Source organism: Pygocentrus nattereri, chromosome 21 (assembly GCF_015220715.1).
Source record: "Pygocentrus nattereri isolate fPygNat1 chromosome 21, fPygNat1.pri, whole genome shotgun sequence".
Lineage (NCBI taxonomy): Eukaryota > Metazoa > Chordata > Actinopteri > Characiformes > Serrasalmidae > Pygocentrus > Pygocentrus nattereri.
The window spans coordinates 23,802,617-24,079,296 of record NC_051231.1 but is presented as its reverse complement, the minus strand read 5'-3'; the positions used below and the strand labels follow the sequence as shown (position 1 = coordinate 24,079,296).

Here is a 276,680-nt window from a genome sequence, read left to right as displayed (position 1 = left end):
GTAGGCCTTTTATATCATATACATCAAGCTTGTTAGTTTGATTTCTCATTCTGAAGGAGTACCTTAAGCTCATTTGTTTGATTAGATACTCAATGACCATAAAAAGCCAGCATATTAAGCTCATTTATTTATGTAAGTAGTGTTTAGCTGAAATCAGTTGGAAAAGTGTAAGTGTAGGTAAAAGAACACATTCTATTAAATGCAGTGCTGTTGTAATTTGTAATCCCATTTGACATCTTTTAGTGATACCAATCCAATTTAGCTGAACCAACTCTGTCTGTCTGAATGACCCACAGTGTCCAATCAAATACAACTGCTTACTGCAGAGGTTTGACGGGTTCGCACTGCATTAGTGGCTAATAATCTCTCCGCGCCCATTTCTCTGTGGTTATCCTATCTCTGCTGACCTCTGTAAGGAGTGCTTTAGACTAAGTGCACATTATACCGCATTGTTCTCCATTTTCCCTGGGGTGGACAGCTACACCAGTACAGGATGTCTCTTTCTGAGCAGTGTTGCGACCCAGGCAGCCAACAACAGAAGTCACGGCAGCACAAAGAGGCCAAAGTCATGTCGGATTGAACACGTGTGGCGTGACAACCACACGTTTTTTCATTAAATGAATAATACAGTTGTAAACATCAGTTCTTTTTTGAAAACAGCAAAAACTAAGAGCGTCTGAAAAAAGCTTCTGAAAAAGCGTCTGAAAGCCTTGTTAGCACTTTCATTTTACTACAGCGTTCAACATTATAAAAGTGCAATATTTGAGGCTTTCGAATGGCATAGTAAAAGTGATCCTGCTCTGCACAGATTGATTTCACAGCAGCTCATAACACTAAACAAAAGCTGTGGTTTATAATTTGGCTCATAACAAAAAAAAAGTAAATAAAGAGTAAAGTCCTAAGCTACCGCAGTGAGGGTTCAGTGAAACACATGCTTTAAATATCTTTTCTAAAATATTAAGAACTTTATTACACTGTAGCATTCCCTGCTGTGGAAGATGATACACATCTTTATGCACAAGTTCTTGTACTTTATTAAATGGCTGTAGTCAGCCACAGCCACGCCATACAATGAGTAAGGCTTTTGGCTAACAGCTTACTCTACACACAGCTCACATCTGCACTTTCTCACTTCTAGCTCCGACTGACAATCTCCACCAAGGCTGGCTAGCCTTGTCTTCACATTAAGAGTTTTGGTCAGAATAAACCTAGAGAAGAAGTGTCACTCTCCACCCAGACGGGCTAGCCTTGTCTTCACATTAAGAGTTTTGGTCAGAATAAGCCTAGAGAAGAAGTGTCACTCTCCACCCAGACGGGCTAGCCTTGTCTTCAAATTAAGAGTTTTGGTCAGAATAAACCTAGAGAAGAACTGTCACTCTCCACCCAGGCTGGCTAGCCTTGTCTTCACATTAAGAGTTTTGGTCAGAATAAACCTGGAGAAGAAGTGTCACTCTCCACCCAGACGGGCTAGCCTTGTCTTCACGTTAAGAGTTTTGGTCAGAATAAACCTAGAGAAGAACTGTCACTCTCCACCCAGGCTGGCTAGCCTTGTCTTCACATTAAGAGTTTTGGTCAGAATAAACCTAGAGAAGAACTGTCACTCTCCACCCAGACGGGCTAGCCTTGTCTTCACATTAAGAGTTTTGGTCAGAATAAACCTAGAGAAGAACTGTCACTCTCCACCCAGGCTGGCTAGCCTTGTCTTCACATTAAGAGTTTTGGTCAGAATAAACCTAGAGAAGAACTGTCACTCTCCACCCAGGCTGGCTAGCCTTGTCTTCAAATTAAGAGTTTGGGTCAGAATAAACCTAGAGAAGAACTTCAGGAGAACAACACCCAGAAAAAACATGCATAACATTTCTCGAACATGCTATTATATTATATGTTCAAAAGCTCTGTTTCATGTATTTTTCTTGTTGTCATTTGTTTTTCTTTTCATGTCGCATTAATGCATGAGCATCAACATCATTAAATGTGTACTTTCTACCACAATCTCCAAACCCTATTTACTGATGTCACATAGATGTACACTGACCAGTTACTTATGTAGAATGATCCACCACACAAATAATACCTGCTCTGTCTTGGGTAATAAAAAACATTAACAAAGCACGCAGAGAAACAGATGGACTGTAATTGTAAAACTACCAAATGCACATATATGGTAATTGGAGCTGATAAAATAGACTATTAGTGTAGAAACAAGGAGATGTACTAAATGCAGTGACGGGTTGTCATTTTTATCACTGGTCCTAATGAGTCACTAGCCAGTTTGGAAGTCTCCTGACATCCATGCCCCAATTAATAGCCACTTACAATCTTGATCAAAAATTAAGGTCAATTTGTCTGCTGAGTAGTTTCATTCATGCTATTGAGGTAGGATGGTGGATGCTGAATTGCATCATGCAGTACACCTGTCTGGCAGCATCTGCACTCATTAGGTTTCTCCAGTCATCTGTTCAGGTCTTTTATTTTAATTTGTCACCCATCTTTATATGGTAAGAGTTTCTAATAAATCAGGCAATAAGTGTAGGTACTAGATAGGTGTATCTAAAACACTGTCAACTTAGTGTGTAGACAGTTATTAGAGATCTTGGATGAACTAACACTGTGTCAGTGATGGACTGAAAGGCCTGGTCTTTGGGCTGGACATAAAGTCTAATTTTCCCTTAAGGCAAACAATGAAGCATTATAACTTGCCACAGGGTCAAAGAGGACAGCTGTGTTGAATGCACTTTTTACCCCTCTGAATCATGAATTGTTGCCTGTCTGAAATTCTGCCGGTGTAAACTGGAATCAGAAACTTGAGGACAGTTGCTGATGTAGCTTCCTCATTGAAATGAGGAGGGATTCAGCAAAGTATAGCAGAGACAACATTTACTGTCCCATAGCCTCCATCCCCATCATGGCTTGCCCAGTGTTTTGGATCCTGGTGCTCCTGAAGCTTTTTGCAGCTGAGTGTAAGTAGATTTCCAATCAGCTTAAACATGCTTGCTCTGAAGTCATAGAACTACCATGGATGTGTTCTATCTTATTCTTTAAAGCAACACTTTAAATATATTATACTCAAAAACAAGAAGCTCTTTAACAATGCACTTAATGCTATTGCTGACTTAAAGGTGAATAAAACACTTTTTTAGATTTCACTGAAATGTAAACAAAGCCATTCAGAATGGTTTGAGGTGAAACCATGCATTATAGATAAACTTCCCAGCTCTGCTTTACTTCAGTGGTGATACAGGGGTTGTGACTAGACATTTAGAGTTTCTCAGTGTATTTTTATCAGTGTATTTCATGTAATGACTTTTAGGAGCATTAACCACTCTGTTGGCTCATACATCTCACCACTGCATTCAACATGTCTAACTGTGTGTTTCTTATGAATGGAGCATTTCACATCAAACCTCTCTGAATTACTTATACATTTTAATGATTTGAATATGCAGAATATTGAACAATTTTCAGAATTTTTGAAAAATGAAGAATTTTCTAGTATCACCTTTATCAGGCCAGCAAAGACAACATATGCAAAACAAAAATAAAAGACCCTTCTTCATTTATTTGGCACAAATGATTAATTTTTAACCTTCAGGAATAAATCACATATATTTGTGTGTGTGTAAAACCACTTTAAATGACTATGTTTACTTCTATGTTTACTATGCTTACTTATTTTTTAAAAACTGTGAAATACCCCTTTAAGTGGACACATGAATAATAAAAAATGCTATAAGCCTTTGAACATGTGCGTTTTAAAAGTATTTGTATGCTGTGTGCTTTATCCCTCCATCTGTACTTGGACTGCACAATGTGGCACTACAGTGATTAGCTGGAGAGCGTAGCTTATTGTTCAACAACATTGTCAGCAGAGCCGTTATTTGTTTCCAGCTTCTCTGTAAAGTTTACCTACAGACATTTAGCTTGTATAGGATTACCCAGGTTGACCTGTATGGGTCAAGGGACAGTACAAAGCTTTCAGTTCCTGTGGAGTGAGACCACAACTTGCTCTTCTGTTTTCATGTTTTGTGCTCAGCCTGTTCAGTCATCATGCTTCTCCACAGAACTGTTTTTGCCCTACGTATGGCTTCTGTTGATAACCGTGTAGCCTGTGTTTGGTTTGTGTTTGCTGTGTTGTTTTGCATTTATGCTTGATTTATGTTGTATTGTTGCATCAGTTGTTGTTTATGTAGTATTCAAAGTACTGTAGTTTGTTGTTTGGTATTAAACACATCAACAAGTCTTTTTAAGGTTTTAAACTCAAAACAACATTCAGGTCACATCTCTGACCAGTTCAATCAAATGGGTTAACCAAGCAGTAAACCATACATACCCTGTCAGAAATTCCAGAATACTTTACTGAAGATAGAACTAGGAAGCTTTTCAATAGAATATCTTTACATATGGACATCTCTACTGAATTAGTCCCACAGTTAAAAAAATATTTAAAAATAATGATGTTATGAACAATTTAAACATAGTAATGAGCTAAATATATGCAAAAGCATCATTTATAGGTTACTTTCTCTTGAAAAGTGTTTGTACCAAACCCTAACTCTAAATTTAAAATTTCAATTGTGAAACTTGTCAAGTGTTGTTTACTTAAAAGTTCTTTTTTTATTTCAAAGTTGAAAGATTTAGATTTATCATGAGCTTAATTGAAGAAAAAAGTGTTAGTCTGTAGGTGGGGCCATATTTTAGCCACACCCCTGTGTGAGACTGAATCTGTGTCCCTCATAGCCACATAGCAAATAGTTAGATCACATTGTTGTTAAATGTGTCCCAAAATTTGAAAATCTGTGCATAAAATTATGAATTGACACTACCGAAACCCATATTTCCTGAAATTAAGTAAACATTTTGGCCTTTTAATGAAAACAACTGTGATTTTCTGTGTGTATAACTGTTCAAAGCTGTGTTTGCCAGTCATGTACTGACTATTTTTGAGTTCTGCTCAAAATGAACTAAAATTGTCAATGTGGGTCACTTCAGAAACATTAGGGAATGTTTCAGTAGAGTTATTGTTGGTTTAGTAGAGACAAATTGGAGTGGTCAGGCATTTATTGTAATAAAATATTGACAATTAAGGTATAAATTCCAAGTCAGTTAAAATTGTGTTTTGTTACAGTGTCATGAACTCTAACTTTGAACCAATTTGGCAGAATGATCTAATATACTGTTGTCAGAAGAAAACCTTGTATCTCCAAAATGATAACTTTACAGGACAAGGAAAACACCTACTTTACTTTTAATGTAAGTCAATGGAAGCAGAATTTTTTCAAAGTCATTTTGGGCTGTTTCTTTTGGTTCATTCTTCATGAAATGTACACACAATATAAAAAGCAACTGAAACAACAAAATCGAGATACAAGGTGTTCTTCTGACAGTGATATATATATATATATATATATATATATATATATATATTACTGTCGGAAGAACACCTTGTATCTTGATTTTATACACACACACATGTATATATATATATATATATATATATATATTATATATATTAACCATATATATATTATTAACTATATATATATTAACTGCTTAGTGCTTAGTGGAACACTGTTGAAAAGTTTCCCCCTAAGACTTCAACATTTAAAGAAATCAAAGGGAGATGCAACACCCCCACATGAATTCACTTTCTTCATGTAATTGTTTAATTTTTGCAGATTGACTGAATAAACATTAATTGTCCACTAAAAGCTCAACTAAAAGCTCAATGTTTTGCCAATTTTTTTAAACTTTGAACATTCTTGGCCAAATGAGGATGAGAATATACATGTGTATATGTTTGAATATGTATATATATATATATATACATATATATGTCTGTTTCTCTTACCAGGTCAGGACTTTATTCAAGCTCGTATAGTTGGCGGCTATGCTCCTTCACCAAACTCAGTTAAATACATTGTGTCTTTGCAAAGCTCCAAAGGCCAGCATTTCTGTGGAGGATCTCTGGTGCACAAATACTGGGTGCTCACTGCTGCACACTGTAATATGGGGTGAGTTCTCTTTTTACGCTTCTTTCCCGAGCACATTACTTCCATACAGTTTGTCTGTTTGTGTGAATAACAGCACACTCAGGACAGAAGCTGAGCTTCTGGCCACTCTGCCAACCTGTGGGTGAGGCGGAAGCCAGAAAACGGGGGATACAGACACACCATAAGGAGGGTAACCTTGACTTGTCATTACAGGATTTCACAGTAATGCTTATCTGCTCTGCACCTCAAACACAGGGCCTTTGTGTCTGTGAAGGAATCCTGATGCATGAAGGGATCTGATGTTTCAGTAAAATGCACCATTATAGACACATGCTAGGCAACAAGGCAGACATTGTATGTGAATGCAGCAAAACTTTCTACTATTCCAACATTTTTTAATTCAGAGATACTAAACAGTATCCTATATTGGGGAAAATTTGGAAAATTAATTTTTCATCACTTTTTTTTTTAAGTTTGATGTAGCATGTTAACATTGTTAAAGTTTCAAAACAGTCGATATACGAAAATTAAGCTGAAAAAACAGGAATATTGAATTCACTCCTTTGTTTTGTCATAAAAGCTAATGCTTTACAAATATCCAGCAGTTTAACCTCAACCCATAATGCTGAAGGAGTGAACTCCCCTGGTCAAATTACATGTGAAACACATAACACATGCTCTACAGGGAATTCCATTGATTTTTCAAAATGTCTACATAATGAAATGGTTAAGATGTAAACAAATTCAATCAAAATATCTTAAAAATATCAAAATAACTAAAGGTTCCGTTTAGAGAAACTTTCAGTGTTAGAATTGTTTGCAGCAGTGGTGATAGGAACCAGATATCTGAAACATTTAATGCCTCTAAATGCTCCCTGACAGAAAGCTATTACATGAAATGGTTATGAATATAATGCCTGATACAACAACTGTGAGACAAGCTTTTTCCCTACAATGTGCTTTTTAAAAATGATTCACAGCAGACAGATACATGCACGGCACTGTATCGCAAAACAGTCCCCAAAGAAAAATGTTTTTTTCCAGATTTACCACTATTTTACCATGTCAGCATTGCATGTGAAAACATGTAGGTTCACAGGTCATTTTGGATAGTGAATTAAAAATGGCTACATTTGCATTGTAGACACTTTGATGTCTATACACTAAATCACTTGATGTCAAACCACTCTGAATGACTTTGCTTACGTTGCAACAAGGAATTATGCAGAAATTTTGAAAAATCGATGGAATTGCATGGAAATGCATGTTGCATTTTTCTGCAAATTTCAGTAAAAAGTTGTATTTATTTGCTTTGCTTAACATACTGAAAAAAAGAAAAAACATAAAATATAAAATGTGCCATAGACATTGCATAGACCACATTTTCACATTTTATTTTTTCCCGCTATGTTAAATTCAGCAAATAAACAATAATTGTGTAATTGTAATAATAAGTGTGTTCTCTGCACTGTTAATTTAATTTCACTTAGAAAATCAACTAAATGTGACATGTGACCAGGGCACCAAAACATTTGCATATGACTGTACTTATACAGCATGCCTAACTCATCACATACTTTTGCTTCACCTCTAAAACATCTTCTGAGTTTTGATTGCATCAACGGGCACCAGTGGCTGTAAATTTCATGATGAACTGACTAAAAGAAATGGCCTAAAATGACTTGGAAAAAAGTCTGGTTCCGTTGACTTACATTAAAGTAATTAAATTTCAATTTTAGGAACTGGAAAAAGGAAGTATTCTCAGGTTTTTCTATTGTTTATTATTCATTTCATGAGCAGTGTTTTACAGATGGATATGTGCTACTTTGCAATGTTTTGTTTTCGCTGATATACTGTGTGCGCTATATAATTATAGCTCTGTAGAATCAAGACATTTTTAATACTTAAAGTCATAACAAACTTGAATATGTGTATCATTACACCCCTGCTGTTTTTAACTGTGGAATGTACTTTATTGATTTTTTTTAATTACAGTATGTCACCCATTGTTGGAAGCAAGTTTATTTAAGAGCAGATATGTTGAGACATTAAGAGCTGTGGTGCAAAATTGAGGAAGCAAACTCTGGACATCAACCATGTCTCAGCTGACTACATTTATACATCCTATACTTTAAATTTTTTGCCAAGAACTTGAGAATGTCCTAAAACAGTTTTTACATCTGATCGCTCACTCTGCCATCACATTTCACTCTTAGGTATCAAAAGAGGGCAGAAAGTCTATAGAACCTGAATTGAGTGTCCCTGGCCTGTAGAGTGTTTTATACATGATATAATGCTTATTTCACATGAATGATATGCATGTCTTCCTCTCAGGGTGGATCAGATGATGCTAGTGGCTGGAGACTATGCTCTTGGTGTCTACGAAGGGACGGAGCAGTATTCTAAACCACACTTGCTTATACCTCACCCCCTGTACAACAAGACCACCAATAATGCAGACATCATGCTCATTAAGGTACAAGCCTTTGTTTTTATTTAGAAGTTGAATACAATGATATCATCATTTAATGTTAAAAGAACAATCTGGTATAAAATCACATTGACACAGTTCTCCACTTATCCCATATGTGCCAAAGAGATGTTTGCTTCAGGATCCAAAAGTTTAGCTTTGTAGCACGTCTGGTCACCCACAAAACCAGCATGAGTTGTCTTTTGGATGCTGGTGTGCTGGTTAACCAGCACGACCATGTTCAATCCATGGTCAGTCCAGTACCAGACCAGCATTAACCAACACAGACCAGCTTAAACTGAAATGGAATGCATGCTGGCCTCATCATTCTCTTGTTAAAGGGGAACTCCACCACTCCACTGATTTTTCTACATAATTAAATGGTTAACGTGTCAGTAAAATCACTCAGAGAGGTTTGGTGTGGAAATGCTTTGCTCAAGAAAAACCTACCCAGTACGAATTGTTCACAGTGATGAGGAGGTGGGAGGAGGAATGCCTCTAAATCTCCCTCACGGAAAGTTATTACATGAAGTAATTATGAATCCACTGCCTAATGTCTGAGACATTGTTTTAGGGTAGTTTTTTGATAAAGTTTTGGTCTTAAACAGCATTTTATTCTATTTTTAATTAATTCATGGCGGCAGGATACATAACGGATGTTCTAAGGCAAAATAGCCCCAAAGAAAACTGTTTATTTTACAATCATGAACATTTCATATATTAACTCGGAAGACATGTGTAGGTTCACTGGTAGTTTTTGATAGTAAATAAAAAGGCTATATTATCTGAAATACTTCCCCTTTAGGGAAACGTCAAATAGACTTGCTGTGATTTCTGACATTGTATGACACACAGCTATCTACTAAAAAGTCCAGACAAAATTCAGGCTTCCAGACAGCAACTGTTTGTTTAGCTACTCTACACATTTTTATCCATTCCATAAGTAACCGTATGCCATAGAGTTAAGATTACTTAACATTTCAGTGTTGTTTGAGGCAGTTTGTGATGATTTACGCATAAAGTTTACACAGTGCTAATTGATGAGGCAACGTTCCTTTGCTTTGTAACTTCATTAGCCTTGTAGCTCCAGGGCAACCAAGGCAAACGTCAGCCACCAACCATGTCTTGGCTGACTGACTATATTTGGCGTAAGGCAAAAACAGTGTAAATTTAATTTTTTTTTTTTTTTTTTTGCTGAAACATTCTTTTAACTGTGTGTAATACATTTCAACAGTGCAGTGGTGTAACTACTGGAAGACGGGGCAATAGCACTGCGGCCCATGGTGCAGGGGGGCTTGCAGCATCTGGGCCATCTGACATAATTGTTCACCCTTAATTCACAGAAAGATCCAATCTAACAACATACAATGGTATGCAAAAGTATAAATAAAATGGCAATATTATCTGAAAGACTTCCCCTTTAAGGAAACTTCAGACTTGCTGTAATGATATATTCATTACTTATCATTTTAAAATCTTAAATAGCCAATCTAATTATAGTTCATGTAAACATCAAGTTTATAGTCAGTTAAGTGGCATGCCTTGAGAGCTGTTGAGCTGAAAGTTGAGATATAACAAATGATATCTTTATATTTCTTATTCATTGAAAGTAATTTTCATAGTAGGCCCACATAAGAGCCATCACATCAGCTGTGAAAATAATTCTAACTGTATTCTGGCACATACATCGGAAAACGAAGCAGCAGCTTGAGCTGTATGACCAACTGTCTATGTATTACTTAAATCAACACTCCTGTCAGAGTAAATATTACCTTGAGTCATAACCAGAAGGATGTGGTGATTAAAGGCCCGAGAATAAGCCAGCTGTCCAGCTCTAATCTCTGCTCTGTGTGTGCTTGCTTTAGCTGCGGGCTCCAATAGAGCTGAACAGGTACATCTCTCTGGCTCCTCTACCCACACAGAACACGGGTGTGTTGCCCGGGCGAGTGTGCCGGGTATCAGGCTGGGGCTCCACCAGCCACAGCGGAGGCAAGATACCCCCTACACTTCACACCGTCAAACTGCCTATTGTCTCCACAGCCAAGTGTAACAGCAGTGAGTCCTTCAACGGAAACATCACATCCAACATGATCTGTGCAGGCTACAGCACTGGAGGCAAGGATGCATGCAAAGTAAGGGTGCATGTTTCAGACCTCTCAATGACCTGCCTCTGTTTACGCTTTTTTATTCTATGCATTATGAAATCTCTAATTTCTCAAATTTAATTACAATATATCAGAATGTTTTTAATATAACATCACTTGAATGAACAAATGTGATAGGCTACCTACAGGGTAGTGGAACATGGACTAAAACAATAAACCAAGGGGTTCTGGGGGATTTTTGTATTTAATTTTACCCCAGTACTGGCCAAAATATGTAGAGATTTCATTGAAGATTAATAGAATTGATTAGAGAAGCAGTTGAATTGGCTCTTCTTCTGTTCACTACTGCTTAATTTCTTTTTCCAAACCGCTTCATTTGTTCAAGCGCCGACACACCTATCCAGGCTATTAACACAGCAAAAAATCTAATGTAACCAGAAGCTCTCCCAGTTGGTTCACCAAGCATGTATGTTGTTCGAAAATGGACAAAAAGATGGACACAATTTAGGCCTCAAAGTGGCTGTTAGTACCTTTTTACCCATACATTGCACCTTGTCCCTTTTTAGAGATGATAGCATGTCATACAGTGTCAGAAATCACAGAAGCAAGCCTATGTATTCACTTTGCATAATGCTAATTGGGTATAAGCTGGTTAGCTAGTCTTGGCTCATCAACTACGTTTTGGGTAAGTTTAGGGAAACTTGTGTAATTAGTTATTTTGCTGAATTATTCCTGTGTTTGGTAGCTTTGTGCATGTGGCTCACTAAATTATATACTTGTCCCGTTGATTCCAGTGATTTATGACCCCTCATTCAAACTAAGGGCCACTGTCCACTGTATCTCGCAGCTGAGCTTTGATTCATTAGCTGACGAGGCTGCTGGTGTGTTAGCGGGGTGTTTAGTAGGTTGTGGTGTTTTGTTTTTCCAGGGCGATTCTGGAGGGCCACTGGTGTGTGATGGGCGGGTCTACGGCCTGGTCTCCTGGGGCAACGGCTGCGGTGATGCCAAGTTTCCAGGAGTGTACACGGCTGTGTCCAGGTTCCGTAGATGGGTAGACCGCATCATCTACAGCTCCTTCACACGATGCTACAAGTACTGAAGTCCAAAGGGGTCTGAATGCACTTCATGCTATGCGTAACATACAAATGAATTATCTGATTTATTATTTAATCGAAATAATCAAATTTAAGCACCGTAAAATTATGAACCTGTCTGTCATTGCTTTAAAAATATGTTTACATGTAAGAAGATATAGCTGCATACACTTTTTGTCTTCTCAGGCAAAATAGTGTGTTTTTATACATTTTTAACAATACCACAGTAATACTGAAAAACATAACCTTGTTTATTGATATCGAAATAGGCGTTTTTTCACACTGCATTGTGAAATCATCTCTATTCACAATACAGATTTACAGAATTGTCCTGTAACTGTGCCAATAAAGGCAGATAGATGTAAAAAAAAAAGTTATATCATTTGAGCAGATGAATCTTGAGTTCAGTAAACATATTTTTGTCATTTGCTTCTTTCTTGTTTGGTCTCAAGGGAAAGTCTTTTTAAATGCAATACAATAAAGTTAATACTAGCAAATTTCAGAGGTTGTTTGGGAATAATAAGAAGACCTGAATAAAATGGCCAAGAAAAACATTTATAGTCCTGATAATCCCTTTGGATGGCTGTAAATCCAGTAGGACTAGGTGTGTCAGCTCAGCCTTTTGAATTACGTTGGCGACATTAAAGACAGTTTCTGGTTTCACTGCCGGCACTTGATACCACAGTGTAAAGTGATAGGTGCACAATTGACTCTTTGTGAACTCTAAACAGCCATTCACACCAATTTATTCTTACACGTCATAAGGTATTTTCTGCTATTGTTACTTTTTTATTCGTTGCACTGTTCCATCATTTAAAAACAGGTTTTAGTAAGTTTAGTACTTAAGTTTGACACTCTGGGATTATTTGGTGGTAATGATGAACAGCTTTCTGCACAGTAAATGCTGCTTAAAAAAAGATAAACATGGTTCATTTTATTGAAAAATCTCATAGGCCCCATTTATGTGGGTTAGTAACCCTGTCTTGTAGCTTCACCTTGATGGTGTACAGACACTGTAATTCTATAGACTGTGTTGATGCACAAATTGTGTTAGCCATCATTGAACCCTTCATCAGTGGTCACTTTCTGACCACTGACTCTTGGCTGGATATTTTTCGGCCCTGGATCACTCTCAATCTACCACCGACACTGGTGTGTATAAAAACCCCAACAACACTGTACCTTATACATTCATACCAGGCGACACACACACTACTATGCAATTGCCATGATATTGCTGTGAATAGGGTAGAGGGTGATTGACAGATTGTGCAACACAGATGGCCTACAGCCTGTAGCGTTACACCTATGTAATGGACCAATAAGGTACATGGATTTGTGACTGGAAGGACAAGGTAGGTAATAAAATTGACAGTGTGCATATACAGTCATTTCTTCACGCTTTTCTAGGCTATGTAGTCGTTTATTGATTAATTAAAGCAGGTTTAAGGATGGATGATAATGGAACTTACACACATATCTACACATCAGCGTAGACGCTGTTTTATTGGTGAGTGAGAGAATGGCTCAGTTGTCAGGCAGCCACTGCAGTCTTGCTCAGTGCAAGCATGCAAGTCTGCTTCTAAGTGAATAGCTTACAATAAAGGCAGCCTTTCTTCTCTCACTTTCTCTCTTACCACCCTATCTTCCGTTTTATCTCCTCTTATGCATTCTCATCTATTACAAATGAGTCACGCTAAGTGATTTCACTGTGATTTTACCCTGAAATGTGTTAGGGCCACTGCAGTCAACACCTGGCTTTCACCTCCTCCATGTTAGATTACACAGAGAGATGCCCTGTGCTTTGGACACGGCAGAAATGAATTCGCATTGATGCAGAAAAAAGTGGTAAATAACACCCAAATGCAAACAGCTCACCGCTGATTTGGTCTCGCGATCTATCTTCACTCCAGTGCAGAAACGCAAGAACGGTAAATAACACTGAAACGCAAAAGATCTCCCTGCCTTTTGGGCTTGCATCATAGCTCTCAATTTCATGTCATGTTCATCATACAGAACCTACAGTAGACCAACTGTGTAAACTATATTGAGAATGGTCCACTACCCAAATAATATCTAGTGTTCAGACGCTGACCACTGATTAATAAGGTATAGGGTGGCTAACCAGTGTTCATGACAATAGATGGCCTACAGGTTGTAAGAGTACACCTATTTAGTGGACCTATAGAATGGGTAGCCCTCATAAAGCAGCCAATGAGTGGAAGCACAAGGCAAGTGTTTCTAATAAAGTGGTCATTTCTACATGCAAAATGTTTACTCTAATGCAGATTAATCAAATCCTTGAATGCCTTTGTTTGAACAGCTTTAGAAACGCTTGTCTACATACATATTGACATCTATAGCTCATGTATACATGTAAAATCTACAGTACAGTAAGAAGACTAGTAGCAGCAGACTAGCGGTCCAACATGATGAGCTATTGCACATCTCTCTTTGTTCTAGATAATGTGAATATGACTACAGGATCTTAACCACTTTTGAAGTCACCAAGACAGGGAAGAACAACTTTAGCATCTCATGGGTTAACCAATAGGCTTCAGCTTTAATGGTTTCTCTGACCCAGACATTGTTAAGACCAAATATCTGAAGTTGAAGACTGAAGAACAATGTGTTTCTACTACAAGAAGGATGTTGAACTGTAAATGATTTCCACTTTCTTTACACCTTGTGAAATCGACACTCGCTGTCCACTTTATTGGATGGCTTACATTGCCCACTATAGCTCATCAATCGGTTGGTCACCCTCCACTTTCTTTAAACAATGTGAAATTGACACTGTTCACATTATTGGACGGTTTACATTGTCCACTGTACACACTGTAGCTTATCAATCTTTTGGTCACCCTCTATTCCACTGGACAGCTTCTGACCACAGAACTGCTATTGACCAGATATTATGAGGTTCGTGAATCCTTCGCAAACACAGCAGTGATACTAACATGGTAAAGGTGTGGCACTTATACGAGGCTATCAGACACAGTTGTATTGCTGGGGTTTCTACCCACATCAGTGCCACTGCTATGTAGAAAGTGGTCCCCTGAAAACATCCAACCAAAAGTATGAAACTAACCATTAACGAAAATGTTCATCAACATAAGAGCTACAGTTACCTCTAACAGTACGCTCACAAAGTGTTTCTAATAGGGTGGCTGGTGAGTGTAGATGTCTGGTTCATTCAGGTTACATGGTACCACAGGCGTGCAGCTCGCATGTGGGCTACTAATACAAGGCTATAAACAGTATTCAAAAGATTAAGCCTTAAAAAGAAAAGGAGAAAATAATGAAGTGTATAGGGCTTAGTTGGATTAAATCGAGAGCTTTGTGGTGGCTATGTAATAAGCCTGCTATAGATGGTTTCTCAAATCCTTACATACACAAATCCACTTATTTGGTCGGATATACTGATTTGTGACAATGCATATGCAAATGAGCTGCTTAATAAGGTTTATATTACAAAGGCAACTGGCTGGTGGATAAAGGGACTTGAGACCCCATCTACATAGAGTTTGATAAAATAACCACTACAAATTTTTGTCATCTAAGGCTTCCTTTTGTTGAAAAGGTAACGTAGTTATCGTATGTGTGATCGGGGGTCGACAAAATGATGCTGCAAAAATCCCTCAAGATCATCACCGTGACTTCTGCCCTGTAGGAAGGCAGTAAAGCCCCAGCTGCCCCTCTTGGACCTGCGCGTGTGAGAGACAGACAGCGTGTGCCTATGTGTGAGGGAGAGAGAGAGTGTGTGCGTCCGTGTGTGTTTGCATCGCTTCCCCCTCATTTGCATTCGTTTCTCGGCTTCTTTTTTCCACGCCACGCTCCCTCATTCCAGACTTTCGCATTTGGAAACCTCCTGGAAACAAACACCAAAAAAAAAAAAAACACTTAGCATATCTGGCAGGGGAGCTGCTGCTTATACTTCTGACTGGAAAAAAGGGGCAAATTGTTAACATTTTCGCGCATTTTTGCCCCCCTCTCCAACCCACTCAGCACCAAGCACCCAGCCCCGGCTCGCGGAGACACACGTGCGCTTGGAGAGAGAGAGAGAGAGAGAGAGAGAGAGAGAGAAAGAGAGAGAGAGAGAGAGAGAGCCGCTCGCGCGCTGGGGAGACGCTTTCTTCAGTCGTCAGTTTCTCCATATTCTATTTCTTTCCGTTGTCGTCGTCGTCGTTTCCCTCAGTGAGAGGGGGGCTAACGCGCTAGCCGCTCGGCGTCGTTGTTTTTTTCAGCCACAACTTCAGCATGTCGGAGGTGCTGCCGTACAACGAGGAGAAAATGAGTCGTTATGGCGACGACGGCGACGAGGATCAGCACCTTTCCTTCACCTGCCGCCTCCAGGACACCAACAACTTCTTCAGCGGCAACCAGAACAAGCGACCGCCCAAGCTCGGCCAGATCGGGAGAAGCAAAAGAGGCGAGTTGATTAGCACCCAAGTCCTTTTGTTTACTGCATGTCGTCGTCGTCGTTGTCGTTTGGTCTGTTTTTTTCCCGAATGCTAAGGGCTACGACGACTTCGTGGTTGGATATTAGGTTGTGTAGAAAGCTGTTTGGTTCATTTGTGGATAAAATAACATGGTTTTGTGGGTTTTAAGAACGGTCTTTGGCGCACCTGACAAAAATATATTACCACTTTTACCTGATAAAAATAGCGCTTTTACCTGACGAGAAGAAAAAAAACGGCTTCACAGAATTCGTCAGTTAGAAACCGCGCAGTCTCGTGCGCCATTCAAATCTGAATTTAAACAGTGCCTGCGCTTTCTCTGTGGATGCTGTTGGCGTGTCCATAGTACGTTATGAGGCGATCAGGCTGCTTTTTCTCGTACCTGAAGGTGCTTTACAGTAAAAATCCATCATTAAACACGGTGTGTGTTTGCGTGAGAGCTGCGAAATCCATCACTAAACCGTTTGCTTGTGAGAGAGTGGAGGGGTGGGGGATGAGGTGAGGAGGAGAAGTAGCAGAATAGATGGAACATGTGAACATGCAACATGTCACATCCAACCCTCATGAACCTCTCTTTTTCTCCACCACCTTTAACAGTTGACGAAGACAATGATGCCGAAGCACTGGAGAAGACCACAGACAAGTCGTCCTCGTCGGCGTGAACGGATCCAAAGACTCTTAAACCTTTTGATGTGTGTACCCAAAGACATTGTAAAGAAGCACTCTCTCCCATCTGGCAACAAAGCACTTCACACTTGCTCTCCAACTCCCCATGTCCATTGAACGGGGGATTGCTGATGGACATTGCGGCGGGCGCCCGTGCAGGGGGGATCTGGACGAAAGGGCCCAGGGGGTCATGGAGGAATACTGTGTTTTCCAAACTTCACTCGAGCTATGTGCAATGACAGAGGTCAGTCTCGTAAAACGAGGCTGGCCTCTCCTACCGGGATATGATGAAGCAATTAGAGAGACTGAGCGAATTATACCATTAACATCAATCCAGTGTCTTCCCCCCAGCTGTAATCTGATGCACAGTTAGCGGAGTTGCCACTGATGATGTTAATGGTAAAATGGCAAAGTCAACATCTCTTCCACAGTGAATCTCTAAAGAGATTCACTATGTATTTAAGGGGAAAAAGGCTATTTATTAAATCTTTGGATACATTTTTTGCAGTGTTGGAGGTCTGAGCAAATATTTTATAGAGAATGACAGGGAAAACAAGTGATTTTCCTTCCGATTTATGTTTTTTGGATGTAGCTTGACTAAGGGATTACCATGGTCTACCCCCTCCTCTCTCCTTTATGGTAATTTCATACATGCATTTGATGTTTCTGAGCTGATGAGGGTTAGATCAGGTATGTCAAGTTCAAAAAACAAAAAAAATTACTGTTGCATTATTATTATTGTACTACATATTTATTGTAGGTGTGCCAAATAATCATGACAGAAATATGTATTTCTGTGCTCTATACATGTGCACAGTTTTATTAATATTCGGTGTTCATGTTTACAGGGCTTTTTTCATACTAGTGATGTACTTTAGTCATGCATGACGAACCTCGAGACCTCAAGAGAATCTTCTTGATTATTATAATGGCTAATGTTGTGTTTATTTCACAGAACATTTCTACGGGAATATCTGTAATATTAAAGATTTTGAGAAACAGAAAAAAAATATGAAAAGCAGATGTTTTTGCCACAAATTCTTCTTTCTCCATCTCTGTCTATCTTTCTCTCTAATGCCCTGTTTGGCCTGGTTAAATCTGTGTGCGTATAAATCCAGGGGACGTGACATTTCCGTAGCTGCCGCGTGCGTTGAATGATTCATGGTATGGGAAGAGCCTTTGTCAGAGTGAGGCGTTTTTAAAGCTGGTCTACTGAGATTATCAAAAAAAAAGAAAACCAAAAAAAAAAATACCATGGCACGTCAGGGAAAATATCATCCGTACGAGCCATAGGAGTGCGCTTGGCATGGAGCTTTCTCACTGGGAGCTGCCACTCCTACCAGTCTGGTCTTAATGCTCATTCAAAGCGCACGGACTGGAGATGGGCTGCCATGGCAACAGATGCACCTTTTCCTTTTGTGTACAGCAGCGTTGAGCGCGAACGACTCAGGCTGTTTAGGAGCCGAGCGCTCAGTGTCCTCACGCTTGCATTTTGCAATAGCTGCAATACTGCAGTTAGGGGTGGACGATGTTGCAAATATGTAATATCACGATGAATACGCTTGAATGCATTTTCACGATACATGATACGCAACATGATTTTCTGATTTTTATTCAGTTTGTACATTAAATATTTCATAGAATTTGTAATTCATAAAAATATCAACAAAAACTGAGTACAGTGATTTTTATTCCAATTACACCAGGCAAGCGATGCTTTCTTTGAAATGCTATATTGTGAAAAGTCATCTGCAGTTTTGTCATTGTTTATTTTTTGCACATTTTCAAAACTTCAGCTACCATTTGCATTGTGTCAAAATTTCATGATGTATGGACCAATAGAAATGGTTCAAAATCTTGTTACTTTAACTTTCATTACACATTAAGAATGTTTTTCCCTTTTGTAAAGTTATCATCTTAGAGATTCAAGGTTTTGTTATGCAGTTGTTCAGTGTTCTAAAAGTTTTCAATGTAATTTATCATGATATCTATAACATGTATTCATATTGCCCACCCCCTACTCCAATATTGCAATTCTGTGGCTTTGGTATGCTGTAGGATTTAGTGAGAGGCTTTTTTTCACCAAAAATACATGACTAAGCTGTTGGTCAGCTGGGTTTTGCAAGCCTTTAGTAGAGCTTGAACGGGATTTGGCCACTGAGCACTGCACAAAGCCCATTGCTTCAACTGAAAGGGTGAACTGAAACTGGCATTTGAATGGCTGTCATAGGAAAACACAGCACTGCAATTAGATTACTGCTGTTTCAAAAAAAAGAAGAGCACCTTCCTGTTTCCTTTGAAGGCAAAGAATGGGGCGGGGTTAGGGGTCATCATGGTGTGAGGAGTATTGTGCTTGTACATTTCTAGAAAAGTCACAATTAGGGAATACTGAGGTATGAAGATCACGATAAGAATAGCGTCAGCTCTCATCAAAAAGCCCTTACGTAATGCTCTGGGGAAGTCACCCCCCCCAAATGGCGTATACAGAAAAGCACTGTGTTTGGTAGAGGCATGCAAATATTGTGATGCCGAGCCCAATTTGCATTTGGCTACATGCTTTTTTTCTGTCTTGTTTAGTGCATGGGGCCTCCCTCGTTGGGATGCATGGGAGTGCCCCCTCCACCAAGAGTGACTCACACTTTATCAGAGTGGGTTGCTGGGTAAAGGCTGCGATGCTCATAGAGGAAACTTTCTGGTGTTTTTTGGAAATGATCTGTGGAAAGTTTCTGGAATTCCGAGGTTTAATTTTGTTAAGGAGAGCGACTGCACGGTATGACGTGATGTTTGGACAGGTTTTTTTTTCCTGAACTGTATATGCTCACAGAGCTCAGTCTCTGAAGCAGTTCAGGCACTGGACTTCCATTACTCCATGGAAGTGAGATTCTAAAATTAGGAAAAGGTTAACATGACTTAATGTGCTAAAATAATGAGCTAGGAGCACTAAATATGTCTCACATCTTACTGATCGTAGTAAGATTTTTTTCTCGCAATTTAAAGCCATTATAAACAAAGTGGTACTGCCATTTCAGAATAACCAACTGAGGAACTGTAAACACCAAAATGGGATAAATTTGGCACTTAATATACAAAAATAGTGACCCACCCTACTGATGATAGGGTGGGCAATAGGACGATGTTTTGTCATCACCATGATAAATTATGTCACGGTACACTTTTCTGAGCATATTGGATATTGTCAGTACATAAATACTGCTGACCAACTGCATGAGTCATTACAAAGACAGCATGTTTAGTCCTGTTTATTTGAATTTAGTTCAGTGCAGGATGTGAAACACTGTATAAAAGTAATTGTATATTCATTATATTCATGGTTTTTGACAGTTTATTTTTAGTATTTTTAACTGCTGGGGCTTTTTGTATCTGTTCTATCTTATCATACTTATTTTTTATTCTTATCAGAAACCTAATATGATATGATGTGAAAATATTTCCAGGTATCATGATACTGTATGTTTGCCCTATCACCCACCCCTACCTAGGAATACTTGTGTTTGAACACCTTAGCACTTCATTTTTTTTAATCACTTAAATTTTTTCTCCATTGAAATTCATGGAAATTCAGTGATTTGACAACATTTCTATATAATAAGATCATTAAGACACAAAGTTATTCAAAGTGGTTTGACATGAAATATTCCATTCCAGAGAAACTTACTAAGGCAGACTTGTTTATAGCGGTGGTGAAAGGCACTAGATGTATGAAGAATTGAGTGTCTGAAAGCTATCTTACATACATAAAATGGTTGCAAATTCTTAATTTTTTTAGATTTGCCTCGTTTTACTATTATCACCATTACATATAAAAACACAGAAGACACATTTAGCTTCACTGGTCATTTTGGACAGTGAAATGGCTATATTCACTCTATAGATATTGTGGCCCCTGGTTTCTATCACCACAGTTTTAAAGTTGATATATTTCTCTACAGTGACCCATTTCAAATCTAACCACTCTGAATGACTTTGTTTACATCTCAGTGATCAAATTGTGGCAGAAATTTTGCAAAGTGGAATTCCCATTTAAAGTACTATCAGAACAACTTAGAAACACCGAATGAGAAAATTCGTACTAAAACAATGAGTTGGAAAAACACAATGTCATGCTTGTAACAATACAAGAACCCTTTTTGGTGCTGCAGAGAACGATTTTCAAAAAGGTTCTACATAAAACAATATACAACACATTCTCCATCACTCTGAAGAACCATTTCACTATGCAGAGAACCATTCAAGCATGAAATGAGTCTATATAGAACTCATGGTTCTAAATAGAACCAGTCACCTCAGTAAAGAACCCTTGAAGAACCATATTTGTTTAGGTGCTGTGTAGATTTGTATGGAAGGCTGGTTGTTGTTTGGTGAGTCTGAAGCCAAGAGACACACACACACACACACACACACACACACACACACTCTACATGTACACAGTGCACACCAGATAGAGACACGCTGCTGGCTGACTGGACTGTTTCCATGGTAACCATTACAGGTTTTAGCTCCGTTCACTGCTGCAAAGTCGTCGGGGGGAAGCGGACGAGAGAAGTTTTCACAGAGAGAGAGGCATTTTTGTTTTTTGGTGCAGAGGCTTGAAAAAAAAAAGACGCCTCGATAAGGTTGTATTAACTGCGTCTTACTTGTTTATGTGTATAAATGTGCATTATTTACATCCAAATGATGTAATGTAGGACTGTCCTTGGAAATCGGAATTATGCCTAATTCTGCTAAAGGCTGGATCTTTCAGCCTCTGAAAAGGATATTATAACAGCATCACTACATATAGGTTTACACGCTCCAATAGGCCTGTGTATTACATAACAAAACAGGATTTACTTCTGGTCTATATGGCAAAACAGAATGTAGCATTTCTGCGTACCTTGGCATGTCAGAGTATCTTAAATGTAGGCTGTATATAAGACTGTATTATAAGACTATTCAACATATTTCTAGATTTTTTTTCTTATATACATTGAATGAAATCAAGGGATTACCTTACTGTTCTATTTCTTTAGAAATTTGAAATAGAATAAAAATTAGATGTAGCCTGTATTTATGATACAAGATCTCATTTTTTGCACAGTGTTCAGAAATATAATCAGCTCTGTGATACTTACATGCACCTCTATGCTCCCTGTACACTAACAGGCCAAGCCACTGAAGAGACTGTGAGAACTCATCACTACCTACTGCACGGATATCATTTTCAGCGTGGCACAGAGTGGTCTCTTTGTCTTCATGGCACACGCCGACTCTGTCAGGCCTTGGGCCACATGGCTGCTAAGTGTCTAAGTGAGGCTCCTGAATAAAAGATGCTGGCCCAGATGGATGTCCACCGTGGGTCTCTGCATTAGTCCTGCATGCCGACTTTGGCAACAATCCAGGCAAGCTATGGGGACATGAAATCATTGCCTGGAACAAAAGGAACCATGTAGAAGCTAATGGCTTGACTTCAATCAAAATGCAAAGGCTTGACTCAAATGCCATTTAGAGCACTTTTGTAGTTTTATGTTTTATGCTTACTGCATTTGTTTTGTCCATGCCCAAAAAAACTCAAGTGAGAAAATATGGTTTGCGCAAGACTCAACTACAGTCTATTATCTGCACCACAACGGCTTAGTTATTTGTCCATCAGCACTACTAGCTCATTTCCATTTTCACTAGTTAACTACCAGCTTCCATTTTCACCATAGTTAAGTTTCTAGCTAATTTCCATATTCACTGGAGTTAGCTACTAGCCTAGCCATCAGCACTAGAGTTTAAATCTTTCTGAGGAATTACATTTCTATGTGAAAATATGAAGAGCACTAAGCAGACAACATTGTGGTTACCTAAATAATTTTTAAAGTTGTTTTCCCATGTAATAGCTGGGATTTCACAAGAGCATTGTAATAGGTAAGGGAATGTTATTGGGACTATCCTGGAACGTTGCTGCAGCTTTCAATAATTTAAACATTCCTGGAATGTCATGGGAAAATTCTCTAAATAATGCACAACATGAAGTGAACATTCCATAAACAAAACTTCCCCGATAAAACCAAAGGAAGATCTAAAAAGATCTGTTCTCAGAAATAAACAGCAATTCTTAGTTCAGTGTCTAATTTTCATCTGCACCAGAGTTAGCTACTATGTCCCTGCAGACCCTGTGCAGGTAAACGAAAAATGAATGAAAAACCCAAGATAAACACAATAAGAATATGGAGAAAGAACTAACACAAGATACAATAAAGTCCCACAATCTTCATTATAATCACATTCCTAACCCTGAACACGTAACATACTCTGTTTTAACAGGCTTACAAAGCTTAAAGACACATAATAATCATAATAAAATATTAAAGAACATATTTAAAGAAAAAACTTGTTCTTTGAATTGTTCTTGATAATGAATTAAGAAATAAATAAAGAGAGCTCATAAGAGGTCTTAAAAGAAGAAGAATTTATCTTAAGCTTTTTTAGTATGAAGTTAAGCAAAACACATTTAAAAAGATTTTATTTCTTAAGACACTTTTGTGAATCCAGCCTATGTTCCTGGTTCTAGAGCTGAATTATAGAAAATAAGCTCAACAGTAGAAGAAGCAATGGAAGTATTGAGTATCAGCATTATAAAAGGAAGTAATGCATTATTAAGAGAGTAATAAGGCAGGACTAGCTGTGTGTTATTGGAGAATGATTGCTTGTGTCAGAGGTTGACAAAATAGATGGACAGCTCAGAATCAAATGCACAAGGCAGGTACATCACAGGCCTTTACTTATTACAGCTTACATGTGTTAACAGCGAAGATTTCAGCTCTTACAGGATATCAAATTGGAGATATGTGATCATTTATAAGCTACAGAAAGCTGCAAAATGTTTTCCCCCTTGTTGTATAAGATTTTACCTTCTCCGTTAGTAGACAAGGTCAGGTGAGGCTCCAATACTGTATTCTGGCTGTGTGGGAGGTGAAAACTCAAAAACATACAAAAAGAGTTTTGGTCTGTGTCATTTTCATTACTCATACTGGTACCTTCAAGAAGTCAGTAAAAGCAAAGTTAGGAAAGGTGAAGATTTTGAGCTTCAGAACTACCGTTAGCAGAGGAGAGACTTTCAAACTTCCATGCGACGCAATGCCAAATTAACACGATGAAACACAGCACAGATCAGCATGCATTTCATGCTGGTCTATGCTGATTTATGCTGCTCTGGTGCTGGTTTAGCATTAAAACATGACACTTGCTGGTTTTGGTGGTGATCAGCTAATCCAACTTCCATTGCTGCTGACCAGCATACCACACACAACATATGCTTGTTTTGCTTGTGACCAGCAATGATGGTCTAAGCTGGTTTTTCTAGCAGGGTACTAAAGGTACTAAAATGTGGAAAAATGCTAAGCAGACTAAAATGGCCTCAATTTTGCATCAATATGGCAAGAAAAGCTCCAGTCTCAGAGACTGCCCAATTGGCTTGTGTTGCAGCAGTAACAGTGAGTTACATGACACCTACGTTTAGATCTATGGGAAAGACAGTAAAGAGGTTTGGCAATTGAGGTAGAAAGTGTACATTCAATGACTGAAATGCTTGTGTAAGGAAACACAGAGGAGCACCTGTATCAAGTGAGTAAGAATGGCCATGTAGGACATGATCAGACTGCAAGCAAGAACAATCCAATCACAGCTACACAGAAAGGGATGTTATAGTATGGCTGTAGTGCAACCCCTCATTACAAAGACAAGTGCACATTTGAGATGTCAGTGGTGCAAAAACCATGGGCGCTGTTCTGCAGAGTGATACTGGATCAGATGAGTCATCCTTTACCATATTCTTCCAGTGAGAGAGTGCATGTGCAGCATACACCAAGATAAATGGTTTGATGAATATGACGATGTAAACCACATACAATCAGTCACAGTCATTAAAATAAATGGATTGAAATACATTTTAAACCAAAACTTTATCACAGAACTATCATAAAACAATGCATCAGACATCAGGCTGCATAAATCTAACCCCTTTCATATAATAACTTTCTGTGAAGGAGATTATTAAACTCTTCACACATCTGGTTCCTTCCACCACCACTTTAAATAATTTTGACTCTGCAGGTTCCTCCAGAACAGTGCATTTCACACCAAAGCACTCTGAATGTTTACATTTCAACCATTTCATTATGTAGGCTTTTTAATGGAGTTCCCCTTTGAAGAGCTTGTAATAAACACAGTAAAAAGTAGCTGATCGGATGGCGTTTTGTGCTTCATCAAAATGTAATTCAAGTATCATAATGCTATATTTTTGCCCGGACTTAATTGCATGCATGGTGGCCCCTGTAATTGCAAAATTGTGCACTCAGAACATGTGCTACTTTTTTCATAATCCATATAAATGTCATATTTTATAACAAAGATCTTTTTACATCTATCACTGATGAACACACTTCACATGTTTCCAGGTTTAGTACGTGGGTTAGATCAACGAAATTGCTGAGTTTCGGTCTTACGTTTCCCATCCCTGGTTTAGTCCATCTTTAGTAGGAACCATAAGTGTATTTAGCTTTGTACGCGTCCGGAGTTGTGAAGGAAGCACACTTTGCGAGAGGTCCGGCATACGCACGCCATTGTATGAATTAGTAAAATTGCAGCACTTTTTACAGAGGCGAAGGGTCTTTTCTTCGTGGGCGAGTTTAGCAGTGAGCTGTTAAACTCACAGAACGCCGTTTTAAAAACAGAAAGGTTATTTTATTTCAGTTAGACATGGCGACGGACTCGTGGGCGCTGGCAGTGGACGAGCAAGAAGCCGCGGCGGAGTCGGTGAGTGGCCTGAAATCGAAGGATTTAGTGAATAAAGCATTTCTTTCTTTCTTAATATCTGGCGTGAGCAGTCTTTCTGTATAATACTGTGCACCGAAGTTTGTGGACTCCTCAGCGGGTCTGATGTTACCTGTTTGCTCTGGTTCAGCTAACTGGCTAACAGTTAACTAGCTAGCTACTGAGCCGTTAGCTACGAAGCTCAAGTTCGCTGCTTGTTCGAATTTTCCCGTTCCACCTTAAATGGTGCAGCAGTTGCATTCAAGTGCACCGGGCGCCAGAATGTAACTGCTGCATGATTTAAGGTGGAACGGCAATTAGGAAGCCAACTTTAGCCTCGGCTGTTAGCGGTTAGTTACTCAAGCCAGCTTTCGCTTTGGGTTGGAAACCGTGTAGACTTGTGTTCTCTTATTCTTGCTTATGTTCATTCCTACAGCTGAAATGAGATCGAAACCCATTTTCTTTTAAAGCTACTAGCTGTAACGTACCGTTATTTTTTTGCTGTTTAGCTTAGCTTATCGTGCTAATGAAGCAGAGCCGGACTCGGCTGCAGGGATGTGAACGAATCGTTTTGTTCAACCGGTCCTGTTCAACACATTCATCGACCCGAAGCCCAACATTTTTGGCGTCTAGGTCTGCTGTTAATTCCGATGTATATTAACTTTCTCAATTTAACTTGGTAAAAGGTAAACAAACAGCATTATGATGTATTTTGTCTGTGCCCGGTAGGGCTGAGTGATGTTGATAGTTAATTATCATATTTTCCAAATACCTCAATATCAGAGTTCCAGGAGTTTTTAAGAAAATATACATAATTTAAATGGTTGAGATATAAACAACGCCATGTCGAGTGGTTCGGTAATTACACAGCAGGTAAAAGTGGCCCGAATCTGATTTTCTCCCAAAAGCTGAATTTTGTGTTGGCTGTTCACATGGTCTTTTAAATGTGATCCGTATGCGACATCAGTCCGAACAGATCACGCTAAACCGGCCCGCATGCGAAAACAGTGCTTCACGAGGCGGAGGTAAACAGTCATGACGGCCAGAGAACGCCTGTCGCTCCCGGAGCCTTCGGTGTCTTCGCCAGAATCGCAGGAGCGATTATAAAGATCCAGTGGTGGACAGCTGGACTCATCACCCACAGTGTGTTCGAGTTCTTCGTGAAAAGGGCACGTTATTCGGTCACGGCCACTCCTTTGCTTCGTGTCCTCCGAATCTAAGGCTACGTTTAGCCGGTAAAAGTGGCCCAAATCTGATTTTCTTGTCAAATCCATTTTTTTTTTGTTTAGCTGTTCACACCATCTTTTAAATGTGATCTGTATGCGACATCAGTCTGAACAGATCAGCTCCCAAACCTCGCAAAAGGATAATGCTTCACGAGGCTCATCCATTCAGAGTCATGACGACTAGTGAACACTAGTCGCTCCTGGTTTCGTCTTCGCCAGCATCACAGGAGCGATGAAGCTCCAGTGGTGGACAGCTGGACTCATGACCCACAGTGTGTTCGAGTTTGCCATAAAAAGGGCCCGGTATTCGGCTACTTCTTTGGTTCGTGTCCTCGGATTGTTTAAACTGTTCTCTGACGGGGCAGCCTCTGTCTCGTCTGGCCGATGAGTCTCCTCTCGTTCTTTGGTACAGAAACATCTGCCTAAATGTTTGAGTGTTAGCAGCTTGAAATTATGACGAATGTAAAATGTGGATTGACGTACAAGTTGCATGAATTCTGATCCGGCTGTTCAGACTGAGTCGCACTGCCGCCGATTGGATACGGATCGGATTTCAGTACCACATATGAAAGCGTCTCAAATCGGAATTGAATGTCCGATTCAATGTGGTTTTGCTGTTCACACTGCCACACAGAACACATCTGTGTCACAGGCTGTGTTTACATGCAAAGATGATTGCCAGTCCGATTACAGATTCAGACTGAGGTGTTTATGCTCACTCTATTCAACAATTTGATGGAAAACCTTCGTTTGCATGCTCTTACCTGCTGTGTAAACGTAGCCATAGTGCCAGAACTGTTCACAGAGGTGGTGTGACATGGTTAGGTATATGCTACCTGATGTCTGACACATTGTTTTATGATGCTTTTGTGATGGTTCTGGCTTAAAATTAGCTAGAACCTATATATTTCAATCCATTCATAGCAGAGGTACACAAAAGTGCCCAAAACTTTCTCAGACTTTCAATTTATGACTTCTATCAACATTATCAAATTCAGAATGCACACTGGTGTGCGTGATGGTAAATATAGTGGCTGTATTTGTGTTCTAGATAATGTGACCCCTGTTTCTTTTCACCACTACTGTTATGAAATTTTCTGTACAGTGATCCATTTCTCATCAAACTCATCAAACATTCACTTTGAATGGCACTCTTTACATCTCAAGGACTGGATTATTCAGAAATGTAGAAAAACTGGTGGAATTCCCAATTGTTGGCATTAAGTTATTCGGAGGACATCAGGGCTGGGCAATATGGCCGTGTTTATTGTTATCCTGACAAGTCACTGCCCACAGTATGTTGGCATGCTTTTCAGGGCATTTCACGGAAATTTTTAATACTTAAACTATTCCAAACTGTTTCATTACAAAGACAGCACAATTAGCCATGTTTTGCTGGATTTACTGCAGAACAGAATGGGGAACTAAAATCAAGTTCATAGTTTCTTTTAAACGTGACACTACTTTGCCTGTTCCAACTTCTCAGGTGCCAGAAAAAATTGTGCCATTGTGTGTCAGGAAAATGTTTGGCAGTATCCGTCTTCCATTTTTGCCTTATCGCTCAGCTTTAGTTGAGTGAGAGTTCGTTCTTCCTGGTAACGTTACTCTAGTCCTAAATATTTCGCAGGGTTTCTTAAGAAGTAGAATGTAAAAAAAACACAAAGGTGTTATGTCTACTTGTACTCTACTTTTTTTGTCTACAGCAGACCATGACATAAGAATTAAACAGCATAAGTCTACAAGTTACATTATTCTGTGTTGTCAGTTTTGTAGTCTACCCAGCTCTGAGCTATGATCACAGCTGCTGTTAGCATAAGTCACTTGTTTCCTTTTTACATTTTCTGTAAAAAGGAAAAAACAATGCTACAATTTGTTTGCATCGCTTTTGTCGTTGTTCAAAGTGTTGCCAGTATAAAAGGCGAATTTAACAATGCTTTAGATTTGGAAGCAGTGCGGTGTAGTGATCTGAACTGAGTGGTTCTCACCTCTGATCTAAAATGTGCTTCATACAGCTTTGCCATTGTGAAAATAAATGTGCTCACTGCAGCCACCTTGGATGGAAAACCATTGCTCAATGCTACAAGAATGTACAAAGCATGTTTTGATTTTTATTTTTTATTTTTTTTTTTTTTTGGATTCTCTGTTTTTCTTAATTACATCAAAGGGAATTTTACACTTATTGTAAATGTAAATCAGAAATGCACATTTTGAACTTTCACTTTCAAAACAGTCTGATGCTCTATGCAACATTGAAGTTAACGGTCATGTCCTGTATACCATGAGTGAAGCACACAAAATAGAATTAAATATCTAAAAGTAAACTGATAGGCAGGAAGATCACAGCTGTTTTTGGCATTATTTCATGGATATAAAGCTAGTTATTTATTAAACACATTACTCAGTGTCCTACTGCAATATTTTTGCAATGTGGCATACTGGTATAGATGATCTATCACCCCGTTGTAATGGCTGTATATTGTACAGTGTTACATGTTGTGGATGTAGGGAATGAGAATAAAGTTGCTTTAACTCAGACCCCCACCGCACGCGCACACACACACACTTACTTTTGTTTTTGTTTTTTTTGACAGATAAGCAACCTTCAGCTAAATGAAAAAGAAGACAAACCAAAATCAGAGGAAAATGGTGAGAAATGCTCTTTCAGTTTGTTTTTGTTAATTTATTTGTTTGTTTATACATGTTTGGTACATGTTCCTGTTAACTGGTTGTCTTGCCTCTCTTCAATTAGGTGCTAAGACAGAGGGAGAACAGAAGACAGAAGATGATGACAAAGGCAAATGAGTGTTCCATTAAATTTCTTCATTAAATCATCATTGATCACTGGCCTCTTTTGCTAAACTTTATCTGAATTAGATCGGGAGCACTTGGTGAACATATGCTTTTGCATTGCAGAGGACAAAGCAGCCCAGTCACTACTGAACAAGTTGATACGAAGCAATCTAGTGAACACAACAAATCAAGTGGAGGTTCTCCAGAGGGATCCAAACTCACCACTCTACTCAGTCAAATCATTTGAGGAGCTGCGATTGTGAGTTGACTGTTATGACTACAGTATGGATTAAATGTCCTAATACAGGGTTTTATAATCTCCCTGATCTATCTAGCTACCTGTTTAATATTTTTAATATAAATTATATATTTTCTCTGCAGGAAACCTCCGCTTCTTCAAGGTGTTTATGCCATGGGCTTCAACAGACCCTCCAAAATTCAGGAGAATGCTCTGCCCATGATGCTTGCAGAACCGTAAGTTTCTAGTTAACTGAACTAATCAGTTATGAGTACTTGCTATTGAGTAGACCTGCTGATAGTTCAGGTTTAAAGAGTGTATATCTTAACTTTTTGGGCGTCTATAGCATCACCAATTTGGAACTTGGTATGAACTCTAGCATTTTGCCAAACAAAAGAGATGTTTTGCAGAAAAAGGCTTTATTAGTAGTGCACTGAAATACACTATATTTCCAAAAGTATTGTTATCTGCCTTTGCGGGCATAAAGCTTGAGTGACATCCCATTCTTAATCCATAGGGTTTAATATGATGTTGACATACCCGCTGCAGCTACAACAGCTTAAACTCTTCTGCGAAGGCTTTCCATAAGGGTTAGGAATGTGTTTATGGGAATTGTTGACCATTCTTCCAGAAGTGCATTTGTGAGGTCAGACACTGATGTTGGACAAAAAGGCCTGGCTTGCGGTCTCCACTCTAATTCATCCCATAGGTGTTCTGTCTGGTTGAGGTCAGGACTCTGTGCAGGCCAGTCAAGTTCTTTCGCACCAGACTCGCTCATCCATGGCTTTATGGACCTTGCTTTGTGCACTGGTGCGCAGTCATTTTGGAACAGGAAGAGGCCTTCTCCAAACTGTTCCCACAAAGTTGGGAGCACAAAATTGTCCAAAATCTCTTGGTCGGCTGAAGCATTGAGTTCCTTTCACTGGAACCAAGGGGCCGAGCCCAACTCCTGAAGGACAAGCCCACGCCATAATCCCCCCTCCACCAATCTTTACACTTGGCACAATGCAGTCAGACAACTGCCAAACCCAGACTCGTCCGTCAGATTGCCAGAAAGAGAAGCATAATTTGTCACTCCAGAGAACACGTCTCCACTGCTCTGGAGTCCAGTGGCGACGCTTTACACCACTGCATTCAACGCTTTGCATTGCGCTTGGTGATGAAAGGCTTGGATGCAGCTGTTTGGCCATGGAAACCCATTCTATGAAGCTCGCTACGCTGTTCTTGAGCTAATCTGAAGGCCACATGAAGTTTGGAGGTCTGTAGCAATTGACTCTGCAGAAAGTTGGCGCACTATGCGCCTCGGCATCCGCTGACCCTGCTCTGTCATTTCACGTGGCCGACCACGCCTAAGAGTGACCCATTCTTTCACAAATGTTTGTAGAAGCAGTCTGCAGGCCTGGGTGCTTGGTTTTATACACCTGTGGCCATGGAAGTGATTGGAACACCTGAATTGAATGATTTGGATGGGTGACTGAATACATTTGGAAATATAAATTCCAAATTTGGAAGTGTAATTCATGAAAAAGCCATGTTCTTTTTTTTCATTATTTGTTATTCTTTTGAATAAACAAGATAATGAAAATACATATTAAGATTTGCCTTCAGTAGGGCAGATCTGAGCAGACATAAGTTAATGTAAAATACATTTGCTAAAATGATTACTGTGTTTAAGCTACACTGTGCCTATGATATCCAGTGTCCTTGATGACAGAGAAGGGTTAGGATTTTTTTTTCCTTAAGGGAAATTGCTCAAATTATTTTCAGCATTTACACTTTTTTTTTTTTTTTTTCCATAATTTTAAAAAGTCTGCTAAGGGAGTTGGCATGTTAACTGGGATGTTTGTTTCTGCTTCTGTTTTGCTGTATTTTGATGAATATTAACATTAACAGTGACTACAAATCACTTGTCGAATGTCCATCAAAACCGTAAAATAGTTTTTAAAAATGTTACCCAAAAAATAAATAAATAAATAAATAAACTGATCTGTTGTTCCTCAGACTGTTTAAACACATCTGCACTGATTGGTGCAGGAAAGCAAAGGGAACAGTGTTTTAAACAGTTCACTCTTAGACAAAAACTTAGGGAAAACAAAATAAAGCACCTTATGTTATAAAAAGTGATGCTCTGTGCTAGAAGGGCATAACTGACTGTCATTTGTATAACAAATGTTTTATTTTATTTATTTTTCTTATTCAGTGCCCCGCCAAAGCATGATTCAGTAGTCTAATAGCAGTAACATTACAATGCACTTTTATTAAACGCCCTGCAAACACTAAAAATGTTCACTCTTTGTCTCTTTGCTCCAGCCCACAGAATCTTATAGCTCAGTCTCAGTCAGGCACGGGTAAAACTGCAGCCTTTGTCCTGGCAATGCTCAGTCACGTGGATCCCAGCAACAAATGGCCTCAGGTATGGCCAGCATCTTCCTTTACATCAGTGTGCAGGGAAATTAGATTGGGTTGCTTAACGTTGATTTTTCTCAGAAGCCATTACCACTCTCTCTCTTTCTTTCTTTTTCTCCCTCAGTGTCTGTGTGTGTCGCCTACATATGAGCTTGCCCTCCAGACAGGCAAGGTCATCGAGCAGATGGGCAAATTTTACCCTGAAGTCAAATTAATGTATGCAATCAGAGGAAACAAATGTAAGCTCTTTATTTATTAAATCACATTCATAGTGCGCAACCTCATTCCACCAAAAAGTTTTTCTAGTATTCAGGTACAGAACTACCCCCAAATGTCTCTAGCATTTTGAGAGCTTGATGTGAATACACTGAAAAATATAGTTTACTGTGAATTGGGGGTTGATATGATAAATGGATTTTGGTGTATTCTGATTGTAATGATTACATGTGGAAACCCGATAATGCTAAATGTTACTGAGCTTGTTGTCATGTCTCCTGTCCAGTGGAGAGGGGGATGAAGCTCCAGGAGCAGATTGTGATTGGCACCCCCGGCACAGTCCTGGACTGGTGCCAGAAGCTCAAGTTCATCGACCCCAAGAAAATCAAAGTGTTTGTGCTGGATGAGGCAGACGTTATGATTGCCACACAGGGTCACCTAGACCAGAGCATCCGCATCCAGAGGTCTGCAAACTGACCTATTGTTTTGGTCATATAGAAAACTTTGGATCGCTACAATATGAAGAGAATGAATTACTGAATGGTGGTAGTGTTTGTGACTGTACAGATGCTAGTGAGTTTTTGAGTTTTGTTCTGAGACTCATGTGTTTTCATCTGTCTTCACAGTTTTTAGATGTATAAAAATAATATCTATCATCCTAAACGTGGATCAGATGATGATAAATTGACACACTCTGCCCTTTTCCCCCTCAGGATGTTGCCCAAAACCTGCCAGATGCTCCTGTTTTCAGCCACGTTTGAGGAGACTGTGTGGAACTTTGCTAAGCGCATCATTCCTGATCCTAACATCATTAAGCTGAAACGTGAGGAGGAAACGCTTGACACAATTAAGCAGTACTACGTGGTCTGCAACAGCAAGGAGGAGAAGTTCCAGGCTCTCTGCAACATCTATGGGGCCATCACCATTGCACAGGCCATGATCTTCTGCCATGTAAGCTTATAACACACCGCTGTTGGGTTTTTAGTTGGGCAGTATTTGGCTAGTTTGGTTGAACTGAAAGTGGATCATGTAGCATTCTCTTGCTGCATTTGTATTTTGATTTATGTTGTTTTGACCACAGACCAGGAGAACAGCAGGCTGGCTGGCGGGAGAACTGTCTAAGGAAGGCCACCAGGTAGCATTACTCAGTGGAGAGATGCAGGTAGAGCAGAGGGCAGCTGTTATTCAGCGTTTCCGTGAAGGCAAAGAGAAAGTACTGGTTACCACAAACGTCTGTGCAAGAGGTAAAAAAAAAAACGAATAAATAAATGAATATTGAAATCTGCTCAGCGCACACATCATATTATTGTTAGGTGGATATAAAACAACTTTTTTCTGATAAATACTTGATCTTGGGTGCATCTTTAATTCTGTTCTTATGAATGGCCAACAGGTATCGATGTGGAGCAAGTTTCTGTGGTCATTAATTTTGATTTGCCGGTGGACAAAGATGGAAACCCTGACAACGAGACTTACTTGCACCGGATTGGGCGCACAGGGCGATTTGGCAAAAGAGGGCTGGCTATCAACATGGTGGACAGCAAGTTCAGCATGAACATTCTCAATCGCATCCAGGAGCACTTCAGTAAGTTAAATCTGCTGTCCGACTCAAAGTACAAGACCTTGAGGTCCCTTAAGGGGCATTCTGGCCTATACGTCAATTTGTGTTGTATTTTGTAGAGCGGCGTATCAGCCTCATCAGTTTGAGTTCATGGTTTTATTATTTTCATATTTTCTTTCATCAATCTTCTTTTACTACAGTCCACAGCAAACAGTATGCAAATATCATACAACCACTGGGAATCCTGGTGGTGTTAACTAATCCTGACTGCTAGCCAATGATGTATAGGCTAATAAATACAAATACACTAGAATTAGTGCTACTTTTACCTCTTTAGTTGACAGGTAAAAGTAGCACTAATTCTAGTGTATTTGTATTTATTATTATTTTTTTATTATTTATTATTATGTATGTATTTTGATAGCCAGCTACTTTGCTGGCTTAAGCGGTTAGCTTGTTGTCCAATTCTATTTCAGTAATGGATTATAATTGCTGGGATAATTATAAGGTACTTTGGTATACAGCTGCAATATGATATTCAGCTTCTTTGCTGTAATGTTGGCTATCTATTTTCCTTCTGTATTCATCTGCTAACAGGAAGCAAAAAACAAAGCAACCTGCCCTCAAAAATCTACCCCAAAGCAGTTCTAGATTTTCAAAAGTACTTCTCACCTTCAAGATGCTTCTTCAGAAGGGGGTTGCGTAGTATTTAAACCAGAGAATCTCACTCTAGAAACTTCTGCAGGGCCAGTGTAGGATGTGCATATGCATGTTTGACAGATGTAGAGTTCTTTTTTTTTTCTTTTTTTTTTTATATATATATTTTGGCCAGATTGCCCCTTTTTAAATACGAGTTGAGGGCCCTGTTTTTGGTTTTGGTGATTTAGTTGAAAGTGGCATTTATGAGAGGCAAGTAAATGCACAGATGAAAAAGCGTTCAGTGTTTTTCCATTTTAGCTCAATTTAACTTTAAAGCCATTAAAGTTTGGCAAACAATGTCAAATAAATGTTACATCTGAAATTGTGTGTTACTTTTTGTCAAAACAACCCCCATGAAATCCATATGTTTCTCCCCCCAGATAAGAAAATCGAGAAGCTGGACACAGATGATTTGGATGAAATTGAGAAAATCGCCAACTGAGAAGAGGAGAACCGTCTTCTCGTCCAGCAGCACTGTGTGTTCTCGCAGTGGTTTTTAATTTGTAAGCTGAGAGCAGAATTATGCCACGGAGGACGTTTTGTAGGGAATGTAGAAATGTCTTCTCAGATGGTGTCTATAGGTTTTAACATTTTAATCCCGTTTCGCTCTTTGTACTTCTAAATAAAATCCAAATGTGTAGTCTTTTTGTTGCGCGTGAGTGAGTGAATGCCACGTGTAGGCTGCTAGTGGATTATATGCTTGCTCATATAGAGGGCATGCCTTTGACCTGCATCATCGCTGTTACTGCACCATCTGGTAAATTTAATAGGAAACAGTCACTGTTCAGTTTTCTGCTGTTTTATTTTGGGTATGGGACTTTTGATTATGGACATTGGAGAAAATTGAAAAGTGCTCAATTTTTATTATTGGTGGCATTAGCCTCCACAGTATGCAGTGTTCACTGTCTAGTGCTTCTATAGACATAAGTGCATTTTTATATTTTGACTATGTACTTCTATGTACTAATATATTTTTTTGAGCTCTGGATGCAACATTTGAAACAAAGAAACCCTCCAACTGAGGGGATGAGGTACTGATTGTCTTCAGTCATTTGAAAACACTACTGTTGTAGTTAAGGATTAAAATTAAAGTTATTGCGATTATATTGCTCAATACCTCAGACATCAGTGATGATGGGAGTGGTAGCTATTATTGGCTTTGAATCCTTGCAAATGAAGTTGCCAAAGTTTTAGGTGCATTTTAAAAAAAAAAGAAATGCTTGAGTAGCCAAAGACTTGTGCCTGTACTGCTTTTACCAGTACATCCAATTCAATTTGATGTGGAATCAATTATGTGTAGGGATTGTTATTAAAGGGATTGTACTTTAAAAGCAATATCGGATTTCAAGAAGTACAAAGAGTGAAAAAGGTTAGAATTGGCAGGTGCTTTTCAAGTGGAAATTAAGGAATAAATCTAGTAGTGGCACAGTTCATAGTGTTACACAGCAGTGTACAAGCAAAAGATTTTGCATCAAGGAGTAAAATGACTGCAACGGCGGTCATATTAACGTGTTAAAATGTGCTTATAGCCTGTGAATGCATCCTCTGAGCAATCAGATCAGGATAGTAATAGCAAATTATATTTTGAGACATTACTTTATCACTTTCAGTTGAAGATGCATTTAAATTATTTTATTTACAGGAAATTAGTGCTTGAAACATGCTCATGGAACAAGCCCTGCACTTCCCTTGAATGGGAATTCCATCTTTTTTTCAAAATTAATTTGATTTTTATAATTTCTGTTGTACACAATCATTCAGAGGAATGAGGTGAAATGGTTCAATTTCTTTACATTGGTGGTTATAGGAACAAGGTGTCAATGTCTGCAACACAATCTAACAATTACGATCTAAAACCACCAGTGAACTTGTATGCATCTGACTTTTTATATTTAATGTGTATCTTGGTAAATATTTTGCCTTGCAAACCCCATGTACCTCTTAGCCATGGATACATTTTAAAAATAGGTTTCAGGCCAAAATCTCACATTCAAACGGTCATAAAAACAGGCATCAATCAGCATATTTGAAACCATTTTGTACAACAACTTTGCAAGAAAGCTTTTAGATGCATTAAAAGCTTCAGACGTCTGGTTCCTGTTCCACCACTGTGAACATGTCTGACTGGGTATGCTTCTCTATAGTGGAGCATTTTACATATTAGTGTTTTAAATATACAGAATTTTTTTAAAAATTGGTGGAATTCCCCTTTCATGTAAAAATGATTTTCACTTTTTGGTTTGCTTCAAGTTGTTACTTTTTTATAGTAGTTTTTTATTTTGAGCATTATGTGCAAAATGTTTTTTAAAAAAATGCAAAAACAAAGTCTACCATCAGATCAATCCTCAGTTAAATGTTGCACAATAAATCTTTGGTGTTGGAAGAAACATTCCTGTGAAGCCATTGCTCAGACTGTAGACTTAGGTGCTTAAATCCAGTCTTTTTCATGTCCTTCCTGATCAGAATCATGCGTTTACATGAACTACTGTGCAACAGTTTACCTAGGAGCATACAAAAAGTGCTCCAAACTGGAATTAAGAGATCCAATTCCTCATTTTTAGACTTCGAGGATGAGATCAGATACTTATCAGGTTTGACTGCCTATCTAATCATAGCCATAGGTGTTGCGTTTCTGTGTGAACATACTTTTTGTACTACATTTCTGAGGTGCATTGCAGTTTTTGTTGCATATATTCAACTAACCTCATTTCAGATGCTTCATCAGCTATTATATAGATTTAGCTCTCTCCTGTTCCTTGCAGTGGCACAGCAGGACTCAAGCATTTTTATCTGGTAAATGGAAGAATTGTTATTGTGAGTTATGTACACGGCACTGCATTTTCAAATATGAATTGACTAAGTTGAATGTCAAATGACAAAACCAATATGTATCACTCCAAAATTATCTTGTATTATGACATACAACCTGTGTGTTTTGAGTGGGACAGTGGCTTTACTGAATGTATTATAGACTTATACACATGAAAGGGTGATGTGGTTGCACTGCAGTATGTTGTATGCTTCTTGTTAACAGTTACATTGCAACCAGTACATAGAATACAGCAACACACAGGGTTATTTGTGTTGATTTGTCTGAATGATCCTGTATTGTTAGAATAAAATTTAAGAACTCTTCTCTAATGATATTTTATATGCAGGTGCATACAGTGGTCTCAAGAAGCTGATGCATATCACTAGTCACTCATTTGTTTGGAAATAACACAACTGGTGAAGGATAAAAGAAGGGACAAATCATAGTTTATTTACTTTTTTCAGACACATATTTACACATTCCCACTTGTCTTGCTTTTGCGTTCTGTAATCAGTCAGTTTCTGTCATCTGTTCAGTCCTGGGTGTAAGGCATCAGATCTATGAAGAAAAAAAATTGAGGCATTGATTACATACAGCATCAGTCTGGTAGCCAGCATTGATATTGGGCCAATGAAAGTGGGAAAGTATTTCTATGAAATATTTTACTAACAAAATATAGTGTAATACAAAATGTTTTTTAACCTTAATAATGATTTGAATTTTCCTTATTTTTTTATTTTGATACTGTTTTGATTTTGGGGTTCGGCCCACAACAAGCACTTTGACTCCCTGAGACAAAATATTTAGGTGTTCCTAATTTAGACCTTTAAAGCACTCCAAGCCATGGAAATTTTTGTCTTTTGCTAATCAGTTAATCAGCATATCTTCCTTTTTTCATTAAAACAGTCAACCGAATTCATACAACTGTAAAATGAAACATACCTGTGCTAACATATTGGTGTGATTACTATTACTCATCATTAAAACCTAAATGTATATTTTTAAGAAATAAAATAGTTTAATGGACTAGGTAAATACCGTAAAAATTTTATAAAGAACTGCTGACTGCTTAATCCATATAGTCCATAAATTAAAACTAAGCTGCAGAATATGGCCTGTTTTCAGTGCATTTACTTTTATTCAGTTCAGAGTGATGTTACACCAAGTGTTTCAGTTTGCACTGCTTTTTAAACAAGGCACAACAACAGAACAGCCAATCAGGACGGAGATCATTTACATAAGTCATGAAGACACTAACAGAAACAGCCTATTTAATTCAAATTGATAAAAAAATGGTCATGACACAGAAACATAAGTGGATATCAATGTGAAAAAAGCCATTCTTTTAAAAAACTACTCATACTTCTACTTACTGCACTGAGCATTGTAAAGTAAATCATGAGATAAATCAACCCATGGCCCAATGTTAACAACGAGTAGTTAAGAATCATACTAGAGTTACAGTTCCTTTATTTGAAACACTTTGATATTTACTGGAAACTGGAAAGAATGAAGAGAAAATGTTGTCCAGAAAAACAGTGCTGGGTTTTACCCAAATCTTTATACTCCACATTGGTCAGAATGAGGCCGCAGGACGGGGCCGCCATGTTCTGTGGGTAGGCCAGAGAGTCACGAGCATCCAGCAGCTCCTGAATCTGCCTGACTGACAGTTTACCCTGGCCAACAGCAACTAATGCCCCGGTCATCCTCCGCACCTAAATCCAATACAATCGTATCAGTTTCTCTGGAGTGAACTTTCCACTGTGTATCTGGGCTGAAACTGAGAAAGCATCACAGTGCAGTATCTGGACTTGATTTGCATCAGTGTAGACTAAATATCAGTTGCAAGAGCTGCAGTCTACCTACGTTTCATTCTTTACTATGTGTATACGCAACAGACACACAACAGTGAAGAGACTGACTCTGTCTAAATATCAATCTGTTGCAATAAGTCATATTAAACACAAGGGGGCGCACAACATACACTGCAAAATGAACACCAGTTTAGTTCACAAAAGGAACATGGCAGTACTTACTTGTCTGTATAAAAAGGACCTACTTTTAAATGAGAGTTCCCAAAATTGAATGTCTCTGGAAAAAAGCACACAAAACAAATAATGGGTTATTTAAAAAATGGTATCACTATCCATGGCCTTTCATTACAACCAGTGTAAGCAATTCTGATGCACAGCACATGACCAATCAGGGATGACAGTAATACAGCTCAAGGATCTTCACAGCCTGCCTGTGGGAAGGTTATACCTTCATTTTTCAGTCTTGATTGACAAAGAATATGTATGCATAGACTGTACATGGGCCATTTTTGTAATTCTTGGTCTGTGTTCCAGCACATTGGATTGAAATGAAACATTGAGTATGAGATTAAAGAGGGATTCTACCAATTTTCTAAATTTCTGTATAGCTGAACTGTTAAATTGTTAAAATGCTTCACCCTGGAATTCCCCCTTAAAGTACTGATGTAAGCTTTACTACAAGGGGAGTTAAATCTCAATGAAACCCTTTATTACATAAATAATAAGTAATTAGGTCTTGCAGAGGAGAGCAAACAAGTGATCTAGAGTTGTTTCCTGACAATCTCAGTCTAGAAACAGTCTCTTCATACGACCAAAGAAGAGCCAAAGCCAGTAAATCAGACCACCATTTGGCGTGTTAAACTAATATAATTTGACCTGTGACAGCCAGTAAACTGTTCAGAAGCAACAAAACACTGGTGAATATAACCTGTAAACTCAGTGGTTGGTGCTGCAGAACAATGATCCAAAGTATGCTGTTATAGCAACTATGGACTTTTTCAAGCCCAAAATGTAGCACATTCTCAAGTTACCACACCATGAACCACAACAGAAGATGCGCTTCACCTACTGCAGATAAAAACTGACCAGCAAAACAAGAACAAACAGATAATGCCTGCATTAGATACTTTGCAGAAGATCACCAGAAAGGATGACCAACGCAGAGGGCATTTAAATAATAAACGTGCCATCAAGTACAAAAAAGACAATTTAAGGCTTCGTTCATTTGTCCAATCCATTCTGCTGCCCCAAAATATGTACATTTTATTTACAAGAAAACCACTGTGATTCTTATATGATCTGTCCAATATAAATATAACTAACATCGCATTAAAGCTGACTTTCTTTACTTTAACCTAAAAGTAACGGGTTCAGTTTTAAACCAAGTCAAAACTTGGTAAATTTGTTACTTACAGACTGCACTGTAAATATTACTCTTTGATGATAATGAGATTCAAGTGGATTGACTTCACAAAGAGGCAGAAAGGAAATGATAATTAATTTATGGTATAACTCTGAATTCCATTTACACAATAATTAAGAGCTGCATTTTAACCAATAAAGCATATTATTAATTCAGTGCTTCATAACACAATTAAATGAAGGCAAATTTTCTTAGTATGTATTTCTACCATGCATGCAAAATGCCATTTTGTGCTCATTTTCTGCAATCTGCATTTGCTGCACAGGACGATGTTTAAGCGCATGCAGCTCCTAGGCAGTGAGAACTAGGTCAAATGCAAATGCAAATAAACAGCGGAGTCTGAGATAACTTCACTGCACTTCAGCCGTACAAAAGAAACCAATCTGTCTGTGCAGTACCTACTGATGTCATTGTAAGCACAACAACCCACTGAAAGACACAAATGAGTTCGCTGTGTTGATTAAAGAAGGAAATGCTGCTGTCAAATCAAAACATTGCAACTCCCCCTTTTCCATGTTTTACATTTTGAAACATTTTGACAAAAAGAACAATTTACATGGTCAAAAATGACTTGGAATACAAATTTCTTACGTAAATGTTCGTAAACACTTTCTTGACTGTCTCCACAATGATTGCCACCCTTGGTAAAGACTGGTTAAAAAAAGATAATGGAAAATAGAATTAATGAACTCAATCTTACTCAAACCTTTAACTGAAGTAACTCTAGACTAATAGCATTTTATTAACAAAACTAAAAGAGTCATAATTATTGGCACTCCAAGACATTCTTATGAACACTGAAAATATTTACATTTCTATTTCACTCATTTTATCCATGCAATCATCCATGACTTTGTGTTTCACTGGGGTATATGTATGACAAACAGAGACATAAAAAAGTGTGCTGACTTTGTTTAATTAGTCAATGGCTATACAAAATAGCTACACACCTAAAATGCCCATATTTACTGTTAAAGTTATAATTAAGAAGTTTAAAACAACCAGAGCTATAGCGAACCTGCCTATAAATGCTCATTATCCTCCCACGTACAGTTTGCATTTTGGGATCACCAAGTCTCTAAAACTACAATTAGACAACACCTTAAAGAGAACAAACTGTTTGGAAGGCATGCCAGAAGAAAGTCTTTTCTTTTACGTAACCGCAAACGTACCTCTTGTAGTCTGCGAGATGACTGCTACTTAAACTGCTACCTGAACCAGGTTCGATGGTAAGATGAGACAAAAATGTAGCTTTTTGGGTAACAAAAACTCAGTGCTGGTTGGTGTAAAAAGAAATGAACCTTCTCCCAACACTTGGTTATGGTGGAGGATCAGTGATGTTTTAGGGCTGATTCTCTTCCTTAATGGCTGGGAAATCTGTTAGCATACATGGGCATCATGCACTCCAAAGATTTTAAATAAAGATCTGCTTCTGCCAAAAAGCTAAGTCCTGGTTGGATCTTCCAGAAGTACAAGGTTTCAAAACATACATCTAAAAACAAACAAAAATGGTATAATGATCCTAGAATTATACTTTGACATACCCCTTTGAAAACCTGCGGGGTGAGTTGAAGAGGAAAGTCCAAAAGAAAGGACCCGAAAACAATGAGGGATCATTGCTATTGTGTTGGTAAAAAGTGGTTGTAGGGAGGAGCAGACCAAAAACTAACCCATGGTAAAACATATTATACTATAACTATACATAACATTTAGATAATTAAACAGATTTAAGTACAAGGTGCTTTTAGTTATGTTCACCATAGCAACATCATCTGTGAATTTTGACAGTAGTTAGACCGATATTTCTCAACATTTACCCTGCTTTAAATCAGAAAACTAACTTCCGTCATGAAAATCTTTTCAGCTTACTCAACTGTGTAAATAAATTACAAAATTCACACCATTATTTTACTTGCCTTCTCGGTGGCTGTAATACAGAACCATTTTAAAGCATGTTAAACAAGCACATTGTCCACATGGCAGGGTTAGTTTTTACACATAGTATTACAACTAAACCTCGTAAAGTAAACAATGAGAGAAATCCATATCCTCATATAAAGTCAAAACATTGTTTTTTTGCACAGATTAATAAAAATATAAAATACATTTCTTCTTCTACCTTGTGGTCAACAATAAGTTTGTCACATTTGACAGTCTTTTTCACTTACATTCATTTTGATGAATATATATTTAATGTATTTAGGTCAGACTGACCTTTTTTTACACACCTTTATTTATTTATTTATTTTACACACAACTGAATGGAAGGGGTTGCAGATCCAGACAACTAATATGTGAATTTAAATTTGTTTGCATTTCAGTTGGCAAATATTAGTGCCTATATCAATCAGTTTGACAAAGTCAAGCTACTGCAAATGATGGCTAGACGAGAGTATTTACGAAGCTCTGTTTAATATTTGAGCGTTGAAGAGCCTCTAGTGAGGAAGAGATAATAAATATGCCAGTAAGTGGCTTCGTGTTAACACATTGGCTCTTCTAGCCCAGTAACTGGGATATTAATTTTCATGTGTGCTGTCGGCGTACCAATCAGTCCTGTAGAATCATTTAGTGGCCACAGTTCCAGTTACACATGGTGCTCTATGTAATTCGGAAATGATTTAAGGAAGCCACACAAACCTGCATGCTTTGAATTATTCACCAGGAGAACTGCCTGTGTTTTATCTGCATTACTTATAGCAGCATCCCTTCAAATATTCATACAAGCTAGAATCCATACTGGATACTCTGATCTGTAGAATAAAAGGAGTCATTATACTCTTACTAAGTTTAGAAACAGCAGCTGAAGTACAGCCTTCAACAAATGTCTAATGAAGTGAGATTTATGGCTGGAGATGTCATGATTACAAGATTAAACTTGCCTACTTGATTAAAAGAAACATTGCTTAATATTTAGATCGTAATCAAATGGCAATGATTAAATGCCAATTTGCATGATGGTAATACAAATCGTTGCTGTCATGACAAAAAATTGGCATCTCCAAAAGTTTACAGGAGAAAAAAAAACATTCTTAACTTTGAATGGAAGTTAACAGAGGCAGATTTTTCAATGTCATTTTCTATTGGCCTATTACACTGGCTGATATTTAGAAAAAAGTCAAGCATGAAGAAACATTTCATTATAGTTTTTATGCTTTTTGTGGCAAAGTGTAACATACATACACACAGAATATGCTTTTTCCTCATGTTCTTGTATTCTTATTTTATGTAATTTTCAATTTTTGTAATTTGCAAATGTTGACAGCAACCAGACAGATACTGTTAAGATTAACCCTAAAGATGATTCCTGCTGTAATGTACATAAGTTATAGAATTCAAACCTATATTGCTTTAACCACCCTCTTGTTGGCTATAATATAGCAGCATTTTAAGACATTTAAACATCTCACAGCAAGAGCAAGCCAGACCAAAGTACAGCCAAAGTATGCAGTGGTAGAACTGAGCCTTCTAAAGTAAACAACAAGGGAAGTCCACATCCTCCAACTTGAATTTAAAACAGTTATTATGTACAGATTCATCATAACCATACTACAGATGATATAAACCAAATATATTTACATTTTATTGGTGTGATATTTGCTCTTCTACTTTGTGGTCAAAAATAAACTTGCCAGTGTTTGACAACTTATTTTCATTAATCATATTTAATAGGGTAAATATATATATAGCTTGCCTTCATCCAGCATTCAGAATTGTACTGAATAAATTTTGACTTTTAAGCAACTGTTACAACTAGCCCCTCAGTTACAATTAACCCTGCCTATTCTTTTGACCTGTAACCGACCACAGACCCATGAAAACATCAAACACAGTACTACATTTTATATAAACAAGGCTTTAGGCTTTACTAAATGGAAAAACCCAGCCTTGCGTAATGTAATGTAGTCTGCTTACTTACATCTACCACATATTATTAGCCCAAGTCAGATTTGGGCTTGAGGTTTAAATATTTAGTTTAAATAACAATCAACATTAAGTCGGTAGCTTGCCACTTTTAAGACTTTTTTGCCATGGGACTAACTACATAGGTTAACTGTGATCAAAATAACACATTGGTAGGCTACAGCTCAGATGCTACATAACATTTAAAAAATAAAAAAAGAGTCAGTCGCAGCTCATCTTAGCACTGTGTTAGGTGGCTTAATATCCCAGTTGCGATACATTTAGGATGGTTTAACCTCTGCTATGTACCTTTATCAATGGTTCTGGTTCTACCGGTTAAGTGGAGTCAAAGAGACAATGGACATTGATGGTAGGAGTTGAGCATCAGAGTCTACTCTACAAAACCCAGAGTTGTGCATCAGTGAGTAGGGCTACCAGAACAAGTTGCGCTCTTGTACCTGCATATGTACAATTCAACAGTGGTGGACAGTAACTACGTAAATGTAATTAGTTACTGTACTTAAGTAGTTTTATCGTGTATCTGTACTTTACTTAAGTATTTCCATTTTGGGTGACTTTTTACTTTCACTCCACTACATTTCAAAGTCAAATATCTGACTTTTTACTCCACTACATTTTGAGAAATCTGTTGTTCCTTTTGGTTTTTGTGTGCATAAAAACGTAACATGCCAAAACAAAAGAAGTGCAAAGCCCGAGCACCAATCAGGGCACAGTGGTCACTTTGTTCTGAGCTTGTTTTGACCTATTGGTCATACCGACCCAGTGCAGCACACGGTTCAACGTCAGCATAGCGGCGTAAAATTTGGGAGCACGTACATCTACCTAAATGATGGAACTAACCTAACTTTGTGTAAATAGAGCACAATATAGAAATATGTCCACATATGCAGTCGTGACTGGCATGTTTCTTTTTTTCTGAATTCATACAAACACTTTCATTTGATAGTAAATTAGTTTCGGTTAGTTTATGTTTATGAACAGAGACTTACAGATCAAAATAGTAAAGGAAAACGTATTTGTGATCCTGAGTTTAAAGCCAGTTTTTATTCAACTTGTAACTAATTTACAAAGTAATCTTAAACTGAAACTTTGCTTGTTTGTAAAAAGTGATTTCAGAGCCACTCGGTTCTACCTGATGGAAACTGTTTACCTTCAGTGTTTTGTGCTTATGATCATTTAAATAGACGTCAGCGTCACTAATTAATGACGTTTTATTAAAAGACTGGTTTACTAAGAGAGACGCTGGAGGATTTTCACCTAAAATGAGTTCATGAAGCGAGTCTTGTTATAAAAATGATAACAGGACATCAGAGCCATAATTAATCTTTTAGTACTTTTACTTTCAATACTTAAGTACATTTGAAGGCAAATACTTTTGTACTTTTACTCAAGTGGAGGTCTTGAGTAAGGACTTCTATTTTTACTGGAGTAATATTTTACCTTGGGTATCTCTACTTTAACTCAAGTACATGATTTGTGTACTTCGTCCACCACTGCAATTCAAAAACTATTCAACCCACCTATTCAAATATCCATAGCATTTTTTTAAACTGAAGGCACTGTTGAACATTTATGCATTTATTGGTTAATAGTTAATTGGTTAATCACTACTATCTCTATTTGTTTTTCATTTGCAATGAACATCCTGCTTTTGAAGGAATCTATCATTAAAATATCCAGTAGATTATTTTATTCCTATTGTAATTGATAGTGACAGCTATATTTATGGCAAATACATCCTTCTATTAAAGCTAACAGCACATGAGGATGTGCTGAATATTAGTTGTAAGTGGGCTACTTACTGCTTAAGCACATTTTTATGTTTGTGGTGGATCTGGTGGTTCAATGACATGTACATTTGGAGTCTTGTATGTGTGTGTGTGTGTGTTTGTGTGTGTGTGTGTGTGTGTGGTTATGGTCTCATGCCGTGTTTGACATTAGTGTTAAATAAAGCAGATGGTCTCAGCATCCTGCTCCTGCTCTCTCCCTGCAGAGAGCTTCACGTGAGAAAGCCCCGAAACAACCTGCCAAAGGTTTCCCCATGTGACTCAGTGTGAAACACACGCCTCGGTGACTTCCTAAGGATGTCTGGAAAGACATTTAAATTACTGTTTGAGGATCAGTTTCAATGTTTCTTATACATGGACAGTCTTTATTTTTCTTTGGCTACAGTATCTTAATGTAGTTGCGTAACTACATCATTAACTGCACAGCATAGGCAGTTATGCAATTAATCACATTTGATTTATACTCTGCAATATGAGCTTTAAGTCTGCAAGTTTGCCTTTTTGCATTTGTTCCATTGTCATGAAATGACAAAAATGTCAAATTTGGCTTTTCTTTTTGCAAAACAAGAATATACACTAATTTTCTATCAAATTCAATATATAATAATAAAACAACTCTCTTCTAAGTATGTCTTTTATTGATCCTACAAGGGAAAACTGTCATTTTGCTGCCTGGGAGCAGCACAGCACTGCCTGGGGCTGCAGGGGGTTCAGTGAATTGCTGATAGCTTAGTAGTCCTTTTAGGTTGTAGCTTTTGCTCAGCTGTAGCTTTCATTCTGTAAACCTGTCTGACATACATACATTCTGTAAACCTGTCATAGGGGAACACAGTCAGGGATCCCACTAGTTTCTAGTTTCTAGAAATCATTTTCCAGAACAAATTTCAGTTTCTCCAATTCAATTCAATTCAATTTCTCCTACAATACTAAATCAAACTACACACAATACAAGTAGCTAACATGTTTGAATATAGCCTCGTTCCATGAGGCGTTCCATAGCATGATTTATTCTAATGCAATACTGCAGAATTTAAAACTATAACGGATATGAATAGAAGCTCAAACGAGACATTAGCAGCAACAAATATGCTAAAGTAGGCAATCATAGTGGCTTAAAGGCCACACTTCACACTTTTCCATTACTAATTTCCTGGATATTTTTATTTTTTCTTATTTACAGGCTCCATGACTGGCAAACCTGTCTATAAATTTCCAGTTTTTTCAGGATTTGTAGGAACCCTCAGAGTTTTGGTAAAGCTGGATGGGTGGCATAATCCACATTAACCTTGTGATTGGTGTGGGAGTTGCTTATGTAAGCACTACCCAAGATCAGGACTCGCCAGTTTATGCTGAAAAACGAGAATGTTGGCAAAATACTTCAGTGGACATTGAAAAGTTATTCACAGGACATACTTTGTACATGTACTTTTTGTGCCCACGAGAGCAAGATTAACCCACTTATAAAGAAAAATCCACACATTTAGATTCAAAGGGCTTCAACAATGCCTTTGTTAGTACAGGCGTTAACTGTGACTTCTAAAGGTTAAACTGACCTAATAATAATAAAAAATCCTGTAATGCATATTTGTGCCACCACTTTGTAGTAAATGTGACATGTTCCTTGTAGCAAAAGCACACAGAGAAATCTCCTGAAAGGGAACAGTTGTGCTCTTTGTTAAACAGAAGTGAATCATGTGTCCAGCCTCAAAAAGAACAGCTTGCTGCTCAGCTAAAAAAACAGCATGCTGCTTTGAAGAGGGATTCCCCCTCAGCCCCTGAGGATAAAGGCCATGCTGATGCTAGTCAGCCTCTTTTGACTCAGACTGCAGCGTGCGCCCCCATCTTCCCTCCAGCTACCAAAAGCTTCAGCATCACGCTCCTGCCCAATACCTGTTGCCTAGCAACGCTCTTCAGAAACACCCTTGCATCTCTCGCAAGAGCCATCTCCTGAAATGTCACTGGCAACACGCTGCTCATCCTGTCTAAAGCCATGCATACACTGCGCCCGTTTTTTTAGCCTGGTTGGGTTGTAACCGACTGCATTTCACGACCAGGCCAAATTTCATTGGCCTTCATATGATGTGTAACGTGAGGAAGAGTGTTCGATTAACTGCCCAAATAAGCTTCAACAGAACAGTACGACAATCCCATACGGAAATCTGATATATGGCCACATATGCACACAATTATAAAGCGTCAGGTGTATATTTAAAAATACGTACATATATGTAAGTATCAATAGTGGACATATATGTATAAAGTATGGGTCATGTGTATGTCTAACACATGTTTGAATGCATACCAGTACAGTTATACAGTTATAATTGCTACTAGGTTATCTGTTTGCTTTTAAACATTAAATCAATTAAATGCATCAGGCAGCAACAGTTTCGTTTCCTTCATGTTTTAATACATTTATTTGGTTTTTGGAGTTTAGTTATGTAGCTGCTATACTAATTATCACCTTATGAGGAAGTAGATGCATAAAAACCTTGTATTATATACAGTGAAGCTAGCATATATGACTAATATATGCCATCTATATGCAAAAATCAAAACACATATTAAAACTCAGAGGATGTGTAGGATCACTGGACATTTTGGGTAATAAATAAAATGGCTATATTTGTGATTGTGGACACTGTGATCCCTCAGGGGAGAGTATTCCCTCAGTAAATAGTGGAATAAAGTTGTTTTAGAGTAGAGTTTACATCTTTCTATTTTATTAATATTTTCTCTTTATCTGCAATAGCTTCACTGTTTATGATAATGCTGTAATTTTTAATACAGTAAGCTGAATCTCTTCCTCATCAGCTGGCCGCTTTGAGGGACAAGTGCTAAAACACACAGGGGTTAATGTGCAAAAAGGGAACGCGTGTGCAAAACTGTTGGTCAGTTCTAAGTCCCAGATTATTATACCCCATTATTATACTGACTATATTGTCTTAATTAAGCAACAGAACAGGAGAGGGAGTTTGTAAAATAACATCACGGCTGTGATTTGGTCACAGGCATGAACCAAAGGCAGGCCATAAATAAAGTAAGAAATAAATTAATTGGGCCGTGAACGTGGCATATAATATGTCTTAATGTCAGTAATTCCTTCCACCGAATTATAGTTCTCCTACAGCTGTCAGAGTCGTTGCATAACAATGGCGTCTCAGCAGAGTGATAATGTGAAAATCCTGTGATGTTATGATGAAATAACAGCACGGTTAGAAGCAATCATCTTGCATGGCCAGAACTAACTGTTGTATAAACTAAAATAAACAATCTAACATTATAATGTCTTTTATAACCATTACATCTCCTGCTTGGTATGCATTTAAATCCCAGAGTTGCTGTGCCACATATTACCAATCTGACTGGTCGCCACTCAGGTCATTTGCATAAAGTTAGTCCACAACAAGAGAGCAGAGCTGAGGTGATAACACTCTCTATGATTGTTATTTCGTCTGGACAAGTGTTGCACTGACACCAATACTGGCATTTAAACGCAGTATGGGCATTGGGGAAACCGATACATGCAGAATCGGTAAGGGCAGCATTTGGTGAGAAGAACATACTAATACTGACAGCGTGAATGACGTGATATTTACAGAACTGACGCTCAGAGATGCAGCACGAGTGAACAAGATGCATGTATGAGACAAATGACTTGAGAAATCTGGATGTGAAACTACATTTTTGAGCCAGATAAGCTGCTCATGTATAAATGATGTATAAACATATAAAATGTATAAAAAAAGTTTATCAGTATACTGTTAAGTTCTGTTTTTAACTGTTTTACACAATAAAGATATTTTGGATTATACATTACATTGATTTACGTTGTTATACATGCTTCTTATTACTAATTACATATAGTAAATACTAAGTACATACAGTAAATAAACAAAAATAAGTTTTATAAATATATTATAAATAATTATATTATATATAACATATTATACATTTAATAAAAATTATCCAACAAGTAATTGCCATCTAGCCAAACTGAGTGTGTTTTATGTGTGATGCAGAACATAGATTTTACCAAAATAAAATATTTTGAAAATGTAATGGTATAAATATCAGCGCTCATATGCGAGTTAGGCTAGATAGACTTAGTATTGGTATCGGTACTCAGCACTGGCCAATACTAAAGGACCACATATCGGTAACAGCATCGGAAGGGAAAAAGTGGTATCCATGCATCTCTAGTCTGCTCTCTATGAAAGAAGAAACCAAACTGGTGATCTGTAAACATCTCTGTCTGAAGCCATCTTGAAATGAACCTAATTTTCTCCTCAAAAGTGCACAACAGTCTAGTTTATTCTCAATAACTTTGATAAAGACTCCACAAGTAAACTGAGAGGATGTGCATCAACTGTCTGATGGGTAAGCTATATGTATATTTTGCCATCTCTTGCCTAATTATAGCACATTATGACATGTTCTGTATGATTATAAAAGAAAATCTTTGTGCACATCATACTGCATGTCACATATACGCTGCTTCTCACCTACCTAACATCTCTGGTTGTTTTACGGTTACAAAAAACAAGCAAGCAACCTAGTTAACCAGCTAATGCCAGCAATATAGCTCACCAAACTATAGATACCCTCCAAAGCCACATCAAGACCACATATTTTTGCTCCACCTCATTAAAGAAAATAGCAAGGTGACAGTCAGACGTGACCATAGCTTCATAAATCTAGAATTCTATATTGCTGTTTCATCATTACATTTGAAAAGTAAAACCATTTTACCATACTAAGTAAATAGTTAGATACATGCTATTAATTACATTTACATGTGATCTGTATTACATACGATACACAAATCTGTATTCATACATTCAAGTTTGCACTTAATGCCTAAGATATTCTTTTTATAACAGGCTATGACACAGACCAGAAGTTACCTTGCCTAGAACACAAATACGCTATTTTATTACTATCCAGAATGAGTTGTAAATCAATCAACATGTGCTTTTGAGTCCATTATTGATAATAATAGTATTGTATTATATTGATTATATTGTATTATTACTACTTACTAATAGTATATAGTACTTATAAACTTATATTTACAGGTTTTACACTATTTTATCAATATACTACACACACTAATACACACACACACACACACACACACACATATACATACATACATATATATATATATATATATATATATATATATATATATATATATATATACACACATATATGTATATGTGTGTGTGTGTGTGTGTGTGTAGTACATTGGTAAAATTGTGTAAAACCTGTAAATATAAGTTTTCTTTGGGTACTATTTTCCCTTACAACACCCTGCCTCTATCTCTCTGCCATTATTAGGCATAGGCAGCATATCCACAGCCATTTCATGTAATAAAAATAACTTTTTGTGATGTAACTTTAGGTTTTAGATGCCAGCACCACTGCGAACAATTATGATTAGGTTAGTTTCTCTAGAACAGAGCACTTAATCAAATCACTCTAAATGACTTTGTTTACACTTTAATCCTTAAATTATGGGAAACGTTTGAATAATTGGTGGAAAGTATAGAATCTGCATTCTCAATGGAATTCAGAAATAATATGAAATCACATTGTTTTTGTTATCACCAGTGAAAGCTACAGCTTTTAATGGTTAACCTGGTTAAGTCAACTCAGTTAATTAACAAGACCAATTTGTGTTGAATTTACACTTAAAGAAAGATATTCAACGGAAATCATAAAGATTCTGATAAGCATACTGCATAGGCGTCCTGGTTGGCCCCCTGCTTCGCCTCCTCTCTCTCTTCCACAGAGCATATTGTGGAACATGTTTTTGGTCTTAAAACTTAATGGGCTGAAAGGGGATTTGGCAATAAAAATTTGGAGTACTGAATAATATCCAAACACTGTTGCCTTTATCACTGAGCAGCCATCCTTGCAACATCGCTTAATGTTGGGCCTTTATTTCTTCAGTCTACAGACATTTTAACACCACATCTTGGCCATGAGATACTGAAGTAGCTTTTTTTAATCAGTGACCTCACATGTGAGCTCATGCATTTAATTCTACCTTGATATGCTGCAGACACACGCAGGCAGAACTTTCAACTAGAGGGATCAGGCTTTCAAATGGAATCAGTCAAATCTAAATATTTGTCTTAGTGTGCAGGGATCCAAAATCTACAAGTAAACACAAGTCCAGGGGACATTCAGCACATTAACTCAATATCTGGCCTCTAAATGTGTACAAGCCAAAATATACCAATACACCACTACTTAGAATCAACATTTTCTCTATGGTACACCTTTTGTTTAAACATATGATGGTTAAAAACTTGAGGCAGATAACTTGACAAGAAGTTACTACAAATTGATAAATACAACGTATTATTTATAATTTAATAACTTATTCCTAAAAACATTGACTACATAGTCAAATGTATGTGGCCACCTATGAATTACTGAGATTAGTTTCAGCCACATCCATTGCCATCAGCAATTTCTACAGACAAACACTGGCAGCAAAATGGGTTGAAGAGCTCAGTGACTTTAAACGTGACCCTGTCATAGGATGCCACCTTTGCTAAAAATCAGTTTGTAAAATTTTTGCCCTGCTAGATCTGCCCTTGTCAACTGTAAGTCCTGTTATTGTGAAATGGAAGCATCTAGAAAAAACAACAGCTCAGCCAAAAAGCGGTAGACCACACCAACTTACAGAGCAGTGCTGCTGAGTAATGAAGCATGTAGCATGTAGAAATTACATATCCTCTGCTGCATCACTCATTAAAGAGTTCCACACTGCCTCTAGAAGCAACATCCACACAAGCACTGTGCATCAGGTGGTTCATAAAATCTGTTTCCATGGCTTGATGGTTTGATGAGTTTGGTGTGGGGGAACTCATATAGGTGTGATTGTCAGGTGTCCACATGCTTTTGGCCTTATAGTGCATAATATGTATTTTAACGATGCAACAAAACGAAAACCTTTGGCCAGGGATGCAGGACAGTGTTTTAAACTGGGAAGGCTGAAATTTTAAGCAGCATATACGTGACATGGACGATGACAACATTCTTTTATTAATTCAATTACCTGCCATTTGAATTTTTTAAAATACTTTTCATCAAACAGAATGTGTCAAACTACACTATAATAAGGCGAGAGATGACAATATATACATAAAACTAACCCATCAGACTGCTGATGCTCATCCTCTCTCTGCTCTCTCATTCTGGACAAACTTCATGCAAATCAACTTAGAGATAAGGTGGGAGATACAGTTGATAAAACATTATTATTATGTTGGATAGTTTGTTTAATTTTAAAAACGGTATTAGGCTTTTTCGGGGTTCAGAACTGACCTGTATCTCTGTAAAGCCTACACTTTCTATCTTTCAACCTCAGCCTGAGTCTGTCAACTGTTGTTGAGAGAAGAGATTCAGCTTGCTGTAATAAAAATGCAGCAATAACTTAAACAGTGGACAGCTACTGCCCATTTAGAAAATACATAAATAAAAATAAAAATAAATACAAACTCACCACTGATACAATCATGCAAGTGTTTTTGCTAGGCTCAAATTATTATTGTTTTTGACAGTTGCACTCATGAAATTAGGGAGTGCTGCAGCACCCACAGGATCCCCACTTTTCACACCCTGCCCTTGGCCAAAGCTAAAATTCAGGTAACAACTGTCAAGCTGAAATAGTGATCAAATAAGAATAAATAAAAATGGATTACATAAACATATTAATTATTATATCATGTGAAAAAAATCTAAATTCTTAACAACAGAATGGTTGGTCATTAAAGGCAACAAATTCCAGGGACTTTTATTTCTGCTCCTGTTATTTTGCTGTATTCTACATATCAAGTGTTATCAAATCTGTAGTGATTTATTTAATCTTATTTCCTGCCCAAATTTAAATTTTTCTATTTCTGTGAATGAAGTATTTGTGCCTGCTTATTGAATATCTAAAAATACCTTTTGGTATCCCATATTTCATATTTCTCTTTTTGTTGTAAAAGTTTTTGTTGAATAAAATATTAATATCACAAACTATGTGAAACAGTAGTGTAGAATGTTGTCTGTGTACCTGTGGAAGTGGCGCTGGCTGAAAGAAAGGCCTGGCTGCACCTGCACCAGCTCCATGGTCTTCACTGGGTCTTTGAAAGGGGTGTCGGAGCTCAGGGCACGGAAGGTGCTGAAATCGTGAGTGCCACTCAGAATAGTGCCGGCCTCCTGCATGGCACTGATGTCCAGCTCCCTGCCAGAGAAAGAACCACAGAGTTTAAATACAACAAAGAGAATGATTATATTTAATAAAAATGAACTACAAATTACAGATTTTTTTTTTATTTCACAGAAACCATTAAGCCTTCTCCAAAGGCCCCTGAGGGGTCCCCACTGGTTATAAGCCTATTTAATCCTAGAAAAAATCCTCTGCATTGTTACTCTTTTAGTTGAAAAGAACTGAAATATAATTCTAGGCCTCTGTCAGTCAATTTTCAGTGGCTGAAATTTCAGTGCATCCCTGATTAAACTGTGTTGTGCTGAAGTACTTCAGCATTGCCATAAAGAAGCGCTATCCTAGAGACAGCTGTGCATCACGTGTAATGTACAGTGTGAGCTTTAATTACCATGCATATTACTGCATTAGGCTGAAATGTGTTTCGGTGCTGATGTCTTCATCATGAGTGGGAGGGTGTTAAACGTTATTAAGTCAAATCAGGACACACAGAGAAAGCCAGAATAAAGAAGCAAATTGAAAGAGCTCCTCAGAAGTATATCGACTGTGAATGAGCAAAAGGGCGGAGGAGTATGTGTCTGTGTATGGAGAGAAAGAGGGAGGGAGAGAGAAAAAAATAGAGAGAGAGAGAGAGAGAGAGAGGGAGAGAGAGGGAGATAGAGATAGAGATAGAGAGAGAGAGAGAGAGAGAGAGAGAGAGAGAGAGAGAGAGAGAGAGAGAGAGAGAGATGAGTGGGTGCTGTTATGCGTCACTGTAAGCCTGCAGCTTATCTTGCCCTACTTTCTCCCAAAAAGTGAAAGAGGGTGAAAAAAACAGCATTAAATGTTCAGACTTCACCCTCGGAGACAAGCCATGGCACAAAGGCTTTCCCCAGTCATGCTCTGAAGATACCTCGTCCTACACTGCAAGGAAAATCCATGCAATTTACTTGATTCAAATGTATACAATATTTCCACATGAATGAAAAACATCAACACTACTTTGTCTTTTGGTTTACTTACTTTTGGCAATAACTGTGTTGACTTCATTCATGTGGAAATAATGTACACATTTGATTGAAGTAAATCCAGTCCATCACTGTTTTCAGCCCGCTCCACATCTCTCAGCCATCTCCACTACTCTTTCAGTTTGGCAGAACCGGCCTGAATAACCCACATCTTTTTGTTTGCCCCTAATTCGCTATTGCTTGTATGTGTTTATAATTTATGTGCCATTCCTTCTTGATGCCAAAGTCTGCTGTTCTAATTCATGTGTTGGGACCTGGGGTTTGAACGGCACAGGCCTTCAGCAGCAGAATACAATATACAACCTAATGAAGGTAGGATGTTGTGTAAAACATAAATAAAAACAGAATACGATGATTTTCAAGTCCTTTTCAACCTATATTCAATTGAATACACTACAAAGACAAGATATTTAATGTTCAAAAGGATAAACTTTATTGTTTTTTGCAAATATTCACTTTGCAAGTAACACAGTGGTAAACATGCCCCTGTCCCAACTTCTTTGGAACGTGTTGCAGGCATCAAATTCAAAATGAGTGAATATTTGCAAAAAAACAATAAAGTTAATCTGTTTGAACATTAAATATCTTGTCTTTGTAGTGTATTCAATTGAATATAGGTTGAACAGGATTTGCAAATCATCATCTTCTGTTTTTATTTATCTTTTACACAACGTCCCAACTTCATTGGAATTGGGGTTGTACACTGAAAAAAGTAATGTATTGGATTTAGTGGATTTAAATTTGTACACCATTTCAACATGAATAAAATATATTACATGAACACAATTACTGCCAAAAGTAAGTGAACTGAAAGATACAACTGTATTGATGTACATTTTATTGATGTGAACATAATGCACATACACTATGGAACTGTGTTCCAATCACTTCCATGGCCACAGGTGTATAAAACCAAGCACCTAGGCCTGCAGACTGCTTCTACAAATATTTGTGAAAGAATGGGTCGCTCTCAGGAGCTCTGTAAATTCCAGCGTGGTACCATGATAAGATGCCACCTGTGCAACAAGTCCAGTCGTGAAATTTCCTCGCTACTAAATATTCCACAGTCAACTGCCAGTGGTATTATAACAAAGTGTAAGCAATTGGGAACGACAGCAACTCATCTATGAAATTTTAGGCCACATAAAGTGATAGAGAGGGGTCAGCAGATGCTGAGGCGCATAGTGCGCAGAGGTCGCCAACTTTCTGCAGAGTCAACCGCTACAGATATCCAAACTTCATGTGGCCTTCAGATTAGCTCAAGCACAGCGTAGAGAGCTGCATGGAATGGGTTTCCATTGCTGAGCAGCTGCATCCAAGCCTTACATTACCAAGCACAATGTAAAGCATCAAATGCAGTGGTGTAAAGCAAAGCCGCCACTGGACTCTAGAGCAGTGGTGACGTGCTCTCTGGAGTGACGAATCACGCCTCTCTGTCTGGCAATCCGATGGATGAGTCTGGGTTTGGTGGTTGCCAGGAGAACAGTAATTGTCTGACTGCACTGTTCCAAGTGTAAAGTTTGGTGGAGGGGGGATTATGGTGTGGGCTTGTTTTCAGGAGCTGGGCTCGGCCCATTAGTTCCAGTGAAAGAAACTCTTAATGCGTCAGTAGATCAAGAGATTTTGGACAATTTTGTGCTCCCAACTTTGTGGTAGCAGTTTGGGGACGGCCCCTTCTTGTTCCAACATGACTGCACACCAGTACACAAAGCAAGGTCCATAAAGACATGGATGAGCAAGTCCGGCAAAGAAGAACTTGACTGGCCTGCACAGAGTCCTGACCTCAACCCGATAGAGCACCTTTGGGATGAAACAGAGCGGAGACTGCGAGCCAGGTATTCTCGTCCAACATCAGTGTCTGACCTCACAAATGTGCTTCTGGAAGAATGGTCAAAAATTCCCATAAACATGCCTAAACCTTGTGAAAAGCCTTCGCAGAAGAGTTGAAGCTGTAAAGGGTGAGCTCCCTATTAAATCCTATGGATTAAGAATGGGATCTCACTCACATATGCGTGTGAAGGCAGACGAGCGAATACTTCTGGCAATATACTGTATTTGAATCCAGTAAATTCAATGCACTGTAGGAGCAGCTCCAAGTGAATCGGTAAGCTTTAGGTTCTGAAGCCTGCAGAGCACGTGCTGTGTGTAGGGGGTGGGGTGGGGGAACACACTCACGTGTCTCGTAATGCCCAGCACAGATCCTTCTCCATTATGGGCATTTCTGAGTGATGAGAGACTCCAGTGGCCAGGCGATACACGTAGGTTCTTGATATGGCACGATAGCGTGCATGGAAGTCACTCGCCACACGATAGACTCTTGTGATTCTGTTTCAAAGGGAATAAATGGAGAATTTTTATATGTATCAAAATGTGCATGATTCTGCAAGAAACAGTTGAATAAAATTGTGGAAAGTTACACTGTGATACTTTAGGCTGTGATAAATACTGAGATATTTGAGAATAAAACAAAAATAATCCAGAAAAACTATTCCCAAATAGAGATTAAATACTATTCTAGTATTAGAAAGGGTGCATTTAGTGGGGGAAATAAGGCTGTAGTTCATTCAATATAGCAACTCATTTAATGCTACTAAGGCTGCACATCATGCACAAAACTTATATTGTACATTGTTATGTTGTGATATACATAAAACCTTCATAGCAGAATAATTAAATTATAAATAAAATTAACATTTTTGGATCATGTGAATGTCTTGATTCACTAAAACTGCAATAACAATTGCAATGTATAAGAGCTGTATAATGTGATCATGATATTTATTAAGAAGTATATATTGTGGAGCCTGACTCAGACAAGCAAGTAAGGTCAGATTCTACAGTGAATATGAAAGGCCTACATATCCTCACCAAAATCGTTTTTTGTGATGTAAAACAAATCCAATTAAGATAAATAATGTCAGATATTGTTCCTTCTTTAATGGGACCTTAGACCAACAAACAAACAAACAAAACAGATAGTTATTAGGAAAAATAATTAAATATAAATCTCTAGTAAACACATCTCAGTTACATCCCTTTTGGAAAGTTATGGTCCATTAGGACCTGAAAAAATATCTAAAGAATCTTACTGTAAAAGCTACAGACCAGGAGAATGCTATAACATTATATCAAAAGCACTGGATGGATCATTAATCACTGTGAAAAGTCTCATTAATATGTAAAAAAATGTGGCACCACAGGGCATTGCCATGGTCAAGAAAGTTGATGACAGGACCAGAAGAAAACTTATCAAGGAGTCTGCCAAGAAGTCTACAGAAACATTAAAAACTGGAGGAATTTCTGGGACATCTTGTACTTGTCAACACACCATACTCTGCATATGCCTGGTCTAAGGATTGTAAAAGAAAAATGGATGGCATTTTTGTTTTTACCTAAAACTATAATATTTGTTAAGAGAAGTTTTAGCGCAACAACAACACAGTTCATCATCTAAAGAACACCATACCTACTGTAAAGTATGCTGGAAGTAAGTGGTTAGAAAATCTGATGGGACAGGGTTTCTAGCCAAGATAGATGGTGTCAAAGGATCAAGATATTTTGGCACAAAACCTGCTGGCTTCTGTCAGAAAGCTGAAGACGAAGGCGAATTTTACCTTCCAACAAGATAATAATGCAAATCCCACATCCAAGGCAACCAAGGAATGGTTTCAAAAAGGGAGATCAATGTCTTAGAATGGCCCAAACCTCATTCCACAGAAAACCAGTGAAATGACCTGTGAATCAGGGCTGTGCACAGGAGATCACCCGGCAAACTGAAAGAGCCTTTTTTGCAAGGAACAGTTAGATAAAATGACTTACTACTGTAATAAATTCAAAAGTGTCCTGGGGGTTACAAAATTGATTTCCAATGAGTGTTCCTAGCTGCAAGATTTTTACCCTGACTTTTACATAACCCTGGTTTTACATCACAAAAATAAGGATGTATAGATTCACTGGGAAACATTAAATCATGAGAAAACATTCTGACTTAAAAGTCTATAATAAATCACAGAAAGCTGTTCAGAAGAATGAGAGGTTTCAGCATAGTGCTAATGGGCTTTTCAAAGCACGCTCCAGTTCTCCATGTGAATGAAATGCAGTCCTTATAAGAGACGGCATTATTGATCAGCAGACACAGACTCTGCTCAAATCAAGCAAGAATATTTTGAATTCTGGGGTAAACAAATAATTATTGAGTCTGACAGCTAGATCTATTTATTTATTACTTGGAGGTCTTTTGCGTGCCTATTCAATTGAACATTCATCTCCACTGTGCTCCCAAACTTCTAATCTAGCTAATCAGTGTCACTTGCAGTGATTAAGTAGGGTTCAGCTGGAATCATATTCAGATGGAAGATAGCTTTAAAGCTTTGTCCAAAAGTATCCAGACACCTCTTCTAATAAGGAAGTTCAACTGCTTTAAGATGCACCCACTGCTGATACAGGTGTTCAATTGCACATAGTTTGTATAATCTCCATAGAAAAGCACTGCCATTAGAATGGGATGTTCTGCAGCATCTGCACAGGAGACTAAAGACACCATGTCCAATGCCAGGGCAGCACTGGGCTGTAAACCCATAGAGCTGTGGTCTCTGGAGTGACTGAGCACCACCTAATACCTTTGCGATGAGTAGCATTCAACATCAGATGCTGACCTAAATGATGCTCTTTTGGCTGAACGCAATCAAATCCTAACAACAATGCTCCAACACATACTGTAAAGCTTTCGCAGAAGAGTAGAAGCTGTTATTGCAACCAAGGGGGTACAAATTTTGAAACCTCGATTTCAGAAGATACATTAGATGAACAGGTGTCTACAAAATTTTTGGATATTTAGTATAGTTTTTGCTACACTCTATTGCATGAGCTACGATCATCACAGTTGTTTTGTTTTAATTTTTCTGAGGAAACATGATGTCTGAGATAACATGATCTGGACATTATTAAAAGCTGTTGGCCATCCAGCCCTGAGGCCCCATGGGCCTTATACGGAGCCACACAACAGCTTTCACTCTACATTAAACATTTATACAACACAATCCCATGAGGTCTTAAGAAAGGACATGTCTATCACCATGGCACTAGACCCTCCACACAATCCCAATCATGACAAAGGAGTAAAGGGGGTCAAGTCTCACGATAGCTATTATTACCCTCTATGGGATTTCCACTGACCATAATCTATTGAAAGCAATGACAGTCTGAATGAAGAGATGCTAATTGAGAGCATGTTCAAAAGCTGCAAAGCTTGTTGACATTGCGGCCACCTACTTGACTGAAATTGGAGTGCTTTCATACAGCATCATCATCTGAAAGGCTTTCTACCTCTGATTAAACTAAATGGTGAGGTGCCAGTAAATCTGCTAATGCCAAATATACAGATGCTTCCGGTGATTTATCTGGTTTAACTGTCATCTCACAATCATTCTGCTAATTTTGAGCTTGACTGAGCCCATTAAAAATGTGCAGTCGTTTTGAACCGCAGCTATCCTTAGTCTACACTAAAGTTCCACCAAGTCTTGTCACCTAAAAACAGTCAAATAAACTTGGCCCGAACACAAACAAGCATCATTAAAGTTTAATACTCCTTTAGACCCTGTGAGCACTTAAGATTTGAAGGGTCAGCTGAGAGGCTAACAGCCCACTGGCCCAAATGCCCTTCTACCCAGATGCTGCTGGAGAGCTTCCATACAACTCAATCTAATTCGCTGAAAATAAACTGCATATGCATCAGCATAAGCCTTGGTTAGTTTTTACTACAGTTCAGTTAAAGGAGAAATTCTCACAAAACCTGTAATTTTATGTTGTTTTCTAAGCATAAAGAACAATTTGAAGGTCTTCAGCCAGCATGCCTAGGCACTGTCCTGCTGAAAAAGTTCATTTCAGCTAATGTTGTAGGATAAATAAAAAGGTCAATTGCTTGAGGTATAACTCCAATGCCTAATTTAAGAGGCCCATTTAACAGAAACATTTACCACTGATTTTATATTTATTTTATTTAATTGTTTAATAATTAAGATATACTGATTTTGAATGTAAACATTGTTAAAATATTCTGTAAAAATGAACTGTTCACTTTCCATTCCATAAGCTCTGTATATGGACGCAAGGCTGCAAAAAACAACCAATTTTAACTTTTTTTGTGATTTCACAAAGATCAACACATTAGCAAATATACCAAAGAGCCGAAACATTATGACCACCAGACTAATGTGGTTTTGGTCCGAAATGTGCTGCCAAAATGGTTCTGACCTGCCAAGGCGTAGACTTTACAAGACCTCTGAAGGAGCCCTGTGATATCTGGCAGCAAAATGTTAACAACAGATCCTTTAAGTTGAGTATGTTGCAAGGTGGTGCCACAATAGATTAGATTTGTTTTTCGAGCACATCCCACAGATGCTCGATCAAACAGAGATTTAGGGAATTTGGAGGCTAGGACAACAACTTGAACTCTTTGTCATGTTCCTCAAACCATTCCTGAACAATGTGTGTAGTGTGGCAGGGCACTGCCATTAGGGAATACCATCGCCATGAAGGGGTCCACAACTTATTTAGGTAATGTCAAAATGCCATCCCCGTGAATGCCTGGACACAGGGTTTCCCAGTAGAAAATTGCCCAGTGCTTCACACCACCCCCACCAGCTTGTCTTCTTCCCATAGTGCACCCTGGTACCATCCGCTCTCCAGGTGAATGGCTGTCCATGTGGTGTAAACAACAGTGGAACTCATTAGACCAAGTGACCTTCTTCCATTTCTTCAAGTTCCAGTTCTGACACTCACATGCATATTGTACATATGGCACTTAATGACGGACAGGGGTTAACATGGGCACTATGGCTGGTCTGAAGCTAAGAAGCCCTATACACAGCAGACTATGCAGTGTGTGACACATTCAACCCCATAATTAAAGATTTTTGTGACTTGTGCAACAGAAACCCATCCAGTACCTTCAGACCAGATGGGATAGGCTTTGTTGTTCTCGCCATTGATGAGCTTTGTGGTTTGTCCCACCTCAGACCACTGCTGGTAAGTACTCACTATTGCTGACCAGGAGCACTCCATGAATGTTGCTGTTTCAGAGATGTTCCGACCCCCATCTGGCTATAATAAAGTCACTCAGGTTTTCACATTTGCTCATTTCTCCCAAACCCAGCATGTCAATTACGAGAACCAACTATTCACTATCAGTCTAACACAACCCAGAACGGTGTTATGAGCTAATCAACGTTATTATATTGCGTCATCTATTAGTGGTCATCATCTTTTAGCTCATTCAGCCTAGAGCAATTTAGCCGTACATTCATGTTGAGGTTATATGAAGTGTAGACAGATAATCAAACAGACATCATCTGCATCTATTTGTCTTAAAATCACAGCAAACAATTCAGCCAGTTTTATTCTAAGAGGTTGTGTTCATGTATAAATTAGTAAGTACAAAAAAGCTTATGTCACAAATGGATCTGGAAGGTACATAAGAGGACACAGGCCCTTTAAGAAATGTCAGTACTTGAGGTGTATGGAAATTTTTGCTACAAATCTCATATTTTACAATGTGGGGTGCCATTAGGGAGGCCATCCACTTGCTTCACCAACATCACGAAGCCCTGTAAGCATGCGATCATTAATTCACTCTTAGCTCATTTTACTGAGCTACAGAATGTCGGGAGAAAGTCTGCTAAATTCCTCCAAACTGACTTCACAGCAAGTAATGACATGTTACATTTTGGGATTTGTATGGCATCCTCCTTTAAGACTCTGACATCACCTCTCTGAGGCTGTAGCTCCATGTTGGGATACCACCCCTGACCAGTAACCACCTAAAATACTCCCCTGTCCCACTCTGGGCAGTCAGAGGCGCAGAACTCGAATGTGGTACAGAGGAATCCCTCGGTTGGTATTAATCATTTACTAGCCATTGGTAATTGCTGCTAACAGGAAAGCTGAATTAAACATTAGCTGAGCTGGCATGTGCGCCCCGTGCTCATGGCAGCAAGTACAACTTCAGTCAGAACACAGCAGTACTAGGAAGTTACGAGAAGACTATGAAGCAAAATATGGCCACAAAATTAATTAAACGTCTGAAATATTTGGGTTTATATACTTAAAACTAAAAAAAAAAAAAACATTTTCTGAGAATATCCGACTTGCTTGAATGTCTCTTAAATAAACAAAAAAGTATGCCAACTGACAAGTATATTAGCATCCAAAAGACAGCATATCATCACTGTCCACAGAAAAACAAGTACCTCCAAAATAGTAAGGTAAAATAGAGAAGGCAAAAACTTAATTTTTAATGTAAAATGTTGAAAAGAGGTTTTATTTCAAGTAGTTTTGGAGTATTTCTACCGGTCTATCCATCATTTTTTCATTATGCAAAAGACAGCTACCATGTTCAAATGATGTATTAAATAAAAATCAACAAAAAATAGAGACAAAGGTGTTTTTTGGACAGCGATGATATGCTGATTTCTGCTGGTGACCAGGCATGCTGGGATATGTTGGTTTTTCTAGAAGGAACTGTTTGGGTATTCATCCTATTTTATCACAGAAAGATGGAAAAATATACAGCCAAATAGTTCAGTGAAATGCTCATCTTCACTTTTAACAGAACCGTAAAATGTGGCCAGTCTATTTGCATTTGCAAGTAAGCATACTCTATTATACACTTTGCAACGATGATACAGGAGTGCCTTAACGTGAGATCATTGCTAAAACACGTTGTAAAAGATGTGACTAAAAGGGCAACAAGCTAGGCTAGGTTGCTCTATCTAATGCTGTAGGTACAAAAACAGTGCAAATATATTTCTCCAGCAAGCTAACAGGTTGACACATTGTTCACCTGTAAGGAAAAAATGAGTTCTCATCACCATCCACCACCATCTAAAGAAGCCTCTTTGCTCATCCAACACGAAAACCTATCCATGCCCCTCAGCTACTTTCAAATAATAAAATGTTATAAAATATGTTCCACTGCATACTGCTACAAGTGATTTTTTTCCTGATTTATATATATATAGTATAATATAAATGATTACTACAACTCAAATTGTCATGTCTTTTGATAAAACTAGGGCTGTCAATATTGACTATATTAGCAATCTACCAGTTCTCTTGAAGGCAAAATAGACCAATTTCCCCAAAAAGTCTGCATAATTCAATTATTGACATGTAAACAAAGTCATTGAGTTTGATGTGAAATGTTTCATTACAGACTCAGATTTCCACACACTAGTGGTGAAACCAGGGGTTGCCATGTCTGAGACGCAAATACATACACTTTATCTTCTATCTAAAATGACCAATGAATCAACATGTCTTCTGAGTTCAACTTTTCATGTTAATAATGGCAATAACAGTAATAAATCTGAAAAAATACATTGTCTTTTAGAACTATTTTGCCTTACAACACCTAGAATGTACCTCTCTGCCAAAATCTTATTTTAGAACTATCGATAATCGACCTCTTAACAGGCATCAGGCAGCATGTTTGTAACCATTTCGTGTAATGTCTTTCTTTTTCTAACAGAAAGTACCCAATAAATGATGATTTTGAATATATATATAGCTTATTACTATTTCAATCAATGCCTTGGGTTTAAATAGATCATAACAAAATCAGGTCTGAATACAGAACTCTTTTCTTGAAATAGTTTTTTTTTCTGAATTAATTCAGTAGAATGGCCCATATCACATAAACTGCCACTACATTTGGTATCAATTTATACTTTACAAAATGTGGCAAATATGCATATTAAAGGGTGTGCCAGGCTCTGTTTCTTACAGTAAGAAGAGAAAAAGTTCTAATATGCATGCAAGCGGTCAACCAATGACTGCAGATTCATTAAGGATTGAGAAGGTATGATCTACTGTTTTAAAAAGACTAAGTTAGTTTAATTACATACAAACACAATTCCACTTGGGATGCTGTTTAAAATGCAAATAAAATGTAGATAAAAACAGAATGCAATCATATATGATCTCATATACCCATATTTTATTCACAATAGAACATAGAACACATATCTGATGTTGAAAGTGACCCATTTTTCCATTTCATGAAAAACATGAACTAATTTAGAACTTGAAGGCAGCATTGCATCACAGAAAAGTTGGGACAGGCAACAAAAGGCTGGAAAAGTACGCGGTAATAAAAAAAACAGCTGGAGGAGCAATTTGAAACTAGCTATCATCTAGACATAAAAAAAAGCATTTTAGAGAGGCAGAGTCTCTCAGAAGCAAAGATGGGCAGAGGCTCGCCAATAAGCAAAAAACTATCAGAAAAAATATATATAATTAATATAATTTTATAGACATATAAAAGAAATACCCATAAGAACTAATTGCCAGAGACATTTCTCTTATTTAAAATGAAATTCATGCTTGAAAGCTTTCAACTCAGGAAAATAGACTGCATAAATATACCATCTAATCTTAACACTGCTTGACAGCAGCATATTTTCAGGAGATGGTAAGACGGTAAGATCAGGATCCAAGATCCAAGAAGGAGGGGGGGGGGGTAAAGATAGAGAGAGAAAAAGCAAGAGAGAGAAGCTGACATGAGCGTGTCTAAATTTAGCTTTAGTGCTTTGTAGAAAAGTAGGCAGAAAACTACCAAACAGTGATTAAAAGTAACAGCTCTTTACGAGCCACACCTTGAAAAGAATACACTGGAAATCATACATCAGCACAAAAAAGGCTGAACATTCTCTGAATTCTGAATAGAGAACAAAAGACACCTTTTTCATTTGAGAAGTACCATCAAAAAAAGGACCAACAAGCTTAAATGGGTCATCATTTATTACCATGTCATAGGATTACTCTTGATGTTTTGGAGATGCTAAGTATGAACTGCATGGGTGGAAAGGTCTTGCATGGGTGGAAGAGGCTTTGCATGTTAATGAGATTATTTCATAACATTTTTTACATTGCTCTAAAGATTTTGCAATTGCATTAAATAAACAAATAAAAGGATTTATTTGATGATAACAGCTGAGAAAGAAGTTGCTTGTTAGGTCACAGCTTGAGTTCATAATGTTATATATTAATAGGATATTTATGCCCCCTAAAAAGGTGAAAATTAGCTACAGTATCTCACAAAAGTGAGTACACCACATTTCTGCAAATATTTTATTATATCTTTTCATGGGACAACACTATAGAAATGAAACTCGGATATAACTTAAAGTCATCAGTGTACAGCTTGTATAGCAGTATAGATTTACTGTCCTCTGAAAACAACTCGACACACAGCCATTCATGTCTAAATAGCTGGCAACACAAGTCAGTACACCTCACAGTGAACATGTCCAAATTATGTTCAAAATGTCAATATTTTGTGTGACCATCATTATTATCTAGCACCGCCTGAACCCTATTGGGCATGGAATTCACCAGAGCTGTACAGGTTGCTACTGAAATCCTTTTCCTCTCCTCCATGATGACATCATGGAGCTGGTGGATGTTAGACACCTTGTGCTCCTCCTCCTTCCACTTGAGGATGCCTCACAGGTGCTCAATTGGGTTTAGGTCTGGAGACATACTTGGCCAGTCCATCACCTTTACCTTCAGCAAGGCAGCTGTCATCTTGCAGGTGTGTTTGGGGTCATTATTGTTTTGGAAAACTGCCATGCGGAGCAGTTTCCGAAGGGAGAGGATCATGCTGTGGTTCAGAATGTCACAGTACATGTTGGAATTCATGTTTCCCTCAATGAACTGCAGCTTCTCAGTGCCGGCAGCACTCATACAGCTCCAGACCATAATGCTACCACCACCATGCTTGACTGTAGGCAAGAGACAGCTGTCTTGGTACTCCTCACCAGTTTATCTTGGTCTCATCAGACCACAGGACATGGTTCCAGTAATCCATGTTCTTGGACTGCTTGTCTTCAGCAAACTGTTTGCAGGCTTTCTCATGCATCAGCTTCAGAAGAGGCTTCCTTCTGGGACGACAGCCATTGTACGGCGTATGGTTTGAGCACTCACAGGCTGACCTTCCTCTTCTTCAACCTCTGCAGCAATGCTGGCAGCACTCATGCATCTATTTTTTGAAGCCAAATTCTGCATATGACACTGAACATGTGGACTGAACTTCTTTGGTCGACCCTGGCAAGGCCATTCACACCTGGAACCTTGTCACTCTAATGAGTCACATGACACCAGGGAGGGACAAAGACACAATTGGGTACAATTTGGACATGTTCACTGTGAGGTGTACTCACTTGTGTTGCCAGCTATTTAGTCATTAATGGCTGTGTCTTGAGTTATTTTCAGAGGACAGTAAATCTATACTGCTATACAAGCTGTACACTGACTACTTTAAGTTATATCCGAGTTTCATTTCTATAGTGGTTGTCCCGTGAAAAGATATAATAAAATATCTGCAGAAATGTGAGAGGTGTACTTACTTTTGTGAGACACTATAAAATTTGGTTAAAAATATCAGCTAATGCCATTCCAAGCAAGCACTTAAAGCACCCATGAACAACTGAATTTTCCTCACTTTTTCAAAGTAAAAGAGTTCAGTGTAGTACATACACATTCTTAAAGTTTCAAAATGTACGGTTCACTCCCCAGACCATCCATATTTCGAAAATGAGCTGCAAAAAGTGCAGATGTCACAAACCCCAATGTGTTTACATATACACATCAGTTTAGCCCTGCCCATTCACACTGAACTTATAAGAAGTGTTTCAGCCTGGACTGCTTTTTAAATTAGGCACAACACAGGGAAACGAACAGTTCTTAAAGGCACTGTAACAAAGACAGCCTGTTTAAACCTAAGGAATAAAGAGAGGTTGGCCATGTAAAAAATCAATTATGACTGGTACACTTGGTACACAAACCCACACAAATGTTATAAGTAGACTTCAGAGGAAAATAACACAGTAGAAGATAATGAAGATTTGTGCACCTTAAGCAAGGAAAACCATAAACCTGCAACCTCAAGCTCTAATCCTGCTGGGCTGCAGCACCACACAGTTTAGTGTTTAGCAACACACCTAATTTTACTAAATAATTGAGAAGTACAGTCATATGTGTTGCTATGGTCTTCTGAATATAGACTAGATTCGGTGTGGGTGGAATATGATTTGTATCATAAGAGAGCATCTGAGTTTTAGTATCATTGCTCTTAGAATAGCAAATTCATCCATTTCTTACCTGATGGGCTCTGGTTTTAAAAAGAAGTTTAAGGCCTCAGTCAGGACTTTTTCAGCGAAGGGTGGTTTGTCTGCTTTCCGCAGGATGTCCAGGTGTGCAGAGTTACAGAGAGCATGCACACCCGTGTCCGTTCGACTGGAGATAGACACTGATACCTCATTTAGTGGCTTTAGCCTTCGCACTGCGTTCTGATGGGAAAAACAACAATGGAGTAATTTGACACAAATCTAATGTAGAAACTGCCAATGCATGGGAGTGCATAATGGGGTACCTTGGGGACTTTAACAAAAATAAAATAAGTCATGTTCTTTAAGTGGTTCTAAGACAGCTGAAAATCTAAACACAAAGCCACTGAAAGACAGATATGCATCTGCAACTACTCTTTAGACTCTGAATACATCTCTGCTTTAAAATTTATTACTGGTGACCCCTACAATACCGGTCACTGTATACTGCATGAAAAGGTTGGCTGGTCATCTCTGGCTGTGCATTAAGAGGCACAAGGACTTTTTATCTGCAGAGCACTTACATCAAATACCATCAAACATCACGGAAATTCTCAAAATAAATAATGCAATTTATCAGACTTGTTCCAGTGACTGGCTCACCCCCCTGGTGTCAAGCGTTCATACTAAAATGGGAAAATCTGCTTTTAGCTGCAGTGCACCAGTGGAATTTATTACAGGAAAACCTAAAGCCTCGCTTGCTGGTGTCACACAAACATGTTAACCTTTTAACCTCTAACCACCTCCACTCAGTCTGCAATTTTTCTATTTAATTCTAGTTAACTTTTTGTATGTTTTATTTTATACTTACCATTCTTCTATTGATTTTATCAACATATACTTTTAAATTACAGCTTGGCTGTTGTTTTATATTTTCCAATCTTTTATTTGTTTTATTACCAGCTTTTCTACTATGTTATCCTTATTTGAGTCTTCATTTATTATTTTATTTTTGCAATTTCATCAGTGTATTCTGAGTAGATTTTTTTTCCTTCTTAAAATACACACACACACACAGACACACATTTTCTAAGCCACTTTTCCCTTTAGGGTTGTGGGGGGATGCTGGAGTCTATCCCAGCGGTCATAGGGCAGAAGGCAGGATACACCCTGGACAGGTCACCAGTCCATTGTAGGGCAGACAGACAGACATACACATTCACACCAACACTCACCCTTTAAAAGTTACTATTATTATTATTACAATAATTCTTTTTTATTACTATTGTTTTTTCTTTTGCTTTGATATGTTTTACACTCTAATTTTGTCTCGCTAATTGTGTTAGGCTCTATATAGGCCTGGCTAAATTGTAAACGAGGGTCGCCCTCAATATACCTTGAGTTATAATAAATGTAGATTTATTGATTGACTGAGGCCAGATCTCTGCAATGACCTTTTCACCATATTGCATTTAAAGGACAGACATGCTGTTTTATTCCTGGGGTAAACCAGGATTTGAGTACTGTCCAATAAGAAAACACTACATGCTGCTGAAAAGAATGACAGAAATACAATTTGACCAAATTAATGCTTCGCCCACAAATGCCTTCTGGTATAGCAACTGTTCAAGGCTGGACAACCTGTACAAATTCCATTTAACTCAATCTTTTGTGAAAGTATCTAAATTTGGAGTGTTGTTAATTTCAAATGTTATTTATTTTGTAAGCTTTGGCAGATCACACTGTCAGCTTGGATTGTGTTTGGATGTTTTTGTCGTATAATGAATCTACTGTAGGTAGCAAATTGTCAGTGTTTTTAACCTGCCTGGTTTCGATGATGAACAACTTAGTGCAACTCAGCACAGCATTTTAAACATTATGTAACTCAAAGCATTGTGGTGGTCGAATCAAAATCATTAACGTGTTTTATAAGTTTGTAGTTTATAGTTTAACTGCTTTAATTTCTCATTAAACTGAAAGGGATTTTTGCTAATATACTGTAAAGCCTGCTTGACCTTACAACAGTTGCTATGCATGAACAAGTTTGTAGGTGAAGCATCAGCAGGTTGTACACACTAGACATTTAACTAGTAAAAACTAAAGACTTCTCTGCATTCTCTGCTTTTTCAAAGATACGCCCACCATACAGAAAAAGAAAGCATGTAGGTCTGGTGGACATGTATCCTCCTTTTCTTTACTGTATTAAAAAGCACATATATCTCATCAAGTATATTTTTGGCATTACTCGCAGATACATCACATCTCATAAACTTGTGTATCATCCAGAATCCTCCGCTTCCCACTTGTAAGCACTATTTTGGTGGTGGAACAAGTGCAACTTACAAGTGGGAAAATCTGTATTTTCTCATTTCCAACACCACTCAAACGCAGCATAACTCAGCAAAGCTGACAAACACAAGGTAATAACCACAGCCCAGCTCATGAACTTAACATGCACAGTTCATAAGAACATAGAAAAACAAAGTAAAAGTACAGCAATTTCAAACTGACTCCTGTATTAAAATCCAAACAGATGTTCGCCTGTCTGTTACATTAATTTTCAGAATACGAAATCAGGATACAACTCTGTATATCTGATCCCTCTCTCTGAATAGATACTTGGCTTCTGTCTTGCTGGCATTTAACTCAAAGAGAACATGGATTCTCTCAATGAGAACATCCACAGACTGTTACGTTTAAGAGCTACTGATTACTAAAGCTTGCAGAGGTCTCATTCTGCGCATTTATAATCAGCTTTTATCTCTACAGCCCAAGACTTTGTTGAGCAAATAAGATTTCTGTAATCATCCTCTACATTCAGTATGCCAGCATTCTGTGCCCAAATGGTCCTGCACCACAGACCCAATTCGGCCCTGGTATAACACAATTCCTTTCCGTCTTCATATGACGATGCATATGCTGTGGGGATTTAGTTCTATTCTTTGAGGTTGTCTGCACATTTCTGACATTTCTGTCCCACAGCTTAGCACGTTTGTCTAAGCATTGCCTCTGTGCCTCACACAAACTTGAAGACCAGCCAAGAGACCACATGAAAGAGCCAACTGCCCTGCCAACAGGAAAAGCTTTGCATATGCATGTAACCATCAGAGGTTTTCTCATTCCAGAAGAATTGGTCATTTATGCATAATGGCAGTGGATGGAGAAGACTGCAGATGTTGTAAGCCATTTATTCATTGGTCATTCTGGATGCAGAAAAAAGGGAATTAAGAGCTGTAAAACAACCACATCCTAGGGGCTCAGTCCTATGCAGAATGACAAGCATGTGACGAGCAGATTTTGCCTTGTCAACAGGAACAGTAAATGCAGACTAAACTTGCTGAACATGTTTGAGCCTAAACACTTTCAAACTGACCTCTAAGTGATTCTGGACACCCTCCGCTGGCTGGTGGGCTGGAGACTTCATCACACCACTACAAGGAAAGTGGAGGGAAGCATAAATACTGTGTGTGGTATTAAACTTCAAAACGGGTATCTAAAACGTGGGAAATACGCTGACAGACCTGTATTTGGACCCGAGGTACTGAAAAAAGATGAGGTAACGAGCTCTGTTCTGCTGCATAATCGCCTGATTTTGAACCAGATGTGGGAGTTAGGCTATTAGTTGAAATATACCGAGAATGGAAAAGTCTAGCAAAGAACATGACCTAATAAATTTAAACTCCACAAGACCAGCAGCTCAAATCCAATAAAACAAGGTCTCTGTCTGTTTTAAATCACACTTAAAAACCCAACATCTCCAACACGCAATGCATTCCGCTTCTCCGTGAATGTTGTGTACTCCCGGCTCAATGAACTAGCTGGAGAGCAGCATGCACGCCGCCTCTGGTGTTACTGCAGTGCCTGTACAGAAAAGACGTGTTTCCGGCGTCTTTGTGTTAAGTCTACAGAATGTATTGTGCCAGACACGCATTAATGAGGCACCGAATGTTTCATATGCTCATTTAATTAATTACTATTTAAAATATATAAGAATACGGAGGTCAAAACAAACGGCATTTCTTAAGGTAGCGAACACCTTAAACGAATAGACAGCTTTCACGGCTTTCAGCAGCCAGGACCCCTGCCTTTTTCCACCCGTATTCCGGAACCTGCACTCCGATTGGCTGATTCGGCGGGCAGCTGTTAACAACTAGCCAATCTGAGCGCAAAAGACGCGAGGCTCCCAGCCAATCAAAGCGTTATGAGGCGGGACCTGTCGGGATACGGGTGGGGAATACGCTGTGACGCTTCGACTGGACGTGTGAAATTAACTCGTACGGATATTCATTATATAGAGTCAAAAATCCTTCGGAAAATATAAATATTCACTAATTTACCATCTTAAAGTCACAGTCTAGACTGTGTGCCCACTATAGCCTACTAATTTGGAGACCAGGACAAGTATTAAATACCTTAATCCAGGGGCCCAATCCTGGTCCTGGAGACCCCAACTGTAATCTAACGCACTTGATCCAGGTATTGAAGGTCCTCAGTGGCATTTTCATGTCAGCACTACATATACTGGAACTGAAACCTTCAGCTTGGTAGCTCTCAGAACCAGGATTAAACAGATATATTAACACACCGTGAAACTGACACACTGCAATTTTGCTGTGATTACTGTGATATTTCAAATCCATTAGTTACTGCCCGAATAACGTTTGCGATACTAGGTAAGGTTCCCTTTTCTGTCATTTTAAGAGACGAAATTCACATTCCAAATAAATCTAATGTCAGGTTTATAAGGCATTGTTTTAGCTCATATAGCAGCGCTCAGGAAGAATGGGTTCATCTACTTTTTATCTTGTTAGGTCATGTCACTGGTCATATTAAACACAAAACTTTTGACTGTCTCTAAAACGTCTTCTGATTTTTTATTATGTTACTGTAGGGGGAAAAAAATCTGCCTCTCCCACCACCGCCACCTACAGCTGAGGGTTAAAAATGCTTGGATAGTTAATCAATGATAATGTGTTTCATTCTGAAATACATTACGGTACAGTAAAAAAAAGAGCTATTACTTTCAACTGACTTTAATTACCACAGATTTTCCATGACACCCCATGAAAAAAACATATCCTTTTTAGTCATACACCTTACACCACACACCTTATGTCATTAGATGCCCAACTGTTTATAGAATGACATATAAAAATTTTTTCTACAGGCATTAGCCTTTTGGTCAAAGATAAGTGCACATTTGCATATAATCACCTCCTGGTGCACACACACCTTTCCCCAATTCATAATGAATTTTGACATGAAGAACTCAAAGGCACCTCCATGTGTGAATCTGAAATATAGATGGAATTTAAATATTATAGGTTCTGGGGTCAAATTACATATTTTGTTGATTTTTAAAGTGAAAATAAGTTAACACATCCTCTTCAGAAGACAAACTTCAATATGGTACATTTTCTGCTAATTTTAGTAGGGTTTTGATTTATTTGCTGATTCTGACATTTTGGAAAAAGCACAAAAGCATAAAAAACATGTAAAAACTTTTGCACAGGCAACATTTTATTTTTTATTTTTTTCAATGTCAGTGCAAATAAACAGCAATTGTGCATAAAACGTGCAGAAGTGTGTTCACTGTAGAGGATGTGTTAACTTATTTTCATTTCGAAAATCAAAAACATGCATATATCACCTAACTGTGTCATGATCAAATTAGGGGTTATCAAACTAATCCGAAAAGGATGATAAAAAGAAATAGCAGATAAAAGGGGGTAATGCTTTTATTTTTTTGACGGGGGGATGATCACCTTGATACTCCCTTCAGATCGACCCCCTGCAGATCAGCACTAACAGGGATCTCGTTTTTCGCTTGTGACCCCTTAAAGTGGTTGCACTTTGTGGACGGTCCCTAAACGGAGCGCCGCGGCCGCCGGTGATGAAGCCGAAGCTCAGAGACTGAGTGAGCGGAGTGTGTCACAGTGTCACTGTCTCAGTGTTTCAGAGGGCTGGAGGAGCTCAACGCCTAAATCACAGCTTCACGGGACAGTCTAACGGACAGAAGCGTATGCGATGATTTTTTCATGTTTCTGACTGAAGCCGGATTAAAAAGCCAAAATGACGGTGGATTTTGAGGAATGTATCAAAGATTCACCCCGATTCAGGTAAGAAGAGCCTGCGACCCGTTCACTCAACTCAAACGCCAGCTGGACAGTAAATTTTGAAGAGCTGCATTTTAAAAAAGACGCAAACACGCTGCTTATTTATGTAGGTTAGAAATGACCGTTACTGCTAATGTACACTAGCTAGATTTGTATGGCCATGCCCGACGTGTCACTCCGTTTATGGCCACATTTCAGGGCTGTTAAACTCCCAATGTTATGAGTTTTTCCTAAACGTATTTGTCTGTACTTTTACGCCTTCACAACTTAGAGTCAGTGTAGTTGTCTAGTTCGACTGACTATATCTAAACATTTAAGCTGGTAATGTGTCATTAAAGCCAGCTGAACTCTCACTGTTCGGGGCTTCCTTCTTAACGCATGTGCTCTTTATTAGCATTCTCACAGATGTTTGCCGAAGCCAAAAGGCATAGAAAGGCTTGTAGGCTGTTAAAACGTAAACATGTGAGGTTTATAATTCATAATTCGGTGGCATGAGGAGGTTTAAAGTCACACAGACACTGATAAACCCACAGACACACGCTCCTAACCTCATCATCGTCAGACGGGTCTTCTTCTCTCGCTAAAGCTCGTATTTGAATTCGTTCAGAGGTGGCGTTATTTTATTTCCACCCGTTTTTCAGAAAGCCCCGCCTCCCTACGCTAGGATTGGCTAGTCAGTAGTACTCACAAGCAATCCGCCGTTAGAATGGCTCGAGAGAATGAATTACTAGCCAATCCTAGCCTAGAGAGGCGGGACTAGTCGGAATACGGGTGGGAAATAAAATAACGTGCAGGGGGGCGTTGCTTGTCCCTGTAAAGCTTCAGATCACATCGAATTAAAAGAGCTAGCCTAGCACACTATGTGAAAATGTTATAACACTACTATTACATTGTATTTAATGTAGATAGGCTAGGTTAGGCTAGGCTATGCATTAAAAAAAATCCTCTCAAAAGCAGGGCAGTGTTGAAGGTCAAGAAACAAAAATATGAAGGAGTTCATTAGTGATGACAGTATTGGCTCCTTCACTCAGACAGTCCAAATCTTAACATCTATCTCGAATTATGTGCCCCAGATTGGAAATAACAGCAACACACAGAAATACTTACATTTTCATGGGTAACTGTAGTCCAGCAGCACGCACCACGTCTTCATAATAGAGCCACACAAAACGTGGTTCCAATTATGGACTGTTTTCTCTCGTGACTCCTTTACACCACTATGGAGGTTTTGAGGTGAGATCATTCTTTATCCTCATTTAAATCTAATAGCTATGTGGCTCATATTTCCTGCCCACCACAGGCCTTAATTACCAAACTTTTCACGGAAAGCTGCTCTAAGACCAGCAGGTGACTTATCCTTATTAATGTAGTGGGAAGTTGATCCTAGATCAGCTTTCCAACCTTGAGGTGGTTTATAAATGTGGCCTAATAAGCGCAAATGTAAACATGTGCTGTTTGCAGTTTCCAGGTTTAGCTTAAATAGGCCTCTGAAGTTGTGTCTCATTTTGTAGTCGGCCTGAATAAGGAACTCTGGTCTAAGCCGCTTCTCTCTGTGGGAAAAATAAGTGCCGTTTTGAAAATCGCAGCCTGTGATAAACAGAAATATTCTGTTGACGATACATTTTGCCATACATACTTTTTTCCTGTTGGTTGTCACTGATGAATTTCAAGATTCCAAAAAAAGGCAGCGAGAAAGGCAACTGCAATGCTATTATAGAACAGCACCACCTAAATAAACTATAGACTACTATACTATGGCCAAAACTCCTGAACCTCCACATGTTGGTAAGCTTGCCAGTCTTATGATGTTAGTTCAATTAGAGGTGGGCAATATGATGCTGTTTTATCAGTATTGTAATACATTTTATTATTGTAAAAGCAGTTGGCTTCCCCGAGAATACTGTTATTGTCAGTACGTAAAGAACTCTGACTGACTGCATGATTCAACATAAAGACAATATAATAAGTCCTTTTTAATTGTATGACACGTGATGTGAAATGTTATATAGAAATCATTGTACCCAGAGTTTTTGATGGCTGTTTTTAAATCTGCCACTAGTGCATTAAGTTTGAGTGTCAGAATGTTTTGATACATATTGTACATCTCAGAGTATCATGATAAGATGCTTTTGCCATGTCACCCACCACTAAGTTGCACAAGAGTATCAGCTTGCATGTAGATCCCTACCCCTTGTTTTCGAGTGCCACCATATCCCCTTGGAACTGAGGTAACCTAGTGGTTGAAACCTTGCCCTGTGATATGGGACGGCCCTTAAATTAAAAAGAAAAGAAAAACATTGCTTATTAACTACTAGCGGTGCTCTGTTGGCGAACTGCCCCGTCTTCAGTGATAACGGAGAAGGGAAAGCTTCAGCGACCTCGCTGCTGGGCTTTGTTTATATTTAGGGCATCATATGCCTTCAAAGAGGGGATTTAAGACCATTATTTAGTATCGCCCACTACTTCTTCACCAGCTTCTTGTTTGAATTTGAATTTTCCCGTTCAACCTTAAATGTTGCAGCAGTTCTACTCTGGTGCTTCAGGCATCAATACTACTGGACTATTTAAGGTGAAACGGGAAAGTTAGCTAGCTAGCTACCAAGACATTAGCATGTTATTAGCATGTTATCATAAAAACACATGTTATATGTTTATGCTTGTTACAAAGAAATCGATCATAATACATTGAAACAACATTAAACTAAGTTTGGAGTGAGCCTCTGAAAAACCTCAGGTAGGAGGGCCATGTGGCCCTAACACTTTGCCCTACTCCTCTATCTCAACAAAAATTGGGACACCCTGACCCTAGATGTGAACGGAAATGGGATTGGGCCTAAGACCAGGTGTTCCTCATATGGGCTTGTGGCCAACTACAAAATGACGACACAACTTCAGAGGTCTAATTAAGCACTGGAAACAGCACTGGTTATATTTGTACTCATTTATCAATCATCTCAGGTTTGGAAAGCTGATCTAGGAAAATTGTGCACAGGAGAACATCTTTGGAACATTTTTATAGAGCATTATAGCGGTTCCTTATATGGACATGTTGCCAGCTACAAAATGACACACAGATAATAACTTATCTGTTTGTTCCATAGCACTTATGAATAGGTCTTAAAATGGGTAACTGACCATTGTGCTTGCACTTTAAAGGGTTAAGGATCTTGCATCTTTCAACATGCAAAGAAATAGAGGCCACATGAACATGTATGAAGCCTATTGTCTCTTTTCAGTCCACGTGCAGGTCACACACACATAAACCAGTGTGCCGGCTATGTTTCTGTTCCCCTTTTCCAACATAGACGTATGTATGATTTATTCCCTCTAACTCAAGGGTATTTAGATCTGGCTACATAACACTGCTGGACTTCAGAGCATCTGCTTATGTCTTTCGGGTGTTGAGTGATGTTCGGAACCCTGACCTCCCCTCCCCCTTCAGTGGGGTCTTCCATCCAGGAGGTCTTTTGAAGACCAAGCAGGGGGGTCATGTAGATGTGACTCTCCATGGGGAAGTTGCATATTCTGGGCTGAGGTCCAGCACACTATGTTCCTCTGATACATCAAAGCTGACATAAACCAGGGACTGGAAGGCTAACTATTCTAAATGACCACTTGGCAACTTTATGAGGTAAAGACATTGTCAGGGAGTTGTTGAAATATCCGTCAAAGTGAATTATAACCAAGTCTGTGGTGCCACAACCTACATGGTTGGAATGTTTCGTTGACATTAACAGATAAGACCTTGTTCTTTTGGGTCCTCAAGGGGAAAAAAAGCCCCCATTCCTTGGTATTAGCAGTATTTAGCATCTATTTCTTGATTTTAAGACCACACACAGATACAGCATGGTGTGTCAAAGGGCAGACATAGCCTCTTGGCAGTTCTACCTGTGTGTCTGCTGCTGCTCAGTTCACAGGAAGCATCAGGAAGAAGAATATTTATTTGTGTGCTTCCTCTTCTTCCTCTAACCCTTAGCATTTTACCTCTCTCAGCCATTCTCTCATTCTCTGTACCCTCTGGATTACACTGACAATTGAGTTCATGCTCATGTCACAGCGTCTAATGAGCATTACAATATTAGATAGGCTCTGCAGAATACAGCAGATTAGGGTGGATTATAATGTATTGCAAAAATCTCCAGATTTGGGCCTTGAGCAGTAAAATGGCTACATATTCTACAGTAAGAGGAAAGACTGTGCTCAGTAGGTTTATCACAATACCAGTTTTGACTTTGACATCAATATTTAATGTAGGACCACAGTACTCAATACCAAAACTATGCCATGACAAGTGTTTAATATAATTGTCAGAGTCTGGACATCCTATGTCCGCTGAATTGAACACAGATAAAGATTAAAATATGTTACCAGTTTAATTAACATCTATGATGCCTTTCAAATGTTAAATAAATAAACAAAGTAAATAAACAATGTAAACATTACCATCATTCACTGAGTTCTCAGAGGAGAATGAAGTGAAAGGCAAGAAAGTACAGCATAGACTAATATTCATCACACTGTATTTATACAGATACATAGATTAAGAGACCCTTATTAGTCCCACAACAGGGAAATTTCACCTCCGCATTTAACTCATCCATGAATTGAAACACCACATACACTCTAGTGAGCACACACACACACACACACACTAGGGGGCAGTGAGCACACTTGCCCAGAGCGGTGGGCAGCCCAATCCGCAGCGCTCGATTAGATGTCTTGCTCAAGGACACCTCACTCATGCGCTGTTGCCTCTGGGGATCGAACCAGCGACCTTCTGGTCACGAGGCTGGTTCCCTAACCTCCAGCCCACGACTGTCCCCATAGGTGCTTATGCTTTATGCTGTTTGTGTCTATAAGCAGGAAGTCACATATGTTACTGAATACAACCAAAGACATTTTAATCAGAGGAGGAGTTAATGCTTTAACACTGAGGATGTACAGTACAGCGCGAAAGACAGACCACCCTTCATTTATTTATTTTGCAGTTTAAACAGCCATTAAGTACAAGTTCATGTTTCGGTGTCAGGAAGCAGAAAACATATTTAACAGAAATTACGCAGAAGCCACAAAGAAATATTTATAATATTTTTTTTCCAGAGCAATTTTCTCAAAGGAGTCAGACTGAGAAGTAGATTGTATTTTCTGCTCCTCACAATTTGAGTAATCCCAGCCACATTCAGTGAAGTTGAGATCTGGACTCTGAGGTGGTCAGTCCATTGTTCTAACACCAGCAGCTTTTCTTGTTTGATTTGTATTTCTATTGTATTCTTTTTGTGTTTTTTTTTTCTTCTTGACTATTACACATCCTTTCAGACCCTCAGCACTGAGTTGGGCTCTCACAGTGGAAGGATGGAAAGTAAGACTTGTGGACTTTCAGATCTGAAGCAAGAGTGGAGCTTGATTTTAATCTCTTAAAGCTTTTGGTGGTCTACCAGATCTTGTGTTGTTGCATGAGTTCCATTTTCTCTGTATCTTTTAATATTTTTTGAACTTCAGTTTTATATCAAATTAAATGAATAGTTTGCACTCAATGCCCATTTAACCTTGAAATTAAAGTTAGACTTAAAGTGTGAATGATCAGCAGAGCTTTGTTTTACTACAAAGGATGATTATTTTATGTTTAACTAAAAATCTGATTTTGCCGTGGAGCAGAGTTGCATGTTGCTGACACCTGACCTAAGGGCAGAGTACAGTGTCAAAGTTGAGTCAGCCTATTTAGATAAAGTGTTGAAAGTATTGAAAGTTAGAGTTTAGTTATGTTCAGTTTCACATTACACACTTCATGAACACGTTGTGAGGCAGTTGAGCTGTGAAAACATGTTGATGGACAGATAGACTCCTGTGACAGTTGTGTAATGCTGTATGGCCCGTGAGAAGGAATGCTCTAGTAAGCTCTTCCCACACACTGCTTGTCACCTGCTGAACTGCTTGAGGTGTATAACCCCCTACTTCTCTCTACCTGCATGTCTAAACCTGTGAGATGTAACAGGAAAAGACACGCCAGGGTGGAACACGGTGAGATTATATACGGCAGATATCAGGAAACCAACAATGTCTGCTATATTAATGGGCATTCTTTTCTATTTGGCACAATGAAAGGAATCCTAATAGATGCTGGATTTGGGTTGGTCCAGATGGAGCATGTTACCGTCTTGTAGTTTGTCGTTAACATCCGGACAAACCCCATTTGTTAGCTGCTTTTGCCTACGGAACAAATGAATGGTGTTTTCACAAACCACCCTTTTGCACTGTATGATTAACTGATAAATCCATAACTGTTACATTTGTGTAAATTTTATAAATACTGTGTCAACTAAATTACAAGATTTTGAAGTGCTAATGCACTTAAGGGTAAAGTCACAGAAGTACCCTAGGCAAGCCAGCAAGCTTTGTTAAGTGTGTTGGTTAAATTGCTTTGACTGTATTAGGCTACAGTTTGAGTAGCTGTAACATATCGATGTTAAAGAGCCCACATTTTTCTTGTATTTTATTTTCTTTCCTCTGATGTCCAATTATGGTGTTTGTGTGGTTTCATACACCTAAAACTGTCGTTTTTACATCGTCATTTTTCAACCTCTATAGAATTGAATCAGCCCTGCTCTGATTTGCTGCCCTGTGTTGTGCCTAGTTCAAAAAGCAGTCCTGGCTGAAACACTCCTCATAACTTCTGTGTGAATGTAGGCTGCACTGGTGTATATGACAAAAACAAAACATTGTGGCTTGGATGTCGTTTCTGTATATGGATTGTATGGAGTGGGCAGTAAATGGTACATTTTGAAACTTAAAAAACATCCAACTCCTTTACTTCAAAAAAGCAAAAATTCAGTTTTCCATGATACGGTTTCTATGATATGGGCAGTTTTCCAATTGTGCCAGAGCCTTAACTTGCTTGTAGCCAGACTTAGGCCAGGAATCCTTTTGTAGGGATATTGATTACAATAAAATGACACATAACCTCAGAGTTTCATGCCTAAAATTAAGGGTGGGGTTACCTTGCACAACACTTCTGACACTTCTTTCACATTTCAGCATACAAATAAGCCAAGCATTTTCGGTCCTTTACATTTAAACTTATTTGTTCTTCAGCCTAGGCTGCATTGTTGAGCGGAGTACAAGCCATATAGTTTGAATTCTCATTCTTACTAACAAAATATCAGGAATCTGAGGTGCAAAATGTCTGAATAGCATCTGTGTCCTTGCACAGAACCTTTCTGAATGTCACTTAATTAATTCTCCCTTTTGAGACTGTTCAGCTTTATTAATGTAAATGTAATGTAATACGGTGTAAATGGATCACAGCGTAAGGCAAAGGTAGACTGTTCTGCTGTATGACCTTTTCATCACTCTCTCTTTCTTTCTTTCTTTCTTTCTCACACACACATGCACATTCTTGTCGTAAATTGCTTCTATTCAGTCTTGAACCACGACCTTCAGCAACCTCTCCTCGAACAAAAGCAGGTGAACTAGTATACTGCCGTAGACACAAAGACACGTAACCTGAACCTTGTCGCCCCACCTTGTATGCATTTTCATACACACTGCTCAATGGTATTCATCGCATAATCTCTTACTTCCAACATAGACTATTGTAGAGAGCATATGCAGACAATATATAGGAAGCAGATAATAGCACTGATGAACTGGATGCACACCCAATAGAACAGGCTTATCCAGTCAGTGGAAGGCAAAAGCGTGCCTCATCCTCGCTCTAGGCTTTCGCTAACCAGCCCTGATGACTGTGTACTTTCTGTTTGGTTGCCGTGGTTACAGGAAACTGCCACTTTACTTTCCCCCGACTGCCCATGGTGTAGGGAGACGGACAGATATGGGAGTCGTGACCCCAGGACGGATGCAACATGTGTTTCTAATGGACGCGCTTCCTTAATTGACACACTGGAATGCGCACAAAGAATGTATGGTTTAAGATGACAGTGTGTTGGATTTGTGGATGCAGTATATTTCAGTGTGCTACCCCTGCAAATCAACCACATGTTTGTGTTCCTTGTGTTCATAGAACTGTAGATACATCAGTATGTTTTAGATTGTTTAGATTTTTTTAGTGCATTATGGATTTTGTCAGTATGAAGAACCACCTGTATCATAAGGAAAACTTTACACAATGAAACTTTCATGCAACGTCAGTGGCTTGAAACCTACATGAAACTAAAAAGGTACTTGAGATGCCTAATGTAAAGCATTTTGCTTTACATTAGAAGAAAAGAAAATATAAGAAAGAAAATAAAACAGAAGATTAGACGGTTTAATGGAGGGGTGAAAAGGAGACGTCACATTTATACTGAGAACAATACAATGTATTAGAAATACAAGCTGCTAAGTTGGTTAACTAGTGGAGTAACCGAATGTAATGCAAGCAACTTTTATGATCTTTGAATTGTTCCATGTAACTGTCAGCTTGCACGGAAACTGGGTTGCATACAGCTCACAACATGTAACTAGTGGCATGAAAGTCTCTCCATGTAAAGTCAGCTTTAGATTTAGACCAGTTAAAGAGACCCTGTAAAAGCCAACATTCAACGTATAATAACAAGTAGCTTATTCCCCTCCACCTCTGCCCCCACCCTTCACCCCCCCAGACAGTATGTAGCCATTAGAGGAAAATATGCTAATTATGTCATGTCATTTTCCTCATATTCTTCCTACACAGTCTCCACAGAATCCCATTGTTAATTAACTCCATCAGGTGTGTTTCCAGAACATGATCCTCTCTCCCTGCTGACCTTTCCGGGTAATGAATATATGTCCCAGCTTCTGGAGAACAGCGAGACAGAGCGAGGCACCTACTCCAGTACATACCTCATCATTGGCAGCCATGGCAACAAGGTTTTTGGGTTGGAGGTGGATGTTTGCCTCACTGTGTGTGTGTGTATGTCTTCGTGAATTTGTGTGTATGTGGCTTCATTAAGTGATGGATAACGGGTGAGTCACCTACCCATGGACTGACACAGCTGGAATCTTTAGATATAGGATGACAAGTCCCACTGCGTGTAGGTGGCCCAAGTGAGATGTCAGTGGAATCTTGGATGCCTTGCTTTATTACTTCCATCTCAATGTATCATATTCTTGCAATATACGAGATGTTCTGTTCAAGGAAGTCTGAGTCACGTATCATTTCTCGTTCAATTATGTCCATCAGATTGAAGGTTTTACCAAATCGAAGTTCATATATATATATATATATATATATATATATATATATATATATATATATATGAACACCAAACCTGACACCACTGCGAGATATGAAAATAAATACACAAAATGTTGCAGTATCGACAGGCAAAGGTGCACCTGCTAAGTCATAAATACATTTTTTTATCACAACAAGTCAGTGTGTGTCAATTGAGGGCTAGTCTGAGTAAAGATTTGAGTCAGTTTTGAGTCAAGATTTGGCACAAGTACGACTTGATTCTGAGTTTCTGACTTATCTCTCAAGTCTCCATCTCTGCTATACTTCACTGTCCAGAGTCCTCAAATTGAACAGAAATTAAATTGAGAGGAGAAAGTCACATCAGGAGCTGAAGTGAAAGTGTAGCAATGCTGATCAGTGCTGCCAGTACAGTGGACATTTTTTTCTTATATGCAGAACAGCAGAGAAGGGCACTGTCACATTGGACTTTTGTTGAAAGACATTGCATGTACAGAGGGATAACATCTTCCTAAGATATATCAGTGGTTTGAGCAATCGGAATGATATCTGATTTAAACATGTCTTGGGTGCATTTACAACTGCTTTTTTTATGTGGATAAAATCTATCAAGATATAATTCTGGTACTCAGAACTGACCAGGTGTACACAAGGTCATAGTTTTACATACTGACTTGAATTTTAGCAAATTTTTCTGGCCAATAACTAACCATTGTTAGTGGTATACGACCCATGAAAACATCAAACATGGCACTGTGTTTTATGTAAACAAGGCTTTAAACATTATTCAATTAAAAAAACAAAGCCTAATGTAACTGATATAACAGTCATGTAATGTAGTCTACTTAGGGCCATTTACCACATATTATTAGCCCAAGTTAACGTATATGGCATGATCGGGGCTGGCTTGAAGTTCAAACATCAGCATTTATCAGAGGTATCAAAGGTAACTCACAGCTTTTAAGCTTTTTTTTGGCAAAAACTCAAAACATATTTGTAAGCTATAGCTTAAGGCTACACTCAACAGAAGTAACATGACACTTAAAAAAGGAGGTTGTCACTGACCTTAGCAGTGTATCATGACTAAATATCCTAGTTGTGATAGTGCTGTGAGCTACATTTAGGATGGCTGAGCCTCTGCTATATTCCTTTATCAACTGCAGGAGCCGAGAGCCAGAGTTGACTCCAAAAAACAAAAACGAATTGTGCATCACTGAGTAGGCCTACTGGAATAAGTTCTGCACATACAATCAAATATCTTTTGTTTATCAGAAACTTTAATGACATCATTAGTCGAATATTTATGTATTTCTTGGTTAACTGTTAATCGGTTCATCATTAACATGCATAGTTTTGCAGAGAGTCTGGTGCGTTTGGTCTTTTAAGATGGCCAGGAACTGCCTACTAAAACAAGAATGAGCTGTTTGAGTGAAATGCAGAATGACCGAAACAGACTGTTGTTGTAGTGTGATGTTTAAGGGCAAAACAAGGTTACAAGACAAACGGACCCGCACGAAACTTATCAGCATTTGTTGTCAGACATGCGAGCATATCTCTCTCAAAAGCTACTAAATGCTTCAAAGAAAGCTTTTGAATGCCTTCTAAAGGCAAGATGGCATAATCTGTAAAAACTTTTTTTTATCCCAGTCATGGTGCCCAGTTACCATCACAATATTTTGAAATCCTTAGCTGCATGTATTAATAGCCTGACATAAATAAAGCTAAAATTGTATAGAAATGCAGTCATTGAAACAGACGTTTGGAACGTCCGTAGCCTCTGATGGCTCCTTCCCTTCGGCTACATATGCCAACTTGTGGCGAGTCCAGACGATGTTCTACACTTTGTTAGTATCATCCAGGTATTAAAATTACAATACAGCCCAATTTCCTCTGGTTTCATGAGTATGTAACATTATAACTACATACTGGGCCTAGTCTTTAAGCTGAAGCTGGGAGTAAGGATTACCCTGCAGTCAGATGCGACATAATCCTATATTCTGTAAAGCCTTTATCATATGGATTTCCTTTATAGGTGTTTATGCCGAACATAAATTAAGTTCAGATTTAGGTCTACACAGCATTGCTGTATACACACAAAAGAGCTTTCAAGCTCCCCACTGAGAGAATATGGAATGTGTATGTGTGTGTATGGCTGTGAGACGTTTGAATCTGGGCCGTATATTATTGATTTGCATGGAAATGAATATGCGGTATTAAACGTTCTGCTAAGGCTCTTATCTTTACGTCGTGATTGCACATAAACTCCTGTACAAACAGTTCACTCTGAGGTTAACAGCAAAGGTTAGTATTCCGCAAAGTGAATTCTAAATCCTTGTGCAGTCCACTAGTCATCACCCAAGAGATAATGTAAAAAGTCCCTTAGCAAACTCAAGTCAAAGACCCTCTACTTGAAATATTTCCCACTTTCCGTGAAGACAGGTGCACCGTAGCTTCCAGCCCCTGATGTGAACACCAGGGCCGCCTCTTTCATGTCAGTAGCTTGGCAGCACCATTTGAGAACTTCAAAGCGGAACGAGAAATTGAGATTTTGCTCTGTTCGTAATGTGTCGAGGCTGCTGGAGTTGGAATGAAATAGTAGTGTTTATGTTTTTGGGATTTGGGTTTTGAGTGTTTGTTCATTGCTGGACTGAGTTGTTGAAGTATTGATGCGTCTGCTGAAATGTATTTCTGAGGATGCCAGAGCTAACAAGCAGTGTACACATATCAATACTACTGTTCAGTCAGAATGACTGCATTGGGTAATCGGGTTCCAAACTGGTATCATTTGTCCAGTAATCTCTTCGGTATGCGGCGTCACACATTTAAATGTTGATGTGTTATCATTAAGTATGCACCGATAAAGGAATTGAGGGTCGATACCAGTATTCTGTATTTTTCTGCCAATTCTTATAGATAAAGATTAATCAAATGTAGAAACTGGGATGCATCAAAGATTTATTTCTTCTGGTCACGTTTTGCTGATTTCCTAAGCAAAAATGCCAATATTTTTTCAAATGAAATCTGCCAATATCGATATGATTCTAATGTCATTGTGAATTCCTGATTACTGTTCAATATGTTTGATGTTCTGTATGTTACATCCTAGCCTGTCTAAAAGACCTAAAGAAGAGTCTTAATGGGTGCAGTGTGTGCAGTGAAACAGGAACTAATGCCTGACTGATGAGAAAAGTTGTGACTGCTACTGATACCTTTTTTAAGGAGCTATATGTATACATTTGTGTGCATTTTAATTATATCATGATATACATTGTTGGCCACAGCTTGAACTACAACAAATAACTACAAATAATCCTATGAGTTCTCAATTGTTAATAACAGAACGGCACTCATAAATATTAAGACTAAAGATGGAGCATCTGAGCATCTTTAGCATTTTTTGTTTGTTTGTTTCTGTTGATGTGCTCTTATTTTTCATCAGTCCTCTTCATAGAAATGTGAACCTCAGGCAAAAGATTGTGCCTTCATAAAACAACAACAACAACAACAATAATAGTAATAATGCCTCGGGCACAAAACTAATTTATCTACTAATTACTACTTTATAATACTAATTTATAATTTATCTTGGTATATGGATGGTATTTTCATCAATACTGATAAATACATGGGACGTCAAAATCGCTGGAAATTATAGACCAAATGATTTATCAGTTTGGTCCTAATAGAAATTCCAGTACTTTTTCTAAAGGCTTTACGCTGGAGGGCTGGATCAACTCTCACAAAATCATAGATTGACCACATACAGGAAGAGCTCAGCATTTATTCACGGACTCTTCCAGTGAGGATCTATCTCAAGAAGTCCAGCCAACAGTGTGGTCTGGGAAATAGTTCAGGAAGCACAAAACAACGTTTGACTTTGCCAGTGAGACTTTAAAACTTAATGTCTGTACCTTGGTCATTCAGTTCAACCTTCCATGTTACACAAACCTCATAGCTTTCCCTAAACAATGCATGCTCTGTGTCTTTCCTGTGCACCTTTAAACCAACAGAGCAAAACCGGAATAGTAAGAGCGTGAAGTGTCTTGCAAGGTAATCTCTGCATGTCTTCGATGCTTCAGACAGAATGAAAGTGTGGATTGTCTGTGTGTAGGCTGGATGTCTGTTTATCCCCTCTCATCACAACGCCAGAGGAATGTTTTTTTTTTAACTGCTCATCAGGTGAAATCAGTGACTCATAATACAGATTTCTGTTGAATGAGCTCATCCGTTCTTTATCACTTGAGGAAATCTGCCCCTTGAACGGGCCCATTGTTGCCTCAAGTGTTGTTTCAGACAACACCTCATGACGTCAGGCTGTAAGTCCTGCAGAAGAATTGATATAATTCATAATATGAGAATGAAAAATATTGTACAGTAGAAATTCTAATAGAGATCCAGACAGAAGATGATAGCTGTTGAAGTCTTGTTTAAAGCTGTTGTGAAATAATAAATATTAATACATACGACCGCATACATCAGTACAATTCTGTGATAGGCTCTTTCTGCAGGACAATTCATTTTTCCCCTGTAATTCTGTTGTCAGATGAACTAGGACACTGTGGCTTCTCTGTGTGTGAAATTTTGTCACTTTGTGTTGAGCTGCTAGTGAGTAAAGGGGGGGGGGGTGAAAACAATTCACACCTCTACAAAGACGGCTGTGCTGACATAAAGTTTGATATTCAACTGCCACAATGAAACTAGCATTTAAACACATAAAAAACACTTAAATATTGACTTCCCCATGAAGATGATAAGCCAGTTTGCTTCCGGTTTTATAAAGCATGCACATGGCCATCTTAAACTTTTTTTTTACTGAACATTGGTATATTCATGTTATAATCTGTGGTCAGTTTCAAAAAACAAGAAATCACTCAATGTTGTGCATTACAGTGATTGTACAACAGTTAAGAGGTGTTGTTTTTGCCTTTTGCTTTAGTGACACACATTTGGGCTGCACAATACGTGCAAAATACTAGTACAATGTGTACACATTTGTGCTATATGTACAAAATACCAAAATAATTCCATTTTGTTGGACTACATAAGCATCTTGATTCATCAAAACACCCATAGAAACATCTAGACCAGGGATTCCAACCTTTTGCCACTCACAGCCCACACAAACTACCAGAAAAGCTTCTGCAGCCCACAAGATTGAACTGATCTGTTTTTTTACTGACTCACCTGTTGAGAGCTGAACTTGTTTGTCAGCTACTGAGTGTTGGATGTAAAGCTGAAGAAAGAATTGGCTAAATTTGACAAGTTTACATATATATCTCCTGTGGATAGCCTTCAAGTGATGGTGTAAGTTGTTAGGTTTCAACAAAGCTTCATTTGAAAACACCTCTGAGCAAAAACCTTAAAGCTGTACACATTTTTAATTTCTGCACATGTGAAGCCCAACACAGCAGTCTTCTCGGTTTTCTCAGTCTAAAATATGGTGGCTGCTTCACCTGTAGATCATCAGAGCTCACGATCTTTCCTTTTCAAAGACCCTTTTAATCCCATAAATGGGCCCAAAGTTTTATTATACACTTCTATAAGCCAAGAATAGCTCAGCCAGTTTGCACTGAAGCCCAGAAGTAGTTACTGAATAATCTACTGAATAATAGTCTTAGTAGGCAATAAGCCTCAGATTGTAAAGTGTTAACTGTTTATACATGATGCATGAGTTCCTACTACAATGTGAAATGCTTTTCATTTACTTAAATTGAAAATATAAATGTAACTAGCTAGATTTTTCCAGAACAATTTTTTTTTTTGCAAACAGTCAGCAATATTTAACGTTTTTAAAAATATGTTTGGTTAAATGTCTATATCATAAAGTTTTGGTGTTCAAAAAATAAATAAATAAATAAATAAATAAGAATGGCCAGCAGCCCCCTAGCAGTTCATCACAGCTCTTGGAGGACCATAGCCCGTATATTGAAAATGACTAATCTGGCAGTCAAGATGTTCACAGCACCCAGTTTGATTGGTCAGAGGGCTGGTTTGTATTTTAAAGCCTTGGTGTGACATCAAAAATGTTAAGCCAGTGATTTTTAGGGCAGATAAGGCTGTCTTGACAGCATGCCGCTGTTTTATGGTCAGTTTACAGTGGCCGTTTTACTGTGAGTTCTGAAATCTGATTCTCGCAGCGCTCTGGGGATAATGTTTTTACGGAAGATTGCATTCTGGGATGAGGTCATAACCGAGTTCGGAGGTTTCATATTGATGAGACATCCAAAGCTGGGTCACCAGGTCTTTAATGTACTCTGGGAAAATGAGTGCACACATATTCCATACCATAAGGACCTTATCTGAATTAATCCCTGGAAATGGTACTCAGTATGGAAGCCTCTATAATTATGGTTATGATGGCCTTGGCCTTATGGGTCTTAGGCACTTCTAAGAATTCCCTCACAGAATTTATTTTTAGACACTTCATGTGCACATTTTTGGTTTTGTAGGCCTTTTTTCTCATGTCTCAAGATTCTTTTTGACTTATGTGTATGCAAGTTATGGCACATTTATATGTTATGATTAACATGTTACATTCAGCAAATAAATAGAAATGTACATTAAAATTTGCAGAAATATGTCATATTTCAGTTTGTTCCCTGTAGATCATGTGTTAACTTATTTTTGCTTTGAGAATCAGTAGAATTTGTCATTTGACTGGAGATTTTGCCTACTTCTGTGTTATCAGTGTGCCCTTTTATACTGGCTGCATGCAAACACAGTCAAGAACAATGCATAGTTGCCATGTTTCAAGCTTCAAGTCTTTTTCAGAATTTCAATTTTTTTTTCTTTATAATACTACACCATTGTGTTGATTTAAACAACCAGGGTTGCAGCAATATGGGAACTGGGGGCCACTGCCCCCTAAGGTATATATACCTTAATTTGTGTATAGAGTAAAAGTGGACTGAAAGCTTAAGGACATTAGAAGTTATTTTTTGACAAGTTTATGCCTCATTTCCCTCTCTAGGGACAAACACTACCTCTAAATAAGGGCCCTATTGTGAAAAATGTAGAGAATCCCATATATAACATTGCTACCCATGAGTCATGGGAGTAATAATGGACAGACACTACTATGCACAACAGGAAATGGCTGAATGAATAAACTACTGGTAATAAGTTGCCATGTAATGAGCAGATTTGTATTTTCCATGCCACACAGCAATCAGATTTCAGTCCGACTAACCAGACAACCCAGTGTAAATGCATGAGCCTAAAATTTTATCAGGATACACCCCAGATATCCGTCACCTGAAGTGACCAGGTGTAACCCTTATTGATTTGACTCTCATTTTTCATGGCAAAGTGGCTGTTGGAATAAAAACGAAATAATCAAAAGCATGTTTTGCTAAACGTCGGCTAGCTAAGAGCATGTAGACCCAATCCCATTGTGGCCAAATCCATATGAACTTGTGGGCTGCTTCCTTCACAGACTGATGATAAAAACACAGAAGCGCTGGCGTGTAGTCGACCGCAGCAGCCTACATGACTTTCGCTGGGAATGTAGCTCAATGGAGCATCTGCCTCTCAAGAATCCAGGAAGACATAGTTGTTGAATGGCGCGCTGGCACAGTCCAAGAAAATTTGGCAGCCTCATTTTTTATCAGCTATTCAGGACGGCTCCACCGATAGCTGAGCAATTTGCTCTGTCTAGGATGTTTGCAGTTTGCTGAAACCCTGTGTGGTCAGTCTTATGTGGTAATTGCTTCTGCTGTGTTGCATTTTTGACCTCTAACACGTTTTAAATCTGGGTCACCCGATGCTGGGTCACTATGGAGCATGGTGGGAATCATGGGATTCACTCTAAAATAAATGTAGAAATGTATACAGTGGAGGCGTGACTCATTCTCCGAAGCTGGGCCGATGTCCATTGGCCATCTGGAGCTGTTTGCTCAGTGTGACTGTCGACGAAATTGCCTGTGACTCAAAAAGAGTTTATATTAATCCCTGTTCTTGCGTAAATCACACGGACAGCCTGAAAATCCTGTGTCCTGTTCCTGTTTTTTGAGGCCAAAAAGGAATTTTAGACAGTGAACTATAATACAGGAGCCCTCTAAACACTGTTAAAGGTGAAATTTTACAGATTGCTCAACATTCCTGAATAATTAAGTATTGACGATATAAACAAAGTCTTTCAGAGTGGTTTGGTATGGAATGCACTGTTCTAGAAAAACTCAGAGCCAGAATTGCTCACATTGGTGGTGATGGGAACCAGATGCCTGAAGAGTTAAATGGCTCTAAAAGCCAAACGTTACAACACAGAAAGTTATTACATGAAATAATAATTAATACATTGTCTGATCCCTAAGAATCTTCTATCTTTTAGAGAAGAATTAGGCCTAACACATCATTTAAAAAAATCCATTCTTGGTGGAGGGGTACATGCAGGGCATCGTGAGGCAAAATAACCCTAAGTACTTTTTCTATTTCAGATTTTACACTATTTTAGCATTATCAACATTACATTAAACCTCATATACGTACAGACATATGTAGGTTCATTGGCTGTTTTGCATAGTAATTAAAATGTTGAGATTTGCATCATAGGCAATGTGACTCCTGGCTATCACCACTACTATAAAGTATTCAGAGTTCTTTAGGGGTTGAGAAGTTTCTCTACAATTAACAGTTTCACATTAAATCACTCTCAATGAATATTTTTACATTGCAATGAATGAAATGACTGACATTTTTTTAAATTGGTAGAAAAAATATCTTTTTTTTTTCCAATATTAATTTCAGTTACTTCAACTTTTCAGTCTTTATATCCAGCATTATTGTTTTCTGTGCTATTTCACCTGAAGCCTGGCTCAAATAAAAAGAAAAATCTTCCATTCATTTTATACGTGTGTGTGCAAAATCTCAAAACTGTGTTTCAATTTTTTTTATTCATTTTTCTAAATTGTCTTAAATATTGATCTTAACTGCTATGTGAATGCTGATATCCGACTGAGCAAATAATGATAATATTTAATCAGTCCTGTGTTTTTACCACAACCACGACTTAACTTATAAGTCAGGAGTTATTACTTTCATATTGCTGTGCTATTTAACATGTAGTAGTCCATGTGGACAGGTTCGAGCCTGCAAACCCACTGTTTCCATTTGATGTCAAGAAATATGGAAACATGAAAAAAATGTAGATATGCTCTTTTCATTCTTTTTTAATATTTTCTTCAAAAGTTCAAATGACAAAATACATTCTTTCCTATGCATGAAAACAAATATGGCATTGATTGAAAGTTTAGAATTCACACTTCAGACAGATCATTTGTTTGCTCTGTTCAGTGTTCTGTTTTGCTTGTGGAAATCCTTGACATGACTTTCGACACCCTAGGTGAGCTAATGTAGAACAACCCATGACCAAGAAACCTGTCTTGTAGAAAGTGTTCATGGAGATCAGCAGCTTGGTTGAGAGAACTTTTCCAGTGCCCAAACCCAAAATTACTAGGTTTGCTTGTCAAGTTGTTCTCACTGCTGGTCTCCAGTATTCCAATACCACTGCATGTGGAAATGTGCTGATGTTTAGAGCTCAGCCATATTGTCCACAGGCCTCAGCCACGCAGACCCTTGTGCTTCTTTTGTTGTTGCTCTTTGGCCACAAATGAATCAGGGAAACACTAAATAGGCAGTGACATGTGGAGCACATCTGAAACATCCAGCTTGATGATGTTTGCCTTGCTAATGTACTAACGTCCCAAACTGTGGTGGAAAAGATGCTCCTGCAACAATCTTGAAAAATCTTAGCTTCTCACATTCAGCAGTTTAGCACATGATGCTTTGTTGTGGGTTGATTGAGATGGAAAGATTTATGGATATGCATGAGAAAATCATTCCTTTTTGCTGTTTGGATTAGTTCCAGACCGAGCTCAGTCACGTTAGTGGCTCTTTTTTTCTCATGGAAATTTTCATTCGTCCTAGCATGACTGGCCTTAATGCCTGTGACTTAGATTCCTGCTTGGATATACTGCTCACTGTCGCAGGATGTTTGGGAATTGGACTGTCCCAAATTGTCTCACATAAATAAATAAATAAACAATGTCAAAGTCAAATCAAAACCATTTAATTGCCAGTTACATATTTCCCTTTACATTTTGTGGACATGTCATGATAAATTCACCAATAAAATGGTCCAAAACTACTTAATGTAATTTACATTAAAAATTAAGGGGGAAAATCCACCGATTATTAAAAAACTGTGTAACTGAGTCATTAAGATGTAAGTCTTTCAGAGGTTTGATGTAATGTAGAGAAACATTGTACTGTCTTGTACAGTGGTGGTGATAGGAACCAGAGGTCACAATATTTACCATACAAATATAGCCATTACATTTGCAAAGGCAACTGGTGAAGTAGTGCTACAGTTTTTTGGGGGGGTACTATTTTGCCATACAACACCCGGGAGGTACCTCTCCTATATAAATGGGGGTTAAAAATAAGTTTTTGGTCAAAAGTTCTTCTTAGAACTAATATAATACAACCTGCTTAAGCATTTTATGTAAAATGTTCTGTGACATAATTTTCAGAGGCGTTAAACTCTTTAGACGTCTGGTTCCTATCACCACCATTGTGAACAGTTCGGCCTCAAGATTCTGTAGAATAGAACATTTCACATCAAATCTCTCTGAATGATTTTTTTAATGATTTAGTCATGCAGAAATTCCCCTTTAAGAACATTTTTCTTTTCTCTTGTGATGTTACCACAAGCTTTTAATGTGACAGCGATGGTGTGTAGCATGCGCTAATGAAGAAAACTAAGAGCCATAGTATATTCTAAGCTCATTTTAGGAAGCCCAAGTCCTGAAGGATGCTTCCTTATAGGTCATGAAGAGGTGGTGTCTGTTGATGACTTGTTTTTGAAAGCTCACTCATGTGTATTTACCTTTTAACAAATAAATGGTCTTCACTATTGATTGATATTGACGAAAAGCACTCTTGATTGATGTCCATCAACTGGCTGCTAGTTGATGGACTTGAGGCACTTCATCTTGATTTCCAATACTGACCTCAAAATGTTCACTTATTATGTGTCAGAGAGTAATGTAATGCTACTGGTGAAAGCATTCTCTCTCTCTCGCTCTCTCTTTTTCTGCTCTTATTCCATTAGTCGTAATGTGTCCACATGAGGGAAAAAATCAATGGGAGGTATCGGCCTTGGATATTTTTTGTCCAGTTTTCTACACCAGAGCTCTGTACAATGGCATAACTAGGATTTTACGGGCCTCAGTGTAAAAAAAATTAATGGACCACCCCTATGAAAATTACCCTGATAATTTGCCTGATTACTCACTATTGCTGTGTCTCAACCCACTTGGTGCTCTAATGTTGGGTAATGGCTGAAGTATGTTATTAAGTTAACATCAGCTACCCATGAGTCATGGGAGTAAAATTGCACAAGTAACTGTATAAGTGGTCCAATAAAGATGTTAGCGAAGGGTGGACACACTAAATACTGAAAAATTAGACCTCTACGGATCACATTTCCTTGACCCTGCCTGCACTGCCAGTAGTTGCGCCGCTGGCTCTGTACTGGACCATCCTTTATTGGATTTCTTACCATATTCATAAATAGATGGTACATTTATGACATATGTATTCTTCTCTGTGGATGGTGTGAATAATCTGAGAAATCTGTCCTTTACATATAAAGCTGTGCAGAAGTCAGAGACACCCTTTATTTAATACATTTCCAGTCAACACAGCTATTAAGTATAAATTATTTATTTTTCAGGAGGTATTTATGATGAAATTATGTATGACAGTCCAGTTATTCACATAAGGAAGTAGAAAGTCAAATGAAAATAAGAGAAAAGCAAAAGGAGTTCCCCATAGTGGAGTTCAATTTGCAAATCAAACAAAGACGCTTGCCATATTCACAGAACAATAGACTGAGCACCACAGTTTGGTTCGGGTTTACATGAAACCTGAGAAGCAGGTAAGACTGAGGCCTAAACATATTATATAGAGTTGTTGAGGTTTATGTGTAATTTTCCATTGAATATATGTTTTCTGCATTTTTTGAGACACTGAAAAATGTATAACATCTACTTAATGGCCACTTTAAATGGAAATTAAATAAACTAAGGGTTTTTCAAAGGGCTGTGTGCATACTGTGTGTGTGTGTGTGTGTGTGTGTGTGTGTGTGTGTGTGTGTGTGTGTGTGTGTGTGTGTGTGTGTGTGTGCGCCTCTTACCCTTTCCTCCCACCTTCCGTCGGGCCTGCCTACTGCCCTAAGGCCAAAATGACATCAAGAAATATGTGCAGCTTCAGCACTTTATTAATAACAGCAGTTACGACAAAATTTTTTCTATTGTCTGAGTTAACATTGGCGTGGATGTCCCTAGACCTCTGCCTGTCCATTTTTTTTTATGATAAGCTTGGAACAACAAGATAATCGTAACAATAATGAAGTAATGTCTTTACATTAAGAGGAACAGGACCTACTTAAAGACCTGCAACTTTTGAGTGACTTATACCTTTTGAGTGAGTTATTAATCCGCAGGGTTTAAATGAAATGTAGTTTGTCAAAGTGACAGCATAGGGTTGTGAAAGTGACTGGATTTCAGGGAAATGCTGGAGGGTTAAGGGCGTGTATGCTGAAGATAATTACTAAAGACTGGCTCTCCAAATACATGGTCGTGCTAGCTTTGGATATGGTTGATCTGTAAATGAAACTGTAAATGAATATTCAGTATGGTTACAGGAAAAGGAGTGGAATAAATAAACTGTCCTAAAGCAACTCACATACGCATATGCAAATGAGGATGCAGACTGGCTTGCTCTCAGTGGTTGGTGCTAATAAATAGATTTCTCTGTCTTGCAAAGTCCCTGTAGACAATAGCATGAGTCAAGCGTTGAAGCATTGTGCCTTGTTATGCATGTGCTGATGGTCTCAGTACTCAGAGCTATTCTGTAATACAGTGCTGCTTATTAACCTTGAGATGTTGCAGTTATTGCTGGCGATCACAGAAGCATGACGTAATTTGAAATTAAATTGGAATTTTCACTAATTTCTAGAGAAATGTCCAGAGTTTTAGAGCAGTGGTTTTCAACTGTGGTGTGGTAGGACCCCCTGTCCTGCACATTTTTGTCTTTTCCTGCCAAAACACACACACACTTCAACTCAAGAAGGGTTTGTTCATTAGCAGATCAGTTGTGGTGTGTTAGGATCAGCACAAACACTGAAATGTGAAGAGCGGGGGGTCTTCCAAGACCAGAGTTGGAAACAACTGTTCTAAAGAAACTTATTGCAGCAGAATTGTTCATACCATTGGTGATCAGAACCTGACATCAGAAGAGTTTAATGCCTCTAAAAGCTAACTCACAAAAGTTATCAAACAAAAACATGAGCCCTGATTTCTGAGACATTCTTTATAGGTTGGTTTGAGATATGGTTCTGGCCTAAAACTTAATTCTTTTTAAGTAAAAGAGGAGAGGTACTGTAAGATTTTCTTTTGACTGACACCATTTTCAACATTACATATAACAAGACTAGGCAAGCCGAGTTTTGTTGGACCGCAGTTTGCTATATGGCATTTGTCATAGAAATGTCAATGACTTTGCAACAACAGGGAAGCAGGATTTCATGTAGCGTCTAAAAGATATTACAGTCTACTTACTGTGTTTGTAGCTGCCCCTGGTACAGTGCTTGCCAGGTAATGTTATCTACTTTGAAACATGCTAGCCAAACACATATGTGTTGTTCAACAAAGTCAGTTAGTCGGTCAGTCAGTGAGCAAAAATGCCTCTTCTAGGCTGGAAGATACCATTCGGAAGACACGTGTAGGTTCACTGGTGGCTGTATTTATATTAAACACGTTGTGACTGTAGGTTTCTATCATCACCATTGTAAAGAAATGTGTCTTCGTAGACATTTCAACAATTGATTTATACAGAAATTTTGAGAAAATGGTGGAATCACTTTTAATATTTTTGTCACTGAAAAAAGCAAACAGATTCTGTGGAAAGTGCAGATTCAGAATTTTCCATCGACACCACATTTGTGTTTGTAGATGGAAGTGTTTTATTATTAGGATTTGAGTTTGATGAAAAGTTATAACACAGACATCTTGTATAACAAGTGAAACCATCCTAGATTTTTGTCCTTTCCTCACATTGGAAAAAAATCGGAAGTGCAGACTCAGACCAGTCAAAACAGAATGTAAAAAGAAAGTAAATTTAGTTTATTAGAAGTCAACTACATTAATGACTATATAATTAAAGACAAAAAGGCAGGAATAACTCTAGGCTTCTATTTCAACCAGCTGGCACTGAAGGAACTTCATGAAACCAGAAGATAAAAAAAGAAAAAAAATCCCATTCACAGCAGAGGCACATGTTCCACAGCCTTTAGGACCATCAATTTTCCACGAGGCATCTATAGAGCGAGGCACTGCAGGAGCTGGTGATGGAAAATCTGCACAGCTGAAGCGCTGTCGTGCCTCTTAACGGATGGGTTCGCCAGCAGGAAGGAAGTGCACCCTCAGTATACTCTGTGCACAGGGTTCGGGTTTTGCTCCCCACCAGATCCAGACCCTCGAAGGGCTTGGCCTGAGCCCAGCAGACGACGGCCGACTGCACAGCTTGACCGTATCTTAGCAAAGGTGGAGAGAAAGGGGAAATGGGATATGCAAGCTGCGGCAGAACCTTGGCAGACTCCATTCACTAATATAAGCTTACTTGTTAAAAGTTTGGGGACACCTAGATTTACAAAACATTTTTGATAAAAGAGCATGTTTTTGTTGGTGCTATAAACTCAACATCCATCCATCCATCCATTACTGAAAAAGCTGCCAACCAGCAAGAGCAACTGACAAAAGTACTAACTTGGGAATAATGATATATTAGGGGTGTGAAAATGCATCAATGCATTGTAATTCAACTGCACAGATTTTGGACTGTTAGAGACAGTTAGAATAATATTCATTAAAGTCAACCTGAAAACAAAATAGACTTTTTTTTACCTTGTTAGCTCATGTGCCTGGTCACATTAAGCACGATTCATCGGGTCATTTAAAAGATGAATTCACTCAAAATGTAGTGACTTTTGCTCCTCTAATATGTCTTCTCAGTTTTGGTTCTGTCACCATCCACCAATATCTGTTCACTACGTTTCACCGTCCCCTCCCAGCACCCTCACCTATCACCAAGTGAAAACGTTCAGCTTGCTCAGAGACACTCCGAGATACCATCTTTTACTTGGACATACATCATGTTGATTTATGGGGCTCCTGAGTGCACTAGCAATGGGCATAGCAATGGGGATTCGGGTCTTTGCAGTGAGTAAGATCATTTGGCCTACTTCACATTTTGGAGCCGTCTCTTTATCAAATAGCATTGTCATATTTTTCGGATGCCATAGTTAGCCACATTATCATTTAATTTGTAGTAAAACCTTATTCTACCTTCTAAGTCACTAATCAGTATAAATTGCTTTATTTATGTTTGTTATTTTAAAAACATCAAAAAAGTCAGATGTTGATAAGCTGTTTCATTGGATGAATTTCAAGAGGCAGGGATCAGAAGACAAGCAGATGGGCAAAATGCAGGCAAATCCAACAAGCAATTGAAAGGTTGAGGTAAAAGTCAAAAATCTGAAATGCTAATGAGGCAACAATTATATGAAAACCACACAAGAGCAAAACTAGAGACAAACTAATGTACCAAGCAGCGGATTTTATGACAAAACAGGTCAGATCTGGAATGTTTCAACAAGGTCCTGAGATTTTCTGCACATTCCTTTTGTCTTCCCTCACCTTACTCAATTGATGCTAGCCAATGTGCCTGTTAGATGATGTAACAGAACTGGCACCTGGCATTGTCCTCTTGTCATGTACAATTATGTTGTGGTCTTGAAGGAAGGACATGCTAGCCTTCAGCCTCTCAGCGTGGTAGCATCATGTAAAGGGTTTTTTCCTAACTAAAAATTGGGAGAAAACAGGCAAACGTTTGTAATTGTGTTACTTTTAAATTTGTAATACTTTTATAACTATTTTGTTTTGTATTTTTACAAAGAAAAGTCATTCCAAAATAATACAATCCTAATCGAAACATGGTGAAATTTGTGATTCCATAAATACATTGAATCATCTCTTAAAGAATCATAATCAATGGAGTTGTGAGGTCAGAGATTTACGCCATTATACCCCACCTATTTCATCCCCTTGTTGTGATGTCAGCACATATCAACACTCAAAGTTTTTCATCATTATGTGAATCTGTCATGAATGAATGGGATGCAGCAAGGTGAAGTAGCAAGGAGGTACATATAGTAAAACATCTTTGGCATTTTTTAATATATGCTCTTAGCTGTATTTTGCAATAGTAAGCAAAATTTACTGTTCATACCTAGGAGGACACTTTGATGAACAGGAATCTGGATGCTTTTCTTACTTATTTGAAAAGTAACAGCAAAATTCAAACAATACTTGGAAAATTTCAAAAGATGATGAGATATCCCCAAGGGCAGAGTACATAGTGCCTGTCTAAAGTGGACTGGACTAACTTAAGCTGTACACTAACACTCTGATGAGGTGGGCTGGGACACTGAGAACTAAATAAATGCTGATGGTTGTGAAGATAGTTGAAAAGGACTAAAGTTCACCAGGAAGTGGTGAACGTGCCGTGACCCCTATCTGTCTATAACACTGATGCTAACTGAAGGTTGGAAGGCTGCCAGGTATGCAACCTTCATACGCGTGCACACAGTCTCCCCTATAGCTCTTAACAGGAATGACGCATCGTGATACGTCCCGATCACAGCCAGGACATCCTGCCTGAGCTGAACATTCATATGACTCTGCTTGTGCGTCACACTCACAGACTTACAGACACATGGTCATGTTAAGGTTAAGTCTTCTTTAATGTCTTTATGGCTTACATAGTACATTACAGACCACCCTGTGTGTTTGTGTAAACTCTCCTTTCCTCTTCAAGTGAATCCATCCTTCCCTTCCTCCTTTTCCATCCCTCTTTCCGCATCTAATCTTGTCTCTGAGCAGTCCCCCGAGGTCTGAGCAACAATGGGGCTCATTAATTCTTTGTTTTCTCCGCCATCTCTTGCATTTTGCCCCAGAACCTGACTGACCTTTATTTCCACAAAGGCAGTAGCTCTTGTCTAGAGTTTGTAACTGGTTCCTCCTGTCTACCAATTACCAGCGGCTTTTGACTGTTTCTTGTTCGTCATCCACCTTCAGTCCAATTCTTCTGTATTTTGATTTAGAAATGCAAATCATGTGCATGTGCATAGATCCTAGTCTAAACTAAAGACACGTGACAAAAGAAAAAAATGACAAAGAGTCTCAGGAAAGTGTTGTGCCACCCTGAGCTACCAGGATATTTTCAGTGTGCACTGGCATAGATTCTGCAAATCTCTGAAATATATGATATGAGTGTATATGATTGATATCATATGACATCATTTTCCCACTTATCAAAGTACTCAGTGACCCCTCGTGCCCAGTGGATGGTAGTGCTGTTATCCTGGAAAAGATCCCATCAGGATTGAAATGTTTCATCATAGGATAAAGGGAATCACTTTGAATAAATTTGTGTTGATTTGCAGTGACCTTTTCTTCTAAGTGGACAAGTTGACCCAAACCATGTCAGCAAAATGACACCACAGCCTAATACCCCCTCACTGTGGGTTTGAAGAATTCAGGCCTGTAAAATTCTTTCGGTGTACACCGCACATACACTTGCCCACTTGTGGACAATATGGTGAAGGATGACCAAATTGATCATATCACTTCCTTACACTCTGTAGCAAGCCTAGCGTAATATCCCTCTCTGTGTGGCTGCAGTGGCCATTCATGGACACATAAGATGCATGTCTTTGTACCTTGAATCTTGATTTAATTCACCGTAACTAGAAGCACAAAACTGGTCAGAAGTCAAATGTGCTTTGTTTATAGGGACTTGCCTCAGGTCCTGGAGGCTTCTCTATGTGAACCCAGCTGTCCTCTCGTCATACTGCAGCTGGCACCAAGGACCTGGCCCAGCCTCTGTTGGTAATACACACTTTAAACACATTCCTCATGTGCAGCAATATTCACGGCCACAGTGCTTATGCCTTACCCACAGCCTTGTAGCTCTGGTGAACGTTCTGTTCCTTGATTTGTTTTTCCCTGTCAGGAAAATCAGAATGGATATTTTTCTACAGCTAAACAAGGCTTCTCTATAAGAATATCTGTATGTTTCTTTCTTAACAATGAATGTACAATGAAAGTGTGCTTGAGCAATGGCTCAGAAACTCAGCTAACAATGGCCTGCTGCAGCCTTGTTGTTTCTATGCACGTGTCAAGCAGTGGTGACTTCTCTACTCTTTGTCAATAAGGCAGCATGGTCTGAGGAAATAATGACTACCTTCATAACACTGCTGGACTCGGATTTGTTATCTCTTCAGGGCGGCAGACTTATGCAGCTTCCATTAGGGCTGTCATCTTCAGCATGTCCTCACAAGACGGATGACCTGGCTTCAAAAAGCGGGCCAAGAAAGCAAGCTGGGTGTGTTTACTCACAATTCCAAGTGATGACTCAATTAAACGTTTCGGATCAGGACTGTTGACAGAGGAGGATAATGCCACTGGATTCAGACGGGACTCAGCTCTTTAGTTTTGGTTCCTGCTTTTGTGAGAATGATATTGGCCTTGGGCTGTTTAGAAAGAACCTTGGGGGGAAAAAATCACTGCTGATCATTGTTTGCATGCAAGACCAAAATTTAAATAACCTGTAGGAGTTGAGGGGAGCCAGTGCTTCCTCTCCAGTTTCGTTCTCTCTCTTTTTCCGTATTTCTGTTTTCAGCCTTTTACTGGAGCAACAAGTCTAGGCTTATCTGTTTGCTCCAGCTCTTACTGCCAAGCACAATAACCCCCGCCAAGACAATTAGCCTCTATCGCCACAGATCCAGCAATGGTGCCGGCCAAACACCAATGCTACACTGTTCTCATGCACTGGCCGGCAATTCTTTCTTTAGCTCGCTGCGGCTTGTGTGTATGCGCCTTCTGAGGGTCGTCCAGCGTGGCTGCCTTTGACAGCGATCCGTGTGTTTTTTTTACGTTCCATGGAAAAAGTGCTTGCGGAGGAATCACAGTGATAAGGGCCTCTTTCTTCAGGGGGCTTTGAGTACAGGAGCAGCACTCCAAGGCTCCAGTCTGTCTTTGTTTCTCAGGATTAAGACTGAAGGCTTGGTGTATGCATTCTTGCAGACATTCTTCTGGGCCGACGCGATGTGTTCATAGACAGTGAGTTTTAGCACTTGGCTGAAGAGCTGGAATGTTTGGATTGGTGATGGCCTACCTGTAGACTCATACACATGCCTTTGTCTCTCTTTCTGTGTATGTCTTTCTTCCTCTCACCAAATAGGCAGGAAGGATATAATATAAACCCTTCTTGCTGTTTGAGTGGCTGAGTAGGTCCTCATCAGCCTCAGATGCGCCGCCCAATGTTACATGGACAATATAATGTATACTGCATGCTAACAAATATCCACATGTATCAGAATCTTGCCAGTTCCATCATTTTTGGCTGTCCGCACTGTCACATGTACACACCCCTATGCACTGTTTTTTTTTTTTCATTAACCTGAAGGAAAATAAACTTTTGTGTATGGTGCTAAATACTAGCTAGTCAGATAGCTCTACTAATATTTAAAACTTCACTGTCAGTTTATATTATTACAGATCATTTTTTTCATAATTTTTTTTCCTTAAAAATAACACTATTTTTAATGAAAGCACCTCACTTTAGATGAGCATCTAAAAGTATGCTATCATTGTCAAAGTCTTCAAGCTCTCTACTACCCCAGAGAAAGAAATATATAGCTAACAACATGATCACGTGTGTGTGCTTGCTATTTCAGGCCTTCCAATATCAAATCCAGCGTTTTCTGCTGATATCAATATTAAATCAGTGCCATTTCTGTTTAAAACATATTTAAGATTTTGTTTGAAGCTGATGGTCATTTCTGAACCATGGTATTCCACTTTGTTTCACGTGGGTCTGCTTTTCTTATACCACTATTTTGACATAGCACTCTGTGGTTGGTTGGTTTTCAAGTGTTTTGCAAGTGCCTACTTTGTTCTTGGCCATGTTGAGTAAGGAAACCTACCAGACACACAGAAGTCTGGCTTTGTGAGGCTAAGTCCTTACCACATCAGAAACAGGGCTTGATTTCATTTTCTTTAGTTTGAGGTGATGATGTCCAGGAGTACTCCACCCACATGCAGTGAACTCCCATTGTCTCTGATGTGTCTGACAGTGCCTTTGACTTGTGGCCTGTATTCTCATTTAACCCATGTGGTAGCTTACCATGAGCTACTGGGGGGCTTTGAGTGAGGGGATCTGGGGTTCTCCTCTTGCTCTCTTGCTCAGTGAGATATTTGCGGTCTCTGTAGAGTAGTCAAACCGCAGGCTGTTTGGCATGGGTTCAGGTTGTCTGGCTGGTGAACACACTGCACGGGTGGGCCTCAGCACTCACAGCTTGTGTAGCTTTTTCACTTTTTTGATGTCTTTTTGTGTTAGATGAAAATTTGAATGCCCTTATAATGTAGTGTTTTCTGATGAGTGTGTCTTATGATCAGGTGGTAATTACTGGTTTGTGGTGGGCGCCCATCATCACTGGCAGGAATGCCCAAGTAAATATAGAATATTAAGAACTGTAGCGAAGCGGTTTGGAAATCACAAGCTTTCTTATTTAAGACGTGTTTCAAACATTGTGACATACCCTCAGTGCACAATTACATTCCTCTTTGGTTACTTTATTTGAACAGCATTATGTTGTAATATTTTATATGGAAGACTATTCAAAGCGCCAACCAGCAGCAGAGCCACTGAACCACTAACCCTTCCAAGCAAGCCCTTGACAGACTTTATTAGCAGTAGAGAAAGAGTTGTTAAGACTTGCCTACAGCCTCCAGTGATGCAAAGTCCTGGCTGTATGCGGCCACGTGTGTCCAGCTTCTCGGCGCAAGAGCTGACTTTGGATTAGCTTTGATCATTCACCTGGTCACATATACAAATCCACAGGATGGTTGATGCAAATTACTGGTCTGATTTCCATGGGCCTTAGGGATGATGAGGCTGGTCAAATCTGTCTCTTTCTAGGTTGTCTTCTGTTGGCTACCAGTGCAGAGCTGGGGAAGGTCCAGCATCTTGCTGTTTCTCATGGGAAACTGTGATTGAGTTTTCTTTTTGTAAAGTATGCTTGCCTGGAGAGCATCAACATTCTCCAGTGTTTACTACAAACGCTGTATAAGTAAATGAAAGTGTTCCAAAGGAGAATAGTTTGCCATTAAATCATATTTATCATACATGTTTTGCACGAACTAAATCGCTCAAAGACAAACGCAGATCTTACTGATAGCTGGTTAGATATTTTTGTATAAATCGTGTCCAGCGCAAGGGCAGTGATCTGTTTACTTTGTCCTAGTGTGAATAACTGTGCAGTCATATTTACTGTCTGCTCCCTTTTTCACTTAATATCTGGCACAAGCCTCAAGTCTGCATAAATATTTATGAATCTTCTAAAATGCATGATGTCGCTGTTGGGGTCACATAAGAGAGGAGGCCATGGTCAAGTTCCCAGCTGTAGATTACTCCTTGCTAGCGTGAATGGCGTGTTTCAGAATGGAAAGGAATGTCATAACAAGATGATGAACCGATGACAGAGCAGCAGCTGTAGGCCTCTGACCAGGCAGACTCACAATGAGAGGTTTTGACCCAAAGTAGTGTTATGAGAGGTTGCTGGTGTTGCTCAGGTCACCAAAACCAGGGGGTCAGAGGGTTTTTTTGTCCTTCTGTGGGGTTTAACTAAAAGTCCTGGCTTGTTAATAAACTATGCCACAGTGAACAAAGTAATGAAACTTTCTTTAGGGTAAGCTATATGCAGTTGACTGTTTGCAAAATAATGACTGAGACACCTATCAGCCAATTACAATTGCCTCTGAATGCTTCCTCTGTTTTTGCTCTTCCTTGTTTCCTACCATTAGTGATTACAAAGGAAAAACTCAGACAAAACCCCTCAGAACAAACCTGCAATGAGAATGGTAGTAACTTAAAGTTGTGCTGTTTTTATTTTATTCCTGAAGCAAGAAACTTTTTGGATACAATATGGAGCACATCACTCACAGCTCAGTGTAGAAACTATTAACAGGCAAATTTATGCTAGTCCTACTGTAAGCCACTGTATCTGGGTTATCGTACTTGCTCATTATAATATCATTAACATATGATGCCTAATGCCAAATACTGAACAATGTTAAGTTCAGCTAGCTTTTCTTACCTTAAGAGCAGTTAGCTTTTCTTACCTGCTGACGGTTAGCTTGATAAATTAGTCAGATTAAATAGGACTGTTCAGTGCTTGTTATTTAATTAGTTTACAAAAAGCCTATGTGTAAAACCACGAGTCCTCTTTAGGATATAATATTGCACTATGTAGCTCCAGTATTAGCTTTAGTCAAAATCCTTTTAAGAAGATCTGTTCACTCAACAGCCATCTCGGCAACGCCACCGGGCAGTTATTTCCACACACAGGATGGGGTGTCCACCTCTTTGAATAAGGAGACACCAAAATACCCAAAACGGAGTTTTTTGTGTTTTTTAAATTACTGATAAAATCTGACAAAAAACACATAACTAGTTTGTATTGTTTTGCCTTTCATGCTAGCTTTGGCATTTGATCATCTGAAGAGATAGCTTCCATCTTTCAAACCTCATGCTCTTTAGACATCTACCTCTTTAACGTCCAGTGGCTAAAAGATTCAATTAATGTAAACCTGGTTTCCAGAATCATTTTAATTGTTTGAAAGGTAAAGAATTATGTTAGTCCTTGTTGTGCTTCTCCATTTACAGTTTGTGCTGCAGTTTGTGAGTTTTTAGTCTGCATTAGTTAGTGTGCAAAAGTGCTATGGGTGCTCAGGTGGCATGAGCTGAAAGTTTAATGGACATAGTAACTAAGGGAGGCAAGATTTTGCAAACAGTCACCTATTCTAAAAATAATGGTTCCTAAATGCATTTGAGTTGAGCTGATATAGTTGGGGGAAAACATTTAATTGGTATAGAACCTTCACATTATGTAACTTCACATTACATAACTTTAAAACAGTTTTTTACATTCACACATTTACTAAATTGGTTTCTTAAAGAACCATCCACCTAAAGGCTTTTTAAGGAATCAAATGTAGTTGTACTATGGCATTGCTTCAAAGAGCCCTTTTTCTGGAAGCTAAGGAAAGTAGTCTGCTAAAGTCTGTCAGAACAGAAAGTACAGATACGAAGGGGTTTGCTGAAGCATTGTTGTTGCTGCATAATTGATCATAATGTACGCAGTCTGTGAACTTTTCTACTGTGTCTCATAGCTTTGCTTCATTCTTGGCTCCAATCTTTAGCTGACTTGGGGAAAAGGTGCTATTTGCTACCCCCCTCCAGTTTACTGGGGAAAGACTGGAGCCAAAACAAACCGAGCCTGGCCAGCACTTTTAATGCTTGTTTCTCTCACCGCAAACAGCGTCTGAGCACTTTAGTGGGGTTTTTCTCTGAACTATCCTTCAAGTAAACACTCCGCTCCTGGGGGAGCCTTTTTGTAAAACGCCTTTTGGGTCCTGTCACTTTCTCATCTCGCGTCTCCCCTGCTGCGGTTCATCTCTTTCCACAGAGAGAAATATTCCTCACAATCTTGACCCTTTTTGCCCGGTTCTCATGCACGATTAGGTATAGGACCAAGAGCAGAGAAATGTTGTTTAGGACATTTGGAATGTTTGGCAACCCTTACTTCCTTTTTGCTCTTATTCTTCCATCTCTGAGGGCCCTCATTTTGCGACATGGGGAAAGTGTGGGAACAGTTTAGTGTGTCTCCATTCACCGCCAACCACAGTGCAGCCTCAGTGACAGATGCTCTGCAGCTGATGGGCGGCATCTAAGCAAGCATTGGTGAAAGTTACCTCAGAGACCGAGCTCAATCAGCTCTATCATTTCTGTTTTTGTAGATCAGATTTGCTTTTGAGTGACGAGAACTGGTCCAACATCTTTGTGGCTCCACTTTCAGGCTAATCTGAGACACATTATAAACTCATTACTGGTTGTTCTCTTGCGACACCGCTGGGTGAAAAGAGTGGTGGCTAAGTGATGGATGGCATAGCAATCGTTCATTCTCTGTGAGTTAGGTGTCATACATTGCCCCGTTCTCACAAAGAAAGAGCACCAGCTGCTTTGGCTTCTCTTCATTTACCAAGCTGTGGTTAGCATAGTGTGGTTAGCAGGGTGTGCTTAACGTGTGACCCCACCAGCAGGGAGGGGTCTCGTGCTGAGTTGCAAGGGTGAGATCCTTGTCATTATCTCATGACGCAGTTCTCTGATTTCCAATGGCACCTTGTAATAGCGGTGGGATCAGAAAGCTTCACTGACGTGCATAGGCTGAGCTAGTGCTGACTTTGATCTCAGCCACACTATGTGGTATGTCACGTGTGGAGAGATATGGAGATATTACACTAAATCAGCTTTGTTGCATTGCTTTGCGGGGACACTTTTCAAAGAGCCCGTCTCAGCCAGTGAACTGCTGTCTTAGAGGCAGGTTTATGAAAGCCTCTGGAACAATAAAAGACATACAATTTTAGTAACTGATCAGTGATTGGAAGTGCTTTAAAAAGTCATTGCACCAATTGTTTTAGGATAGATGAAATAGTTTTGTAGTGAATGCTACACTGTTAAAAATAAGGGTGCCAAAAATAGGCCTTTGGAGCAAGTCCACAAAAGAACCCAGGCTAGCTCTTTAAAGAACTGTTTTTTGTGAAAGTGAGAGGCCCAATTTTCCTTCCTGTTTTTGTTAAGTAGAAGTCTTATGTAGTATATAAACGTTATAAAGATGCAAAACATACCATTCACTTCCAAGTCCATACAGTCCGTTTATGAAAAAGTATGAATTGCTTTTGTGACATCATAAAAGTCAATGCATTTACATATATTCATCTGTTCAGACTAGAGCAGGTTAACCTGCCATGTAATAGTAAAGTTATTAGAAGTGTCTTAATCTGCTTTTTAAATGAGATACAGAGAAGCCAATCAGAAAGGAGGTCATTTGCCCTCATTCAATCGCTTTTGTGATGTCACAAAAACCATTTACTTTTTTGTAGCTTTAACAATGTTACATATATCCACTTAATCAGCATATAGCAGGATTGACAGTGTAGTTATAAGGAGTGCTTTAGCCTGCTTTTTGAATGAGATTTTAGCAACCTATCAGAACAGAGGTGATTTGCATATATCAGTCTTAAATTAGACAGCTTCATTGATGTTCATAGGCTGACTTTGATCTCAGCCACACTATGTGTATGTCGTGTGGAAAGATACTACGCTTAATTCTAGGGCATAATAGTGGAAAAATAGTCAAGTAAAAGTGAATTGTGACTGGATTTGGTACATTAAATCACGCAGGCGGCATAAATGGACTAACTTTAGAAAACTAAAGTGTAGAATATGTGCCTTTTAAATGTTAAAGAATCTGCACATAATGTACATTTGTGGTCTTACTTTATTTGGACAGCCCCCAGTAGATTTATAGATGTTCAGTTTATTAGCAAACTATATGTTGAAAGTCAGTTGATTCTCAACAGTGTAAGGGTTATGTTTAGGACCAGGGTAAGAATTAGGTTTAGGTTTTTGGATTGAGGTTTGAAATAGGGTGAGGTCAAGGTTTAGGGGCAGGGTAAATTAAGGTAAATGTAATAGATAGTTGAATGTAAGTTAAATGCAAGAAAAGCATCTATGAAATATTTAAAGTGGGCTATGCAAATAAAGTATTGCCTAAATTTTCATGAACAGTTCCGTTTTTCTTAGAACCGCATGTCCAATCCAAAAAACATTAAAGAACGTTCATTTTTAAGCTCTTGATGTTGATGTTTTCATCCTTTGTAGCACCAGTGTACGTATCTTTGCATAAGTGCCCAATAGACTAATATATGAGTGTCAAGTGACTTTATTGTGTCTCTTCCTCCCTGAAGTGAAGTAGTCATTAAATGTTATGGCCCTCAGAAGACACTTTGAATATTGTGCCACACAAGAGATGCCAAATGCTTCATAATGAACCATCCCATGTGGGGAGGTGATGCAACTTGTTTTCTCTCGGAAAGATTCACAAATCAGCAAATCAGTGTTTCCTGGAAATGTCCTTGGCTGACTTCTCTTTGTTTCCTCCTTTCACATGAGCTTTTTATTGTAAGGAGATCAGAAAAAACACATTTCTGGTCATTGGCCAGTTGGCAGAGACTGTACGCTGTTCACTCCACCTGGCTATGAGGAAACAATGGTGATTATGTTTTATAGACTGAATTCTGTGGTCAGATTTGGTTCCTCCGAGTCTAGGAGGAAAGGGTGCATCAGCAGGAAAAGACATACTCTGATTTTGATATCTGACAGACTTTATTGTTGTTATTTAACAACAGTTCATAATAAAAGCCTTATAGAGACTATGTTCCAGGCATCGTGCACATGCAGTTCAGTTTATTGGCCAGGACAATCTATATTTATTAAGAAATAGGCTGTACAACAAGACTGAGCGATATGGTCATAAATCTCATCACAGGATAGCATTAAATATTGATAACTATCACTAAGTATTATAGGCACCTACAACCCCAATTCCAATGAAGTTGGGATGTTGTGTAAAACATAAATAAAAACAGAATACGATGATTTGCAAATCCTTTTCAACCTATATTCAATTGAATACACTACAAAGACAAGATATTTAATGTTCAAACGGATAAACTTTATTGTTTTTTTGCAAATATTCACTCATTTTGAATTTGATGCCTACAACACGTTCCTAAGAAGTTGGGACAGGGGCATGTTTACCACTTTGTTACTTCACTTTTCCTTTTAACAACACTCAATAAGCGTTTGGGAACTGATGACACTAATTGCTGAAGCTTTGTAGGTGGAATTCTTTCCCATTCTTGCTTGATGTACAACTTTAGTTGCTCAACAGTCCGGGGTCTCCATTGTCGTATTTTGCACTTCATAATGCGCCGCACATTTTCAATGGGAACTTTGCGCTGATAACAATCCAGGGAGTCCTTTTCCTCTTTGGCCCGGAGGACACGACGTCCATGATTTCCAAAAACAATTTGAAATGTGGACTCGTCAGACCACAGGACACTTTTCCACTTTGTGTCAGTCCATCTCAGATGAGCTTGGGCCCAGAGAAGCCGGCTGCGTTTCTGGGTGTTGTTGATATATGGCTTGTGCTTTGCATGGTAGAGTTTTAATTGCACTTGTGGATAGAGTGACGAACTGTGTTCACTGACAATGGTTTTCTGAAGTGTTCCTGAGCCCATGTGGTAATATGCATTACAGAATGATGTGGGTTTTTAATGCATTGCCGCCTGAGGGATCGAAGGTCACGGGCATTCAATGTTGGTTTTCTACCTTGCTGCTTACTTGCAGAGATTTCTCCAGATTCTCTGAATCTTTTGATGATATTATGGAATGTAGATGATGAAATCCCTAAATTCCTTGCAATTGCACGTTGAGAAACGTTCTTAAACTATTGGACTATTTGCTCATGCAGTTGTTCACAAAGTGGTGAACCTCGCCCCGTCCTTGCTTGTGAACGACTGAGCCTTTCAGGGCTGCTCCCTTTATACCCAATCATGACACTCACCTGTTTCCAATTAACCTGTTCACCTGCAGAATGTTCCAAACTGGTGTTTTTTGAGCATTCCTCAACTTTCCCAGTCTTTTGTTGCCCCTATCCCAATTTCTTTGGAACATGTTGCAGGCATCAAATTCAAAATGAGTGAATATTAGCAAAAAACAATGAAGTATATCCGTTAGAACATTAAATATCTTGTCTTTGTAGTGTATTCAATTGAATATAGGTTGAAAAGGATTTGCAAATCATCGTATTCTGTTTTTATTTATGTTTTACACAACGTCCCAACTTCAGTTGGAATTGGGGTTGTATATGGAGAAACAGTGCATGTACTTATATTGGCTTAAAAATATATGCGCAATGTATGTGATGTTAGGTGCTAAATATATTTAACTGTGCAATTTTTTAATACTTAAATGTATGTATGCCAGTTTTACTTTTATTTATATTTATATATATATATATATATATATATATATATATATATATATATATATATATATATATATGCATGTTACTCTGAACAAATCAACAGGTTTATTGTTATATGACATAAAAATTTACTTAATGTCAGTAATGAAAAAATATGCCATGATTTTAATAAAATATCTTTTTCATTATTTAAAAAAATTTGATTTCAGTAATTATCTGTATCATTTTATCCTCCAGGCCAGTACTGTACAGTAGATCTCAATGCATCAACAACTTACAAGTAAACAAAGCAAGTGATATAGAGAATGGTGCTGGGGGAGCATTGTCACTTTACTGTCCTGCTATACTACTCAGTCTTCTCTCCCTTAGCAAGTTCACATCCATCCCGACAAAGAAAGACCCTCTGTTCCCTCCGCTTTTTTTAGATAAAGGGTGTCACTTTTGTTTTGGTTGCTTATAAAGAGGGGTCTGTAAACAGAGGACACATGTGGATATTGATTGATATTCAGCGAACCGCTCAGCCTGGCCCTGAAGGCCCCAGTCACTGGGCCGATGAAATCGGCCGCTGTTTTAGGCCACTGAGCTTGTTTGCTAACAGCCCAAGCTTTGTCAGTGTTCCAGTGGCTGCTCTCATGAGGGGAATGTGCTGAGCTGCTGTGGGAGCCAGAGGACAACGCAGCATTTTAGCCACGTGCAGGTGCCCCTATAGTTCTCCCTTAGTCTCCCCCCACTCCCCCCCTGCCCTGTCCCAGCGCAGATTCCCTGTATGGAGGATGTATAGAGAGTATGCAGCTGTCTCTGCTCGAGATGGCTAACTCCCCAGGGAGCAGGGTTGTATTGACCTTCCTTCAGGCTGAACAAACCATAGTTTGTAGCAGTGATATCAAAGAACCTCATTTGGTGCCCTAAAGAACCTTGAAATGGATTAAGAACTTTTTAAAAATGTTAAACACACATTCCAGACAAAATTAACAATTTAACCACATGCTAGCATAGGTTGTTAACGTGTCTACCCGTTAGGGCTGCTTGATTATGGCAAAAATCATAATCACAATTATTTTGGTTAGTATTGAGATCACGATTACTATTGACTTTGGAATATCATGCATTTATTGAAGTTTTTTATTGTCATTTAACAGATCTCCTTGAACTTTAAACATAATTCATGTGAACAAAAATATTAAAATGATTTAAAATGTAAAATGTATTCATGTAAAAATAAATAAGACCAAAGATCAGCTATCACTCATAAAATAATCATCCATCCATCCATCCATCCATTTTCTAAGCCGCTTCTCCGTCAGGGTCGCGGGGGGGAGCCGGAGCCTATCCCAGCAGTCTTCGGGCGGAAGGCAGGATACACCCTGGACAGGTCGCCAGTCCATCGCAGGGCAATAAAATAATCAGCTATCACTAATAAATAATGAATAATAATAATAATAATAATAATAATAATAATAATAATAATAATAATGGTAATAATGCAACGCAATTTATCCTGATTATGTTTATCCATCCATCCATCCATCCATCCATCCATCCATCCATCCATCCATCTATGGATATATTACTTTCTGCATGATTTACAAACTGAAGGGTCAGATGTTGGGATAGGGGTTATGAAGAATGTGTGTATGTTTGGTTAAAAAGGGTCAAGGATATGAAGCCAAGTCAATGAAGCAGAGAAAGTGTTTAAACGAATGGACTGTGAGGCTTGCAAGGTTTCCAGAACAGGAGAGACAGAGAACTCCACACAAAATAAATGTCGAGCCTGGAATAAACTGTTTGCTTTAAACAGCAAAGCAGCATGTTTTTCTGACAGACTTTCACATTTATTGCGTCAGACTCACAGCATTAGCATTGAGACCGGACACACACACATACACACACTCTGTCTCTAAAACAGCCTGTGAAAACATCCTGGTCGGGGCCACCAACAAGCGTGTGATAAGGCAGACAGAGAGCCCATTTAAGAACCTTAAAAATAAACAAAATGCTCAGCACAGCCACAGCAGAGAAAGCCATGCATGGCCTGACCACTCACTGTCATAATCTTAAGCTTCTCTCAAGCCTAAACATCCATTAACCTGTTACAGGCCAAGGAGGTTACTGATGTGTCTGTAGGTAACATATAATTACCAGTGAGTGAACGTCACACCACTTTTACACAGAGTTAATGAGATGACTGGTTTGTAATCAAGCACATTTTAGCAATTAAGATGCAAGATACGGATTGGTTCAAGAAGAACAAGATGGTGGGAATTTATACAGTTAAAACTGTAATGTTGTGCACTAAGATAAATGTAGGAAAGACTTAATTGTATCTTGACTTTTTGTATTGTTTATGACGTTTCTACTGCAGCAGTGCATCTCTCTGTGGATTTTATTGTTTCTGGTGGCCTTCTATGCTAATGTAGGACAGGATATAGGATTGGAATTAGGGATGCATGATCATAACAATCATATTGTTCTCATAGCAGATAATTGTTTGGAAAAAATTATTAGCATCGCATAGACGTTTAGATTTGTCAGACATGTGAACTTATATAAAAAATGAAAAAGTTATGGAACATTTTTTTTTTTTGAAGTTGCAGTTGCAGCCTCTTCAGATGTTTATTTATACACAGATACGCACATGAAAAATATCAGATCATCACTGATCAGGTAATCTTAATTAGTACACAAGGCCAGACAATAAAAATAAACTGACAAATAGCTATTTGCATCATTATCATTTGTAAGATTTCCATGGAAACCAATCCCTGCGAAATCATAGAGACTGTACAATTTAGACTGTAATTTAAAAATACGATATTTTTTATTGAGGAATTGGGTTCAATCGAGTAATTGTTACAACCCTAATCAAATCTGGATCATCACAAAGGAATCACTAAAATGTTACACATTTGAATACTTCAATATTAAAGTTTTATTTGAATCGGGTGTGGACTTCCGTACTGTCCACTGCCACGCTCTCTCAACTTGGAAGCCACTGTAGGTTTGACCTGATCTGTCAGCTTCGGCAGAGCCCCATGTGACTCACATACATACACACATACCCAGGCACACGTGGGGCTAAGAATAGTTCTCGGAGGGCCAGGGGGCTGTTCAGTGCAACTGAAGCGAAGATGCACATGAGTCCCTTCCCCCACCATCATCATCCTCATCAGCCTCCAGCCGCTCACCCGCGTACATGGCTGCATCTTGGTCTAGGTGCATGACTGGCTTATGCGCACAGAGTGGTAGATTCCCTACAGGGTTAAACATCCGTCAATAGACAAAAAATGTCAGGACATTGTGAAGACTTTAAACACGGGTAATAAAGTTATTTAGGTTATTTCATTAAAAAACTGGAGGAGATTTCCAACCAGACTGCACAAGTTGAAATGTTGCAAGTTTGGGGCTGTTTTTCTTTCAGTGGTGTTGGTAAACTTGTGTTCGTTGACAGGATCATGAACTCACAAGGGTATAAAGCTATTTTGGATTTAAACCCACAGAAACCTAGTTTTTTAACCTACTCAATTTAATACATTTGTATGTAGAAAGTATGTCCAAATACGTTTTGGGGCCACTGTACATCCCAGGTGTGTTTACATGCTTTGTCATTGCTACTGAGACAAATAAATAGTATTTTAAATTTTGTCATTTTAATTCATTTCTACATAGTTTGCAAATGCCAGCTGCCATTTACTTTATGTCAAAACTTCATGATGACAGTTATATGTCATTGGTGTTGGAACAGAATCTTAAAATGGTAATTTTATGGAAAAAAAACTAATGTAAAAACATCCTTTTTCCAAGTAATTTTGGATCATTTCATTGGTCCGTTCATCATGAAATTTTAACACAATGTGAAAGATAACAAATTTTGCAAAAAAAAAAAAAAATACATAAACAACAAAAATATAGATACAAGGTTTAAAGCTAACCCTAACCTTCACCCAAGTAACCAAAGATAAAGGGTTTTGGTCCTGGCATTACAGTTTAGCTACGTTTTCTCAGCTCGTTTTTGTGCTAGACAATGTACAAAACCAAGCAACACACAAGCACCTACTTTCCTCAGGTCCTTGCCTGCTGTATTAGAGATGCAAATGAACAAGAGCCTTTTTACAAAGCCTACTAATCAATGCTCACAGGCATGAAGATGCATCAGTATGCAAGCTATTTCTGTAAGCTTGCTCTAGTTACAAGAGTACATTTAAACAGCTTGAAAGACAATGAATGGCAGTGAAAAGGCCTGATAGTCTGATAATGATATCATTGTCATCACAGAATTACAACAGTTCATAACTGTGAAACACCATCAAGTGGCAACATACTTTACCAGAGAGCCAACAGCTGGTCCAGATCAATCCTCTCCCTGAAAATGAGCCCAAAAACCACCCTCATATGGCACATAGCACTATTAGATTTCATTGGCTGTATCCTGACTTTAACAGCATATTGTGTTTCAAATCCAGTTTAAAAATGATTTGCAGAAGCTTCTTAGACATTCTGACTGCAGTAGTTTTCAGAGTGGTCTACTGTATGGCTCTTTCTCATGATAAAATGTAGTTCCTGCAGATTTCTTCATTTTAGCTAGCTGCCTCAGCTGTTGCTAGCTAATGTAGCTAACAATTACCCCACTTTTGAATTAGCATTGTACAATCCAGAACCTTAATCATCTTACACTTGCCTAAAAAGACAAGTTGTCAGATAATTTAGCTTATGTGGATTTTACTGTGTACTGTTGTTAGCTATATGTATGTAGCTAAGGATTTTAACTGTATGTTCATAGCTAAAAACCTTAGCAGCAGCTATATTAGAAGGCTACTTTTTTTTTCATTCTTTTATCCACTTCTAAAACAGTATAGATGGCTGTGTTGCACACTTTTAGGGTTGTACAATCAAACCACCAGTCCTACACCAAGTAACCAGGGAGGTCTTTTCAATTCAGTTAAGCCATATAGAGAAAGCTCAGCTGTCTGGCTGTCTGTGCTATGCTTAAGGTACCTCCAACAATAGAAACATGGGAATGTAGCATCCCTGCAGCTTCGTCTCAGAGATGACAGAGAATGCAAAGGCTCACTGCATTCTGAACTACTCTGTTTCTCTCAGCTGTCTTATATGTCAAAGCTAAACCAACAAAGTCCATGACCCTTTAACCCCCACCCCTTGAGCAGATGATAGCAGGGTGTTTTTTGCATTACAACAGCACATTGCTTTTGTTTTAGACAGTCGCAGCCCCTAACCCTGCAGCATTCAGCTGGAGAATTAGCCAAAGAGCTGCTATCAATAAAACACCACACCTCCTAAAAGTGCCTCTCTGGACGGGTCCCTGGCGTCAGAGACTCTGAGTCCCGAGGCTTGGCACCTAAGCTGTGAGCTCACCCCGTCCCTCCCAGGAGAGAGGCTGTCAGAGCTGGGCCTCGAGCCAGACATGGCCTGCTGGCCCCCTCTCCAGTCATCGCTCCATCCAAGTACGGCCAGTTAAAGTGATTGTTGGGTGAGAAATCAAATGTACGCAAGTTTCCCCTTAGCCAATCCAATCGATCAAGATGTTTGGTTCTTTAGTTTTGTACTGGAGTTACAGGGCTAATATAACTACCTAACAAGTAGTGGAAGCTTAGCCTTCCAATTAACGTCATGCAAACTCATGCAAAATCATCACATACTTGCCTCAAAATGTGTCAAGTTGTAATCAAATTGATTTTGGATACATGACTATTATCTACAGAAATGGAAAAAAGTATGTTGCATAGTTAAAGATGCTCACAGTCATCTTAAAGCAGTAGTGTAGATGTGTTCCCAGGGTTCTATGTTCCCTCAGGTCTTTATATCATACATTAAGGAAACCTATAGGGTTTCGAAGGCCATAATTATAGTCCCTGGGTCACCAAGGGTCATGCAGGGGTCAATAAGTAGCAAATGTGTCAGTAGGAATGCACTTGCCCTTGTTAGGCTAGCCTTACTGAGCAAATTAACCAGCTGTGAAACCTATGAAACTTCTTTCCTTTCTTTTTTTTTTGAGACACCACAGCACAGCTATACATAGACATTCGAAGCATCTCCTGTAACCCTGAGGGAGAAGCAGCTTAGAAAATGTGTGTGTGTGTGTGTGTGTGTGTGTGTGTGTGTGTGTGTGTGTGTGTGTGTGTGTGTGTCCAAAACTCAATTTCAGATATAATTTACTGAATATATAATAAACAGTATGTATGTAAATATACCGTGGAGTCAAGCTTATTTTCATGTTGAGGAAACATGATTGACGCAATGTGATGCAGAAACATGGGGCCATAGGAACAAAGAGTTTTTTCCCAGGAAACTTCAGTTTTTTGAGGCAATTTCATTGAGCGAATAAAAGGTCCCTGGGAAAATAGAGATGACCCCACTGAGGTGTTAAATCTTGTTTTTTGGCCCATTTTTATAGATGGAAGTATATCAAACAGTGCCAAAAAACACATAAGCAAGTCATTTAGATATTACAAGTCGGCACATTTTGGGGCCAATTTGTGATGGTTTAGCCATGGAGTTTACACTCATTTGTGCGGCATAGCTTTAATTAGCCTCAAGCTTCAGTGCAAAAGTAAATTTTAGATGCCAAACATGATCAAGAACTGAGGAGTTAGAGGGAAATTTGGGGTTAAGAGGGAAACTGTGTAAATTTGTGGAGCGTTGTTGTGTGGAAGTGATTAGTCACTGACTTTCTTTGGTTACTTTTCCCAACGATCTTTTTCATTTAAAATCCATGCTTTATCTTAACTTTCTGTCATTATTTAGTGGGCGAATTAAACTGTGCAAAAATGAGGGCTGTTTGATTCCAGAAGGGAGTCGATGCCGACTCTTGTCAACACTCTCGATTCCGAAAACAAAGACAAAGAGAAAGACGTCTGGCAAAAAAAGAGTAAAATGTTGAATATAATTTGCCTGTGACAATTATTACATAATTAGCTAATCGCAGTTATTTGAGATGATCATGATTATTTAAGCTGACTGCAGTCATTTTCCGTAGTCATTAGATTGCACTGGTGCAGGCAAACTTAACTGCCTCTGTGTGGAAATCATTGGAGCTCTCGATTCCCAAATACTTTGAATTAAGGAATCTTTTTGGGATCGACTCTCAGCCGAGCTCCACATCACATCTTAAATGTACAAATGCACACGTTGTTCTTATAGGGAAGATCTGAATATTATTGATTGTTAATGATACTACAAATGCATGCCTTATTAGTGTACTCACACAGGTCAGGGTGAAAACCCCTCACATGAACTTTGTGTTCCACTTAAAGACTGCCATGCCACCCTTGCTCTGTGTGTGTGTGTGTGTGTGTGTGTGTGTGTGTGTATGTGTGTGTGTCTGTCTGTGTGTGTGTGTGTGTGTGTGTGTGTGCTCCTTTTAAGTGCTATGTGTGGTAGGGTTAATGTATGGAAACCCCTTGGAGTAAAGCTAGAGTATGGAGGGCAGCTGTGACTTGTCTTGATCTCTGGGCCCTGGAGATTGGGCCTCTTGTGCTGTGTTCCCAGCGCTGTATTAAAATCTAAAGTGGTGCTTGGCCATCACAAAGGGTTTAGCTGTAGATGTATAATTTATTTTCTCACCAGTGAGTGAGATAATTTGGAGTTAGAGCCTGATGTAAATATTACAAAAGCTTCACAATATACCATTCTCTGCCCCATTCATACAGTGTTAGTGTAATGCTGCTGCCCAAAGAAAAATAAGTATTTCAAAAATGAAAGCTGTACAAAGGAAAGTCATCCTTTAATTTTAATGTAAGTTAATGCAAAGAGATTTTTTTTATTTTAATTTTGGAGTGTTTCTATTGTATGGCGGCATGGTGGTGCGGTGGGTAGTGTTGTTGCCTCATAGCAAGAAGGGACTGGGTTCGATTTCCCCAGCTGGGCGACCAGGGTCCTTTCTGTGTGGAGTTTGTATGTTTTCTCCGTGACTGTGTGGGTTTCCTCCAGGTTCTCCATTTTCTTCCCACAGTCCAAAGGCATGAAGTTAGGCCAATTGGACATGCTACATTGTGTGTGTGTGATTGTGTCTGTCTGTCTGCCCTGCGATGCACTGGCGACCTGTCCAGGGTGTGTCCTGCCTTCTGCCTGATGTCCGCTGGGATAAGTTCTAGCACCCGTCAGCGACCCTGAGGGAGAAGCGGCTTAGAAAATGTTTTTGTGTGTGTGTGTGTGTGTTTCTATTCTTCCAGTCATTAAGAATTTTTCATACAATATAAAGGTCAGCTACTGTACTCAAATGAAGTAGGAAAATAAAAATTGAAAAAATGGAGATAACTTGTTGTCTGGGCAACAACCTATGGAAATTAAGCTGCAAAAACTGCCTGTTTTTAAATAATCATGGTTGTGATGTCACAACCAGGAACAAATTTACATATGACCGCTATTTCACACTGAAGTAATAAGGAGTGTCGGCAGCTTTTGGAACAGGGCATAATACAGACCACTCGTGAAGAGCACAGCCAATCAGATCAGAGGCTGTTTACATACCCAGTCTTAAAGACACAGTAACAAAAACAGCCTATCATTGCTGAGGAATAAAGGGAATAAAATGGTCATGTAAATATGGTGATGGTGAATTATGGTTGTTTTGTTTTTGGAACATAAATCCTGCAAGCATTATTAACAAATTTTTTGGGGGGAAACAAGAAAAATGAAAAATATGGGCTCTTTAACCACATGGTTACAGTGGAAGGATACTCCGTGACACTTTGCTCCTGTGGATGATTATTATATTTGGTAAATCATCATTTAGCTGAGTGAAAAACAGACAGGGGAGGGGAGATGTTGATTTTCTTGCTTGTAAACACATACAAATACTCTGAGGTTATGTGGTAAATGTAATTAGCATACAGACATCTAAGCATCTAAGGCTTTCTCTAACAAGTGGGTTCTATAGTCTTATATACAGTGCTTCCCATTCTGTGTTCACTGTTTACTAAGCTAACAACAGCAGCTTTGTTACATGACAGTGGTGTTTGTGAAGTGATGCACTCTTTTGCATTAAACAAATATCTCAATTTGTATAATATATCTCTGTGACAGTACTGTACTGTATATTTCTATTTATACTGTACAACTGGACTCTACAATAAGAGAGACTGTATAGAAGGAGAGAGAGTGCAATTAGATCTGTCTCTCTTTATCTGTCTTACTAGTTGGTGGAACTGGGTCGTGCCATGAGTTAGTAGAGCTGGAGAATGAACTTGAGTAATGAGATAATCACCCACAGCCACAGAGCTCAGGGCTTTCACACTTACACTCATTAGCTAGATTTATTTAACTACAGATGCATCGTCCCCTTAGGTACATACTTAAGTGTATTCTTCTCTTCTCTTCCTATTTTCCCTTCTCACCTCTTCTTCTCCCCTTGTCTCATATTCCTTTTTCTTGTATTTTCTTGTTCTCTTCCTTTCTTTTCTCTTCTTTTCCTACCTTGTTTTCTCTTATCTTCTATTCTTCTTTTCTCTCATCTTCGTTTGTTCTCTTCTCTTTTCTTTTCTGTTGTCTTCTTCTCTTCTCACCTTATCCTTTCATCTCACCTCGTATCCTTTTCTTTTCACTTCTCTTTTCAAGTCTTCTTCTCCCCTTTTTCATTCTCTTCTTTGCTCTTCTCACTTTGTCTCCTTCCCTTTCTGTTCTCGTCTGTTCGCTACTCTTTTCTCTTTTCACCTCATCTTCTCACCTCCTATTCTCTACTCTTTTTCTTTACTGTTCTCCTTTCTTCTGTTTACACTCTCTCCCTTTTCTTTTCTTTTTGCTTTTCTTCTACCATTTTTTTCCTCTTCTCACATCTCACCTCACCTTCTCCACTCTTCTCATATTCTCTTGTTCTCTTCCTTTCTTTTCTCTTCCTTTCTCACCTCATCTTCTTTCCCCTCTCAACTCATCTTTTTCTCTTCTCTCTTTTCTCACGTTTTTTTCTCTTCTTTCTCACCTTCTGTTCTTTTCTTCTCTTTTCTCACCTTCTCTTCTTCTCACATCCTCCTCTGTTCCCACCTCATCTCCTTTTCTTTTCACTTCTCTTTTCAACTATTCTCTTCTCCCCTTGTCTTCTCTTTTCTTTTCTCTTCTTCTTCTCCCATCTCACCTCATCTTCTCCACTCTTCTTATATTATTTTCTTTTCTTTTATTCTCTTTTTTCTTCCTTCTTTTCTTTCTCTTTTTTCTCCTGTTCTCACCTCATCTTCTTTTCCCTTCTCAACTCATTTTTTCTCTTGTTTTATTTTCTATTATCTTCTCATTTCTTATCTTTGCTTTTCTTCTCTTATTTATTCTGTTCTTCTTCCTCACTTTTTTCTCTTCACTTTTTTTTCCTGTTTTGTCTTCTGTTTCACATCATCATCTCGCCTTATTTTAGTACTTCTCTCCTGCTGTCTTCCTGAAGTAAGAACCCTGTTCTTCATGCTCTAGACACTGAAGAAATTGAAAGCACATGGTGCAAGTCTAGATATATTAGTCATCATTTTTTGTTATTGTTTGATATGGTGTAAGTGTTGCTAAACAGGGGCAACACAAAAGTTTTGTGGTGCACTGATGAGGTCATTGTTGGACTACATCTGTTTTTTGATACGTCAGTCCGGTCCACATGACACTGGGCCAGGTATTACTTTCACCATCCACTTTGGTGGTTTCTTACAAGAATGCCTGTTTTCTTCTCTTCTCAGAGCGAACATCGACGAGGTGGAGACAGATGTGGTCGACATCGAGGCCAAACTAGACAAGGTACGTTCGTGTAGGCTATGCGGGAAAACTTGATCCTTTTGATTTCAACACACCGTGCAGAGCTGATGTTAATTCCTTTTGAATTGTATTGCCTCAGGCTTTTTGAAATCTGAGGAGATAAGAAGCAAGGCTGTTTGTGATAATATCAGGGATCCAGTGCAATACAACCATGCTAGCTAAGTCCTAGCTCAGATCATAGAGGATTAACAGGGATCAGGAGGCAGACCCAGTTAGACCCAGCAGTAGGCCAGCATATAAGCAGCTCAATCCCTTCATCATAGACTAATGCATTCATTGGAAAACTCTGTCTTGTTCATATACAGTTAGAGACTGCGGCCAATCTACCGATGCACAGTGTGCGTTTGCCATCTTCTAAACCTTCATTGTTGGTCAGTTTCTGACCACAGAGCTCCTCATGGTTGTATATTTTTCAATGGTGGACCACTCGCAACCTGGCAGTGACACTGACATGTCTGATACTCTCCTCACACGCACTACCATGACAGTGTCAAAGCTGTGGTGAGAATGATCCACCGCAAAAATAATATCTGGACAGCAGCTGTCAAAAACTGACCAGTGATGAATGAGGTTAAGGGCTGATAAACGGTGTAAGATCAGTCTTATAGTCTGCAGTTTCAAACACTTGTTTAGTGGAACTGTAAAGTAGGTGGGGCTCATAAAGTGGTGAGTGACTGGAAGTACAAAGTAGATGTTTCTAATAAAGTGAGAGTAGTATATGCCCACATCTCGGTCTAGTTTGTCAAGTTCTGCTGTAATTGAAATGCTTTACTTTTGTTTATTTACAAAATGTGTTTACACAAAGCAGTAGCAATAATATGTAACCTGTGATGCACTGAAATAAAAATTCTTGACCAAAACTGAAATTGAGGACATGCTCTGTAAGCCTGTTTTGATTTAGTATAATAATGCAGATGATGTTTCATGGTGATGTTGTGAAACAGAACTGAAAGATCTAGAGGACTGTTTTAACTTTAAACAACATGCGAAATAATATTAAATATTAAAAGCTGTAAAATTATAAAAATGTAATTATGATTTCCCAAAAGCTGAATTTCAAAGTACCTTTGCTGCAATGTTGGAAAATGTTTTTTAATATGTACAGTATGTGAACGTGGCTTTGGAACTCCCATCTATCAGAGTGAAGTTTCTCCAGCAGGAGGTGTGCAAGTCGCTTTAGTGTTTGTCATTTAGAAACAGCCATGAATTTCAGCAGAATCTAAAGAACACTTGTTTGCTGCAGCAACAACTTCTAAACTGAGAGGTAATTACCAGTTCATTACCAAAAGATATTTAGTTACACAGTATTATTTAGGGGATCTCCATTTAAGAATTTCACTAAATCACTTAATGCTTGAAAGCATGTAAGCTAAAGACTGTAGAGCGTAGCTGCAGCAGACAGACTGGGTTTGTATTTTTCACTGTTGATTTGCTGCTGCTCAGACTATTTAAATATGTGCTGACCAGCACAGTAGAGCAAAAAAAAAAAGAGAAAAAATGGTGTTTTCATTAAGATTATTTGTTAAGTATTAGATGTTGATGCTTCCTTTTTTGGCTTGATTTGGTCTATTTATTTATTTTTCTCTTTCAGGCCTAAAACCAAGAATGCCATCCCTAGAAATGATCTCATGATCTCTCTGCTTTTTGAAATTATGGGAGATCATTTTAGGAGTTGTGGGATGGTTGTTGGTTGTCCAAAAAGGCATAGCTGAGTTGCAAAAGAGCCTCAAGATATCAGTTATTTTATTGGCCAGCTTTCAATTACAGTTTAAAACTGTGATTAAACCCAGCATAAATTCTTGTGTTGTTTTGTTATAGCCAGTATTGACAAATAGAAAGAAGCACTAACCTGCCCACAGTCTCTTTTTTACACTTCTTTACTGCACTATGTATGTTGGTTGACTTATGCAATAACAGTTATTAGTAGTCCTTCCCTTTTCTTCTTAATAATTAATATATTTATTGTTATTGGGGTATTTTGCAAAAATATTGATAAAAATATGGAGGTCAGACAAAGACTTTTAGTGAGACAATGAAAAAAAATGTTATTGTAATAAGCAACAAACTGAATATGTACTGAATATGTATAAAAGTATTATTCCTATGTTCCTGTTTTTGTGTTTTAATATTGACATATAAAGCATTCAGTGTCAATGTAAGGCCCAATCTCATTTCTTCTTTTGACCCCTACCCCTTGTTTTCAAGTGTCACCCTAACCCCTTTGAACTGTGATACAAGGGGTAGTGGTTAAAATCTTGCTATACGAAATGGGACAATCCTCACATTAAAAAAAAAAAACAACAACAAACATTGCTTCATTAACAGCTACTAGCGGTGCTCTGTAAGCAATGTAGCCCGTCTTCAGTGATAGCAGAGAAGGGAGAAGTTCAGTGACCTCACTGCTGGGCTTTAGTTACATTTAAGGCATCATATGCTTTCAAAGAGGGGATATAAGACATTTATTATCAACCTCTTCTAATTTTTTGGTGATACCAAGCTGAAGTCAGATATTCACCAGCTTCTTGTTCAAATCTTCCCATTCCACCTTAAATGGTGCAGCAGTTACTTTCTGGCGCTTCAGGTGTCTATACTGCCGGACTATTTAAGGTGGAATGGGAAGGATAGCTAGCTAGCTACTGAAACATCAGCATGCTATTAGCGATTTTTTATGCTTGTTATGAAGAAAAAGACCTCAATACTTTGAAATGACATTAAACTAAGATAATACGACTGTTACTGTAATTCTAGTAACGCAGAAAATACTCACATTTGTGGGGTTCTTTGGTCGCTCGCGCAGCCTTCTTGCCGGTTTTTCTTTTTTTACGATAACACTCTGTTTGGAGTGAACCTCTCAAAAACCTCAGTTTGGAGGGCCATGTAGCCCTAACACTTCGCCCTACCCCTCTAGTTCAACAAAAATTGGGACACCCTAACCCTAGACGTGAACGCGCAAAACAGAGGGCGGTCAAGGGGTGAAATGGGATTGGGCCTAGGTGTTATTGTAGGCATACTTTGTTTAATACTTTACATTTGAATTGCTGTGTGTACATTATAACCACTTCCTCCCAAACATCCTAAACCAAATTTATATAATAATATAATAATAACATTTTCATGTTAGTGTTAGGGTTAGTTTTTACCACCACTGGAGGCTCTTGCTGTAACTCAATTAACCATCACTGGGCATAGGCTTTGGTTAAACAATGTTATGCCAAATTGATCAGCTGTTTACATCCACGCTAATCTGATTTAAGCAGCAATGCATGTGCAAGTGAATAATCAGTCCAGCTGTAAGAGCATTGCTCACTCTTGTGCCTATGCCACATTTACATTCTCTCTCTCTCTCTCTCTCTCTCTCTCTCTCTCTGACCTTCCCCTAATACATGCTGACATGACTACAAGCATATATTCATGTGCACCATCACACACATGCCCATGCCGCTGTGAACCGCGTCACTATAGCATGGCTTATACGCTCCAGTTTGCTGCTAATATGATTAGAACAAGTCTGCCATTCCTGCATGTTTGTAGATGTAATGCAGGGTGCAGATGCCACAATGAGAAACCCCCAATATCTCTCTGACTCCCATGTTCTTCCACATTATTAACTTCTATAGGGTCATAAAAAATAGAATGGAATGGGTTTGCAGACAGTAACATCAGTGTAATTGGTTTTGTTCCACAGTGTTAATGTAGTGAAGGATTTAGAGGCAATGCAACTACATTAGGATTCTGGCAGCTAATTTAACTACTCAATGTTTTTTTAAAAACAGCCTCACGTGAGAAATGTCCTTTCAAAATACGATACAGCAGTTCATAGATTCAGGTATGTGGGATTTATTCTTTAAGCAGAATCACACATTTTTTCCCTGCATAATTTATCAATAAGATGTAAACAAAGTTATTCAGAATGGTTTGATATGAAATACTGCAGTCTAGAGAAGTTACTGAGTCAGAATTGTTTGCAGTGGTGGTGCAGACCAGACATCTGAAGAGTTTAATGCCTCTAAAAGTCACCTTGCAGAAAGTTATTACATGAAATGCATATGAATACGCTGCCTGATGCTTGATACATTGTTTGGCCATAGTTTTATCTTGAGTGGAATTTCCCTTTAAGTATAGAGTGGGTGAACATTAGAGGTTTTGCTATGGATTAGTTTAAAGAATTCACCAGCATTTAATTTATCTCTGTTGCATCTGTGAATGGTCAGTTACCATAGGCAGCAGTTTTGATGTGTTTTCCTGTATAAATCTGTTTAACTGGGACATGTGAGTTTTCCAGAGGGATGAATTTTTTGGTAAAATGTATTGGTGTAGGTGGAGTTTTCATCAGGCTTCTGCTTAATAGTGCATGACAGTTAGGCCCAATCCCATTTCTTATTTTTACCCCTGCCCCTTGTTTTCGAGTGTCATTTTGCCCCTTTGAACTGAGTTATAAGGGATTGAAATCTTCCCCTACGTAATGAGACAACCCACAAATAAAAAAGAACATTACTTCTTTAACAGACTACAAGCGCTGCTCTGTAGGCGACCCTGCCAGTTTGCGGTGATAGTAGAGTGGTGGTAAAGTTCAGCACCTCACTGCTGGGTCTTCATTTGCCTTCAAGCAGGGGGGAATTACCTAGATAGATACTCATCAACGTACTACTAGCAATTTTATACTTGTTATGAGGAAAAGGGCCATAATACACTGAAACAACATTAAACTAAGATAATACAATGGTTATCGTAATTTTTTAACAGAGAAAGCCATCTTGCTGGTTGTTCTTTTTTTCCATAACTATTTCATACACTATTGGAGTGTGCGTCTGAAAAACCTTTGTTTGAAGGGCCATGTAGTCCTAACACTTTGCCCTATCCCTCTATTCCAACAAAATTAGGACACCCTACCCCTAGTGATGAACAAAAAAAACTGAGAGGTAAGGACTAAGTGGTAGGGGCAAGGAGTAAAATGGGATTGGGCCATAGAGTATAAGAGTTGTAGTTTCAAATTTGTGTTCTATAGTCATGTATTTCAAACATTTGCAGAATTTAGCAACTGCCCAATGGTTTTGATCATAAATGTGTTTTAAGTCAACCGCTTTTCAACTCCTTTCTAAGTATAGAAGCGCATGAAATTATTGTCTGTAGTAATACAATACAGGTGCAGCAGGTAAAGATTAGGTTTAATCAGTGTTGGAGTTCCTCTTTAACACTGCTGAAAAACAATGATATTGATCCAAGCTATGTTACAATGTGTCCTTCAGATGATCTGTGTTGTTGAATGCAATGGGATCACTGTCAGCGCATGAGCTTCAATAGATTCATTAGTTTGGATAGTTTTATATGAATTTTATGCAACCCGTTCTGGCACTGCACTTGTAAAATAATGTATTTTGAATGTGATCCCACTTATCCCCAATGCATGGTGTCAGTAATGTAGCCATGTAATGGGTCATCATCTTTATGCATTCAGTGATATCACAAGCTGCCAATGTTTCTACAGCTCAAACACACGCACACGTCTTTTCCTTGCCACGCACGTGCATGTGGCGTGCACTCATCGCTAATGGATTATGAATGGCGTAGCAGAGCACTTAAGAGGGCCAGCATGAATTATATGTGTAACACAGTACGGCAGACTGGGAATGCATGTGTCTGTCTGTGTGTGTATGTGGGAAAGAGAGAGGAGAGAAGTGAAATAGAGAGTACGCTTTTATGGTTACAGATGGTGAGGTTTGAGAAAAGGCCTCATCAATCTTGAGCTTCATGATCCATTCACTGCTGTACATAAAGCTTTGTATTACTGAAGATACAGTTTCTGCTTTATCGTAAAGCACTATGATGTTCCTGCGAGGCACAGTGTCCCCGCAGAGCACATGCCAGGACAACAAATGTTTATGTAGTTATGATCTGAGCAGTAAACTAAAAGCAAAATGAAAAATGTAACCATCGCTACATCTGTGGTAAACATGCCCATGGTGTTGCAACAGCAGTCTCAAGAGTGAGATTTTGTGGTTTAAAAACTAAGATAACTCCTTTCTGATGATGTATCTTTAAGGTGGAAGGAACTTTTGAAAAACTGTGACTGCTTTGGGATGTTTTTTTCCTGTGGAAGGCTGTTGTGAATCTTGTTTTTTTGGTAGCTGGCTAATGCAGACAGAAGCTAGATGGCTAGCTAACATTACTGCTAGGAAGCTAAATATCTTCCAGCTACTGTAGTATCTTCAAATTATTGTTACATTAGAGAGAAGGGGTTAATCAAAATGACAGAAATGGCTCATTAGATGAGAAGGCTAACAAGCTAACAGGTAAAGTTAGTAAGGCTCTCCAGATGCCTTGCTTGAGTTTGGCTTATTTTCTGTGGTAAAATGGTAAAGATAAATGTCTCTGGTATCAATTTTGTGCTGAATAAAGATGGAATAGCTAAAACTGTGCTTAGCAACTGAGTTGTAAAACGAAAAGTTGTACTAATGCCTGCTAGCTTGGTCGTATGTATTAGTCAGAATTGGTTGACGCCGTAGGTATTTCCAATGGTTGTGTGTGATATATTTGTGCAATGCAGACTGAGCATTGCAGTGAGAGAGGATTGATGAATGAAAACATGAAAAATGTAAAATCGTGACGATTTTATTGAAAATCTTAGGTCAGAATTTCCCATTAAAATTTTCTTATACTTGCTTCACCCACAGATGCAGTCTTTCATAGCATTTTAGCGAGATCATAAGACAGAGATAAACTGGGGCTTCTGACAAAGCTTGATGTGATTTGATATGTTCACTGAACTTACTATTAAGACAGTATTAATTTATTTTGCTATGTTCTGCTCTGTGAGTGTCAGTGTCTGTGCAAAGATACCCACATCCAACCCCTCCTGCTGTGTGTGTCCATGTGCATTAACCAGAATGCAGGCTAACACTTTAATAGCAACGGCATGTTTATGTTTATGTTAGCGCTCTCACTTGCTCTTGGGTGATAATTGTAGGGTGATCTAGGAGTAAACACTTGGCAAAGCTGTAATTTCACTGTGAGGCCTAATTTTCCTCCTGCTTTAAGGCCCTGAAATTAAACCTTATGTGATTGGACAATAAAATGGTGCAGTAAACTTTATGTTTGTCTCTTTGTCTTTCTCTTTTTCTATCAGCTGGTAAAGCTGTGCAGTGGGATGATTGAGGCTGGCCGGGCATACTCCAGTGCCAATAAGCTCTTCATCAATGGCATTCGAGACCTGTCCCAGCACTGCAAGGAGGAAATGATCTCAGTGAGTTAACAAGCATTCATTCTCAAGAAGGTTCAGAGAAATCTGTAGGGTAAAAACTATGAGTTTTACACTGTTGAGGTGTAAATCTCTAACTTCAAAACAGTTAACTTTCAATTCAGTAAATGCACATGTGTGACTGGTGGACCTAGTTGCACAGTAGCTTAATGTAGACAACAAGAACAATACACCAATCAGTTTTCTTTAACATTGTGGAGCAGAGCGAGGTAGATCTTTTTTCTCCACCAGCTGTCATGCTTGTTAAACTGATAAAGTACACAGGTTGGCTTCGGTCACCAAATATGATCTGTGGCTTAAAAGATTTTTACATTATGATTACATTATATAACATTTTTAAAAACATAAAAAGACAATGCATAGTTACAGTAATATGCAGAGAGAGCAAGGCCAGTTATGCTGTCTTAGACACCCAGTTACAGATGGCTGTTGCATCGGTGGTGATCGTTCTCAGTCTTCTAACAATAGGACCAAGGCTTGCGCCACCCAGAATCCCCAGCGCATACTTTATTGACTGTTATTTTAATCAGTTGGAATATTCCAAATTTAGTTCAGTTGCATTAACACGATCAGATTCATGCACCACAATGCATTACTGCTTTTTCACATCCCACTACTGAGTGCAACTTTCAAAGTATTGTTGACATTTTAGCTGATTACTATAATTTATAGGGATCTGTCCACTTATTATTGTCTAAATTGCTTCCATCCTGAAAGGTCACAATGTGTGTAATTTGTATGTATGTGCTGTTTTGCAGGAGTGTCTGGAGAAATGTGGAGAGAGCCTTCAGGAAATCGTCAACTACCACATGGTGAGGCACAGCTCACTGGGTTGCCACAATGTGCACACATGCATCTGTAATAAAACACACACATGCTCCATTGCACCTTTGGCTGTCCCCCTGGGTCCTTGTTGTGAAATAGCATTACGTGGGCTGTGGGGTGCAACTCAACCCCCTGAGAAGTCTAATCTTTTCCCGTGGAACATTTCACATCACACGTAACTGATGCATTCCACATGCCACTCTAACAGCCATCTGCATAGACTTATAGCCATTCGCTAAGAATCTGAGTTGTTTTTACTGATGTAAGATCAGTCTTCCAGTTTGGCTTAAACCAGTGGTTCAGTGAATAATCAAATTTCCTCTTACACCAAATGTAGTTAATGAGCAAAGATATTTTTGTTGTCTGAAGTTTGTTTCTTTACTTTTGCACTGGAGCTATAAGGCTAATGCAGCTAACTGAATACAGTACTATCTGTGCAGTAGCCTTTAGACGGCTGCAGTAGTCCTTCTGAGTTTCTTGCTTTGGACTAAATGGATTACATCACAAAAAGCAGGCTCCAAACTGCCCTTTACTTGACTGTAGAGTTTAGACATCTCATGGTTCTTAAATTTTCTTGCTGTAGCAAAGCAAAACATGTATCTCCAAGATGTTAAAGAGAAAGCATAAGTGTTCTCACCTTCTAATGTAAGTTAATGTAAAAACATTTTTATTACAAGTGATTTTGGAGCATTTGTATTGGTCCAATCGTCTTGAAATTTTCACATGATATAAAGGGCATCTGCTGGGTTCAAATGTAGTAGGAAAAAAATTGACAAAAGCGGAGATACAATTTTTTTCTATGAACAATGACGCTATGAAGACCTATAACATAAGAGAGGAGCCAATTTGCTTAACAAAAATCCCCTTTTACTATTATTTTGGCAACTTTTAATTGATTAAATATGCATGCATTTTTGACACAGTTTACCTTTTCATTTTACATAACCATGATAACACCAACTCATTTTATGGGATGAACTTTTAATCTGGAGCCAATGCCAGTTTGTGAATCTGTCAACACCGTGTCTTGGTAGCAAGATGATGCTGTGATTCAGTTATTTTGGCCAGAATTTTACTTTCACCATCTAAAATGACCAACTATGAAGTCACAAAAAGCTTCTGGCCTCTGGACCTTCTTGTCCAATCTGGAAGTCAGAAAATAGCCATGTGTGGGATATAGCTTAGACAGAGAGTGTTCTTTTCCTGTTTTTGAGGGTTGGTATAATTGGAAACATAACACAAGAAGGAGAGACAGAGTGAGAGAGGACGAGAGAAGCAGCATGAGAGTCTGTAGCGCTGTGAGACTTACCAACAGCTACTATTACTTCCTGCATGGTTTCTCCACTGAATCCATGGAGAACCTCACTCCACAGTTATTTGCTGTAAGTGTGTCCCCAAACCACCTGATTTCACTAAATAGACTCCCTTCTTTTAGCTCAACGTAGTCAAGAACGAGTACCTGTAAGCACAGTGGGCCTGAGTAAGAATTTGAGCCTTTTTGGAACAGAGGAAATTCCATGGCAGTGGTATAAAAGACCTGTGGCTTTTTAATTGTTAGCCAAAGACTGCTGATCTTTTCCTGCCTCTAGATGCATCAGCACAAGACCAGCCCTGCGTTTTCCTCCCCCTAACTTTGAGTGTTTTTTTCACTATTGCGCTGTTTTATGGTTAATTAGAGCAAGTTTATTCCTGTGATAAATTGTTTTTGTGAGGCCTGTCTGTGGTGGAGATTGTGAATTCCTGCCATTGACCACAGAGTCATGACATTTTTAGGTCACAGTCTCTTGAGAATGTGTTGACAAGATTGAGGCAAAAAACATCTTTTTGCTTGAACTGGATAAAGCGATGATTTGGCCCACAATCAAATAACAACATTTTCTTCCTACTGCAAATGTAATCGATTAGCCAAGACATGTTTACTTCTTTCATTTCCAAACTGGAGCTACAAGGCTAATGTAGCTAACAAATAACGGAAGTTTATAGCCATTGAGTTAGCACATGCCTAAATAGTTAGTACATGCCTAAATCGTCACATATTTCCCTTGGACCATGTTAAGTTGCTGAGTCAGCTCAAATAGACTTGCATATGTGGCATGTTTATGATAATCGGCGAAATTAAGGACAAAATTCAGAATACACAGTGTCTACTACCACCGGTTTTAGCTAATGATGTATTTGACCAAAATATAATGAGAATATTAAATCATGAACCAAGTTTCATGAATAAAATCATAAAGGCCCTCCTTGCTGTGAGGTGACAGCGCTACTACTTTTAAAAAAAAATAGCAAAAAATTTATTTATTCATGAAACTTGGTTCATGATTTAATATTGTCATTATATTTTTGGACTCTAGTTGCCCGGCTGGGGAATCAAACCCAGGCCAATTGGACACGCTTGGACATGCTAGACTGCCCGTAGATATGAAAGTGTGTGTGAATGTATATATCTGTCCATCTGTCTGCCCTTCAGTGGACTGGTGACCTGTCCAGGGTGTATCCTGCTTTCTGCCCATTGACTGTTGGGATAGGCTGCAGCTCCCCCTGCCCCCCAGAAGGATAAGTGCTGGCAATCATTAGCAGCATAAGATATAAGAGGTCCAAAATAAAATAAACATTACAAAATATTCATTTGCACATTGCATGTAATTACACATTTCCACCAGAGAGGTCACCAGATTCCCAAAACGTACATAGTGTAGCTTTAAGAAGCTAAACTAAATGGTAAAGAAACTGCACCTAAGCAGGTACATACAGTTTGTCATAATGCTAAATAGAACAGCCAAAAAGTGAAAAACACCAGGAATGCCAGAACAAGGTACAATGGGAAAACCAGTGTACAAAACACTGTAACTACAGAAACTAGGAAACACAAGATAATACCATTTTGAATTGCTAGCTCAGCTAAACTGCATAAGACTTTGCAATTGACAAATAGATAAATGCTAAACTAGACATAAAACAATAAACCAGGAGAACCTAAACACAGGTAAGAAAGGTGAGTAGGAGCCATCTGAAATGTGGTGAAGCCAGAATGGGGTGAAGCCAAGCCACCATGTAGATTGATTGTAATTCACATTGTGTGCTCCCGTCTCCCTTCTACCACCCAGGAACAGAAGGGATACTGAAAGACCTTCACTTTAATTCACTCCTGTTTCTCTCCTGTTCTCTCCTCTCTGTAGTGGGTCAAAGCAGTTAACCTACCACTGTAAATCAAAGGGCCGAGCGGTTTTACACTAGATCTAATCCCTCTGTCTCGTAAATCCTTCGCTCTGTCTTGTTTGATGTGCATTTCACACCAGGAGGGCTGGAAACGTGTGTGTGTGGACGGCTGGTGTGAGGTCTGATGCCCATCTGTGCAGGTGGACGTTGTAAATCACAGCTTATGCGGCATCATATGTGAAAACACATAGGAATCATATGACATGTATAGAGAATGTTTATCAAGTGCTATTTTTCCATTTTGCCATCATTTTCAAATCTAGAGCTTAAATGTTTATTTTGGTGGAAAATCAAATAAACACAGTTTTCTCCCTTAGCACAAATACAGTTAGTTAGTCAAGACATATTTGATGTTTGAAGTTTGTTACATTAATTTTGCACTGGAACTACGACTACGACGAACTACTAACCCTGCCAATTAGCACAAACTGTCTTGGATTTTACACTAAAATCATTTTACTTTGACTGACTCAGTAACTTAATAATGTTTATTTTCTTGAAATAAATTATTAAACATGTCATTTTTACCAAAGCTTTACCAAATGTTTCAGTATTGACTGTTTCGGCAGTGACAATTATAGCTAATTCTGAGCCGATCTCAAAACCACTAACCAGTTCATGACTAGCAGGCACAGCTTTGAACAGTTGTCTACAAATGAAATCATAGTATTTTTCCTTAAAACACAAAAAAAGTTCACTTAATTACAGAAATTCTGTGTGTCAGTAGTGACAATTCTTAATGTTACACACTGATTTTCAGACCTTAAGACATTTGCTTCAAATCAGTGGGATCTAACTGCTCACCATGTGGCGATGAGGGACAGGGATGCAGTCTCACTTCCTGCTCTAAAATGCAGGGGTGTGGGTGCAATAAACTTTTGTGTAGTAGTGACATGAAAATGTGGGACAGCATCTCTTTTTTATGTAAAAATTAAACCCATAATGAATCTAAATCTTTCAATTTCACTTTAAAATAAATTTTAAAAGTTCTATCAAAAATGTAAATATGATTTTTATATGAAATTTAGGGGTTAGGGTTTGGGATAGCCACCTCCTAATATATAAAGTACCCTATAAATGATGATTTTGTATATATTTAGCTCATTACTCGTCAATTCATAATCATTATTTAAAGTCTGAACACTTAATTGTTTTAAACAGTTCATTTTTATTTATTTATTTTTTTTTTTACTGTTGGATGCAGTTCAAACTACTTCAGTAGAATGGCCCAAGTTTTAGTTCTGAGAGACTGATGATGAACTAACACAGATTGCAAAAAGATAGAATTTAATGATCACATCTATTCCTGCAGTAGTGATCCTAGCAACTCAAGGCGATAAGTGAGTTGATGCTGAGGCCTGGCATGGGCCGTGGCATAAAACTCAGGGCAAGTATTCTTCTGCTGTAAGTGTTTCATCAGGGAAGTTTAAAATTAAAATGTTCCTTCTCCTGCTCAGCCAGTTGGCTGTAATTACTGCTGTCTGGCACTTTGTCAGAGAGAAGAGAGAGGGTGAAGGTGAGAGTAGAGAGAGTTGTTGGCAGAGATGGAGAGTGAGAGGGAGAGAGACATGTTCCTCACCCTCACTGCAGAGGTGATGCCACTGCCGAGTTGTCTGTGGATGTACCTGCAGGACACAAAGAGTATAAACATGTTTTTTCAACTTAAACTGATCATCTACATAACTGCAAAAGTCAGAGACCGCCATTCATTTATTCAATTTCCAGTTAAAATGTCTATTATGTTATTTATTTTTCAGCATCAGGAGAAAATATATAAATCACAGAAACCTCAACAACTAAATAAAACATCTTATTTGATCAAATTTCTCAGTATTTAGAGTGTCCTCTCTCTGTCTTTATTACGACTTCCATTCTTTCAGTTTTTTCAAAGAAATCTGCACGGACATTATGCCACACCTACAACATTCAGTCTTAGAAGCTGGTTGTATTTTCTGCTTCTTATGATCCAAATAATCCCAAACACATTCACTGATGTTAAGGTTGTTCAGTCCATTGTTCTGAGAACACAAGCAGCTTCTTTCTTTGTTTTTCTGTTTGATCTGTTTCCTTCTCTCAGTAAGGGCTTCTTGACAGCTTCACACCCTTTCAGACTCATAGTGCTGAGTTGTCTTCTCACAGTGGCAGGATGGACAGAGACTCCTGTAGACCTTTCAGATTTGAAGCAAGAGTGGAGCTTGATATTCTCCTCTTTTCTCCTGTACTGTTTAATTGATGCACCGGGTCTTATGTATCTCCTGAAAAATGAATAAATTAAACTTAATGGCTGGGTTATGTGTTTCCATTAATGTATTAGCAGCATTAGCCTTGTAGCTGCAAGACAGACCAAACATATCTTGTGGAAAATTGTGTGAATTTGACTTTTCACTGAACTACTCTGGCCTTTTCTTCACTCTTTCTTTCATTTCTCAAGCCAGCATGATCACAGATGCTGCTTAGTCGTGTTGCACAAGCCCATGCTGGGCGGTTCTCAGTACTTAAGCCCAGACGTAAACTCCGCAGCACCAGCCCATGAAATCCCCTTGCTTATGCCATCAAACATCTCTGAAGGCGTTTCCAGGACTCCAGATCAAAGACATAATACCAGCCAGGACTATGGTTGAGTTTGGTGCATGATCTTTGTTTATTTACTGGCACAGCCCATTGCATAGTGGTGAATATTACTCACCCATGTCATCGTCATCATCTTCGCACAAGCAGAAGGACCCATGCCAAAGCAGCCCACCCACTCCCACGAGCCAAGCTGATGTCATCTTCCGACAGCTTGCTATTTGGGGCGACATGAAGCAATATTGAATTTCGTGGCAAGTCGCAACATGTACACATATTCAAAAAAACACTGTTTCTTAAAGAGGCCCATGATTATGTCACTGACATCTGTAACAATCTTTGCTTTTGCATATAAGGTTTCCTATTCCAAATAATCAAGTAGACTATCATCAGGTCTAGCTGGGATGTGACCTCGGCACTGGACCTCTGTGACCATTCCAGTGTTGGAATTTGCATTTTTTTACACGGGAAGACCCCACTGGTTTGTTTTTTTGGGGTGTTTTTTTGTGTTTTTCAGGTCAGTGTGGAGGGCTGGAATCTGTCCAGCAGATGTGTTCTAAAACCCTGCTGCGTAAGGCTTGGCAGAGGTCATTTTTCAGCTTTATTATGTAATGAACCAGTTTCCTGAGCATGGAAAAAAATATATATGACCAAATGAACACTAACTGAGGCAAGAGTGGACTGGACTTTTATGTCTTTGCTTTGGTTCCAGAGCTGTTTTTTAAGTAAAGAGTTTGCGTTTTGTTTGTCCAGTTGGAGACTTTTTAAGACTCATTTTCTTGTTGATGTGGGATTTTCTCCACAGTGCTCTTGCATGTTTTCCTCTTGTTTTTTCCTGCCAAAAGTTAAAGCCATTCAACTTCATTCAGCACTTCAGTAGACTGCTCGCATATACGCAGTCAAAGCCATACACTGCCTGGTCACTTTATTAGAAACACCTGCCTTGTAGTAGTGGTGGGTGGTAAGGCCAAAATAAAAAAAAATGTTTACAAAATGTATCATAAAAATTCATTTAAATTTCTGATGGTTTAGGCATATATTACATTGTATTGTGGCTGCTTATTTAGTGGCTTGTTATTCTGGAATGCCCCTTCACTTTTTAATAGGAACCAACCATTTTAACAGGCAAAGTAAATCTGAAATGTTGGTTATTGTTCAAAATAAAAAACAAAACGCATTATATAGATAAACACAATATATAGATGCACATACAACAGTACTGCTTTCTAACACTAGCCCCACAGGCCTGGGAAAGACAATACTAAATGTTGTAAGGCTAAAGTTTGCTTTGTAATCACCAACCTTTTGTTTGAATTTTCCATTCCACCTTAAATGGACCAGTACAGTCCATTTAAGTACAGGGAGAAACACAAGCAATGTGGTATCTATGTTCTCCCAAAAATCAGCATTCATTCATGTCCACTACCTCGAAAACAAAATGGACTACTTCAGGTGCAGTGGACTACACAGGAGGAGGTGGTCAAAGATGTGCTGCATTTTATTTTTCATTTGAAACATAATGGAAACATCTCTGACTAAACCGTTCAGGCAAACGGGATAGTGTTAGTGCGGTTTGCACTACTTGCATGTTTTATTATATGCACTTATTTGTGACATACCAGTTTAACGGTTATGACGTAACTCATAATTGAGGAAGAATTTCAACCAGTACACTGGATGAACTGGGTACATCACCCACTATTACCTTGTAGTCACACCTTGTTGGTGTAGAGACTGAGATCTGTTGATGCACAATTTGTATTGTGTTAGCCAATCTCTAGCCCTTCATCAGTGGTCAGTTTCTGACCACAGGACCACTCTTGACTGGATATTTTTGGGAGGTGGACTACTCTATACCCTTTTACCAGCACCATACACACTGCCATGTCACTACCATGTTGGTGTCAGAGAATTCACCATATAAACAATGTCTGGTCCTGTGGTCAGAACTGCCAAATGATGAATGGGATAGAGGGCAGCTGTACAGGCTGACAGCCTACAGTATATGTTGCTTCTCGTTTTTCCTCAGGAAACAGATTGTGGCTTCCTCATATGGAGAGCACCTGCAACATTTTGTTGCTATTAAGGTCCTCCAGTTCCCGGCCTCTTCTGACCCAGTCTCCTTCTTTCTTTCCATCTCTTTTTCCCTCTGTATGTTTTTTGCTTTCTCTCTTTCTGGGTCACTTTGGGTTCTGTAGGCCTGTAGGGGCTGCAGGTTTCTCTGTAAATGTTATGTGTGAGTAGCTGCGTGCGAGTGCCTGGCCCTACATGAAAGAGCCTTGTTGCTCTTTAGAGGACCTGGGCTTCAGGCCACAATTAAACTCTTTCTCTGTTACTTGCTTTCTCACTTCCACTGTAGTTTCCTCTTATTCTCTTTCTTATCCTACTCTGATTCCATCTCATTCAGTTTAGCTAAGTTACCTCCAATTTAGAGTATTTCATTTAGTTGACAAAGAATGGTATGTTTGGTATGTCCAAAGCTTGAGTTGGGTAATATTAAAGAATAATAAAGGAAGCAATAAAATATTTTAGAGTCTGTGAAAAACAATGTAAATGAGGACTATTAAAAGAATAGCCCACCCTAAAATGCTAGCATTGCTATTTTTAAGAGCTAATGTCTCTGTGCTAGCTGGCTCCTACTTGCTCTATTTTAACAACAGAAAAGTGAAGTCTTCCTTTAATATAAGCATCGCAGGTCTTTTCTGGTGAAGTACTCAATATTAGCAGCATTATCTTTTTGGGTGAACAATGCATAGATATATACATATGTACAGTAGCAAAAAGAGGCCACTCTCATTTACTTACTTGTGTACACGTCATTCATTTTTTAGCGTGAGGGAAAAAACATAAAGTATATATTGAACAGAAACCTTCAGAGAAGCCACAACAGCTAAATATAATATCACTCTTTAGGTTTATTACAGCTTCTATTCTTTTCTATTCATTTCCAAAGATATTTGAGGGTATATTGTTTACAAGTATCTTCTTCACCTCTTCACCAAGTTCAGTTTTAGACATTGGTTGCATTTTCTGCTTTTCATACAATCTCAATGACAAATTCAGACTCATCAGTCCATCAGACCTTACTCTGCATCTCATATGTCGAGTTTCTGTGTTCTTCTTCTTGACGGCTGCACATCCTTTCAGACCCATAGATTTGAGTTGTCTTCCCTCAATATAACGTTGGACAGAAATACCTGTGGATTTTTTCAGATCTGAAGCAAGAGTGGAGCTTATCTCTCTCAAAGATGAAAGCTTTAAGTGCTGTTTATAAGACAGTTTTGGTGGTCTACCAGGTCTTTCATAGCACAGTTATTTTCTTCCTAACATTTAACAATTTAAATTTGAACTAAACTCTAAACTAAAGTTTTGTAAACTCCTGTTTTTTTCACTCATTTTCCTTTGACTTTCTCTTTCCTTATGTGGATTATTGTATCTAATTTCAGAAATATCTCCTTCAGCTGTTTTAGATGCACATGAGAAAGACGTGTGGGAAAGGCAGCTGAGGTGTGTTAGGGTAGTTGCTCGTTTGAATATTAGTGTCTTTGAAGGGGCACATAATGTCAGTGTCTCCTTTGGGGATAGCTTTTGTTGGGAGGATCGTTTTAAGATAGAAGGATCGAAGAGTTAAAGTGGTGGTAAGGGCACAAAAGTAGAGTGGACAAATTACATGCTGACGGATTTGATAATATGCTTAGTGTTGGAAACTTCTGAGTAATCCTTTTTGTTAAATATATCATTTCTATAAAGAGAAAAATATGTCGATTTGTCATTTGAACATGGCAGTTGTCCTTTACAATGTGTGACAACTTCATGATGAGTGGATCAATAGAAGTGCTCCAAAATAACTTTAATAAAACCTCTTTATGTTAGCATACAATAAAAGTTAAGAGTGTTTCACCCTCTTCTGTAAAAGTACCATTTTGGAAATTCTTGTTTTTCTTTGGACAGCGACAATATGTTCTTCACTTTTATGATACTGAAAAATGAATATTTTGTACTTAATGGCTGGAAATTAATGAACAAAAGAATTGTCTCTGACTTTTGCACAGTACTGCACCCATACATGTACAAAGACTTTCCCTGTGTCCTTTCTGTCCTATACTTTCATCTCTTCCTCTATGAGAGTCTGTTTTCAGGCACTGTGTGTGTGTTTGTGTGTGTGTGTGTGTGTGTGTGTGTGTGTGTGTGTGTGTGTGTGTGTGTGTGTGTGTGTGTGTGTGTGTGTGTGTGTGTGTGTTTGTCAGGGCAGCTTGATGCTTTCTGGAAGTCTTAATTGCAGTTTCACCTCAGGAGACTCTGAGTTTCAGTGGATCTTCCATATAATCTGCTCTATTGCGAGAAAGAGAGAGAGCATGAGAGTGACAGAGACTGAAATAAACAGGCAGAGAAATCTTTTAAAAGGAACTGAATGAAGGAGGGTGCAAAAAGGGGCAGGAAACAGTGAATGTAAGTAGATGGGGAGAAAAAAAGCTTTAAACTGCATCCTGGGCCACTTTGCTGTCAGTCTCTGGTGTCTGGAGATTTAACCGCATCACAGTTAACTGCTGAAATCACCACATGCTGGCTAATTTAATGAAACAGAGCAGTGCACCAAGCCCTGGACCTCTGCAGATCAACTGAGTGGAATGGATGGGTCGTGTGTAATGGGCATTTTTGGGGTTAGTGGAGGAGAAAACGCTGATTCCAGTCTAGACTCAGAGCAGGAATGTTGGGCCACATTAGGGAGCGGAGAATGAATGACTAGATGAAATAGCCCAAAGCGACTAGCATTATTAGTAGCTTTATACACAATTAAAAAAGATGTACTATATATTATAGTAAATAAAATGGTTCTATATCGAACGATGGCCAGAACCATGCACTGTAAAAGGGTTCTTCAGACTGATGAAGAATATGCTGTGTATGGTTCTGTATAAAACCTTTTTTAAATGGGTTCTATATAGCGCTAAAAAGTGTTCTATGGTTACATGCTTGACATCGTAACAATAGCAGAGTTCTTTCATGGGGTATATAGAACCCTTTTAAAAAAGGTTCTGTATATATCCATCTACAACACATTCTCCATCAGTCTGAAGAACCATTTCACCATGCAAAGAACAATTTAAGTATGTAAATATGTAGAACCATTCCCTTTACTAAAGAACTCTTGAAAAAGTCTTTTAAGAGTGTAAGAGAATAAACAACTTTGTAAAATTGACATTTATTGACAATATATCTGCATTTTTATATCATTAAGATGTAAACAAGGTCATTCAAAGTAGTTTGATGAGAAAAAATCCCTTCTAGAAAAACTTAACGAGTCAGAATTGTTCACAGTGGTGGTGATGGGAACCAGACATCTGAGGCATTTAATGCCTCGAAAATCTCCCTCACATAAAGCTGTTGCATTAAATGGCAACAAATACTCTGCCTGATGCCTGAGACACTGTTGTATGATACTTTTGACAAGGTTTTGTTGTAAAGCACACACACATGCACAAATCTCCTAAGCCGCTTATCCTTCTGGGTCATGGGGGGAGCTGGAGCCTATCCCAGCAGTCATGGGGTGGAAGGCAGAATACACCCTGGACAGGACACCAGTCCATCGTAGGTGGCCCAAAGGATATTTTTTAAAATCCATTCACAGTGGACAGGAACATGCAGGCATAATAGTCCCCAAATTCGTCTCCAGAGGGAACTTATCTTTTTGATTTACCATTATTTTACCATTACCAACCTTACAAAAAACCCAGAAGACACTTGTAGATGTAATCTGTTTTTGCATTATAGACAAAGATGGATAAATAGATAGATAGACAGACAGACATACAGACAGACAGACAACGTAGTGGTACATGTCATGGCCAGTGAATGAACGGAGTGACTATACACTTTAAACGCTAACATATATTAATAGTTGTATATGCTTGAATGTATAAACAAGGTGGCAGTGCAAAGTGCAATATGTATGGATGTATTGAGGCCCCCTTTAAGACTTTTTTAAATGAACTACTATGAATTATTCTGTAGCTACTATTGCACAAATTTGTCAAATCCCCCTTTAATAAGAAATAGCCTATATTGATCGAGATACTTATTTTTTTTTAAAAGAAGGGTTTGATGAACAGATTTTGAAGTAGTTTTCAACTTTTTTGTAGTATTTCAATTTCCATGTAGTCCAGCTAACATTTTCAAATAGTGTAAAAAAGGGATCACAAGGTTTTCTTATGCGACAATGTGCAGGGGATCATGTTTTCTATGTCACACTTTTTTACAGTTGTGAGCAAAGAACTTCATTTATCCTGTGTGATGGTGTATGATAGTAAATGCCCAATCATCCCTTTACACTACATGTCTGAAAAAGATGCCTTCTAATGCATGAATTCAGCTTCTCTAAGGAGTACCCACTGCTGACACAGATGTTCAGTTACACCTGCACAGTTTGTGTAATCTTCACAGAAAAGCATTGGCAATTGAAAGGGATGTCAGGCATCTCTTAGAGGGGTATAAAGCCCCCCAGATTTGGGCTGTGGAACAGAGAAACTGCATTCTCTGGAGTGATGGGGCTTCATCCAATACCTTTGAGATAATAGCCTTGATTTCAGAAGAAATGTTGGGTGTGCAGACGTCTACAAACTTTTGGAAACTTACCCAAAGATGAACCAGTATGTGCACATCTTGTTAGACAGTTAAGTTTTTACTTGTTTTATCTCTCTCACTCTCTCTGTCTCTCTCTGTCTGTCTGTCTGTCTCTCTCTCTCTCTTTCTCTCTCTCTCTCTCTCTCTCTCTCTCTCTTTATCTCTTTCTCTCTCTCTCTCTCTCTCTCTCTCTCTCTCTCTCTCTCTCTCTCTCTCTCTTTCTCTCTCTCTCTCTCTCTCTCTCTCTCTTTCTCTCTCTCTCTCTCTCTCTTTATCTCTTTCTCTCTCTCTCTCTCTCTCTCTCTCTTTCTCTCTCTCTCTCTCTCTCTCTCTCTCTTTCTCTCTCGAAAACAAATGTTGCACATGAACTATGTTAAATTCATGTTCCATGTGACATGGTGTCACATGTTGTTCTGCAGCTTATCTCTGCTCCAAAGCTCTTGTGTTTCTAAAGCTGCCACATCTGAGATGATTACAGCGTCCATCTCTCCTGTCCCATGATGCACCCATCCTGTGTGTGTCCATGATGAATGTTTGCATGTGTATTCCTGGCACAACAATATGCCTTCATAGTTGAAACCCTTGTGAGATGGGTCCTCAGACAAAAGCCCCGGGGCATAAGACCGTGTGTGTGTGTGTGTGTGTGTGTGTGTTAGAGATGCCATGGTGGTCTCTGTTTGACTCCCAGCACCCTGCTCCTCTCTGTATCAATGACCCATTTTACCCTTTCCGTGCATCCGCCTCACGACATGAGCATCAGCTTCCAGCAGAGAGAGAGAGAGAGAGAGAGAGAGAGAGAGAGAGAGGCTGGGAGAGTACAGTACAAGAGCTTTGCTGCTTTTGCAGTGGCACCTCTGTCATCTAGTGGTTTTGTTTGTGCATTGCAGGCAGATGTTGCCTACAGATGTGCTGTAAGGCTCAAGGCAATGTTTAATTAGGAGACCAAGCACAGTGCTTCTTTTCTTCTTCTTCTAGTATTATTATTATTATTATTATTATTATTATTAGAATGCTTCTCTACTAAAATGAATTGTGGAAAGTAGCTATAACAGTAATTGTGAGTCCTTCTTGCAAAATCGTGCTTGGACTCTGAGGTTTTCCGCTAGTGAATGTATTTTATTTTAATTTAAATGAAAATAATTTAATTGAATTTAATTTAGCACAACCTTCAGCTATTTAGTCTGCTCTTCTCTATTAATAATTTCAAGAACATGATAACAAGAAAGACCGAATATTTGTGGATTTTTATTTTGCAAGTAAACACAAGGGTAACACTTCACTGTAGGGCAGTGCAGATAAGGCTGAGTAACACATAAACCCTTCATGAACACTGACATAGACCAACATACATTTATAAACAGTTACTCCAATAGGCCTCCAATAGATCATTTGTAATAAACCTTGCATTTGACAACTTTGATATTGCTATTGACTCATTTTTCCATTTATAAGATTTCATATTACCAGCATTATGTTACTGTGATTGTTGTACATTAAGCTACAACGCCAGCAATTTATAACATGTTATGCCATTTCACATAAAAAGGTGTCACGACAGCCAAGTATCAGAAAAAATGTCAACTGACATGAAAGTAACGTCAACTTGATACCAGAGTTGACAAAAGGAGCTTTAATGACAGATACCCATCGGAATAAGTCGTTATGAATATTTATTCAGTTGACATTATGTAAATGTCATGAAATCTTATGAATGCTGCCCTACTGTAAAGTGCTACTGACATATATAGGAGCATGAGTCAAACATCAGATGGGTTCTCTGATGAAGCATTTCAGTAAAATGTACTTATGAATCCAGTTTGTGCTCTGAATGAGCTTGTGTGCTCACTCAGAGAGAATCACAGTACATCGAGCAATAAAAGAAGCCTAGTGCATCTTTTACATAGTGTTAGAAAATATGGCAGCGCACAGAAAGCTCTGCTTCTACGTAATGATATGGTTCACTGTCATCAATGTGGATGTGTTCAATTTTACACACGCACACATCTTCTAAGCCGCTTCTCCTTCTGGGTCGCGGGAGGGTGCTGGAGCCTATCCCAGCTGTCATCGGGCGGAAGGCAGGATACACCCTGAACAGGTCACCAGTCCATCACAGGGCAGACAGACAGACAGACATACACATTCACACACTCACACCTAGGGGCAATTTACCATGTCCAGTTGGTCTGATTGCATGTCTTTGGACTGTGGAAGGAAACCCACACAGACACGAGGAGAACATGCAAACTCCACACAGAAAGGACCCCAGTCATCCAGCCAGGAATTGAACCCAGGGCCTTCTTGCTGTGAGGCGACAGTGCTACCCACCGCGCCTATACAGAAATCCAGGTCATCCTAAATGAGCGAGCCAACAATGACAGTGGCAGAAAAAATTCCATAAAAGCATGAAGAAGAAATACTGAGAGGAACCATAACTCCAAACAGGGTTGCACCAGAGAGTGGAGTTATATCAGTTTACAAGCTAGCTAATGAGGTTAAACAGAGGAAACCTGTGTGAGATAAGCCAATTACTGATTTTATAAGTCTATTACATCTGCTTAAACCATGGATAATGACAATAATTATCACCTGGATGATGAATTACACATTCCACACGTTCCTCTCTGGTAGAAGCTTGAACCCCTGCCAGCTCTTTGTGGTTGATGTTAGGTGCTAATGTTTGAGAATGCCAAGAATGATTATAATCATGTGTTAGACAATTAACACCGCTGAAAACTAATGTGCTCGTTCTTTCTGTCTCCTGCAGATCCTGTTTGACCAGGCCCAGAGATCTATTAAGCAGCAACTGCACAATTTTGTCAAAGAGTAAGTTTATTGCATATAAGTATAATGCTTATTGTATTTAAACATGTTTTGTAGTTATACTCTTGTTTCATTGTTGGAAACAAACGGGTTAAAACGAAAAACCCACCTAACGAAAAATTGTCCAATCAGAATTTTTTCTCTGTGGTATCAACACAAATGCAGCTGATCAAGCTCTCACATTGTTAGGCCTTCAGGAGCTGAACAGAAGGCCTTAACAGTTGGGTTAACTAACAGTATAATCAGAAAGTGGCAAACCAATCATCTGTAAACAATTCAAACCCATTTCTAGGGGAAAAAGCATCACTCCTGGTCTTTTGGAAGTACTTTTTACGTCACTTACTGTGAATACAAACCACAATCTACCCAGGTTTTAGTCAGTTGTTAGAAATGGAACAGAGGAGGCAGATCGATACCAGGGCTCTTTACTGAAAGAGTCACTGTAAAACTAAAGATAACCGATGTGTTAAAGTCTGTTACAAGCTTAAAATAAAAGCGTTGAATGTCTTCGCTTCAGTCTAGAATGGCCCAGAATGTTCATGTGCACCATTGTCAGCTTAGTGCCAACATACTATTAGAAAGTGTATGACAGCACTAGCGTTTATCATTTAGCCTAGATCTGGGATTTCTTTTGCTTTTTGACCTAGTTTTTACTTTCATGGCCCGACCTCGTTACAAACCTAAGTCCTGATAGCTACAATTCACCGCTTATATGTACAGTGTGTGTTGATATTCCGTGCTCTTTCTTTCTGCTATACAGGGATGTGCGTAAGTTTAAGGAGACGAAAAAGCAGTTTGATAAGGTGCGGGAGGATATGGAGATTGCGCAGGTGAAAAATGCTCAGGCTCCTCGCAACAAACCGCACGAGGTGGAGGAGGCCAGCAGCACACTCATCATGACACGGAAGTGCTTCCGACATCTTGCCCTTGATTACGTGTTACAGGTAACCTAACAAAGCTCTGCATTAAAAGAGGTACTGGCTTTAAAGTGATAGTTGTATGTAGCCGTATGTCAATCGGCGACAGAAAGCACAGAAGCAAGACTATTATTAGGTTTAGATAGATTATTTAACAGCTCAGTCTAGTTTAAAGCAAGTGTGTGATGATTTATTTGGCAGTTTTTAGTATTATTTGCTACTTTGTGGCTTATTAGCTTTTATCACTTTTAGCTTCTTTAGACTCACAGCTCCAGTGCAGAACTAACACAGCAAACTTCTTGTAGCCGATGAACTACTTTATGTCAAATTATATGTTATGTAGCAGTTTGGGGAAATAAAATGTCATGATTCAGTTTAATTTTAAAATTTTTTGATTACACAGAGCTCTAACTATATACTACACATCTTTCTTTGTCTCCGAAAAAGAAATTAAATCATAATATAAGACTGCAAAGTAAGAAATGAGTGTGCAAACAATGATCTTATAAACATTATAACTGAGCTGTAATGAAAGCTATAGAGAAAAAGATAGAAGGCACGCAGATGTCTAGTTTTGATCAGTGGTTTCCATGAAAGACCCTCAGAAGAGACAGAGGGGCCGGTTGGTGATACAGATTATTCTGTTATGCTGACCATTCATGTTTTTGATTTTTTGATACTGTATTCAAATCATTACACCCTTAGAAAACAATGGCATTATTTGTGCCAGTGGTACCTAAAAGAGCAAATCACAACAGCCAAAATAAAATAATTTATTTATGAGATTCATAAAGCAAAACACTACAACAGTAAACACTACATAAAGCAAAACACTATCCTTGCTACTTCATCCAGTTTTTCGTGATGGCCCCTTTTTAATAAGGCCTTGATTATTATCTGCTCCAAGGTTGAAGCCCCATGCATAGCTCTCAGTTGCCCCTGGTAACACTGTGACTGATTAGACCTGATTACATCTTCTCTCTGCATAATATTTTGTGTCTGCTGGCCATCATTAGCAGTTGGTCACTGGTTAGAAGTAGCATTAGGTCATCTCTAATTGAAATGACTCACTTTTGCTGCTGGTGCAGAGTCAGTGTGTGGTGAAATTACATTATTAAAGGAATACTAAAGCTTTTTTCATTCATTCATCTTCATAATACTAATCTCTATCTTCTACATTTGTGGTGTACCAACAATTACCAGAGACAAAAATTCTGTTACTTTAAATTAACTTGAAACACAGTTAGAATGGAAGCCAATGTGTAGGTGGTGAAGCTTCTATTATGCGCTGACCGGCCGCTTTATTATATCTACACTCAGATCCATTTTCCATATAGGTGCACTTTGTAGTTCTACAATTACAGACTGTAGTCCACCTTTTTCTCTGTATCCTTTGTTAGCCCCCTTTTACCCTGTTCTTTAATGGTCAGAACCCCCACTAAACTAAAACTCTTCCTTTTCAGAGAAACAAAACTAAAACTATTAGTGCACTTTTAACTGAAACTAAACTAAGACTAAATAAAGCTAAATGAAAAAAAAACATTATGATGACAATAAAACCCTGACTCTGATAGACTGGAGTTAATATTCCATAATCAGACATTAGATAGTATTCACATTAATATAAGTGAATATGAATGTACATTTTTCTTATGTCAATGTTTGTTTTTCATGTTACCTTTCTTTTTCTATGAAGGTCTATGTTTTTATATGTCTTCCATAGATCCTGTATGTGCCAAGAGTGGCTGCAGGGATCATTAGCACCACTAGATGGCAAAGTAGTCCTTGCGAATATGCTGGACATTATATTAGTCAAGCGGCTTAGAAAATGGATGGATGGATATATTAGTCAGGAATTGTCTCTTATGTGTATTAACTAAACTCTTTTTCTCCCTAGATCAATGTTTTACAGGCCAAAAAGAAGTTTGAAATCCTAGACTCAGTAAGTGAATGCCTTATTTTTACATTTAATCACCTCCCAGGCTCCTTATGACATAAGAGTGTCATAAGTTATAACCGTGTTTCACATATAAAAGGGCTTAAAAGGGCCTGTATGTCACCCTCACTGTAGTTATTCTTTTCAAGGAACTACATAGCTTACTATTACTTTTGTAACAAAATAGTTCGTAGTACTTCATTTAAAAAAGGGGAATTCCACAAATTTTTTAAAGTGTTTTTATAGTGGCTCAAATGTAGCCATTTTATTTACTGTCTAAAATGACCAGTAGATGTAAAGTAGTGTTAATAATGACAAAATAGTGTTAAATATGAGAAAAATGTTTCTGTGGACTTTTTGACCTGCATGTATCTCTCTGCCATGAATGGATTCATATTTTAGGCCAAAACCTTATCTCAAAATAAGGATCATAAATCAAGGCATTAATCAGCATATTTGTAACAATTTTATGTAATAATTTCTATGAAGTAGCTTTTAGAGGTCTTACATGCTTTGCATGTCTGGTTCCTATCATTGCCACTATGATCAATTCTGACTGTGGGTTTTTCTAAAATGTATCATTTCACATCAAGCCACTTTGAATGACTTTGTTTACATATTATTCATTTAATTATGCAGATTTTAAAAATCTGTGGAAATTTCCTTTAAGATTAATAACTGAATAGCATGTCTAGGGTTCAAGGGGTTTAAGTGCAGCAGCACTGGAATGTTCTCCGACCCTTCTTTTGTGTCCTTTGCAGATGCTTTCATTCATGCAAGCACAGTACACACTGTTCCAGCAGGGATACACTCTTCTAGACGAGCTCGACCCATACATGAAGAAACTGGCCGCTGAGGTGAGCGTCCTCCAAACACCTGCTCCTTCAAATCCGTTAGCTCTGCTGCTCCCATCTGCTCTCCGCGCACATGTGGTGGAGGCAAGTGCCAGAACAGCACAGGCCTAGTGAAAAGAGGACATAATCTGTGACCTGGCAGCTTTGACAGGCCATGTGTGGGTGTGTGGGTATGACAGAGGTCAGGTGTCTGCTGTGGGAGGGCGACACAAGATGGATAGCTATACACAAGCATTTTAAAGGGCCTATGTAGTGAAAAGACAAAGTTTTTAAATGACAAAGGGCATACAGTACTGTGCAGAGACCAACCTTCATTCATTTACTTTCCATTAAAATGGCCATGAAGTCAAGTTATTTGTTTGATATTTATGAGATATTTCTGGGCAGATTAGATATAAAATAATCCACTCGCATAAAGAAAGGAAGACTCAAAGGCAAATAAGTGAAGAAAGCAGGAGTTTCCAAAACTGGAGTTCAAAAAGTTATTAAAATATTTTTTCCTCTCCTGCTGTGTTGTGTCTTGAATGCAGTTGGATCAGCTGGTGATAGACTCAGCCATGGAGAAAAGAGTGATGGAGCACCAGCATGCCATCATCCAGCAGAGGGTAAGCATCACCTGCCTTTCTGCTTTCGCCTTCTTCACCCTCTCAGTTCAGCCCTATCACTGTTGCAGCTCAGCGTTAGCATGAGATTTTAATTAGGAACAGGCTTCACGGTTTTAACTCAATGACCATACAAGGTATCATAATGAGTCAATATAGAGACTATATTCGGCCCTTTGAGACTCTGTTAGACTATGTTTCTAGATTAGTATAGTATACTAGTGCTACTTCTTCCGAGTAGAAGTTAATGTATTAGGAACCGAAGTGTTCAGCAACTTGACCGGTCAGTTGACTCCTTAAAACCTTGAAGATTTATTGTTTAGTTATAAAACCTGGAGATTTACCATTCAGAATCTACAATTAACAATTTGGTAGCTGTAAAAGTAAAGTGTAAATTTTAGAGATTCTGTGGTGTTGTATCATTGTAGTGTGGCTCAAGAAGCATATTGTGGCTTGTGCATTAGTACTAGCATATTAACTTCTGGCTGGTGTGTTACTTCTAGCCTAATATATTTGATTGTGGCTAGCGTGTTAGCTTGGGGCTAACATATTTGCCTGAGGCTGTTGCATTAACTTGGGGCTAACATATTAGCTTGCGGATATTGCACTAGCTCAGGCCATGTCAACTTGTGGCTAGTATGTTAGTTTAGGGATAACATTATCTTATGACTAGTGCATTATCTCAGGACTAAGATATTAGCTTTTTGCTAGTGCATTAGCTTAGGGATAACGTATTAGCTTGTGGCTAGTGCATTGGCACACGGTAACAGAAATATTAAAAGAACATTCATAGGCACTCCTTGTTCTATTTTTGCTTTATTGAAAGATAGAGCGAATCAAAACACATTTGATTAATCCAGTATGAATATGATGCTGGGTTCATCATTGGAATAGTAGGATTGATAAATCCAGTATGAATATGAGTGCTGGGTTCATCACTAGAATAGTACGGTTGATAAATCCAGTATGCATTTAAGGGCTGGGTTCATCATTTGAATAGTAGATTTGATAAATCCAGTATGAATATGAGTGCTGGGCTCATCAATGAAATAGGATTGATAAATCCAGTATATGAGTGCTGCATTCATCACTAGAAGAGTAGGTTTGATAAATCCAGTATGAATTTTTAGTGCTGGGTTAATCAATGGAATAGTAGGCTTGATAAATCCAGTATGAATATGAGTGCTGGGCTCATCACTAGAAGTGATTTTAGAAGGTTTTACAAATCCAGAATTAATGTTTGTGTTGCATTGCTCCTCCTTTACTTCTTAAATACTATTATAAATGAGTTTAGCATGTCTGTTTTTCTCTAAGCGTGTATGGGTACATGCATGTGTTGGTGCACATATGGGTGCAATGGTTGGCTTGATTGCTTTGTGTGGACTTTCATCAGCATATGAATAAAGTACAGTTCCCTGACCAGCCTGGGGATTTTGGCCCTCAAGACACATACACATACGATTTGCCACCCAGGCACTAACCATCTGTTAGCACAATGCTAGCCAACAGGGCTACCAATAAATCATAGCCAGAATAATACAATAGGCCTGTCCAAAATGGAAAAAAGACTCTCAGTGAAAATTACCCTTTCACAGTATTTTAGACTTTTTAGCCGAACTGTATCCTGTGTCTACAATTGTGTTTAAGATACCATGTCTTAAGAGCACGAGATAGATCGGATTCCTACAGTCTTTCTCACGGTCAAAGACAAGTTATATTCACCAACTCTTCATTTCAAATGATGCCGGATTATTAGAACTTGAATTGTTGGGTTAAATCTGAGTGTACAAATGCAAAAGGGTCATGCTGTATAAATATATCATAAATGTTATTAATTAATTTAATTTATGGTTGTGAATTGTTAAACTTTTTAAAGACTAACTGAACTGACGTCTAATAATGATCTTTTCTCTCTCTGTCTTCCTTGTATGTGACATATAGACACTGATGCAGGTAGGAGCATTTTCTTTCTGTTTACTTATTACACTTTCTTCATTAATCTTTACCACAACCGATCTAAATACTTGGTGAATTAAATGAAATAATCTCACTGATTTTGTTTTTATTCAACCCCTTAAACCCATATGTGTGCCCTCATTTCGGTTCTTACATAGTGTAGCATGGTCAGAGAGTAAGATACAGCTTCACTTGAATCTTCTTTTGACCACCATTATAATATAATGCAGTACATATTAGAGCTGTCACTCACTCAAAAGAAAAAAAAGAAATCTTTTTGATAAATTGGTTTAGTAATTAGTTTTCAGTTTTATTGATAAACAGAGTATCTGCAGGTTCTTATAAAGCTGTGCTTGGTAGGCTGAAGATTACCAACAAAGGGGATCTATTAGCCCTCAGATTGCATGTGTGAATCAGGGTCCAAATTGGATAAACAGAGGAAAGATGACACCCACACCAGCAGGATATCACAAACGAATATATGTTTGTAGTTACAGATTGCTTGTTTGTGGAGTAAAATTAAATATTTGTGGATACATATGTTTCTAATGTCCATGCTTTACTGCTAGCTGCTCACTAATAAAAACATTGAAATTCCCATAGATGTACTAGCAGAAAATAACTTTATTATAGTGGTGGTAACCAGGCTACTTGGAAATTGAAGATTTCTGCAGTAACCACTGCTGTATAATAAGCTGTGAGAAGAAATGAAATTACATTGAAATTGCTGATACCTGCAAATACCCTGATAATGCATATTTATCTTTACACTTACAGCAAGAAACTGACGGGCACACATTTTTATGCGATTTCTTTTGCCACATTGGGTTTTATTTATACATAGCACATTTGTAGCTGCTTCAGTAAAGTATTCTGGAATTTTTTAAAGGCACTGAATGTTATAGTTCAGTTTAGCCTATTTTGATAGAAGTTATTAAATGATAAATCTTAAAATTAAAGTAATATTCCAGCATTTATTCAAAATAATCTCTATGTCCTACACCCATAACATATAGTCAGTTACCACAGACAATAATTTTGTACCTATGTAAAAGAACAATAACCCTATTAACTCTGAACTCACAATAGAAGCCAATAAGCAGATTCAGAGAGGTTACTCTTTTAAATTGTTGTCCATGGTAATTGACTGTATGCTACAGATACAACAGATAGAGTTTAAGCTGAACAATGTTGAAGTATTCCTTTAAGAACTGAATATTAAACCTAGAGGTCAGCAGGCTGAGCCTTATAGGTCTCACGTTGAGATGAAATACGTGCTGCTTTGCGTTATTAAGTCATAATCGTGTACTCGTCGGTTTTAATCCTTCACTCAGCAAACACAACATGCAAGCGCGAGCTTGTTTATTAGGCCTTGAGAGATGATTGATTGATTCCAGATCTATAAAGTACTGATTTATGGCCGTCACATGCTGAGCATGTTCGGAGGGATCAATGCATGTGTGAGAGTGTGGGAAGTTGGGAGATGAAGGGACGACACAACAACACATGGACAATAAACTTATTCAGCCAGCGTTTTTGAAGCTTTGAATGGACACAGGAGGTGGTGTGTGCTTGCAAATGCCTTTTTTACGATGCCTTCTGCCTTTCAGTTTCATACTTACTGACTGAGCAGTATCCAGTGAACCCACCCTCTATCAGTATATACACAAATGCATACATTTACATCAGGATGAGACTCGGCTGGGGTTGTTTTTTGTGTATATGGACATGTATATAGCAGAAAGAAAGAAAGAAATACTGCAGCTTTTTTCAGCCTAACCTCTATATGTTTTCTAATGAGTGATATTGATGTACAGTACTGTGCAAAAGTCAGAGACCACACTTTATTTAATTTCCAGTCAAAGCTTTGCGGAGATGTTTCTGATAACATTAGATATAAGACAATCTGCTTGCATGAGGAAGAGGAAAGATGAAACATGTAAAGCTGGTGTACTCAGAACAATTAACTGACCACCTCAGTGTCACTGAATATGTTTGGGATTATTAGAATCATGAGAGGCAGAAAATACAACTTCTAAGACCAAAGTTTGGAGGAGTGGAAAAATATCCCTGCAGATTTATTTGCAAAACTGAAAGCAGGTCTTCTGAAAGGAATAAAAGCTATAGTAAAAATAAAGGGTGGAAGCTGTAAAACTTTGGTATTATACAGTATTTAGCTGTTGACACTTCTGTTAAAGGTTTCTTTCTGTTCATTTTTTTTGTTTGTTTCTTTTTTGTTTGATGCAGGAAATTGAATAACGCGTACTTAAAAATCGTCATTTTGAATGCAAATTAAAATAAAAGATGATCCCTGACTTTTTCACAGTATTATAGTAGATCTCTTTTTATTATTTGAAGGAATATGTACATTTTTTTATGTACACATTTTTCTCGTCCTAATTTACTATAGTACAACAAAGCTGGTCTTAATAACTGGTCAGCGTTGATGAAATAACAGTGTGTAGAGTTGTTTTCACTCAGTTTCTGTTCAGCAATTGCTTAGTAACAAAGTACTGTAAAACCATCTGTCATAATTTTATAATCTTAAAGTTGTTTTCACTCACTTTGTGACAAAGTACTATAGAACCATATCTGTGAAAATCATATCATCTTAATGGTAGTGTGTGAGAGTGGGTTTGTTTTGGGTTCAGGTTTTAAATTTAGCAATACCTGTTATGCCTGGTTGGACCTCAAAGTTCAGGGTTCAGTTTCATGCTTATACAGAGTTCTACCATATGGTCGATTACCATAGAAAATACTTTTCCTGTACTTAGAAATAAACAGAAAAATTGACTCACAACACGTGCATTATTGAAGCCAATGGAGAGATGCTCCAGCCGAGGCAACACGTTTTCTGTTTTTTTGCTAAGTACAGTGGAAATTTTGTATGTGGTACTTCCATGCTAGAGAAACAATGGATAGAGTTTAGGCTGAGTAATGCTGGAGTATTCCTTTGATGACTAATGCTGAGACAAACCAGGGTAACACTTATTTTGATAGTCCACTTTACATGCTTTGTAGATACTTCATTTACTTTCAAGTTACATTCATCTAAATATCTACTAAATTGACCATAATATTCTTTAACTCTAAACATGGCTCTAATCCTAACCCTAACCTTAACCTCAACCTCAACCCAAAACCTAAACCCAACCCTCACCCTAGTGCTAGGGTGATCTCTGGTCCAAATCCTTACCCTAACTCCACCACTGTTTAGAATCAACAGATGGTTTGAACATTTGTAGATAACGTGTACAGCACTATAGTGGACTATTCAAATAAAGTTAGGCCCAAACCGGCAGCATTTGCTACGACTGATGTAGTTTCGTAGTTGACGTTTGGAGTTGTTTCTAAATAATCACTTCATATAACAGATTGCCCCGCGACCCTGAGGGAGAAGCGGCTTAGAAAATGTGTGTGTGTGTGTGTGTGTGTGTGTGTGTGTGTGTGTGTGTGTGTGTGTGTGTAACAGATTGTCCTTAGGATTGCACATGCCAATACTGTTGTGATATTGACTTACTTTGGGAAATGTTTGAGTCAATCAATGTTTAGCCAGTGAAGTAGTGTGTATATTGTGACTAGCTGTTAGTGACACTAGCCTTTCTAGCGCATGCCTGTGTATCACAAACCAGAATGTAGTGATGTGCACATCTACAACAAACTCAACAGCACATTGTGCTCATATTTCAAAGTGATCAATACATGGCACGTTCACTCTTCATGTGCCTGGTTATTTACACCCCACCACACACTGACTCACATGGGCACATAGTGTACAGTACAGCACTCAGGACACAAAGGCACTTTGTACTGGCTTTATGGGCAATTCCTGATAATAGAACTTATTATTGTGCTACAGATTTTGCAGAGGGGAATTAAAAGACAACCATGTGGTTATAATAATAACAATAATAGTAATAAAAGTAGTAGTAATTACTGTTGCTACTATTATCACTTTTAGTATTAGTAGTAGTAGTGATGTAGTCAAGACCATTAGAGACGAGTCTCAGTCTAAAACCTGCACACATGGAGTCCTCTCCCCTCACATTTCTGCAAATATTTTATTATATCTTTTCATGGGACAACACTATAGAAATGAAACATGGATATAACTTAAAGTAGTCAGTGTACAGCTTGTGTAGCAGTACAGATTTACTGTCCTCTGAAAATAACTCAACACACAGCCATTAATGTCTAAATAGCTGGCAACATAAGTGAGTACACCTCACGGTGAACATGGCCAAATTGTGCTCAAAGTGTCAATATTTTGTGTGACTACCATTATTATCTAGTACTGCCTGAACCCTCTTGGGCTTGGAATTCACCAGAGCTGCACCGGTTGCTACTGGAATCCTCTTCCACTCCTCCATGATGACATCATGGAGCTGGTGGATATTAGATACCTTGCGCTCCTCCTCCTTCCGCTTGAGGATGTCCCACAGGTGCTCAATTGGGTTTAGGTCTGGAGACATACTTGCCCAGTCCATCACCTTTACCTTCATCTTGGAGGTGTGTTTGGGGTTGTTGTCGTGTTGGAAAACTGCCATGCAGCGCAGTTTCCGAAGGGACAGGATCATGCTCTGAATGTCATAGTCCATGTTGGAATTCATTTTCCTCAATGTACCGCAGCTTCCCAGTGCCGGCAGCACTCCAGACCATGATGCTACCACCACCATGCTTGGCTGTAGGCAAGAGACAGTTTTCTAATTGTCTTGGTACTCCTCACCAGAGTGCCACTACACATGATGGACACCATCTGAGCCAAACAAGTTTATCTTAGTCTCATCAGACCACAGGACATGGTTCCAGTAATCCATGTTCTTGGACTGCTTGTCTTCAGCAAACTGTTTGCAGCCTTTCTTGTGTGTCAGCTTCAGAAGAGGTTTCCTTCTGGGACAATGGCCAAACAGATTGATGCATTGTGCGGCGTATGGTCTGAGCACTGACAGACTGATCTCCCTCTTCTTCAACTTCTGCAGCAATGCTGGCAGCAGTCATACATCTATTATTTGAAGCCAACCTCTGGATATGATGCTGAATACGTGGACTTCTTTGGTTGACCCTGGCTAAGTCTGTTCTGAGTGGAACCTGTCCTGGAAAACCACTTTATGACCTTGGCTACCATGCTATAGTTCAGTGTTAGCAATCTTCTTATAGCCTAGACTATCTTTGTGGAGAGCAACAATTCTATTGCTCACATCCAACCTTTGCTATAAGGTGCCATGATGAATATCCCTTTAATACTCTGACAGTCCATTCAATAAGCTTAGGCCTAATTAGACCCTGTTATACTGGACAGTCTAGCATCTTGCCCTGTCCTGTGCAGCGGGCAGTTAAGTGAGCAGGTGGGTCTGAATTAGAGTCTCTCTCTCTCAGGTCTGGATGTCTCTCCTGGTGGCACAGGGCCACGCCCTCTCCCCTGGCCAGCTTCACTAAAGGCAGCAGATGGCACTGGCATAGAGGTAACCGAGCCAGAGAGGGAGAGGTGGCGCGCCAAAAAGCATCGCTGCTGAATTAGTACCACCAACTGTTCTGGACATGTGCGGTTCGATTTGAGAGCGGCCCCCATGTAATGTACGCATGGACACACACAGCTGAGCTGTCTGCAGGCTAGATCTGTGTCATTGAGAATAAGGCTTACAGGTGAAATGAGCCATCTGCTTCTGCACTCGGGATGGCGTTTTAGAGGAGCAGGGTTTTGACTCTGACACACAGATGTCAATATGCAATAAAATCAGACAGTGTTTGGCCTTGAACTATCCGTTTAATCCAAATTGCCATCCAGAAGGGTGAAAGGAAAACGATTCTTATGAAACATAATTGATAATCATGATAGAATTAGAAAATATTAAAATTAAAATGAATAAAAATGTATTACAAATAAAATAAAAAGAATTATGTTCATTTTGTGTGATGACTATGAAGATCAAAGTAATAATGATTATTGTATACATACATTTTAAATACAACTTTTGAATTTTGTATATATATATAAGTACAGGGCGGCACGGTGGCGTGGTGGGTAGCGCTGTCGCCTCACAGCAAGGAGGGCCTGGGTTCGATTCCCCTGCCTGGTGATCAGGGTCCTCTCTGTGTGGAGTTTGCATGTTCTCCCCGTGTCTGCGTGGGTTTCCTCCGGGTTCTCCGGTTTCCTCCCACAGTCCAAAGACATGTAGTCAGGCCAATTGGACGTGCTAAATTGCCCCTAGGTGTGAGTGTGTGAGTGACTGTCTGGGTCTGTGTGTCTGCCCTGTGATGGACTGGCGACCTGTCCAGGGTGTATCCTGCCTTCCGCCCGAAGACTGCTGGGATAGGCTCCAGCTCCCCCCGCGACCCTGACGGAGAAGCGGCTTAGAAAATGGATGGATGGATGGATATATAAATACATTAAATGTGCATATTTAATATGTACTACTGAAATTTTAAAGTTTACATATATTTATGTCTGAAGATTTTGTATATTTTCAATATGGTATATGATGATTTCCATTACATTACACATATTTGATATATGCAATTTTTATATATAAAAATAATAACTATTATTTTACTGAACATTCTGAAAAGAGATCAGGGGATAGATGGAGGACAATGAAAGCAAAAAGACAAAATAAAAAGAGATAAAGCAGCAAAATTTGTTTAAAGCGTCCAGTGTGTCGGTCACTGAGCATTAGGTGGACGCTCAGCATGCTCCTTTCAAATGGCACGTTGCTCCTGTGACCTGCTGCCCCTGCCTGTGGATTAATGCCTTTGTTCCACCCCTTCAAACAGCCACTGGACAACAGAGCTGTCCTTCAGTCCATTCTTAAGTCATGCTGCCTTCAGTCAAGTGTGAGGAGATCACAACCTTTTTGACCCCGTGACCTCACAGCTTGAGCAAGTGCACCCCTACCTCGTGTGATAATATTTGGTAGAGTCTACAAACAATAGTATCACAGATACAGATCTACCAATGGACTTCCGCTGTAGACAAACTAGTTGATTAAATTATTGATTAATTGATTAATTAAACTAGTTTAATTGTTTAAGTTGCTCATTTGAGTGCAGAAGGTATTGGTTGTCTTAAAAATATATTTTTTTACAAAAAAAATTACGCAGTTATTCCCATTGAGCAGAATACTTTTAAAGCGTAATGAGAGCTAAGTGCTGAATACCTTGTCCTAAATGCATTTAGTAATATGTTCTGTTACAATACGTTAAAGTAATGTATTCCGATTACATGGGAAAACTTGCAAACTTTGCTGTTACTGGATGATATGTGTATAACATCAGGCTAGGAAATGCATGCACAAGTCTAGTACAGCAGTAATGCTAAGCTATACATGATTATGTCAGCTACTGAAAACACTGTTCAGTTCAATCATCCCTTGAATGGGTTCAGTAATGTTAAGATCAGTAACTCACTCATCACAATGATTTATCAGTCTACGCAGACTTTAGCAGAGCTCAGTAACACTTAGATTAATTACTGTTCTCACATTGATTTATCAGTCTACTCAGGCTTTAGTAGGCTTTATGCTTATTCTCCACTGCACACACTAAAAACAAACACAAGATACTAAACATAGTTTAAATTTGTTTCTTGGCTAAACTGTTACTTTAAATCAATCAAATGTGTATATTTGTATCAGCATTACTTATTAGCTGCTTTGACTTTCATAGTTTGTAGCACATAAAAACACAACTTCATTCCAGCTGATGGTTTACAGATGGAAATGAAACATGATATTTATTGCCTCAATTACTCATCAATGTTAGCTTCCCATCTAACATGAAGCTGCATGTGCTCTCTCTCTCCATCTCTGTTTCTCTCTCTCTCTGTCTTCCATGCTCAGAATGTCAGAGTTACGATCTCCCATCGTCTTTCTTCCACTCCCACTTTGCGTTACATCTGCCACCCCATGCACACAAACATAAACACACATACATTCAGCATAATCCACATGCTGGCCTTTTATCTAAGCCTAACTTCATTGTGGTACCCTTGGGATTCGCATTCACCCCAGAGTTATGGTATGTTCGGCAGGGCCCAGCAGCTGTGTGTCAACACACGTGAGTGGGTTTTGTCCAAACAACTGATGAAACGACCAGTAAACGAAAGAAAAAAAGTTAGGGGTGCACACTTAACAGTGAGCAAGATGTTATTTTCATCAAATGCTACTCCTTTTTTTCTCATACATACTTTTGGAGATTTGAGGCCAAAAAGTTCCACTTTTACTTCATCCGTCCCCAGCACTTGTTTCCAAAATTATTCTGGCTTATCTTGATGTTGCTTTGCATACTTCAAGCTTTTGAGATGAGGTCACGGGTAAGAATTTTTCTTTATGGTCCTTACATGTTGAGCATGATTGTACAAGCAATGTTACACAGTAGAACAGTGCACCACCCTGCCTGTGTCAGCTAAACTTTCCTTCAGGTCCTTTGCTGTCATATGGGGGTTTTGCTCTACCTTTCTGGCCCACATACAAGCAGTTGTGTGTGAATGTCTTCTTGGTTTTCCAGATTCTGCCTTGACTGTTAGGTCCCCCAACTGCCATTTCTTAATGGCATTTCAGTGGAAATTGCAAGCTTTGATATCCTGTTATAACTGTTCCCCATACAACTGTATATCCACAATTTCAAGGTTGAATGAGGCACAATACAGGGCAGCCAAACATATACTGCCCTGTACTTATATACATGCACACATGCACATATTCTAAGCCACTTATCCTTCTGGGTCATGGGAGGAGCTGGAGCCCATCCCAGCAGTCATTGGGGGAAAGGCTTATTTGCATACAGTCACCTCAAAAAGCATTTGGACACTAATCAATAAAATTATTTAGGTTCAACAAAATGATAAACAACAAAAACAAAAAGTTCAACAAAATGATACTTGTTTCAGAGAAAAGCTCTGACATGTTGGGGGAAAACCTGGAGAAGAATTCCAGTCTGGAACTGTTTTGTCAGTAAGCTTGTGTTCACTGTTGGGATCATAAACTCAGAAGGCATTGTGGATGCAAACCTGCAGAAGCCTGCTAAGAAGCTGCTCAAACCATAACGATCTGAAACACAATAGACACCTGTTGAAATAATACGCTTGTAAAAACTGCAGTCTGGAGTGGTGTGTTTAAACAAACTCTGCCTAGTTTGAGGCGTCTTTTTGTTTGTTGAGCATGTGATGTGCCGCTGGGGGGAAAAAAGTGCAATATTTTTTTGCATTTTTGAGTTCCCTTGCAAAATCCACTGTATTTGTGAGGGAATGCAATTTTTTTGCATTGCAATTACCTTTTTAAAAATACTTTTTCAAACTTTTTCAGACGCCGTATGTCAGTCGATTAATTATAAGGCATAAAGAGAGATCAGAAAACGGATTATGACTAAATTTATGCATAAAAACGAGTCATAAGACATAAAACACAAGCGAGGCAGAGAGATTAGAAAATGTGTCCTTAAGGTGTTTTTACTGTATCCATGAGGATCTGGCCTATAGAGAATAGTGAAAGTTTAGGCCTGTGCTCCAGCCAGTGCAGTCCCGCGTGACCACATGCCTGTGAGGGGAATGGAGGAGGAGGAAGAAGAAGAGGGCTGCACGTGGGGAGGGGGATCGCGAGGGGCAATAATGTTTGCTTGATTAAGCAGGAATTGTTTGGTGGACTGTCAGACAGATGGACGCCGGCTATTCCAAGAGCGAATGTTTCCCTCCATCCCCCCGTTTAAAGTGCTCGCCTCGCCGGAGGCCAGGGGAGGAACACCGGGCACGAGGGCGCTCGTAAATCCGCTAAATCTGCTCGTGGCTGTGAAATAATGTTTGTGGTCTGAGGCTCTGCGGCTCTCCGGTCAGGTCAGGGGGCCGCGCGAAGAGCCTCGCGCATAAATCGACAGCTGTATGCTAATGAGAGCGCCAGCGCGCGCCGCTGCAGCAGGTGGCGCCTGAAGAGAGGCAGAGCGCGAGGCCGCTGCGCTCTCATTCGCTCTGAAGCCGCGCGGCTGTGAACTTGTCGTGCGCGTTCCTTCACTCGCTGCAGTGGAGATGACTGCACTGTAGAGCTGCGGCTGCTTTTCTGAGGGAGTTTTATCTAAAGCCTTACCAATGCTTCTGGACAAACACTTCCTAAAGATGAAGATATTAGGGAGGTTGTGGAGGTTCGGTTACGCTCTGGTGAGTTCAGTAGTTTAGTTCTCTCTCTCTCTCTCTCTCTCTCTCTCTCTCTCTCTCTCTCTCTCTCTCTTTCTATCGTTATTTTTCTCTCCTTCGTTCTCTTCAGTATCTCTTTCAGTCTCATTTTGTCTCCCTCTTCTGTTTTACTCTCTCTCTCTCATTTTCTTCCAATATCCAATTCAGTTCAATTATATATATACACACACACACACACACACACACACATTCATTCTCTCTCTCTCTCTCTCTGCTTAAGAGAGTAAAGACACCTTAATACTCCAAAATCTTTTACAAGATAAACATAGAAAAAGGAGCTTCATCATGTTGGTCTTTGAGCTGTTGACTGTTAGCTGATAGCATCTTGAATCCAATCTGTAAGACACACTTGTAGCTCTCTCCTCTCACCATTATTTTACCACTTTTCAGTTCTGAAAACCAAAATAAGTTTTATGGGATTTGACAGTGATTAGGCCTAGTCTTTAGAGATCTTTCAACACCATTATTTAATTTATGTTGAAGTATCAGTGAATATCAGTACCAATCTGATATTTTTTTAATCAAGACGTACTAATTAAAAACTGCTAAGCTTTTAATATATTGAATTAAATAATCATTTCATTTTTTCAGCTTTTCAGTTTTTAATTGAGGCACTTCTCTTAAAATGACCATCTAAAAGTAGGGTATCCTGCTGAAACTACTCAAATACATAGCTAGCAACATGACATCACACATTATGAGTGTTCTGATATTGGCCCGCCAACACTGACTAGTCTTGGACTGCGTTTTTTCCCTTATGTAGAATCTCCGGTCTGAATGCTGTGTAGTGCAGAACTACAAATAGTCCCTGCCTGGGGAAACAGAGTCTACTTTTCATTACCCTTCAACAGACAGTACCTTTCATTACTTAAAGTGTCTAATAATGTCTAATAATGGCTGTATGTGTATTGTCTTATTGTCATTAATCATGTCAGTAAGTCACTATATAGACATGCAGAGTTTACTGACCATGAGCTGAAGTTGTTGTTTACTTTCTGATACATCTTGTGGCGTTTTCCCTCCCATGAATCACATTTGGCTTTTCATACAGTGTAGAGCTGTAAGTGGACTTGAAGTCCTGTAGTGCAATATGGTTCCAGTCTGGCATCTTCAGTATCAGGATTTAAGTTGAATAGCTAGTTGGGAAAATGAAAGATCTTAAAAGATCACATCTGAACTGTACTATAGTCTTGTACTAAAGCATGCTGCAGTGACTCTGATTAACCCAGCATTTCATCATAGTGGTGGGATGAAAGGACTGACGGCCTGTCAGATGTTTGTATGCTAACAAGCTGAGAGCGACTCTGTTCAGTCGCTCTGGTGTTGTATGGAGAAAGAGTCTGCAACCTCTTTTCTGTTGTTTCCTACTTTTGTCTAAGCATGGGTGAAATGGTAAAAATATATATACACAATCACAATACTTTAGACATTCTCATGGTGTGTATCACAGTATTCAGCTTTACAGTTTTGTGTATTGTTGGAATAAAAAAATGTACCAGCAAAAAAATAGGACATTTTTTTAATTGAACATAAACTATTTAAGAAGGCAACAAATGAAACAATTAATAAAATATGTGAATAAGTTAGATAGTGGTTTATTTAGGTAACATCTGACTACTGGTTACATACATTGATTCTTGTTGTTTACAGGCTCTCTAGCATTGGTGTAAATCTTCTTTAATGATACATGAAGTTGTTCAGTGTTCTCGAAGTACTGAGTATATCCACAATACGCTCAGAAAAGCTTGATGTCGTTTATTACAATGATGACAATGTATAATTACTGTAGCATAATAAAAAGCACTGAATTTTACAACTTGTTACAAGCATGCACCTCCAGATGCAATCTCTGGCTGAACAGAGCTCACAATATTGGGCAGATTATTTTTTGACACAAAGTGTATCAAAGAACTCTAAATGAAGAGTGTGACAAGAAAGGATAGGAGAGTTGAGAATGAAATGAACAACTAACTCTATCACGTACAAGCAATACAGGAGGCAAAATTGTAGTTGCTTAGGCATGTGTGTAATGAATTTATGTGTAGATGTGTGATAATAGAAATGTACAAGATTTATATTCAGTGATTTTATATTAAATATTGTTGTGCCATTTGACACTGGATTTGTGTATGTGTTGGGGGTCTGATGCAAAGCAGTTCTGTTTGAAACATCACATCATTTTGATACTGGGAACAACGGTGTGCCGATGTTGTTAATTGGCAGGGTTGGAAAACGTACAGAGAAATTATACTTGCGTGTAAAGTCAAAATATATCAATATTTACTTATGCAAGTATATAAAACTGAAAAGTAAAGCTTGTAAAGTTGTGGCAACTTTTCAGTATGGGAGACACTTTATAATTCCTTTGTAACACCTTTATTCAGCCTTATTAAGCTGGTACTAATTGCTACTTTACTAAACAAATTAATTGTTTGAATGACGTGTTTTACAGAGCAATTATAATGCTCTAATAAGGCCTCATTGAGCCAACAATTAAGTGGCTGCTCATAACTACTTAATTAAGCTGTAATAACAGTGAACTGGGGTAATTGGAAGCAAGGTAACTACTAGCTACTGGATTGCCAAGCTGGTTACCAGTTTGGCTTGATAAGGCTTAATGAGGGCATATTAATGCACAACTTAAGTGTTGTGCAAAAGATTATAATATATAACATGGAAAATGTAAATTCATCCTAGTTTTTACTTAATAACATTTACATTTACAGCATTTAGCAGACGCTCTTATCCAGAGTGACTTACAAGAAGTGCTTTGTCTATCTAGAGAAAGTATCTTTGCTAGTTACCAATAGGTTAGAGAAAAAGACAGTCCTGAGCTCAGATACTGCTAGAAGCAAAAGTCACAGGATACCAAGAAAAAAGGAACAGAGCTGAACACAGGACTCTGTGTCATACAATGCAATACAATACATAGTAGTGATGATCCAGTTAATTAGTATCTGCTGGCTTTTAAGGCTTAATAAGAGTCGTACAATGACTTTATAATATCTCCCTATACTGAACTGTTACCGTTTTTTTTTGTTTATTTTGACAGTAGCTGTAGTCCGTGCACCAAGAAAGATGACCATTGTGGTGTCATTTTCATTTTACACTTATATAAATTTGTTTGGTAGTTAAAAAACTGGACTTTGAGGGACTCAATGAAAATGTAAGGAGGAAAAAGTATGTTATATCTTTTGGAGGTCGAGTAAAAGTATTTCAATAATACTTGAGTAAACAGATCATCCAAAATAATACAAAGGTATAGTAACAAAGTACAATTGCTTAAGTATTTTGCACTCCTGGTTTTTGGACGGCCCATGAAACTTGAAAATCTGACATCATGTTTCTGAAAAGTACTTATTGTGCTGACTTGGCTATTTGTGGTTGATTATATTTCAATCAGAGGTGTATGTGTTCTTTAGAAGTGGGCTAGTGGAAATTCGGTAGCATCATATGACTGTATCCATGAGGATTATCTTTGAGTGACAGAGGGGATTAGGTCTTGTCTTTTGTTTGTCTGCAAGTGGGTTTAGTGGCAAAATGACTTCAGTAGGGAGCTACTTGTAGTGCTTTGCCCACTGACCTTTAAATGTGGACCACTTAGTGATACTCTGTTAAGACTTGTGACATGTTTCGTTTCGTTATTGGCAGGACTTTGCCTATGATGATACAAAGGTGGAATTTAACGTAGATGCCCCGAATGGAGTCGTGATGGAGGGATATCTGTTTAAGAGAGCCAGTAATGCTTTCAAGACATGGAACAGGTAACTGGAAAAAATATTCCTCATCTTTCCAACCTCCAGTCTATAAACAAGCAACTATAGCTAACTGTTTTGTTCTGTTCTCCTCCTATCAGGCGATGGTTTTCAATACAAAACAGCCAGCTTGTCTATCAGAAGAGGTTAAAGGTAATTACAAATACTTTCTAAATTCTAATTTTACTTTTGCCATATACAAAGTAATGTTAGACAATGTATATGTTTTTATATCACTGTGAAACCCATTTGATTAACAGATTAACATTATAAAATCTTTATCTTTATAGGACACTCTGACAGTAGTGGTGGAGGACTTGAGGCTTTGCTCAGTCAAACCTTGTGAGGATATAGAAAGGAGGTTCTGCTTTGAAGTGGTGTCCCCTACCAAGCAAGTATTCTGTCACGTTTACTGTGTAATCATGTGCATGTGTATGTGCGTAAGTCAGTCTGTCATGGCATGACAAAAATATCCTGACTGAAGGAAAAACAAGACAATATCATCTTGTCAGGATGAGTAAATTGGTCTTGACAAGTTAAAGAAGATTTTTACTACAGTTCTGTGCCAAAGTCAGAGACCACCTTTGCACTTATTTAATTTCCAGTCAAATCAGCTATTAAGTACAAGTTATTCATTTTTCATTGTCACTTTTCCACACTTTCAAAGTCCAGTCTAAGAAAGTTGTTTGCATTTTCTATTTCTCATGATCCAATTACAAGTTTAGACTCATCAGTCCATGAATCCTGACTCCACGTCGCAGATGTCCAGTTTCTGTCTTCAAGAGTATAGCTTGATTTTCTTTTGTCTCTGACAAAAAAGCTTTAAGTACTGTTTATCTGATGGTGACAGTTTTGGTCTAGCAGGTCCCTTTCTTATGTGAATTTGGTTTATCTCCTTAGAAACACCTCCTTTAGTCATTTTTGATGCATACGAGGAACAAGTTTGCAAGGCATTTAAGGTGGTGCTTGGGTATTGTCTTTTGTGAATGAAGCAGAACATAATGTCAGTGTCTTGTTTGGGAACAGCTGTAGTGGGGAGGACACAGTTGTACGTCATTGGTTTTCAGATAGAAACATCAAAGAGTTAAAGTGGCAGTAGGAGCACAAAAGTAAAGAGCATAAAAAGGAAATACCTGATAGACTTGATAATATACTGCTGGAGATGTTTGGGGACTTTTCTGTTAAATATGTGTTTCCTGTCTTTTTCTGACACTGAAAAATAATTGAATAACTTGTACTTAAACTGAAATTAAACTTAAACTTAAAAAATTAAACTTAAACTAAACTTTAATAGACGGATGGGTAGTCTTTTTTTACACAGTACTGCCCATGTTATGTTTATTTTTTGTAACTGAAAATATAAATCATTTACCCTTATGGGTAATGCACCCTTATGCAGTTTACATATAAGTACTTATATATAGTCAGTGTCATGGCAAAACCTTGTATCTCAGAAATGTGTAAGAAGTTGGTATATGACAGTGAAGATAATATATGATATGTATGGGACATATGTATATGACCCATTATGAAATTTAATTCTCTTATCCTTTTACAGAAGCTGCATGTTACAGGCTGAGTCAGAGAAACTGCGTCAGGCTTGGATTCAGGCTGTGCAGGCCAGCATTGCCTCAGCTTACAGAGAGATCACAGACAACTACTACATAGAGGTCAGTAACACTATGTGCTTGCAGCTCTCCAGAGCCCTAAAGCAGAGGTTCCCAGCCTTTATCTTTGACTGAAACACAGCGCACAATGGTTTTGATGGACCAGTAGGGGCGAGAGGATAGTGTGTGACTGTTTGGTCTCCAAATAAGAATGCAATTTGATGGCTTCATAGTCTCATTCACTAGCTTTCGTGTATCACACTGAATGGCATATTAAAATCTTCATATTTTATGTAGCTGTCATCATAATTTTGACCAAATTATACATTTTTTTCTTGGTTGCTCCTTTGTGCATTTTTCTGGCCTGATAGCAAACCATCGTCAGCTTAGTACCAATGCTGCTCAATGGTTGGGAACCTCTGCCCTAAAGTAAAAGCCTCTAGCATTTTCAAAGCAGGCAGCAGCAGCGGCAGAGATACTTATGATATGTCTTGGACTGATTTTTATCATGATGGCGCTCATTTTGTGAAATTGTTTAATCTTTAATGCCAATTAAATTTCACAAGTGCAATGTCTAATCTCCTCATTACCCTTTTAATATATATTTAATATATAACCTACAGGTTTATTATTCGTAGTTATTATTATTACTAGTTATTATAGTGAGGAATCAAAGTGTAGGTCCACATACCTGTCTTTTAAGACAGTGGCTAACAATCCTAGCATACCCTGCCTTGTACATTTTTTCCTTGTTAAAACCTACATGATCCAATTAATCAGCTCATTAACCAGCCCTTCATAAGTTGAAGGAGATGTGTTAGAGCAGGGAAAACACTCAGATATGCAGGACAAACGACTCCAGGACTACAGTATTAAAATGCTGGTGGAATAAACTGATAAAGCTGCAGGGTATAACTTCCTATCTGCCTCTTAGCGTTTGGACAGGACGGCATCTCCCTCCACTAGCAGCATAGACTCAGCCAGTGAGCCACGAGAGAGGAGTGTTAGGGGGGAGACGCTGCTGCAGAGGGTCCAGTCTCTCCCAGGCAATGAGCTGTGCTGCGACTGTGGCCAGGCTGACCCACGCTGGGCCAGCATCAACCTGGGCATTCTACTGTGCATCGAGTGCTCCGGCATCCACAGGTGAAGCATTGCCCCCCAAAGCAATTATACACACAATGCATAGCTATAACTCATCAGATTCTAATTATAATAAAAATCTCTACTTACAACCACAAATGTGCCATCAGTTAAATGTTTTGAACATAGATTTTAGTCAGAATTTGTTTTGATGAGCTATGAGCGACACATCATACATAATCACCATGCTTGTCAGTGGCAAACCATGACTATCAGAGCCATAAATGTCAAAACCAAGGACTATCTTTAATAGTACTAATTTCTTTTTTTTTAAATATATTTTTATTGAAGTGAGCAGATATTTTCCATACATATTAATGAAAAACACAACACCTTTGTTTCCTTCCCGCTTCCTCCCCTCCCTCACACCAACCAAACCAAAACTGCCTTTATATTAAACAGAATACATTAACTATATAAAATAAATAAATAAAAAGGACAAGAATAAAACAAAAAGAAAGAAAAATAGATTCTTAAATAAGTAACAATAATAAAATAATGAGGGATAACACTGTAAACGTTCACTCACACACTTTAGTCTGTGTTTGATAATATACCATCATACAGTATCGCATGATAGCTTTTCCTAATGTACCTTGAAAATACTGGCAAAATTTCATCTTACTTAGTCTAGAGTAAGGCTTTCAGGTTGTATAAAATTTTTTGGTTGACCCCCTAAGTAAATATTTCATCTTTTTTAATTCAAGAAATAGCAAGAGGTCGTTAAGCCAGCGTGAAACTTTAGGTGGGTATGCTGCCATTCCAATTTAGTAAAATCCTTCTCCTAGCCAAGAGAGTTGCAAAGGCAAAAGCATCCCTCTTTGTACTATTTACTGAAACACAGCTTCCTAGGACACCAAAAGCAGCTTTTTCCATTCTAGGCTGTATCTCTACTTCGAAAGCATCAGACAGGAATTTAAAAATGCCTGACCAAATCTTGGACAATCTGGGGCATGCCCAGAACGTGTGAGTGAGATTGGCTCAGGCAGATCAGCAGCAGTCACATGTATCACTAACATAAGAGAATATATTTGTCAATTTAGTTTTACTATAATAGATACGGTGGAGAACTTTAAACTGAATTAAGCTGAGCCGAGCACAGGATGTTGTTCCATTAATTCTTCTTAATGCAGTCTCCCAAGTTTCATCGGGTATTCCTGATCCAAACTCCCCCTCCCATTCTTTACGTATAATAGTGCTAATTTCTGATAGAATGGGACACTCTGGAAGACCTGCACATGACCTTAATTGTGACGCCCAGCATCTACTTGAGGGGTATAAAGACCCCCAGTGCTGGACTGTGAAGCACTCAGGAGTGATGGACCTCCATCTTTGAAATGAGTTGCAATGAGTTCCATTTATGGAAAGAGAGTGGTGTTTTTGGTCCAAAACTAATCATCCAACATCAGTACCTGATCTCACTAACGCTCTTGTCTCTGAATGCAATCAAATCCTCAAAGCAATGTTCCAACATATAGTGTAAGGCCTTTGCAGAAGAGGACAGGCTGTTGCGGCACTAAAGACAGACAAATTCCCTTTTAATACTCTTGATTGAAACGCCGGATGCACAGGTGTCTACAAATTTTTGGACACCATCCCAAGAATTTGGCTGTCGTTTAATGTAAAGTATTGTTTTAACTGAAATTGTAGGTGTGTGTAACTGTAATGAAAGAGCAGATACTATCATGTCCATTCAGAGTTGACTCATGCCTCCAGCTCACAGTATGATTTTCCTGACAGTTGAATGACACAGCTTAAACAAACAGCCTCTGTGAGGCTAACCATGCCTGCTGACGTCACATGTAACTTACTCAACCCAAACAACAGCAGGGAAGCTGTCTCCTAGCATCTGACTCTTTTGTACACACATACAGTGTGCAGAAGGTGCGTCACACAATCTGGCACAAGCACCTCTTCCGCCTCATCAGCCCATCTGTAGATTAGTGGCGCCAGTCGGCTAATCAGATTAAATCTCTCCCACCTTCACACAACCAGTCGCTGATGATTGGAGACAAGAGCGCAGACTGAAGACACAGAGAGGCATTCACTGTTAGATGTCACAGACACAACAGAGACTACAGAGAGGGGCACCTTGTCCCTGGAATATTTGAGATAAGACATTCACCTGCATATAACATCCTGGGCTTTTTGCCCAGTATTAATGTACCTTTGTTCTGTTTTGTCACCCGGATCTTTGGCCAGTTTTGAAGGAAATAAATACATAAATATAGCCATTGTATTTATTATCCAAACCAGCTACTGAACCTACTTGTCTTCAGACTTTTTCTAATGTTGATCATGATAAAATAGTATTAAATCTGATAAAATATGTTGTCTGTTGGTACTATTTAGCCTAAAAGTATATTTTAAGTCAAAAGTTTAACTTTCTGTAAGGTAGCTTTCATAGGTATTAAATGATTTGGATGTCTGGTTCCTATCACCACCATTGCAAAGAGTTGGAAAGTTTCTCTTGAATGGAATATTTCACATCGAGCCACTTTGAATGACTATAATTCTGCAGAAATGTGAAGAATTCCCCTTTAAATCCAGTGGTTAATTCTTTAAGACACAGGCAAAAAAGCATCTATTTTTGCCGTTTGCTGTTCTCGTTCAATAACATGATGTATCAAGGCTTCTGTCTCATTTATTTTGATATGTAAACATGATCTAACAAAGCTGTAAATTTGCAGATTTTATGTCTTATTTTATTTCTTGCACATTTTACAATTTTTGCAAGCAAACAAATATACCTTGGGCTTTAGTTGTCTTTTATCATTACTCTGATGAAACACATCAATAATTAAGCCCTTAAAGTGATCTGTATTCTGTTCTGAATGTGTGCACACACGCTCAAAACCACCCACTGTATCCACCAATAAAGGCAGCATTGTGCTTCTTGTACGTAGTGAGAGAACAGTAGCACACAATAAACTTAAGTTCCATGTGTTGATCCATTATACAGTGACTGATTCCGACAGGTGCACATAACACTACTCTTTAAATGAATTTAAAGAAGCAAGGCTAATAATGTTTTTATTGGTCTCTGTGTAGGAGTTTGGGTGTTCATTGCTCAAAAGTGCGCTCTTTGACTTTGGACTCTTGGGAACCAGAACTAGTAAAGGTAAGGTTTTAATATATATATATATATATATATATATATATATATATATATATATATATATATATATATATATATATTTTTTTTTTTTTTTTTTTTTTTTTTTTAAACACATATATATATATATATATATATATATATATATATATATATATATATATATATATTTTTTTTTTTTTTTTTTTTTTTTTTTTTTTTTTAAGTTTACTTAGTTGATCACTTTCTTATGCGTTAATTCTATAGTCCAGTGCTGCATAAAGTCTAAAGACTTCTTATGAATCTCTGTTTTCACTCTTTTTCCTGCAAATTAGTTAATGTGTGAGGTTGGCAACACAGTAATTAATCAGATCTATGAGGGCGCCTGTGAAGAAAGGGGGCTGAAGAAGCCTAGCCCAAACAGCTCAAGGTGAGTCCGGCTACTGTGTCCTCTCAAGGACTAGCTCAAGGACTAAACAGTTGTCAATGCAGAAAACATTTTTCTAGGCCTAAAAGGATGCCTGATGTTTCTTCTCCAGGCAAGAGAAAGAGGCATGGATCAAAGCTAAGTACGTGGAGAGGAAGTTCCTGAAGAAGATGTGCGGCTCTGCAGCGCTGGTTGAGGGAGGCAGGAAGTCACATCACTGGCGCGTGAAGAAGTGCAGAAGAAACAACAGCTCAGTCCGAGCACCTAAAACCCGCCGGAAGTACCGGCACGATGGTGGGAGCATATCGCCAGGCAACCTCTCTGCAGGTAATGGACGTCTGGAAATGGTCATGCCTACCAGCATCCTACAGTGGTACAGCATTAGTCTCTAGCGTGAGATTTCCGGTTGAAACTCTAGGGAAACCCTGTTCTAATGATGTCTCAACCGAAGTTGAACCAAGTGTTAACCCCCTAAATGGCCAAGGCCCATTGGCACACTGAAAGTTTTATTACACACTTGTGTAACCTAAGAATAGCTGAGCTAATTTGTATTTAAGTCCCCGTACTTAATCAATAATAATGATCAGTATCTAATAAGCCTGGGACTTTAAGGGGTTAACTCATAGCATTACAGTGTAGCTTGCTTGTCAACTCTGAAAGCTTGACAAGCATGCATAAACAAAGAAGAATGGGCATATTATTTATTGAAGTAGAGTGTACTCATTACCTCTTTTCTCACTATCTTCAGCCGCTGCAGCCAAATTCCGCAGAGAGTCCCTATTCTGTCCTGATGAACTAGATTCGCTCTTCTCCTACTTCGACACAGGCTCTGGGCCCCGCAGTAAGTCATGACACCTCTTTACCATAATGGAAAAGAGCTAGTGATGTCAGTTATAAGATCCACTAACCTAATAGTTTAAAACAGTTATGTTCTACTCATATACAGTAAGCTTGGCAGGTAATATCAATTTAGACAGATTTGCATATTTCCCATAATTCTTTGTAAGACTGGAAATTGATGTTATAATCTTTGTGGCTTTCAAAATATGTGTGCATTGTAGTTAATTAGCTGGTGATGTTCTATTTGAATAGCCTACAATTAAGTGCAGACTTTTTAATTATACACATCTTTAAACTATCCCTTGATTATAATGATCGTACAAACTGAATGGTTAAATAAAGGCAAAGCATGAAAAAAAATCACGTCTTGTGAAAGAGAATGAAAGAACGATACCTCGCATTTGATAATGTGAATGACCCAAGGCAAATAAACAATCATATGCAAAATTTTGGACACATTTGGTCAAATGACATTTTTGTTGATTTTGTAATTGCAAAAAATAAGAGAATACATTCTCTTCCAGGAAAGAAGCTTAAATATGGCACTTTTCTGCACAGTTTCTATTTATTTGCTGAATTTAACATATTGGAAGAGGTACAAAAGAGGTACAAAACAGGCCAGCTAATCTGAACAGAGGTAATTTACATATATTGGTCAAAGACACAATAACAAAAGCAGCCTGTTTAATTCTAAGGGATAAAGAGAGGTTGTAAATCAAATAAAAATGCAGGATATATGTCCTTAAAATACAGCAAATAAATAGTAATTTGACCATAGGTGCAAAACCATTTGCATAAGATTGTAGAGAAACACTACACTCTCTAATTAGATAGTTGCAACTATCCAGGACATCAGTTTGTTAGCACTGTTGTGAGGACATTGTACGTTAGCTGCGTGTTTAAGGAGGCTGTGGTGTGAGTAACGTGTCCATGGCTTGGCGCTGATTGGCCCCGCAGGTCTCAGCAGTGACAGTGGCCTGGGTGGCAGTACAGACGGCAGCACAGACATCCTGGTGTTCGGTTCAGTGGTGGATAGCGTCACTGAGGAGGGTGAGTGCTGAGGCTGGAACGGCCAAGCTCTTTCTGTTTAATAACATTATGAAGTAAAAAAAACTAACAACATGAACAAATGTCAAGAATATCTCAGCCACCGTACATATTGGATTTCATGTTCTCTCTATCTCTCTCTGCCCCGTACAGAGTGTGAGGACTCTGAGGAGTCCAGTGGTGAGGTGGAGATTGAGCAGGAGACCTCAGATCCAGAGGACTTGCGTGAGCTGCATCCCGGAGCACTGCTCTATAAGGCCTCTCGAACTCGCAACCTGCCTGTAATGGCCGAAGCATTAGCTCATGGGGCGGACGTCAACTCTGTTAACGATGAGGATGAGAGCAAGAGCCCATTAATACAAGCTGTGATGGGGGTGAGTCACTCCCTTCTGTATCACTGTCACTTTGTAAAGCAGTTAGAAATATTAAATCTTAGGCTCTGCTTTATTTGGTGAAGCTTTATGAATCTTCCATCTTCCAACATGCAGCCAGGTTTGTGTAAGCTTCACCTTGTAAAGCCTAATATAATTTCTGTGCAACAATTACAAAAAGTCTTAAAAAAATAAAGTGTAATGAAACACATTAAATCGATCCACTAGTACTATATTTTATTATTCTGGTAATATAAAATGATCAGGGATGATATTTAGTCTACATTTACATCATTATTTAATTTTTGTGTCAAGAGAAGGGACAATTAATAACCTAGCTATATAGATCAAAAAGCATAAAAAACACTCAAAGAAACAGATGTTCAAATAGCTGTCTATACGGTTGTATAGATGATTGATAACATGATAGTACGGTTGTACAGGATATGTCAGTTGAAATGACATTACATTGGTTGACATGACACTGTTTAATGTTACCCTGCTGAATGTAATTTTGATGAACTGTTTCATGAAGCTTGTTTCACAAAGTGAAGACAGTTGCATCAAGTTGCAAGTGAACATTAGGAGGCGTTACATTATGCAACGTAATTTAAGTTTAATTTCATGTTTGTTTCAAGCAACTACAGCAACTAACCAGCCTTAAAAGTGTATTTATTGACATTTTGCTATACATTTGATTTACATTACATAATCACATAATTAATTATATAGTTACATAACACATTACATTCATATTTGATTTACATTTTGCATTGATAGGTCTGCACTGCTGATCTTTTTTATCCACACTGAATTGCTCTGCTTGTTTCAGTGATGAGTGAGAACTAATTAAACAAAATGTAAAAACAGGCATTTCAAGGCTTGCAAAGGTTTAAAAGCAGCCCAGTGTATTATATAATTCTGAACTGCTATATCTCCCTCTCTCTCTTGCGTTCTCCCTCCCTTTCTCTCCCTCAGGGTTCTTTGATAGCTTGTGAGTTTCTGCTGCAGAACGGCGCTGATGTCAATCAGAGAGACGCGAGAGGGCGGGGCCCCCTCCACCACGCCACGTGTCTGGGCCACACAGGGTGAGACTGAATGCTTGTATTGACCCTCTTCTCAGCTTAGATCTATATAGAAAATGTGATGTGTATGTACGCCTGATATTATTCCTCATGTTATAGGTACTTCTTGCCTGTGAATCTACATTTGTGTACTTGTTATGATGGAAAAGCACTAACCTCATAAAATGCAATTATCACAGTTTTCTTTTGCTCCAAATGTAGTTGATCAGCTAAGACACGTTTGGCACGTTTGGTGTCTGAAGTTTGCTTTTTTAGTTTTGCATTGGAGCTATGAGGCTAATGCTGCTAACATGTAATGGAAGCCTATACCTCAGTGAGCACTGTGCTAGTTGCATGGCTTCATTTATGACACTGAATAAAATACTGTTGTCTATAAAAATGGACAAAAGTAAATGGATAAAATTCAGGCTTCAGGGTGGATGATCAAAATAGGTGATGGATAATACAACTGCTTTAAGCTTTTATTTATGTTTTCTTCATTTTTAAAGATAACAGTATGTCATTCACCATCAGAAACCACATAGCCAAGTCTGTTTCAGATCTAGATATGATCTAGACATGCAGTTTGCTTAGTGCTAATCGGTGGGCTTATAGGCTTTCATTATGTATTAACAACACTAGTGGAGCTCCAAAGTTTGGACATTAAACACATCTTATATGATCAACTATATTTTTGGTAAGGGAAAAATTGTGTAGATTAGATTTTAGGGCAAACCTTTTGCTTTTTTATTTGGTTGCATGGTTGCATAGGGACTATGAGGCAGGCAACAGTGATTTACCCCTATAATATTCTGTCCACAGGCAGGTGTGTCTGTTCCTAAAGCGAGGGGCGTCTCAGACGGAAGTGGATGAGGACGGGCAGGACCCTTTGAGCATCGCCGTACAGGCAGCCAATGCAGACATTGTTACACTGTGAGTGTCTACTCACTGCTTCATATATTGACTTTGGGACAGTCTAATAATGTGAAGTATATTTCTTGACTTTTTTTTCCACTCTTTTTCTCTGCCTCCCTTGTTTTAGGTTGCGTCTGGCTCGGATGAACGAAGAAATGCGTGAGGCGGATGGACCCCTCGGCCAGCCAGGTCAATACCCCGGCAGCAGCCCTACAGAGCAGCAGTACAGGAAGTGCATTCAGGAGTTTATCTGCCTTACCATAGATGAATGCTAGGGGGCGCTCCTGAGCAGGGATAGGTCTGAGGGGACGGGGCAGCTTCCAGTATGAGTTACTATTATATAGCAGGACTTCAGCCTTTGTCTAGTTTTGGAACAATAATCTCTTCAGCCACATTCCTGATAGTTCTATCCCATGTTATATGATGCATTCACATCTTTAGGATGTCCACAGAACAAAACAGCACTGTCCACAAGGCATTTAGAAAACTTCATGAGCTACTGTTGCTATAGTAGCAACAACAGGACATTCAGTGTGGCTTACGCAATAAGCAAAGCCCAGCTGAATGGCTTAGAATGGATACAGGATGATGCTATGTCATTCAAGCTGAAATTAGGGCAGTAGGGTGATCATGTAGGGACCGCTGAATCTCATAGGAGCGAGTTATAAATAGTTTGGTACGCACATGAGCAGAAGCGTAGAATTATTTAGTCATCATGTACAAATATGACTGTGTGCACTTTTCCTACCGACAGTATTTTATTTTGTTTGTTTTGTTCATTGCGTTATTCTGCCTCGAGTGTGTGTTTTTTCATTGTGTTTTTTTTTATTTATGATGCTCCGCCCGGAGGACTAGTGCAATGGTAACTGGAATACGGAAAAATCTGTATCCATGTACATTTTCTCTATTCGTTAGAAACATAGCTATTTCAGTTTTACTAACTGGACTCTCTCTGGCCTTGCATTAATTAGCTTGTTCCTTAAGACCAGTTAGATTGGTCAGTTTGCCCCCATTTAAATTCCTCATGTGCTCAAATTACAGGTCTTTACAAGCCCTTTAAAGTTTTAGAAAGATGTCACTTCAACTAAATTATTTATAGAAGCTATGATAATACTTGTATGTTTTATATATTTGAATATGTATCCCCAAGTCCTCAAACTTCTTGTAATGTGATTTATTTTTCCAAGTTATGATGGAGCTTTTGTCCAGGTCAGTTGCTTTGAACAGTCAGTCAGTGTGTAGAGCAGCAGTTCGTTTCTGCATGCTTTCTGTTTGCCAGTTGTAAGCTGGAGCCAAACGTGCTTGCAAGCATGATCCCTTATGCTGGCCATCCGACCTCGTCGTTTTCTAGAACTGCATGACTTTCCGACGACATCTGATGATCCAGTTTGGAACACAGTTGCTTGAGATGTTTACATACGTCAGCACGAACTTTATTAACTCAGTTTCACCTCTCGGCCCTGGACGTTAAGCGGATCGAAGCAGCAGTTTAGTAGTATGGTCAGTTAAATGCATTCTAAGTGAGCAAAAATGAATATTTTTGAAGAAGCCTTTATACAAATCGCAAGGGACTACAATGAATTGGTGAAAAGCACTTTCTTTTCAGTATAAAAAGCATAAAAGTACCCTGAACTCTCCATACTGCATGTATTTATTCATTATCAGAGAATAATAAAAGTGCAGGTATATTGTCCCTGTATTAATGTACAATTTGAATGGAATTTTGGAACATTTCAATTGGCTCTAATTTTTTGTTTGTGAAACAGTGAAAATATAATATTATGATATGCCAAATTTTCACGACACACATATCATTTATCTGACATACGATAAGTTTATTAGACAAAACAGAACCAGTAGTGCCACATTTAAAAAACACTATGAATGAAACAATTATTATTATACATTATTATTCAGCATGTCACATACTGCACTGCTAAATCCAAATTCAACAAGAACAATTGTGCTCTCTTCTTAAAACATGCAGTTGGTTAGTGTTGTTTCAAGAACGGACAATATCCATGTTATGCCCAGAAAAGCATATTGTAACATATTGGGACATAATTTATCACAATAATGATAATGTCATATTGCCCAGTCCTAGCTCTAATATTCACACAACGTGAAGGGGCAGTTGGCATTTTCAAATGGTGTCCAAAAAAAGCATCAATATGCACTTTTAATATTACATTTTCCTTTATTTGTGTCTTTTTGAATCATTTGATCCCAAATCTGGTAAAAATTTAACATAAATGCTGACCATGTGGGGCCCATTCTGTTAGCAGCTGGTTAAAGTGTTGTGTCTTTGAGGGTGTATTTAAGATGGATCTGTATAATACTTCTGAATATCTGTGTCGTAAATGCACACCGACTGTTCTCGGACCCTTGCGCTTGACGTTAAACTGTGGTTCCTTTTGCTGTTCTCTTTGCAACAGTCTGTACAATCCGTTTTCATACTGTTAGATACAAGTCCTGTATTTGGAGACGTCCTTGTACTATTTACATGCCTGAATTCTTAAAAGGATCTTGTTTGTCTTTTAAAACACTGAAAAAAGATCAAAGAATAAAACTATGATGCTCTTGAGCTCCTTAACCTATTCTGCGCTTTGTCTTTCTTTCTATCTATACAGTCTGTGTCTTTGGTTTAAGTGTAATGCTACAGTGGATGGGTGTTGGGGTAGATCTCTCTGCTTTGCTGGACGAGGTTCATTCTCTCTTTCTAAATGTCTCGATCATTCTGAAACCTTGCCTATCAGTTATTTCTCAACTCTACATTATGGTGCAGGCTGTCTGAAGTGATTTGTTGTTGCATTTCACTCAAAACATGGAACTGATAGACGTTAGATTTCCAAAGCTAATGTAGCTAACAAGTAATGTAAGCTTATAGTCCATTAGTTCACTATTGTACAAACTGCATGCTTAAAACACCTGGATCAAACCATTGAGTTCTTAGCCTATTATTATTAGTAAGGGCCATCAAGTCACTTGGTGACCACAGGGATAGTGTTTTTCCTTGATGTTTTTTTTATGCGAGAAGTTGCTTGTTTTCTTGCAAAGCTCTCAAAAGTCTTTGCCAACATGAAAGTCCAAAGGCATCAGTATTTTCCATGTTCCGCCTGTTTATTGTCCAGCTTTCACATCCAAAAAGGTCCACGGAGATAACCACAGCCTGGACAATGCTGATCTTTTTTTGTAGAGACATTACATTTGAAGATCTTTTAAAGCCCCTTCATCCTTGTACTGCCGAGTGGCAAACTGTCGGATTTCTTGACTGCTGGATCCTTTGTTGTTGATAAGTGATAGAAGTAGGCAAAAGCTGTCCACCACGTCTATGTCTTCACCATCAATACTAAAGTTAGCAGTTAGTGAGCCCAAGTCATCTCAAAAAGACTTGTTATCCAGTTTCTGATACTAAAGTGGGCAAAAAGTAGGTGAAAAAGGGGCAGGAGCCATCTGGAATTCTGTTTCAGTTCACTTAGCAATGTGACACAGTTTGAGGCAAGTGTGTAATTTGGGAATGCCAACCTACAACGCTTGTTAGCTACATAAGCCTTGTAGCTGTAGTGCAAAAATAAAGAAGCCAAATTTCAGACATTTGTATGCATGAGTTCTTTTGTAATTTGGTGTTGATGCTGATTGTACTCCAGTTTGATGGCTTTTTGTCTTAAAATCCTGCATCATATACATCCAGTATAGCTCCTCAGATCAGTCTTAAATGGCATCTTGTCTTAAATCAGTTATGTTCTCTTTATAGACTCCAGCGGTTCTCTGAGCACTCGGAAAGTAAAGCACAAAGACAGAGTGAGTCATGTTACCTCCTCTTTTTACTCCTTTTTTGGTGGTGGTGTTATGGGTTATGAGGAGGTATAAACACAGTATATATTCTTAATTGCTTGATCATACTACAATACCCAGCATGCATTACATAAATATATCACTTCATTTACAACAGATGTAGCGATTGTTACATTTTTCATTTTGACTGGCATGTCCCTTTAAAGCAGTTTTCTCTTGGGCTAAGCCTTTCACAAAAACATGGGATATGAAAAGATATTTTTACACATTTGCATTCGTACATGCTTTCAGTCCTTCCTATATTCTTTGAAAGAATCAAGGTGCAGTAAACTCTGTTGGGTGTGAAACTCTTACTAGTTTGTGCAATGACTTCATTAAATATCATCACTGAGAGTGATGCAGAAGCTACATGCATGCCTGCAAATGTGCCACAAGGTGTTCGTCTGGGCCAAAATTCATCTGTTGCCCACCTGCTAATTTTGCATCCTGTTTTAGACGCCACCACGTTCAGTGACATCGCTGGGAAGTTTCCGCACGTGGCTCCAGACAAGCCCGAAAATGTGAGCGGCAGAAGCACATCCTTCATCATGACTGCTCAAACAGGCCTAATGACACTTCCATATGTGGGACCTGCTGCACTGAAAATAAGCATTGCGTTATATTTACGTCTTTCAAATGTGTACAGCACAGCCACGTGAACAAATTATGTAACATCAATTTTGTTTTTCGTTCAGTTATTTTGGTAGTTATTAGGTTGATGTGATATACACAATAAAAGTAACCAAGTGTGTCTAGAAGTGTCCAGAAATCCTTCTTATTCAGCTACTTACAGGTGCCCCTACTGCTGGCAAGGGCATTCAAGATGAAACGTGCCTGGGTCTTTCAGCACGACACTGATACCAAGCACACTGCCAGGGTAACAAAGGAGTGGCTTCGTAAGAGGCATTTCAAGGTCCTGGAGTGGCCTAGCCAGTCTCCAGATCTCAACCCCATAGAAAACCTTTGGAGGGAGTTGAAAGTCCGTGTTGCCCGCTGACAGCCCCAAAACATCACTGCTCTGCATGGAGGAATGGGCCTACATACCAGCAGCGGTGTGTGCCAACCTTGTAAAGACTTACAGAAAACATTTGACCTCTGTCATTGCCAACAAAGAATATATAACATTTTTGGTTATCTCAAGATCACAAGATAATAACAGCTTTGTTATCTTGAGATCGTCACTTAGTCATCTTGAGATCTCAAGATAACAGCTTTTGTTATCTGCAGATCACAGGATAACTAAGTTGTGATCTCAAGATAACAATCCAGAAACTTATAACTACCTCATGGTCTCTCTGGACTTGAAGGAGAAGACAACTCAACACTGAGCCTGAAAGGATGTGTAGCTGTCAAGAAGAGTGGCCAAAATAAATACCAAAAACTGCTATTATGTTTAGTTATTTTAGGCTTCTCAAAGTTTTCATTCAAAAATGCTGTATATTCTTTTGCAACATTTTTGAGTATAACACGTATTAGAAAAGAACAATAGCTGAAGTACAACGGAAAACATTTTTATTTTTCTAGTAAACATGGTATTAATCATAATACAGCACTGATATTTCTTGTTTGTGTAAAGCCCACTCCCAACGATGCATATCATTAAAAAAATTTAATTTTAAATTTAAATTTAAAGGCAATTAAAGCCTTCATATATTTTCTGCTTTCTTTTTCGGCGATGAAAAACATTGCTTATGGCCATTTTGACGGGAAATTGAATAAACGAAGGGTGGTCTCTGAATTTTGCACAGTATTGCACAGCTTATATAATTGCCACTGAAAAGCAATGCCAATAGAATGAAATACTCTGGAGTCAGAGAGATATACAGCATGTCAGCATTGGGCCTAGTGGAGCTGAACTCTTTGGAGTGATGGAGCTCCATTCAGTACCTGAGCTCACTAATGCCTGCATGGCTGTCAATCAAAATAATCTGAATAAAAGTGATTGTGTTATTAATGTGGGAAAGATGTTTTTCTAACGGATAACAGGGGTGAAAATTCGGGACTTGTGGTAATAGATATAATTTAAATGAAAAATTAGACTTACATCAAAGAATTATGAACTGCATTTGTGCTTTTATTGCATACACGAGACCTACACTGTCCAAGTATGAATAAGTGTCCCCTCACAGGACTTTACTGGTCTGGGTTTATTTACGCTTGACAGATTTCATTTGTAAATACAACACTTCAGATCCTCAGTATATAACATGCACAACATTTGCACATATTGGTCACATTTCAAATGATCATTACATGATTTCACTGGTTTGTTCAATGTTCTATGAAAATAAACATGATCATGACAGCGTGTGTAGCGCCTCTTTTTTGTGAGGCATGACAATACTGCTATCTTGTGGTCACATGTAAGGCAACAGCTGTGATCCTTCTAAAGCTCCTACTACATGCATGACATTTGGAGCGAATTTACATTTATATAATGTAATTATATAATTATTATTATATAATTATATAAACATACACATACAAAATGTTGTTTAACTGGCACTGAAGCAGATGACTCAACTGGACACTCCCTGTTCATGCAACATAGTCTTGGTACCTGTCATGAACACACGGAAGCAAGCAGAGCAACTTAAAACCACACTTAATTCAGAGTATTGATATTTCAATAACAGTAGAGGTCAAATTAAATTAACAACCAAAACCAAATTAAAGGGAATTTGATGTAGAGGAAATTTCACAAACACAAATATAGCCATTTTATTTACTACCTAAAACCACTAGTGAACCTACATGTGCCTTATGTGTTTTTAAATGTAATACTGATGATGATACAACAGTCATAAATCTGGAAAACTTTATCTTTGGGGACTATTTTGCCTCACAACGCTCTGCGTGTACAACTCCACCATGAATGAACTTAAATAAATGGATTAAAATACATTTTAAGACAAAGTTTTATCACTAAACTATGTCAAACAAGGTGTCAGACATCAGGCAGTGTATATCTAAGAATTTCTTTTAATAACTTTCTGTGAGGGAGCTTCCAGAGGCATTCAACTCCTCAGACGTCTGGTTCCTATCACCACCACAGTGAACAATTGTTTCTCTAGAACGGAGCTTTTCACATCAAACCACTGTGAGCGACTCTGTTTACCTTCTCAGCCGTTTAATAATGTAGATTTTTTTAATTAGTGGAGTTTCCCTTTAATACTCCGAAAAGCCCTCTCGCATAAAGCTACTAGGCTTACACGAAATGCCTACATTATATAACGCACTAAATAAATTCCGCACATACACAGTGAACTACTCGGCTACCTCAGATTTTAGCATCTCAGCCAGGACACGCGCTCTCGTCGTGAACGCGCGTAAGCGGCGGTGATGTAAACAGTAGCTAGGTTAAGCTATCCGTCTTAATCCAGCCGCTTTCCTCCACAGCACATATAAAAACACCGCTTGTCTGTCGTCAGACCCCAAAGCGTTGTCCCACTCTGGTTTGAGAGGTCAGTATCGGGCTCTTACTTGTGGTGTGTTTCACATAACGTGTTTCTTATGGCAGCAAGAGTGACAGTTAATCAGTTAACCGAGTGATGTTAGCCTAGCTGTGTTAGCCAACATAGCTAGCAGCAAATCGCTTTCGCTAAATAACGTTTGATAGAAAGCCAGTTAACGGATGGGTTCACTGTCTTTCAGACGATGTCATCAGCACTTAGAGACCCGAAACCCGCCTTGATCTTCTAAAAGTTTCGTTGCTGACGCACTAAGACGTTTTAAAAACTTTCTTCTTAAAGGTACTTTACCGTTTAGCTCTCAACGTGACACTAGCTTCCGCTGAACTAACATTGGAGAAAGGGCAATGAGCCTGTTTTCCCAACATCATAACTAGCTACTGTTTATCGAAGCGGATTCACTGTAACGGTAGTCAGTTAACGTTAGTTAACCAAATTCAAAGATCTAGTTAACTTATTGAGCAAAGTGTTCCAGGAGCAGCTATGACTGCAAATACTCTGACTCAGACCCCCCAGTCTGCCTTTCAAGCAGAAATTAATCATCAGTCCTGGGAAAAAACCTTGAATAATTAAATAATTACAATTAAATCTTAGGCTATTTTCAAATATGGGGCATATATTTCAGTTATTTTCAATCAGCATGCATGTGTGACATATTTAACTGATATATATATGCATGCTATATATTTAATTTTCTTACATACATGTTGCTGGTGTATTTAATTTTGCTTTAAAAAAGATTTTGTCATTTGTATCAGATGTATGTGCCTAATAAAAAAACATGGGTAATACATATATCATGGGTAATACGTATATGATGGTATATCTGTGAACCATATGTTATGCATAAAAGTGTTCACTTACCTATCAGATATATATGTATGGTCCATATATTTTATTTATATATATATACAGTACAGACCAAAAGTTTTCTTTATTTTCATGACTATGAAAATTGTAGATTCACATTGAAGGCATCAAAACTATGAATTAACACATGTGGAATTATATACTTAACAAAAAAGTGAAACAACTGAAAATATGTCTTATATTCTAGGTTCTTCAAAAGTAGCCACCTTTTGCTTTGATTACTGCTTCGCACACTCTTGGCATTCTCTTGATGAGCTTCAAGAGGTAGTCACCTGAAATGGTCTTCCAACAGTCTTGAAGGAGTTCCCAGAGATGCTTAGCACTTGTTGGCCCTTTTGCCTTCACTCTGCGGTCCAGCTCACCCCAAACCATCTCGATTGGGTTCAGGTCCGGTGACTGTGGAGGCCAGGTCATCTGGCGCAGCACCCCATCACTCTCCTTCTTGGTCAAATAGCCCTTACACAGCCTGGAGGTGTGTTTGGGGTCATTGTCCTGTTGAAAAATAAATGATGGTCCAACTAAACGCCAACTGGATGGAATAGCGTGCCGCGGCAAGATGCTATGGTAGCCATGCTGGTTCAGTATGCCTTCAATTTTGAATAAATCCAGACAGTGTCACCAGCAAAGCAACCCCACACCATTACACCTCCTCCTCCATGCTTCACGGTAGGAAGCAGGCATGTAGAGTCCATCCGTTCACCTTTTCTGCGTCGCACAAAGACACGGTGGTTGGAACCAAAGCTCTTCTGCTTGTTGCCTGTCCTTAGCAGTGGTTTCCTAGCAGCTGTTTTACCATGAAGGCCTGATGCACACAGTCTCCTCTTCACAGTTGTTCTAGAGATGTGTCTGCTGCTAGAACTCTGTGAGGCATTGACCTGGTCTCTAATCTGAGCTGCTGTTAACCTGCGATTTCTGAGGCTGGTGACTCGGATGAACTTATCCTCCGCAGCAGAGGTGACTCTTGGTCTTCCTTTCCTGGGGCGGTCCTCATGTGAGCCAGTTTCTTTGTAGCGCTTGATGGTTTTTGCGACTGCACTTGGGGACACTTTCAAAGTTTTCCCAATTTTTCGGACTGTCTGACCTTCATTTCTTAAAGTAATGATGGCCACTCATTTTTCTTTACTTAGCTGCTTTTTTCTTGCCATAATACAAATTCTAACAGTCTATTCAGTAGGACTATCAGCTGTGTATCCACCTGACTTCTGCACAACACAACTGATGGCCCAACCCCATTTATAAGGCAAGAAATCCCACTTATTAAACCTGACAGGGCACACCTGTGAAGAGAAAACCATTTCAGGTGACGACCTCTTGAAGCTCAAGAAAATGCCAAGAGTGTGCGAAGCAGTAATCAAAGCAAAAGGTGGCTACTTTGAAGAACCTAGATATATAAGACATATTTTCAGTTGTTTCACACTTTTTTGTTAAGTATATTATTCCACATGTGTTAATTCATAGTTTTGATGCCTTCAGTGTGAATCTACAATTTTCATAGTCATGAAAATAAAGAAAACTCTTTGAATGAGAAGGTGTGTCCAAACTTTTGGTCTGTACTGTGTTTGTGTGTGTGTGTGTGTGTGTCTTTCTGTCTGGGTATTCTGCAATAGTTGATTTCACATAAATATAATGGAGAATTTGGTCTTTATGGAAAGAATAATTTATTCCACAGCTTCTACAGATGCAATGTTGTCTTTTTTCAGATGAACAGTGTGAACAAGAAGGCACCCACGACAGCAACACAGCGACTAAAACAAGACTACCTCAGAATAAAGAAAGACCCCGTGCCTTACATCTGTGCTGAACCACTTCCCTCAAATATCTTGGAATGGTACTACTTCATATTTAGTTCCATCCATGAAAAGCTGTATGGCCACATCTTGTGATACACCACATAATCAAAACAGTAGCACGTTTTAGAGTTTGGCCTTAATGTATCTGTTTATCTTGAGCTCTATAAGTCGAGCAACAGGTTTGATCAATGAATTACTGTAAGCTGTGTTTTAAAATGAAACATATATAATTAGTCCCTTTCTGTATGTTGAAGTTTCTCATTATGCCACAATTCCTGATCTAGGCACTATGTTGTTCGGGGACCAGAGAAAACCCCATATGAAGGTAGTGCAGTTTTTTAATTTCAGTGATACTGCTGTTCGCTTGAGGCTTTTTGAACATTCAGGCTCTTGCATTTAGGTCATTTGTGGTCCATGCTCATCTTGTTACCTGGAATATTAGAAATGTAGCTTCATCTGAGCTCTTTTCCCTTGTTACTTTTAAGGGGGATACTATCATGGAAAACTGGTATTCCCACGCGAGTTTCCTTTCAAACCACCTAGTATTTACATAATAACCCCAAATGGGAGATTCAAGTGCAACACAAGGTAAGACTTTCGAAAACATAAGCGGCATCAAAATTTGTTTACAGAAGAAGCCTTTCGTACCTCCTCTTGATTTGGTGTTTTGACTGCTTAGGTTGTGCCTTTCCATTACTGACTTCCATCCGGACACTTGGAACCCTGCATGGTCTGTCTCCACCATCCTCACAGGGCTGCTGAGTTTCATGGTGGAGAAAGGCCCCACGCTAGGAAGCATCGAGACATCAGATTACACTGTAAGTACAGGGTTTCAGGTCACTCACTAAGCCTGAAGTAGTAGAAGTCTGCAAAGAGAAATTCCAGTTTTTTGGTAAATATTATTGCACATTATTATGCTGACAGCCAAGTAAAACATTGTAAAGGTGAATTCTCTTGATTTTTTTTTTTTTACTGCGTTCTAGAGAGACACACTGAATTAGAATTAATGTTTGCAGCAATAGTGAAAGGAATGAGGTGTCTGAGGAGTTTAATGCCTCTAAAAGCTCAGAAAGTATTACTTGAAATTGTTGTGAATATGCTGCTTCATGGTTTTGGCCCCAAAAATTAAATTTTAAAATCCATTCAGCATTTGCAGTAATGAGGTACAGGGAGGGCATTGTAAGGCAAAATAGTCCCCAGCTTCTTTTTCAGATTTACTGTTATGTTACTATTATCAACATTACATATGAAAGATTTTTTGCCTGGCTGTATTTGCTTGTGGGTGTAAAGGGTTTTGCTATCAACCACTCTGAATGACTTTGTTTACATCTTGATTGAATTATGCAGAAATGTTAAAAATCTGTGGAATTCTCCTTTACAAGAAGCCATGCATTAAAGGGTGCTGTTAGGTGCAACATTGTAGCAGAGGTTTTATAAAATGGTGACAAAACATAATAGATAAAATATACCATAGTGTAATAAATTATTTATAATTACAAATATTAATAGTAATAATAGCAATAAGCAGTTCTTCCTCTAAGCAATGGAGCCTATTAACTGGTTGCCAAGTCAGTTTCCAAGATGGTTACAATTGCACGATAAAATGTGAAGTGTGTTCTCTCTCTATAAAGGATGTGATATGTGAACTTATTTTCATTTCCAAAATCAGCAAAATGTAATTTGACCAAGATGTTAAAACGTTTGCAACTGTACAACTTCGGCTCAAACTCTCAGATTTTAGAATCAGAACTATTCGTTTTTTATATTCAGCACTGTGTATGTTTTTTCTTGTTTCTTCGGCAGAAAAGACAGCTGTCTGCGCAGAGCCTGGCTTTCAACTTAAAGGACAAAGTTTTCTGTGACCTATTTCCAGATGTTGTTTATGTGAGTCTTAAAACTGCAAAATTAAAAAAGAATATATATATATATATATAGACAACACTACAGAAATGAAACTTGGATATAACAAAGTAGTCAGTGTACAGCTCTTGTATAGCAGTATACATTTACTGTCCTCGAAAATAACTCAACACACAGCCATTAATGTCTAAATAGCTGGCAACACAAGTGAGTACACCTCACAGTGAACAAATTGTGCCATTGTCCCTCGTTGGTGTCATGTGACTCGTTAGAATTATATGGTTCCAAGTGCGAATGGGAAGCAGGGCTGTTAAATTTGGTGTTTTTGGGTACAATTCACTCATACTGGCCACTGGATATTCAGCATGGTACTTCATGACAAATAACTCTCTGAGGATGTGAGAAATAGAATTGTTGGTCTCCATAAAGATGGTCTAGCCTATAAGAAGATTTTTAACACTGAGCTATAGCATAGTGGCCAAGGTCATACAGCGGTTTTCCAGGACAGGTTCCACTCGGAACAGGTCTCGTCAGGGTCGAAAACGTCCCACGTGTTCAGCGTCATATCCAGAGGTTGGCTTCAAAGAAGAGACAAATGAGTGCTGCCAGCATTGCTGCAGAGGTTGAAGAAGTGGGAGGTGGCCGTCATCCCAGAAGAAAGCCCACAAACAGTTTGCTGAAGACAAGCACTTAAAGAACATGGATTACTGGAACCATGTCCTGTGGTCTAACAAGACCAAGATAGACTTGTTTACTGCTATACAAGCTGTGTGCTGTCTACTTTGTTATATCCAAGTTTCATTTCTATAGTGTTGTCCTATGAAAAGATATGATAAAATATTTGCAGAAATGTGAGGGGTGCACTCACTTTTGTGTGTGTATACACAAATATATACTCAATAACAATACACATATATTAGTGTATTATTTTTGCTTATATTGACGAAAAGAAAAAAAAAAATTTTAAGTGATATTTTAAATAATATTATAAGTACAATATAAGTTTTTATTCACTATGCTTTTAAGTGTCTCCTGTTTATGTGTGCTTTCAGGAAGCCTGTCCTTGCTTATGCAGCTGTGCCTACTAGAACTTTAATTTGTCATTTGCAGGAGATCAAGCAGAAGCAAAAGACTCAGGAGGAGCTCCGTTCACGACCAAAAACTCTCCCACTCCCAGACGTGATTCCAGATGGAGACCAGGGCCATTACGGAATAGCAGCACTGAACGGACACGCACCTTTTGGTGTAGCAGCAGCCCCTCAGCCGCTTGCCCTCCAGCAGGCTAACCGTAACCACGGACTCCTTGGTGGAGCGCTGGCAAACCTTTTTGTAATAGTTGGTTTTGCTGCCTTTGCTTACACGGTGAAGTATGTACTCCGGAGCATAGCCCAGGAATGAGACAGGACTTGCTCGGGCTGAAGCCACCTTTGTGAGTATCAAGTCACAAAAGGGAGCTCCTGTTCCTGCCAGGAAAAAAACTGAAACAACAAACCTGATCCACCCTTCTACGAAGCTGAAGAAGATCAGGGTGCTTTTTTTTTTATTAGCGTACAGCAGAAGCTGTCTAGGCTGAAGGTTGTTCACCATCTCTGGACTGCGTCAGTGCCTCAGCACATGGCCACATGCTTTTAAAAAATGATCAACAAGGGCCCACATACCTGGGGCAGTGTTCTTTCATTAGTCATGTTACAGAAAAAAGTGTTTTGTCAGTTTAAACATACAAGACCACTTTCAAATGAGGAATTATTTATATCCACAGCACCTCTATTTACTATTTATGGTTTCCTTTGTGTGCATCTCCATTTGTCCCCCTTGATTTCCATTGATTTATCACATCTGATTTCTCTGCGATTGGCTTGGAGGTAAATGTTTTTACATTTTTTTGTGTATGATTTTATTGCTGTAAACTTCTATATATTATAATATAGAAAGATATGGGGAATATAAAGTGCTATCAAAAAATGGAAATTGATTAGTTATACTCATTTTGTCAGGCAAGAATCAACTGTGGCTTATTTCTTTGCACTTTGTGAAAGCGGTTTAATAAAGTGTGATTTGATTATTCGATTAAAATAATAAACAGCATCTTTATTGATAGAGATTTTGGATCTCACTAAGTATCTCTAATAACTGTGTAATTACATGTGAACAGCATATGCAACGACAATGTAACTACTAACGATTTAGACACATAGATTACAGACGTGCACCTTATGTAATTACACAGGTGTGTCTTGATAGTTGTAACAGCTTATTCTCTCTTATGTATTTACACATGGGTAATAACAAAAATCTAATTACATTTGTAATCAGACTGAACAGCAGTTTTTCAGAAGACTTTTCCAGCAGTTAAAGGAAGTATGTGATAACTTACATTAAGACAATAGTAACACTGTGTCTGTCAGCTTTCCTAACATTTAGTTAGTGTTTATGTTGCTAGTCCTGTGACATTGTAACCAGTTTCGTCTTTAAACCGTTCTGTATATGTGACAGTACAGCAAGCGTCCCCTCATCTTAAAATGTAACTTTTATGACATCACCTATATAACAACTACACAGGAACTGTCCACTTTAACACTGCACTACAGACACTACACGTTCCTGTATAGAATATACACTTGAAGCAAAACAGAAGTTGATACATGTGTGATTACATAGGCTGTACTTCTGTAATCCATCTATAACATTAACCAAATGATCAGCAGTTCGTGTTGCTGCATATGTTATTCATGTGTAACTACACAGTTGTTAGAGACTCAGTATAAAGGGGGACCAGATTTGGTTCCTTTGTGCTTTTCATCACAGTGCTGCAGTAACAGCCTCCACTTTTCTGGGAAGGCTTTACACTAGATGTTGGAATATTACTGATTTGATTGCATTTAGCCACAAGAGCATTAGTGAGCATTAGTCAGGCACTGATGTTGTTTGATTAGCTCTGTATCACGAATGTCACTCCAGCTCACTACAGCCCAGTGCAGGGGCGCTTTATACGCTTGGCACTGGGCATGGTGACCTTGGCTCATGTTGGCAATGCTTTTCCATTAACATTATACAAACCCTATTTCTGGACACTTGTAAAATGCAATAAAAACTAGAATCAGTGAGATCTAGATCTTGAATCTTTGTTTATTTTGCCCCATCCTGACTTTTTTGACGCTTGCAGACACCAAATTCTAAAATTGTTAGTTTGCAATACAGTTAGGTTGGTCAGAGAAAACACTGGAAATCTTTTCTTACTGCAAGTTGGTGGCAAGTAGCTGAATTCACTAATTAGAAGGAGTGTCTGGATACTTTTGGACATTTTAATGTAGTTTTACTTTCTTTTTTCAGCAGATCTTGAGTTATGAAAACCAAAAAAGTCACTTATTGCAGTTAAGAAAATCCACTGTTTTGCCCAATGAGAGTAACCTGTAAAGGCACCAACTCTTCTGTTGGGAACTTTCCTTCTCACTGAATACTGGATTTTGTTTATAATGCTAAATCATAGATTATGCTACAAACAAGCAACCAAGGCCTTAGTCTGGTACTGCAGGCTTTTTATTATCATTCAACCCTTGACAATCCCAAGCTGTGCAAGATTTCTCCTGTTGGGGAAAGATTAGTGACCAATATAATTCAATCTCAAAGCGGCTTAGCGGACGTCTATAGATAGCTTTGTGCTGCGCGTTCTAAGAACAAGTCCATTTCTGAGAACCTCCAGAAACATATTAACCACTGTTTTACCACTTTTACAGCCCCGCCGTGCCTCATTTCTCAGTGTGAGTAGACGGTCCTGCCATTGTGTGTTTTTAGTTTATTATTTTAATCCGGTCAGTCTGAAAAGGAAGCGGCTCACTCGAGGTGTCTTTCCATTATGAACGTCAAACGCGTTGTTTACAGAGCAGCCTTAGTAACCGTTACCGAGTAACTAATGCAGTGGGAGAGCATTTTTCTCGGCTGCCTACATCAGCTCTCATTTGGTAGTCACGACACAAACACGAAGCAGTGTTTTCACAACGATACGGGTAAACATCCTCATTCAGTGAACTACGCTCGCCGGTATTTTCCAATCCGTGGCCTTGCGTAACATTCCTCTCAGTTCACGTTACAGGCAAGTGATGGGAAGTTCGATTCAGTTGAGCGAGCCGATTCCTTTGAGCAGTCCGTTTCGTTGAATCGAACGCCGCGATGAATAGTGCAGATAATCTTAGTTTAATCAGCGCAACGTTTAGAAAGTTGATCAAGTGAACTTTATTTTCATTTAAATATGCAATGTCACTCTTCTAAGCTCACTATGGTGTCAAAATAAAACTTTTCAGTGTGTTTGCAATGGTGCTTATGAGAACAAGGGTTAAATAAAGTGACTATATAGTTGTGTTGTAGACATAGGCAACATAACTGTATGGACATTTTTCTTACTATCCATGATGCCCAGTGAAGCTACATGTGTCTTCTGAGTTGTTATGTAAAGTTAATAATGAAAAAATAGCAAAACATCTGGGGAAAGTCTTTGGGTGCTATTTCGCCATACAGCACTCTGCATGTTTTTTTATACGTTTTAGGCCAAAACCTCATACAAAAACTATAGTAGTGTCACAGTCATGGCTCAACGTATTTCTAATCATTTCTTGTAGGCCTAATACTCTTCTGCAAAATAGCTTTTAGGGGCATTAAAGGGGAAAACATCAAGATAATTAAATGGTTGTAATGTACACAAAGTCGTTCAGAGAGAAACTTACTGTGTCATAAATGTTCGTTGAAGTGGTGATAGGAACCAGACATCTGAAGAGTTTAATCCACCTGAAAGCTCCCTCAAAGAAAGTCATTACATGAAATTCTTAGATATACACTGCCTGATGTCTGACACATTGTTTGACATAGTTTAATGATAAAACTTTGGCTTAAAATGTATTTTAATCCATTTATTTAAGTTCATTCATGGTGGAGGGGTACACGCAGAGCGTTGTGAGGCAAAATAGTCCCCAAAGATAAAGTTTTCCAGATTTATGACTGGTGATAGGAACCAGACATCTCAAGAGTTTAAACCCTCTGAAAGCTCCCACAAAGAAAGTTATTACATGACGTGGTTAGATATATGCTGCTTGATTTCTCACACAATGTTTTATGGTATTTTTTGTGATATTGCTTTGGCTTAAAATATATTTTCATTCATTTACAGTTTTGTTTATTTCAATCCATGTAAGGCAAAACAGTCCCCGAAGAAAACCTTTTCAGATTTATGACTATTTTGCCGTGGTTAGCATTACATATAAAAGCTCAGCAGACATGTACAGGTTCCCTGGTGGTTTTGGATAGTAAAATTAAATGGCTATATTCGTGTTGTAGACACTGTAGACCGCTGATTCCTGTCGCCCCAAGAAATCTGAGTTGTCAAGTTTCTCTACGGTGAACCGTCTCTTATGAACCGCCCTGAATGGCACTGTTTACACCTGAAGGACTGAATTATTCAGAAATTCTGAAAATTTTGTAGAATTCCCCTGAAATGCTTCGGACGTTTGGTTCGTATCAACGCTTATGTAAACAGTTCTGAATCGGTAATTATCTCCAGAGCGGATTTCACATCAAACCACTCTGAATGACGTTTAAATCTTAACCATTTAATTAAGCAGGACATTTGAAATATTGTCATAGTTCCCTTTTAATGCATTATGTCATTTGTTATGTTCCGTTTCCATGATGATGAAAGGTGGGAATGGTTATTATTCCACAAAGAAAGGGAAAATACCAAAAGCTCGACTCAGTGAGGCGTGCGATTCGGTTCAACAGACTCGCTGAAAAGAGCCGGTTCAAATAAAACGATTCTCTCGCGAGTCGGGACAGGAAGCCTCGCTCGAGCAGCTGATAATCGGACTGGCGATGTTCCGGTGAGAGGAGCTCGCCTCTTTTACGTGGATTTTTAAGGACTCTTGATTTCTTTTTAGGAATACAAAACCGAAGATTCAAATAACAGGACACCTGTTTCAACTCTGAGATCCATGAATCTGTATTTTAGTACTGACCGCGGTGTGTTTTCACCCGTTTTCTAGGCTGCTGCTGCGGGCCGGCTAACTGCTAGCTAACAATGAAGGCCTAAGCCGAAAGCTGTGGGATTTAAACCTTTCCGAGCTGGCTCACGAAACGAGGACTAACGTACTCAGGTATTCACCTAACACGAATAAACCCTTTCTACATTTACTTATTTTGGTAGCTAATGTTTTATTTAATATACAGGCAACAATTTAACATCGGTTCTGAGGTCCGCAAAGCATGTTATTCGAACTAGCAGCCTTGCTAGCCAGCTCACTATATGATGAATGTAACAGTGATGACGGAGTATCGATACATTACATGTTGGTGTTTTTAAGGAACCGTATTCCTCAGTCTAATCTTAAGTGAATTGTCAGAGTCTTTTGTAAGGTTAACTAGTAGACGTGAACGAAGACAGAAATAGTGCAGTTCTTTGGAAAAGGGTGGAGTCATTATGTAGCTACTGTAAACACTAAGCTAAGCGCAAAGTTACACAGAACCCCATGTACCTAAGGAATTGCATGATCTGCACGATCGCAATTGTGTAGGGGATTGCTTTTTTCCTTTGCATGGTATTATTTCAGTTTGCCGTAGGTTGTTTTCATGGCCCATGCTGCTTAATCATGTGTGTAGAAGCGATGTTGCAAATGAGGGAAACATATGCACTAGTACATTTCTGTTATTTCCTTCAGCCTTTTCAGTTAAGGTGATTTTGTGAGACTGTATGAATTTAGTCATTACTATTGGTCTTGATCACATATAGTGTCCATATTCAATATATTGTAGTTTATTGTATGCATATACTGTTTAATGTTGTGCAACTTTTCACCATTTTAACTTGTGCTCCAAGCCTCTGGCATTAAAACCTGTTTTGTTGTGCATCAGTGCAGTTATCAAAATTGGTTACAACTTCTGACTGCCCCTTTGCCTGTATTATTCTCAGGCATGGCCTCCCAGCTGCAAGTCTTCTCTCCTCCGTCCGTGTCTTCCAGTGCCTTCTGCCGGGTGAAAAAGATGAAGGTGGAGAGTTGCGCATGGGATGCCTCCAGTGAGGCCTATGGCTCTGTGGGCCAGGCCTATGGCTTCAACACTGCCCCAGCACTCCCTTTCAGTGCTTCCGGCCTGGTCTTCCCACCAGCCTCCCGGTGCCAGGTGGTGGTCCGTGCCGCCGACAGCACAGGGGGTGCCCCACAGGGCTCCAGCCGCCGTCCCACAGAGTCGCATGCGTCCCGCAGCCAGAGATACGGCGTGAAGAGGAAGAACGAGGAGGTGGACCGGTCGGGAGGCGGGGACAGCGGAAGCGGGAGTGTGCAGATTTTGGAGGAGCTGTCTGCTCCTGCATACTCAGCTCGTGCTGCTGGGGGCAACACAGCACAGTCGATCCCCCACTCTGCGCCCACCACCAAAAGCAGCAGCTCCAACTGTGAAGGAGACTACCAGTTGGTCCAGCATGAAATCCTCTGTTCCGTCTCCAGCAGCTATGAGGTGCTGGAGTTCCTCGGCCGTGGAACCTTCGGGCAAGTGGCCAAATGCTGGAAAAGGGGCACCAATGAAATCGTGGCCATTAAAATACTAAAAAATCATCCTTCATATGCACGACAAGGCCAGATAGAGGTGAGTTATTACTGGATGTAGAATCTGTTCTTGTAGAGCATCATTTTATTGTGTCTGTCCTGGATTACCAATGCAAGGAACATTTTAGTTTACTTTCACTGCTCTCAACAGACCTGACTCAACTCGTCACCATATTAAGAAACAATTTTAAATTGCTCAAAAAGAGCAGAGGAAACACTAAAATGTACATTGCTTAGGTACTTCACAACCAAGATGGGGAAATGTTGTCATAGGGCAAACTGAGATTGACAACAAGCAGTTTCTTCTTTTATGGTGCAGTGACACAACAGAAGTGAGATTGCCCCCAAAGGGTTCTGTGATGTACTGCAATCAATCAGACTGACGTAGTCGAACATTATAGTGCTTTTGGTTTTAGGTGAAGGATGTGTCAGCATTTTTAAAATTAATTGACAATGTTGAAGATTAGTAGACTTTGTCGAGTAATTATTGCAGCCCTGCTAATAATCACTAGTCACTGCTGCAACTGATTATGTAATATGGATGCTCCTATTACTATTAATTTTGACAGTGAATATGATCTGTAATTTAGAAAGTGCATTACATGCAGTCAGTTTTTCAATCCCTCTTTTCCAGGTGAGCATTTTGAACCGTCTTAGTGCAGAGAATGCTGACGAGTTCAACTTTGTGCGTTCGTATGAGTGTTTCCAGCACAAAGGCCATACATGCCTGGTGTTTGAGATGCTGGAGCAGAACCTCTATGACTTCCTCAAGCACAGCAAGTTTAGCCCTCTCCCACTACGCCACATCCGGCCAATACTGCAGCAGGTAGCCACAGCCCTGATGAAGCTCAAGAGCCTTGGCCTGATCCATGCAGACTTAAAGCCAGAAAACATCATGTTGGTGGACCCCATCAGACAGCCCTACCGGGTCAAGGTAATCGACTTTGGCTCAGCCAGCCACGTCTCCAAGGCTGTGTGCTCCACGTACTTGCAATCTCGCTACTACAGGTGAGGGAGTAAAATGGGCTAGCGATTGGTGATATTGGTGTATTTCACAGTGCATATTGGGCTTTTATTAAATTTATACATGTATTTTTCCAACTCTAGAGCTCCTGAGATCATTCTTGGCCTGCCATTCTGTGAAGCCATTGACATGTGGTCACTGGGCTGTGTGATTGCGGAGCTCTTTCTCGGATGGCCACTGTATCCTGGGGCATCTGAGTATGACCAGGTCAGATAACCTACTCTTTAGATAAGTTTTTCTCTGTAAATAGATAATTTATTGTATTACAGTATGCAGAATGCACTAAATTGGATTTTGTACTTCTCCAGATTCGGTATATTTCTCAGACGCAGGGCTTGCCAGCAGAGTATTTGCTTAGTGCCGGCACAAAAACCACCCGCTTTTTCCACAGAGGGCCTGATTCCAGTTATCCACTATGGAGGCTGAAGGTAAGCTCGCTCTCTCTCTCTCTCTCTGTATGTATGTATGTATAAATTTCGGAGGCCCTGTCCAACATTCTTTTTTTCTTTTGTATTTTTGCCTTATCATCCCCATGAAAACAGAATTTTACGTCAGGCTTTTAGAAAACATTCTTCAGGGTGGAGTTTATTTTATTTATTAATTTTTTTGTAAATACTTGTTTAAAATGTTTTTGTTTTTTAGATGGGTAAAATGCAGCTTTTTGAAAACGCTGACCTGATGCTGTTATCTGTGCATGGTTGTTGCTGTCTTTATTTATTGTGCATGCACAACTTTATATGCGTTATGGCTGAGTTCAGGTGCTTCTGTGTGCTCAGCAGTTGATGGTAGTAACTGTATTTAGCTTTACTTTTTCATTACACTGTAAGATGTAGGCATCAGTCTTCTGCTTTTGAATCTTAAATCTGACGTTTTTGTGGAGTCAACTTGATTGCCAATATTAGAAATATCTGAATTATTCTGAAGATCTGACTTGTTGATCACTAACCCTAACTCCTTAGTTCAGATTGAATAAGCAAGAAAAAGTCTTCTCTGCATGAGAACTATATCGACATGTCAGAGACAGTGACAAAGCCATGGTAACAAACTTATTTTCTGGCAGAAATCTGGCTTTGAGTCTATGTGAAATATTGAATTATGGAAGTCTACTGGCCTGCCTTAAGCCAAAACCGCCTACCATGTTTGTAACACGCCTCTGTCTCTGTAAAGCCGTTACCTTGTGTTTTTCCATTTGTTCAACAGACTCCATCAGAGCATGAAGCAGAGATGGGCATCAAGTCCAAAGAAGCACGAAAGTACATTTTTAATTGTCTGGATGACATGATGCAGGTATTTAAAGAAAACACAACCTGTAAACTGTTTGTTCAGCATATCCTGATCGAGATCTGTGCTGCAGTCTACAGTCAGTTCCTCTCCATGACCTTTCACTGAATGGACCCTCTTCCAGGTCAACTTGTCCTCTCACTTGGAGGGCACAGACATGCTGGCAGAAAAGGCGGACCGGCGGGAGTTCATTGACCTGCTAAAGAGGATGCTCCGGCTGGATGCTGATAAGAGAATCACCCCCACCAAGACACTGGCCCATCCCTTTGTCACCATGAGCCATCTGCTGGACTTCCCTCACAGCTCTCAGTAAGGACATGGAGTGCAAGGGTTGATGGGGGTGGTTGTTTTGTGACAAGATGGGTGTAAATAAATTGAGAACATTATTTTTGATGTATGCGCAAAAATCAGTAGTTCATAATAACAATAAATGATTAATGGTTGTTCTGACTATTCTCATTAAGGTTTTAATTATTGAAGCTTTAATTAGCTGGTTTCCATACATATATTAAGTCTAGTTTTGGACTGCATTGCAATACAAATATTGACTCACCATTGAAAATGCTTTATAGTCCAATACAGTGTATATTGGACTATAATATAGTGCTTAGGCCTAATGATTTTTCTTTGTTTCAGTGTGAAGTCTTGCTTCCAGAACATGGAGCTGTGTAAGCGAAGGAACGGTAGCTATGACAATGGGAAGGCTCTTTTTGCTGCTAATACTGTTCCTGGCACTACAGGCAACCTGACGGTGACCTTCAGCAGTCAGCTTAACCAGAACAACCAGGTGCAGGCACGTGCTCATTTAAGATCAGATAGTTCTGCTATGGCACTTTCTTCAAAAGAATGTGAAAAGCAACTAACTTGTTCTGACAGTCCTCAGAATTGCTGGTCTTGCTTGTGTTTAATCATCCTGATAGTGGAGAGATTCGCATGTAAAAAGACTATTTCTATATGCTGCAGAAGAATAGTCCCCAACTCCCCATGCATGCATGCATGCATGAATGACTTTGTTCTATGTTCTTTTGTTTTGGCAATAGATAAAGATCTTCAAGATGGTCTTCTCATCAGAACTGTTGTGTATGTTCTTAGGTTCCCTCAGCCGGTGGAGCAGTGCCTCTCCTCAATTACCAGCCAGCCCTTTATCAGCAGGCCACAATAAACATCCCGGGCCTGGCCCAGCCCAGTATCCCCTTGCAGAGCCGCCCCCCTCAGCTGTGTACCCAAACTGAGCCATTTCAGCAGACCCTCATTGTTTGCCCCCCCACAACCATACAGGGTAAGGCAAGCTTTGAAAAATTTTGCTACTGGTATTGGGTCATGACAACTAAAGTGTTATGTCTGCAAATCTAACCTGAAAAGCTGTTTTGGTAAAATACGTAGAATTTAGTTTTTGAAGGCATCGATTTTTAGCGTAGGAGCAAAATAGTTTGTTTCCTGCATTTTTCTTGATCAAAGGGACATATGTCTTTACATCTATTTTTTCCAAGGTGCTCATTTTCATGTATCTGTTATTTCCTGAAGGGCTTCCGTCCTCCAGCAAGACCTCCAGCTATCCGGTCAGAATGGAGAATGGAGTTCCTGTAGTGCAGCAGAGCCAGAATACGCAGCCTCTTCAGATTCAGCCAGGAATGCTGGCACAGGTAAGGCTGTTTGTGTTTTTCCATCACAGTCTGTTAGTGAAATGGCTGATCTCTAACTCCGAAGGATCTGAAGCATGATGATTTGATGATAAACGGAGGTGGCAGGGAGAGAGGAGGAGACCCTGCTGCTCTTTATAACGTCCATGAGACCATACATGTTCCCACAGTGGCACGTGAGATGGCAGCCTTGTACTCTTTACCCTGAGAGGGAAAATTCTCTAACTTGGCCATGCCTTTTGCCCTCCTCTCTCCCATGGCTACACCTCCACAGGGCTCCTGTACGCCGCTGATGGTGGCCACATTGCATCCCCATGCACCGGGCGTGCCGTCTCAGTACTCGCTGCCCCTGGCACTGGGCTGTGGGGCAGGAAGGCCTTCCCTGCTGGAGCAGACAGCCACCGTGCTGGTAAAGAGCCACCTACCTGGGACTCTACCACTAACATCTTTCATGCCTCCCTGCTTCTTGCTCTCACTTTCATGACCTCTGCTTCTTCTTGTATCCTTCATTCCACAGATCTTTCTAGCTTTCTGCCCCCCCCCACCCCCCCCCGCCCCCATTGTTTTTATTTTATTTATTTTCTGGTTTCCTTTTACTATAACTTTTTTCAGTTTCTGTCTCCTATGACTTTTCATTCTCTTTAGGTTGTCTGTCTTATGTTCTTTCTCCCACTGTTTTATCTTTTTTCAGCTTCTGTCTCTTGCTCTAACTCTCTAGCTTTCTCTTTTTATCCTTCCTGTTTGGCTTAATTTCCATTTCTTTTTCATCTTCACATTTCAGTGTCTGTATTTTTTATTTTTTTTTTTTTTTTTTTTCCTTCTTTCTCTGCTCTTACTGTTTTCTAGTTTTATTCCACTGTTATTTTTAGTTTCAGCTTCTCTATCTCTTGCACCTCTCTCTTCTCCCGCATTCTCTCTCTGCGCAGGTCTGCTCCAGGCATGGGATGCATGTGCTGACTCGTCCATTTGGCTGCTTGCAGCTTCTTGTTATTTTGTGCCCCTTCCCCCATCTCCCACTCCTCTTTTTTTTTTTTTTTTTTTTCTTCTTCTCTCAGGGGAGGAAGCTCACTTCGTCCGCAGCTCAAGGACACTCACACTCCTTCATAGCCCTGTCTATCCACAGGTCCTCTGGCCTTGTCTCTGCCACTATAGCCATGGCTCTTCTTTTTTTTTTTCTTTTGATTTTATTAGATTGCTGTCTATGTGAAGTTGTCCTTTTTAATCATTTTCTAAACTGTTAACAGCTAATGCTCCTTTCAACAGGTTGTTGGACTTTGACCACCTGCTCCCCTCATCCCATCTGGTTTTGTTATTAAATGCTTGTGGAAGGTTATTGCACGGCGTGCTGGTCTTGGCTTGAAAACTTTTATAAATACATGGCTGTGCTTATGCAAAGCTCCGAGCTGTATTTTAGGCTTTGGAACTGAAATGCTGGATTTTATGTAGATGTGGATTGTTGACTTTGGGCTGTGCTTTTACTGTTTCATAGTCATGCTTAAACTGTCTGTGTTCCATCAGCATGCTGGTTAAGGGACTGTTACTTTTGTCATGTTACAGTGTTTTTGGAATTACTTATGCATACACATACAGTACTATTCTTGAGTGCATTAGTCTTCATATACCCTCCCTCCAACACAAGTATCTCTTGCAGAGGTTTACTGTCCGCCTCAAAATGACCCTCCACTGCTTATTTTGAGGCAGTGAAATGTGAAATATTGCCCTCATAGAAGTGACTCGGTAAAACTAGTTTGCTTGAGCATGTGTGTTTTTTTTCTTGTCTGTCCCTTTTCAGCAGGCCTGGCAGGCGGGCACGCAGCAGATCCTTCTCCCACCTGCCTGGCAGCAGGTGCCAGGTATGACCCTTCATGGCACTGGCACAGCGCAGACTATCACAGAATCGCCCCTGGAGACCATCCTCTCAGACAGCTCCACACAGCAGACACCCAACTGGAGGTAGGCATAATGTGGACAAATTGAGAATTGGATTGAAACTGGGTTTTCTGGGGACTGGGGAATATTCATTGTCCGACATATTTTCATCATGAAATTTTCTCACAATATAAAAGACAGCTGTTGTGCTCAAATGACATAGAAAATCAATTTTTTCTTTTCGAAAACCAACAAAATGCAATATTTACAATAAAAAAAAACATAAAATGGCACAATGATACTGTATGCGTATCATTATTATATAGGTCTAGTTAGAACTGCGACCTTATATAGGTCGCAGTTAGAACTGGAGTTAAGAACTGTGCCAGACAGCACTGTAATCTTTACCAAGAACTGTGAAGCTGCTCCAACATAAAATAAAGCATGGAACATACTGGTAGTGCCTGTACATGGCATGTACTGTGCTGCATTACTGAGTTCCAGCACATGTTTGGTGAAATGCTGTACATGAATATAACTGTTTTCCATATTTTTAATGAATGTAATAATTGAAGTAGGTCATCCAGCAAATTAAGACATTCATGAAATTCTTATATGTATCCTTACTACACCCTCATTTCAAGTCCCCCGATGATGTGTCTAATCATCTCCCCCAGGGCATCTCATAGTACAGTTCTTCAGCAGAACCCTCATGTTTCGAACTCTACTCAGTCTCTCAACCGTGGGGCATCCAGCACCGCTCGATCATCGCAAAGCAAAAGAAACAAGGCTCGCTGCCTGGACAGCAGCAGGTACTTCCCCAACAACCTCACTCACTTTATGCATGTTTTGTGAGTGGGAGAAATGAATCTGATTTAACAGTTTAAAAAGTGAAGAAATACATCTTAAAGTAAATAAAATCTTAAACTTAATAGAATGCTTTAACTAAATGTATTTAGACTAATTACATTCATTTATCTAATTCCATTAGAAATGACTGGTAAGGATCAAACTTGCATAATTCCCTTATTCTTTTCTTTCACTGCAGTGGTCTGGTTGGCACACCTTACAATAGTGCTGCCCTCTCTCAGCCAATTGTCATCTCTGACACGCCCAGCCCTGCTGTCAGTGTCATCACCATCCACAGTGACTCTGATGATGAGGACGAGAGAAAGTTCCACCCTGCTAGGTGAGGTCACATTTCTTGGGGTTAAAGCCAGAAAGGCAGTAGTGTTTAAGGTCTTTTGAACAGCTTGCATGCAAGGGGTGGGGTGAAAATGGCTTGTTCCTCATTTTGAATGTTATGTTACTTTTTGATTTGGACAGCTGTGGACCCAGTCAGAGAACGAACGTTATCAGCTGTGTCACAGTCCATGATTCAGACTCCTCCACTGCTAGCCCCCTGACCCCTCTGCCCCGAAACAGCCTGGCAGCTCAGCCCTCGCGCCTGGTGAAGTCCTTGGCGGTTGTTGCTCCTTCAGTGAAAACCCAGCCCGGGGAAAGCTCAGCACTGGCCAAAGTAGCTACAGGTGAGTACCATAGAAAAGAATGCATTAAATATGTGGCCCCCAAACTACTGACCGCAATAAAGGGAGATTAGCATTGTTCTGGACAAGTTATGTTACTAACATTAAACGCAAGCTAATATTTCCGGTTAGCTTTTGCCCCTTGTGTAAATACACCATTGTATTTGAAGTGCTGTAACTGATATAATTAAGCATATTTCAAATGCATGAATTCTGTTATACCTGTGTATATAGGAGTCTTGCAGAGTTCCTACATCAAGCCTAAGAGGGCAGCCACACGGCAACCATGCAGCTCAGGGGACAGTGTTAATCTCCAGGAGCCCAGCAGGTCCCAACCACTCAACCTCAGCCAGGTTAGTATACAGACTTCTGTATGATGAAGAGCCAGTTTTAAAGGCTTATATTTTGTATATATTAGCATTACTTTTTATTTTGATCCACATAGTGTTATCTCTTGGTTAAGAATGCAGCTCTTAAGAATACACATGTTGAAAAGCTACAGTTTGTAGATGGGCACAGTAGTTTTTACCTGTACCAATGGGATACCTTGCCTTCCCTTGAGATGCCCTGTTTTGATTTTCACTGGCACCTGAAAGTTATTACATTACATAAGCTTAAATGTTGCACAAAAACAATGGTATGTGATTATGCATGCTAGACAAATGGCCCATTTCTGCTGAAATGGAGAGTAACGAAACCTATCAGACTGCAGCAATGGTCAAAAGTCTGGCTTTTGTTGCCTAAATTGTGGTTTGTTTTCTTTGCCAAACTATAGTTGAAAGCACATATTGAAACTCTTGCCCCAGAGCTTAAGTGCTGATGAGTCACAAGGGAATAAAAGGTTTGGGTTATGGCATAATTCTCAATGCAGTATTTTTAGTGAGTTGTTTGTTGCAGATTTGACAAAGGAAAAAAAAATCTGATTGAAAATGTTAATAGTAATGATAATGACTTTTTACACAGACCACGGTCTCATCATCTCAAGACCACACTAGTGGCTCCTCACTGCGCCGGCAGCAGACCTACCCCCCTTCCTCTTCCCAGTACCGCCTCCAGGAGGCCCTGCCATTCACCAGCGCCCCCAGCTTGTACACGTACCCCGCCTCTGCCGCGCTGGCCTCTGCCTCACACACCATGGAGCAGCTGCTTGTCCAGGGCTCCTCCCCTTCGATCCATGTTCCGCCCACCAGTCACTATGCAGCCAGTCTTCTCCCAAAAGACACGGTGGGCGGCGTGGTCCACGGATTACCTGCCCACTACCAGCAGCATTTCTCCACTCACCCTTATGTTGGCACAAACACCAGCAGCACTAGAGGAGGTGCAGCCTATGGTGGCTATCAGCTCAGTCCTAGGAGAGTCACTCAGTATCCATACATATGAGGCACATAGTAGAGAACTGACTGAAGCGTAGTAACCAAGATAGGACCACATCCTCATAGACTTGCCATTGAAACTGCTGCGACATTAACTGCTATTACCTATTTAATTGAACTATTTTAGATTTTTTTTTAAGGTTGATATTTAGAAATATTATATTTTACTGGTCTCACTTTGTATCCTTCCTCTGGAAAAGTCCTGTTATTTGCTAGGGTTAAGTTTATTTTCCTAGCACGAGAAACGTGGTGACATGGTGTTGAGAAAAGGAAAAAAAAAACCTTCTTTAGCAATAGCGAAACACTATTGAAAAGCTGACACAAAGGGACAGCTGGATCCTGGTACAGCGCGACCCCCGGTAGTTCTCTCTGTACTACTAAGAGTTCCACACTAACCCTGTAATCCACTTTTGACCCTTTTAGTGGTTTTAATGTTTCGTGTCTTTATGTTAGTCCCCTTTTTTATCATTTTAAATTATGTTCCATCGTGTTGGTTTTTACTTTTACTGGAAGATGCGTATTGAAGTGACTGAAAAGGAAAAAAAAAAAGAATCAGGAGTATGTACGGAGCTCATGCGGCTCCACTATTTAAGTGAAGACTTAAGTGTTAGTTAAATCAAGGGCAAGGTAGGATTGTAGGAAGTATGTTGTGCTGAACGTAAAATGATAGAATTCAAACAATTAATTGGTTTTGTCTAGAGTTGTTTTTATCTTGTTGAAGTCCATTAATTCCTCTGGAAAAAGAGAAGCTTACGAACTGTGATCATGTCAAAGCCAATGAATATGTACTGACTAGAATTTCCCTTGCCTTTATTTCTTCTCAACTAAGGATTCAGGCAGACATCTGGAAAACGATTACATTCTGTTGATCCGTTTGCTGAATTGATGTGCTGTTAAGGTTCTTTTGATGCTGTTAGGAGTAGAACTTGCTTAGCAAAATGAACTAACACCAAAAAAAATGACCTGTCAAAATGCAGGGCTCAGTGTTGGTGAGCTTTTGAGCATTTGTTTTCTCTTTTTGCTTAATGTACCTGCATCCTTGAGTGACTAAGGATGAACAAGGTCTAGCTTACAACAAAGGCAGGTGGCATTACATGGTGACCAAACGCTGGTTTGTCCTCGTTTGCAGATCCTTTGCTCAAAAGCACACTGGCCTAACTACATGGTCTTACTTGTTCTGCTCTCAATAAGATGATGTGCCTTGACATTCTTTCTCTCTCTCTCCATGTTTGGCAGTTTTTGAAGTCAAGAGTACATTTTCTCATCGACCGCAAATGTACTGTATGCATTTTGTAACGTCAAAATTACGAGAAGTACATCTGAACACCTCTGTTGTAATACCATCCAATAAACAACACAATTCCATTTGTGTCCATCTGTCTGTTTTGTGTTTTAATTCAATGTTTATTTTTTAAGGTAGAAAGAAAAATGCAGTCAGGGTTTCGACACCTTGTCTGTTTTGCATATTTCCTCCCATACTGAATTCAGATTAAGGAAAAAAGTCTCGATCTGTAAGAGGCAAAAAAGTTATGTTTGAATACTTTCTATACCAGGACCTTATATAGCTTATGTATTACTGATGATCTGTATAGAATTAATTTACTGTAGATGTGCCTTCACCTTGTCCAGTTGCTTCAGAGTGTCATCAGCAGCTATTGCTTCCTTTTCATCTTTGGCCTTCTTGCACATGGTTTGGTAGATGTTCAACGTTGCCATTTTGATCGTGCCCAGCAACAAAGTCTTCTTGGCTGCAGTGTTTTGTATATGGACCCATGTGGATTCCTGTATCAAGACACTGAGGTTAAAGAATTTGTAGATGTATAATATAAACTGGATGGCGCTGCACATTATAATCTGCATCTGGAATTTCTGGAACAGTCAAGCATTTTACAAATCACATACAACTAATTTATGGTGCAGGATTACTCATGTTCTGCAATAATGCAAAACAAGTGAGAATCTTATGTTGTAAAATTTTCAACGGGTCACTTTACAAATAGGTGTACCAGAGCAAAACAAGTCTACTGCAGTGAAACTTCACTTTACTGTGCAAAAGTCCACCCATAACTTTCATTTAAGTCCAAATGGTCATTATATACAATTATTCATTTTTCTGGAGATATTTCCGAGGAGATTAGATATACAACTAATGAATAAGAACTGGAGTAGTCAATGGGGAAAATAAAAAAAAAATCTGGATTCTCCCAAACTGAAGTTCAAAAATGCTAAGAACCACATTTCCTCTGTGTATTTAACAACAGTATATGACCTGGCAGACCCTCAAAACTGCCACCATCAGGAAAACGGTCCACTCTGGCTTTAGAGCTGAAAAAAATCCAGTTGTTTCTGTCCATCTTTCTACTCTGAGAAGACCGGTAGGTCAACCTAATCTGGGACTGCTTTGGTCAGCGGGCCACACTTTTGGCAGCCCTCGTGTAATTAACAGCCTGTAGGAACTGAACCGTAGCATGATGAGGACAAAAGAGATCATTTAAAAAATGCTTTTTCAGCAGGGAATGCTGGTCTAAACCGGTTTATGCTGGTTTAGCTTGTCACTCATGGTTATGGGAAGCCAGTGCAAGGTTAGGTCTAGCAGTGGAGCACTAACCCAGAGGCTGGACTCGGCGCGGGCTGTGTCCAGTTCACTCTGCAGTGTGGCCAGTGTGTTGTTGTAGTACAGGATCTTGTCGTCGTTCTGCTCCATGTAGTGGGTGAGCCGAGCGCGGATGTTCTCGGCAGCGGCCTGGCCCTGCAGGGAGCTCCCCAACAGCTCCTCCTTCATCTGCATCCGCGTGTCTACACGGGAGATGAGCTGCCAAGGCTCCTGAAACTGAACAAAACATGTGACGTCAATTAATTCTGAAATGTTTAATCAACCTATGGCATAAAAAGAACAGACAAATCGATATACATGTTTTTCCTCTAACCCCAAATGTAACTGATCTATTGGTGTGATTTAGTGTCCAGTTTGCGTCTTTAGTTTTGCTCTGGTGCTACGAGGCTAAGCTAACAAGAAGCTATAGCGCGCCATTTAGCATTGTGCAAACCGCCGGCCTAAATAGACCTGTTTACAGTAGCTATGTGGTTTCTGACTCTGTATGACATACAGGACAGTGCAAAAGTCAAAACCCACCCCCCATTTATTTAATTTCCTGTCAAAAGTCCAGTCCTGATTGTGGGAGTAATTGGATATGACTAAAATAGTGAGAAACTTGGGGCTAGAAAAAAAAAAAGATTCAGAGAAAATGCAGTCACCATCAGATAAACAGAACCTTCATCTTTGAAAGCAAATTTAGCTTCAAGCTAGATCCAAGTGTTTTTCTGTCCACACTTTCCCTGTAAAAACTTAATGCTATGGGTCAGAGGGATGTGTAGCACTCAAGAAAAAGCATGGAAAAAGACAAAAGAGAAAAAACGCACAAAGAAGATGCTTGTGTTCTCGGAGCTGATCACTGACCACCCCAGAGTCCAGACCTCAGCATTGCTGAATGTGTCTCGGATTGCTTGCAGCGTAGAAGCAGAAAGTGCAACCAACTTCTAAGACTCTAATATCCCTGCAGATTTTGTTGAAAACTGAAAGTAAATCTTTGAAAATAATGGAAGCTGTAAAAAGGCAGAATGTGGGAAAAACTTTGTTAAATGTCGTTTATGAGGCTTCTGTGTAATTTTCTGTCAAATATAGCGTCACTCTCTGAAAAAAAATAACGTATCTCCAGAAGATTAACTGTACAGGAAAAGGCTAAATTGATTATGGTGTTCCATAGAGGTTAATGTAACCTTGTAATGTAATTTGATCATCTTTGTCACACAAAAAGAGCAGCTACCGTGTTCAAATAATGTAGAAAAATGGAGATTTTTTTTTTTATTCATGGCCATTTTGCAAGGCAATTAGATAAATGCATAGTACTGTGCATCTGTAGAAATGTATAGACACCATCCAGGCTTCTAGAGTGCTGCTGCTGTTGTTTTAGGTTGCATATTTTCTTTTATAGCTTTTGTTTTACGTTTGTCCATTTTTTCGCAGTAAGTCTGAAATAACTAAATCAAGTCTAATTGAGATCATAGAACAGGTTAGTAACGTGCGTATGAGGATTTAGGAATCCAGTTTGCACTATGCTTATTGAGCTCTAAGGGCTACACTTAGAGAAAGAACAACCCAATGACAACAAAAATATTATGTGCAAGCGTTACTGTGACATAACAGTGTGGTACTACGATTTTTTCAGAAGCTTGTCTTTTCAAGTCCAAAGTCAGATCTGAGATTTCTGTCCTGAAATGAAGTCATATGCCTCACCTGCTTGCAGGACTTTATGACGCTAGCTAAGTAATTGGGGTAGATCTGATACTTTTCCACTAGCTTGTTCAGCCTATCCCTCTTAATGATAAGCTCCTGGAGCTCTTCTTTTAGAGTTTGTAGTTTCTCTGCTTTGTGGAGGGTTAGTTCCTTCTCCTGCTTTGCCTTCTTCCAAGCTTGGCATTGTTTCACTTTCATCTCCTGAATTCGGAAAATAATTGATAGGAGAACAGCTTTAATTTTTAGGTCAGTGTTCGCAGTCATGGTCCTTGAGGACCCCTGATGCCCTGAATGCTATTACATGAAGTGGTTATGACTACATTAAATACATGAATACATTAAATACGTGAATACATAAAAACAGCACAAAGAAGATATATCTCATATTTTACCTTATCAACTTTATAGATTTTTGCAAATATACACAAGTTCCAAATTTCATGCCTGCAACACATTTAAAAAAATTTGGCACAGGGGCAATTTCAGACCAGGAAGTTTGTAAAATGATCAAAAACGCCTGTTTTGGAAAATTCCACAGATAACAGGTGAATGAGTAACAGGTGATGCTCTCATGACTGGGTATAGGATAAGCATTTACAAAAGGCTCAGTCATTTACGAGAAAGAATGGGTTGAGGTTCACCACTTTGCAAAATAGAAACTTTGTGACTTTAAGAACAAAAATGATCCCTAAGGAAATGAGGAATTTGACCATCTCCAATGCATAACATCATCAAAAGATTCAGAGAATATGGAGAAATCTCAACACTTAAATGACAATTCAAAAACCAATATTGGATGCCCATGACCTTAGATCCCTCAGAAGGCACTGCATTAAAAACCAACATGCTTCTGTAATAAATATAATCACTTGGGCTTGAGAATACTTCAGAAAACCCTTGTCTGTAAACACAGTTCCTTGTATCTACAAATGCAAGTTAAGACTCTACTATGCAAAGTGGAAACAATATATCAACAGTATCCAGAAATGCTGCCGATTTCTCTGGGCTGAAGCTCATCTGAGATGGGCTGATGAGTTTCGTATTGTTTTTGGAAATTTTGCAAAGTACAAATGCCAGTGCCCTTCAAGGCATGGGGGTATTTTAGAGCCAATGTCATGAGTAACATCGGTGAAGACAGCATTCATTCTGAGGGGTACACATACATTTTGAAGAAACATGCTACCTTCTAGACAACATCTTTTTCAGGGACATCCCTGCTTGTTCTGGCAAGACAATGCCAAGCCACATTCTGCATGTTACAACAGCATGGATTCACAGTAAGGCAGTGCTGGTGCTAGACCAGCCTGCCTGCAGTCCAGACCTGTCACCCACTGAAAATGCGTGCTGCATTATTAAACATAATATATGACACTGAAGACCCTGTTGAGCAGCTGACATATCACATTAAACAATAATGTGCAAAGAAATTCCACCTTTGCAGTTATTATTGTTGTCCTTACTCCCAAACGATTACTGAATGTTATTAAAAGGAAAGGTGATGTAACACAGTGGTAAACATGTGGAATTGTGGACATTTTTGGAAAATGTAGCAGGCATCAAAATTCAAATATGAGTATATACACAAAAAAGTTAATTAAACATTAAATCTCTTGTCTTTGCACTGTTGTCTTTGAAAGAATTTGCAAATCACCGCTGTCTGTTTATATTTACATTTTTTCTTATACTCCCAACTTTTTCAGAATTGAGTTTGTACATCTTAACAATTGAATTATGAAGAGATTTTTAAAAATGGGTGGAATCCCCCTTTAAGAGTCATAGACCTGAAATAACCATAAATTCACTCAATAAAATCCAAATATAAATGTAAATAATCCAAAATAAAATGCCCAAAATGACCAACATATCCCCAGACAAGCAACATATGTAATTATAAACTGAGGCAAAATGAAGGATACCTTGAGATACTGGTCAAAATTCTTCAGTCTCTCCTTGATCTTGATCTCTTTCTGTTCCAACGTCTCTTTCCTGACTCTTTGGGAATTTAGAGTCAAATCAAGTTCCTGTAAGAGAAGGTACTTGTTGTCTCTGGAGATGAACAGATTTGCTTATATAAAAGTCATGTTAGCAGAGTAATCATATATAAAAATAGACTTCATATTCCAATTTCATGAAGAAAACCGTCATGTACAGAACCTTGTGAATGTCCTTCTCTTCTCGTCGCCTCTGAGTAAGACGGGTGGTAGCAGCGAAGAAGGCCTGGGGAGGTCCAGTATTGCTGCCATATACAATAAAACACAAAATACAATGAAATCCAATCATGAACACTTCAAAAGATTAAATGACGAAGTACATTCTTATTTCTAAATCCTCTTACAATACATGGCTTTTCAGTTTGTCTGCAAAGCGGCTTTTAAAGTAATCAGACAGCAGCCCATTGGCCTTTTTATCATCCATTGCTTGATGCCTTGGCCTAGTGCTAAAAAGCTACCAGCTGAAAATCACCAGCTCTTTTTTTCAAATGCCATCATTTTACTGTAGTAGATGTATTTATGGTCTCCTAGCAACCAGTTCTCAGTCAACTTTATACTGTCCCAGTCTTCATTCCATCTTGAAGACTTGAAGATGACATCATAAAAGAGTGATGTAGCATGTTACTGCATGAGAGGAATTAAGGCAAAGTTAATGATTACATTTAAAGGGGAATCCCACTGATTTTTCACATTTTCTGCGTGTTCAGTTGCTTGTTAACACAAATAGCTAATCAGCCAATCACATGGCTGCAACTCAATGCATTTAGGCATGTAGAGGTGGTCAAGATAACTTGCTGAAGTGCAGACCGAGCATCAGAATGGGGGAGAAAGGTGATTTAAGTGACTTTGAACGTGCCGTGGTTGTTGGTGCCAGGCGGCTGGCCTGAGTATCAGAAACTGCTGATCTACTGTGATTTTTACGCACAACCATCTCTAGGGTTTACAGAGAATGGTCCGAAAAAGAGAAAATATCCAGTGAGTGGCAGTTGTGTGGACAAAAATGCCTTGTTGATGTGAGAGGTCAGAGGAAAATGGGCAGACTGGTTCCAGACAATAGAGAGGCAACAGTAACTCAAATAACCAACCAAAATCTCTGAGGAATGTTTCCAACACCTTGTTGAAAGTCTGCCACGAAGAATTAAGGCAGTTCTGAAGGCAAAAGGGGGTCCAACCTTTTACTAGCAAGGTGTTCCTAATTAAGTGGCCGGTGAGTGTATGATAGCACTCAATTTTTTGGTTGGTATTAAAGGGAAAAACCACAGATTTTTGATGTGAAATGCCCCAGAAACACGTACCGAATCAGAACAGTGATGGTGATCAGAATCAGATGTCTGAGAGAGTTTAATATCTCTGAAAGCTACCTCACAGAAATACATTATTACATTAGGATTTGTTATAAATTCACTGCCTGGCTCCTGGGGCATTGTGTTATAATAGTTTTGTTGTAAACTTTTAGACTAAAACTTATTTTTAAAATACATTCATGGCGGAGATGTTCACACAGGTCGTCGTAAAGCAAAATAGTACCACTATCATTAAAATTACTTATAAAAAGAAGGCACATATAGCTTCACTGATTGTTTTGAATAGTAAGTCAATATTAGTCATTTGTATTAATCACTAATACATTGGCCGGTTCTTATCATCACCACTGTGATAAGTTTCTCTATCATAAACTACTGCACATCAGGACTTTGAATGGCTCTGTTTACATCTCATCAGAGGAATTCCTTTTTAATCTCATTTGATGGCTGTTTACTGATCTATCAATCAGGGCTGGGTTTTTTCTGAAAGCATCTTAGCACAAAGATGATCCTTAAATGGCAAAGCAAGCATCACACTACACACTCCAGTTCTACTAGTTGAACTTAAAGAGCAAGTCCACCTATTTTTCAAACTTTGTGCATAATTCCCTTGTTACACTGTAAACAGGGTCATTGATAGTGGTTTGGTGTGAAGCGGTTCATTGTAGAGAAACTTACAGACGGCTGTTTATTTACAGCGATGGTGATAGGAACCAGAGGTATACAATGTCTACAATACAAATATAGTCACTTTATTTACTATTCAAATCCACCAGTGAACCTATGAATCATCTGAGTTTTTAACTGTACTGTCGATGATGGTAAAATAATAGTTCATTAGGAATAAAAAGGTTTTCTTTGGGGACCAATTTGCCTTAGAACACCCTGCATGTATCCCTTCAGCATGAGTAGGATAAAATACAATGTTTAAAATATGTTTTAGTCCAAAACCTTATTACAAAACTACCATAGAACAAGGTCTCTGTCAAAAAGCAATATATTTGTAAACCTTTCAGGTAATCACTTTCTGTGAGGTGAGCTTTTACAACCAGAACGATTCTGACTCTGTAAGCGTCTTTAGAACGAGACCACTCTGAATGACTTTGCAGAAATATTAAGCATTTAATTATACTGAAATTTTTGAGAAATCGATGGAATTCCCCTTTCAATTCCTGCTCTATCCATTTGAAGGCTGAAAGTGTTCTGCTATGGCTCTGCTCTCCGCTAGGAGGCGCTTTGCTCACCGCTGTTCCAGCTCAATGCCTGCGTCATCACTAACCACGAGCTGCTGTCAGAGTACCCTGTCTGTCTTAGGGAAGAAACAATGACGACGTCAAAAAGTCGTGCGGTTTTTACAGCTGTATTTGTGGCTTTGTCGTACTGTTAAAAGTCGCTGTTTTATGTGTCTAATGGGCGCATTGCCTATTTTGTTGTGCACGTCGAACGGCAGTAATTCCCTTTAGCCCCACCGAGCTAGCTGGCTATGTAGCCCGAGAAGCTAACAATGCAGGAGAGGAAATGATAAACGCCTTCAGCAATCACTGCAGCGACTGTCAACCAGGTAAAACAAACACTGCAGCAGTCCTTTTCCCATTTCACTCCTTTACAGGTAGCCATGTGGCTCAGTTTGCTAGTTAACCTTTACAGTGGGCTACTTTAAAAGCAGCAGCACTCACTAACGTTAAATGTCTTAACAGCTTGCAATGTATAGAGTACCGAGTTCATGATATGCTGTCATACTGTAGGACACTGTCGCTGCTGCGAACGGACCTGTTTTATTTCTGCCGGTCTGCTGGGTTAGTTCAGTAACATGAAGAGCTTTTGTGTAGAGATCACAGTATAATAATTGACCTAGTTATAACACATAAATAGTAAAGTAAAGTAACATGTATAAAGTATAGTAAAAAACCTCCAGTGCTTCCATCGTCTATTATCATAGAAACTGGAGGACGTTATGCATTCCTCCCCTCTTTTTGGGAGCCTTTTGTTCTAAAATAAAAAGCAGAAAACTCCAAAGGGACAGGTGTGAGCAACAGCAGAACACGAATGAATGAAATTACACTTGACAAAAGCAACGGGGAACGAATGCAATAGGATAAGGTGAAATTTCTTTTCATTTTGGCCTGTTGTTTAAAACAAGCTCCTTGCTGCTGAGTGACCAGATTAAATTATTCTGTATACTGTCCAACCTGTCCAGGGTGTTTCCTGCCTTCCGCCCACTGACCGCTGGGATAGGCTCCAGCACCCAGAAGGATAAGCGGAGAGCAGTACGGTTCTTTGCTCAGATACACCTAACTCAACTCCTCTGTTAATTGTCAGGTTTAAAAGGCGTCTGAGCAAGGAAATCACCAGACCATTCTGGACACTGGCCCTGAGCTGTTTCTGCTCAGCTACAGTAATGTCATTTATTTCATCTGCTTTCTCCCAGCTGTGACATCATGAATCTCGTCCGCCTCGTGTGCCGCCACAAGACGGCCCTGGCACTTGGCGTCCTCTGCTTCTTTGCTATGGTCCTCCTCTTCCTCGCCAAATGCACCTCGGAGACGCTGAAGCCGGCTGACTCCCCAGGCATGGCGCCACGGGCGGAAGCACGACATGAGCGTCCACCAGCTCCTTCACATGCCAAAGAGCTTTCCGCCTTCTTGGTGGTCCTCATCACCACAGGGCCCAAGTACACGGAGCGGCGCAGCATCATCCGCAGCACCTGGTTGGCCAAATCAGACCCAGATGTTCTCGCATTATTTGTAATTGGCACTGAAGGCCTGCCTCCGGAGGACATCCAGAACTTGAGCACGGAGCAACTGCGGCACCACGACCTCCTGCTGCTCCCAGATCTCCGTGACTCTTATGAGAACCTGACGCGCAAGCTCATCCACATGTACTCTTGGCTGGACCGGAAGGTGGACTTCAAGTTTGTTCTGAAGGCGGACGATGACACTTTCGCTCGCCTGGACCTTCTCAAAGAGGAGCTGAAGGCCAAGGAGCCCAGCCGCCTCTACTGGGGCTTCTTCTCGGGCCGTGGCCGCGTCAAAGCAGCTGGTAAATGGAAGGAAAGCACCTGGGAGTTATGTGACTATTATATACCGTATGCCTTGGGTGGTGGCTACGTGCTTTCCGCGGACCTGGTGCACTACGTTCACCTAAATGCTGCTTTCTTGAAGACATGGCAAAGCGAGGACGTTTCTCTGGGTGCCTGGCTGGCCCCCGTTGACGTGAAGCGCCTGCACGACCCTCGGTTCGATACTGAATACAAGTCGAGGGGCTGCAGTAATAAATATCTGGTCACGCACAAGCAGAGCTTGGAGGACATGCTGGAGAAGCACCAGACTCTGCAGAGGGATGGACACCTGTGCAAGGAGGAGGTGAAGCTCCGCCTCTCGTACATTTACGACTGGAGCGTGCCGCCCTCGCAGTGCTGCCAGCGCAAAGACGGCATCCCTTGACCCACTCAAGATGTTTGTTGCTATTTATTTATTTATTTATTTATCAATCTATCAGTGTTGTCCGTGCTTGACCAACCAGCAGCTTACATGGACCTTTTTTTGGGGGGGGTTTCTAAGTTTACATTCCGTGCGGGAAATTTAGAAATGTTTTCTTTTTCTAAATCTAGTTATGATGACTGAGCTAGTTGCTTACTCTGGATGTGTAAAACTCCTTGTCTTTGTCTTTCTGACATATTGTACAAGGCTTTGGTATTATTATTGTTATGGTATAAAAAAAGGCCTTGAAGAGAAATTATTCAACTTCTGTTACACCTTCTTCCCTCCGCCTTGCTAGGCACAGATTGTTCAACCAGATGTTGTCTGTTTTGATAACAAATTCAATGCTGATTTCACTTGGAACCAATAAGATTAAACTTGTAAACAAGCAAGCGAGCTCCATAAAAATAAGCAGGCCATATCATGTGTTAATTAGTCAAAGCTGCTAAACCTGGCAAACGGAGACTCGCTCCCTTTTTTGAGTGTTGGAAGAATTAGCTGTTCAATGTAAATGCTTTATGCCAGCGTGCCCTCACAATAACCTTCAGATGTTACTACTGAGCAGTAGATTATATCTCTGTCAGTTTATTAAATGTTTTTTTGCTATGTGATGCTGCTGATTGTCATTTTATTTTAATATACAGTCATATAAAAATGACTGTATATGTATAAATATGATAACAAGTCCACATCCTCTACAGTGAACACACTTCTACACGTTTTAATGCACAATTACTGTTTATTTGCTGAAGTTAACAAACTGGGTTATAAATGAAACACAATGTGGCATGTGTGCAAATGTTATGGCACATTTTATCATATTTATGCATTAAAATGTGCAGTAAAATGCCATATATAGGATTATTCTCAACAGTTAGTGTTTTTTGCATGTAGAAACAGCATATAACAGTAGAATAAATACAAACAAGCACTGATGCGGTAAAAATGTTTTAAAAGTAAAAGGAATTTCCTGTAAAGTAGAACACAGGTTTGGTTCTGGGCTTCTCGATGCACTTCAGGCATCCTATGGATTTGTTCAAACCAGCAGCACTACTGTTTTAATTTAACAAAGGCTTGATTAGTCAAACTGGTTATTGGATGACAAATGCAAATAATATCAGGCTGTCACAAGAAGAGTTGGTTATTCTCACAAGGATAAATGGTTACACAAACACATTAACATACATAAAAGCACTACTAGCTGCTGTTTTAGTGTTATTAGTATTTATTCTGAGCAATTAAATTCTTATTATTTACGTATGATTCTCTCAGGTGCCTAACACTTTGGCACAGTGCTGTACAAATTAAACCAGTGGAAAAAAAACTAGTATGACAGCATCATAAACATTTATGCTACGTCTATGGTTGTTCAGTCAGTGTCTTCTGACTCTTTATTTACTCTGATGGTTGGATTGCTTAATTATGATAATGAACCGTTATACATTTGTTCAAAAGACATTACAAAATGAATCCAAATAATTGAAATTTATTTATTTATTTAGTAATAATGTACGAAAGGTATGATGATGGGCTTTGCTTCCTCTGAGGTCCTACTAGTTGCCCAACACTCCGACACGTCTCAGGTTGTCCCTCACACGCACAAATTCTGGCATGTTCCTTATCTCCTCTTGCCTCTTCTGCTCCTCCAGTTCATACTGAGGACAGAGCAAGATCTCACATTAGACCACAACTGAAGACGAGGAAAAATTTTTTTTTTTCCAAGTTCCTATTTTTGTTTTTTTTGTTTTGTTTTTTTTGTTTTGTTTTTTGTTCTTTTTCCAAATAGCGTTTCATTCCAAAATGCTGAATATAGGCCTACATTTACAACAGATTGGATGTGTAGTTTGGAAAAGAATACAAGCTGGTGTAAAATGGAAAACTGACTTTTATTTATCTAATAAAGGTGACATTAATGATAGCATTGCTATTTCTTGTGTGTGTTAAGTTGAATACCAGCAACATATATCATGAATAAAAATGAACTGCATTTTGGAATGAAACCCTTTGTGTCATTTGTTGGTATCGTGATATTGGCCTTTGCAGTACTGATATCAGATCAAGGTATTCTTGTAATCCTGAAATAAACTGGTCATATCACTAGTTCACCAGTGCTTTTAATATATTGCAATTCCATAATATATTTAATGTATTGTAATCCCAATATAACTGTAATACTATTAGTAGTACCATACCGTGCAGGCCTGTCTTTAAGCGCACCTGACTCAGAATGAAGATCTGACCGATACAGATTTTAATGGGCTAATAATTCTGAAAACCAATAATATTGGCCAGTGTAATGGTATACTTATTGAAATTAGAATTTTTCATAATAGTTTTAGTTAAACCTATGATGACAATCCTGGTCCTGGTCTTGGAGATCTACCACCCTTTAGAGTTCTGATCCAGCACACCAGGCTGTAATTTTCAGATGGCCCTGAAGGCCTTCAATACCTGGATCAGGTGTATTTGATTAGGGGTGGAGCTAAACTCTGCAGCGTGATAAATCTCCAGGACCAGGATTTCTCAACCCCTGGGTTGTGGCCAGTGAACACAAGTGAACCTTGAAACACCCTCTGGTGGTCCTCAGATCAATTCTGAGGGGGTACCAGTGGTCTACACTATGCCTGCAATGACAGTCAGCCATAAAAATATAAAGAAGTGACTTAACAATAAAACAAATATGAAATATTTTGAAATGGTAAACGACATTAATACAAAGCCTGCGATTTGCCCGTTTTTTGCCTTTTGACTCTAAAAACCAAACATTCTCCCCCAGTATTTCTGCTGTCTACCAGCAACACTTCAAAAAGAAACTGTTGTAGAAAAATTCCACTTAATTTGCTTCCATTCTGTTGATATTTTACGTTTTCTGATGTATTCTGCATACTGCAGGAATGGATACACTGTGCTAAACAAAATCAGCAAAAATGAAGGTTTTAAGTAAAAAAGCAGAGTTTTTAATGCCTACTGGTGACAAATGAGGTGGAAAATGTTGATAACCCCTGGTTTAGACTAATATGATTGTCAGTTATACTGTCAAGTGAGAATTGTGAAATATGACTTTTGTCAATCTGTGGACACAATTTTTTAAACAGAAGGAAGTCTTAAATAATATGAATATTCTAGCACTAGGAGAGGGGCTACCCAGAATTATTTGTCGTTTTGGTTCCAGCATTTATTAATGCCAATACCAGTGGGGTCATCACTATTGACCAATATATCAGTTGGTCTCTACTCAGAACCTGAATGGAGTAAACACCTGAACTGTTGATTAGTCTTGTTATTCTTCTGTACTGTTGTCTACAGTTCTCTATTAATATTGATTGTCTTTTGCACTTAGTAGTTGCCTTGTTGCAAATGTATACATAGTGAATGAAAAAGAAATTTAGTGATCAAAACAGTCCCTAGTTTTCAGTGCACTGAGCACTTGATCAATGGCTTTATCAGCAACTGACAGCCATCCATTATGTCAACTGTAGTCTGCTGTTGCTGAGTGGTAGTTCTGGCTGTTTTCAGAGCGGTAATTGGAGGTGTAGGTTCAGTGGTGCGAGGCCGTCATACCGCTAGCAGTCTTTGCCGTCTCTTGCGTAGCTCCTGCTCGAGGTCAGTGAGGGGTCGCAGGGCCTGTTCCCTCTCTCTGTGTTGCTCCAGCCTCCTCTGCTCCATCACTCTCTGCAGCTCTGACTTCTCACCAGGCAGCAAACCCCTGCAAGCCCATCAGGGAGGAAGCCAATTGGAAGCTCATTCACACTTTTTGCATTGTTAACCCAAAAGGCACTCAGAGTCTGATGGCTGCTCGGTTGTTATAAGTCAAGTCAAGTCAGCTTTATTGTCAGTACTACAATATGTACAAGACATACAGTGTACTGAAATTGCGTTACTCTCAGACCCCATGGTGTAACAATAACATTAAATAAGCAGTAAACGGGAAAATTTAAATAGACACTAAAAAACACTCATCGTAAAAATAAACATTAATTGTAGAAAAATGGAATAATTAAAAATATTATAAATATAAGAGGTCCTGAAATGAACACTAAAGTGACATAAGTGACAAAAGTAATATGGATGTTTTTTTGTAAATATCAAAACAAATTTGAATTATTTGTACTCGTATAAATTGATACTCCTGGTATTTTCCTGAAAAGCAATGAAATTATTGGATGTTTTAGAAGAGGATTTGGCCTAAGGTTGGACTTAACATGCTATTATAAGTAGCTACCGCTGTTTCAACATCTAGAATATCACTATTAATCTGGGTGATGTGACACATAATATCACACCTCTTCATCTGTGTGCCCTGACTTGCCCACTGGCAGCTATATTTTACATTTAAAGTATATGTGATAATGACTGTGCAGTAAATGACTGTGACACGGTTCTGTGTGAATATTTTTTGCCTTTAATTTAGGGCTTTTTTTTGTAGTTAAACACCTTTGTAGTTTGTCTGGATATACGACTAAATGATCTACTAGAAATAATACAGAATAAAAATCAAGATGCAAAGTAGTTCTTACTCCTTTTAACCAATCTGAAACCTTGCTGAAGGATTTAGTGGGTTGCTTTTGTTTTCTCTCAGGGTCAGCAAGTGCTGAGTGTAGGCTCATTGCCCCATTTAACCACATCAAAAGCGGCTCAGAAAGGCTATGATTTGCTTTGGCCCAGTGCGAAGAGGTCATGCCCCGGGTAAGAGGCTCTCCCTGATCCCTGGGATTGACCCCTCAGACCACCAGCTCAGGCTATGTTCTGAACTCACCCACAGATAAACAAAACACCACCTTCGTCATTAGCTTGAGGAATATTTAAGTTTAATTAAAACCTGGCCTGAATGGTCAATAAAGCTTATTGAATGAATGCAGTATATAAATGTGTGAGCTGTCAGGAGTTCAGCTGTCTTGTCAATGGTATGCAAAGGGTTTTGTTGATTTTAAAGTTAAAACACATTTATGCATCCTCTTCAGGGTACAAACTTAAATACGTCATTTTTCTGCACATTTTTGCATACAATTACTATTTATTTGCTGAGTTTAACAATAAAAACATGAAACATTTTATATATGTATATAAATGTGCCATTTATTTTTCACACTGTATTAAATTCAAATGTGCATAAGTGTGTTCTCTGTAGAGGATGTGTACTTACTTTCACTTACAAAAATCAACAAAACATGCCATTTGATCATGGGCACCCAAACTTTTGCATACGGCTGTATTTGCAACACTCTGAAAAATATAATTTCACGATACTTGAAGACATTTTCATGATGGGTATCATGATCACTGGCATGCAAAAGTATAGGATCGCTATTTTTCCTCATGTAAAAACAAACTTGTTATGTAAAAATGATTCAAATATGCTAATCCTGTGCAACTTCATAGGTATCAAATAATTAGTAGAAAGCTGTTGAAATAAATAAATAAATACATTTCCGGTGTGTCCAGAATGATGAACAAATCTAAATTTGGTTCTGTACAAAATGAAAAGTTCTTTGATATTGAAAATGATGTTATACTGAGTTTTATATCCAAAATGCCCTTGTATTTCAAATACAAGAGTACTATAATAGTTAATTGCAACATGTTTCTTATTTTCATTTAGTAACTTATTATTGTTCCCATTAAATAAATAATAGAATAAATCATCCAAAGTATCTGCTGGTGTCTAGTGTAAAATAGTTCGGTCTCCAGTGAATACATTATTACATAGAAAAAGGATTAATTATATTAGACTGTATGTGAGGTTTGCAAACAAGTTGTGAAGTAATAGTAAAATAAAATTGGTAAAAATAAATTGATAGAACAAGATGGTGTCATGATGGCTGACATCCAATCAGCTGCATTTTAAACAGCTATTATGCACTGGTTGTTGTTTATGTATTGTTTTGTATATCTTTTGATATATCATCTATATATTGATGGATACAATTTTTCACAATATTTTCTGCTAGGTTTATCCCTGTAGCTTACTTACAGCTTGTTTTAATGATTCAGCCGTTTTTTCATCAGGCAGGTTTGATGCATCCCCCTTAGAAATGCAACCAGATTATGGTTCAGTTTGCCTGACCAATGCTCCACATTCTGGTCATTTATTATCATATATCATGATAACAACAGCCTAACATATTGTCATATCAGCCACCTTTAAATGCATGGTATGGTGCATGGCTAATGATCACACATTGCTATATTAATATCAGCTTTTAAGCTGTGCAGTATCTCTCATGCTCTGCATTCACTGGTGTGTGCTAAAACAAAGACAGAGGTTCCGGAAAGATATTGGACAAAATATCAAACAGTCAGCATTCCAGATGCTGAATAAGCCGCAATGTTCCAGACACTTTTAATCCTCACTGACACTGACTGTGTATTATCATCAAGACCACGCTTCATTTTGAGCAGAAAAAAGACAGGGAAAAATACATGGATTAACTCACCATCGATGGCTGACGAGGAGCTCTCTGTGCAGACCTCTGTGGCTGGGGGACTCCAGTATGGGGTTAGATGGTTTCTTGGGCTGAATGAGATCATCCTGGCTGTTCATCATCTGCTGATGTGTTACAATCTCTGAATTTGAGTTTTCTAACACACAGAAAGAAAGTCTTTGTTTATAATGTTACACTGAGATTGTCTAGTTTTCATCATTGGTTATAAACGATCATGAAAATGATGACGATTGTAAAATAATACCTGCTGTGGGATTTCTGTGTACCATGCTCGTTGAAATCACCTTGATGTAGAAGAAAGAAGCAGAAAGGTGAAATTATTTGATTGTACTTGTGTTGTGAGCTAAATCTTCATGCCTGTACAAATTATCTGTAAAATGCTTTAGGTCTGCGCTTCCCAACCTGGTCCTTAGTAAACTGGAAGATACACAAATCATTAGGAATCACACACGCACACGCACACACACACACACACACACACACATATATATATATATATATATATATGATTTACTTAGTATAGTATTAAAATAGTTTTGTAGGGGTGGATGATATGGTGAAAATATATCATCATAATACTGGAAGACACTTTCCCGATACTGATACCACTTATGAAATTTAGTTTTTTTTTTAGGTTTGCAAACATGTTCAAAACAATACAAAAACAAAACAGTAGTGACATTTGAAAAAGGCTGTGAAATATTGCACTGCATTGATCTTCATTCTAGGAAGTAAAAAAATCTAACTGTTGTAAGATAAATTAATAAAATTAGATGATATCATAATTCGCTGACATCCAATCCGCTACTTGTTACTATGCAGTTATGATACAAACTCTTTGTAATTGCTGTAAATCTTTCGTGATTCATGGTTGTTCAGTGTCTGTATGATTATTGTGTATCATGATAATCATAGCATATCATCATATTGCCCACCCCAATCATTATGTAACTGCAGTAAGTGTGATTCAAATTGCAGGTGGGTCAGTCACAGATTCAGCACACATGTCGAGAGCAATGTCAAGAGTAATCACTGTATATGCTGAAGAGGTTTGTCGATTGGAAGCTGAAGCTTGCGTAAAAAGACATGGACAAAGTTCCTGAAAACATTAACAAAGCCCTTCGAAATGAGCACAGAACTGAGCGAACACGTCTTTGACCCACTTTCAGCAGATGGGTAATCTGTCTCAAAGCCGATATTTAAGCTGCAATTTGGAAAGGACCTGTAAACGAACCCAATGGGCAAAAAGGCAAAATCTGCTTCAACACACATGAAACTAAAACCTAGACCTATGATATGACCTAATATCAGCTCGTCCCAGTGTGTCTGCTTTTATCCGTTCAACACAGAGTATTTTCTTTAAATAATTTAAGACAAATTTGCCAAAATATGCAAAAGTCAGAGACCCTTCATTTATTGTATTTTAAGTCAAAACAATCATTTAGATGTTTCTGAGGAGATCGGACATAAGTTGGTCCACTTGAATAAAGGAGGGAGTACAAAAAAAACAATTCCAATAATGATCAACAGCTACAGAGAAAATGGGACTCCGAACAACTAATACAAGACCTGGTAGACCACCAAAACTGTCACCATCAGATAAACATTACTGTGAGAAGACAGCTCAACACTATGGGTCTGAAAGGATGTGTAGCTGTCAAGAAGCTGTTATTGAAAAAAGAGGTAAACTGGTAAATCAATTAAGCTACTAGTATTGCTTGACACTGGACTGACCACACCAGAGTCCAGACTTCAGCTTCACTGAACATGTTTAGGATTTCTTGGATGGTGAGAAGCAGAAAGTGCACCCAACTTCTAAGACTGAGCTTTGCAGGTGTGGAAAAATATCCAGATTTCTTTTAAAAACTAAAAGTAAGTCTCACTAAAAGAGTGCAAGCTGTAATTAAAGCCTAAGAGCAAACACACTAAATACTGAAAGGTGGTCTCTGACTTGTGCCCAGTACTGTTACTGACCTATTGGTATTTTAGTGGTATGCAGACATTTAATTAAAAATTACAGCAAGTGGACAAAGGGTGTAAGATAAAAACTCTAGCTAAGGAAATACACAGTCATACAGACCTGTATTACGTCTACTGGGCCATGACTGACAGATAGACAGTCATTTCATTTGCCTAAGGATTACCGCACACACAGTCACGCAATATCACTTCATACCTAAGCAAATCATATCCTACCTTTTAGTAACTAAGCTAAAGCATTATTTTAATCCATTTACATAATGCAACCTAGCAGCAACCTTACCTGTGTTGTGTAGTATAACAGCATAGTTTTGTTTCACCAGGAGCTACCAATGGGGTCTTTGCGCGCATATAAGCACACGCTCTCACAGACAGCAGTCCACAGGAAATACAGTTTACAGTATGGAAACGTTGAGTATAAATGAGTGGAGCCACTCAGCAGATGCACATAATGACATTAGCTGTGTAATCACACCTCTGGCAGGAGGAGAAACCAGGCTCAGTCATATTTAAGACGCAGCAGATGGTGGACTGCAGGTGGGAACCTGCTTTAGAGCCAATCCTGAAACCCTGCACACACCAAACCCATTTTATATTATGAATTATTTCAAACAGTTATTTTTCTCTGCTTGTGTTGGATTTAATATCATCTCTTGCTATAAACACAAACACAATCATCCACTCCATTCATTGCTCTGTATATTACAGTGCCCTGATTGCCCTTCCTCTCTCTGTCTATATATCTTTTGCCTTTCTCCATTAATCAGTGATGACTTATAGTTTAACAGCTAAATCTTCAGTTCAGGTCATAAATGTTGTATCATTTGATGACCAGTCTATGAAGTAAAAATGATCTATATTATATTAGTTCTCAGAAATCCTGAGGCCTAGATGTTAGAAGGCTATATGGTTCTGTACTATGTAGTCGGAGGGATGGACAAAATAATGGGGGTAAAAATACACTATATTACCAAAAGTATTCGCTCATCTGTCTTCACACACATATGAAATTGAGTGACATCCCATTCTTAATCCATATGGTTTAATATGATGTCGGCCCGCCGTTTGCACCTTTAACAGCTTCAACTCTTCTGCAAAGGCTTTCCACAAGGGTTAGGAGAGTGTTTATGGGAATTTTTGACCATTCTTCCAGAAGCACATTTGTGAGGTCAGACACTGTTGTTGGACAAGAAGGCCTGGCTTGCAGTCTCCGAAAGGTGTTCTATTGGGTTGAGGTCAGGACTCTGTGCAGGCCAGTCAAGTTCTTCCACACCAAACTCACTCATCCATGTCTTTATGGACCTTGCTTTGTGCACTGGTGCGCAGGCATGTTGGAACAGGAAGGGACCGTCCCCAAACTGCTCCCATAAAATTAGGAGCATGAGAAAAGTCTGAAAATGTGTAACCTTAAAATTGATCACTGCTCAAACACAGTTTGAGCTGAAATTGTTGAACCAGTCACTACCAAAACGGACAAAGTTTCTGAAGTGTTATGATTGTTTTGGTAGTGACAAATTTCGATGTTCAGTCATTAACATTTTGCAGGCATTTTGAAAAATCAATGCAATTCCACAAAATGGAAATAAAAAAGTCCAATAACTGTAGGGGCTCTTTTATTTTTCATACTGTATTTCTCCATGCTGCTCTCTCTCTGTACAGCAGTGACATTGAGCCCCTCCATGAACTTCCCCTAATGCAAGAACATTGGATTTGCTCTTATACAGAGGCTGTGGATCCAGCACGTGAGTGCGATGCTAAGAAGGTAGGCCTACGCACTCAGGCACACTGCCATACTCCCTGAAAGAGCAGCTTCCAAAGAGATGCAGACAGCAGCTGACTACACCGTATGTATTCTCACAAGTGCCAAGAAAGCCGTCTGTGGTCATGCCAGGACCCTCCAAGCATGATTAAGCATGAAGGGGACACAGGCACTTGTCTCAGAGTGCCTATCAATTGCATGCTGCAGTGGTTTTGATAGCGGTTGATGGTGTAATATAATTATGTAATCCACTGGAGCATTCATCGTGGGAAGAGACAGAGCTACACATAAGCTGACATCTGTGGATGTACTGATAGATACAGAGTTGCTAGATGCCATGAAGTAAAGTGTTTATGGGCTAATTGTATACGCTCATGTTGGTCCATGATGTTCTTCATTCCTCTACAATATCTTCTATGCTTTTTAGAGGTTTTTTTTTTCTCATGTGCAAAACAAAAGGTGGCAAAAACATTTATTTCAAGCAAAACTGTAGTAGAAAGACTTCTGGTTCCATAAAGAACCATCCAATAACCATCCATACTAGTAAATGAGATATGCACGTAGGAAGAACCCTGTTGACATTTTAAGGTGAATTCCATCAGTTTTGGCTTTGATTTCATTAAACTGTTAAGATTGTGCTCCATTGTTCTCCATTGTATCAAGCCAAAATTATGGTAGTGATAGGAACCAGACATCTGAAGCATTTAATAGCTTAATATATACTTCAAAACAGTTTCAAATATTTGCATTATGGACATCACAACGCCTGGGTCCTATCACCACCACTGTAAAGAAATATGAGTCAGTAGGTTCTTCTACAATGCACCACTTGACATCAAATCACTCTGAATAACATTACATATTTACCATTAAATTAGGCAGAAATGTTCAAAAATAAGTAAATGTTATGTACCTTTTTATAGTGCATTCAATGGAGACAGCATCCCTGCGCATTTTATTCAGGAGTCAGATCGAACGCTGTCTGTGCTCTCTTTGTATTCAAATGAATTCAACATCCCATTAGCCTCCTAGTGGGAGAAGAGGTCAAGATAAGCAGATTACAATTTTGTTGTGGATAAGTGATCTTTACACATCTAAGCCCTTTAACATTGTGCTTTTGATAATTCATTGCTCCCTTTGCCTTTATAAACATATGTTAAAAATATAATGTATTATATGCAGAGGTGGGTGATTTCTAATCTGATTTACTCCAGTGACTTAAGAACCTTATGCTTTGGCATCGGCCACATGCTCAGCGTTTCAAGAAGAGGCCTTGGAGGCGTGGTATGCAAACTCACTGAAGAGGACATTTGTGGCTGTTGTTGGTCATTAGGTGTGTGTATGTGTTGTTTGTGTAATTACAGACTGACTGTCTAATAGAGTGGACAGTGAGTAGACACAGTGTTTAAAAAAGTCCAGCAGTATGCCACCACCACATTGGTGTCACTGCAATACTGAGAATGATCCACCACCCAAATAATACCTGCTCTGTGGTGGTTTTGTGGGGGTCCTGACCACTGAATAACAGGGTGAAAGGGGGTTAACAAAGTATGCAGGGAAAGAAATGGACTACAATCTATAACTGTAGAAGTACAAGGTGCACCTATATAGTAAGTGGAGCTCATAAATGAACAGTGAGTGTAGATACAAGGTAGGTGTACTTAATGAAGTGGGCAGGCGGTGTAAATGCCAGAAAATATCAGCATGTATTAAGACTGTAGCAACTTCAGTACAGTATTATGTACAAAAAAAAGACAAGAAAAAAAACCAGTTAAAAATGTTTGAACTCTTCCGAAGGTCTTTTGTTGAAACAAGCTCAAATACCTGAAGTCAAATGACTTTTCTGAAGTTCTTAAATTCTGGGCTCTAAATGAGAGCTCATTATCCAAACCACACCAGCCTGTGTAGTATTTAATACACATAAAGGACTGAAGATTGAATCGCATTGTGTACTGTCATATCCCTTACATGTCTTCTTTCAAATTCTACACCATCAGAGATCATAACTCTATAAACTACTTCAGCTTGATAACAGAGTACACATGATGGCTTGGCCTTAATGTTAAAGAATGACATTTTGGGAATGAGCTCTGGCAAAATCACCAAAACAGGTTTCATTTAAGAGACTGACCGTGATGCAAATATGTTTTAAAGTCATAACACGTTCTCCTTCTGTACTGTGCCATATTTCTAAGAGAACTGCTTTTACTTGCTTAAGGACAGGCAGGGGTGTTGTGAGAGGAAAGCTGAAAGATCATATTATTGGTTCATATTATTTTTCCATGCCCACTGGTGCATGGTGATGTGGTAAAAATTTCGGACGATGTTTTACAGGGCAAAGGCCATTACGTTCTGATGGAAGACTGCATTGGGAGAAAAATTAGTTTTAATTTTTTTTTTAATGAGTAACATGGCACAAAATGTGTCTTTTAAGAAAGAACACCATATGCATGATAATTTCTTGCCACGTTAGCGTGTGAAGTCTTTTATTTTGCTGTCTTTTCATTTGTTAGTGAAGTTCGCAGCAGGTTCCCTACAGTCCCTTCATCCAGGAAACTTCACCGAGGCTGCTGATGTTGATTTGGAATGGAGGCTGATTATGAGCGGCGAATCGACACCAGCTAGAACCAGAGCCTCATTCTGAATTAAAGAAGAACACACCGCTGCCACCATGACAAATGGTAGGTCAATGAAAGAGGGCTCGTTTCGATATAAGGCTGTCATTTTAATAGCTGTCAGAAACGGAGAGCAGGAAGCAGCTGTAAGCTAGTTCGCTAGGGAGCGTTAGCCTACGGCTCGGCAGGCTAGCGCTAGCTGCCTCGGTCTGGGCTGTTTGTGTGGACGTGGCTTGTTTTGATGTAGCCGTATGTTTAAGTACCGTCTCAGCCATCAGCCAGGCTGTTTGAGACCCTCTGTCAAGTACTTAGTAAATGTGTTGGTGAAGTTTGGAAGGAAATGAGCGAGTTTTTGCTGCTGGAGGAGCCTTTGTAGGCATACACGTCATCTGGTCTGTAAAGGAGAGACGGTTCGCTAGCTAGCTTTGCTAATTGGGAAATTAAATATCTTGCAAGGTAATTTTAACTCTTTAGTATTTTAACTAGTCAATTTCATGTCATTAAATACTGCTCCTTTGTCCCAACACTTCATTTAATTGCTGCATTTATAATAAATATATATTTAATCGGTATATTTCTTACGTTGGACGAAGTGTGCAGCTAAGCATCTAGCTAACTAAGTAACCAGCCAAGCTAGCTGTCTCACCTGTGGCTGCCTTGTAGACTTCTGAACCTGAGCTACATCACAAGTGCGTGTAATGATTTGTGTCTTTTAATCCGTAACATCTAACTAAGTTTAAAGTGTATGCTTCTTTGTCTTTGAACAAACGAGCATGTGTTTTAAACCATGTCTAAGCCCTTTCATGCAAGCTGTCCATGTAAGTGGACAATTGATTTGAGGCCATTCTCCTGTTAAATTAGAGATGGTTAGAAATACTGTAAGCCAGGTGTGATCTATACTACACATTTGGGTAATATTTCCATTTAGAACGGAGTTTCATGCTTAAAAGTTTCTTTGCATGGTGCATTGATTTTTCAGATTGAGGGAGAATGTGTTGCATGTGGTTCTAAGTAGTACCTTTTTGAAAAAAGTTCTTTACAGCACCAAAAAAGGGTTCTGCTAGTGTCACAATGTCAAGTGTGTAACAGTTGAAGAACCCTTTTTGGTCCAACAGGTTTCGGCCTGAAAGAGAGCATTTACCCTCTACTTCCATTTCTGTCCACAGTATACTCCTTTGACGGTATCCTTGTGTTTGGGCTTCTCTTCATTTGCACTTGTGCATACCTGAAGAAGGTCCCTCGTCTGAATAGCTGGCTTTTGTCAGAGAAAAAGGGAGTGTGGGGAGTCTTTTACAAAGGTAAGCCATGTTTCTGCTTACTTGGTCCTCCCCGAAGGTTTCAAATTACCCTGAGTTTTCTCTCAGTGAATGATGTTATGTGCCTGTAATACACCTTGTCCAGAAGTTTGTAGACACCTGTTCATTCAATGTTTCTTCTGAAATTAAGGGTAATTTCCCTCTGCTGCAGTAACAGCCTCTACTTTTCTGGTCGGGCAGCACTAGAACATTAGAACATTGCTGTGAGGATTTGATTGATTCAGCCCCAAGAGCATTAGTGAGGTTAGGTATTGACATTAGATGATCAATGGGTCTCATCCCAGAGGTACTGGATGGAGTTCCACAACTTAAGAGAACGCAGTTCCACTGCTCCACATCCCAATGCTGGGGGGCTTTATACCACTCTAGCAGATGCTTGACATTGGGTGTGGTGACATTAGTCACTCCACAGCATTTCATTCTATTGTAAAATATACAGAGGCCATATAAACTCTGTTCACTTTACAGTAGCTCTGTTAGAAGGGGTGTTTGGATCCTTTTGGACATAACATGTAGTGGTCCGGATCATAATCATTCCCATGTTTATTTTCCTCCACAGCTGCAGTGATCGGAACACGGCTGCATGTTGGCGTGGCGCTGTCCTGTTTGTGTATGGCGTTCTACCTGGTCTTTCTGAAATGACATGGATGGAGCAGCAGAACGGACACTGTTTGGATGCTGTGCCCTGGAATGCCAATAGAAACGGGGCACAGGCAGATGTTGCCATCTACTGGTGAGGGTGAATATGGGCTCTGCTCCACTCTTCCAGTATGTGTGTGGCCTCCGTACACAAATGTATACGGTTCAAACTGCTATAATGAGCTTATTCTTCACATTTTCTGATATAATAATTTACCATAGACTTAAGTCAGAGAAAGGTGGCACTAGGTCAGTGTAAACGAGTTCAGATTGAGGGTTGACAAAATGAGCTTAATTGTAAAAAAAAACTTTGCTATTTAATTTTTTGGCCTGTACCCGTGTAGAAAGTTTTTTCACTTGAACAGGTTGGCTCAAAATAACGAAAAACACTATCCTTTTTTCCTTTCAAAATTATTCTCCAATCAAGTCACTTTGTGGGGTTTTGGCTTGGCCGTACAGTTTATTAAATCTTTTTTTTTTTTTTTGATCACAGCCTTTTTGTAAATATACCATCTCTTAGCAAAGCCATGAATTACAACTAAGTTATAACATCCTGCTCAGAAAAGCAAGGCTTGCTTATATTAAACACAAGGAAGCTCTGTGCTGTTGGAGAAAATGGAGGCCTTTGAGACTAAAGTGAAAAAAGTCTTAACTACATTAATTTCCCTTCTTTTGCATTTGGATTTGCACGTGACCTTAATATACCCTCCCACCATGCCTGTTTCACACACTGGTCAGTGATTGGCTGTAGTAAGTTCTAATGGGTTGCTCCTGTTTTTCTGTAAATATACACAGCCATATATTCTTCAGAAGGATCGATACAACATGTGTACTGAATGTTGATATTTGTAAATATATGTGATAGTAAATATATTACGGAAAACCTTAAACATCTTAATGATTGGGATGGGGTTTTTTGTTCTTTTCTAAAGCAATACTTTTCTAACGGAGTTGGATTGTGTTGTCTCCTTTAGTCAATTGCAGATCTAGCAGATGTAAAACAGTTCAGAAAGACTAAACAAGATCTGCTCCAACAGTTCACATATTTAATATGTTATCACTTAGTAAATGCCAAAGTGGTCATAACTTTGATGTTGTTGTTCCGATAAAACGAAGACTCTTACAGTGAACTCCTGTTATTTACAACTAGGTGGCAGTTACACTCATTGTTTTGTATGTAATTATAAATCCACTGATGGCTTTCTGTGCTGTGCTGTTCATATGCTGGTTGATATCGAACGGAAGGTTTTGGAACCCTTTTTGTATTTAAAATAAAGAACATGCACCCTTTCATGACATGGACCTCTCAGTGTGATGCTGGTGTTGCTTTCAAATGGAGAGAAGAAGAAAACATTCAAAAGTTTTCTGAGGGTCCATTTGAATGTCCATCCATTTTTTCCACATTTAAGCAGAATTAAACTGTTAAAACACTCATTCGAAGTGGACTGATGTGAACTGTATATGCGCAGAAACTGAGGTCAGAATTGTCAGAATTGTTCACAGTGGTGGTGATAGGAACCAAAATTCTGAAGCATTTAGTGCATCGAAAAAGACACTCAAGGAACATATTACATGAAATGGTTTCAAATATGCAGCCCGAGACATTGTTTTATGATAAATTTTAAATGAAAACTTTTTTTTTTAAGCTGCTTGTGGCAGAGAGCTACATACTATGTTCCTGTGCTCTACAGCAAAACAGTCCCGAAGAAAATGCTATTTTACCATCAACAACATTACATATAAAGACAAAACAAAAAAGACATGTAGGTCTGCTGGTCATTTTAATAGTAAATAAAATGGCTGTATCTGTGTTACAGACATGTGACCCCTGGTTCCCATCACCACCACTGGAAAGAGTTAGCAAGTTTCTCTAGAATGAACCGTTTCGCAGCAGAACACTCAGATTGACTTTGTTTACATCTCAGTTATTGAATTATGCAGAAATTGCCAAATTTCCCTTTAAATTTTCAGTCTGAAATGACCTGAACGTGAAGTGAGTTATACATTAAATGAAATAAAACCAGAATAAATGAACTGATGAATCAGTCCATTACAGGAGGCCAACAAAGAAGAGATTAATACAGCCAGCAGATCAGAAGAACTAACAATCAGTTGTTAACCAGAAACTCAAAACACAAAGATCTCTCAGATTCTCAATTATTACAGATGCACAACTGACTGTAATAGGGTGTCTAATTGTAATTGTATGTATCCACACTGACGTTCTTACTGCTTGCCTGACTGGAGTTCTTCACTTCATCAAAAGCACATGAAGATAAACGTGTATTAGCACTGTTAACCTAAACAGATCATATTCTGGGCACAGACGCCCTTTATTTGAAGTGTAAAATCATGTTTTAAATCACTACTTCACTAATCACTAATATCACTCAATCACGAATATGAGGGATGCTAGTTTTATATTACCTCTATTCTCAGTGGAAATACAGGAGGAAATCAAATCTTTATATCAGACAGTTAGACAGTCTGGTTGCGAGTGCGTAGCACCGCCACAGGATGGCGCTGTAGTCAAGCTCGACATGTTGCGAGTGTGAAAACACTGATAAACAGAGAACAGGGGTCGGAAATGAACCCTAGTAAAGCACGCAGAGCGACAGATAAACACCTCCTCAGAGTGCGAGACATCAGATGGTTAAACACATCAGCAACAGAAGCTGCCGTGTCTCCTCCTATTACACACCAGCGCTTCACACCTTCAGACAACTGTTAGAAACTTGTGGGTTTTTTTTTAATATATTTAATCAGAGTACTTTTTCATTTGTCTTGATCTTGATTAAAAACGCCCACCCCTGTTAAACCTCGCCGCTCTTGGAGCCGCCGTGCAGCGTTTGAGCCCTGTTGTGATCTGCGACTGGACTGTGGTCACGCAGCCCGCTGCTCAGGCGCTCTGGCTCTTTCTCTCTGTTCAGCAACAACACGTGAAATCACGCGAGATCGGCGGATCATGAGAACGCGTGGCGCCTTCAACAGACTCAAAACGTGACCCGTTGTTTAAAAGAGCGGCGCTTTACCGAAAGTTCCGCCTTAAATCTGAAATACATTTATTAACCAGAGCAGAAACGCACTGCATGTCACTTTATTGAAAGGTTACCGAGCTGTAAACACACAGTCCAATGCAAAAGTTTGTACGCCCCAGTTAGATGACATGCTTTGTTGATTTTGTAAACGAAAATAAATGCATCCTCTACAGAGACACATGTTAATGCGAATTACTAGTTTATTTGCTGGTTTTAATTTATTGGGGGGATAAATAAAAAATGAAATGTGGCCTGTATAAAACTTACAGTACATTTTATATTAACCCCCCCCCCCCATATGTTCAAATCAAATACACAATGTATCCTTTAAAATTTGTAATCTTACATTATAATAACTTGTGGATTCAGCCCACAAGAGATGCAACAGACATATAATACACCAAGAAATAGATAATAAATAAAGAAATCAACAAGACAAGAATGCACGAGCACAGGTTTTACGAGACATTTAACAGTTTAAGGCGACAAAATGCAGTTAAACATCGCTAATTCTCTCAGACACTGAGCAGCATTAGCGCACTATATGTTTGTTATATGGGGTGCGTCCCAAATCCATCTATTGTTATGTACGTATCTCACGAAACAGGATTGCTCAGTTAACCAGGTAACTGAAATCAAAATGACATGTTCAGTGAGGGACAGTCGTCGCTTTAAAGGGGAATTCCAACGATTTTTTCTAAATGTCTGCAGAATTCAGTGGTTGAGATAAACCGAGTATTTTAGAGTGGTTTGATGTGAATCGACTCAGGTTTCTTTACAATGGTGGTGAAAGGAGCCAGGAGGCCTCATATCTACAGTGCAAAAATAGCCAGTTTATTTACTAATAAAGCACCACCGAGGCTCCTGGGTTTTTATATGCAGTGTTGATGGTGGTGGTGGTTAATACGTTTTCTTTGGGGACGTTTTTTGCCTTACAACATACTTCGTGTATCCTTCCACTATTTACTGATTAAAATAAACGTATTAAAGTAGCTTTAGACTAAAACTTGATCAGAAAACGGTAAAACAATGTCCCAGAAATCTGGCTGTGTATTCATAACCATTTCATGTAACAACCTCCTGTGAGGGAGCTTTTAGAGGCATTAAACTCCTCAGATGTCTGGTTCCTATCACCTCCACTGTGAACAGTTCTGACTCAGCAGCTAATTTCTCTAGAACGAAGCCTTTCACACCAAACTGCTCTGACTTTACACCTTAGCCATCTGACTGCTTGACGTTTTGGAAAAATGAAACTAATCCAGTTTACTGAGAAATCCAGCTTTGTGAAATTTATGTAAGGGGACTATTAAGACGGGAAAGCTTTCATAGTTTTGAGTCAGACCTGCCTCCTCTCTCTTGACGCAGAAGTGGCAAGCTAGCTAGGTTAGCCAACTGCTAAGCGAGCTACGTTTGAGTGACAAATGTACAACTTAACAGCTAAAACTGACATAGTGCACACTTCAGCTGCGATAAACGCCATAGTTTAGAATGTACTTGTATCCTAAAGGTTTAAGGACTATAAATGCTTAAATGTGAATGTAGGTTTGGGAACGTTAGAGCGGTTGGTCACCATCTTGAGCTCGTCGTTTCCCGCCGGTTTGATTTTCTAGGACTCGAACGCAGTTTTTCAGTCCAAAACCACAAACTACTGCACTTCCTATGGCGCTATACTCCTTTAGTAGCGCTTTAGACGGAGGTTATGCGTTCATTCAACGTTTAACGTTGCACTGTGGGTACATTGGGGAGCAAACATGTTAGTTTACAGCACACAGAACAAAGTTATGGTCGATTCGATTCAACAGACGCCCACAGTTACCACACCACACGTCAGCTGCCCCAACATCACCAACACGACCAGCAGCGGAGTTTACCGAACCGATTCCGCGATTCTTTTCCACTCCGTGGACGGCATCTAGAAAACACAATTCAAGTCAACTTTATTCTCCCTAAAACGACTCTGTTTGGTGTCCACGGAAAACGGAAACCAGCAACATCCTCCAGAAACAGAATGTGCCAAATGATCTAATTTTACATTGCGGTTAACAGACAGTTGTTAATGTTATTCACCCTAACACCACAGACGCGTGCAGAGGCTGGAAAAAAAAAAACTCAGTTCAGTTGGTTCGGTGAGTCGGTTCAACAAAACGATTTGTTCATGAGTCGCTCACGACCACGCGGCGGCAAACAGCAGCTCGGGAAACGAAAAGAAACGTTGCAAATAGCTACGGTCACGTTTTCGCTTCGTGAACGCTGCGCTGCATCAGGAAAAATCTCCAGCAACAGAAAACGCTGCGAGTCGCGCTGTGTGTAGCAGCTTCGCTAAAGGGGGCAGATCGGAGACTCGGGCGAGCAGAAACAGAAGAAAGGAGGAGAAAGAGCAGAAAGGGCACCTGTGACCTGAGCGAGGACTTTGCATCAGGGCGCCGAGCTGGATTTATGAGACGAGGCTAACGAAAGGGACAGAGTTGTGCTAGTGCTGATCTCGCCATCGGGAGCAGAGCAGAAGTTTTGTTGTTGTCTTTTTTCGGTCCGGCTTGTTTTTGTTGCAGAGAAAGAGAGAGCGCGAGGAGAGGAGAGGGAGGTAGAGGAGGGGGGCTGCTCGGCAGGAATGTCCCAGAAGGAGAGACCCACTTTCTATCGGCAGGAGCTCAACAAAACGATATGGGAGGTCCCGGAGAGATACCAGAACCTCTCCCCGGTCGGCTCGGGGGCTTATGGATCCGTGTGGTAAATAATGTCTTCTTCCTTTGTGCCATTGCATAACAGTTACTAGGCGAGCTCTTGCTAAACCCCTGTGTGCACGCACACACGCACGAACTCTGAAGTTTCCACGAGGCTCCCTGTTCGCCAGTTTCTCGTTCGAATGTCCCCGTTCCTCCTTAAACGGTGCAGTAGTTACATTCAGTGCACCGTTTAAGGCGGAACGGGAAAATTGGAACAAGAAGCGGACTTCAGCTTTATGAAGTTTGCTCTTCTGGTGCATACTTAGGTCGTCTCCTGTGCACTTGTGCATGCTACACAAGCTTTCTTGACTGCGATTTAAGTTGTGCATTCTGTGAAAATGTGACGTTAGACCCCATTTTGGCCACATTTGAGCCATTACTGGCATTTGCACGAGAGAAGACTCGTGCATTCATGTCTAAGCTGCAGCCCTCCAACTACTGTTGTCGTGCATGGCCTCCAAATGCAGGGATTTGTGCAGCAAACGGTCTTTTGCCTCTGAATGGCCCCTCTTTTGTTTACTGCTCGTGAGGCAGGGAGGGCTCGAGGAAGATTCCCCTTGCATATTTTCCACATAGACTAGACTAGACTAGCAGGACTTTGGAGGCCTCGCGCTCCATTGTAACGATATTGCGTGTGAAACGTGTACGTGCAAGTATTGGGAGAAGTAGTGAGAAGGTTTTTGTCATTTCTTAAACCTACAATATTCATAGCAGAGAGATGAAACCATCCTATGGGGTCTTTGTGACGGGGGCATCTGACAGAGCATGCGTGGTAAAGAGCAGCTCTTAATGTTTTTTACTGTAATCCATACACTGAGCTATGTCACGTGCTTCAATGCATGAAGGGGTGCCTTTGCTGGCAGTGCATGCTGTGCTGGGGCTATAGGGGCTGGACAGAATGATGTCACCCAGCGTGGCTGCTCTGACTCATACTTCCAGGATTAGGTGGTCTCCTCACCGCTGGTTAGTCATGCAGGATGGGGCACCCAGCTCCTACATAAGTCACACTTAAAGAAGCTTTGTGCTACTGTACCACAGCACACTGGTCAGCCCTTCCCCAGAGGGCAGTTTCTGCTGTTAAGAATGCTTCAGACAAGGTCTCAGTGCGAAAGGTGGACGGTGATGGGTTGGTGTGGCCGGAAGAGGTCAGAGCAGGGTGAGAGTTTTAGGGATGCAGTAATCATGAATGTTTATGATCGAGTCGGGTTGTGATTTATTTACAGTTTAAGTAATATAACCAGTGAACATACGCGTGTGATTACATTTTGATGTCATGTTGTTGGTAAAATTGTCATAAAGCTGAAAACGTGTTTTCGTAGGGGACTAGTTTGCCTTAAAGTGCCCTGTATGTAGCACTTGCATCAGTTTAGACCAAACCCCAAGCATCAGGCAGTGTATTCATAACCACCAAATAAACCATGTAAGGGAGCTTTTAGAGGCATTAAACTCTTCAGATCTCTGGTTCCCATCACCACCACTGTAAACAATTCTGAGTAGTTTCTCTAGAGCACAGCATTTTACATGAAACCACTCTGCATGGCTTTTTTACATCTGTAACATTTGATTATCCATGTAGTTTGAAAAATCGGTTGAATTCCCCTTCAAAGCAGCAAACAGGCTCACACTCTGCAGGATAAAAGACACATTCATATAAAACACATAGGCTGTTTGGTTAGAGCATAAGCATGTTTGCACAGCATTCAGATGCAGCAAGTGTTGCCAGCTTAAATGCAGCTGTTCCCTATATGAGCCTCAGTAAAACTAAATCATCTGATTGCTGACCGTCCAAAATCCTGGCCAGCTCTGGTTATGCAGCCTTAGACCATTCTGGGGTTACAGTGCGGCCATCGTCAAGGTCAAGTTGTAAACGACAGGAATCCTCATAGGCTGGGTTCAAATGGCACGCTGTCCAGAGTTTCCTGGACGGTCCTCGAACATGCTGGAGCATCCTGTTCCAGTGGCACTCTTGGACCATAAATAGTTCATCGTGCCTTTGCCCAGTACGTGCCAGCTTAGTAAATTACTCAATTCACAAGTGAGTGATTATCTCTGAACTAGAGCACCATGTTCTGCTTCAGGAAGCTCAAATTTGGGCTGGAAATAACTACCTGTTGTAAATATATAATGCTTTTTTGGTCGTAGCATTGTACCTTCAGTTACACTTGCATGATACAATACCGATATTGATATGCAATACTAAGTATGAAATGCACAAGAGCCCATAGTTTTTTATTGTGTTCTATGAGTATTCTGAGCAATCTCAGGCGTTCCAGATGAGTGTTCAGTGGGCGTTTTGAGTATTTAGATGAATCAAGGCTTTCACATGCACATGCTACATGTCTCGCCAAAGTGTTTATGACATATACAACTTTATATATTTATATATATTATATACACAATTGTATCATTCCCATGCTCAGTGGAGTGATACAGTTGTTGCGGAAAAAAAGGGCTGTTATCATAAATCAGTCTGTTGCCAATCAGATCACGCCATAGGAAGTAACTGCTGTATAATAATGATATTAATAATAATAATAACAACAACATTGTTCTTGTTGTTGTTGTTGTTATTTGTACAGTCTTGTACATGAAAAATGCAGCGCAAAGTGCTTTACAATACAAAGTGAAAAAAGGATTCAAAAATTTAAATTAATACTAAATAAGTGCAACAAATGAAAGCAATTTGTTGAAAAGGGGGTATATTATTAATCTCTAACATTATAATTAAATATAATACATGATATTAAATATGAATTATATTAAATAATATAATTATAATCCTGTAATTAAAACACACAAGATTTAAGGTATCAGTAATAATCCAATAAAAATACAGCTAGCAAGAAAATAAAAGTAATATTTCAGTAAAAAGAGAGATGTAAAAACCAGTAGTAACATTTAATAGTGGATTTTAAAGGAAACAGGCAGTCAGTCAGTGAAGTGATGCTAAAACTGCTCTAATGTGATCTTGTTTTCTAGTGTGTGTTCATATTCTTGCTGCTGCATTTTGCACAAGTTGTTTGCAGTATTTGTAGGATGCTCTATGAACAATGCATTATGGTATTTGAGGAAAAAAGCATAAATCACAATTTATCAGTGTGTTTTGTTTGGCTGTACTGTGGAGCTGCGTTCAGGAGCTGTGGATTTCTTCTCAGCCCTCTTACTTTTAGCCTCAGTTATTGGTGGGAAAAGGTGTGTGGCTGGTGTTGTTAGCTTTGTTATTTTCTGGAGCTAAAAGAATGGATCTCGCTGTGCTGGAACACAGCCATGTTGGGTATTTCCCCTGGGCTGCAGTAAGCTACTGTTGTGAAGATGACACATGGAGCCAGCAACATGCTTTCCATTTTTGCACCTTGTGAGGGAATGTCCTGAATTTCCTGCCTTGGAATGTTCTTTATATTTCATACCGTGGATCTCTGACTAGAACTAGACCGGTTAAAGCCGACTGATAAACGGGACGTTCTGTTCTTGCTTAATCGTGGCGTTAAGAGAGACAGGTGTAGACAGGTGTAGTTTTTTTGTGTCTGAGCATCTAGAGAAGTTGAAAGTGATCATAACTGAGAAGGAAAAGTTTTTACTTTTAGTTAAGTGAAAGTGAGGGTGATCGTCTTTAATGTAAAAGCCATGTGCGGGACAGCAGTGCGATGAGCATTCATAAGCAGTGAGTTTTCACTGTTTAACCACAGCTTTTTCAGATCTGACGGCACCAGGCAGGAAATTCAGAGTTAATGGTTGTCTTGATCGCGAGCCCAGACCATCTGGCCAAATTTGTGCTGCATTTGCAGGAACTTCAGGGGATTTTTCACCTCGTTCTGGCACAGGCTTCTTCTGACCTGGCCAAGGTTGTTCAAAGGACATTCAAAGCTGTCTCTTTTTTTTTGTTGTTGGCATCTTGTAATCAGGTGAATCAGCTGAGACGGCCTAATGTGCAAAGGTTCATTATGCTGAGTAATTTCCTTGAACTCATTTGCATGGCGCTCTCTCCAGGAGACTTGCTTGTTTTTCCATAAAAACAACAGAACCTTGTGAAGAGCAAAACTATTGCATTGCTCATGCACTCCTTTTGTTGTAGTGACAGCGTAAGCCTACATCTGCTGGATCTTGTCTGCAAACCTCACCTTCTCAGGCACTCGGCTGACTAATGTGTAACAGTGCCTCCTGCCTAGATAAGGAAATGGGAGCTGTCCCTCAGGCCCTGGTGGTTTCCCACGTTTCACAATCGCTATTTGACTCACATTTTCCACTCTGTTTTGCACACTCAATTTCATATGCTGTAGGTCATCATGTCATGAACTCCAGGGTCCTCATGGCTTCTGCTTTCTATTTAAGCAGAAATGGCTGGAACTACTGATAAAATATCAGTATCAGAGTATCCAATGATATATATGTTTCCAATAACAAAGTTAATGAACCCATGCTTTCCGAGTATTGCTACTCTATGCTGAAAGAATGTCTTGCACACCCAACAAGGCTTATTCTGATTCTGTTTCTCTGGAATGACGCCAAAGGGAACCTTACACAGCAGTGTGTACTCCAGATATGTTTTTCAGGCCGGATCTGAAAAGGCTGCCAGAGTTGTTGTGAAGTCTTTAAATGCATGAAAGGCCAGAACAGAATCATTACCCGGATTTATTTTTAATAAATACACTGCAGTTGTATGCAAACGTTAGTACATCTCTAGGCTTTTGTTGGCTTTCCAACTTAACATGCCCTTAATATAAAATATAACTTTTATGCATATGTTATTGCACAGTTTCTATGTGTTTGCTTCTGCACAGGCCACATTTTCTGTAGTTTTTTTTTCTTTCCCTGATGTTAAATTTAGCAATTAAACAGTAATTGTGCATTAAAATGTGCAGAAATTGTTCCCTGTAGAGGATGTATTAACTTATATTCACTTCAGCAAAACATGCCGTTTAACCAGGGACAGACAGTACATGTGAATACATCAAGGTTTACATTCTCAAATTGACATTTTTACATTTTCAAGACATGCTTTGGCCCCCTTCCCTGACCTGATCAATCTGATGATCTGTGTTTGTGCTGAAAGAATATTCAAAGAGAACGCATTAAGAACGTAAGACCTAAGTCGATTACTTAGGATGTACACTAATTATCCATTATTGGCATCATATCTTCATCAGAATTATGTTGTTTTTGCATTTGAGACCTGATCATCAAACTGAACCTTCTTTCTGAGCCTGTGTGTGTGTGACGTGGATGCATAAAGGCATATGATACGGTCTGAAAAACTCCCATGAAATCTGACCCGACACCTCTAACTTTTAAATTATTACTGCAGCCTTTACAGTGGGTCTTACAGCACGGTTTTTCCTGACTCAGTAACGCTGCTTCTCGCACACAGCACAGCTTTAAGTTCTAGATCGTTTTCTTTGCTGAGAAGACATCACATACATTTTCTGGGGGCTTGAAGGTTTAATGCAGAGTTCATGCCAGTTCATGATCTCTGTGTTATGAAGTTACACTTTGCAACCTTAAACCTCAAGACCAGATTGAATAATGCAGGACAATTAAAAAAAAATGCAGTTCTTGAGATTTGAAAATTGCACTTTTACAAGAAATTCTGATTTAAAAGCAGTTAATCGTTCAGCCCTACACAGTAAAACACCTACATTTTGGTCAAGTTTTTGTTATCTGTCAATATCAGTGTATAAAAACACCGGTATACCATGGTAGATAGTAAAAGAATGACAAGATGTTAGCCAGAACAGACACTGTATTAAGCTTGTTCTTGTCTCAAATGCTGAAAGGAGTTATCTCATGTCAGCACCACACCCTGCAGGGAGTGAGTGTGTTGGAGTGGGATTTGTCCATACAGAGAGACCGCTCTGAGTCACACATAAAGTCTTATGTAAGATATAAAGGGAAACGTTAAGAAGCAGGATGCAGCAGTCTAGAGTCCACAGCTTGCTGCTGTTCTTCTCTGCAGGCAGTTTGTGTGTGGAAACAGATGATTTGTCTATTGCATTCCTATAAACTTTATCAGTCTTGTTACTGAAGATTTGCCTCTCTTGCTAAACTCGCTACAGTCGTTAAGTGCTTGTTTGCATGATTACCTCATTTCTTGTTTACTGGCGTTCTACTTCAGTTTCCTGTGAAAATGCTATGTTTGATATTTGATAGACCACAAGTGCTCGAGCATGCTCTACTACGTAAGTGTGCAGGTTATGTAATATCATATTGTGTTGAAATCTGTGTAGTATTCTATTGGGCTCAGCAATGTTTGTTGTAGTTTTAAAGTATGAGCATTGCTCCTTTCCTTTATCATGGCTCGTGGTTTAGTCCCCAGTTCTTTTCGTCCCAGTGGCCTATTGTACATGTGTTGTTATCTGTCTTAGCCGACAGTTTGGCGAGAAGCGTTCTTTAGGGAATGCTAATGGTGCATGTGCTTTTGTCTCCCTGCATCTGTAAGAACTGGCCTAGTTGCACTTCCTGGAAACCCTATTCACTAACAGTTTGACCACGCCAGCCCAAACTGTTATGGTAACTGCAGAGCCATTGTTCTGAAAGATCACCGAAACACGATGGGGGGGATTATCTTCGCATGAGCTTAATTTTTCCTAAAGGGAGCTGTTGTGAATGGAGACTGGAGCTAGAATTGTGAGCTTGGTGAGCTGTTTAGAATTTGCGAGTTTTCTTTTGGCTGCAAAGAACTGCACAACTGATAAAAGTACTTTCTTGGCAATAACAGAATACACTGTAACTTCAGTGTGCCCTCATGCCTATTATTTAATCATTAAGGTCCAATTGTGTACCCTCAGTTTTAAAGGTATGCATTTACTTTCTCAGGGGGAATGTGCATATGTGTACCTTTCATGAACTTTTTTGAATTGAAAAATAACCAAAGGCCTGGACGCAAGTCAGGGAGCATGGAGTCAATGCAGCTTAAAATGCTGCTAATAAATTTGATAATTTCCCTTGAGGGTACCAACTCAGTGCAATTTTTTAGGGCCGTCACTAGTAGTAGTAGTTGAGTAATCTAGTGATTTATTAAGACTAGTGATGCATTGATACCATTTTTGATACCACCCGTGCATGTTTTTAAGTACTTGCTGATACCACTTGCAAAACCAAAATGAGTAACCTGCTTAGAAATAGGTAGTTGATGGTGTAAATGAGTGCGTTTTACCTTAACAGTGAAACCATTCAAATCTAGCTGCTTTTTATGACATGCATGAGATAGTTGAGCTACATTAGTTACCTTGCAGTGGAGAAGAGTGGGTTTTGTTCCACATTAGAAATTCATATATTGAAAGATTTATATAATCACACTACAAAAGCGCTTGGCCCGGCTGATGTGCTATGTGAAACAGACCCCCTACGCACATCCCTGTCTTCAGGCATTTGTCATTTAAGTTGTTTTATTCACAATAACACATTATGCACCCGATTACTGAGCAAACACACTGAGAAACTGTGCTACAGTAGCTTTGTTAACTTGTGCCACACTTGACAATAAAACTAAAAGCAGGTGTAAATGGCTAAGATGATATGGTCTCTCTACAGTATATTTTAAGAAGACAAATAAAAAAAATCTGTATATTGAAGTTCATGCATTGCAATTTTTCTTTTCAGTCAAACAGAGTACAGTCGTCAGACTTTGGTAACAAATGTTGACGTTTTTGCCTCTGTTTTGTTGGCCTACGTGTCTCCACCCGTATTGGGAAAGTGGCTACAATTAGTGTTTGTGTGTGTTTAAAAACAGGCTACAATCATACTGGTGGGAATATCCCAAGGTACAATGTTAAAATTGACCAGTGACTTTGTGCTACAACATCAGAAACTCCTCTGTGAGAGCAGAACCTCAGTCACTTGCCATCTTTTGTGCTTCGTTCGTTAGCGTGACCGTGTATGCTATGGTTACGTGACATGGTATCAGATGGTATCAGAAGCATTTTTAAGAAGACGAGCATGAGCAAATGAGCACGATGCATGTGTAGCTACAAACATATGTGCATTCATGTGATCCTGCTGGTGTGGGTTTCCACTCTTTCAATAATGCACACAAAAGCTGTTTGAGTGCTAATAGCTCCCCTTTTTTCAGAATCTTCAGACAGCTTAATAATAACCTATGGATGACGTGTTTATAATTCAAGCTGCAAATTAAACATGAAGCCCATTTCTTTCAGAATGTAAACTTTAATACATTCTTTTTTTAATCAAGTAAAAGTGACACCTAGATTTTTCAGAGATTGTTCCCCATACATTTCATCCCTTTGTTGTGATGTCTGCACTCATCAGCACTCAAACCTTTCAGATATTAAAAACACCTGTAGATTGTAAAAATTTTCATTACATTTTAATTTATTATGTACGGAATAACTTGTCTTAATAGCAAAGAAGATGCTTTGAGTGTCACAATATATACCTGAAATATTAGCAAAATATAGTTTTATATTAAAAAGAGATTTTTTTTTTACGTATTGAAACATTACATTGAGAGATCCAGAAATATACAGTTGCATGCAAAAGTTTGCGCACCCTGTTTTGTTGATTTTCTAAGTGAAAAACACATTCTGCAAAGAGAATATACTTCTTCACATTTGAATACAACATTACTGTTTAATTGCTAAATTTAACACATTGGGGGGAATAACTAATAAATTACATAAAATATGGCCTGTGCAAAAGTTATGGCACATTTTTATGTTGTATATTCTACTTTTTTTACTGGTATGTTTGTAGAGGTAAATGTCATATGTTTGTTCCTTGTAGAGCCATGTTAACTTATTTGCATTCAGAAAATCAACTAAACATGTCATTTGACCAGGAGCATTGAAACTTTTGCATACATCTATTGATGTCAGGCTTCCACTGACCTGGTAGATATTCTTGTCTTCCTTAGAAACACAGGGGAACTAGTCTACTTGAGAAGTGCTTACCATGAGTAGCTTGTTATAGATTGACTCCGGTCTTATAAATGATGCATTCCAATCTAATTTTCTGCAGCCAGATATCATTCTGAAGAATCCGTTGTGCTTATATAAGCCTTACATAAGATGTAAAGTGGAACGTTAGGAAGCAAGATGCGGCATTTGCTCTGCTACTGCTTTCTCTGCAGGCAGTTTGGGTGTAAAGCTTTGTCTGTTCCATTCCAAGGAATCTTATCACTTCTCACTAGAGATGGTGTGTATATTTATATGGTATGTGTATCAGACTGAAATGGGCAGAAAATACTAGATCGGATATTGGAGGAATCCAAATCTGATCCACTCTTGTAACAAACCTAGCCTGAAATAGCACACACTTCTACTGTGTGATGTGATGTTGTTAGCTGCATATTTCTTCCTCTGGGATAGTAGAATTTTTGGGTAGTATGAACTTGATGGCCTACTTTTAGATCTGGGGTGAAATGCTTTGATTATACATATTAAACCATGGTAGCTAAAGCTCATTTTTGGGTCAGTTTTGGCTGATACTAAACGTAACAGTATTGATATCAGTAGGAGTGGGCTATATAACCAACATATAATATCACAATGTTTCAAGACATTGTCACAATACACAAAATGTATCAAGATAATTTGTTTTTTAAATGGTGTGTTAAGTTGGAATAGAAAAGACAGAACCAGTAGTGCCACATAAAATAGAAACAAGGTTTTGTAATAACCTTTAGTGTTATTTAAATACTGATGGCCACATATCCAGAAAAGCATATGACATAAATTTATCACAAAACCCATAAATATCACCCTATTGTCCACACCTAAATATCAGTATGAAACGATACAGTATTTTCCCATCTTTACTTGTTGCAGACTGACTTCCCTCTCTTGCTGTACTGCATTGAGTTGCTGTCTGCATGATGTTCATGTGATTATGTCCTTGTTTACTGCTGCACTTCAGCCTCCTGTGGAAATGCTATATGTAATTTGTTGATTTATTATACACTTTGGTATTTATCAGCATTGTTAAATAATATCCTCACCAACCTCTATTAAAATCTCTTCCTTTTGAAAGTGACTCATCCTTTGTTTCTTCCTTCCAGTGTAGTTTCAAAGTTGTGAGTGAGCTTTATGAATTGTTTGCTGTTCTGAACTGTGACAGTCCAGATAAGGAGACTGACATTGTGTTCTCCTCCGCAGCTCAGCGTATGACGTCAAGACAGGCCTGAAGGTCGCCGTGAAGAAACTGTCTCGGCCTTTCCAGTCCATCATCCACGCCAAGCGCACGTACAGAGAGCTACGGCTGCTCAAGCATATGAAGCATGAAAATGTGAGTGCTTATTTCCAAAACATGCTAAACATCAATTTCTCACCTTTATTATCTCATGTTTTATTAATGGACCTGAATTATGTATATAGAGGTAATAATTCAGGGTCACATTACAGGCGAACTTTGTTTGAGGAGATGCAAATGTGAATTGCATTCTGTGCACTAGAGGTTGTCAAAATAAAAGCCACTCATAAAGTGTTAGACTAAAGGTCCTGTGCAGAAGCGCTTTTTATTCTGTATATATCGATTCATCATATTTTGGAATTAAGTCTTTGTAACAGTACGTTATATAAGGTATACAGAATTTAAAATTAAAGAAGGAAAAGATATTGGGTCCATATTTGCTATTGGTCGTTATCAGAACCAGAATTGGGAAAGAAAAAGTCACAAGAAATTTGGTGTATCCCCATTCTTAGGTAACATCAGTGCAAAACTAAAGAAGCAATCTTTGGCTATAGGGCTGTCAAGATCATGACATTGTAGTTGATGATTAAAGGTCATATAAATAAAAGCTATTAACAATTTGCGTACAACTATTAAAGTACTAATCTTAAAGGGCCAGATTAGCTGATCTTGCTTCCTTGGTGTTCACTGAAATTAATGTCTACAGTTGCAGAGTCATGTGTAGAATCTATCAAATATTTTTTTTCTGAAAGTGAAAGAATAACTCTCATTCTGTTAGCATGCATACTAAAAACAATTAAACAAACAAGTATGTTACAGCTATTTCCTTAAGTCTCATGATGTCCCAATGATTGCATTTATAGCTTCTCTTAATTACACTTATATGCCTCCACCCAGCACAGCCAATTCAGAGTCTGCCTGCAGCATAATATGACTCTGAAAGCTAATGACCATGGAAAGCAATTCCAGTCAGCTCAAATAATTGCGATGAGGCAGTTATATAGTAATTGTGACAGGCCTACTTGATGGGCTACATGGAAAAAGGGAAAACATTTAGTAAAATATATTTTAGCCTGAACATTTTTTTTTCTTTTAGGCTGAAGTATTTAATAATGAACCAGCTTTTGTGTTCATGCACAAAAACCAGCATCTCTCAGCTATGTTTATCTCGTCACTGAGTTCTATGACTGTGCTTAAACCAGTTCCCACGCATTCCCTCCCTCCACTTTTGTCGTTTTGCTCTGGGCTTTTTGATTTGCTCTCCCTACGCACTACGCTACAAGTGTTTTCTTCCTTTTACTGTACCCGTAAAGCAGAATCCTCCGTTTGAGTGAGCAGAGCATCAGGCCTGACTCCAGCATGGCAAGCATTTCTCAGTTATGAAACACTATCGATCACTATCTCTCTTTTGTAAGTTTTCTTTGAGAGATGAGGCGAGAGAAAGGGGTTGTTAAAAGTGCTTTTGCATTTTGCAGGTTGGTGTGCAACTTGATACCACTGCATGTGCTGTAAAAAGGTTCAGAGAGCGTTTTAATTAAAATGTAAAAACCCTGGTTACTGAATGGTAAAGGTATCTCCTCTTTGTTTTGCTTGCTCACAGATATGAGTATTGTCGCTTTTCACAATCTTGCGTGTTTATGACCAGCTATCAGATATGATTTTCAAAATAAGACACCACAATATAGCGCGCCTTAACTGCTGTGCGATATCAGACATCAAAAGTCTGCAATATGCAAATGAGCCTCTAAGCAATCACTAAATGTTTTATCGTGTGCTATGAGCATCGACATATTGGCAATCACGGATGTACTTTGGGTGTCAGGATGAAATTAGACATGATCTTGATCCACATGATCCAACAAATATAAATGATTTTGGCCAAATATAATGCAGGTCACGCCAAGTTTTTCATTTCACAGTTGAAATATGTGAAGTCGATGTGAAGAAGATGCATATCCCAGCCTTACCAGAGCAGCCCTAACTAGAATATTGCACCTCTGCCTTAATTTACTCTCATTTTTTCACTCTCACACCATTCATACTGCTCTGACTAGGAATAGTTCACCTGGGTTATTTTTTTAAATATTTTTTTAATTATAATTTTATTATGTAGCCATAGTGATGACTTTATCGTTATCATGATTAAATATTGGAGTATGTCACAGTTTGCTTTTCTGAGCATATCATATATATTGTCAGTACTAAAAGAACACTTCATTAAGAAGACAGAGTAACTTGTCGTGTTGAATTGAAATGAGTGTAGTGTAGTATATGAAACATGCAGTTAATTGAATTAAAAATTGGAGTAGTCATTTTATTTTACCACTAAAATTGTAAAATGTGTGGAGCATTTATTACATTTTACATTGGAGCAATGTTTTTCCCCTTTTAACTATCAGACTAAGTGAACGTTCACACATTGACAAATATTCAACATAAAACAGCTGCTTTTAGCCCACAATCCATAGCTTCTCTAGATGGTCACTGGACTAACTGGATCAAGTCAGACTGCGAGTGATGGTGTCTGAGTTAATCAGGCCTGGACTTAAAGTGTTGTGCTGTGATAAATAGTCATCATGTTAATGTAAAACAACAAATTAAGAAGAAAATAGTAACTGCACAGTACCTGTTCAGCTATGATTTGTTGGCCACTTGTTTTTTTTCCCCTAGGGTGGAAGTTGAGTTGTGGGATGGGAGATTTCTACAGGTTTCTAACATTTATTTTCAGTTTATTTTAAAAGTGAAGATGGCCATTGGGATAACGTATGTTCCTTGTGTGTGATGACAACGTTCTCCCCCTTTTCTCCTCTAAACTGGACATCTCTGAACTCATCAGGGCTGAAATGTTTCAGGGCTGGGAGCTGCTCTGTTTTGATTGGTTTTCAGAACTAAATCTTACAAATTTAACCAGGCTTTCTTTTAGTTGGCTTATGAACTATTTTCTCTTTCTGCATTAAATGGTGCAGCAGTTCCATTCTGGTGAGTGAGAAGCTGAAGTTAACCTGCTATCTGAATTTTCCCGTCCTGCATTAAATGGTGCAGCAGTTCCATTCTGGTGAGTGAGAAGCTGAAGTTAGCCTGCTATTTGAATTTTCCCGTTCCGCATTAAATGGTGCAGCAGTTCCATTCTGGCGAGTGAGAAGCTGAAGTTAGCCTGCTATTTGAATTTTCCCGTTCCGCATTAAATGTTGCAGCAGTTCCATTCTGGCGAGCACAAGGCTGAAGAGAGGCTGCACCTTTCCCATGACTGGCTGTAGTCTCAGTGCCTTCATCGGACACGCCCCCAGCGTTTCAGAGCAGAGAATACTGCTTATATTTTCACTTTTTTGAAATCTGATTTTATGTACCTTATCATTTTTTTCAATCAGTCAAATTTGGCTGGATGGTTAATGACACTTTTTTTTCTGTGGTTTGACGAACTCGTTTTTTACTGCTTTACATGGACTTTAAATATCACAACATGACTTTTAAACAATGTCATAAACAGACAAAACAATAACATGCTTGTCTGTTCCTAAAATAACACTGAGGCCTAGAGAAGAGACTGCTGGAGCTGCAGAGTGCAGTGCATAATTAAGCTATTGGCCAGAACTGAAAGCTTCCTGAGTGTTGTTTTCTTGCATAGTTGAAAAGCCTTGTGTTTTCTTTCCTCTTGGCCGGAATCTGCTAGCCTTTAGCGCTGGCGTCTGAGTGTGGTTGAGACTCTGTGGTGGGTCTGTGTCGCCCTCCCTGTTACACATACATGCACACATAGATGCTCACACACACTTCTGCTCAGTGTCATTTCCTGCTTGTATTTTCATCGGAAGCTGCTGTTTGCTAGATAGTGCTCCCTCAGCACGTTGTCCTCATCAGAGAAATTGTTTTTGTGATTCTCCCAGCCCTCCTTCAGCTCTACGCGCTAGGAGCTAATCTATTCAAGAGTTAATTGCCGGTGGAAGTGTGCAACATGAGTAGAGAGTATAGAGCTGGATGATTCAAGCTGTTGCAGCCAAGTCATGGAAAGGGGTTTCCCCTAGATACACACGCATACCCACACGCTCAGTCACATCCAGAGAGGCCAGCTGCCCAGGGGGATGACACGAGTTTGAAAGTGCTACACAGCTGCAGTTATCGCCATGAAGGGACTCAGATCTATTAAGCCACTGTATGATGGGTAAAGCTGACGCCTACTCGAAAGTGAATGTTCCTGAAAGAGAGAATGGAGTGCATCACTGCCAGATTGCACTCTAATGCGAACGCTTCCTTTTTGAATGCTGTTCATGTGGCTAGGTACCACGAGGCTAGGAGTGAGGGTTGGAGAATGTAACCATGACTAATTGCAGAAACCTCAGAAAGGACTTAAGAACCTTCAGATTTTTATATGCAGCTGGAATTGTGCAGCTGTTTTAAGAACCTTTAACCTATACACACTCTGAAAAAAGATGCTTCTTCAAAGGTTCTTTAGTAAAGACAGTGCTTCTGTGTAGAACCATAAACACTCAAAGAACCATTTGCATGCTTAAAGGGTCCTTTGCATGGTGAAATGGTTCTTCAGATTGATAGAGAATGTCTATGTAGCACCAGTAAGGGTACTGCTGTTGTTTCAACCCTTTTTGTTGATGTATGAACCCATTTTCAAAAATGTTCTGTATAGAACTATACCCAACACATTCGCCATCATTCTTCAGAATCTGAAAAAACATTCGAGTGTTCATGGTTCTACATATAACCATTGTATTTATTAAAGAATCCTTAAAGAACCATCTTTTAAGAGTAAGCCATCTATAGAATTCAGTACATTTCTCCATGAATAGCTTCCTTACTGTGATCTGATTTACGTTCAAGTCATATAATAAATAGACTTTGGATGCCCCAGAGTTTCAGCCGCCGAAACATTCAGGCTGAAAAATAGGTCAAAAGAGGCATCGCCTTGGATCGCCCACCATTCTGTTGTCGTGGATGTTGGATTTCATGGCACATACTGCAGCATGCATAGTGTGTTCATTATACTGTATCATTTTAGTGAGTTTATTTTATGTGAATGGTTTTATTGAAAGCATTTTTAATTAATAATGAGCATTTTTTTTCTTTTATCATGTTATAGTTTTATGTTTAGGTTGTTTATTGAAATGCATGAATAAAAGAAATAGGCAGAAATAAAACTTTTTCAGGTTTTTCAGGCCCTGTGTGTCTTGAGTTTTGATTTCAGCTTTGGTCAACACTGGACAGATCATTAGAACTGATTTTATATTTGACGTTTTTTACTTTTTTTAATTTTTTTTTATTGTTCTCTACAAACATTAAAAGAATGGCTTTTTGGTTCTGAGAACTTCTGTTTTGGTTTTGGCCAGGAATTTTCATTTTGCATCACTTATTACATATTGGAATTATATAAATATTGCAGACAATTGTTTAAAAAATGCACCAATATTTCTAAATGTATTGTGCTCTGCAAGAGCAGACTGTTTAGCTGCTTTGGTGCCTGCATTTTATTCATTTTTCTTGTTTTGTAAAGTCTCATAAATAAACATTAATTTCTTCATAATGCTAATCTAGTCCCAGATCTAATGCAGATCTAGTCCCAATGTCTACATAGTATAAATATATTTGCATTGGTATTGATATTAGTGATGACAGATATATACATGAAAAATACTGGTGTATCAGCATTACCCCACAATTTCCATATCAGTGCATCCCTAAAATGGACACTCTTATGCAACATGCAGCACCCAGCATTTTGCATTGCTATATCTTTATTGAGCAAATTGTACAAACCATCAAGACCGTTGTATTCATTAAGTAGTAGATCCTCCTTTATTGGCAATGACATTAACCAAACACTTTCTACGGCAGCAGATCAATCCTACAGGGTGGCACTTTGGCACATCCCTATGTTGTGGCTTAGAGGATCGTTCTAGTCGTTCTCGATTGGGAGCATCTGTGTGGTCTTCTATCAAACTTGAAATGCGTAGCAGTGTTTGTGTGTTCTCAGCACTCTTGTTCTGTTTTTCTTATATTCCTAACAAAGATGTCTGTAGGTTCTTAGCTGTCACTCTACATTCTTTGTCACTTGTTTGAGGTTTCTATGGTCCTCGTAGCAACTGCTGAAGTTTTTCTATTTGTAAAGGCTGTGCCTGGCTCTGGACCAAGTTCCATTCTTTGGTATTGCTTACCAGCCTTATAAGCTAACTTTTCTTCCAAGACTAAAGGTTATTTTTCAGGAGATATATCTGATTAGATATAAGGCAGCCACCCTGCACAAAAAGTAAACAATAAAAAAAAAAAAGTTTTCAAAACTGGAGTTGGAAAAATTTATTTAAGGGTGCAGAGGAAGTGGACCTCTTAACCACCACCTGCAAGACCTGGTAGACCACCAAAACTGTCCCCATCAGATAAACAGTACTTAAACGTTTGAGATAAGGGAAAATTACGCATAACTTTTGTTATCTTTTGTTATCAGATCTGAAAAAAAAACACAGCTGTTTCTGTCCATTCTTCCACTGTGTGAAAATACTATGAAAATGAAAGGATGTGTTGGTGATGATGAGAAACAGAAAATACACTTCTAAGAAGGAACTTTGGAGGTGTGGGAAAAATATCTCTTTTAAGAAGTGAAAGCAAGTCTTGTAAAAAGAATGGAAGCTGTAATAAAAGGCAAAGAGTGGACTCACTAAAGACTGAAAAATGTCATAGTTTTATTGTTGAGGCTTCTGTGCCGTTTGCTTTGTCCAATACCTGATTCAGAGTGTTCTGTTTTTCAGGTGATCGGCCTCTTGGATGTGTTCACGCCTGCCACCAACATGGAAGAATTTAATGACGTGTGAGTAAATGAATTCTTGTCTGCTGGTGAATTCATGCTGTTGTACTGCTGCACAAAACTGTGCCATTTTCTGTTGTTAAAAAAATCTTATATGCTCTTGTTCTGTACTGTTTCCCTCTTTAAGCTTCTTCAGCTATAGGCCAACGTAAGATGTGTATTTGTAAATAGTTGGCTCAAGTGCTGAATTAAAATAATGTACTCCTACTTCTATTTAATGCATTTGCAAGCAGAGGCGTTCTTCTTCAAGTGTACACTTCTTTGATACCTGTAAAGTGTTTCGCTTTTGCAGCGAGACAAATAGCAAGTGGAACAATGGGAGGGAGGGGGTTTTGGGGGTGTCCTCTGTTGTTAGCTTGACAGTCTCAGAATCTCTTGCAGAAATTTGTATTCTCGCCACAAGTGTAATTGATAAACATAGACTGCTTAGCAGAGGTTTCCACTGTTCTGTAATGGGTTATACAGTATGTTCATGGTGATGTTAATAATGTATATTATTGTGTATGTATAATAATGTATATTAGTAGGATGTTCCAGTTTTATATTATTGCTGTATGAAAAGAAAGTACCACATTTTCCACATAATTTTGGACTATTTCTGTTGGTCCATTTATAATGAAATTTGGTCACAATGTAAAAGACATCTCCTGTACTCCAATGATGTAGAAAAATATAAATAGTAAAAATGGAGATATGTACGCTAATGATATGCAGGTATCTGTGTGATAATAATATAACCTATATGTATTACAGTACTGTGCAAATTATTACTTGCAAATTGCAAAATTTAAAGTGTGTGTGTGTGTGCACATGCGCAATGTGATACACGTGCACACACACATGCTCCCTCTTTCATTCTGCTAACTTATCTCCCAATGGAGAGTTCAGAGTTTGATCAGAATGGGCCTCTGAACTCAGTACAGGCAGGTTGCTTTGGGACACAAGCTGTAGCATCTATGTGTGTGCTCAGTTACTGGGCAGAACGTCAGGAGGAGGTCCACTTTCGGGAGGAGAAAGACGAATCACAGCTGACAGGAAGTCAAGTTGCTTGGCACTTGGCAGCAATGACTCAGGCTGGTATTCTTTTGAGCGTGCGTGTGTATCTGGCCGCATTTCCACCTGCGTGTGTGGGCGGTGGAGGGGGGGCAGGGGTGGGGCTTATGAGACGTGCCCCTTTTATTTATCTCGGCAATGAAAAGCCGGCCTCACCGCACTCTGATGTGCTTGTTGATCATCTCCCAGCCACTCATGTGGAATCGGAACTGATGCGAGTGCCTGATCGTGCCTTGTGATGGTCTAAGGGGAGTTGAAACACAGTGGCCAGACATGTGCAGGGAATATCCACAGTTACTATAGCAACAGACCCTGTGTAATGCTTTTTGGTTGTGCAATAACCTTCAATTCTCTGTGAAGTGAAGTGAGATGAGAGAGTGGCAGAAAGTATAGAGTGGGGTGACAATATGACAGTATTATTGATATTATAAAATACATCATGATGGCCATGAATACCATCAGTACTTCATTAGCACTAAACAACTGCACAATAAACAGTCAGATTTAGGCTAACTAAAGAGAGCCTGTAAACAACAACCATCAGGGTGTAGTAACTGAACTGCATAGTAACAAGTAGGGATACATCAATACTGATACTGGTATTGGGTTTTAGGCCAATACCATGCTTATTTACTCATACTCATAAAAATTCATAGATACTAACATTACCAGCCAATACAGTGTTGATGTAAACTGAGTATACAGTGCCGTGCTTATGGACAAACGCAGAGAAGGAGGCTCTGCTCACACAATGTGTTACTGACTCAGCGACAGTCAGACACAAAGCAATAGGTGACTTTAAACATTCCGCAATGGCAGATTGCTCTGTGATTTTAGCCAAAAAATTTGACATTAGCTACCAATGTCTGTGTATGCAGACTTTGCTCTGTTTGACTGAATATAATAGTGAGGTATAAATGCTAATACAGCATTTTTTTTGTAAATTAGGCTCTAGAGAGACTGTCCTACATGACCGCCTGCTTCAGCTTCAGTGCGCAGTGTTAGCTGAGCTGCTGTATCAGTTTCTCAGCATGTTTGCTCAGTACTCGGTGTGCAACATTTATTTGAATAAAACAAGTTAGCTGGAAATTGTTCATGAACAGAGCTGTCTGTTTCATGTAGCATGAACTGAACATTTTTGTACAGTGTGAAATTATACAAATCGTAGGCTTTGTCTATACAAGATGGGCATCAAAGAACAAGATTTCTAAAATCACACAATGTCTGGCTTTAGAGGACATGCATTACAGCTCAATCAACCAAAAAGAAGATTTGGAGTTTCTTGGATGCCCAATCCAAGGTGGTGTTAAATAATAAAGCACAGCTAGCTAATGCACTTCATTTAAAACCAGCCATCTTTTTGTTAATTCTAAGTAGGTTAGTCAGTATAATGTGAGACATGTTACTGGCATGTACTTATAAAATACATAGTCATACTTTGTACTTGGTCTGAAAAAAGAAATGGTATCGATGCATGTAGCCAATTGGATGACAGCTTAATTAAGTTGGCTTGAAAAGCTAACTTGCTGTTCTTCGTAATCTTATTATTATTCTACGCTCAAAATTTAAATAGTTTCTCGTCCCACAGTTTTTGAGCTAGAGCCACGAAACTTTGCAGGATCGTAGTAACGATACCCGTATAACTATAAACTATACCCGATTAGGTTCATTGTACTTTTCTAAGCGATCCGATGTACAATTTTTGTACAGCGGATAATAAATGGATCATTTTTCCCCCATAGGGAATGAATGGGCGGAATGTTGGCAGCATGCCAGACATGATGTCACAATGGGTCCCTCTCTCTCACAACAGATACAGACTCCTGCACGGAGCTCAATGTCTCACAGGCTCCCAGCCTAATGCTCAGCAGAATCAGCACACATAATGATTTTGTTAAGGTGGAACTGCTTTTAACGTGGAATTGCTCTTAGATAGCACTGAATTTAAGGTGGAACTTCCAACTAACATAACAATAAATTTAAGTTGGAACTTCAATTAACATAGCACTAAATTTAAGGTGAAACTATTAACATATCATTAAATTTAAGGTGGAACTGCTATTAACGTAGCACTAAATTTAAGGTGGAACTGCTGTTAACATAGGACTAAATTTAAGGTGGAACTGCTATTATCATGGCACTAACTTTAAGGAGGCAGAGAATTTAAGGTGAAACTTCAATTAACATTGCAATTAAATTAAAACAGAAATTAAGGTGGAACTGCAATTACCATAGCACCAAATTTAAGGTGGTACAGAATTTAAGGTAGAACTTGAAATAACAAAGCACTAAATTTAAGGTGGAACAGTGTTTTAAGGTGGAACTTTAATTAACACAGCAATAAAATTTAAGGTGGAACTTTTTTAAGGTGGCACTAAATTTAAGGTGGAACTTTAATTAACATAGCAATAAAATTAAGATGGCACAGAACTTAAGATGGAACTTCTTTTAAGGTGGCGTAGAATTTAAGGGGGAACTTCAATTAACATAACCCTAAATTTAAGGTGGCACAGATTTTATGGTGGAACTGCAATTAACGTGGCACAGAATTTAAGATGTAACTCTTTAAGGTAGCACAGAATTTAAAGTGGAACTTAGTTTAAGGTAGCCCTAAAATTAACGTGGCACAAAATTTAAGGTGGAACATCATTCACAGTAGCATCTAGCAACGAATTACCGTCCATCACGGATACTGAAGCTTCTGCTTTACAACATTTTGACAACATTTTTAACAACTATCAACAGTTTTCAACCATTTTAACGTTTTAATGAAATTAGCTGACTTTTTCGAGCCAACTTAAAGTTCGTTCACAAACTTTTCCTTTCTAGTTTATTAATATACTTTTACTAGTTGTTTTTCTGTTTCTTCTTAAATAGCCTGTTATATGGCCTTTGAAAATGTGGTACTACTTGTTTTCCAGTGCATTTTGTTTGTTTGCAAACCTCAGAGAAACTACATATTACTAAAAATGTGTGTCATGATACTGCACTTTTCATCAGTGGAGAGCTGGCTGGTTTGCTTTGTTATAGTCCATTTTATGTTTTCCTCTTACAGCAAAGTGCTTCTGTGTGTTCTTAGGACATTGGGAAAATTCCTGGCAAAGAAAATTGGAAATTCCCATGTGAGAATTTATTGGAAATTGTCTAAATTTACTCAGGACAGTTTGCCAGGATTCAAGTTTCATTCTGTTTGTGGGGTTTGTCTGTCCGCCCAGTGCTCACAAACACCCCTCACACTCTGTCCTCTGTTGCCACCATCTAGTACACTGCCAGAGTAGGCTGCCCTTCCTTCATTGAGTGCAGTAGGGTGAAGGCCATCTGAGGTCACACAGTTTCTTTCTCTCTCTCTCTGTCTCTCTCTGTCTCTCTCTGTCTCTCTCTGTCTCTCTCTGTCTCTCTCACACACACACACACACACACTTGTTTTTATGCAGTGTCAGGACATGAGACCATACATGTGTGGTGTGTGTATATATAGATATTTGTACATATCTGTATGAAATGTGCTTGGTGCGTATTAAACATGTTGTTGCTATCAGGACAGAACCATGTATCTCTATATTTGTGGGTTTTTTTGTTTTTTTTTATAAATGTTTTTACAGAATTCGAAAATATCAGACGCCCTTTTATATTAAATATTTATAATTTATATTAAAATAAACTGATAGATAAAATTAGGGGAAATACTGTTTGATTAATTTTCATTTAAAGTTAAGAATTTTGTGGGTTTTTTTTTTTTTTTTTAAATAACTTCTCCATGAAGATTTAATATTTTGGAGATGTGAGGTTTTGTACCACCAGTGAAAATATGTAAATTCCCCTATGTAATATTATAAATAGTAGGTTTGTCTTGTTTTCTGAAGAAATAAACAGTCACTGATACAGAAAAATAGCTTTTTAGTTTTCATTTTCACCCATACCTAAAACTTTCCCACAATACTGTATACAAAAGTACCTACCTGTAATATGTTCTATATTTATTATGTAATTATATGTAGTAGCCTATTCCTTACCCTAATCTTAATCCGAGCAAGCATGCTGTTGCAGGTGTTGTTGAATGTGGCATTGTAGGTTAGTCTTTTCTTACAAAGTCAGGACATTTTTTTTCTGAAAATATATAAAACAAACTAAAACAGAGAGACAAGAGCCACACTGTGGAGAGAGTTGTGGCTGGCTGTGCAGGGAGTGGACACAGAAGTGTCCGTTACTAAGCACACACGTAGGCAAACGTGTACACACACACATGCTGGGCTGAGAGAGCACTGTTGTGCGTGCCACTTTTACTCTCTTACCCATGAGAAGCATGGAGACTAGAGATAAGAATACTATTTATAATTTATAAATATCCCTGCACCAGAAGTCAAAGAGGGGCAATGGGGTTAAGTGGAGGGCCAGATTTAGCGACATATTTATAGAGTTTGTGTATGTGAGTGTGTATGCGTAACCACATCTACTCTGCAAAAGTTCTACCCTTTAATGTAAAGCATTTTTGCAGCCCTTAATCAGAACCCCCTCTGTGTGTGCTTTGAGAAGGCCAGGCTTTCTTACTTGTTTAGTTTAGAGTGGTTGTAGTCATGTCAGTGTTGGGAGCTGCCCGGATTCCTTCCATAGTACACCAGAGCCACTCACTGTTGGCGCTAAGCCAGCAGCATTATACTGCTCCCTGCTGGGGCTGTGCAGCTAATAGGTTCTGCTTGATGCAACTCTGGCTTAACTTCAGCCTCTGGTACCCAATTTGTCACTCTGACTGCTGCAATAAAGATATTTTATGGCTTCTTAGTGTCAAATTACTGACATTGTGCAATACATTCTATTTACACTGCATAAGTATTTATGTAATATAATTGCATAATGAATTATATAGCTTGTTACGTAACGAATCGTTTTTACATCCAATTTGCATATATCTATATCTATATTGGCAGGTTTGGATCTGCCAATCCTGCAGTTTTTCTGTTGGGCTCAGATTAGCCATAATATGGCAAAAATGCAAATGGATGTTCTGCAATACAGAGTAATTTTCATGGTAAAATATCTCCTCTTGCACTTGCAAAGCTGAAAGTTTACTTCTAATTACATAGTAATGACTATGTACTTAGATTACATAGTAATCCAATAGTTAGTTTATGTATATACATACACATGGAATTATGTATTTTTTGTTTCTTAACTTTTCATCATGTTCAAATGATATTAAAATGCAGTTGTAAGCAGAAGGTTGCCTGTCTTGTTGATTCCTCTGTAGGGAACCAACTTAATTGGCATTAATCTGCAAATTTTAATGTGCAGTTTCTATTCATTTGCTAAGTTAGCATATTGAAATAAAACATATAAAACAAAAATGTGCTCTAACTTTTGCCCAAGCCACATTTAAAATATTAAAATATTTTAAAGTCATGAACAGTACTTATACATTAAAATCTGCAGGGTTGTTTTCTCTATAGAGAGGATATGTTAACTTATTTTAACTTAGAAAATCGGCAAAATATAATTTGACCAGGGATGCTCAAATTTTTTCATACAACTATATCTCTTCTACTTATAAAAGTGGTGTAGATTGAAAGTTTAGAATGTGCGCCTTTTAACAGATTTTTTTCCACTTACTTCAGTGACCTACATGTAAGAAATAATTAAACAAAAATGTATGAAGAGGCGTTTTTCTCTAAAGGAATTAAATTCCATAGTAATCATAATTACACACCAGTAAGTCTGCTGCTGTGTTGTGTAAAAGAGGTGACTACTACACTGTTTTGAACTGTGTTTTAAGCATGGCTGTAAAAGTCAGGTTAATAATTGGGTTTGGTCTGTTGTTGAGTCACTATGATTTCTGTTGACTGCCAGGTACCTGGTGACTCACCTAATGGGTGCTGACCTCAACAACATCGTCAAGTGTCAGAAGCTGACGGACGACCATGTGCAGTTCCTCATCTATCAGATTTTACGGGGCCTCAAGGTCAGTTCTCTTTTCCTTAATAATCAGGCAACAGCATAACCCCCAATTATGTCATCAGTCTTATCTTTGTTTTTGTTTTGTTTTTTTTGTTTGGTCATTTCGAGAGTACGAGTTTAAAGATACGTGATATGTTTGCATTTCATTTGCAAATGGTGCGTCACTTGTAGACTATGAATCACTTGGCTATTGAGTAGGAGCCTCCTGTAAGGCAGGAATGCCTGCATTCTATCTTTTCCTTCCAATGCTAACACACCTTCCTGTAATAGACAGATGCCGTTTGATTAGATACATCTGTTTAGACTAGGATTGGACTCTGCAGGGTGGTGGTGCTCCTCTAGGAGCAGGTTTGGGCAACTCTGTGCTTTTACTGTTTTCAGCATTCCTTTAACTTGCTGTAACCTTCTACTATTTAGGCAGGGCATCATCTGATGCTTTTTGATAATGATACCACTGATGATTCCTTGAAATGGTTCTGATTCACAAGCAGTTACAAAGCCAATAAAAAAGACATTTTATCATACACTGTATGCTTTATTAAAAGAATAAAATGCTAGAAAGATTAGATTGTGCTTTATTGAAGAGTAATTTTAAAAAAATATTAGGTTTTTAAAGTTGCTACCACTTAAATCCTGCTACATAACATTGATCTAATAATGCCATAAGCATGTCATAGCAAGCATCATATGCTGTCATGAGTAGCCATGACAGATTATGCCCATTAATATAACAGTATTGTGATAGAAAAATTGAATGTAATTGTAAATCTAAATGCTAAGTATTGGTAAAAGTATCGTTATTGCACTTTTATTTGACAAAGAGCTTCAACTTGCCTTCTGTTAATGTGGCTGGGTCCATGTTCCTCCTGTAACCATCATTAAAATTTTTTGACTTGTGTCACAGTAGCCCTTCTGTTGTTCAGGACTGGACAGGATAGCCTTGTACATCAATGAACCTTGGGTGACCAATACCCCTTCACTGGGTTGTGTTGCATTCCTCCTTGGACCACTGTTGCTCAAAAAAATAAAGGGAACACTCAAATAACACATCCTAGATCTGAATGAGTGAAATATTCTCATTGAATACTTTGTTCTGTACAAAGTTGAATGTGCTGACAACAAAATCACAAAAATCATCAATGGAAATCAAATTTATTAACCAATGGAGGCCTGGATTTGGAGTCACACACAAAATTAAAGTGGAAAAACACACTACAGGCTGATTCAACTTTGATGTGATGTCCTTAAAACATGTCAAAATGAGGCTCAGTATTGTGTGTGGCCTCCACGTGCCTGTATGACCTCCCTACAATGCCTGGGCATGCTCCTGATGAGGTGGCGGATGGTCTCCTGAGGGATCTCCTCCCAGAGCTGTACTAAAGCACCCACCAACTCCTGGACAGTCTGTGGTGCTACGTGGCGTTGGTGGATGGAGCAAGACATGATGTCCCAGATGTGCTCAATCAGATTCAGGTCTGGGGAACGGGTGGGCCAGTCCATAGCTTCAATGCCTTCATCTTGCAGGAACTGCTGACACACTCCAGCCACATGAGGTCCAGCATTGTCCTGCATTAGGAGGAACCCAGGGCCAACCGCACCAGTATATGGTCTCACAAGGGGCCTGAGGATCTCGTCTCAGTACCGAATGGCAGTCAGACTACCTCTGGCGAGCACATGGAGGGCTGTGCGTCCCTCCAAAGCAATGCCACCCCACACCATTAATGACCCACTGCCAAAACCAGTCATGCTGAAGGACGTTGCAGGCAGCAAATCGCTCTCCACAGCATCTCCAGACTCTGTCACGTCCATCACGTGCTCAGTGTGAACCTGCTTTCATCTATGAAGAGCACAGGGCGCCAGTAGCGAATTTGCCAATCCTGGTGTTCTCTGGCGAATGCCAAGCGTCCTGCACGGTGTTGGGCTGTGAGCACAACCCCCATCTGTGGACGTCAGGCCCTCATACCATCCTCATGGAGTCCGTTTCTAACCGTTTGTGCAGACACATGCACATTTGTGGCCTGCTGGAGGTCATTTTGCAGGGCTCTGGCAGTGCTTCTCCTGTTCCTCCTTGCACAAAGGCGGAGGTAGCGGTCCTACTGCTGGGTTGTTGCCCTCCTATGGCCTCCTCCACGTCTCCTGGTGTACCTGCCTGTCAGACAGACACAGCAAACCTTCTTGCCACAGCTCACATTGATGTGCCATCCTGGATGAGCTGCACTACCTGAGCCACTTGTGTGGGTGGTACAGTCCGTCTCATGCTACCACGAGTGTGAAAGCACCACCAACATTCGAAAGTGACCAAAACATCAGCCAGAAAGCAGAAAGGTACTGAGAAGTGGTCTGTGGTCCCCACCTGCAGAACCACTGCTTTATTGAGTGTGTGTTGCTAATTGCCAATAATTTCCACCTGTTGTCTGTTCCATTTGCACAACAGCTGTGAAATTGATTGTCAATCAGTGTTGCTTCCTAAGTGGACAGTTTGATTTCACAGAGGTTTGATTTACTTGGAGTTATATTGTGTTGTTTAAGTGTTCCCTTTATTTTTTTGAGCAGTGTATTATTTAGTATTATTTTAACATTCGGTTTGAGACCCAGGTACAATAACAGAATGCTAGTTGAAGCTCTTTGTCAATTAAAAGTGCAATATCGATACCTTTACCAATGATTATCATTTAGATTTACTAAACAACAATAAAAGTCGCTGTTTAGGTTGCCTGAAGTTTAACTAGTTGGTGAAAAATACTCCACAATTATGCCCACCCATCTTGAACATGGGCTCATTTTTGCAACATGATATTGGCAGAGAAATTGCTAAGATTCTAACATCTGATTATGTAACTATGCAGGTTTTAAGCAGCTGTCTGTCAGTACTGCTAATGTTACTGCTGTAAGAGAACAGAACACTCTTCAATCAAACATTGACATGCAGTATGGTAGTTTCATTTTTAGCTTGTAACTAATTGCCCTGTCACTGAAGTGGATCAATCTGTCTTTCTCTCCCTCTAGTACATTCACTCAGCGGACATCATCCACAGAGTAAGTCATCCATCTTTTTCCCTTCCTTTCTGTCCTCCTGTCTCTCTGTCCTCCTTGTAACAGAATGACTGTGTTATTGCCCCAGCCTCTTCAGAGCTTACGTGGTCAGCGTAATGTCTGTCCATTAATGTAGGGCTTGGTTGGTTTTTGTAATTAGTCTGGTGCTTGATTTTTATTGCTGGCCGTGGCTCCGTGAAATGCACTGGCTGAGGAAGTGTGTCTGGCATCACTGGCTTTGTAAACAAGCCTTTATGATTGAAAAATAAGGGAACGTCAAATAAATGAATTAGGCCAAAGGGTGACTTTCGTTAGCAGTTCTAAACAAGCTGTCATAGTGCAGTAGGTCGCTCAAACACTCTCTGTTCCCTCTCACTTCTGTGCAAAAGTTTTAGGCACCTGAGAAAATTAGTCAGAAAGTATCTGGGCAGTATGGATGGGTGGTATAACAGTAATAAGATATACCACAGAATTGAAAAATGACAGTGTTTTAAAATGATGACCAGTATTTTAAAGTTATGATGTGTCAAATTGCAGTTCCACGTCTGACGAACCAAATAAACACATTCCACTCTCACGGGTGTTCTGGGAGCTCACCAATGGGTGGCACTGATAGAGAGAGGGGGAAAATCAGAGCTAGGAAAAACCCTAGAGAAAACTAACTACATACACCACAGATCACGTTCAGTCACTCGACTTTGCACTTTCAAATTGCATGTGTCGTTTCAGCTTCAGTTAGCTGGAACCAAGCCTGTGCTGTGAACCACCTTTGGCTTGCTAACCAAGCTATTGTTAGCTTAGCCAAAATGCTGCAAACACAATGGAACAGATACAGTTTCAGCTTTCCTTCACTCCAGACTTAGCCACTCAACTTTTATTCTCTCAGACACAGTTTCAGTCTTCTACACTGGTTTCAGCAGAGAACTAGTTAATCAGAATTAAACCTGTCCTGTGGTGTGTGGAACTGTTTGAGTCTGTAGCTTGCTCGCTAAGCTAATGCTGAGTTTGCTGATCAGGCTACAGATCCAAACACCAAGGAACAGGTTTAATTCTGCCTTTCTGTTTCCTAACTGCCAGTTGCTTAACCACTTCCTCAGATTTGAATCTTTATCATGTAAACTTGTGTCGGTGGTTTAGTTGCTAGCTGAGCTAATGCTGACCAGCTGCTCTCTCTTAGTTAGCAGAGCTGCTTACCATTCAGCAATTGTTCTATGTCTTGACATTTGTTGAAAGATGGCTTGAAAAACATACACTGAGTTTGCTTATTTGTGACCATGGAAGCAAACGAAACTTTGATCATTTTGATTTTGAAATGACGCAGGATGAGGTGGCGCACAAGCAACATATGGGCTTTTATGCCATTTGCGATGGTTTTAGACTCACATCCAGTAATACCATATACCATGGTAATATTTAGAGACTGTATGAAGTTGTGAAATATGCGGATACTGCCTAACCCTATTGGGCAGTGAGCACTCATATTAAAATAAATATAAATAACATTAATACAAAAAGTCATAAATATATGTACATCAGTATTTTTCTTATCTTATTTCTTATTTCCATAAACAATACTTCAATCCGAGTTCTGGTTGTGGATTTGAACTAGATTTTTTTCTGGTTTCTTATAAGCACCTCCAAAGTTGTGTTAGCATTTCTAAATTTTATTTATAAATAAATAAATTTTATTCGTAATTACATGAAGTGAAGTGTCCGTCCATCTGTCTAAAAAATATAACGTGGTGATATTTGGAAAGAATGCAGTAGTTTCATATTTTAAAAGACTGAACATTATGAGATTGAGTGCTATTTAATCATTTATCCTGTGTATTTTATCAATTATTATAGGCTAGTTGTTGTTTATAGTCGTTTATTGTTTACAGGCTCTCTGTAGTTAGTCATCATCTAATTTCACTCATGCAGTTGTTCAGTACTCTAAAAGTCATTTTTTCTTTCCATGAGTTTATCTGACTGTATACTCAGAAAAGCATATTTTGATGTGATAAAACATTGTCATATTAGCCACTTGTACTTGTAAATGATAAAATGTATTTCCCTCTACAGGATCTGAAGCCCAGTAATCTGGCTGTAAATGAAGACTGTGAGCTTAAGGTCAGTGCTGCTTCATACTGGCTCAGGCTATTGCTGACCTTAAATGCCCCCCCCCCCCGTTATTGTTTGTGTTTTAACTGCTAATCTGACCAACTCCGTTTTTTTTATAGTGCTGCAAACAGATGGTGAGATTAGGTCTAATTAAATGTCCAGGTAAGTCTCTTTCAGTTTATGGCTGACCCTTCCCCCCCACTCTCTGTGCTCAGATTCTGGACTTTGGGCTGGCGAGGCACACAGATGATGAGATGACGGGCTACGTTGCCACGCGATGGTACCGTGCCCCAGAGATCATGCTGAACTGGATGCACTACAACATGACAGGTCAGGATCAAGTGCACTGATTCAGAGGGGTTACAAAATGCAGTTATTGTGCTGCTCTGGTTCAGAAGCTAAGAATCACTTAGCATATTAATAATTATTTTATTCAATAATAACTTATATAGTGTAGATTGAAATATTATAAACTAGCCACAAAAAAAAAGGCGTTTTTAATGATGTACTGTAATTATCTGTTTGTAGTCATTTCTTGTCAGGTTATTTGCCTCTATTTGAGCAGCACTTTTCAAATTAAGTATCTTGGATATTAAATTTATTATAACTTCATTGTTGATGTTCTTAACATACGGCTTTCTCAGTTATTATGATAGCTACCGATTCAGAGCTCCTTTTAGAGAGTTCTTGACTAATCGTAAGAAGGACTTTTAGATGTTAGATGTCAAAAAAGATGCTGGCATAAGTTAAACAAATGAATGCATTTATGGTGTGTTGCAGTGGACATCTGGTCTGTCGGCTGCATTATGGCTGAGCTTCTCACTGGACGGACCCTCTTCCCTGGCACTGACCGTATCCTTTTTTGCCAAAACTCACCTTTCTCAAGAAAGTATGCTAGCACTTTTTCTTGACAAGGCTCTAATTGGTCCTTAAATTCCACTTGAACCAGTGACATTTTCACTTGCAGTTATGCTTTGAGTTAAGCTTTTGTGCGTGTTCCCGGCAAATGGTGCCAGGACTCGAGGCAAATCCCAAAGTTCTGAAGGCCTCAGGGAGCAGCTTGTGTACAACTTTAACATAGGCCATTCTTAGAAGGGAGAATCAACTAATATAATGCCCTGCAGCCTCCCAGTGAGTCACAATGCCTGCTTCTGTTGACGACAAAATGAACTTTGCTCGTTTTTTTCGAACACACAGTTCCTGGCTTAGCTCTGCCAAGTCCACACATGCATTGCCAGGAATTGCTATATTAGCCCCTGTGCTTTGGGCCCCTTATAAAAACCATGTGGCCTTTGGAACATACATGCACAAACACAGAACAGGATCCTGAGCTTTTTCTGAAAGAGATGAAACGTGGTTTAAAACATCTGCAGAACAATGTTTCTAGTTGACTTGATCCCACTTAAGACTTCACGTCCCATCAGTGGCTTCCTAGTGCATCAGTCTTGATGTTTGTGGTTAAAGTCTGTCTCTCTGAACGTGAGCATGTTTACGCATTGCCTTGTAGATGAGATTACGTTGGTTAGACCTCAGTTGATGTATATAAATGATTTGTGGCTCTGGCCTCTAAAAGGGTGCTTGTTTGCTCACATTATGCCCCAAAGCCTCATTCCACACATTAACTAGGCCTGAGCATTCCAAGCACTCCAGCAGTTTCCATGAATTTAAAGCAGGAGCTACAGAAGCCTATTTATAACTTTAGAAAGGACACAAGTACTACTTATGGTCATTTTATGTGCAGTATTGTGTGTTATTTTTATTGCATGCTTTTACTTTTTTACTAACTTTTGTTGTTGCATATCTGCGTTGGCTGGAGGTTTCTTTGTTTTCAGTTTGAGTGCATGACCTGTTGCCTCATCTTTTTCATCTGCTTTCAGCTGCTGTCCAGCGTTCTTCATACATCATCATTCTGTTTCTCTCTGTCTCCTGTTACTTCACTGCTAACCCCATGCATTTTAAGGTTTAGTAAAAGATAATCTAATACTGTTTAGAAGTACTTGGAAACGTTGTTCTTGACGCTTACAGGTTTGTAACCACTGCATATTTCACTCAATCACAGTCTTGCATCCTTGCTTTTATGAAGTGGAAGATAATGCACAGAAGCCAAAGGTGTTTGTCCACTCACCTTCATTGTCCCGTTTTGCACACAGTAAGCATTTCTTTGGAGCTTTCCCTCATAATGCACATCGGTGAACTGTTGTGGACCCACACTAATGCATTGCCTCGTTTGGTTTAACCCCCACCATCTGTAAGTTGGTGAAAAAGTATTTGCTCCCTTCCTGATTTTCTCTTTTTACTAAGTTTCACTGTTTCTATCAAGTGTCAATTACTGTCAGCTGTTGTGGATCATTGTCTTGCTACATAGGCCAGTGTATCAGCTTCAGCTCATGGTCAGATTAAGACACTCTCTTTTAGAAATCATTTAGAAAGACTATAATTCATTATTCACTAAATAATAATAGTTTTCCTGGGGCAGCATATCTTCCCCACACCAGGCTTGATTGTTCGTATGACACCCCTATTGTCAAATGCAGGATTTGCTTAATGGCAGAGAAAAGACCTGTCAGGTCATAGAACATTACCCCAAAGGGCACAGGTGCTTTTCTTTTGCAAATGTGAGGCAAGAATAGATTTTCCTTTTGTGTAGGTTTTGCTGCCCTTTTGTGAATGCTGCATTTGTCCAGCATGGTTATAACTGTGAAATCATGGACAATAACCTTAGAAAAGGTTGGAGATACCTGCAGTTTCTTTGGATGTTCTCCTAGAGCCCTCGGTGGCTTCCTGAATGAATTGCTGCTGCACCCTTAGGGAATTCTTGGCAGGCAGCCCACTCCTGGGAAGATTCCCCAGTGTTCCTGAGGTTCTCAGCTTGTAGAAAAACTGTTCTCATTCTGCTTCATTGATGTCCTACTGACAAGTGGTTTTGTCGCCAATCCCATGCTATTTGTAAAAACTTTGTGGCATCTATGTCATTCTAATGGAAAACTTGCATATGAATGAGGCTGACCGGGTTGGCTACCTTCACATCTGGCTGTGTTCAGTCAGCTGAATGTCATTATCAATTAAATTTGCCTAATTTTGTTGCTTGAGTAGGGGACAGTTACTTTTTTCACATGGCTGATTTGCATGTTGGACATGTTTTGCTCCTTAAATAAATAAAATAATAAGTTTTTAAAAATGTGGTTTTTTTGTGTTTGAAAATACTCTCTTTGTGTAATATTACATTTTGTTTAGTGTGTAATATTAATGTTTAAAACTCCAAAAAGCTTTCACCCACGATGAATATGCATGAGTGGAAATCAGGAAGGGGGGCAAATACTTTTTCTGCTCAGCTTTGTTCACCAGCACCCTTTTCTACATGTTGTGAGAACTATATAGTGTAAGATTGTAATTTCTAACACCATAATGAGTGATCAAAAACAAGCTATGCTCCACCCATTATCTTGATGTTCCTTGAGTGTTTATAGAAATTCTTCATCTTCTTTAATTGGCAATCCTTATCAGGCTAATTAATCCACTATTAAATGTACATTCTTTTCATTTTTCATTCCAGCATTGATGAGACGAGTTGGGGTTTGTTTCTGACTGAGGCGAGTGTCCGTGTTTTCTTGGCCACGAATGTGAAAGAACTTTGTATTAATTTTTTTGGTTTAGCTGTTCAGCATCTTTGGTTTAAGTTTTGTTCCTGCAGTCCCCACTTCCATAGCCCATCCCACTCCCTGCGTTTTCCTTTATGTTGCTCCTGAAGATATTGATCAGTTGAAGCTTATCATGCTGCTCGTCGGAACCCCAGGGCCCGAGCTCTTGATGAAAATATCTTCAGAGTCTGTGAGTTTTTTTTTTTTTTCCCAGTTCTGCCTGAGTGTGACTCCCTCTCCCTGCTCAGCGATCCAGCCTGATTGTTTCTTTTGCTTCAGCCGCACTTCACCAAGTGCTTTTGCAGCATGTCTTGAGTCCTCTCTTTTCCCCCTCGTTGACATGAGTCAATGTTGTCTCCTAGAAAGGTCATCTAATTGCAGGGTAAAGCGCTTCCACATTGCCACATGTGGGCTCTAATGGTTAGATAGATTGCAAATAATTTGAAAAACAGGTCTAGCTTTCATGTTGCTGTGTGCAGGTCAGCTGCTCACTTTTTGTCATCCTTCACACTTTTTCATCCTTTAATCCATCTATCCATCTATTGTTTACCACTCATCTGTCTGTGTTGGATTAATTAATGTGGGCATTTTGGGCGTGCGTTTGTCAAGTCTAACATCGCATGGCAGACCTCAGCTTCTGATGTATTCTTCCTTGTTTCCTTCATTATTTTATTTTTGCTCCCTCAAAAGTGTTCTGCTAATCCTGGAATTAAACAGGTCAACATAGACCATAACCCAGTGGGTTTAGAAAGTTGTGGATGGTATTTAACTGTATTGTGATTGTAAGCCCCTTGACCTGGGTGCCTAAGATATAAACCAGCTTCAGCAGATAATGCGCCTGACTGGAACTCCTCCAGCCTCACTAATAAGCAGGATGCCCAGCCACGAGGTGAGCAAGGACCCCCACAGTCCATTCACATGTGCCTTCACAGTCCATCCACATGTGTCCTATAGTGAGAGTTTAGCCCATTTGTATCCCAAAGGCAGTCAGACATGTTTGGAGTCAGAAATTTACTTATTTTTACGTAAGAGCTGTGAAACTACAGTAGCTAACATGGATTGGAAAATTATTCCACACTAGTCAGCACTGTGCATTCCACACTTGCCTCAGACTGCATTGTCTCAAACTTGCTGATACTGTATGACGTATTGTTATGTAGAAAACTGACAAAGTGGCTAGTGTTTTTAGCCATGTGATGTATTTAGCTTGTTTTTGTGTCATATTGGACACATAATGTCATGATTTTCAACTAAATTTGTGGCAGAATCTTTCACTAAATTATTTTTAATGGAATAAGTGACCTTGTAAAACCAGAATGAATTTAAGGAGAGCTTGGCCACTTCTTATTTCTCCTATTAGAAATATGACTGCTAAATGCTAGAGGGCACCTGCGAGTGAGTCATTAAGGAATAGGAGTGAATATAAGTGAATTGGAGTAAACAGCTAAAAACGAAACAAACATTTGTCTAGGACTTTTTTTTTTAGTTTTTGAGAGTAGACAGATGTACTTCATAATATATAATAGAATATTTCATAAATAGAAAACGTTTCCCCTTTTTCTACAGCAAGCAACAGGATGCTAGCATTACTGCTATTAAGTGCTCATTGATTAACATTACTGCTACTGCATGCTGATTGGTTAGCATTTCTGTTACTGAATGTTGATTGGTTGGTAAGCCAGTCAGCCCATTGGCTGAGTGAAATGTTCAGCATTCAAAGGCACTTGAAAGGGTTACAGAGAATTAGTTTTTCTGTATAAAAATATATAAACAATTACAAACTGATTTTGCAGCAAAGCTCAGTAGAAGGCGTGTTCACTCAGAATGCCCTCTAGCATTTAGCAGACAAGTAAGAACATATTGACTGACAATTCTCCTAAATACAGATTCTCTTCTCACTACCAAGGCTAGCAATGAATGAAAAATATGATATTTTGGCATAATTTATTAGCATGAATGCTAATTTGTACCCACTAATTTTCACTCATTCTTAGCAGTGTTACCATTCTTGGGCAATGCATTCTATCAAGTATGGCTACATCAGAGGGCAGAGAGCCTTTCAGGACTAAGCGTTCTTCAATCTAGAATGTTCTGTTTTTCATAGGGAACTGTTTGTCCTGGTTTATCCTTTATCCTCTTGACACCCCAACCCCCTCTCCTGCCTACTGCCTGCTTTTTTGTCTCTGATACATCTCTGACCCAGTTCCTAACCCACCACAGCACAGTGTAGGGTTCAGATGAACGCCACCTCCTTTGTCACTCTGGCATGGTGGAGTGTTTGCCAGTGCTTGTAGCTTTAACATTGGGTGTAGATGCCTCTAGTGCACAGCAGTGTCGCTGCTTATGTTCACAGCATGTCTGATACTTGGATATCCCTATAAACCTTTGCCCTTGAACTCACATGTACATACATACATTTTATTTTTCGAATAAATAAACATTGTTCAGATAATTTTTATCCACATTCTTATGGGTTTCCAGGGGTCACACCACCTGACTTTGTAAACTGAACCAGCCTTCTTCATTATTATTTGTGAAAAGGCTATTGATCTTTGCATTGCACCATAAAAGTCTTGGGGTCTTCTTTATGGTGCAGTAGCCTACCCACTCTTTCTTAAAAGTATGCCAAATTAAAAGTCCTTTGCTATCAGTTGTGCAAAGTGACATTTGGGGAAATCAGAAATTGCGGAGCTGTGAGTTTGATTGATTGTGAGTTTGAGAAGCTGAATTCTTCTAATGAGTTCCTATTTTATGTTAACATAAAATTATGACATGTTATTTTATTCAGAATTTTATATGACCAAAACATTTAAATGGTTCATCTTAAATTGCATATATTCTTGGACAGTTGATCCACCTGACATTTTAGACCTTGGGAGACATACAAGTCTAATATGAATTTTAATTTGACTGAATAAACATTTATTTAATATTTGTTATGGACAAAAATGTCCATATTGTGTTATTGACTCAAATACTCCAGTATTTCCAGTTGATACAAAGACAACGACCAGTGTATATTTTCCAGTAATACTCTCTCCTTTTTCTCATTCCTTATACTGTGTCAGTTATATCATTATTTTACCTGAATTTGTTCTCAGTAAAGATTCTCATCTGCAGTTTGAAGAGCTTTATTTACATGCTGTTTTGAACAGGCTTGCATGTGGTTGAAAATAAAGCTCCATGGCTTTCTTAATTACCCTATAACACAGTAGTGTACTTTTTGTCTTTCCTAACAGGCCAGAAACTACATTAATTCCTTGCCACATATGCCAAAGAGGAACTTTGCTGATGTATTTATTGGAGCAAACCCATTAGGTAATACTCCTTCATACATGTATTAGATCTGTCTACCATATTTTTATCTCAACATCTCAGATGTTTTGGAATACGATTCAGATTTCCACTGTTTTGGCAATGTAGGCCAAACTGAAAGATCATGCGTATTTGTTTTTTCTTACTGTATTGCTGCTCAGCTGTAGACCTGCTGGAGAAGATGCTGGTTCTGGACACAGATAAGCGGATCACGGCCTCGGAGGCCCTCGCCCATTCGTACTTTTCCCAGTACCACGATCCAGACGACGAGCCAGAGGCTGAGCCATACGACCAGAGCTTCGAGAGCCGAGAGCTAGACATCGAGGAGTGGAAAAGTAAGCCATTTTGTGCTGGACCAAATAAGATGCCTCAATAATATAGGAATTGAATCCGTACTAAATCAGTAATTGATTTTATTTACAGGCACATATCTTCACATTGAATTAAAGGCATATATGTTTTAATTAAATTGCAATTGCAAACATGTTAAAGTCTTTACAAATATCAGTATGCTCAACAGTTAAGTCTTTAAACTTTTTATACTGTCTTATGCCATATACCATATTTAAGTTTGTTCCCTAGACATGGGCGCACAAACGTTTGCATATGACTGTACACAGAATAAGCAAGTGTATATTTTCTCCAGATCTGCAAGCTTTTTTTTTTTTTCTGTGTGGTGGGCGTATCTTTAAACAAGCACCCAAACAGAGTGAAGTAATATTTACTATAACAATCTGGTATATACAAGCTTCCAATGAGCACCCGAACACAGCAGAAGTTACAGTCTGAATCTTTTGGCAATAAAAATAAAAAGAGTTATAGTCACAGAATTGTTACCATACCGTATTGCGCCGTCTGCTGGAAAAGTCCTAATATCCGTTGTGCTTTTGTCCCTAGGGCTGACCTATGAGGAGGTGCTTAGCTTTGAGCCACCTGTGTTTGATGGAGATGAGATGGAGTCGTGAGGAGGCGCCACTCCTGCTTCCCGTCTTGGAGTGACGGAAGGGCTCATTTACCCGCCGACCACCTCCACTAACAGGACGTTAAAGGATCCGTTTGACTGAAAATGCTAGTTGCTAATCATGAATGAAGACTAATAAACACTAGTTGGCTTGGTCCAAAGTGGTATCATGCTAACTGGCAGCTAGCTTTCATTGATTTTTAGCAAAGCAAGCTTTTATTTCTTGGTCAAATTGTTCCTTTAAAGTGCCTGTGCCACCATTCAGTGCTGGCTTCCTGATTCGCCCGAAGTTCAGAGACTTCTATCTCTCCTCACACACGTGCTGTGCTATTCGTGGACGGAGGAAAAAGAAAACACACACACACACACAGCTCCACTATGATGTTAAAATGGACGCAGAGAATGTAGTTTTACTAAGTCATTTTTTTCCTTCTTTTTTTTTATAAACTGGTCAATGAGATGGCCAAAAGTCTATATGTAATAATAATTAAATTCGAGAAAAATATTTACATATATATTTAAATCTGGGGAAGAAAAAGGCAATCATATCTCAAGTCTACCAATATAACATCTTTTGGCCTGTAGTTTCATTGCGTGTTGCTTCCCAAAGGACATTTATTAATATCTACCTTCAAAGCTACCACTCCTTTTAGCCTGTACAGAAATAATGACCATAAGAAATTCTTAAATGACAGACATATCTGTGTTTTTAGTGATGTAAATAAAATAATACACATGTAAATAATATCGTGCAGCAGCATTTAATTGAAGCAGTGAGCGTCGCTGCTCTGAATGTGGATGACTGAACTGCGGATCTAATCAATCGGCGGGAATGTAAAATGTATGTAATGTAATTTGACAAGCTTATGTTCACATATTTTTCAACTCTACACTGCCCCTGTGTTTCCTATAGCAGAATATAACAAATCGGTAATGTTTTTCTATTGACACACTTCCGTTCTTCCATGTTTTGGAAATTACTTAAAAAGAATTACTCCCTTAGCGATAGATGTAGGCAAAAGGATGGCTGATATGATGTGTATGCTTGAATGCATCTGTGCGATGAGATTCCTACCGAATATTGTTCTACATGGCCTGAAGTGCGTCCTCCTGTGTTTTGATTCTGATTCCGCTTTAGATGAGTATTTGACCACCTGCTTCATAGGCTGGCAACCCCTCATTTTTCTTTTTGTTTTCTGTATTTTAACTTATTATTTATACAAGTTGTGAGAAAATTCTGGATTTAAATTGAGAACATCCAAACCAGATTCATGTACAAGTCTTAGCAGTTGTGTTGATACTCTTTTTCTAAGTTTTTGCATAAATAAATGCTTAAAATGTAAACAGTCAGTCAGAGTGATTTGAGGTGAAATGCTTTCTTCAAGAAAGAATTGTTCATAGTGGTGGTGATAGGAACCAGACGTCTGCCTCTAAATGCTACCTCACAGAAAGCTAATACATGAAAGTGTTAGGAATACACTGCCTGAGATAATGTTTTACAATAGTTTTGATATTAGGTTTTGGCTTAAAACTGATTTTTTAAAACTCAATTTATGGAGGAGAGGAGTGGTATGTGCAGTTTTATAAAGTAAAAATATTTTTATGTTTCCCTCAGATTCACCACTACTTTACCATCATGACCATTACATATAAAACTCAGAAGACACGAGTAGGTCTACTGGTGTTGTGCATAGTAAATAAAATGGCTATATTTGTGACTAAGACATCCTGGTTTCTGTCACCACCACTGTAGAGAATCTGAGTCCGTTTTTTTTTTTTTTTCCTTTTTTCACACCAGTTACTCTGAACGATCATATAATACAAACATTTTGAAAAACTGGTGAAATTGCTTTGAAGGAATACACAAGTCCTTTCTCCAGGCTAATCAACTGCATCTGTAGAATATGGTCAATTACCACAATGTGTTAACTCAAAGCATACTTTAATAGAAGCCAGTGGTTATTTGCCTCAGTACCTGACTATTGGCTTCTGTTGCAAGAGTGACTCCATGTGCTTTCTCTTTTCTTACTAAGCGCAAGGTAAAACGTCTGCATTATTGACCATAGCAATCGGCTGTATGCTACAGAGGTTAGGCTGAAAAAGCAGGAGGATTCCTTTAAAGCAGCTCACTCCAGTATAATATGAGCCGTGATAATCCTTCCTCCAGATGTTTATGAACCCTTTTCCCCAGATATTGTGCACCGCCTGATGCTCCTTGTGTGCTGGTGTATAGAACAGGTGGTGTTGCTCCTGGAGAAAGCCTGTTCATCTCTATCTGAGCCAATAACCCAATGTGATCCCTTAATAGCACCCCAAACTAGAAGAACCACACCAATAATGTTTCTTTCTTTTTTTTTTTGGAAACAGTAAGCCGTGCCAGCATCTAACTTATTGTATTAGTTATACTGTTTAAGATTTGTTTTTAAAGTGTGTTTTCCAATCGTGTATATTATCACTTAATTTTATTCAGCAATACTTTTTGCCCCTGTTCTGAGCATGACTTTTAGGCGCAAGGGAGTGTATGCCTGTTTGTATGTTTACAGCTTTCTGCAAAAAAAAAAAAATAAAATACAAAACTGGTCAAGTCAGCAGCAGGATTTCCATTATGTTATGGCCACAGGTTTTGCCATGGGTGATTATTTTTGTTTTATTTAATTATTATTATTATTATTATGATGATGATGATGATGATATTTTTTTGCATGTGATCCATTTATAATACGAAAGGCAACACACTGAAGTCCTTTTGTGCATGTAACAGATTGGGCTCATTCATCAGTCAGAGCAGGTAACAACCTGTAAATAACCACTGGTAGTAAAATAAAGGTAATTATTTTTCAACACCATGTGTTATTACTTCATTACTCCTTTGTATGGTTAATTATCATATCTTAGCTTTTAACTTTTGGCTGCATGTATTTGAAATCATACTTAAAAATCCATATCACACCACATCACATGTTAACATTGTCAAACGTTTTAGAGCATACCGCACACGAATAGGCCCACATAGGAACATCAGGCTCACAGCACATGCCATTCTGTTTCTGTGATGTCATGAGAA

General features: G+C 39.0%; 12 protein-coding genes across 24 annotated transcripts; 9 read left to right on the top strand and 3 right to left on the bottom strand.

Moving 5' to 3' along the window:
• The first annotated feature begins 2,859 nt into the window (after positions 1–2,859).
• LOC108411514 (trypsin-3) lies at positions 2,860–12,228 on the top strand. The gene is made up of 5 exons (XM_037532470.1): positions 2,860–2,960; positions 5,852–6,011; positions 8,325–8,466; positions 10,326–10,592; positions 11,494–12,228. Exons 1-5 carry the CDS (start codon positions 2,906–2,908, stop codon positions 11,662–11,664), a joined length of 795 nt encoding a protein of 264 aa, XP_037388367.1. The 5' UTR covers positions 2,860–2,905; the 3' UTR covers positions 11,665–12,228.
• Positions 12,229–15,471: 3,243 nt separating this feature from the next.
• On the top strand, positions 15,472–18,065 carry si:dkey-33m11.6 (uncharacterized protein LOC555986 homolog). The gene is made up of 2 exons (XM_017683127.2): positions 15,472–16,091; positions 16,717–18,065. Exons 1-2 carry the CDS (start codon positions 15,920–15,922, stop codon positions 16,779–16,781), a joined length of 237 nt encoding a protein of 78 aa, XP_017538616.1. The 5' UTR covers positions 15,472–15,919; the 3' UTR covers positions 16,782–18,065.
• A 7,278-nt stretch (positions 18,066–25,343) lies between these two features.
• Positions 25,344–37,853, top strand: ddx19 (DEAD/H (Asp-Glu-Ala-Asp/His) box polypeptide 19 (DBP5 homolog, yeast)). The gene is made up of 12 exons (XM_017683137.2): positions 25,344–25,584; positions 29,399–29,453; positions 29,557–29,601; positions 29,721–29,856; positions 29,979–30,071; positions 32,146–32,248; positions 32,366–32,480; positions 32,744–32,921; positions 33,171–33,408; positions 33,539–33,701; positions 33,851–34,042; positions 35,098–37,853. The coding sequence occupies exons 1-12, from the start codon at positions 25,528–25,530 to the stop codon at positions 35,157–35,159; spliced, it is 1,437 nt and encodes a 478-aa protein (XP_017538626.1). The 5' UTR covers positions 25,344–25,527; the 3' UTR covers positions 35,160–37,853.
• A 95-nt stretch (positions 37,854–37,948) lies between these two features.
• Positions 37,949–72,714, bottom strand: pusl1 (pseudouridine synthase like 1). Of its 3 annotated transcripts, none has more exons than XR_005129289.1 (8): positions 72,336–72,709; positions 72,188–72,245; positions 68,870–69,057; positions 57,887–58,036; positions 54,552–54,722; positions 39,589–39,620; positions 39,082–39,244; positions 37,949–38,087 (listed from the first exon to the last, which is right to left on the bottom strand). XR_005129289.1 is itself a non-coding variant. In XM_037532386.1 (8 exons), exons 1-8 carry the CDS (start codon positions 72,392–72,394, stop codon positions 38,062–38,064), a joined length of 870 nt encoding a protein of 289 aa, XP_037388283.1. In that variant the 5' UTR covers positions 72,395–72,708; the 3' UTR covers positions 37,949–38,061. The 3 variants fall into 3 exon arrangements, 2 of the variants coding, with proteins under 2 accessions (XP_037388283.1, XP_017538619.1); XM_037532386.1 differs by having other exon boundaries at positions 39,566–39,620; positions 72,336–72,708; XM_017683130.2 differs by lacking the exon at positions 57,887–58,036 and having other exon boundaries at positions 39,566–39,620; positions 72,336–72,714.
• A 1,984-nt stretch (positions 72,715–74,698) lies between these two features.
• acap3b (ArfGAP with coiled-coil, ankyrin repeat and PH domains 3b) lies at positions 74,699–179,517 on the top strand. Of its 2 annotated transcripts, none has more exons than XM_037532403.1 (24): positions 74,699–74,933; positions 122,839–122,896; positions 130,038–130,154; positions 130,928–130,981; positions 146,167–146,225; positions 146,983–147,166; positions 149,037–149,081; positions 149,837–149,932; positions 150,460–150,534; positions 152,473–152,484; positions 166,316–166,428; positions 166,521–166,572; positions 166,710–166,810; positions 167,978–168,089; positions 168,961–169,169; positions 172,218–172,287; positions 172,596–172,690; positions 172,800–173,014; positions 173,436–173,528; positions 174,485–174,577; positions 174,728–174,948; positions 175,924–176,033; positions 176,832–176,942; positions 177,052–179,517. In XM_037532403.1, the coding sequence occupies exons 1-24, from the start codon at positions 74,887–74,889 to the stop codon at positions 177,197–177,199; spliced, it is 2,490 nt and encodes an 829-aa protein (XP_037388300.1). In that variant the 5' UTR covers positions 74,699–74,886; the 3' UTR covers positions 177,200–179,517. The 2 variants fall into 2 exon arrangements, with proteins under 2 accessions (XP_037388300.1, XP_037388298.1); XM_037532401.1 differs by having other exon boundaries at positions 174,476–174,577.
• A 4,507-nt stretch (positions 179,518–184,024) lies between these two features.
• On the top strand, positions 184,025–191,858 carry LOC108436265 (ubiquitin-conjugating enzyme E2 J2). 2 transcript variants are annotated; one of them, XM_017712663.2, is made up of 8 exons: positions 184,025–184,222; positions 184,413–184,510; positions 186,799–186,926; positions 187,173–187,213; positions 187,374–187,476; positions 187,568–187,706; positions 188,692–188,772; positions 189,859–191,858. In XM_017712663.2, the coding sequence occupies exons 3-8, from the start codon at positions 186,799–186,801 to the stop codon at positions 190,144–190,146; spliced, it is 780 nt and encodes a 259-aa protein (XP_017568152.1). In that variant the 5' UTR covers positions 184,025–184,222; positions 184,413–184,510; the 3' UTR covers positions 190,147–191,858. The 2 variants fall into 2 exon arrangements, with proteins under 2 accessions (XP_017568152.1, XP_017568145.1); XM_017712656.2 differs by lacking the exon at positions 184,413–184,510 and having other exon boundaries at positions 184,030–184,222.
• A 2,707-nt stretch (positions 191,859–194,565) lies between these two features.
• Positions 194,566–206,414, top strand: si:ch211-160o17.4 (homeodomain-interacting protein kinase 1). Of its 6 annotated transcripts, XM_017712677.1 has the most exons (18): positions 194,566–194,612; positions 194,775–194,885; positions 195,698–196,368; positions 196,963–197,336; positions 197,436–197,559; positions 197,661–197,780; positions 198,553–198,639; positions 198,758–198,942; positions 199,270–199,426; positions 199,726–199,912; positions 200,158–200,276; positions 200,548–200,682; positions 202,066–202,226; positions 202,820–202,954; positions 203,191–203,331; positions 203,469–203,671; positions 203,903–204,021; positions 204,632–206,414. In XM_017712677.1, the coding sequence occupies exons 3-18, from the start codon at positions 195,700–195,702 to the stop codon at positions 205,046–205,048; spliced, it is 3,333 nt and encodes a 1,110-aa protein (XP_017568166.1). In that variant the 5' UTR covers positions 194,566–194,612; positions 194,775–194,885; positions 195,698–195,699; the 3' UTR covers positions 205,049–206,414. The 6 variants fall into 6 exon arrangements, with proteins under 6 accessions (XP_017568166.1, XP_017568183.1, XP_017568175.1 ...); XM_017712694.1 differs by having other exon boundaries at positions 194,584–194,885; positions 199,270–199,420; XM_017712686.1 differs by having other exon boundaries at positions 194,584–194,885; positions 202,069–202,226.
• Positions 206,413–211,625, bottom strand: LOC108436307 (coiled-coil domain-containing protein 42-like). Its single transcript, XM_017712722.1, has 5 exons — positions 211,490–211,625; positions 211,252–211,356; positions 207,650–207,871; positions 206,662–206,823; positions 206,413–206,550 (listed from the first exon to the last, which is right to left on the bottom strand). Exons 1-5 carry the CDS (start codon positions 211,613–211,615, stop codon positions 206,476–206,478), a joined length of 690 nt encoding a protein of 229 aa, XP_017568211.1. The 5' UTR covers positions 211,616–211,625; the 3' UTR covers positions 206,413–206,475.
• A 2,249-nt stretch (positions 211,626–213,874) lies between these two features.
• b3galt6 (UDP-Gal:betaGal beta 1,3-galactosyltransferase polypeptide 6) lies at positions 213,875–216,678 on the top strand. Of its 2 annotated transcripts, none has more exons than XM_017712763.2 (2): positions 213,875–214,191; positions 214,950–216,678. In XM_017712763.2, the coding sequence occupies exon 2, from the start codon at positions 215,069–215,071 to the stop codon at positions 216,071–216,073; it is 1,005 nt and encodes a 334-aa protein (XP_017568252.1). In that variant the 5' UTR covers positions 213,875–214,191; positions 214,950–215,068; the 3' UTR covers positions 216,074–216,678. The 2 variants fall into 2 exon arrangements, with proteins under 2 accessions (XP_017568252.1, XP_017568244.1); XM_017712755.2 differs by having other exon boundaries at positions 213,876–214,191; positions 215,059–216,678.
• A 901-nt stretch (positions 216,679–217,579) lies between these two features.
• On the bottom strand, positions 217,580–227,308 carry LOC108436340 (protein FAM107B). Of its 2 annotated transcripts, none has more exons than XM_017712780.2 (5): positions 227,205–227,308; positions 222,797–222,836; positions 222,544–222,688; positions 219,671–219,815; positions 217,580–217,764 (listed from the first exon to the last, which is right to left on the bottom strand). In XM_017712780.2, exons 1-5 carry the CDS (start codon positions 227,217–227,219, stop codon positions 217,663–217,665), a joined length of 447 nt encoding a protein of 148 aa, XP_017568269.1. In that variant the 5' UTR covers positions 227,220–227,308; the 3' UTR covers positions 217,580–217,662. The 2 variants fall into 2 exon arrangements, with proteins under 2 accessions (XP_017568269.1, XP_017568263.1); XM_017712774.1 differs by lacking the exon at positions 227,205–227,308 and adding an exon at positions 224,816–225,001.
• A 1,510-nt stretch (positions 227,309–228,818) lies between these two features.
• On the top strand, positions 228,819–232,163 carry tmem167b (transmembrane protein 167B). The gene is made up of 3 exons (XM_017712791.2): positions 228,819–228,972; positions 230,073–230,204; positions 230,782–232,163. The coding sequence occupies exons 1-3, from the start codon at positions 228,963–228,965 to the stop codon at positions 230,862–230,864; spliced, it is 225 nt and encodes a 74-aa protein (XP_017568280.1). The 5' UTR covers positions 228,819–228,962; the 3' UTR covers positions 230,865–232,163.
• Positions 232,164–236,032: 3,869 nt separating this feature from the next.
• Positions 236,033–276,457, top strand: mapk14b (mitogen-activated protein kinase 14b). Of its 2 annotated transcripts, none has more exons than XM_017712743.2 (12): positions 236,033–236,626; positions 246,729–246,858; positions 253,509–253,567; positions 260,459–260,570; positions 263,573–263,602; positions 265,664–265,711; positions 265,918–266,032; positions 266,483–266,554; positions 269,451–269,530; positions 272,580–272,658; positions 272,817–272,990; positions 273,553–276,457. In XM_017712743.2, exons 1-12 carry the CDS (start codon positions 236,508–236,510, stop codon positions 273,618–273,620), a joined length of 1,086 nt encoding a protein of 361 aa, XP_017568232.1. In that variant the 5' UTR covers positions 236,033–236,507; the 3' UTR covers positions 273,621–276,457. The 2 variants fall into 2 exon arrangements, with proteins under 2 accessions (XP_017568232.1, XP_017568223.1); XM_017712734.2 differs by lacking the exon at positions 269,451–269,530 and adding an exon at positions 270,150–270,229 and having other exon boundaries at positions 236,037–236,626.
• The last annotated feature ends 223 nt before the right edge of the window (positions 276,458–276,680 follow it).

Coding starts and splice junctions, on each gene's coding strand:
- LOC108436265 (XM_017712663.2), top strand. CDS start 186,799: ATGAACAGTGTGAACAAGAAGGCACCCACGACAGCAACACAGCGACTA. Junction 187,214..187,373: donor AGAGAAAACCCCATATGAAG/GTAGTGCAGTTT, acceptor GTTACTTTTAAG/GGGGATACTATCATGGAAAA. Junction 187,477..187,567: donor AGATTCAAGTGCAACACAAG/GTAAGACTTTCG, acceptor TTGACTGCTTAG/GTTGTGCCTTTCCATTACTG.
- LOC108436307 (XM_017712722.1), bottom strand. CDS start 211,615: ATGATTGGATTTCATTGTATTTTGTGTTTTATTGTATATGGCAGCAAT. Junction 206,824..207,649: donor GCGCCGAGTCCAGCCTCTGG/GTTAGTGCTCCA, acceptor GTCTTGATACAG/GAATCCACATGGGTCCATAT. Junction 206,551..206,661: donor CTCTGAAGCAACTGGACAAG/GTGAAGGCACAT, acceptor TGCCTCTTACAG/ATCGAGACTTTTTTCCTTAA.
- acap3b (XM_037532401.1), top strand. CDS start 74,887: ATGACGGTGGATTTTGAGGAATGTATCAAAGATTCACCCCGATTCAG. Junction 168,090..168,960: donor CAGACAACTACTACATAGAG/GTCAGTAACACT, acceptor TCTGCCTCTTAG/CGTTTGGACAGGACGGCATC. Junction 174,949..175,923: donor TAATACAAGCTGTGATGGGG/GTGAGTCACTCC, acceptor TCTCTCCCTCAG/GGTTCTTTGATAGCTTGTGA.
- b3galt6 (XM_017712763.2), top strand. CDS start 215,069: ATGAATCTCGTCCGCCTCGTGTGCCGCCACAAGACGGCCCTGGCACTT.
- LOC108411514 (XM_037532470.1), top strand. CDS start 2,906: ATGGCTTGCCCAGTGTTTTGGATCCTGGTGCTCCTGAAGCTTTTTGCA. Junction 2,961..5,851: donor GAAGCTTTTTGCAGCTGAGT/GTAAGTAGATTT, acceptor TTCTCTTACCAG/GTCAGGACTTTATTCAAGCT. Junction 8,467..10,325: donor CAGACATCATGCTCATTAAG/GTACAAGCCTTT, acceptor TGCTTGCTTTAG/CTGCGGGCTCCAATAGAGCT.
- pusl1 (XM_037532386.1), bottom strand. CDS start 72,394: ATGCAGCAGAACAGAGCTCGTTACCTCATCTTTTTTCAGTACCTCGGG. Junction 72,246..72,335: donor TACCTCGGGTCCAAATACAG/GTCTGTCAGCGT, acceptor CTTTCCTTGTAG/TGGTGTGATGAAGTCTCCAG. Junction 69,058..72,187: donor GTGTCCAGAATCACTTAGAG/GTCAGTTTGAAA, acceptor TTTTCCCATCAG/AACGCAGTGCGAAGGCTAAA.
- LOC108436340 (XM_017712774.1), bottom strand. CDS start 224,839: ATGCTGTTATACTACACAACACAG. Junction 222,689..222,796: donor ACACAGAAATCCCACAGCAG/GTATTATTTTAC, acceptor TCTGTGTGTTAG/AAAACTCAAATTCAGAGATT. Junction 217,765..219,670: donor GACGGCAAAGACTGCTAGCG/GTATGACGGCCT, acceptor CTCTGTCCTCAG/TATGAACTGGAGGAGCAGAA.
- si:dkey-33m11.6 (XM_017683127.2), top strand. CDS start 15,920: ATGTCGGAGGTGCTGCCGTACAACGAGGAGAAAATGAGTCGTTATGGC. Junction 16,092..16,716: donor GATCGGGAGAAGCAAAAGAG/GCGAGTTGATTA, acceptor CACCTTTAACAG/TTGACGAAGACAATGATGCC.
- si:ch211-160o17.4 (XM_017712677.1), top strand. CDS start 195,700: ATGGCCTCCCAGCTGCAAGTCTTCTCTCCTCCGTCCGTGTCTTCCAGT. Junction 199,427..199,725: donor ACCAGAACAACCAGGTGCAG/GCACGTGCTCAT, acceptor GTATGTTCTTAG/GTTCCCTCAGCCGGTGGAGC. Junction 202,227..202,819: donor CAGCAGACACCCAACTGGAG/GTAGGCATAATG, acceptor CATCTCCCCCAG/GGCATCTCATAGTACAGTTC.
- ddx19 (XM_017683137.2), top strand. CDS start 25,528: ATGGCGACGGACTCGTGGGCGCTGGCAGTGGACGAGCAAGAAGCCGCG. Junction 29,454..29,556: donor ACCAAAATCAGAGGAAAATG/GTGAGAAATGCT, acceptor CTCTTCAATTAG/GTGCTAAGACAGAGGGAGAA. Junction 33,409..33,538: donor AGGCCATGATCTTCTGCCAT/GTAAGCTTATAA, acceptor TTTTGACCACAG/ACCAGGAGAACAGCAGGCTG.
- mapk14b (XM_017712743.2), top strand. CDS start 236,508: ATGTCCCAGAAGGAGAGACCCACTTTCTATCGGCAGGAGCTCAACAAA. Junction 266,033..266,482: donor GATGCACTACAACATGACAG/GTCAGGATCAAG, acceptor GGTGTGTTGCAG/TGGACATCTGGTCTGTCGGC. Junction 272,991..273,552: donor AGACATCGAGGAGTGGAAAA/GTAAGCCATTTT, acceptor TTTTGTCCCTAG/GGCTGACCTATGAGGAGGTG.
- tmem167b (XM_017712791.2), top strand. Junction 230,205..230,781: donor GTGGGGAGTCTTTTACAAAG/GTAAGCCATGTT, acceptor TTTCCTCCACAG/CTGCAGTGATCGGAACACGG.